General features: G+C 44.4%; 2 protein-coding genes across 17 annotated transcripts; one reads left to right on the plus strand and one right to left on the minus strand.

Annotated features, from left to right (window-relative positions):
• Positions 1–22,545: 22,545 nt before the first annotated feature.
• FOXN3 (forkhead box N3) lies at positions 22,546–219,717 on the minus strand. 9 transcript variants are annotated; one of them, XM_083437669.1, is made up of 7 exons: positions 219,663–219,717; positions 168,299–168,855; positions 131,580–131,716; positions 100,494–100,558; positions 53,019–53,084; positions 43,407–43,515; positions 22,546–31,736 (listed from the first exon to the last, which is right to left on the minus strand). In XM_083437669.1, exons 2-7 carry the CDS (start codon positions 168,839–168,841, stop codon positions 31,166–31,168), a joined length of 1,491 nt encoding a protein of 496 aa, XP_083293795.1. In that variant the 5' UTR covers positions 168,842–168,855; positions 219,663–219,717; the 3' UTR covers positions 22,546–31,165. The 9 variants fall into 9 exon arrangements, with proteins under 9 accessions (XP_083293795.1, XP_083293793.1, XP_083293794.1 ...); XM_083437667.1 differs by lacking the exon at positions 219,663–219,717 and adding an exon at positions 188,901–190,444; XM_083437668.1 differs by lacking the exon at positions 219,663–219,717 and adding an exon at positions 174,244–174,935.
• On the plus strand, positions 130,599–205,114 carry LOC310677396 (lysosomal enzyme trafficking factor-like). Of its 8 annotated transcripts, XR_014511146.1 has the most exons (4): positions 130,599–131,030; positions 135,531–135,677; positions 201,199–201,360; positions 204,603–205,114. XR_014511146.1 is itself a non-coding variant. In XM_083440296.1 (2 exons), the coding sequence occupies exon 2, from the start codon at positions 158,971–158,973 to the stop codon at positions 159,550–159,552; it is 582 nt and encodes a 193-aa protein (XP_083296422.1). In that variant the 5' UTR covers positions 130,795–131,030; positions 158,834–158,970; the 3' UTR covers positions 159,553–160,380. The 8 variants fall into 8 exon arrangements, 4 of the variants coding, with proteins under 4 accessions (XP_083296422.1, XP_083296423.1, XP_083296424.1 ...); XR_014511147.1 differs by lacking the exons at positions 130,599–131,030; positions 135,531–135,677 and adding an exon at positions 186,749–187,495; XM_083440296.1 differs by lacking the exons at positions 135,531–135,677; positions 201,199–201,360; positions 204,603–205,114 and adding an exon at positions 158,834–160,380 and having other exon boundaries at positions 130,795–131,030.
• Positions 219,718–288,358: the final 68,641 nt, after the last annotated feature.

A 288,358-nucleotide genomic window follows, 5' to 3' on the forward strand; every position in this document is an offset into this window, starting at 1 on the left:
TGCCTATGGGCTCTTCAGAACCTGAAGACGACACAGGGGTGGCTGAATGCCAGAAAGCTTAGCTTGTCCAAAGCCACCTGATGAGTTCCTCTAATTCGGAGTCCAGAATTTTATGTTGGTAACATATTCCATATACCATTTCCCCTCATTAAAGACTTCAAAAGATGCCTCTCCCCCGCATCCCTGGCCATTTCTGAACTATTCCAGTTCCAATGCTTGTTAGCTGTGTCCCTAGGGTTGCAAACTAAAATGCACTTACCAGAGAGTATGTTTCATTTAATTCAGTGGGACTGACTTTTGGGTAGATATTGCATAGGCTTGTGTTGTAACCCATCTTGCATTATCTTCCTAGAGGGGTCGAGACAAGAAGTACATCAATTCATCCCATGTCCATGGAAGGAAAAGGAAAAACCAGCAATACATTGCACTACCGCCACTGGCAATTGACTGTGTTTTAATTAACACCCAGTATCAGCAAAGACGCGGGTGGCGCTTGGGACACGGGTGGCGCTGTGGGTAAAAGCCTCAGCGCCTAGGGCTTGCCGATCGAAAGGTCGGCGGTTCGAATCCCCGCGGCGGGGTGCACTCCCGTTGTTCGGTCCCAGGGCCTGCCAACCTAGCAGTTCGAAAGCACCTCCGGGTGCAAGAAGATAAATAGGGACCGCTTACTAGCGGGAAGGTAAACGGCGTTTCCGTGTGCGGCTCTGGCTCGCCAGAGCAGCGATGTCACGCTGGCCACGTGACCCGGAAGTGTCTCTGGACAGCGCTGGCCCCTGGCCTCTTGAGTGAGATGGGCGCACAACCCTAGAGTCTGTCAAGACTGGCCTGTATGGGCAGGGGTACCTTTACCTTACTATCAGCAAAATACTAGGCTAAAGGCAGAGTCCTATGCATGTCTATTCAGAAGGAAGTCCCAGCAGAGCTCATTCTAGGTATGTAGGTATAGGACTGTATCGTAAAACAGCCATTTGCCATCTGGACTATTCAGAACATTGTTTCTTCAATATCAAATGAAACCTCCATTTTGATCCTTTGAAACAGTAACAGCTTCAAACACTAGCAAATGCCTTTCATGGGCTGGGACTCATTTCCGCTCAAGTCCAATATATCTGACCATCCAAAGGGACACGTTTTACTTCTCTTGCAGTTTATAAGACCATGCAGCCGGCACCACCTGTATCTTGATTGTGGCAGGTTTTCCCCTGACGGTTTTGCCTCCTTCCAGGGGGCATTGGTCAATCTCACTGCTTTCGTTTATAGAGCAATAAAACCACCTCATCACATTTCTAACTCTCCGCACCACCCCCCCCCCAGACTTTCTGTGTTTCCTTTCGTATTGTCTTTCATTGGAGGCCCATGTTTTCATTAGGGAGTGGGGGGGGGGCAGGAACAAGGCTCAGCAGGTATTCACTTGGTGCCTATGAAATAATATCCTCTCAAATGAAAATGCCAAAACCAGTTGTTCTTTATAGGCCTGCTGATAAGGCGTGAGTCCCTTACGGGACAAGGGGTATTTCAAATGAGATTTTCCACGCCATTTCTTAGCTATCCTGTTAAGAACAGGAACCGCGCTTTATCTTAGGGGTCAACAGGTAATTTTCTTTGACATAGACAGCCTGCTGTTCTCTCCATTAAAGTATGTCAAAGGTAATGCACTGAATATTAACTTGGTCTTGCCAAGCACTGCCTTTGCCATAATGCCTGTCTTTCCAGGAAGGGGGGGGGGGAGAAGTCTGGTGGATCAAAAGTCAACCGAGATGTTGCAATCAATAGTAGCATCTTCTCTAAAGGCTTTCTTAACAGTGGTAAAAGTTATTGTTTTCATTTATATTGATTTATTCCTTTATTTTTTAAAAAAAAATAAATTATGAAAGATTTTATTGGTTTACCAAAGTACATGCCTTATCTCTGCTTTCAAGTTGTACAGTCTTTTCTACAGTTTGGAGATTGGGGTGACATGCGACCACATAAAGAAGGGAAATTTGAATTAAGCACTATGAGGTGTTGAGCAATTTGGGGACCACACCAGTTTCAAAATGCTAACATTACTGGGGACATACTGCAAGAGACATTAAACACCTCAATGCGTTTAGCAGTGGTTTGTTCGTTTCGAAAAAGATGCAGATAGCATCAGGATGCGAGAGGCTGATGATTATTGAGATTACAGCAGGCATGGAGAGGGAATCCTGCTACCATCCTCAGGAAAATCACTCAGAAGCTGATATTTGCATTGGCCCAACTGACACCAATTCCCTCTCCACACCTCATGTGATTATGACACTGATTATAGTTAAAGCTTCAACTGTAGCACTATAGAAGAGCACATGGAACTAAATACACACACCTCAGCCAACAGGCTACATGACAATTATTTATTTTGGTGGTGGTTTTCAGAGCAGAAAAGTTGAAAAGACCCACGAAATCTATTCAGGGTAAGTCATTTTGTCACACATCGAAAACAGCAGCTGTAAGGCAGAAGAAAACAGTGACATTTTTGGAGTGGTAGAGGTACACTTGGTCGTTGGCATCCATCTGTGGTGACAGTGGAGAAGTGCACCTTTGAGGGTAAAGTCAAATAGTTGGAGACTTACAGCACCTGCTGTGGCTGTAGAGACTGATACGGGAGAGACATGTTTTGTTGCAGCTTCGACAGATGAAGTCATCCAGTTTCGCTGTTACAGATGCTCCATGACACTTCTCTCTGTGCTCCTCCCAGCGGTCAATCCTCCTCTGGTCACTACTGTAGCTACATGACCTGACCGATGGTCTCCAGGCACTGTGATTGTCTGTGAGGGAGTCCCATACTGCAGGGTTTATTTTATTTATTAAATTTGTATATTACCCTCCCCCTGTAGACCACAGGGTGGTTCACAACATAAAAATATGAAGCGAGAACACAAAATACACAATAAAAACAAGAACAGACCAATAACCCCCTCCCCCAAACTACAACACATTTAAAAGCATTTATTTATTATTTTTAAAAATTGATGTTGCTGTGGCTAGCTTTCATGTCTTGTTTGCAGACCTATTTGGGAGCCACCAGTTACCTCCTCCCAACTCCACAGGAAGTCATTAATTGTTCCTGTCTGGGGACATGGTTCACAGCAAACTGAATCTCTCCCATTATTTCCACAGCAATGCTAATATCTGTGCAGGTACATCATCTCATTCATTTTACAGACCTCCCTTTTCCCATCAGGGCAAAAAAAATTCACCAGAGGCAGAACTGCATGTACCATCAAACTTGAGGCAACTCCCCTCTTTGGGGGGAGGGCAGCAAACACTGGATACCTGAGGTTGGGGCTCAAAGTTCCAGAGAAAGATAGAATCCTGGGGCAGGTGGGAACCTCCTCCTCCTCCATCCTCCTCCTCCCTCCTCCTCCTCCTCCTCCTCCTCCTGATCCACCTCCAAGCCAAGTTCCAGGCTGGAGTGGATTTCTGATGGTGCCTGCATCCTCAGCTCCCCTGTTGTCCTATTTTTATTTGTGAAGGAGGAGCTTCAGAAAGAGCAGCTGCTCCTTTGTTCCACTCACTGTTCCCAGATGATCTACCCAGGGTCTAACCAGAAGCAATCCAGTTTAGTTTCAGCAAGCTTACTCTACCAGGTGCCTTCAGATCTCCGTCTATCCTAATATATCCTAATTATCTTCCAATGCCACTGTTGGGTAAGTATGCAAAATTCATAGATTATCATGTGCAGAAGTAGGAGGCTGCACACCTATTAAGCAGAATATAGCTGTTGATTTGGAGGGGGCGTTCCAGGTACAAAGCGTACAGAAGAAGGATCCAATCTCAATAATGTTGAGATTCACAGTTTTGCAAAGGAGACATGGGTCATGGTAGAAGAAGAAGAAGAAGAAGAAGAAGAAGAAGAAGAAGAAGAAGAAGAAGAAGAAGAATTTGGATTTGATATCCCGCCTTTCACTCCCCTTCAGGAGTCTCAAAGCGGCTCACAATCTCCTTTCCTTTCCTCCCCCACAACAAACACTCTGTGAGGTGAGTGGGGCTGAGAGACTTCAGAGAAGTGTGACTAGTGTCACCCAGCAGCTGCATGTGGAGGAGCGGAGACGCGAACCCGGTTCCCCAGATTACAAGACTATGTTCCCTCTCCTCCAGAGCATCAAGAATCACTTACAAAATCTAATACTAACAACATATTGGGAACAGGCTACCTGCAAGATCACCTGCTCCTGTATAGACTTGTAAGATTGCTTAGACATCTGGGGAAGATTACTTGTAGCACCAGAATATCAGAGGATGGTGACCCAAACATGGGCTTCCATCATTGCTCCTGTATACATAAAACAACATCCATCTGTTGCTTCGGATGTCTTGTGAATACAGACCTTTTTGCCCAGACTTTTCCATTTCCGTAAGAATGGGCCCTATTATTACTGAATTCCTTTTTATGCTACTGTTTTAATGTTGCATATCAATTATTATGCTGCTGCCTTAATTGTTTTTATGTTGCATTTATTTTATTTTTTTAAAAAAATATTTTAAATAAAGCAAATAATCACGTTATGCATTTTCCCATTGCCACTCTGACTACCCCTTGTGAGGACAGGGAAGAATTATATTATAAAAGTGGGGAAACTCAACGATTTTGATTACAGCTCCACATCTCCATCGCATACAATTCTGTCCTAATAATGAAGGACCTTAGGAGAAGAATCTAACCTTCCTTTCAAGGCGGAGAACACATTTTATCATTCAGTCTCTCTTAGGAAGGTGAGCGTGAAAAGGTAAAGATCTTTAGCAAATAATTATGACTTTCTAGACTCGTGGTCGGTGAGCTTGGCCTTGCGAATCTCGCTCCATCAATCATATCATGCTCCCCTTTGCTATCAGGTCATCATATTTCCATAACCATTAATCATGTTGCCCAATAAATGCTTGTGCAATTATTTAAACTGCTCTCTTATCAGCAGCCCACTCTGCATACTGCCACCTTGACAGCACATTTCCCTGGGCTCCTTTGATTCGGGAGGCTGTTCAATCAGATCAACAGAACGTCTGCGAATCAGGGAGGGTGGGCCGGGGGAGAGGGTGCAATGGGCTTCAAACGCGAACAAGGCATTACTTTCATGTGAAATCTCTCGTTCGGAATAGCCTTTCAACTCTGAAGCTAAAAGTTTTATTTCTTTCTCTGTAAAGAAAGGGGGGGAGGGAGCAGCTGCTGATAAAGGGCTCTACCAAACGTCAAATAGGCGACGTCGTATGTATGTGGTGTGTTTGGAAACGAGAGAAAAGCAGCGAACGGGATATGAAAAATAGCAGCTGGGGGAAAGAGATGTAGCCAGCTTAGCTTAATTCGTAGCTGCCAAGTTGCAGTTGCCTGTGAGGGGTGTTTTATTTAAATTATATAATTAGCTAATCTGCATGTTTGAAAATTATTTGCATATACATAGGACTAAAAAAAACCACCCGACTTGAGTTTTTCGTGTTGGGTAACATCAGCACAGAGGATAATATGAATGAATGAAAACCACGGGGAGGGGAGCATACTTTTCCCTTTATAACATCCCCTTGTTTCCAAGACCCCGGAACAATTTTACGTCTCTGAGCCGTTTTTGGCACCAAACTTTAATTACATATTTACTAACTGAATTTGTGAGTAGACACACCATGAAACTTCCACATCTGCTTGATTCACTATTGAGGAACATAGTCAGACAACACTGGTCCATCTGGTTCATTATTGTCTGCACTGACTGGTAGCAGCTTTTTGGGGTTTCAGACAGGTAGTCTCTGCCAGTCAATGCTACCCACAAAGGGCTGCCATGTTTTGCTGTTTGTGCACTCAGTGTTCACACTGTAGCAGCCATGAATGCCTGGACCTTCCAAGCACAGAGTTAGACCCCTGCCTTCAGCTGAAGCCAGATGGATCCTAGAAGCCAGCAAAATTCTGGCATAATGTGTTTCTGAATAGACTTACCCATCAGAGGAAGGCTTCCACATTGCACAGCTTTTGAAGTGCCTGAGTAGTTAAGAAAGACATTATAGTGGGCTTACTTTGGAGTAGCCATGGTTAGAATGGTAGCCTTAGTGCATACAGGCTGTCTCTAGCAACGAACAACTTACACAAAGTCAACAAACACCATTTCAGAAAAAAGAAACACAATGTGGCTCCTATCCGGGCAGTGGCAATTATACATTAATTAATATGTAAACAATGTACACTGCAAAGCAATTCACATATCTATTTATATAGGTGTGCCTGATTTTTTTAAAAAAATTGTTGGCAAACTAAAGTAAAAATCATTTGTAACAAGAGTCCATGCTGTGGTGGGTGGTGAACAGGTGTGCAGGAGCCAACTCCCAGGGACTGAGGTCCCTTAGCCCCCCATAAAATATTAGAAGGGGACAGCCCCCCCAGTTGATGGGCATTGCCATGAAAATGGTGTGTGTGTGTGTGTGTGTGTGTGTGTGCTGTGTCATGTGATCACTTATGTGGGGTGGAGCCTACCTGTGCCCTCCCAATATTTTATTCAAGTTGGCACCCCTGAACAGGTGGTCAGAAGGAAATGTACCAGATTTGCAACAGAATCCTTCAACTTCCCTATGTGTGTGTGAGATAGTGGTGGGCCTACATGTTGGGGGTCCCTGAAGCTTGAACTGTTATGGGGGCCCTTGCAACCAGCAACAAGGTCTGGGTAACCACTGTTATCTTCTTCAAGGGGGTTGCTCCATGGCAGATCACCACAGTTGTTGTTGTTTAAATTACTACTACATCTCAGATTTTGAATAAAATTGCTGTACAATCGTGCAGCGGCAGCAGGAGGCCCCATTAGCTAAAGTGGTGCTTCAGGTTAAGAACAGTTTCAGGTTAAGAACGGACCTCTGGAACGAATTATGAGGTACCACTGTACTGGTTTAACTCACATGTTAAAGTCACTGGTGTGAACAACAATTTCCTATGTCTTATAGTTTTATTTCCTATGCCTTACAGTTTTCAAGTTTTCAAGGGAAAATTAGGAAAATGCATCACAGAAAGATTTGAGTCTTGCAACTCAAATTGGGTCTACTAGGCCCCAAAAATTTAAGCAATGTGGACTGAAGTCGCTTCTGGGGCCCCTCTGGGATTATGGGCCCTGAAACATAAACTGCATTAATTTCACGGTAGATCCAACCCCGGTGTGTGACCTTCTGTAGATGTTTCTTCTGAAATGTATGGATCATCTGTGCAGCAAGTTAAGAAAAACAAAATGTATCAATTTTTGAATTTTCAAGGACCAACATAGAATCTAGGCCAGAATGGGGACTCACGAAAAGGAGGAAAGCTAAATTTCACCAGTGTTGCAACCTCAGTCTTCCTCCAATTCACAAAGGCCTAGATGAGCAGCTTGCAACAGAGGAACATATATGCAGTCGTGCCAGTAAGGAATGTACATCCACAGCCAGAAAATTGCAAATTTCGACTGGCATTAACTATTCCATTGTCCAGAAATCCAATTTCCAAGTTTATTACTGAATGCTAAACTGCAGATTAACTTCCAGTAGTTGGGTGCATGTTATATTCGCCATGATCTTCCTGTAAGGGAACCTGGCCATATGTGTATCAGGGTGGAAATTATTTTTAATAGACTAGACAGGTTTTAGGTTTTAGGCTAATAGGTGTTCATTTCACACCTAATGTGGTGTTGCATGGGGCCTTTTTAGCTTTTTATGCCAACTCCTCTCAAAGCACTGATAAAATAGCAAGCTATCTGACTAGTAAGCGCCAATATTTCAAACCACACGACATGCTATCTATATTCCACATTGTAAATAACTGTGGCTGTAATTTTCTTTCAAATCCCCTGCTCTATAGCCTCCAGCCTCTCTGGTAGTGTAATGCAAGTCATTAATTTTTCCATTCACTGCTCAGCCAATTCTTCTTTTATTCTGTCCCTGAAAAATATCTAAATTTAAAATACATCTCACATAATTGGATCCCAACCAGACATCACTAAGCAATCATATTTTTCATTGATACTGCAGATTTGCTGCAAACATTAGTAAGAAGCTTCTTCTGTCCGTATTCTGATAGAATTTAATGCCATCAAGTACAAGTTATTAAACATCTGATTTTTCACTCTGTGACTACTTTACATATCTTTGCAGAAGCTTACGAAGAGCTTGGCCTATCGCTCAACATCCAAAAAACCCAAAGTGCTGCACCAAAAAACACAAAACAACCCCTCTGCTGTGCCACAAATCCAACTCAATGGTGTAATATTGGAAATGTAATATTGGAAAATGTCAATCACTTTTCCTTTTTTTATAAATAATTTTTATTAATTTACAACAAAAACAAAAACACACAATAATTTCACATCAAATTTTTCACAAAGTGTTTCTTTTCTGGACTTCCTTCAGCTTTTCCATGAATCATTCATAGTCATTATTTAAGTTACGCATTCCTTAAGAAGCGGACACGGAGCAATGGATCCAAACTACAAGAAAGAAGATTCCACCTAAACATTAGGAAGAACTTCATGACAGTAAGAGCTGTTCGACAGTGGAATTTGCTGCCAAGGAGTGTGGTGGAGTCTCCTTCTTTGGAGGTCTTTAAGCAGAGGCTTGACAACCATATGTCAGGAGTGCTCTGATGGTGTTTCCTGCTTGGCAGGGGGTTGGACTCGATGGCCCTTGTGGTCTCTTCCAACTCTATGATTCTATGATTCTAAGTTTGTATTGTCATTATTTAAACCTTTTCTTTTCTATTCCCTTTTAACAATACTTCTCAAATTTCACAGTGCTTCTTTAAATCCCTCTAGCATTATCTGTCCCTCACTTATACTTTTCAGATATTCCACAAATTTTCCCCAGTGCTCAATGAACTTTTGGTCTCTTAAGTATCTAATCATCCCAGTCAATTTATCCAACTCAGCATAGTCTAACAGCTTCATTCTCCATTCTTCCATCGTTGGTATTTCCTGTTGTTGCCATTTCTGAGCCAGTAACACTCTTCAGCTGTCACTGCATATTGAAAAAATTTACAGTCCTTTCTCTTTATCTCATTTCCTAAAATTCCTAATAGAAAGGTCTCTGGTTTCTTTATAAATGTGTATTTTAGTATCTTCTTCAATTCATTATATATCATTTCCCAGAAGCCTTTCACTTTCTTACATTCCCACCACATATGGTAAAAAGAGCCTTCTTTATCTTTACATTTCCAACACTTATTACATGTCTTATACATTGAAAATATCAATCACTTTTCCAACCTGGGCAGTTATCTTTCCGCAAGGGCCAACATTGATGCCAAAATCCAGCATCACCCGAGCTCTGCAAGCACAGCTTTCTCCTGTTTGAAGTGCTGAGAGTTTGAGGACTGGGACATTTGAAGGGAAACCAAAATGCTTGCTTACAAAGCTATTGTACTACCAACCTTACTGTATGCTTGTGAAACATGGACCACTTATAAACTCCACTTTCCAACTCCTTGAAAGATTCCATCAACGGTGTCTCAATATTTTTTTTTATATATCACTTGGGAAGACAGGCGAACTAATACCAGTGTACTGGAAGAAGCAAAGATCACCAGTGTTGAAGCAATGATTCTTCAACATCAACTTCGTTGTACTGGTCATGTTGTGCGGATGCCTGATGATTGTCTTCCAAAGCAACTACTCTATTCCAAACTTAAAAATGGAAAATGCTGGTGGTCAGCAAAAGAGGTTTAAAGACTCTCTCAAGGCAAATCTAAAAAAATGTAGTATAAACACTGACAAGTGGGAAACACTGGCCTGCGAGCGCTCCAGTTGGAGAATAGCCTTTACCAAAGGTATCATGGGCTTTGAAGACACTTGAACTCAGGATGCAAGGGAGAAATGTGCTAGGAGGAAGGTACGCTTGGCAAACCCTCACCATTATCAACTCCCACCCGGAAACCTATGTCTCCACTGTGGAAGGATGTGTGGATCCAGAATTGGCCTCCACAGTCACTTACGGAATCATTGTTAAGATCATGTTCATGGAAGACAATCAGCTATGAGTGATCACCAAATAAGAAGAAGAAGACCGTATATATGAACTGCTGTTGGACTTAATTATCTTATATTTTATATTATACTGCTTTTGCATAATACTATAAGACTTTGTGTTCACAGCAAGGCTTTTCAACAGCACTACCCCACAAACACACACACATTCAAAACTACTTTTGAAGAAGAAGAGTTTGGATTTGATATTCCGCTTTATCACTACCTGAAGGAGTCTCAAAGCGGCTAACATTCTCCTTTCCCTTCCTCCCCCACAACAAACACTCTGTGAGGTGAGTGGGGCTGAGAGACTTCAGAGAAGTGTGACTGGCCCAAGGTCACCCAGCAGCTGCATGTGGAAGAGCGGGGAAGTGAATCACCAGATTATGAGTCTACCGCTCTTAACCACCACACCACGCTGGCTCTCAGTATGGAGAGTTTCAAAAGTTGCTTATGGTGTGGTACAGAGGTATGTTGCTCAAACAAAACCATATATCAAATTATCTGAGAAAATTCTCCTTAAAATTCTCTATGAGTGAGGGATATAGAAAGTTACTAAACTAACAAACAACCAAGAACAAAACACCAATGAGGGAAAAGAGAACCCTGATACCCTGATACAGTGGCGTAGCGTGGGGGGTGCAGGGGGGCCCGGCCGCACCGGGCGCAACATCTGGGGGGCGCGCGCTCGCACTCGCAGCTCTCTGCCCCTACCTGGCTCACTCACTCTCTCTCACTGCAGTGCTGGCTGTGCGAATCCGATCTGAGCCGCTAGGTCGCCGCCCACTATGGAGGGGAGGGTGCCAGGCGTGCGGTGCGGAGAGAAAGCGAGGGACTATCTGGGGGAGGGACAGTGCAGCGGGGGGACGCAAATTACTTGCCTTGCCCCGGGTGCTGACAACCCACGCTACGCCACTGCCCTGATATACCAATTTTATATGTGTGGGTGATGTATTTGATGGAAGAGCATTTAATCATGTGAGACCCCATTTGGTACCTGAACTAGTACAGCCCAGATACAAGTTTACCACCTCAATGAGAACTTTTTAACAACTTTCCCAAGGGTCAAGTCCTCTAATCACATATGCAAAGATGTATGTGTGCCCCACTATCATACCAGAAAAACCAGGACATCTTGTTTTTTTCTTGCGAGAGCACTGCGGCCATTTTGGTGATCCCTCACAATTTTGCACCATGATCCCCCCAAGTGCATTTTGGTGGCCTTGATCTCACATAGCACCCCAAAACACACATTTTTGGGTTTCATGGCCCCCAAAAGTGTTTTTTTCAGGGGGAATCACAGCATGAAATCACACAAGATCACAGCACCCAAAATGGCTGCCATGCTCTCATGAGAAAAAGCAGGAAGATGGCATCCCAAAAGATGGTGCCCAGCTTTCTTCTTTCAACATTTTGAAGGATATGCAGTATGCTTCGAGCCATGCTCCTTTAAACTGCAATCTTGCATCCAGTTACATTTACTCGTTATTTGTTTGTTTGTTTGTCTGCTTGTTTAGAGCACTTACATTTTGCATAACATTCCCAAAGTAGAAACTCCCAAAGTGGAATTTATAAAACTGGATGAGAAGAAACCTCCAGAAGCAGATGTAAATGTTTTTGAGGATGGATGGTACTTTTAAGAAACACATACCTCAGAGTAAGATCACAGCTGGAATGTCTAGTAAGAATGGTTTTTTTTAAGCTGGTTGAAACACCACAGGCAGTTGGAGCAGATTCTGAAGTAGTTTCATATTTGCTTTTCATACTGCTAGGAGATTTCAAAGGGGAGATTTTAACTCAAGAGAAAGGTGAACAAAAGTAAAAGATTGGACAGCCAAATAAATCTGAGGACTTCTGAAAAATCAGCCTGAGTCATGAACGGCAGTGTACATTTTAATAAGCACCAGCAAATCTGTTTTCCTGGCACCCAACTCCTTTCTTTGTAGAAGAATTTAAACACCACTTTCATTTCTCCAAGACTGTGATGTCAGGAAAAGCATAATTTTCACATTCCATCTGATGTGTTAAGCACCCCACCGTGTTATGACTTTTCGGATTTCATCCAGTCACATTAATTTACATTTGCCCAGGCTCTCTCAGTGGAATGTGCACTCTGGGTCAATTTCCTATCGTAGCTCGATCACTTTGGCATAGTTGTATTGCAGGGTATTTGGGCCCTGTAAACTGATCTCCACATACCCCATACTTGCAATTCATTAGCAATCATTTCTCTTCCCTGCATGAAAGAATATGAAAAGGAAAGACACAGCAAGAAAGAAGCAAACAAAATTAGCTCACAGTCTGGAATATGGCCTTTTTACCACTCGGCTCGGTTATGTTAGAAAATGTGCTCTTAAGTAAGTGAATTGATTTAAAATGGATGTACTGATCCAGCAATAACGTCACTCCCAGCCTGTGTAGACATTCCAGTTTACTCTGCATCCAGTGTACCCCCACAGCTGGTTTAACCACAACCCATATCTGCCCTGTATCTATACAGTGGTACCTCAGGTTAAGTACTTAATTCGTTCCGGAGGTCCGTTCTTAACCTGAAACTGTTCTTAACCTGAAGCACCACTTTAGCTAATGGGGCATCCCGCTGCCGCCGCACCGTCGGAGCATGATTTCTGTTCTCATCCTGAAGCAAAGTTCTTAACCCGAGGTACTATTTCTGGGTTAGTGGAGTCTGTAACCTGAAGTGTATGTAACCCGAGGTACCACTGTATTGTTGTTTCTTGGGAAATACTGTATTTTGATGTGGTTTTCCTGAAGCCAGCTTCAGCCAAAACTGATAAAAAGAGCAACCTAGCTGCATTTTAAGCTGGTAGTATGTACACCACCCCAGTCCCTCCATTTTTGATTCAGCTTACATTAGGGGACTCAACAAGTGACAAAAATCCTTACTGGAAGCATCCGAACCCCCCATTCTTGCCTGCCATGCCTTTCAAATGGCACTTGACAAGGGGAAAGCCCTCCAGAGTTCATATCTGCCTTGATTGGTGGAAACCATTAATGTGTATCTGTGTGGAGCCGGCAGGAGTGGCCCATCTTGTTTTGCCACCTGAGGCAAAATAGAAATGCCGCCATTTCCCCTGCTGGAATGCGCCGGCTGTCACTGAACTAAGTGGGAACTGCGGTGTTCCACAAAGTGTTGCCACTAGGCTTCTCTGCCAGTGAAGCGGGGGCATTCTTCTGGTGGCGGAAGTGTTGGGGAGTACGGAAAGTTGCCTCTTGTACTTCCATTGCCTCAGACAGGTGCTTCATGGGCTCTTGTGGCCTGTCTTGCCTAGTATATAATAGAATTCCCACATTCCCATTTCCCCTCCTTAGTTAACTGGGAACTAGTTGGAACCTTAGTCTTGCCCATGGGTAGGCAAACTAAGGCCTGGGGGCTGGATGCAGCCCAATCGCCTTCTAAATCCGGCCTGCGGACGGTCCAGGAATCAGCGTGTTTTTACATGAGTAGAATGTGTCCTTTTATTTTAAATGCACCTCTGGGTTATTTGCGGGGCATAGGAATTCGTTCATCGCCCCCCCCCCAAAAAAATATAGTCTGGCCCCCCACAAGGTCTGAGGGACAGTGGACCAGCCCCCTGCTGAAAAAGTTTGCTGACCCCTGGCCTTGCCTGTGCAGCAAGTCCTATCTGATATACAGAGCTGCTGTTTTGTTGTTCACGAATAAACACAACTATTGAAGCTCTCCTGCTTCTTGGTATTAGGGCAGGTCTGTTGCAAGGTTTTCCCACACCCTGCGTACCCTTTCCGAACCCATGGGATACTACAGGACTGGTTCTGAAGATATACCAGCCGCATAATGTGCAGGGCAGAGATGGGACACTTACAGCCCTGCAGAATTTATTGGACTCCAACCCATCAGTCCTAGCCATCATGTCCAATGGTCAGGGAGAACGAGAGGAGCAATCCAACAGCAGCAAGGAGGTCAAAGGTTCTGTTAAGTTGTGGGTGAACATATCAGACGACACAGTGATTCTTCAAACAGCTCTTGTTTATTTACAGGCCCAGAACAGAACTGGGCTGAAGGATTCAGCCAACCTGCTTATATAGAGCTTAACTACAAAGCAACAGTAACAACTTTCTGTAACTATCCAATCACTGAATGTCACTTTCAATTCCTTATTTGCATATGTGGACCTGAGTGAAAACTATCTACAATATCTCCCTGCTTGCCCAGGGTGAGAACTTCAGTACATAACAGGTTCCCCATTCCTACCTCAAAAAATCAAAATCAGTCAAAAGCAGCACTCTGAATTGATCACAGAAACAAAGTGGTAACCACCAGTTCAGTAACTGGTGCAAGATCCAATCATGTCCTTTCTGAACCCAGTTTGTCACAACTGCAGAAGACAGCTCATTTCATGAGTTGCATGGAGAGACAGACCGACTGGTGGTAGATACAACTTGTTTTAATTTGCCGATACGAAAAGGAAAGAGCAGTTGCAGAGGAGGGAAGAAGGAGACACTCAGAAAATGAAATGCTTGATGCCTGAATAAAACCATTATTGAACAAGGGACTAAATTAGCTCCTAATAAGATCCCGTACCAAAGGGAGTGATGCAACTGGAGTGAATGAATCAGTCTTGCTCAATAAAAATCAAAGCCCTTTGTTTTCTTCCAAGCAGTTCTCACTCTCTGCCTTTACATGATAATCAATAGAGGCTGAATTTAGGGAATAGTGTCAGAGCCATGACTGCAGCCTCTAACATTAAAATCCATAGGGTTGCTGAGAGCATTAAAGCATCCAGAATGAAGTAAGTAAGAGCTTTTGAAGCTCGGAGAATCACCAGGCTTTTGAAGCTTAAGCCCTGTTTAGATTACTTTAGATTAAAGTGGGTCCAAAAGCTTCACCAATCAATACTATTTTTTTCTTCTTCTTAAAAGCACAGTTGATACAGAAGCAGATTTAATTAGATCTGCAAGACCCTGCCTGGAAGAGAGTCCTTTAGCATATAATGAGACAACTTGAAGCCAGAGGAGAGAATTTGGGAGAAGGCCTGGGGAAGGAGGGAGGCCAGCTTGTCAGGTTAGCTTTTTAAGAGTGTGCTTGCAGGAACTGCATAAAAATAAGCCATTCATTTGGAAAGGTGGTGGGGAAAAACTAAAGAGCAAGGCAGAGAGAGCTGGTGCAGAAGGCAGTGGCTAGGTTGCTGAGCAGAGCATCCCTTCACCATCGCGTAACACCTCTGCCCAAATATCTGCACTGACTGCCAGTATGCCAGTGGTTCAAGTTTAAGGCTTTATTATTAGTATTTAAAGCCCTAAACAAAGGGATGCAGGTGGTGCTGTGGGTTAAACCACAGAGTCTAGGACTTGCCGATCAGAAGGTCGGCGGTTCGAATCCCTGCAACGGGGTGAGCTCCCGTTGCTCGGTCCCTGCTCCTGCCAACCTAGCAGTTTGAAAGCATGTCAAAGTACAAGTAGATAAATAGGTACCGCTCCGGCGGGAAGGTAAACGGCGTTTCCGTGTGCTGCTCTGGTTCGCCAGAAGCGGCTTAGTCATGCTGGCCACATGACACAGAAGCTGTACGCCGGCTCCCTCGGCCAATAAAGCGAGATGAGCGCTGCCACCCCAGAGTCGTTCACGACTGGACCTAATGGTCAGGGTCCCTTTACCTTTTAAAGCCCTAAACAACTTGGAAGTAGGTTACCTGAGACTGCCTTCTCCCTTATAGGCCTGCCCTGTCACCAAAATCATATGAAGAGGCCCCTGTGGCTAGCCGGGTAAGCAGAACCTTTAGAGTGGTGGCACCTGCCACCTGGAACACCTGCCCCTTGGAAATAAGACATGCATTAACTCTGTTTTCAATGTATGCTGAAATCTGTTTCGCTCACCTAAGGATTTTCAGGTTAGTGATATTGGTTAGGACCACAGGAAGCTGCTTTGTTCTCCTTTAGACCATTGGTCCATTTAGCTCAGTAATGCTTGTTCTGACTGGCTGCAACTGCCACCGTGCTGTTAGGCAAGAAATGTCCTGAGTGAGGAATTGACTATTGTCCAAAGTACACACACAAGTTAGGAAAAGGCATGTCTATCAGTCCATGACCTCTCAGCTGCTCCTAGGTGTGTACCTGATGAGGCAGTTGCTCCAACAGAGAGGCCATGACCCCGACCACGACTTATGTATCTCCCCTGTCTGAGCTGCATGCAATAATAATAAATAAAAATAAATTTTTATTTATATCCTGCCCTCCCCGGCCAAAGCCGGGCTCAGAGCAGCTAACAACAGTAAAAATAGCCCAATTTACATAAAATCACGGTCAGTTAATTAAAATACATTCTAAAATCAATTCAGAATCAAATTAATGTCAACCATCGGACTAGAGTTCTATGAAGATTACAGAAGGAGAGAGGGGACCAGACTGTGCCCTGGCCAAAGGCCTGGTGGAACAGCTCCGTCTTGCAGGCCCTGCGGAAAGATGTCAAGTCCCGCAGGGCCCTAGTCTCTTGTGACAGAGCGTTCCACCAGATCGGGGCCATGGCCGAAAAAGCCCTGGCTCTGGTTGAGGCCTGGGATCTCCAAGATGTTTTTGTTTGTAGACCGTAAGTTCTTCTGTGGGACATACCAGGAGAGACGGTCCCATAGGTACGAGGGTCCTAGGCCATATAGGGCTTTAAAGGTTAAAACCAGCACCTTAAACCTGATACTGTACTGCACTGGGAGCCAGTGCAGCTGGTATAGAAAGTTTTTATTGAAGTTTAGTCGGAATCTCCTTTCTTGTAACTTGAAGCCATTGGTTCGAGTTCAACTCCCCCGAGGAGAACAAAACAAGCTTGCTCCATCCTCCATGTGATGGATGCCCTTTAGATATTTGAAGATGGCTATCATATCTCCTCTCACTCTCCTATTTTCCAGGCTAGATATACCCAGCTCCTTCAACTGTTCCTCATAAGGCTTGATTTCCAGACCTTTTGTCATCTTGGTCGCATATATAACAACGGCATGCATGAAAACTGTTAAAACAATTACATATTAAAAAACCAGATTCAAATCCAGGACAGATACTGACTTTGCTTTTTTAAAACCAACCAACCAACCAACCTCCACTTACAAGGTATGTTGAAAGAGAAAATTCTACAACATATGCTGCAAAAACAAGAGAGTACCCCGTCTTATGGGTACCGGGAGGGAGTTGTATAGGGTAGATGCTGCCACACTAATACAGAATCATATCCTTTTTATTCTTTTGTGCAGTGCTTTGGAAGTTTTAATATTAAAGCACTTTATAAGTATTTAAAATAAAATAAAAGTAATTCATAATCTACTGCCATACATTTTCAAAAGTTCACTGTTTGTTCTTTATGGCACCTGAAGATATCATAACCAGATTTTGCATGATGGTTCCTGAGATCTTGCATTCCAATACCGCACAGATGGGTAATTAATTCTCAAAGCACTTTTGCACACATTAGTTCTAAAGCATTTGTTAAAAATACTCAAAGACCTGATTGCTGATGCCAGGTTATCAATTTGTCCTTTTGTCACAGCACTTATTTTTTTTCATTTAACAGGATTTATATCCCACTTAATCATCAAACCCTCTAAATGGTTGACTTAGGGACTTTCAATGCTGGCAGCCCAGCATGCTGCCTTTTTAATGTGAACCCATATTTTGTGTGGTTGGTTGTATACTTGCAAAGAGATTGTGGGTGGAATTCAGCAATTTACTCGATGCGTTGTTGTCACAGCACATGAATTTCACTGCAGCCGGATTTGAAGGGAGGAGCACGACAGTGCAAATTCTGCCTGCCCAGGAGAGTTAAATGTCTGAGCGATTAGCTGCTTCATTCACGGGAACATCAGCAAAAGCCTAACCTTTCCCCATTTGTTTACTTTTCTGGTTGAACAAAGACACAGAACAGAACCTCAAGAGGGTCTGGCATTTCAAGGGGTTAGACTCCAACTTCTTGAGGTTATGTAAGGCAATTCCCCTCTCAGATAAGCATATGGTGGGAATAGATCCACAATTCAGAGCAGGCAGTAGGAACTGAGCGCAGCTGTGAATGCATGTGAAATGCACGAGAGAGCAGTGCGCTTATAATGCCAAAGCAATGGTGGGTGTGGACATGTTGTTGTTGTTTAGTCGTTTAGTTGTGTCCGACTCTTCGTGACCCCATGGACCAGAGCACGCCAGGCACTCCTGTCTTCCACTGCCTCCCGCAGTTTGGTCAGACTCATGTTTGTAGCTTCGAGAACACTGTCCAACCATCTCATCCTCTGTCGTCCCCTTCTCCTTGTGCCCTCCATCTTTCCCAACATCAGGCTGTTTTCCAGGGAGTCTTCTCTTCTCATGAGGTGGCCAAAGTATTGGAGCCTCAGCTTCACGATCTGTCCTTCCAGTGAGCACTCAGGGCTGATTTCCTTCAGAATGGAGAGGTTTGATCTTCTTGCAGTCCATGGGACTCTCAAGAGTCTCCTCCAGCACCATAATTCCAAAGCATCAATTCTTTGGCGATCAGCCTTCTTTATGGTCCAGCTCTCACTTCCATACATCACTGCTGGGAAAACCATAGCTTTAACTATATGGACCTTTGTTGGCAAGGTGATGTCTCTGCTTTTTAAGATGCTGGGGTGTGGACATAGGAACTCCTCAAGTCAGGATCTGGAGACCTCTCTAGCCTTTTGTTCAGCTGTTTTATTTATTGCATTTTTATCCCCCTCCCTTTTCTCCAAGGTGGTGCACACGGTTCTCCGTCTCCTCATTTACAACGACCGTGTGAGGTAGGTTAGGCTGAGAGCCAGTGACCAGCCCAAGTTCACCCAGTGAGCTTCATGGCTGAGTGGGGATTTGAACTCCGATCTCCCAGGTCCTAGTCTGGCACATGTAACAACTACACCACGCTGGCTCTCATGCAATAAATACCCATATATGTTTGCTCAAACAACACAGAAGTCCACTAGTACTGATTTCAGTGGCTTTTGATGGCCGGAGGCTATTGATCACACCTTTTAAACAGTGAAGGAGCTAATACAAGTACGCTGCCTACGTTCATGCAGCTGTAGAGGAACAACCTCAAGTTGAAATGAAGCCAGTAGAGAAAGAAAAAAGAAAGCTATTGCAGCTGATTCAAGCCTCTAAGAATATGCAGTTTACTTTGGGGTGGGGGTGGGGCTAGTACTAGCATGCTCTGTCCATGCATGCCACTTGAGGCTCTTTATTTGTTTATGCAAATAAAGAGATACTACTTAATCTTCATGCACAAGCTTTAAAAAAATCAATGAATTTAGTGTGTTGGATATTCAGGTTCAAAACGTTGCTCAGCCATGAGACTCACTAGCTGACCTTGGACCAGTTCCCCTCTTTCACATGGTCACTGGGTGGATGAGCTTGGCTATAGTGGCACACTCAAGACAATTTGCTGCCTAAGGTAAGAGACAAAATGGCACCTCCTCCCAATCCACAAACAATAGATTGGTAGTTGAATCTTACTCCATCACTGGCAAATAGACAATGTCCTGCACTACACTTGAGGGCAGTAGAGTAGCTAAGGAAGTATAGAGCAGGCAAACAAAGGTCTCCTCACTCCCTGGCCCTCAGAATCTGCCACCTGAGGCAGGTGCCTCATTCTGCCCAATGGTAGGGCCAGCTTTGTTGAATGCTAGAGTCAAGTGCCCAGGCCATCTTCCTTTTTCCCCAGCTGTGCCCCAAATACCTGCTGTAAGTGGCAACAGTGCTGCCGGTTGGCCTAGATCACCAGTGACCTAGATTAAAATAAGAGCCCTTATTGACACACAGAAGGCAAGGCCAGCAGCCTAATTTTACATCATCGTATCATGCTGATCTCTGTGACTGGTGTGATTCAAACCAAGGCCTATGCTCCGTGTTTTTTAAGAGTGCATCTGCGCAAAGTAGGAGAGGGCGAACGATTCAAGGATGCCCTGTGTGTTTTTGTTAATGTACCATTCGCTGTTTGCCTGCCCTGCTATGTAAACAGAAGTAAACACGGTCAATGCAGTTCCTGCAGAAACCTAACATTTTCACAATGGAAATCATACAGAAAGCAGGGTCAAAGCAGGTGGGGAAACCACTTTGTCATCTATTTTAAAAAGCCCACTCAGCATGGGATTGCAATAAATGATTAGTTACTTGCTTTTGCTGGTTATTAATACACTGGCTCTACTAGGGAGAACATTTTGTGCTTTGATGAGCAATGAGACTGACATGCTCTCCAAATCAACCCTAGGAAGAGGGCTGGGGTCTCATCCTGTGTGTGTATTGTCTAATCAACTAAAAACACAGGGAGCTAAGGTGGTGTTATGGCTCAGCAAAAAAAAAAAAAAAAAAAAAAAGCAATTCAAGGCCCCCATCAGCCACATGCATAGGAACGCTGCCCCCCACCCCCACGTCAGATACTAAAAATAAAAATCCCAAAGAGTTTTAGAATTTTCGCTTTCTCCATATTGGCCAAGCTGAGTGCTCCTTACTGAGGGCTAACTTCAGCCAGGGCTGGCCCTACCATTAGACAGAGTGAGTCAAGCAGCCAGAACTGTCCCATGACACTGAGCTGCCCAATCTGAAGGATAAGATAGCATTTTCATGTACAAGGGACAACTGGCCTGGCAGACAGACCTAATTTCAACACCAGTGGTGGGACAAGGGAAAAAGGGGTGGCATGCAGTCCCATCTTGTAACACACAAGTGGGGGACATCAGGGCTGGTGGATAAAGGTGGCCCCCAAGCCTTTCTATCTGGCCTCTAGGGACTTCCCTGGGCCACTCCTCCCTTCTACCGTCTCTCCCCACACCTGTCACCACCTGTATTTCACAGGGGCTGGCATGCTGCTTTGGCCTGGCTGGCATGCACTCTTAAATTCTGATGACTCTTGCTTGCCTGGAGGGAGGGAAGTCTGCAGATATGGTGGCGAGGAGCCTTCCAGAGACAGCTAGACGCCATCTCCCATCAACCCCAACCAACATGTCAGGGATGATGGGAGTTGGCCAACAGCACCTGCAGTTCACAGTTTGGTCACTGCTGCCAGTACAGGAGTCCATGAGTCCCTTCTTCCGAGCTGGCATCTTGAGCATCACACCATTCACCATTTTTTGGGGGGGGGGGAGCGGGATTAGGAGAGCTGACTGGATTGGTAACTCCTAAAGCAGGCATAGGCAAACTCAGCCTTCCAGATGTTTTGGGACTACAACTCCCATCATCCCTAGCTAACAGGACCAGTGGTTAGGGATGATGGGAGTTGCAGTCCCAAAACATCTGGAGGGCCGAGTTTGCCTATGCCTGTCCTAAAGCCTGACTTAGCAAATAAGCTTAATAATAAAATAAAGTACTTTGGACTTGTCTGAGCCAATCTGATGTCAACTTCCTAGTGCTTTGTCAGTGCAGGTCTTCTTGCTTCTGACTCAGCCAGATGGGTGGGGTACAAATAGTAGTAGTAGTAGTAGTAGTAGTAGTAGTAATAATAATAATAATAGAAACAGTGGGATATGGACAATGCCCTCTTTGTGTTGGTATAGAGGCCTTTTGCACGGCCCTTGTTATTTATATATAGCTTTTTGACCCAAAGGCCCCCCAAGTGGTGAACAGCATATTAATACAAAATAATTTATTTGGACATGTTAATTATGAACGTATGACTGCAAGTGTATTAATCTTCTGAATCGGTGCCCAACTCTTAATGGTTAATCTGATACCAAACACTCTTAACTAAAGAAACTGGATGCACTATAGCAGCAGATCAATGAGAAAAGCCAACTATGTAATGTCTTCAATTAATTTGTCAGCCCTCTGGCAATATAATAATAATGAGGAAAGTGTATGGACGATGTCTAGGATGGTGAAAACAGAAGGCTCTCACACTTGTGTGAGTCAGCAACAACCCATTTGAGATGAACAACACACAAAAGTGAATTAACGTGATTAGCTAACTCATAGCCCAATACTTCAAAACCTCTTTTTCTCCAAAGGATTTATGATCAGGCAGGAGTTGCTTCCAAGCAATGCCATGTGAGTGCCAAGTGATTGCCCTACAAATATGAACTACCTTTTCCTGCAGACTTGCCTCAAAGCCAGTGGAGTTTAGTCACACACCTCCCAATCCAACCAATCTCAGGATTGCTGAGAAGGTAGAACAGGATGACCCTATGTTCATCTTCCAAAACTCATTTCTTGGGAAGAGAATAAATGTGATAAATGAAGAAAAACCATAGGAAGAGCCTGCTGTATCAAGTCAATGGCCCATCTCATCCAGTTCTCACAGTGACCAACCAGATGTCTATGGCAAGCACATGGGCAGGACATGATCCAAACAGTGCTCCCACTTGCGACTCCCAGCAACTGATATTCAGAGGCAAAACATATCAACTGCATCCAGCAGCCACCGATAGCCGTATCCTACATGAAAAGTCTAAGGCAGAACAATTTCTTCAAATCCTCTTTGTTTAGGCTGCTTGAGAAAAGAAAAAAGCAGGTCCTGGGGTAATCCAAATTAAATAAGGACGTTTTAAATTGGGTAGCTTTTTCAGCAGCATTGCCTGCCTCAAACAAGGGCCGAGCAAAAAATATATATAAATGAATGAATGAAACAATAAAAGCCAACACCCGTAAGTGCAATTATTCAATTGATGCAACTCAGTAATTTTTATTGCAACTGGAAGACAATACATCACAGAAACTTTATGGTAGGTTTTGGGAAAGTGTTATTTACAATAATAACTGATGAAAGAGTTTGTCTTTGGCAATATGATTACACATCAAGAAACGTAAAATGCAAGTATGCCTCTAGATCAACGTTTTTTTCCTTGTATTTCTGGCTGATTGCACTTGCCTTTCGACTGCTCATTTAGGTAAACACAAATACAACTTAACATCACTGTTTATGCCCCCCATCACAGTTCTCATTTTATGTCAATGAAACTGGCAGTTCCATTTACCTAGTACAGCATTAAAAACAAAAACAAAAAAGGAATTAAAAAACAGAAACAAAAAAGAGAGGAAAAAATGGCTTATTGCTGTACTAAATTAATCTATTGGCCAATGAAGGTCTCATGACCCTAAAGCATTGATATTGTACTTATTGGTCTTTTGATTGCTTCATCACTTTTTTTCCTGCAGAACAAAAGAAATATTTCAAAAATATTACAGAAGAGTATAAAAATGTACAAGTTCATAATGCTTTTCATAGACTCAGAAATCATTCCCTATCCCCATCCCTTCCAACATTTGACACCAAGGCAAACTGAAGTAGTGAGTGTGTATAATGCAGACGCGAAACCGGTAAAGCAAAAACAATTGTTTCCCCCAAAATACTGGGTGCATTAGGGAAGGGCTGGAGAGGAAAAACTTATCAATAAACTTTTTTCAAAAAGCACTAAGTTCTCACTCTGAACTGGAACCAGAGAAAGGAAATTATCAGCTTTCAAGCCACAGTCAGCAAAGTCACATCATACAAAACATACCAGTCACATCAGAAGTCTGAATTCAGTAAAAGGGCAGAGAGTTCTCACGGTCATTTCAATAACACCCTAATCCAACTTCTGCATGCAGATCCTGAGCGCTACATGAAATCATGTGTGCAAATACATCATTCTCCTTCCCAATTCAATAGCCTGGGCAGCACTTGTGTGTCACGCCCTTTTAAAAAAAAGCTGAAATCCTTTCAGTTGGCTGTTTGTGGGGAGCTTCCTTCCTTCCAGCAAAAACATTGATTGATGTGATTCCAACTTTCTTAAAATGCCTACATGTCCAAAGCCCTGGTTCTCTTGTACCCACTCTGTTGAAGCCAAGGTCTTAAGTGGAGTTCCTAGAACTACTAATTCTAATTTCTCAAGTCTCTCCCCTGTAACCACTAGAAATAAAATGCAGTGCAACTTGATAGCATGTGCATCTACAAGGAAGTCTGTATTAAACCACTTTTGTGGTTTTAAACGTAGACCAATGAAGCACAGCATCATAGACAGATGCCTGGTTCACATATGTAAAAATCTATGGTTTGGTGCGAGGTGGACAAACTTCTACAAACCCCTCCTGAATTTCTTCCAAATCTAAATTAGCTTTTCAAGAAGCTTGATTTAGCATTATGTTAAAAAATGGGGGATTGTGCTGTACAACAAGCCAGCTGTACAACAAGCTAGTTAAACAAGCCAGCTTCATAATTCACAGTTTAAAGTTGACTTGTTTGGCCATTAATCAATGTTCTAAACCATGATCCTCCATTTATCTACTAACAAGGAAGAGAGGGGAGTGTGCAAGGCTGTCGCTTCTCTCAGGCTCATGGAAGCATTAAACCATGGTTTATCGTTGCATGTGCTAATGTTTACTCACTTTTGGTTTTGGTTTCTAGTCAGCAAGGCAAGTGGCTACTTGCTGAGTTATAGGATTGCGTGGATGTAGTTAACATTGTAAAATCAACCCACTGATTCTGAACTTTCATTCCAGAAAAAAAAGAACATCAAAAAGGTTGAGTGTATCCCTACCAAATTGCTTCCCCTCTTGGTTTGCGGCTGATTACAATCAAAGGGACGGGGTATGAACAGATGCGATGAGAAAAGTTCATACGAACCACATAGACTATTGTGTAAATGTTTTTTTTTTACATCCAGTTAATACAAAGCCTACACCAAAAACGCTAAATGGATTTATGCGTTCTGCAAAGGAAATGTAAACTGGGTGTTGTTAACAGCATCTTTTTATTCCCCACAATAGAAAGCAAAGAGACATTGGATGTTGGCAGAAGATTATCACTGTAGCAAAATGTTAAAAGTATATTACATATTTAGTATAATAAGGTTATTTAAATTAGATCACAGTGCTGCATTTATGTGCATAACAGTGTTTTACATACTATAGGGAGAGCTGGCAAGAACACTCACAGACTTGACTATGAATGAGCCTGGTCTCAGGTGGAAGAATACTTTTTTAAAATGGTAAAAAACAAACACGGGAAACAAAGTTATTAGCTGGGCAGCTTACTGAAGTCAATTGCCTGATATTAATGTCAAAACCTAATGTCTTTTTGCAGGTTATCCAGAGCCAAATAATCTCCTGGTATAAACTGGTAGTGCACCCTTTGTTTTTAACAGTAGTTACCTGGGCTCTCTAATCACCCTCCTATCCTCCAGTTTGAAGGCAGATGGTCAGAATGAGTGGGGAAACCAACTGGTATATAACTGAGAATTGAATAGCCAATGGCACTGATCACCACCATTTGGCCTGTAGCATTTTACAGAAGTGACTGCCATCTTGCCAAGCCACCCAAGACCACATGCAAATGTAACGCAGCAAGGGCAATGCATGTCACAAGCTCAGAGCGAATATTTGTGACCAGCAAGCCTCAACAGCCACCCCATGGTTCACATGCTCTGCCCCACTACATTCAGATTATATACTGCATTGTGCCTGCCATGTACTGGGGTTATGTTTAGTTTGGACAAAGGATGTGCCTGCATCAGCCCCAATCCAGACCGTTTCACCATGCACATGAACTTGTCTGCAAGCTGAGGCTAAGTTCATTCGCTTCTGTGTTGGGGACAGCTCAAAGTGTGCAAAACACACACACCTTTGACCACTAAAGAAGTGAATGAGAGAGCCCTTGATTCACTGGTGTAGCAGCAGTTCTATCACCGATTTGCTCTTTGAGGAGGATCTGAAAACATGTTGAGAGGCACAAGCTTGTTGAAAGCAGCCAGCGTCAGGTTGGCTGTCAGAAAGGTTTGCAGAGAACTGCTTGTGCATCTGTTAATGTGGATGATAAACAGACTGTAAGAATTTAATAAACGTAAGTGAACCTGGAAAGACAGGTGGCTAACATTAAACATTTTCCTATTTTAAAGGCTTTACCCAAGTGCCCAAGTACTTTGGAAGCTACGTAAGAGAAACTGGATGCGCCTGCCCCAATCCTTTATTCAGCCACAGTGAATGGGCAGAGCATCCTCATCACTGCTCAAAGAATGGCCAGCTCAGCAAGGACCTCTGTACCCCATCCATGCGTCCTGAAGACCTTCTGAGATGTTATCCCATTTCAAACTAATTGAAGGTCTAGATAGAGGAAGAATGCAGCTGAGCAGGGCCTGCATCTTCTGAGGCATGTGTTAAGTGCTCCAAGACAGAGCAAATACCTCTCAGCCTCCCATGGGAGTCAAGGACTTACTGGACTGTTGTTCTGTACAGTACAAGAGGCCAAGTTGCTCACCTGCCTAGTGCTAGCTCAGGTCCTGCAATGCAAGGTCCATGAGTCCTCTGCATGTTACCTCTTCCAGCTTCCTCTCAGCCTGCTCGGCCTGCTAAGTCCATGGCCCTCAGGAGGTGCTTATATGAAGTCCTTATATCAGAAAAGGCTCTGGGCTTGTGCAGTGTCTGGATCATGCCCACAAGTCTTCAACACCGGAGCTATGGTCACATTTTACATCCAACTTTATGAAAAACCCTCGATTACAGGTACTTTCCACAGTAAAATGGTCATACACAAAACAGGAAGAATTTGTGTATAAAATACATAAGTTGTCATGAATTCTGTGACTTAAGATTTTTCTTGTTAAAAAAAAATCCCCATCTAAATTCTAACAAATAATCAAGTATTTCCAAAATATTATTTCCAAAACAAACACTCCCTCTGCGCACTGTTTTCAAAATGGCGGTGGCACACAGGTAAGAAGCTCAAGAAGTGTGGAGGAAACAATCCACCATGCGGTGAATGGAAGTAAGCACATCCCTGCTGCTGAAGTCTATATAACTGGACCCAACTGCTTTAATCCACTTTTGGCATCAAAGTGAGAAGTTGGCACTGTAGGACCTAACACTGGAGTTTGTATAAAAGATGACAGTTTATTGGAGGTGGCTGTGCAAGAGACAAGCCAAGCTTTCATCGGATCTTTTCCATTTCAAAACCATTACTAATAGGAATTAGGTACTTAATTGGGATACTTAAATGAGACATCCTTTGCCTCCAAGAAAAGGTAACATGACATCTTTTGCAAAAAGATCATCTGCAGTTGCTTTCTGTACAGTGATGATTAAAGGAAGCACCCAGCAAAGACAATTTTTTTTACTCAAGCTATGACCCATGGGTGGTCAATAGATGGGGCATGACTCACCTAAAAGTAAGGAGTGCCTAGGTCTCTGTGGCTTTTAGTAGGAAAGTGGAGCATGGACTTTAATTTCAGTGGGAAAGCTATGGGACCAATTGATGGACTTTGGCTTAATTGTGCCTCATCTGTTGAACAGCGCTCCTTCATTTCTGCAAGCAATGAGTCATATCAGAACTGCTCTTTCCTGTTTACGAAACACGCTATCTGAAGATTATTGCTGTAGTAGATTAGCTACTGATGTAAACACTGTGTTTCCCACCTTCTCTATATATTGCCCTGAACACTGTAGGCAGGCCACAGCTGAGGTCTGGTACTACTCACAGGATGATTAGAATAGCAATGAATCCCAAAACTAGATAGAAGGTAAAGTATGTTGTGGACACAAAAACAGGGATTTGAATATTCGGCTCTACATCACCTGCAAAAGCTTCCAAGCCCAACGTCTTTGGGTGCCTGATTTATGTACAGATATCCTTATGGAATCTGAATCCCCATGGTGGAATTGAAGTTTGGGTTGTTGTTGTTTTTATTTTTTAAGTACTGTCTAATTAGATTATTTAATTGTTTTGTGGACCATTCTTACCAGAAAGAAGGTAAATGGTAAAACAGTCAATCAAAATGCAAGAGAAATAGCATTTTTGTACACAAAACATTTGTGGTGGCAATGGTGGAGTATCTATTGCAAAGGAACCACTGGAGAAAAGTAAGTTGTTCTGGGTTTACACTGGTGTTGCTAAGCAAAATGTATGATTAGCACGCCTCCGTGCCAAAGAAGTGTAAGGCAGACTACAGCAGTCTTTGCCAACCTTGTGCCCCCCAGGTGCTTTGGACTAAAGACTCCCATCAGCCCCAAAGGGCACCAGAGGGTGAAGAGGGACACATGTGTGATTTAAAATGTGTTTAAGGCATGATGTTTCTTCTAAATAAGCCTCATTAAACCTCATTCAAACCTCACGGAAAGGAAGGCAGTTGTGCAAGACTTGCACAGCTACCATTTTTTAAAACTTGTGCAGAGGATGGGCCTGAGGGCTTTTCCCTATTTAGAGGACAAGCAGGTGCAATGACACTTGAATTTGTAATTCAGCTTGCAGTGCACCTTTTGGATGTCCATGGTTTACAGATGTATTTACTGGGACGGGGTGTGTGTGTGTGCAGGCAGCCCAGATGTAGCAATGTGACATAAATCTACAGCTGCAATCTTCATTCTCCCCCCCCCCCCATGGCTTAGGCAAAGACTCTCTGCATTGAGGACTGACCCAGTACAAAGCCAGAATTCCTGTCAATTCCAAGATTTAGTTTCTAGACAATGAGCAATAAAGAATTTCTTCAGCGTGCTACACTCCACTGGTTGTCTATATAGGCTACAGTGCTGATTCGAGCATGGAAATATTGGCATAATCAATACTAATCAGAATTAAGAACCATTCCCATTTTTGTCATGGAGGAATATCTTTTTCATTCCACTAAACAGGCTACCACATCTTTTTACTATTAAAATTTTGCTCATGCTTGGTAGAACTCCATGGCAACTAAAAGAAACAGGCATATGGCACTCTAGTTCAGAGAGAAAACCCTTACATTGATTGACATGGTTTCTTTTCTCTTTAGGCAAGTGTTACCTCCCCCCTTCTTTTGGCAGACATGGATGTATTGAGAGAACTGGTAACACATAGGCTGAACTTGCTGATGGACCTGCGTCATTCCAAGCCTGATTCGACACTCCCAATATTTCACAGGTCTGTTGGCATGAGCATCTAACTCATACTGTATGCATTTTCACGAATATCCAAGCCTGCAAAGTGGAATTCCCTAAGATGCTTTCTGCATTTCCTGCCAAAGCCCAACACAAGGCAAAAACCCTGAGCGCCAAAGCAGCAAACAACACGACTTCTGTTCAGTGTAAAGCTGTATTTAATCTACCTACAGGTCTGGAACCCAAAGAGTCTCTTACACATGCCAAATCCGCTCCAGAGAGGGGTTGCCAATTTCTTTTCCTGGCTGCAACTTGTTGTGCTGTTCTAGGAGAACCCCATTTTTCCTATGGTGACCCACAGCTTGGATGGTGGTCCACTGGAGACCTGGTCCATGTGCCGACCTATGGATCACAGCCTATAGGACTGGAAGTCCCAGGATTATGGCCTTTGATACCAATGCAACTGAAAAAGAAAAGATCCGTTGGAAGAGGTTGCCTTATTGCAAAGCCTTCAATCTGCTAATGGACCCATCACCGCAAACCAAGTATGGCTGTAAACAGAACACGTCTTCAGCATGCATCTCTTAAACCGCCCCAATGAACTCAAACCAAAGCCCTTTCGTTACTTGTTGATGAGCAGATTTGCGTGGTCATCGTCTTCCCCCAAATCAAATGGCCAAGTTTTCCCCACCGTTCACAATTCAGTGTCTTCCACGTCTTCCTTAAATCATACACACTCACTACTTGCCTTGCCCTCGAAATTATTGCGTAATGTTTTAATACATGTAAAGACAAAGAAAGGACAAACGTGTTCAAAAAACAGAGAAGTAGGGGGAGGGGGCTGAATGTGCAGACAAGGCAATATAATTCAACCATCCAAGCCCTACCCGAGCATGAAGTTTTATTTTTAATATTGCAGAGTAAGTTCCCCAACAGTCAGTATTTATCCCTGAAAAAGGTTAAACCTTAAAAAACACCTGCTTCCAAAAAAAAGGAAAAAGGGAAAAAAGAGAGGAAAAAACAAAAAAACAAAAACCCAAAAAACAAACTAAGCCTAAGGGCTTAAAAATTAGAGGCATAGCCTTTTTTCTATTTTTCTATATTTATATGAAAATAATTCATGCTTCATGCTAAATACATTATTTACCTTACAAGAACTTTTGTTATTTTTGAATTAATAAAAAGGGTTTGTTTTTATTATTATTTTGTACTCCGAGTCCCTCCCAGAAAGGAATCCATGCAATGTGGATCAGAAATTTCAGCTGGTTGCAGTGGTTAAAATTGGAAATATATTGTCATTTTTTGCACAGATGAATCCTGACTGACCTTAACTGGGTACCTCATTTTGAGGAGCACAATTTCTTTATATTTTTGCCTAGCCAACATGGATTTTATTTTTTGGAAAGAATAAAAAAGCAATATAATACTAATGGCAGGTTTTGTAGCATTTTCCCCCTAGTGAGATCAAATCTTTGTGACTTATAGAAAAGGTTTTCTCATTTTGATCCTCCTTAAATATCTACTCATAATTTTCTTCAGATTTGATTGCTTTTCACTCAGGCAGTTAAGAACTCATAGCTTGTTTTCCCATAATATTTTTGCAGGCAGTGCCAATCTTCAGGCTTATGGCTTTTTATAAAACATTCTTTTAATTTAAATATAGAAGACAATTAATTGATTAAAGAATATCACTAGTCCCCCTCCCCCTCCACCCCTTCCTCTTTATTTCACTGAAACTCATTGCATACACAGTTCAGTATTCCATAATTTATAAATTAAGTCTTCACATTTTGAGCCATATACAGTACATGAAGCACTAATAGATCATTACTGTATGAGCAGCTGTCATTAGTGGCTATTCCAAGATTTCTATGGCACAACCGCAAGCAAATGCCACTATATATGATCCTTGGTTCTGAGGATATTGTGTGTGCCTCTTGACTTCTCCCAAATCTCTAGACATATCACACACAAACCCAATCATAAGGCCTTTTTTTCCACTTTCAATTCTTACAGCCTGGCCTGAACGATTTCCAAATTATCCAATTTCTTCTAGGTTATAAGAGATTTCCAAATGCCGAATTTTTATTCCTCTCACATTAACTGGTGACGTCACAGCATATTCAACCATGCATTTCTGACAAAGCTGGAGAAAGCAATGGCAATTTTGGCTTTTACTTTCTTTCTTTTTTTGTCTTCATGTAATGAAAAGCTTTTGTAAAATTAGTTGAGTATCAGTATGAGTTCTATGGCTTCCATCTCCTTTAAAAATTTTAAAAACAAAAAAAATCTCAAGGGTTCGAAAAAAAGAAAACACACACACACAAAAAAAAGAAGAGGAGGAGGAGGGGGTGAAAGAAAAGAAAAACGAAACAAAGAAAATATTTGTTGATATTGCCACAAATCATTAGAATTCACCTGACGTGCTGAAACGAAATTGTTTTATAAGTTCAATCAATGGATTTGTTCTCGTTTTTCGTGGTGTCCTTTTGCTCTTTCTGCCCCTTTGCCGTCCGATTGGTGATGTTGTTCAAACAAGACCGTATTCCTGCCAAGTGCAAGAGCGATCCGGCCGCTTCTTTCATCTCCTCGTCGTCGCTCTCGGGGGGTTTCTCCGTACGCCTCTTTTTAAGAGGCAGCGTGTCACTCGGCACTTTTTTTGCCTTCAGCAAATGCTGACGTTTCTTGTGCTGAGAGGCGTAGCCGCTATCAGCGAAAGAATCCTTGGTCTCTTTCCGGGAGCTCTGCCTTTTGTCCTCCTCTTCCGCTTCGCTATGGCTCTCGTGGCTGTGGAAGCTGCCCTCGCTGCCCTCGCTACTGTCCCGGCTGCCTTTAGTGACAAACTCGTAATGGTCGTCGGCGGAGGAAGAGGAAATGGAGTCACTCGTGGGCGACGTGCTCCGGTGGTTGGAAGATTTGGCACTGCTATAGTTGTGGTCCTCCTTTGGGTCGCCGCTCACCACCGGGGAGCCACAGGACTGCTCGCTGTCTGTCCGCATTCGGCAGTTTGAGATTCCATTCCTGGAGAAGGGAGGAGAAGGAAACACACAATCATATCAAATTCCCCTATAAAACTGTATTTTTCAAGAGAAAACTGCTTTCCCTGAATACAAACGAGTACAGTCATACCTCGGGATGAAGACGCTTCAAGCTTAAATATTTTCGGGTTGCGCTCCGCGTCGACCCGGAAGTAACGCAGCACATTACTTCTGGGTTTTTTCGCTCATGCTTGCGCAGATGCTCAAAATGACGTCACGCGCATGCACGGAAGCGGCGAAACGCAACCCGCACACGCGCGTCTTAGGTTCGCTTCAGGATGCGAACGGGGCTCCGGAACGGATCCCGTTCGCATCCAGAGGTACCACTGTATAGCCAAACATAACATTTTAAAGGCCAAGGCTGATGGCTATGCACCATAAAAAGTGGCTGTAAAATGGACCCCCCCCCCAGCACTCACTTCCAATTGGGTAAAATGTCTAATCTGGGCCTCACTGTAGATCGTAGGGAAAGTACAGTCATGGCCTATGGCAGCAGCAGTGGGCAACACAATCTTGCTGGCCAGCGGGGCCATGAGATGTTAGAGCATATATAAAATTATGGAAAATGAATAATTTAACGGGCTTTACAAATCTATCAACCAGCAAATTTATTGAAACTTTGGTTGATTTATCTATGGGTGGACGTATCAATTGATGGAGGCAAGTTTTGATTGGTTGGGCTGAGACTGAAGGGCACACCTTTCTTTTCTGAAGTCATTTTTTATTATTTTGGTGCGTAGTTATAGTACGGAAAATATTAATATGGAACTTATCTTCTAACAATGAGTGGTAGATGTTTGCATACCTTTCAAGTGCCCCAGAAAAAAGGGTCATCCCATGTTTTCACACGAGATTGTGGCGGCCATTTTGGGTGCCAAAAGCACTCCCCCCCAAAAAAGCACTTTTTCAGAGCTGTGATCTTGCGCGGTGCCCCAAAATGTGCAGTTTTGGGTGCGGGGCGAGAGTGAGATGTGTGTCACGTGACTCACCCGGGAGTGTGTCCCGGAAGACGCACACCCCGGTTTTGGGTCTGAAGGATGGGATGCATTTGTTATTAAATGGCCAATTCTCACACTTACCTCAAAAGTCTTGAAAAATTAACTACTTTGGAGCTATCATAGTATGCAAATTTATTTAAATTAACCAACTGCTTGATTATAATGTAATTCAATTAACTGAAATAAAAACACATTTAATCAGCTGGCTGAATTGAAAGTTCAGTGCCTAGCCTTTTCATGTTACTGAGTCTTTTGCACCGTTTCAAGATCATTTGAACCATTTAAGAATGCCAGAATATGCAAGCAAATTAAGCCCGCATACTTAGTAGCAGAAGTACTGTGTTACCCTACCCTTGCTCCAAGGAACTCACAGCAGTACACAGTATACAAGAAACTTGCCCCATATCCTTTGTTTGCTGTAATCCTGGCTCAATATTACTCTGTGAGTTCTATGGCCAGGGGGGCATTTGAACCTCACCTGAGCATCTTTGCTGCTAGTCTGGTACTTAAACTGATTTGATTTAGAGATGATTCAGTCCCAGTGAAATTTACTGAATGTGTGTTAAAATCAGCCTAAGTTATAATAACTGCTATTTAACTGGGTTGTGGATCAAGGTTCTGGAGATATTTTGAAACGCAACTGCCACTCAGGTGTTAAAACTTTTTGCCCCCACAAAAAAAGTACCTACTTCAGCAGGGCAGATCAGAGCAGATTGCTACACAAAACATGTCAACACAATAGCACTAAAGTTACAGGGTAACTACTGCATTCTAATAAACCATCTGTTGGCCCCAATACCAGACTGCATATGTACGAGCACATAAATATTCCTTTTTTTTTTACTTTTTGCACAATTTTAGGCCACCTTTCAGGGTAGATACCCTCCCATGATGGCTCATGATAAATAAAATTCAAAACAAGAAAAACTGATAAAATCAAATCAATGCAGTATAGTGTCATGTGCTTTGCCTGTTTGGGGAGGAGGGGGCTTGAAGATTCAGCCACATTTCTATCCAAACACATCACATGCAGGACTGTGAGGGGAAAATGTTATATACTGTCACAGGGGATTTTCCACAGCATATGGAGAACAGTCTATTATTTACACAAGAACAGGGAAGTCTGAACAGGAAAAAAAGTAACAATAAGGGAATTTTAAAAAATAAAACTGACAAATGTGCTTTGTATTGTATTTTTACAATACAACACACTAAGATATAAAGAAGTATTCTGCAGTCATTTTGTCATTTAGCCATATTCTGGGGAAAATATGGATTCTAGCTTACAGTGAGGGGGTAAAGTATTTGATCCCCTGCTAAATTTGCCCCTTTGCCCTCTGACGAAGAAATGACCAGTCCATAGTTTTAATGGTAGGTTTAATGTAGCTGTGAGAGACAGAATAACAACCGGAAAACCCCCAGAAACCCAGAAGACAAAAGTCAGAGATTGATGTGCATTATAATGAGTGAAATAAGTATTTGATCTCTCACAGCTACAATAAACCTACCATTAAAATTATGGACTGGTCATTTCTTCGGCAGAGGGCAAACAGGCAAATTTAGCAGGGGATCAAATACGCCCCCCCCCCCAATCACTGTATTACGAGGGTTGTTGCAACTGCAAATTTGTTAGTATGAGGCATCCTGCAAATACTACTTTTACAGTTGAGCTATTTATTAAGGCAAGACCATTTTCTTTTTACAGGTCAAGATGACCATTCCATTTTGGGTCTGGGTACTTTTGCATGATTTCACCCATCATTCTGTCTAATTTCGCTTCTGCATCAATCTGTAATTTGTGAAACAATTCTTCTCAATATTAATCCAAGATTAATAGTGGTAGACCTTGGGGGTCTCAAATTTGCGAAGCCAAAATCTGGCACCCCCCGCCTTCCATTCTACATCACTGTTGCAGCGCCCTCTGTGGTGCCCCTCAAGGCTCTGCGCCCAGTGCAGCTGAACCAGCCGCACTCCCCCAAATCCGCCTCTGTACATATCTAAATAAATACTTGATTTTTCCAAATTTCTGAGAACTACAAAAGAGAAGTGCTAAATCCAGTGGTCAGCTAAAGTGTGATGTGCATATTATCATAAGAGGCATAAAATGAATAAAATTTCATATAGGAACATGCAAAAACAGATTCCCTCAAACTTCCAGAGCTACAGGTATTAACTGTAGGGCTCCTTGACACAACTGGGTTTCCACTGCTGCATAAAACACTAATACAAAATAATCATTAAGGACCTGTTGATAACTTCATTTTAACTCAAAGGGATTGTCCTGAAGTACACTGGAGAATATACGTTCCCTCTTATGTCAGTTTAATAAAGTGAGGTCCTGTGATTTACAAGTGCCCTTAATTCTGCCCTACTTGATTCTCAGACTGTATGACTAATCAGAGAAGAACTGAAAATGCAAAGCGTTTCGATGACACTTGAGAGAAGCCACTCCAGGTCTTAATATCATCTTCCGTGGAAGTGATGTTTAAGACCATCAGAAGTGGTCATTAGGTCAGATTTCAGGCTGGATCTACCAATCTTGTTTCTGGCTTCAGCCATTATGATAGGCCATAGGGCAGCCTCCCTCAGCCTGGTCCCTCTAGAAGTTTTGCACTTCAACTTCCATCAGCCCCAGCCAGGACCACGCTGGGGAAGGCTATCATGGAGCAACAGCATAAGAAGCCAGGAGAAAAGGTGAGAAGAATCCATTCCAAGGGTGGGTTATCCTTTGGCCCTCCAGTTGTGGCTAAACTACAACTCCCACCATCCCTGGTCACTGACCATGCCTGCTGAGGCTGATGGGAGCTGTAGTTCAGCAACGTATAGAGGGCCAAAAGTTCCCCAACACCTGATCCATTCCTTGCAAAATACTTATAGGGACTGAGACAACAACAAACATTTCCTCGAATCATCTTAATAAACAGACAGTGCTGAACCTGTTCTTAGTGGTGAAACACAAAAATATTTTCAAGGAGAAATAAGTGAAGAAAGCATTTTGCACAATCTGGAAATATGGTGCTTTGTAGTTTGTTGTGGGAGGGGGAGGAAAAGAGGGACAAGGAACTTGGCAGAGGGGGTATCACCCTTGCTTTTTTGTACCCTACTAGCAGGGGCACTTTGGGGGTAGACAACACGGGTCCCCAAGCCCTGTGTTTTACACTGAGCTCACATTAAAAAAAAAACTTTGCTTAGGGCTAGGTAAGTTGCAATACGTAACTCTAGCAAGACCACAGACACGAATCATATTAGCCAGGCTTTATATCGGGGGGGGGGGGGGCAGGCTTTATGTTATGGGGCAGAACCTCAGTTAGTTAAGTACTTTTTATTTATTTACTTCATAGGGGGGGGGCAGCTGCCCCCTGCCCCCTTGGCTATGCCTATGCCTGTGCTTTAAGTCTTGTTTTAAGTATGTAGCAAAAGTACTGCCTTATTCTACACGAGCTCGATCCAGATCTTTTTGAAACCAGTGATATTTTTAGCCATCCAATGGTAGTGAACTGCCCAAGTTGAATATATGCACGCACAACTTTAAAAATGAAACTAAACTCTAATTGGCTTCCAATGAGCTAAAACAATAAAGATTTGTAAGAGAAAACACCTGATTTCTTTGCTTTGAATCTGTATTAATTATAGCTGTGTCTCAGCACACCAAACTATGGCTTGTATTCAACAAAGTTGTCCTATTTAGCACAGGATTTCTACCTGTGCAACAGGACTTCCCCGCTCTCTCGCTCTCTCTCCTCTGCTGCACAGCTTCTGAGCATCCCATTTTGATCCAGAGGGTTGGGGTGAAACCCAGAAGAGACGGGTGTGCGTGTGCAGGGAGAGGAAGCCCTGTTTTGCAAAAAAATGAACAAACCCAAAACCAGAGTTTGCTGTGTTGTGACACAACAGCAAACTATGGTTTGCCACAAACTGCAAAATTATGTGCTTCTGATCATGGTGAGCTAGGAAAGGATGCAGTATATGAGACTGAGGCTCACAGCTGCTCATACACTTTACATTTAACCATGGTGTCATCATTTGCCACAAAGAAACTTCTATTAGTTATCATGTTAAGCTTTTGAAATGATAAAACCAAAAATAAACACGTATGAGAAGCTGGCAAGATTGCAGAGACCTTTCTTTTCCTGAGAGAGACAAATGTTAAAAAAACAAACCACAAGTTGCCACCTCCCCTTCCAAATTTCCATCCTTTCTTGCTCAATAACATTTTTTTCCCTTGGACATTAGGAGGTAGTTTATGATCCATAAATTATATGCAGAACCCAGCAGGGGGGAAAAAGACAAAGACAAAGCTCTTTCAATTATTAATGGCTAAACGCAATGTCATTCATGATTGTGCAGCACGCCAGATGCATTCACTCTGAGACGGTGTCACCACTGCAGGGGTTGTCATTAAACGATGCCAAATGCTTTAGAGAAGAAGTCATCCATATTCAAAACAATGGTACGGTGCATTTAAAACCAGCTCCTTAAAACCATTCATTAAGGAAGAAGCACGTGACGCCCTTTGAAGTGGCAGATTCTTGGTTTTTAAGCCAAAATGGTACGTTTTGAAGATGATGCTCCAGATCAGCACAATTTAGAGGAAAGACTTAAGTGACTTGGGTCATCATTATTATTATTTTTTGCCTTTACTAGTTCTGGCAATTGCTGAATTAATGCGACGCAGTCAAGAGGATGTGCCACTGAGGCCTTTGCACGACACTTGGCAAGAACACTCTTGCTCCGAGGGAGTCGAGCAATAGGTGAGAAATTGCACAGCATGGCAGACTCTGTGTAAGAAAGAACATATCCAGCTTTACAAGCCAATCGGTGCACTACCATATTTTAATTTTACCGAACTTGTTTAGATGGTAAGGGGTGTGGGTATGTGTTTATAGAAGCAAACCAGGTTGCCTCCTCATATCCAAAACTGCAGATGGATAACTGAGGTGAAACATATACTAGTCTACTGATTTGTGAAGAAACCATTAACAGTCAATGGGCAACCCACCCTGATCTGAGTTGCTAAGAGAGCCCTGGGAAGCTGCTTCCCTTCTGCCAACCCTATGGAGGTCCACTCCCCTCTCAACTCTCTCCCACTGGGCTAGGCAGATGAGGAGCACAGATAGCAAGGGCCACCTGTTTAGCCCGACAGGAGAAGAACATGGGGTGCCTCCACTAACGGCATTAGCAATCTGCCCCACGGCATGTAGCCAGTATTTCTCCAAGCTTCCTGGATGCTGGCAACTGCAGCTTGCAGGGACCTTGGAAGCTGCCTTATATAGTAGGCCCATCTAGCACAATATTGTCTGCTCTGAGAGGCAGTGGCTGGTCCAGGACCCCAGGCACAGATCCTTCCTGCCACCTGGTACCCAATCCTCTGAATTAGAGATGCTGGGGCTTGAGTCTGGGGCTGTCTGCATGGAAAGTGTACTCTTTATGACACCTGACTGAAATTAAAAATAATACACGTTGCCACATGTACCCCCCCCCCCATTTCACACCCACCCACATAAAAATCTTTGTGAAAAAGTTATATCAGACCCCAAAGTCCACATGGAGTCTCCATTCCGATATAACATTTTTCTCTCCACTGGCATCCCATGGAAGAAGACCATCTGACCACCTAAAGATTGCTGATTTTTTGAACAGTAGGGGCTTGATTGCACAGAGAAGAGCAGTGGGGTTGCCCACAGTGATGTGGCTTTTCCTGAAAATACCAAGTTGCAAATGCAAATTAGGGTATGTTTTCTGATGCTCTAGGCTTATAGAGTGTTCTATCGTAGCATGACTATTTAATTGTATTTATTAAACAAAGCTAAACATTTCAGAATCAGGCTTGCCTGATATTTATTGGCAATTGGCACCCATTCATTGTTAGTCCCTGAACCCCAAGGCAACTTTTCTGGGGTGCCTTTTAGCATTCATATAACTTCTGTTTTAAAACAGCTGCATTGGCTACAGTTCTTTTTGGGGTCTAAATGAAGGTGCTCACCTTAGTGTTCAAAGCCCTAGAGGACTTCGTGTTTCAGATATTTGGGGCCTATCTCCTTTCCCTACAGAGCCTCTTGGGTATTAAAATCAGTGGAGGGACCCCTCTTGGTAGTTTCACCATCTTCAGAAGTCTGGGGCTGGTGGTTGTCTGGGCATTCTCTGTGACAGCCCCTAGGTTGTGAAATTCCTTCTCCACAGAGGTGAGCCGGGGACCTTCATTGTATAGTTTCCACCATATGCTCAAGATGGACCTCTTTACCCTGGCTTTTGGCATATGGGATATGTGTTTTCAGGGCCCATCCAACTCCTGTGACTGCTAATTTGTTTTTAATCGGCTCGAATATTGAATTTAAAATGGTTGTGACCTGTCCTGGGATAGTGAAGGGTGGGTAATAAATTAAATAAGTAGCAACTCCTTCCTACTCTTGAAAAAGCCTTTTTGTCAAGAGCTGCAAAGGTGTAAACCAGGAACCATCATTTGTGTGTGCAGCCTACCGCTTGTGGTGAGCAACCGAAGCTTCAGCATTGCTTATCTTCATAGCAGTGAATTGTCCTGGGGCTTTGGACAAGAAGGGCTATAAACAGGCTGGGAATTTTCCTGGTTCTGAATTCTTGGTTTCAGCTCCTGGTTCTTGGTTTGAAGCTATCCTCTGACAGCTGCCTAAAACTTAGTTCTGACACCTCTCTCTGTGTGTGCACAGTGGCCCCTCTCTATTGATTCTGGTTAAGAGCAAAGTACCGTATTTTTCGCTCTATAAGACGCACCAGACCACAAGACGCACCTAGTTTTTGGAGGAGGAAAACAAGAAAAAAAATATTCTGAATCTCAGAAGCCAGAACAGCAAGTGGGATCGCTGCGCAGTGAAAGCAGCAATCCTCTTGCTGTTCTGGCTTCTGGGATAGCTGCACAGCCTGCATTCGCTCCATAAGACGCACACACATTTCCCCTTACTTTTTAGGAGGGAAAACGTGAGTCTTATAGAGCAAAAAATACAGTATAAAGTGAGTCTTATAGAGCAAAAAATACAGTATATTGTTGTATGAACAAATGTAATTGTTCTGGAGAATAATCTTTGTGAAGACTGCAGCTTTTATTCGCTGGTGAATCTGGGAAGTTAGTAGCTTTCGCTACTCCATATTTTCCCACACTTCTGTGCAGCGACGTGGAAGAGTTTCCATTTCAAAGCGGGAGAAATGTTTTCTCAGGCACTTCTGGTTCTAAGGGAGTAAATTAGCACTAAGCAGTATTCCCTGGCATAATCAGGTCCCATCCCAGTGGGTCAAAGAGTACAAATCAATGCAGCTAAGTCTGTTGTATTATTGGCAGGAAAACTTACAGGAGGGATTTCACATCATAATTATATATGCAAAGCTCCACTGCAAACACAGCCTGTGTAATGATCTGCTAATAAAACGGGGCTTCGACTATTATCAGAACAGATGTAGCATTAATGCAAAGGTGTGCACTGTCAATGTGGAGGGAAGTTCACCCCTGAGAGCACTGGTATCAACACGGCATATGTTTCCAGAATCCTGTATTCCCAAAAGCAACCTCTGCTTTGCGACGTATAAAGTGTTTTTCGGATTGAACAAGGGGAACCCTTTAAATCGTCCAGATTTATTTATTTGCAAAAACACTTGCTGGCTTCTCATTTGGGAAGATGTGGTCAGGTCTGCGTATGCCTGGTACCTACACTACGTGCTACAATGTTTAATTTTGCTTTGGTGCTACTCCAAGTGTCAAAATGGCCAGTTAAAAAGGAATGGGAGGGGGGAAGCATGTAAAAAAATAGCAAATAAATATATTTTGTTTATTTATGAAGGAAGATCAAATTTGTACAAAATAGGTATGGGTATAAAATAATGACAGAAGGCAGGCCTCAAAGCAGATGTTGGAAATGAAGTCCCAGAGCCAAATTGATCTCTTTTTACCAAACCAAGAGCAGAACTGAGGTAAAAATAATACAGTTGGGCCTTTGCTTTATTACCCACCCACCCTTCTCCAACTGGTTCTCATGAAAAACTAATTGCTGACCGCAGTTCAACAGTGCAGAATAAAACAGGTGCCATAATCTGCATGTTTTTCTCAGCATGAGGGTGCGGAAAAGTGTTATTTCACCAGACATTGCTGAAGTGTACACTCTCATTTTTCCTTGTATGCAAGGTAGTGTAAGTGAACACGTCTAAATACTGAGCAGGAATGCCAAACATTTGTAGTGGGGAGGAAGACAGGAGGAGGTAACCATTTCCCCCCCTCAGGAATTCCCTCAAAGGCCTCATGTGAGACATAGGAGGAGCCAAGGCCAAAAGTGGGTGGTGCCAGAGCTGGTACCTTGGCACCAATTTTCCTTCTGCCATCCGCTCCCCGCCCCCGCTAAAATCCCTTCCAGTGAAGCAGCTAGGCTTAGGAAAAAATCTGGGCTGGCAACTGCCTCTTCCAATCCGCCCCCCTGCCACCAAAAAGGAAAAGAAGAAGAAAAGCGGCAATTAGGGTTGTAAAGATGCCTCATTCAGGGGCCTATGAAAGGGGCGCGCCCCGGGTACCACTCTGGGGTGTGTGTGTGTGACAAGATGGCCCACTGCCTCCCCCCAGCTGTAGAGTGGCCGAGGGTGCGCATGCAGTCAGTATGGGCACCGCTCACGTGCCGTCTGTATGGGCTGCCACTCACATGGCAACCGTACAGGCTGCCGCTCGTGTGCCCATGGGCGGTTCGCCCCGCTCCTTGGCATCCTGCCCTGGGTGCCGGAGAGGGTTCCTCCGCCACTGGTCCCATTCACACCTCCATCTTGGCCTTTATACATTATAATGCACAGGGTGGAACAGAGAGAACAGCTTGTTTATGGCAGAAATGAAATCTGAACCAGGGACTTCTGGATTCCTGGTTCAGGCTCTTGGTCATTAAGCTTCTAGCTTCCATTCACAATGAAAAATCCTTGCAATCATTCGCTTTTATCACGTTCCCATTAACTTTTTTCATTATTGCTCCACCTCAAAAAAGTAGCAATGGAGGCAACGACAAAAATATGGTCCCATTTAGTAGGAGATCCCATTACATGAAAGTTCCTCAATACAATCTATGGCCTTCCTTAATGTGGTGCCCTCCATAGTCTTTGGACTACAACTCCCATCAGCCCTAGCGAGCATAGTCATGGACTAATGGGAGCTGTAATCTAAAACACCTTGAGGGCTCCAAGTTGGGGAAGGAAGATCCATGGGCACTCTTCTCTGGGAAGGCATCATGTGTAAGTTCCAAATGTAATGAATGGGAGCGTAGAATAACCCTTGCTGTTGCCAAATGTTTTCTTTGTGATTATGGCTTAATTTCACCAGACAAGAGCACATTTTAAAAGGAGTAATTACAAGAAAATTTCAGAGACCACTCTTGTCAACCTGACATTTCACCTGTAAAAAATTGACCACGGACTACCAATTCATACTAGTCAAGAATTGCTCTTCAGAACAATATAATGATGTTTTATAATTTGTAATAGGCTTGCTAAAAACAACAACACAGAATAGTAAAAACAGGAAGCAAAAATAACAGCAACAAGCAACAGAAAAGCAGTGTGGATATAGTGAAATAAGAGCTGCTGTCAAAAAAACCATGTTCTGTTGGGGCAGCTTTAGTGCTAAGTAATGATGATTCAACACACTAAAAATAGTCAATTTCCATTTACAGATTAGACTGAAACAAAAGATCTATTTATGTGGTTTAAGCCAAAAGGACAACAGCAGCATAATGACATAATCTCCCATGGCTAATCTTTACATATGTCAAGTGGCGAATTCGCCCTGGGTTTTAGTATTTTTGAACAATGCACATTATCCAAACAATTCACAACACCTTGGGTTGGACACTCAAAGGTGAAATGATTGCAAAAGATCACTAACTAATTGGCTCAAGGGCCAGCAGCCAAGTGAGCTTGCACAGAAACTGGGAAACAATGAAATTCATTCATTCAATTACTGTTTGAAAAGGGAACAGTCTACAAATGGCTTAAACAGGCTACAACTGTGAGATGTAATGAACAAAACACACACAGAGAGAAAAAAAGTGTACTTAAGCATGTTGGCTAAATACTTAGCTGAAATACTGCATACAAGTAGTCATTTGTACATAATCTTGTGATCAAGTAGACTATGGGCACTTGACCAGTTGCATTTTTTTTTGGGGGGGGGGGGACAAGGACAAAGCATTCCCTGGTGGTACTGAAATAGTGAGAATAGACCAGAAAAGAAAGAAAAGAAAGACCCAAATCTAAGACATGTCTTAATATTCAGTGAAATATGTAAAAATGTAATAAAATAAAAAAATATGCATTTAATATTTTGCCTGACATGGCAATTGCTTCTGGGAGAATTGTATGCTAGAGCCACCCCTTGACAAATAAGAACAGAGTAAAAAGCTGGATAAATTTGTTTTTCTAGTACATGTTTCTGTACGAATCTGAAAAGCTGCATTACTTGTGTGCAAAGTGTGGCCACAGCCACAGAGAAAGGACACCTCTAGATTTTGCTTCAAAAGGAAGTAAATTGTGGTGTAGAAGCTGCACTGAAAATCTGTCAATGATCTTGCAAATAAACCTGTTGCAAGTTCAGCAGCGCTCTCTCAAAGAGTTCTCCTTTCAAGGTTCTTTGCCATCTCCCGCTGCACCACCGATTCTGTACTTACCTTACTGCAGCAGCCATGCTTCCGATTGGGTTTATTGGCAGTGGCCTGACTCCTGGGAAGATTCCTCTACTCAGAATGCGAGCTCCATTTTGGATAACTCCGGGAGGAACTGGAGGCAAGAAAAAGAGGAGGACAAATTAGCTCAGTTGTGAAACTGACATGTTTATTAAAATATCAAGCTTCATTGGAGCAGGGGGAAAGAAGAATCGCTGCTTCATAAATTTATATATATATATATAAACAACTTAGGAAAGAGTTGCGTGTGATATTTCATGAGTCACGTGTAGCCACAGAAAGTTGTGATAGATCAGTCAGTGCAACATACTGACAAAGCATGAGAGCTCCTCTGATCAAATCTCACTCCAGCAACTGACCTCTTGGGAGAAGTCAACATGTGCAGGTGGAATAAGAGTGGAAAGACTTAATGCTTGCCAGATCAACTCTGTTTTCTTACTAGAACCTGAAGATTGACCAGCTAGAGCCACACACAAATGATACACAGAATTACTCTCCAAGAATATTCTGAACCCAGATTTTTTTCTTCTTTTGTACCAGAACTGAACTGAGCTCACAGTCCCTTCACACATAAAGGTCATTCCTACTTAGCTTTCTTCATTTCAGCAGTCTTATTTGGGGGGGGGGGATGTTTTGTTAAACAAGCGGGAAACAAAAACTCTTGCCGATGTATGCCAAATCACTCAAGAGATTTACCAATTGACCCTGGTGCATCTTCTGCCCTGTGCCAGAGAATAGGACGTATCTTTGTAAGGCGTCCAAGTTCAATCCATGGCCTCTCAAGATAACAGGATCTCACATATTTTCCTTGTGAGGAAACACATATACAACGCCAAAGGAAACTCCATCCAAAGGTGAGCAATCTTAAGGGTGACATCAAAATCCTCACCATGATTACTCAGAAACAGAGAGGCACTTTCTCGAATAAACTGATTGTTTTTTTCCTTTTTCTTCTTAGCTTCTAAAAATACATTAACAAACTACCCCAACATAACCCCACCCGGACACAATTTGACTAAAGATCTGAAAGAGGCAACCTTAAATGTTAGTTGAGTGAAAATGAAGTGAACTGTGCTTAGAAAGAAAGAATCAGCAAAACTGAGGCAATTCATTTATATGCCCCACTTCTCCCCCATTTCCCTTGTAAAACTATGTGCTTGTGTTTCAGACACCTGTTTAGCTCAAAGCAACTCCCTACTCACATTAAAATGAAGGCAAGGTTTCGCATAATGTTTGTTTATTTTTACCTTGTCTTTCGGCTCCTAAAAGGGTGCTCAAGGATGCTTACAAGATAAGCACCCCCCCCAAAAAAAATCATATTCTACAACTGTTACAACAAAGAAAACAGCCAAGACGGATAAAACAGCAGAAAAATTAGGCCACAAAACAGTAAGCCCACCAACATATTCATTAGAAATCCTAATTACAGTAATGCCCACCTTAAAAACGTAAGAGATTCTATGAAAGAAAAAGTAATCACGCATCTCTGTGGAACACAGTTTCTTGATTGTGGTCCAATCTCCCCCCCCCCCCATTTTTAACCACAATACAAGCAGGTAGAACAACAATATATAGTGTCTTCTAATAAATGTCGGTCATGGGATCTAGCCAGATGTTATGGGGGCACATGACTGCTGCCAACCTCCTCTTCCCTAGTGATGTAGCTCTCCAGATGTTGCTGTACTCCAGCTCCCATCATCCCTTACTGCTGGCCATGCTGGCTGGGGCTGGTGGCAGCTGAAGTCCAACACAATCTGGTGGGCCAAAAGTTCCCCATCCGTGCCCTGTAACATCTAATTGCACCATCAGAATCCACCTTCTAGTTTCTATTGCCAGCATCTAATATTGGATGAAGGGAACAGAATAAATAAGGCACCCATTAATTGCACGAACCGCTAGCATACACTGTAAGCAAAGGATTGCCAGGAATGACAGATTTAATTTACACGCCTTAACTCTTGTTGCACCCATCAGATGACAGAAAATTGTACATTTTCCTGCAAAATAATCTTTTCCCCCCTTCCTTTTTTGTCCTAAGGAAATGTCACTTCGAGCCCATTAAAACAATTAGGCTTTTGCTGATATTTCCAGCAGATGTTCCACAGTGTAAGGGTACCCATCACACAACAAGGGGGATCGTTTGGAGGAAACTGAAGTTAGCTCAAAAGAGGCCCTATACATCTATTCAAGAGTGTTCAATAGAAACGTCTTTGTTCCATGGGAAAACGTTGCCTCCCAATGCTCAGGCTTCATGGCGCTCAAATTGAAATGGACATCAAATGCCCAAGGCGGCTGCTGAACTGTGTGCCACTTTTGCACCAATGACATTTGCTTTATGCAGGCGCAGATGTAATGTTCCTAATCAGGCTGTGGGATTGCAAACTTCCTTCGCCCACCACCTCCTCCGTTCAGAAGCACAAGTCTAACCACATCAGCACCGACTATAACAACGGTTAAAGCTAAATAGATTTCCCACTTAGCCCAGAATCTGAAATCAACTTTAAGCCACTATTTCGGATCTTGCATTAAGCAAGTCAACATCAGCACAGCTGGAACCTGGGACACAGAAGCCAGACCTTTGGTGTACCCAGCCCACTACAAATCTACTCCAACTAGCAGCAACTCCTGGCCTCCTGCACAGAGGTAGTAGGCACAGGAGTCTTCCCTTAGTCCTGCTACCAAATATTATTTTAATTGCAGGTCTGGAGATTGAAACTGCAACTTTTTTGTGGTACTTCTCATATCTGTGATGGCAACCAGTAGCAGGGGATGTAGTGGGGTGGAGCAGAACCACCCTCCTGACACCAGCATTGTTGCTGCAAACCTGGACTGGGATGGGGCGAGATAAGGGCCATGTGATGGAAGTGTCAGGTGACCACAACCTGATAAGCAGCACTGATGGAGTCAGGAGGGCAGCTCTGCCCTACCTGCACATACCGCTACTAATTGAACAGGGGTGGCATTGTGGTATAAACCACTGAGTCTCTTGGGTTGGCCGATCGGAAGGTTGGCGGTTCAAATCCCCACGACGGAGTGAGCTCCCGTTGCTCTGACCCAGCTCCTGCCAACCTAGTAGTTCGAAAGCACGTCAAAGTGCAAGTAGATAAATAGGTACCGCTGCGGCGGGAAGGTAAACGGCGTTTCCGTGCGCTCTGGTTTCCGTCAACGGTGTTCCATTGTGCCAGAAGTGGCTTAGTCCTGCTGGCCACATGACCTGGAAAGCTGTCTGTGGACAAATGCCGGCTCCTTCGGCCTGAAAGTGAGATGAGCGCCGCAACCCCATAGTTGCCTTTGACTGGACTTAACTGTCCAGGGGTCCTTTACCTTTTTTACCTTTTACTAATTGGAATTTGTGCTGCAGGAGATCCTTTTGCCTGTTACTGGTTGCTCAGCACACTATACCTAACTGGGGTAAAGCCATAAGGAGCTGTACATCTGCTGCAGCCCAGGAAAGGATTTTTTTCAATCCACCTTAAGCATGGCAAGGATAATGTGGGATACCAATTTAGGAAAATGAATGAAAGAAACTATCAAATGACTCAGCTGCCTGCCCCAGCCTGTGTTGTCTCAACCTGGGAAATGCCCTTCAAGTTCCTAATGGTCCCTGTTGCCCCATTTGGGCACATCGGCCATAACAGGCTGGCCCCCATGCTCAATATTACTGCTTCCACTCCAAACTCTATTTACTTTTATCTGGTCTCTTGCTTCAGCTTCCTTTTGCACACTCGCCTCATTAAATCCCTCCTCAAACCTAATCCTTGGAGAATCATTTTTTATTTTTTATTAGCAACATTGTCAGCAGCCGCTTAAGAACCTCTGTGTCAGCAACATGCCTGCAAATCTGTATCATATGTCTACATTTTATATTCGTTTATGTCTTCCCTTTTCCGTTCCACTCTTCTTTGTGGTACACAATGGGCTGCCAGGTCAGGATTTTTTTTATTTATTTAAATGCCTGAAGTTCTTTGAAGCTCTCAGCAATTTGTGCAGGGCATGTTGCAAATCAAAATGAAAATTTGAGTTAAAAATGTTTTTGCCTTTTAGTAGTGCTTTCCATACCATTTAAGATTTGGCAGATCTCAATGCACGAGCTAGCAGCTCCACACAGTGGATAAAGAACAAGTGGCATGGACAACCTATGCCTATGCAGTTAGCAGTGTCGCTGATTATTAGAACCATCATCCAGAGAGAGACAGGAAGAGATAAGTGTACACCAGCTAAGGATGGATTCATCAATTTGTCAGTACACGTCAATTCCACATGTGTTCATTCGTACGGTTCCATCCCCATTTTCACATTACTCTGCATGAAAATGATCTTCAAATATTGCTCTCTCTCAATGTACGCAATTCTAAACGCATGTTCTAAAACACATGTTTTGTTTGGGTGCATTTTCAAGGCTTGGAATTGTGCTACTGCAAAATTCAGGGAAGTGAAAACCTGAAGGATAAATTTCTCATTTCCCGTTCCACACATTTGTCTGGCAGGTGCATATCAAACAATTTCCCATCGGAATTCACAGAAAGCAAATTCCTCAAACGTCTCTAGCAGGTGTTTTTACACCTCTGAACAGTGGGACCCTCCATTCACCCTTTTAAGTTTTCCTGCTCTCAAAAAGTGGTTAGCCATGTACTATATGTGGAAGTTGCTTGGAAGATAAGCCCCACTGCAAATGCGTAGTAAGGTTGTGTATGCGTGGTAGAGATGAGGTGGTTCCCTTTAACTTAAACATTTTTTAAAATATAAATAATGGCATTCAACTCAGCCAATAGGATTATAATAATTCTAAAGTGAGTAATTCCGAAATATAATTAACTAGATATATTTTATCTACAAAATCTAGAGATCTAAAGAATTATTATTTAGTGACAATAATCTATCTAGAGGACTCCAGTCATGTACTTTGTTCATTATCCCCCCAGCCCAGCCCAATGGAGCCACTGACTTCCCTCATCTATTATGGCAGTTTCATGTGGCTGTCACAATGAAACAAAAGAGATGGGTAAGAACACTGAACTTGCCAGGGGTAGTTCAGCCATTTCAGCCACTTCACCAACTGTTTTACCCCTGGAATGTATAAACAACTCTGAAGATAAAAAGAGGTCTGGGGGCTGTTATTCTAGTGCAAATGTTCATGTCGATATTCTGCACGAAACAAGAGTAGCTCTGCTTGCCTCAGTAGGGAAGTCCACCAAGACAAGGGCAGTGATGTAGGAGGCGTCCCTTAAAAGATGTCCGTGGTCTTCCACACCTGTTTATCTGTCCTTACTTCCCTGCATAGCCCTGTTTGTGACCCCCGTACCTCCAACCACTTAACTATTGTCAGCCTGCCTCTATAAAGGCCCGAACCAAGTCCTAGCCATTTTCTGAAAAATGACTCCTTTCTCTCAGAGAAAGCTGAAATAGTCAGCGCAGAAGACCCTAGTGTCCTGGGACCAGTAAGATAAAAAATGTCTTTTAACATGAATAAATTGCTCCAGTAACAGAAATCAAGGGTATGAAACACACAGAGGTGGTACCAAGGTAATCCCTTAAAGATACAATGAGAATTAAATGAATACCTCCAGGGGTGCTCCCTCCCTATGCTTAGTGATACCCATTAACCATGTTAGCATAGAGTTCTATAGAAGCTCTCACCTAGCAAACTTGGTGCCCTCCAGATATTGTTGGACTACAGCTCCCATCATCCCCAACAACTGACCATGCTGACTGGGAGTGATGTAGTCTATGACATCTGGATGGCACTGCATTGGGGAAGGCTGGTCTAGTACTACAAAATCTCTCTCTTGCTGATTACATAACTATGTCACACTGCTTCCATCCTTGGCAGTCAAAGTCCTCTATGACCATCCATTCTCTTCTGCTGTTCCCCTCTGCCTTGGAACCACAACTCTACGAGTGGGCAGTTAGGCCAAATCCAGATGTCAAGAAGAATGCCACCTTCCCCCCCATACCTAGTTTCCCACCAAGAAGCAGATGAGGAAGGAGTGCCAGTCGTGACAATAAGATGACCTTACGTAGTGCTTGTGGGGTGGGGGTACAGGCTATCACAACATTTCCATTTCAAAACAGCCCTGCAGAAAATAACTTGCTGACCAGGGATCAATATAATGTTACTCCTCTTTCTGCACGTTTTCCTCCAAAACCCTGACTTCACTTCACAGGCCAGGGGTTTTTTTTGAGTTCACGGCCTCTCTCTAATCTTATTCTGTCATCCAAACCACCAAATAATCAGCAGCAATCTCTGAAGTAAGCAAGTGCACAGTCGTGATGTGTTCAGCCTGACACTGCATGCTCAATCAAGCATCTCCAACACCATCCTAAAGCCAGCCAGCCAAGTAAGGAGACAGAAGGGGGAGCAGGATCCTTATACCACTCTGCAAAGCACCACATGCATTGATGGTACAGTACTAAAGATAACAATGAACAACAAGACTTGTTCATTGTAACTATCCCCTCTACAAAGCCTTAGGAACCACACAGTGATTTGCAACTATGGTTTGTTTTGCACAATTAAGAAAGCATGCCACATTTTGTGTGTTGCTTGGAGTTTCCAGAAGTGACTCTTCGGTGGCAAAACAGGGTGCAAATTCTGAACCACGTCAGATAGTTTAAATGAGAAAAGGCATAGGCTTGCTTTGGAGAGTTAACTACCATTCTGTATCTCCAACTGAGCTTAGAAATCCCATTACAATTATAGCTATGAGGATGGAAAGACAGCCATCTTTTTATCTTAGCACTTTATATCCACTGTGTGCAAAAGATGATGGTCAAATGTGCTGTGCTGTAATCTGTATAGTAATAAAATCAAATAAAATATCAGGTCAGCTCACTCATTTCTTGCACACTTTTTTATCTGGAAACTATCGTACATGGTTGGAAGCACGCGCACACACGCGCACACACACACCCTGGAAACACTGATAGAAGAAAAATATAAAAGTTTAGCGGGGAGGAGGGAACAGTGCCAGGAGGGGAAAAGAGCCACATACCCTTTCCCCTTTAACAATACACTTGTTGTGCTCCTATGTTTGCACAGTCTTGAAACAGCTTCTCTGGCTTCCTGTTTCCAAGGACCATTCAAAGTGAAATGGTTGGGACCCAAGACTGTTCATCCCCATATGAACCTGCCCAGGCATTAAGATCTGCCCCAGAAGCCCTTCTCTTGCTGCCCTGCGAGGAATTTAGCGACCAGAGAAAGGTGGCACAGTCTGTATATGGAATGTGCTCCCCAGAGAGCCCCAGCTGTCTTCTCCGTGCTGCACTAGGTATCTGATTAAGACCGTTTTCTTTTCCCGAGCTTCAAAAGGCCAAACTAAACACTGTGTAACTTTTGCGAAGACTGTTTTATTTACGTTTTTATCTGACGCTTATTACTTTTATTGTTGTTGTTGATGATGTTGTTGTCTGATGATGTTGCTGTGCTTGACTTCACTTCATGATATATCCTAAACTTAGTTTGTGCTTTGCGGATACTTACTGTTTGCCGCTTTGGAAATTTGCTTAGAATCTAAAAGCAGGATAAACTAGGTAAAATAGATTTGGGTCCCAACTACTGCAAGGGGCGTTTGGCTTGTGGAATTTGGAGGGAGGGGTCTAGTCTCTCTGTCCACACTAGAACCTCTCACTTTCCCCAGGGCCAGGAACCCTGAGAAATGGCCTGGATTTGGTTCACAGGACTGTAGCTGGAACAGTGGTGGGGAGAGAGTGAAATCAGCAGAAATCAAGGGCTCCCCTCCCCCTCTTCCGCTAGTGCACCATTGGATCCCAGCCATTTCCCCCCCAGGCTTAGTCAACTGGTAAATGAAGCTCCGTATGTAGTAGTAAGCTTCAGAAACAGAACAATTGATTCCAAGCTATTATTAACGCTTTCTAGCAAATAAAATAGAAATAAAAAGGTTCAGGGTCAGGCTTGAGGAAGCCCCCTCAGGAGGCTTCCCTAATGTGCCAACATCCCTGCCCCCTGCTAGCTGATGCTAGCATGGTAGCTGATGCCCCCCTGTCCTCCTGTTTATTCTATCTCTGCAGAACAGGTGGGTGGGTGGCTTACTAAAGAGGAGCAGAGACAGCAGTGGTGGCACTCCTCTGATGTGGGTGGCCATTATTGCAATTGTCGCAATGTCACAGAGCTCTGGGGCCACTGCGAACAACTACAAGCAATGGTGGCTGCCCAGCCATGACTGGAGCAATGACTGCTGCACCATCAGCAGCAATGGCCCCTCAGCAGATGCCATATTGTGATGCCGTCTCTGGTTAGGGGACAGATTTAGGAATTACTGACATAGTACATATTAATTTTACAGGCCACCTTTACAGTGGTACCTCGGGTTACAGACGCTTCAGGTTACAGACTCCGCTAACCCAGAAATAGTACCTTGGGTTAAGAACTTTACTTCAGGATGAGAACAGAAATCGCGCGGCAGTGGGAGGCCCCATTAGCTAAAGTGGTACTTCAGGTTAAGAACAGTTTCAGGTTCAGAATGGACCTCGAGAACGAATTAAGTTCTTTACCCGAGGTACCACTGTAGATATTGGAAAAGCAGTTCCAGTAAAAACAACAGCAACAAGAGGATTGTTACCCAAGACTCATCAAGGACTTATTCCACGTGATAACAAGGAACTGTCCTCAGTTTATTCTGTTTAGAGAAGGAATATTTATATGCTGTTTTACACAGTCCATTTTCTCCTACAAGCAACAATCCTGGCACTCCCTGAGCACATGTTCATGTGAACCAATGCAATGTGTGAACTTGGTAACCAGGCACATGGCAGGCAGAGAATCCCATAAGAGACATTTATTCTAGCCACCACCATCACAGGAATTTCCACTGGCTCTGTTTTGTAACGATCTGGTTCCCATTTCATTTGTCCGCATGTACCTGGAGCTATTAGGCTTTGGGACTGTTTGCATGTAAAACAAAATACATTGTCTGAACTAGTATCTATTCTTAAAGTTCTGATGTAGTAAGTTTTATAATCTGGATAAGAGCTCTCTAGTGCAGAAATAGGTTTTTCAAAAGAAGAGTGAATACCAGGACTAGGAAAACGCTGGTGGGGAAATCCTGTTCAAGTGCTCCTTTGACAAAGCCACTTTTCTGATCTTTTTTATAAACGGATCTGATTCAGCCATGCAAGTTTAACATTCAGATTAAAGAGTGAATATAATTTTAATTCTTCCTTTCTTCAAGTTTCTCAAAGGCACCCCAAAAAGTGGAAACAGAAAGCAGAACATAATTTTCTAGTGGTGGCCCTAGGTGTGACTGTCTTACCTGTGCTGTAGATGGAAAGTACTTATCAGGCTACTACTGCTTCATTACGACTGACAATTGTATACGTCTAATACATGCCACTAGTCATGGGAATCAGAGGTACACAATTGTTGTCGCTCATTAGACACAGAATTTTACGCACAGGAACCACCCCACAAAATTATACTAAGTAGAGAATTTGCAAGGGTCTAACTGAGAAATCTTGTTTCTCAATCAGAAACATTTTTTTTAATGATTATTTTTAAGCCTGCTAGTCTGTGTGCTTTGTGAAAGAGAAGGTTAGGCTTACATATCTATGGTGCTATAGGCTATAGAAATATCTACTCACAACCTGCTTGTATCTCAGGGGGAGTATTCAAAAGCATCATGGCAGTGGCAGCATCAATGTCAGGATCTGGAAAAATCAACCAATAAATACATTAATTTACAAGTGGACCAATTTCCACTCCCACTAATTTAAAGAATGAACGGAATCTCCACAGTGACGAGGGTTACCAAAAAGTAAGATTAAATTTGCCAATATATATATATAACTGGGAAAAGAAAGATCCTCGCATTTATAAAAAGTTTGTGTATTATTTATTATTATATGTGGTCCCAATGCTACAGAATTGGCCACCATTCTGCATTTTCCTGCTGGGATAGCCATGCCGCTATTGCGTTCTCAGATAACACTAAACCAAAAACCTTGGTTTATTGAACTAGGGTATGCACAAAGGGGATGTACCGTATTTTTCGCTCCATAAGACACACTTTTTTCCTCCTAAAAAGTAAGGGGAAATGTCTGTGCGTCTTATGGATCGAATGCGTGGTTCCTGGAGACGAATTGCCCGAGTGCAGGGGTGAAGAGCGGATTGTGCGGCACGAAGGAGGGAAGGCTGCAGAGAGGAGGCTGCTGGGGTTCAGGGGCGCAGGGAAAGAGCCCTCCCGTCGGAGCGCTGCTGCGCCACCACCTCCTCCCCGGAGTCAGGCCAGGCTGGGCTGTGCAGTAGAAGTGGCGGTGAAGGCGGCAGCAGCAGCATCACCTCTGTCAATCAGGTGGATGCACTTCCCAGCCAGCCGCCTGCAGGTGTCTCAGCTGCCTTCGCAGCGGAGAGCAGCTGCTTGGAGATGAGAAGGAGCGCCAGGGAGAGCACCGGCAGGGCTGAGGGTTCCCCGCCGTGGGCAAGAAGGGGGCGCTGGCTACCCTCCAATGTGGCCGGAGCCCCCTGCAGGGCACTTTTGGCAGCCTCTAAGATGTGTCTCTTTAACGCTCCAAAGCGGAGCGCAGCAGCACCCAAACACACATCCCCCTATTTACTCCAGAGAAATCTAGCCACTACGTAGGTGCGTCTTACGGTCAGGTGCAAAAAATACGGTACTCTCAACACAGCTCCTTTCCTGCTGCTTTGCTCCTCTCTGCATTTAAGTGGCAGGAAAAAAACAGGATTCAGCACTAAACCATTGTTTCCCATTACATGTGCACCCAGAAACTACAGTTAGCGGATTTCAAGCAAGCCAGGATATTAAGTCAACTAAACCATGGCTTGTTTTGAAGTAGCTAATCATAGTCTCAAGTGTGTCATGAAACAGGAGGCTATGGCCAAGTGCTGAATCCTGGTTTGTGAAGAGAGGAGCAAAGCGGCAGGAAAGGTCCAATCTGAGGGTTCACATAATTCATGCATATATTAGCTTATTAAGGACCCTCCAACAGCCTTGTGTCATCACTGGAGTTCAAATCATATCCTTTCCAGATAACATGGCCAACAATCGGGGTGATGGCACATGTGGTCCAAACATCTTTTTTGCATTACATGCAAACACAGGAGGAGTATTGCGGCACCTTCAAAAGATTAAATATGTACCACAAGATTCTTTCTCTGTGTGTATGAATTCCTTTCAGAGTTGTGATGGAGATTTCTGTGAAACTCAGGGTGCGCTCCAGTCCCCCAAAGTCACAGTGTTTGCATGCAGAGGTATTATTATAGGGTTCATCTGACCCCCATTTCCTTATTTCACAGCTCTGAGTCATGCAGTCCATTCAGGAACTGAGAAGTCTCTGTGTGCTTTCCACACCTCCACTCAACCCTCCCTTTTGCCTGGAATACTAGTTACAAGAGTTTCATTGAACTCTATGGCAATTACTCAGTGTGAAAGCAGCGTTAGAAACTGAGATATGAAAGCTACGCGCTAAATGGCACCTTAAACCTAGGTTATGGGCACAACAACGGAATATCTAGGTGCGTTTTTTTAATACCAAGAATACAAAGCTGAAAATGAATGAACTGCAGCTAAGTTATTGTGTTCATTTTTCACATGGTCTAGTCCTCCCCCTGCCCATCCCCCTAATATTCTTAAGAGGGTCTCTTCTCCAGTCTTCAGAGTAGCTGGAAGTGGGAAGGCAGAAAAATGTCCTCCTTTCCTTCCACTGTGGAGAGCCAGTGTGGTGTAGTGGTTAAGAGCGCTAGACTCATAATCTGGTGAACCGGGTTCGCGTCTCCGCGCCTCCACATGCAGCTGTTGGGTGACTTTGGGCTAGTCACACTTCTCTGAAGTCTCTCAGCCCCACTCACCTCACAGAGTGTTTGTTGTGGGGGAGGAAGGGAAAGGAGATTGTTAGCCGCTTTGAGACTCCTTTGGGTAGTGATAAAGCGGGATATCAAATCCAAACTCCTCCTCTTCTTCTTCTTCCACTCTGCAGTTTTAATCTGAAATTTTAGGCGCAGTACTGTGTGCCCAGAGCTCAGAAACTGCTTGCGCTAATGAAATTCCCTGTCACAAAATGCGCCTAGAACAATGGGAGTTTCGAACACTCTGTGTGAGTGCTATTCCTGAGGGGAAATCCCTACCGATATGTATCAGATCATAAAGCTGTAGCAAGTGTGTGAGCTAAAAGAGCAGACTGGACAGTCTAAGTCTTAGTACGTAGGGTATACACAAACACAACAATAGGACATCATACATGCCCCACCCCCGTGCCCCAGCAAGTAAGAATTAAAATTCTGCGCCTATATAGGGAGCTTGAGAGGGGGAGCACAAACCTCACAAAGGCACCACAAAGCCATTTGCATCAGGACCACTGTTACTTTTAATAGAAGGATCATCACTTGTCTGCCGTTATCCCTAATCGGTTTCTGAATCCATCATGCGCAGTTGGTTGACAGATGGCAAGTAAGGGACACAGAGCAAAATATGATCCTTTTATAACTATATTCACTTGCCTCCAAGAGGAGGCCGCACGGCTGCTGTGGAAATAGGGGTAGCCATGACAACGGTAAACAACCAAGAACGGCCAGTGAATAAGCTGAAAAGAACATCTGCCCCAGCAAAGCGTCCCAGCTGCCCTAGGGCGAAACTTGCTAATCGCCTAGTGATGCTGCGTGACAGGGAAAGCCGCCTATGCCATGTTCAAATAAATGAAGTGTGCAATTGAAGCAGACATAAAAATGCACACCCTTGCCGACTGCTGCCTCTGTGCTTCTAAACTGAATGACTAATGGGATCATTTTTAAGGTGGGGGGGGGGTGCAGGGGAGAAGAGGGAGGTGAAACACTTGTCACTATTTATGCTAAATTACATACGGCAAAAATTCAATTTGCTGCTAATAGCTTCTTGGCATTTTATTTTGGGTATTATGTTGGAAAATTACATTTTAGTGTTAAAAATACATATTTCATATTTGTTATAAATGCAGTTCAATTTCAAGGGTAATAACGTAATGGAGTAGAAAGCCCTGCAATCTGTTAATAAATACAGACTGCACACAACCTAAGAGGTTGTAATGGCCACTCTTCTCTCTCTCTCTCTCTCTCTCTCTCTCTCTCTCTCTCTCCCACACCCGCCCATCCTCTCACACACAATTCCTTTCACCTTTTATGGACTTACTTATCTGATGTCTATGCCATCCTCCTTTACAGATGAAGGCTTCACTCCCTCTAATAGCAAACTCAGTGAGACACACACACCCCGGGCCCGGTACTGTGCTAACATCAACAGAGCCGAAATACGGTTACTCAGAAACAAGAGGGAAGTAACAGCGTGCGTGGGGGAAGCATCAAAGTTTGAGGAACTACCAAAAATCGTTTGCGTTGTTGTTTTTTAAAAGCCACATACAAAGTGGGCGTGGGAACCCCACCCCCCAACAGAGATGGAAAAACCAAAGAGGAAGAAAACCAACACGGGGTTGGCTGCAGGACGACTTGCAACCACTCGGTTTCCCCTCTGCTCTGACTGGCACTGCTTCCTGTTCTAGAAGGAAAGGCAATCTTCTATCACTTCATGCCCAGATGAAAAGGTTTTTCAGCATGCAGACTTCTGTGCCGATTTTCTTCAGCTGTTCTCTTTAGCAACAACAGAGGAGGCCACAAAAAAATGTGTCCAGGGCTGAGTAGAGAAGAAAACTTGCCCGTATGTATAGTGGTCAGGGTAGCTGCAGGATCATTCATAAGCTGCTGTGCACGTAGATGAACAGTCTATTGCACCCAACTCATTCACAGGCATGGGGACCCATATGAGGTAAAGCATGCAATGGCATGTATTGCTGCACATCTGGTCGTGACCTGTAAACAGCCCTGCCCTATGAGCATGCTTCTGCAGAACAGGCAGCTCCATAGCCACCCATCAGTGATATGGGGTGGAGTGCTTTATTGGTCTGAAGAAAACAATCCATTTCGTAAGCTCATCAGTAGCTAGGAACGGATGCCAACCGCAAAGACAGTATTGGGCAAACTTTGGCAGCGACAAAAGTTTTCTTGCATTGTTTACTAACTACAAGGAAAACAAATGTGCTAAATTATGCCAACTGCATGTCAGTGCAGAACACGGTTTACTTTGGAGTACAGGATGATAAAGCAAAAAGCAGGTAAAAAAAAAAAGGCATTAGACTGTGGTCACATACAGGCAGCGTTCGAAAATCCCCAGGCGCATTTTGCTACTGGTGTGGGTCCAACGGCAACGACATGGAGATTTATGCGGTGGGTGGAGATTAAAACCAAACGCATCTTAGAATATAAAATGTCACCTCTCAAGTTATGCAAGCGTATTCTGATATGCGGGAATTCTACCTAAATTTTTTAAAAATACTGAAATGAATGAATCGTGTGGCTCCTGTCCCAATCAAATGTGTCATTTCGTATTGATTTTAAATTTAACCCAATGCCGTATTTGCTTGAAAAACAACCCCTCTTTCACATTTCACCTTTCAAAAGTTAATGCATACATCCTGAAACAGTGGGGACAGTGGGGTGGGATGGCAGTTTTTACTTGACCCCCCGAAAGCAGAGTCACTTCTGTTTACTGAGAAGGAGAGGGGCAAAGCAAGGGGGAGGGCAGTGCGGAGAAATCATAGTGGCAGGAGCTCCAGATTTAACTCTGCTGGTGCATCTGCACCACACTGCCCTTCCTGCTGCCTTGTCACTCTCCCTGAAGGTAAGCAGCATCAACTCTGCTGTCAGGAGGTCAGGTAAGAGCCGCTGCTCCATCATGCCATCTACTACTGTCCTGAAAAAGGAAAGAAAATAAAGAAATGCCTCCATTTCTCTCATGACTATGACATCAATGCGAATTATGAATGCTGACTGTGTCAGGCTACTGGATGAGAAGTTCATATGAGAAAGAGGATGTCTTTATACGGGTGATGTGGGCCATATTCACCACAGTCACAGATAATTACCAAAGAACTACTGTACTTTACACACACACACACACACACACACACACACACTGCAAAGGCTCGCATATTCTGCAACAGCAATCTGTGCTTTCATTTCTTAGAAACCAAACCTTAACTCCCCATCAGTTGCAATGGTTTGTTATGGCACATAGGATGAGTCTGCTATTCAAGTACCACAACTCTAGAGTCCCTAAATCAGGGGTGAGGAACCACTTTCAGCCTGTCAGCTGCATTCCCTTCTAGGGACCATGTGGCAGTGGTAGGTGGAGCCAGGGGCAAAGTGGGTGGAGCAACATACATGACTTTCACTTTCACACAGCAGGCTACATTCCTGCCATGCAAAAACCAGAGGCTTACATCTCTTTCCTCCTTCTAGGCAATCCATTTTACATGCATTCCTCCAAATGCCCCCTAGAGGGATTATCTCATTCTTTAGACCAGGGGTAGGCAACCTAAGGCCCAGGGGCCGGATGCGGCCCAATCGCCTTCTCAATCCAGCCTGTGGATGGTCCAGGAATCAGTGTGTTTTTCATGAGTAGAATGTGTCCTTTTATTTAAAAAACATATCTGGGTTATTTTGGGGCCTGCCTGGTGTTTTTACATGAGTAGAATGTGTGCTTTTATTTAAAAGCTATTTGTGGGGCATAGGAATTCATTATTTTTATTTATTTTCAAAATATAGTCCGGCCCACCACATGGTCTGAGGGACAGTGGACTGGCACATGGCTGCAAAAGGTTGCTGACCCCTGCTCTAGACAGGCAAAAGCACTCAAGGAGCACATGGAGCAGAAATGAGAATGTTTGATAAATGTAAGCCATATAAATGAATTTAGTTGTGCAACACATTTCAATGTTTGTGTGTGTATAAACTGAGATGATCTTGAGTTTTGACACACCTTGCCTTTCACAAAGTGACCTAAATCAAAGACAGAATATTACAGACTTAATTAAAAATGCAATTACATTAAATGCAGCATTGCTAATTGATATGAGTGTTATTCCAAATGCAAACCTTTAGTTTTAAAAAAGCAACAGATAAATATACAAAGGCTCTCTAGCGGCAATATATAAGCATAATCGCTTTCAATTGCCAAGAGGAGATGAAATGTTTTTCTGTGGTCTACACCATGATACCAACTGGCCAGAAATTATGGCAGCTTTTATATGCTTCTCATAATGTTCCAGTACACGACACTGTGTTGGGAGATACCAAGCTTGTAGACCATTAATCTTTTCTAGGACAGCAATTCCCAGGTTCAAGTGAGCCATTGTTGGTGTTCTCAGAACAGCTTTCATAAAGTTCGTCGCTGAACAATATGTAACACCGATAACAGAAATCTTTCTCCCAGTTTTTTCTTCTTCATTGTGTACAAGAATTGCTGCTGAATTATATTTAGTATGCAACGGTGGCATTTTATTACTGAATTAAAAATACGAAGTCACAAAAGCTACTGCTAATGGAAGAGATTAGCTTTCTTCCTTCAACCTCTCTGCTTTTGCCCCAGTCTAAATCCACATCAACTGACCCCTCAATTATCTGGAATGCCAACTGAGTGAAAATGTTTAATCAGAACATGATCACAGAAGAGCAGATCATCGGTGCTTTAGCGGGCCAATGGTAGATGCAGCAGCAATTGAGGGATAAAACCTTCATAAAGAGGCAGATTGTCTAAAAATGTGGCAGATGTACACCGAACAAAGTGTATAATAAAATGAATATAATCTCTGCTATTCCTGCCCATTTAGCATATAATATGGTTATATCAAGCCTCTTACCCCAACCATGACCAAACAGTGCACCACTTAGTATGTGGGTCAGCAGGCTAGTAAACGCTTCACTGTTCTAAGACCCACAAAACCCATCTGCATGTGGAATGAGGTCTGCTCATAGTGTAACATGCTAGAGGAGACTGGAGTAGAACACAGAATTGTAGAACTGCAGAGGTGGAAGGGACCCAAAGGGTCATCTAGGATCTTACTTTTCACATACAGAAGCCGAGACATTCTGAAGATCTTGGTCTGGTGCCACGCTTAACCATGGCTATGACAGCTAACATTGGTTTGCTGCCTTAACTCTACTTAAGATCCCAGATCCATACAGAAACTACGTCGATTGCTAAGCTAAGCCCTGCCTGTAGAAAATGCGAAACCTTCATATCATGCATCATATCAGTTGGTAGCTGGGGAAACTGCCTTGACCACGCTCAGAGATTGGATGGTTACTTGAAGTGCAGGTGCTCAGAAATCCAAAAAAAATCCCACTTGCTTTATTGTGTCCCCAATTCAAGGTAGCTACAACTTGAGATGGAGCTCATTCAGGTCCTTGCACTACAACACTGATCTTTTGTCTGCCAATAGTGATGCATGGCCCAAGGGTCCCCCTGAAAGGGAGGTGGTGCCATAATCTGTGGCTGCAACTGGGCACCTGTGCTCCAATGGGCTTTTTCCATGGCTAAGCGGTGGAGGAACCTGCAGAGCGGGGGGTGGAGGAGGCAAAGAATCTGGGCTGCTTGGGTATTGAGTTGAAAACCTGAAAAAAGTTGAGGATGGGATAGAAACCTTGAGGAACTTTCCCGTGCCACTTGGACGGAGTGCAATTTTGCTGCACACTGCCCATTCATTTTGACAGGGCTTGCAAAGGAGAACTACACAGAGGAATGATTGTTATATTTGCCCGATACACAGAGTGAGCTGGAAATAGCAGACATATAAAACCACAGGACACAGTTAAAATTGTGATAAAACATAGCATAATCCGAAAACACCATACCACTCCAAATGTCTTCCAATATGGGAGAATCTTTCAGCGAGTAACCAAGGACTGTGTCAAATGAATCTCCTGAATATGGGCATACCACAGCTGTGGTGCAACAACAGAAAAAGCACCAAATTATCCTCCTTAGTGGGTAGGGAAGGTGGAAAAAATATTCCTCAGAGTATCTAGAGCAGCCTTTGCCAATCTGAGGCCTTCTAGTGACTTTGGACAACAATTCCCATCAGCCCCTGATTGCATCTGATAGTTGTTGTCCAAAGCTGCTCTAGTAGTATAAGTCTCCCAACAGTGACCAGACAGAAAGAGGAACATGTACCGTATTTTTCGCCCTATAGGACGCACTTTTTCCCCTCCAAAAATGAAGGGGAAATGTGTGTGCGTCCTATGGGGCGAATGCAGGCTTTCGCTGAAGCCTGGAGAGCGAGAGACGTCGGTGCGCACCGACCCCTCTCGCTCTCCAGGCTTCAGGAAGACATCTGCAAGCCTCGCATGCCCGGCGGGAGGTCCCGCCAGGCGCACGAGGCTTGGGGTGGCAGCCTGCAGCCCGAAGCAGGGGGTGAGCTGCGGAGCCCGCCCCCTGCTTCAGGCAGATGTCCGCAAGCCTCGCGCGCCCGGCAGAAGGTCCCGCCAGGCGCGCGAGGCTTGGGGCGGCAGCCTGCAGCCTGAAGGAGGGGGTGAGCTGCGGAGCCCGCCCCCTGCTTCAGGCAGATGTCCGCAAGCCTCGCACGCCCGGCAGAAGGTCCCGCCAGGCGTGCGAGGCTTGGGGCGGCAGCCTGCAGCCTGAAGGAGGGGGTGAGCTGCGGAGCCCGCCCCCTGCTTCAGGCAGATGTCCGCAAGCCTCGCGTGCCCAGAGGTGCATCCTGCCGGGCGCGCAAGGCTTGGGGCGGCAGCCTGAAGCAGGGGGTGAGCTGCGGAGCCCGCCCCCTGCTTCAGGCAGATGTCCGCAAGCCTCGCACGCCGGGCAGAAGGTCCCGCCAGGCGCGCAAGGCTTGGGGCGGCAGCCTGCAGCCTGAAGGAGGGGGTGAGCTGCGGAGCCCGCCCCCTGCTTCAGGCAGATGTCCGCAAGCCTCGCACGCCGGGCAGAAGGTCCCGCCAGGCGCGCAAGGCTTGGGGCGGCAGCCTGCAGCCTGAAGGAGGGGGTGAGCTGCGGAGCCCGCCCCCTGCTTCAGGCAGATGTCCGCAAGCCTCGCACGCCCGGCAGAAGGTCCCGCCAGGCGTGCGAGGCTTGGGGCGGCAGCCTGCAGCCTGAAGGAGGGGGTGAGCTGCGGAGCCCGCCCCCTGCTTCAGGCAGATGTCCGCAAGCCTCGCACGCCGGGCAGAAGGTCCCGCCAGGCGCGCAAGGCTTGGGGCGGCAGCCTGCAGCCTGAAGGAGGGGGTGAGCTGCGGAGCCCGCCCCCTGCTTCAGGCAGATGTCCGCAAGCCTCGCACGCCCGGCAGAAGGTCCCGCCAGGCGTGCGAGGCTTGGGGCGGCAGCCTGCAGCCTGAAGGAGGGGGTGAGCTGCGGAGCCCGCCCCCTGCTTCAGGCAGATGTCCGCAAGCCTCGCACGCCCGGCAGAAGGTCCCGCCAGGTGCGCGAGGCTTGGGGCGGCAGCCTGCAGCCTGAAGGAGGGGGTGAGCTGCGGAGCCCGCCCCCTGCTTCAGGCAGATGTCCGCAAGCCTCGCACGCCCGGCAGAAGGTCCCGCCAGGCGCGCGAGGCTTGGGGCGGCAGCCTGCAGCCTGAAGGAGGGGGTGAGCTGCGGAGCCCGCCCCCTGCTTCAGGCAGATGTCCGCAAGCCTCGCGTGCCCAGAGGTGCATCCTGCCGGGCGCGCAAGGCTTGGGGCGGCAGCCTGAAGCAGGGGGTGAGCTGCGGAGCCCGCCCCCTGCTTCAGGCAGATGTCCGCAAGCCTCGCACGCCGGGCAGAAGGTCCCGCCAGGTGCGCAAGGCTTGGGGCGGCAGCCTGCAGCCTGAAGGAGGGGGTGAGCTGCGGAGCCCGCCCCCTGCTTCAGGCAGATGTCCGCAAGCCTTGCACGCCCGGCAGAAGGTCCCGCCAGGCGTGCGAGGCTTGGGGCGGCAGCCTGCAGCCTGAAGGAGGGGGTGAGCTGCGGAGCCCGCCCCCTGCTTCAGGCAGATGTCCGCAAGCCTCGCACGCCCGGCAGAAGGTCCCGCCAGGTGCGCGAGGCTTGGGGCGGAAGCCTGCAGCCTGAAGGAGGGGGTGAGCTGCGGAGCCCGCCCCCTGCTTCAGGCAGATGTCCGCAAGCCTCGCACGCCCGGCAGAAGGTCCCGCCAGGCGCGCGAGGCTTGGGGCGGCAGCCTGCAGCCTGAAGGAGGGGGTGAGCTGCGGAGCCCGCCCCCTGCTTCAGGCAGATGTCCGCAAGCCTCGCACGCCCGGCAGAAGGTCCCGCCAGGCGCGGGAGGCTTGGGGCGGCAGCCTGCAGCCTGAAGGAGGGGGTGAGCTGCGGAGCCCGCCCCCTGCTTCAGGCAGATGTCCGCAAGCCTCGCGTGCCCAGAGGTGCATCCTGCCGGGCGCGCAAGGCTTGGGGCGGCAGCCTGAAGCAGGGGGTGAGCTGCGGAGCCCGCCCCCTGCTTCAGGCAGATGTCCGCAAGCCTCGCACGCCCGGCAGAAGGTCCCGCCAGGCGCGCGAGGCTTGGGGCGGCAGCCTGCAGCCTGAAGGAGGGGGTGAGCTGCGGAGCCCGCCCCCTGCTTCAGGCAGATGTCCGCAAGCCTCGCACGCCGGGCAGAAGGTCCCGCCAGGCACGCGAGGCTTGGGGCGGCAGCCTGCAGCCTGAAGGAGGGGGTGAGCTGCGGAGCCCGCCCCCTGCTTCAGGCAGATGTCCTTAAGCCTGGTGCGCCCTGCAGGAGGTCCCACCGGCCCGCAAGGCTTGGGGCAGCAGCCTGTTCTGGGGGCTGGGGTCGTGGGAAGCTCAGGCTTCCCCCGCGCCAGCCCCAGCGCCTGGGGGGGAAATAATTTTTTTCCCTTTATTTACCCCCCAAAAAACTAGGTGCGTCCTATGGGGCGGTGCGTCCTATGGGGCGAAAAATACGGTATTTTAAAGTCAAGAATAAATATATATATAATGGCTGGGGAACTAGGCTAAAAATCCGTTCAAATCTCACCTCTGCAATAAATTCACTAGGTGGTCCTAGGTGAAGTCTCTCTCTCTTTTCAGTCTCCTCTGCTTTATGGAGGTAATACCTCCTTCTGGCAACTCCTGCAGCCAAGCTGGTGCCAAATGCTTTGCTCTGCTTTCCTTTGGACCACATCCGCAAGGCTGAGAGGGAGGCCTTGTCATCTGGGCAGCCCGGGACCTCTATACATATTGCTCAGGTCACTTCAAAGATACAAGTGACCGGTTTCTGCAGGCAGAGCGGGTGATGTGATTCTCCAGTGGTTTGGCTTCACCCCTGGAGGAGCACACCATTGTCTGTCGAGACTGATGCCAGCACTGATTGTAACATGAGAAAGCAGGTAAAGCTATTCTATGGAAGTGTTGTGGTTATTATATTATTTCAGTCAGATGTAAGAATCCCCTGCACTGTGATTTACGCAGAACCGCTTGCCCAGTATTTGAATATATGGCAACTTCAACAAATACGTATTGAAAACTCATTTTCTCTATCATTTCCCACAGTTTCAAAAAGGCTTGATGTGCTTTAGGTATATATGAGCAATGTGTAAAGTCTTTTTCCCATACGTAATTATGAGCATCAAATCAACCAAGGCAAAGGAAACTCGTCTGCTTCTTTTAAAAAAATTACTTCTTCCTAAAGGTTTAGCTTCAAAGCAACTAAGTGCCAAAGAATTCATTAACTTAAGACTCATTTTGAAATATTCTTTTTTTAAAAAAAGTAGCTCCTACTAGCATTAAGTACAATAAGAAAGGGTAATATACCTATAGAAGATAATCCCATTGGAGGCTTCACTCATTAATTCTGTGAAAGGGCAAACTGACTCCCCCCCCCCCCCAATATCAATGTGAAGAAACATCAGAAGTTCTTAGAACAAGTGCAAATGGAGATTAAGGCCCATTTCCCAATGGAACACTTCACAATCCTTGTTTTGCATTGCTGCTGAATCCTGGAGACAGAAGCTAAGTGTATTATAAGGACACGTATAATATACACATTTCTTTGGAGGATGGAATGTTGAGTGTTCTCTACAGGGAGAGCAACGTTGACTGGATAAGATGCTTTTTAATTATTTCTTTGGAGCAGATAAGGGGGGCGGCAGTAATCTTGCATCAACAGTTTGGAATTGCTGTTTCCCCAAAATTTCATCTAGTTGCGCATACTCCATCTCCCAAAATTACCTTATCCAGAAAAAGCATTTGATGTTCCTCTAAACAAATGCATTATTAATTTAATAAACAAACGGACAAATATCATTATATCAAGTTACAAGAAAGGTGATTCAGCTTAACATAAAAAAAAAAAAAAGTTCTGACAGTAAGTGCTGTTCTAAGCGCTGTTTGACAGTAGAATGGACTCCCTTGGAAGGTGGTGGACCTCCTTGGAGGTTTTTAAGCAGTGGTTGGATGGCCGTCTGTCATGGATGCTTTTGTTGAGATTCCTGCATTGCAGGGGGCTGGACTAGATGACCCTTGGGGTCCCTTCCAACTCTATGATTCTAAGAAGGAATTGTGACCAATTTACGCATGGAAATCCTTCCAGACTTCATCAATTCAACACATCCTACAGGTTCTATTGATATATATTGCTTTCCAACTTGCAGAGACTGTTGTATTGGTTTCCAGTTCACTAGGACTGGTGAATTTTTCATAAGGGTTTTTATAAAACCATATTAGAAAGGCTGCAACAAAAAGCACTTTTAATTTCAGTGTGGCTTTCCTCTTTTCTTCAGCTGTTCTCCAGAGCGGGTCTTAATTTCCCACTAGGACATCTACAGAATTTAACAGCGCTGGGAAGAAATATCAGTTAATTCCAAAGTGAACTGAAGTTGTGAAAGAAATCCCCCCTCCCCCGGATATATATAAGAGTAGGGAAAACCTAGTTGTTTTGGGGTTGCTTTTTTAAATCACATATCAGGCAAGTTCCATTCGCAGATAGCTGAGGGAAAGCCAGCTGGTTTAAATTGCAGTTTGAACCATGTATGGCTGAGACAAAATGTTACTGTTGGTTATTAAACTGTTTTTGTTTATTAAATTTGCATACTGCCCTTCAACCAAAGACCATAGGGCGGTCCACAGTATAAAAATACAAAATGAGAAGACAAAATATATAATGAAACAAAAGCAAAACAAACCAGAATCAGTTCATGGATGAGGGAGGTCTTACTCAGCACAGACCTGGCATTTAGGAACAACTGCAGACCCAAGGGCTGGCTCCAAGGGCAATTGAAATTCCCCCAGTTGGAGGTGGAGGGGCTGGCATATGGGCACAGTCACTAATTGCCTGTGTCGTGTGCCCCTTACCTGGCCTACCCCATTACTCCACTATCCCTCCTCTTGCCCAGAACCACTGTGATTGGGGTTACCCCCGCTCTACCCCCCCGGCGCATTCTACACCCCCCAGTTCAAAAAACAAAACCCCCAAATTAAAAAACACGCAAGTTAAAAAGCCGTTAAAAACCATTCAAAACATTTTAAACAATTGGGGAAATAATAACAGATGCAGAACCCACCGCACCCCAACAAAACCCCCCAAACCCAAGAGTCTGTTCAGCCGCCTCAGCTTTTGTAGCTGGAGTCAGTCCGGGCCCCACCCTCTCAGGCCAGGTGAAAAAAGCCTGCAAGGCAGGGAGCAGGTCTTCCAGGACTAACAGCCAAGATGATTTATGGTATTTTATTGAAAATAAAAGCATGTTTGTCTATTAAATCCAATCCAAATATTGCTCAACTATCATTTTGATAAAAAAAGTTTCTTAGCGTAAAATGAAGAGAACTGACAATGCATTGACCTTAACACTCTTAAGTCTACCCTTTCTGAATGCTAATCTTCAGCATTCAGGCTCATGAGAAAATGAAATGCACTCTGAAAGGACCTCAGCACAACAGAGGACCTACTAATCTAGTGACCCTTTCAAGGCGAAGCAGTATAGTAACTTTCAAATTACTTAAATTATCTAATGAAAGACGGCGGTTGCCATTCCTGGAAACACTGACTGGCCTGTTTCTTTGTATGTCCAGTAGGGGGTAGGAAAATCTCAGTGTACAATGAAGAGCTCTAAAATATTTACAATCAAGCAACTTTGCTTTGATTGTGCTAATTCAGCCTTTTCTGCTATACAAAAGCAAACCTAACCTGCTATCCGATACTTTGGAACAGCAAAAGCTCTCACCAGATCGTTGGAGACATGACTCACCGTCTCCTGTGTCCTTTTCAATCCTTCAGAAGCGTTTCCTCTAGCCTGGCAAATGTGTTAGAAGTGAGTTTTGCATTGTCTGGGTAAAATATATCACCTGTCATCAAGAGCATCACTCTAGTCTTCCTTAATTACTAAAACATCCTTGCCACAGTATGTGCAAAAATGAAATGTTTTACTAAAAAAATAATAATACTGCAAATCGAGAAAGGCTGTTGGGGGCACTGGAAAGATTTTTGGAGACACACAGGCTATCTGGTGTCTGCCCTCGTTCTGCAACCAGCAGTGTGACAGCTGCTTCAAAATGCAACTGCGTGAAGACCGTTTTGCCCTTGTGGCACCTGCTCCCCAGGCAATTCTGGGTGAATTTAACATGACTGAAAAATGCAGGAAACCATTGGTTGGCACCATGAGGAAAGGGCTTCTCATGAGCAGCTGGCCATGGTGAATAATCTCAACATAGTTGTTGGCTCAAATAACCCCCATGCTACAGCCACCCTGTGTGAAAAAGCTTACGGGTGTTACCGAATGCTATGCAGAGTACATCCATTGAAGTTAATGGGCATAACTAAGTGAGGCTGATTAAATTCAACGGGTCTACTCTAAGCAGGACTTCATTGATTACAACCCTAAGTTACAAACCTGGATTCAAATAACTGGTCATGATAGTCTCATGCAAGGACTTATTGAGGAACAAGGCTCCCCATGCCCACCCCGGTCCCTCTGCCAGTGTGAGTGTAGTGTGGAGAGAGCCAGTGTGGTGTAGTGGTTAAGAGCGGTAGTCTCGTAATCTGGGGAACCGGGTTCGCGTCTCCGCTCCTCCACATGCAGCTGCTGGGTGACCTTGGGCCAGTCACGCTTCTTTGAAGTCTCTCAGCCCCACTCACCTCACAGAGTGTTTGTTGTGGGGGAGGAAGGGAAAGGATAATGTTATCCGCTTTGAGACTCCTTAAAGGGAGTGAAAGGCGGGATATCAAATCCAAACTCTTCTTCTTCTTCTTCTTCTTCTTCTTCTTCTTCTTCTTCTTCTTCTTCTTCTGCATCCTCCAAATCAGCTTGGGGGGAGTCAGGAGAATCCCTCAAAACAGTGTGTAGTGGGGAAGAGAGGGGAAGTTGTTCCACTGGGTAAGAAGAAATGCTTGCGCTAACAGAATATTTCTAATTTTGCTGAACTCCTTCCTACATTTCTGGATTGTTTACCTGCACATTTCCCCCACATACACTTTTTCTCAGGTGGTGACCATGTTATATACCTTGAGATCTGATCGGTAGAAGCTTGCCTACCAAGTAAAGGAATCTGTAGGTGCAGAGGCACAAACCACCTCCACCCTTCCAAGTCTTTTTATTTTGTACGTTTTGGGTTACAGGATTAAATCCGAAAGCAATGGCTGCAATTTAGGAAGATCTGGCAGAAAGAGTGGGTCACCAAACAGGGCAAAAACCCTTTACAGATTTCTCTTCCTAGCGTCTACAGAATGAAGCCAGGTATAATCTGTTCCTGGGGACTGCGGCTTGGTGTCACCAGGTGAAATTTTGTGTTTTATAAGGCAAGCCCTGGGGAAATAAAGCACTGTTGCTATGTGATTCAAATAAAATCCGTAGCAACACAGTTGGGCACGGGAGATAATAGGGACTGAGGGCTCTCATTTCACCAACAGGTTTAACAGGATTCAGAATGTTAAAGCCACTAGGTACATAAAATACTGTACTTGCCTTGGATGTGGACTTGGCTTGTTTAATCTAAACGCCCCGCTGCTTGAAACCAACAGTTAAAAGCGTTCATTTTCTCAGTGCTTGCTTTACTGAAGAGGCACCCTCCCTCTCCTACATAGGGAGCTGCCTCACCCTGAGTAGGCCGGTTGGTCCTTCTATCTCAGGGAAATTCCAACTTTTCATACCAAGTGGGTCGCAAGAGTACTTAGACGCAGAACCCATGGGGTGCATGAGGAGCAAAGTGCCTGAAATCTCCTCTCCGTGAACCCACACATTCACGCTAAACTTAGTGTTATGTGAGAACTAGGTCATAATCTCCACACCCACACACCTAAAATATGATTTTTATTGTTGTGAAATCAGTATTGTTGGAGGCAAGTTTTAAGGTAAGATTCCCCCACTACCATATGTTGAGTTTGCTGCTTTCTACCTATTGCGAATGAGAACCATTGGAGGGCCTATAGATTAGTGGTACAACACATATTTTTTATAGAGATCCCAAATTCAGTTTGTGGCATCTCCACATAACAGGGATGGGCCCTCCAGATGTTGCTAGACTCCCAGCACCCATTAGTTCAAGCAAGTACCAGCCAATAGTCTGGGATGATGAGCGTTGGAGTCCAACAACATCTGTGAGGGCATAGGTTCTCCACCCCTTACTTGAGAAGGCCTTAAGTAGCAAAGCTTTTGCCAGTCAGAATAAACTGCACTCAGAAAAGATGTGCAGTTGTGTTCTCTCTCTCTCTCTCTCTCTCTCTCTCTCACACACACACACACACACACACACACCACGTCCCTCCTTCTGACAGAAAATTCCATTTAGGAAGTAGAGAAGAATGCCCTAGGAAAGTGACCATTTTCAACACATTGCAACATTATTTAAATGTAACAGGATTTGCACAGCTGTGCACTAGTTTCAGCTCATGAACTTCAAATTAACAAGCACCGGGCAATTTAGGTTTGTTGTTTTACGAGGTTGGGAGTTTATTTTGATTAGAATATTCAGAGCTTCAGTGAAAACTTTCAGCAAATATGGAAACATGGATAAATATTAAATCCCTTACGAGTCGCCGAAAATTACAGCTTAGGTTTATAAATAATGACTCAAAAACACATTTCAGTGCTAACCAAGGAAGGTTCTATTTTGGATGCTGTATCAATTTTTTTATTTTTTTATTTGTAATTGCCACAGAAGTCTGTTGCATACCTAAATATAGATGAAAAGGAGAAGATGCTTCCTTCAGACCAGTTTATTTCCATCCAAGTGTGAAAATCACCGCAATATGCCTGTGCTTTCCTATGCGTAATCCAAGACGTGATAGCGAACAGTGCTTAGCGCACAGGCAGGATGACTGACACTACGTCCATTATTTGGCCCCTAAATCCCTTAACTTTCAAATTGTAAGCAAATTCCCTGAGCAAAACAATTGGCCATCTGAAATGTTATGAATAAAACCTTGGCAAACAACGGCTGACTGTTCCAAGAGATTTGGAGGTGCTCCAATGTTACTGGTATGTTGCCAGCTTTTAGCACAGGGCAACTCCTTGCAACAGTGGAAGTATGGTATCCCAAGCTGGGATATGTGGGTGGGTGGCTCAATGAATGGTAAGGCTCGGTAAATGATTCCCCCTTCAAGTCGCCACTTTCAAAAGGGAGCACAACCTCTTCCCGTTCCTTTGTAAGTCGGGGCTGGGAGAGGGGCTTGCCTGGTCCCTCGTAGGGAAGAAGAAGAAGTGTTTGGATTTGATACCCCGCTTTATCACTACCCAAAGGAGTCTCAAAGCGGCTAACATTCTCCTTTCCCTCCCTCCCGCACAACAAACACTCTGTGAGGTGAGTGAGGCTGAGAGACTTCAGAGAAGTGTGACTAGCCCAAGGTCACCCAGCAGCTGCATGTGGAGGAGCAGGGAATCAAACCCGGCGCACCAGATTACAAGTCTACCGCTCTTAATCACTACACTATACTTCCAGGGAGACTGGAACAAATGCAGAGGACATACATTGGGGGTTGTGCAGGTGCATAGTTTATTGGAGAGAAAAGATCTGAGCATGGAAAGGAGTGTCTGGCGTAGTGGTGCGATGCCAACCTCCTGAAAGGAGCAATGCTGCCCCATACTAGGGTGGGAGAGGGCAAGGTGACAGTGAAGTTGGGCACATCAGTGGAGGCCAGCAGGCATTCCCATCATTGTGCCCACACAGCCCTGACTTTACTACTGCCCTGTCCCACCTCTACACAGTGCCAGGAAGACTTGGGGTTGCCATGTGTCCTCTGTTTCATGGGTGTGCAAAATGAGAGTTGTCATAATGATCCATAGTTAAAAGCAAAAAGGTAAAGGTACCCCTGACCATTAAGTCCAGTCGCGGACGACGCTGGGGTTGCGGTGCTCATAGGCTGAGGGTGCCGGCGTTTGTCTGCAAACAGCTTCCAGGTCATGTGGCCAGCATGACTAAGCCGCTCCTGGCGAACCAGAGCAGCGCACAGAAATGCCGTTCACCTTCCCACTGGAGTGGTACCTATTTATCTACTTGCACTTGAAGTGCTTTTGAACTGCTAGGTGGGCAGGAGCTGGGACCGAGCAACAGGATCTCACCCCGTCACAGGGTTTCGAACCGCCGATCTTCTGATCAGCAAGCCCTAGGCTCTGTGGTTTATACCACAGCGCCACCCGCGTCCCACAGTTAAAAGTAGAAGTCAGCAAATGCATCCTCTTTTTTGCTCTTCAAAATATGGCAACTCTACAGTAAGTGGCAGCAATGCCATTGGCACAAAGGAAGCAGTATGGTTTCCCTCAACTGTACCGGCTCCTCTGGCACATTTGAGATTCGTTGTGGCTAGCTGAGTGCTGGCTGTGGAGTTTGTTGTTTTCTGAGATGGAAACCCATCTGAAGCCACTACTGCTGTGGTTTTCAACCAATGTACCGTGGCACCCTGGGATGCCTTGAATGATGGTCAGGGGTGCCACAGGCAACCCTGGTCTCTGTCTCTCTTTCCTGCCTTCCCTCCCTCCCTCCTCTGATGCCCTCTCACATCTCTGCCTCCCAAAGGAGAGGAGAGGAGGCCTCAACTAGGGAGGGTGTTTTTCAAAGGGTGAGAGGCTGCCAGCTCTGCAGGCAAGGGGTGACACAACTGGGTTCCTGAGCCCCACAGAGTTGCAGCAGAAAGAATGTAGTTGGTTAAGGGAGCCGTGGACTCAAAAAGGTTGAAAACCTGTGCCTGCTGATTGGGCAGAGTTGCAGTCTGCAAGTCTATGACAGGAAGCTTTGGCAAATACCAATGCAAGTGCCTGGGTATCCCAAGTAACCATTGGCTTCTTTGCTTTCCAAGGGGAAATATTCTTCGTTCTGCTTTGCTCAGGAATTTTGGTCAGCTGCCTGGAAGGTTTGGGGTTAGAAGCTGTGGCAGACTGAGTAAAGTAATAGGTTGATGAGCTATAGGCTACCATGCAGGAAGAGTACGGGTGTTTGTTTGTTTACCTTCATTTATGAACTGCTCTTAATTCAAAACTAACAAAGCACTTGACATGTCAACACTGGCAAATGCATTAACAGAGGAAAATAAAATTAGAAAGTCATCTTTAGCCTTAGAAACAGCAGCAAGTAAATGATCCCACACTGTTCACAAGCCAAATTTTCCTGAGCCTAACTAGCAACTATCTCAATAAATCTTGAAGGTCGGAGTCAAACGAAAATGGAGTAAATATGGTTTCTGATGGACTTCAAGAGCAGGGAGAGCAGCACAGCTGAGGAGGCTTCACCTGGCAGAAGCATCCTAGAAAGGATGATCACAAGGGCCGGGCTGGCACATGCTGTCGAGTATTGGGTCCCTGAGCCATTTAATTTTTTATTAAGTCAATTGCAATACCTTAAACCGGGCACAGAAACAAATAGGCAGTCACAGCAGATCACTAAGAATAGGTGTAATGTGACTCAAACGGTGTGCCGTTCAATAACCAGGCAGCAGCATTCTGCACCAGCTGCAGCTTCTGAATTGAAGGGCACCCTCAAATAGTGTGCATTGCAGTAGCCCAGGTGTGGGGTTACCACGGCATGGATTGTTGTGACAAGGATATCCTTTCACAAGTGGTCCTCCAGAAGCTTCAGCATACTTTAGGAGAGACTTTCCCCACCAAGCGTGCTCCAGATGTTTTGGACTGTCGCTCCCATCATTCCCAACAAATGGCCATGCTGGCTGAGGGTAAGGGGAGGTGTAGAGCGCGAGACTCTTACGGCCGTGGGTTTGAGCCCCATATTGGGTGAAATATTCCTGCGTTGCAGGGGGGTGGACTAGGCGACCCTCATACTTCCAACTCTACGAGTCTGTGATTCTGTATGAGGTTGAGGAAGACTTATCCAAGACATAGATCTGTTAAGGCAACTGTGTGCACATTGGTTTCCTTTTCACATTTTCATGACAGTGAATATCCGAGACCTTTGGAGAACGAACCTTAGGTCACACCATCCGGCCATGCAAGAGCCCATTCAGATGCTTGTTCCCATCTGTATACTAAATGTGTGAAAAGCGGGATTGTGTCCTTGCTTGCTAGCCCTGCTGCGCTGTCCTCAACACCTGTATGTTTAGCATAACACCTGGAGGAACTTTCATATGTAGACTTCTTTTTCCAGACTGAACACAAGGTCATGGTCCTACATCCTTTCTACTCATTTATCATATATATAGAGAGCGAGAGAAACACATAAAATAGGCCTCTCCTGTGTTGCCCACCCATCCCTCTGTCATCTGACTACCAACGGAAATGACCTAGCAATTCTTTCCCACCTCCTTCTATTCTCTCTAATCTATAAGCACAACAGAAAAAGAAAAGAAAAGAAAACCCCAGCATATTTTGCTAGGCAGCACTAAGTGCTCTTTGGAAATGATGTCTCTCGCTGAACTGCCAGAGGCCTTTTTCTTCCTCACTTTATGCAAGAGCTTAAACGGGTAAAAGCCTACCAACGTCTTCATTCTGCTGTCATCTCTTTGCTTTGGCTGGTCTCAGTTCATCCATGACATTATTTAGCTCAAATATAGAAGTATTACAGATATTAAGACGCTATAGTGATTCACTCGTATCTAGCAGCTGGGTTGCAGTGGCCAGGTTTATAATCAGGGCTTTTTTGTGTACACACTGCTGAGGAGTACCATCACCCCTCCTTTCTTTTCTTGCTGTCCATCACAGTCATTTTGTGCTGGCATGCACAGCACTTAATGAGTACATATAAGTACTGGTACCTCATTATTATTTTTTACAACTACTACTACTACTACAACAAAGCCCAGCACAACAGCATTTGAAATTATTTCTCAAATATTAGCAAAGCTCTCTCTCTCTCTCTCTCTCTCTCTCTCTCTCTCCCATTTATCAAGGTTCAAAGCAAGAACAATTTAAAGGTTTCAGAAACATGACTGACAATTACCTGGATCCAGCAAGTATTTGACCAAGCTCTGGCAAGAAGTGTATAAGCTCTATACTGAACCACATGATTTTCATGACACAAAGATGTGGCTGGAGATGACATTCACATCTCCCTCGTGACATTAAGGACAGCTTGCAGGGATATTTCCCCATCCCTGCTCTATATAACTGGGTGCTGGTGGGGAGGAAATTGACTGTTTGCCACGGTTCCTTGATATTACAGTGGAAATTTAGGGGAGAATTTGATGGGGATGCCATTTTCAAAAATGAAGCCAACTTCAAACCATGCATGGGTTCTTGCTGAATTTACCAGAATTTGTGATAAAGCACAACCCCCAATTTCCACTCAACAAATTGAAATTTGTTGGAAAACTGAAAGTGAATGCTTTTCTTGAGTTTGTGCCAGCTCATGTCCATAGCACTAAACAATGGTTTAGTGTTACATACAAATATGGCCTATGCATGCTGCCTTGAGTTACATGTTTTAAGAAAGGTGGGACATAAATATAATAAAATAAACATCACAGGCAGATGTACCTTGGAAATATTTATACAGTCTTCTTTCTTTTAGTGCATTTTTTCAAAATAATCATGGGCCCTAAAGATATCCAACACAACACAGCCACAGCTGCCTCCTACTGTAACCATTTTGTGGTTTTCAGGGAAAAAATTGTAATTTATCCCGTTAAAGCACCTTTATTCCTTTTATTGTTATTTAGGCTGAAAGTTTGTTCACGGCTTAAACAGCAATGAAAGGCTCATTATTTCTACAAAACTATGCAGAAAGACCGGTCACCCAGAAGCTTTTATTCCAAAGGCCATTATTCTGCAACCTCAAGCACTATTTCTGAGCAGCATGAACAAGGCAGGGCTTGGGTCTTTTGTTTGGCTAAATTTTTTACATCCACTGGTCCTGCTGCCACAACAACTAAACAGAAAATAAGTGACTTGAGTTCATTTAACAGACTCCAAATTGGGACTCTGCCTGTGTGTCACTTGCAGCAAGGCAAAAGAGGGAGCAAACAGCTCCTTTGACTAAAGAGGTTCCTGGTGTGTACATTCCAAATCATGGCTGTGAAAAAAAAGATGCTCTTCAAGTAGTTTGTGTTGATCTAGCTGGTCAAAATTTTCAGCACCGGTCTAAGGGCTGGCTCACAAACATATGACCATCCGTCGACAGCAGCAACAAAAAACACCTTCAATGCACAAATGACACACCACGGATCACCAGAAACATAACTTTCATATTTTGTTGTCGTTTAGTCGTGTCTGACTCTTCGTGACCCCATGGACCAGAGCACGCCAGGCACCCTTATCTTCCACTGCCTCCCGCAGTTTGGTCAAACTCATGTTGGTAACTTCGAGAACACTGTCCAACCATCTCGTCCTCTGTCATCCCCTTCTCCTTGTGCCCTCCATCTTTCCCAGCATCAGGGTCTTTTCCAGGGAGTCTTCTCTTCTCATGAGGTGGCCAAAGTATTGGAGCCTCAGCTTCACGATCTGTCCTTCCAGTGAGCACTCAGGGCTGATTTCCTTCAGAATGGCTAGGTTTGATCTTCTTGCAGTCCATGGGACTCTCAAGAGTCTCCTCCAGCACCATAATTCAAAAGCATCAATTCTTCGGCAATCAGCCTTCTTTATGGTCCAGCTCTCACTTCCATACATCACTACTGGGAAAACCATGGCTTTAACTATACAGACCTTTGTTGGCAACTTTCATATTACACAGTGTCAACTCAAACACAATACTTTTTCAACAACAGCAGTTCATTGAACAGGCAGCCCATCAAGTGTGACTCAAACCCTGTGTGTGCTCTAAGCCCTTCAATAGCTACTATGTATTTTGGGACAGGGGGAGCAGAGAGGTAATGTTTTCAGCTTCACAAGGTAATCTCTAGGGTAGGAAGGAGCGTACCCCAGAAAAAATGGGTAATTGCTTTGAATATGTTAGCTATTATGGCACAAATTTTCAGCAAAACCCATAAAAATGTTTAAAATCATGTGAGATGAAAAGTGTCCCTTGATGTTTCAGGTTACCTCCCCCCACCCAAGAACAGATTATGGGGCATGGGGGCGGGCAAAGGGAAAGGAGAGTTCCATGGCACAGATGAAAGTCTTTGTGCTAATGGAAGTATTTAGTTGGGTACCATCCAGTATTCTATTAACAAATACCCTACCTATTTTTAGGGGAAAACATGCATCTAGACATATCCAATATACAATTTTGGCAGGAAGTTAATATAAAATCAAAGCAAGGAAGTACCCTTTAAAAAAACTCTCTAGACAAGCAACAGCTTTGGGATGTTCCAACTGCATTCTAAAGCCCACCAGGCTTACGAAACTACTGCCTGGTAAACTTTCACTTACCAGTACAGACATGTTTGGTGCTCTATTAGATGATCATATTTTCCATCTTCTACCAGTCACTTCCTGAAGGTGTTTATGTGAAGCAGTTGGGCAAAATGAACATAACATCTGTATTCTATTTGCTAATGAGCAATCATCATTTTGACATTTCTCCAACCAGGGATTTTGCTGCTTGGAATACTAATGCCATTAAAATAATAATAATAATACAACCCTTGTTGGCCTCATAGCTGACGGAACATTGTGCATAGTTGACTGAATACTAAAGCAGTACAGCCATATTTCTATATGTGCTATTTTCAAATATTTTAAGAAAATGGGTGCTGGCAAAACGAAAAACAAGCACATGCCACAAACCAAATCCAACACAGAGACAACATGTATATAATAAACCACACAGTAAGAACAGCATTGTAGCACTTTCTTAAAATTAATATTTTAGCTTCACTGTTTTCACAGTACTGTATAATCCATAGCACACAGTGGCTGCATCTGGACGCAGGCAATGCCAATCTTTTTTGGCCACTGCCCCATCTGCATGCTGGAGGAACTCTTATGGGCACCACTCACACAAATCAACCCAGAATACAGTGTAATCTATTGTATTAAGCTACAGATGAATATTTCCTTCAAGTCTATTTTTTTTAGGGATGGGGGGGGGCTATGACTGCCAGGAAAGGTCTCTGTCAGTGCTCCCATGGACACTGCATGGATGGTCCTGATTAAGCCATGGCTTGTTTTAACCATGGTTTGTTCAACGAATTAAAAGTCATCTCACCGATAAGCAAACCAACCAACCACAGCTTGTTTCTCCAAAGTTTGGATTATTTTCTATCTGCTTGTGCCTTTGTTAGCTTGGTGAGCACCTGGGCATGGCAGCCTAATAAACTATGGTTAAGCAGGGCTGTTGGGTTCTCCCTGCTTGTGCCCCCGCAGCAACTGGCATACAGAGGCAAAGCACCTCCAAAATGTGGAAGAGAATTTTCCCTGCATACCTAGAAGTATCTTGAACTCTCTGAAATAAAGCCAGGGACAACTTACCTAGCCCATTAAGGATGCTTCAATAGAATACTGATTTTAACCTTGAGAGTGACCTACTGCAAATTAATTATTGGGAATAAGAAACCAAATGTATTATATATGTACTGCAAAGACATGGCAACTCTCTCTTATATGTGAATAATAGGAAATAATACATAATAGGAAAATGCCAGGAATGTCGCCTATTGACAATTCAGCTTTGTTTTTCAAGTCAAAGCAGAGAAGTGAAGCATGGAAGCCTTGCAGTCCTTTAAAAATCTAAAAAAAGAACATTTACTGTACCACTTGCCAGATTCAGACATTAGAATGGACACCCTAGATGTGTTGGGGAGAGTCTCCAAAGTGTGTAATACAGGCCAATAATATGATACCTTTGCTACAGTTTCAGCCGTTTCCCAGTTCAAGACATCTTGACGGTAGCATTTCCTTCCTCAGTGCAGGCCAGCTATCTGTTGCTATGGCAACCAGTAACATTTCGCATACCACAAGCACTATATCATGTAAAACAGAGGCTGAACAGGAAATGCCACACGGCACGTTTAGAAAGCCACCTAATTTGAAGGAGACCCACACATAGGCTCAGAGTAAAATGCTGCTATTTGTGTACAATCGGTGGCGGCTTTATTTACGATCAACATTTTATCTGTGGACCCCAAAATGTCCTTTAATCACTTTAAGGCGAGTGCTTTGCAAAAACAAAAAAAATGTAATTTTTGCCTTCCTTTCCAAACAGCAGCTGCCCCATAAGGCTTTGCTCATAAAACATTCACTTAGCTTTCCTAGTTGTAAACAGCCGTTCAACAACTGGGGGAGAATCCATTTTTGTCTACTGAAAAATTGCCTAGGGGTAATCAGAATTCCTCGCCTAAGCTCAGAGCAAAACACTGCATTTCAACTGCTATCTGCTTTTTTCTAAATCTCTCTACTGGAGAGATGTGTTTCAACTAAGCTTGTGATAACCTGAGCACCTTCCCACAACCTACGAACAACTATTCCGTAGTTCTCTTTCATGATCTAATTACCAGAATTTAAGTGTCAGCTGTTGTGACACAAGCTTTTGCTTTTACGCCATCTGCTTTCTGAGAAGATCTGTAGTAGGTATCTCCAATGTGTTGCCCGCCAGATGTTGTTAGACTTCAACAACCATCAGCCCAAGCCAGCACAGCCAATAATAAGGGATGGTGGGAGCTGGAGTTCAGGAACATCAAGGAAGGAGGAATGGATGTTCATTGGCTACCCTGACCAACATAATCCAAGAGGATGCCCCTCACACAAAATTTAACAACTGCTTTGTCCATCCAATCAGGAGCAAAATTGGATTCACCCCACCCCCCACAGCTCTCTTCATGTTCCATTAGACAATTATATCTATAAGAAGCATATTGCTGTCAAAACACATATAACAAAAGACCCTGCACAGTATCTTGGATCTAGCAGTTGAAAGGCTGGAGAAACCCTGTCGGCCCACTGATCAGAATCTATCCATCAAATCATGCACACATCAGCCATTTATCCCGATTCTTTTGACTGTAATGGAAAATGAACTATGTACAGGTCTAGATTTGAGGCTGTGAATCAGTTTTAGGCAGACATGAGGCATTACAAGGGTCCAGTAACAATTTTTGCTCTCCCCCACCACTTTTGAATTGCACACCCACACAATGCTACACAATGTTTTTTTAAAAAATGTATTCTCAATCTGTGCAGAAGAGTATCATCTGGAAGCCCCAAGAGACTGCCGTAGATTATACAGAAAGTTCACCGATTTCAGAGTTCATGTTATAAATTACCTTGTTAGCTTCTTGGCACACAAGCTACCTAGGTCAAGGGGTACCTATAGTCTGTCAGTGACATCAGGACGGTTCTGCCAAGCGCAGCGAGAAGGGCCAGGACTCCTTAGCCAAGGTTGGTCCAGTGGGATGCCAAAGCAGGTTATCCAAGGACATCAAGACCATATCAATTAGAAAAACAACAACAAAGGGAGGAAGAAGAAGAAGAAGAGTTTGGATTTGATATCCCGCCTTTCACTCCCTTTAAGGAGTCTCAAAGTGGCTAACATTCTGCTTTCCCTTCCTCCCCCACAACAAACACTCTGTGAGGTGAGTGGGGCTGAGAGACTTCAAGGAAGTGTGACTGGCCCAAGGTCACCCAGCAGCTGCATGTGGAGGAGCGGAGACGCGAACCCGGTTCCCCAGATTACAAGACTACCGCTCTCAACCACTACACCACACTGGCTGGGATGAAGAACCCTTAGGAAGGATGTGTGACCTACACTTATGGTCCACTGTACTGACAGTTCTCCTCAAGAACCACCTCTCCCCATATAAACCAACCCGGACCCTGAGATCATCTTTTGAGGCCCTTCTTCATGCCACAAGAGGTCTGGAGTATGGCAACCCTAGAACAGGCCTTTTCTGCAGTGGCCCCCTGTCCGTGGAATGCTCTTTCCAGGGAGGATTGTTTGCTGCCTTCATGATACATCTTTAGGCACCAGTTGAAAATATTCCTCTTCAACCAGGCCAGTGGCTGATTAATATTCTGTGGCCTTTTAAATGTGGGAGGTGTTTTTGTTTCATTGTCTTTTGTTTTTAACTATTTATTTTGTGTTTTTATCTTGTGAACCATCCTGAAGGGTGGTATATAAATGTAAACAACAACAACACTCAAACCTTCAACCAAACATATAGTGATGTGCTTGTACTAATAGATGGCATTCTCAAGTTGAATTTTAAACCAAGACAGCAAAAACAAAAATTTGAGGGCATTTTGTAACGGACACAGTAGTTTTATAATAAAAATGGCGGTGCAATGTTAACAGCAGCATGACAGCTGCAGTTTTGTAATTAAGAGAGTTTTCTTTAGGTTTATAACACATCTTGCATGATAAAATATGTTCTTTCCTGAGGCATGATATCAAATGTTTGCTTTACTAAAAACCAACCCATTGGTGTGGGAGAAATATTTTAATGCATGGTAATTTGTAGCTATTGCGCCCAATAGTGCTAAGACATTTTTTGAAAAATCACATCACAAAGAAAACAACTGTAAACTAATAAAAAAACAAAGAAAAGCACAAGCCCTATAGTGATCGGCGTTTTTGCTCATTGAGTCTGGTACTATAATTTCATAAAGCTGCAGTATCAACTACAGCCCATATCAAAACAGCAGAATGCTTATGACTTGTGACAGGAGGCATTTGTAACTAAGCTTTTTTAAAAAATAAAAAGCAGAACAATATTTCTTTGTGCAAAGGAGCTGAGAAGTAATAAAAAAGCCCTTCTCTTCTTCTCTGTGTGCTGCCAAGCAAAATGATCCCAAGAACATGCTCTCTATTCTCTTACTGAAGGAAATTACATTAAGAGAAAAATCCAGCACAAAAGATGCTTGGCTGTTTTTATATTATGTTGCACAAAACACCTCGAGACATATATTGACTGGTCGGCAAATTTGCTTCTTTGTATAGCAGATGTTTCCTGCTGTAATCAAAGCCGAACTCTGAACTCGGGGCATTACTTTAAGTCAGGGGTAGGCAACCTAAGGTCCATGGGCCGGATGTGGCCCAATCGCCTTCTCAATCCAGCCCGCAGATAGTCTGGGAATCAGTGTGTTTTTACATGAGTAGAATGTGTCCTTTTATTTAAAATGCATCTCTGGGTAATTTGTGGGGCCTGCGTGCTGTTTCTACATGAGTAGACTTGTTGTTTTTATTTAAAATGCATCTCTGAGTTATTTGTGGGGCATAGGAATTTGTTCATTTTTTATTTATTTTTTAAAAATATAGTCCGGCCCACCACATGGTCTGAGGGACGGTGGACCGGCACACGGCTGAAAAAGGTTGCTGACCCCTGCTTTAAGTATTTCATTGGGCACCTCTGTGTATACTCATACAGAAAGATACAAAGCACTAGTTAGTGCAAGCTTTCCTATGCAACAGACTGCTTTGGTTGGATGCATGAAGTAGACCAAGAATGAGAAGGAGGTAGATCAGATGTGCTGGCAGCTCTCTGGGTGATCTGCAGTAGATCAGAAAGGATTTTCAACTCCAAACTGCTTAAAAATAGAAATGACTCTCCCTCCCCTAAATTAATTAGACAGATGAAATGAAAAAAGCTTCAGTAACTAGGTTTGCATGTGGAAGGACAGTAAACTAATCTTAGTTATGGTACACAGAACATATCCCTGTACAAAACTATTCTAAGTTTTGTACCTGGTTCTAGCTGGAGGAGCTTGAGGTTCTAGTAAAACACAAAGTAGAAGTCTGCCCTCCCCTGGATCACATGCAGCCTCTCATATTAAAATGTCATTAGGTCTGGGCAACAGTCCTGGCATCACAGTGGTGTGATGAAATGTGAGCTACAAATTGGGAGAAATAAGTATATTCTCAGTTTCCATTCTGCGCCACAAAGTAGGCCACAAATAAGCTCATTAGCCACGAAGAGTCCCACCAAACGTACATCATTTTATTGCTGCAGACCAGCATTCAAGCTCTGGAATTGAGTTTAAAGAAATCATAACTCACTACACCTGGTGTTAATTCTGTGCATGTACAGAGTTCACAAGGTAGCCTGAAATTTCTGGATGTGTGTGGATTTCATTGTATCCGGATATAATCTTATAAATAAGAGAAAGCCTCTCTTTTGCAGTTGCATTAATTTAAAAGAAATATATATTACGTGGCATGCTCAGAATAAAGCAGCTGCAATAATCATGTAAAGAAGTGATCCATTAAATACTGTTTGGTAGGAACATTAAGATAGTTAAGTACATCCCATCGGTGGTTTTGTTCTTTGCTGGCAAACCAAGATTTTCACAATTTCAATCAAACTGTCAAAACTTTAAACAAATGCGCAATTTCCACTGATGTCAATAATAATTTGGGAATGTCTCTCTGTTTGCAAACAGAGAAATCAGCATCAGACAAGCACCAGCAACAGAACAGAACAATGCTTTAATAAATCCATACTTTGTTCACAAAGACTACACTTCGACTTTAAATTTAGTCTTTATTGGTTCATCAATGTGCTGTTGCAGGAAGCAAAACCCCACAAGGGAAAAGTAACCTCCCTTGCACATGCACCAAAAAAGTTATTAGCTCTTGGAATAAAGAAAACATTGGGCATCATACGCACTGAACCATTTGGACAGTTAAGTTGCAGCATGTGATTCAGTACAGTAAAAACTGGCACACACCATGGGGAGTCGGACAAAGAGGAGCTCACACACTGTGGATGTTAGACTTTAGAAGGCCAAGAACATGCAAATAGTCTTGCAGAGCCTTGAATCTAGATCCTGTTCCCTTAGCCAACATTTGAAGACTAGACACATCTGGGCCAAACAGCCACAGACTGCACTGTTCCTACCATGCAGCTCTTTCTCACACACCTTTCCTGGGTTTCAGACAGTGATCTTCCTCACCTGAAGATGCCAAGGACTGAACCCGGGACCTTCTGCATGTAAAGTGCGTTGTCTACCACTGAGCCAAGGCTTTTCATTTGGGAAAAGGTTTCTCAGCAGCTGCATTCTCTAGGGGAGACCAGTCTCCACCTTCTCCGAAGGCCTTCCCAAAATAGGTAAGTTGAGGCACACTTTTGGCCGGCTGGAGTAACAATGGTTAAGTTGTTGGTTTTAGTTTAATTGGCTACTGTTTTTCTTTGTTCTGGCTATATTTATGGTATGTCTGCCTTTATTATATTCTAAATTTAGATTTTGTTGTTGGCCTCCTTCTGCACCTAGTACAGAATACTGGGATAGAAAAGTTAAATAATAAATACTGTCCCTATATTTATTTACACCACACTCCACTCCCCCAAAGGCAACCAGTCTTTTCTGTGGTTTATAAAACCCTGTGCTTTTAGATACAAGTGCTACAATTAGGGCAATGTAATTCCAGGCTGCATTTTAGGTGCAGGGAAAGAACACAAAGTAAATTCTGTATCAATCTTTTATCTGTCACTGGGCAATTTTCTTTGCTTAGCTTTAAAGTTGGCAATAGTTTCTGGTGCCATTCGCAAATATCAACCTTGGTCTGATTATGACGCAAATATAACTTTGCATTCTTTTCAAAAGGGTGACCGAAGTCCCCCAAACCTTAGTATACACCTATTTTATCTCCTGCTGCTGTTCAAAAGCCAGGTCACTCTGACATAGGCAGCTTCAACCTTCCAGCCAGGTCATCAGCAATCTATTTACAATGACAACGTGGAAGGCCAAGGTGTGTGTGTGGGGGGGGGGGGATAAAGAAAGGCAGAAAAGTTTAAAACAAAATAAAGTAGCAAAGTTCATTTATTAGTAAGTGATGCTGTGGAGCGGGGAGGGGGAGAGGGGGGAGTTGCCAATGATCCTAATGTTAATATATGCAAATGAATCACATATTATTAAGAACAGAGCTGACTGTTCTTGTGACAGATGTTGCAATTAAATTAAAAAGGTTTCAAAGCTACTCTTAGTGTCCAGCTCAAAAGTTAATTGTTGGACTGTATTTAATGATCAGTTTATTAGATAAGGATCAGGCGGTTGACGTCATACCCATCCTAAACCCCCCTCATCATTACATAACATGCAAGGCAGAATTCCCAAAGCTTGTTCCCATTTGTTAGATAAATAAAAACGCCAGCAAATCCAGTAGATGTTAACACTCCTGTTTGCCTTGCAAAGGGAAACCCTGAGCTGAATTTATGCAGCTGCATGAAAGAGGGTTTAATGTTCCAGTCTGGCAAGATCCCAGATTCTACTGTGAACTGACTTTATTGACTATATTCCTAAAATATTTTGGCCACCTGACAGAAATTATCAATCTCGGAGGAGAAGATGGGGAGGAGAAGAGTGTAAGCCCAAGGTCTGTCTAGGCTTCCATAGTTTATTATTATGTCCAAATGGAGTCATTCTTGGAAGGGAAGGTGGAATGAAGGGCCAGTTGCAGCTCTTTCTCCCATTGGCAGCACATACTTTGAGGCCCGTTTCACCCCAAGTCGCTCACTTGTCTTTCTCCCCCACTCCACTCATACAGCAACTGTTCAACACCATAAGCACAATGAGGTGGGAATGGGGAACCAGCAGTTCTCCATATGCTGTGGGAATGCAGCTGCCACCAGCCGCAGCCAGCAAGGCCACTGGCCAGGGATGTTGGAGTGATACTCAAACATCATCTAGACTACAGATTCTGCATCCCTAATATAAGGTGGGAGTCATGTTTCTAATATAGTAGATAGATCTTGGTGCAAGATGTGGTTGGAAAAAAGGTTCTATTGCACACCAAAGAGATAATTGTGGTGTCTTGATAACTTCTAATTTTGGTGTATAAAACCTCTCCCACTGTTGTGCTATTATTAAAAAGGTGTATACATCAATAGAGTATTATTTGCAAATAAGGACAATCTATTTATGAAACCATTTTCTGCAGTGAACTGAATTTCTGCATCAGTTGTCACAAACTTAACTCTAATCATATGTAACATGCCTAGAATAGTGTAGCATTCAATACATCCATATTTTCCAAATTTTAGATGCACATGATGCACATCCACTTAAAAAACCCCAAAAACCACAACCGTATCATATGCCTTTCAATATATATAAAAGTTGTAAGAAGAAAAAAGGACTGCACTCTTAACAGAAGACTGCACTCTTAAGATTGCATACATTGGTCTGGATCACATGTCCTGGTAAGACAAACTATGGCTTACTGAGACTACACAAATGTGCTGGCTCCCAAGGAGGAGCTCACACTTGTTTTGTTCATCCTTGATCCTTATAACTCAGCACTGCATGGAAGCTAAGCCAAGAACAAACTTTAGTTACAAATCTTACTTAGGGAGAAGAGAGCTTAACCACGACCCCCAGGTTCAGATGACAGATTAATTCACACAGCTGTGATCTCCTCCCTGGAAGACAGCATGTTCCTGCTAAAGCAGGCATCCCCAACCTGCGGCCCTCCAGATGTTTCCACCTACAACTCCCATGATCCCTTGCTAACAGGACCAGTGGCCAGGGATGATGGGAATTGTAGTCCAAAACATCTGGAAAGCCGAAGGTTGGGGATGCCTGTGCTAACTTCTGTTAGTTCACTTCTCTCTGCCAGCCAATATTTGTTCTAAATTTACTGATTGTGGCTTTTAAAGGAACAAAACAAATCAAGATCCCTGGTTCAGACATAACGCTAATGAGGGATGAGACAAAGAGCCCTCTCGGGCATCCTCATGGTAAAAATATGGTTTACTGGAATGCGCCAGTAGTATCAGTTTCAGCTTGGAACCCAAAAGGTGTTCTAAAATCCAGCCATCACAAAATGTCAAAGCAGCACCCTACAGGGTAGAAATAAAGTAAGCAGCAGGCTTTCATTTGAGAGCAAATTTGACACTCAACTTTATACATAGTCCAGGTTGATCAATGTAATATATTAATATCTTAACGGTAACAAACACAACAGCAATCCCTGTTTGGATGTTGTCTTTGCTGAGAAAAGAAAGAGAGATAATCACCAAGAGCAACTGGGTGTTGTCAGTGTAAAATAAATTCCTAGCTACAGCAGCAAAGTTTCTAAAATACTGTCTTAGAACTCTATAATTACATACTGTAACAGTTACAGGTAAAATGGCAAGTTCTTTGGAGGAGGAGTGCGGTGATGCCAAGTCTCATGGAAACTAGTGTAACAAACACAACAATCACCCTAAAGGATCTGAGCTGAACCTTGCTGGAATTATTTTGGTCCCATGACTTGCGTGGCATCCTCCCTCTGGCACAAGTCTGCTATTTAAGTTCAGGTGAACATTTTTTTCACTTTTCTTCTTACATTTATGTCCCATCTTCCTTCCACCATGGAACCCATCCAACGCACCAACCAGACCCAGACCTGCTTAGCTTCAGCCAAGTGGTGGCTCCATATGCTTTCAGATCATACTATTAGTATAATGATATGAACAACAACAAGGGGTTGCACTAAATTCCCTTGGGCATCCTTTCCAATTTTGATTCTGTTCATTAAATGCATATTGCAAAGACTGTTCAAAGAGGTTCACCAGCTTTATCAGGTTGCAACTGCTGCGGCAACACTGCAAGGCAAGGCACCTCCCATAACTGAGAGAGCATGACCAGCCTAAGGCTACCTACTGAATTTGTGGCAGAGGCGAGACTCAAACCAGAGGCTTCGAGATTTATGGCTCCGTTTTTCAGCCACTACGCTACCGCAGCTGCCACCGACCTTATCTTCTACTGATGTCTACTATGAACAAATTGTGGTGCAGGAAAGTAGAGTTGGCTTCAGATGCAGATATTAAAGAGGACATTTGTTAAACTAACCTCCTCACTTTTATTACTTGGTGCAAGAGATAAGAGCTCTGAAAATCTTTCAGTGGTGTTGGTTGTTGTTGTTGTGGTGGTGGTTTGATAGGAATAAATCACTTACAGCACTTCAGCTACATGAACTAAAACCAAGTAATGGTTAGTGAATCTATCGGTAATTAAGGCCTCCCTTTATGTCTTGATGTGGAGAAGGCTTTGAATGTAGAGGCCTTCCAGGAAAAAGCCTCCAGACACACGAGGCTGGGGTGCAAAGGTGACAAAATTTCCTGTTGAAGCCTGCGCTAACTTGGTGACTATGGGGAAATCCAAGGAGCATCTGAGAACAAAGGGGAGGGTGGAATGGTTACAGACCCTCCTAAGGCAAGCAGGTTCCAGGTTAACTCATCATATGGGAGACTCTGGCAACGATCCTCAGATGGTGACATATTAATTAAAGTGATTCCATTACCTCCATCCCCTGTAGTCAATCCAGTTCCCACCCACCCCAAGCTGGTTTGTGGGTGTAAACTGGTGAACTGCTCGACTACTGAAGGCTCCCCACACATTTTCCAGGTTTTAAAATGAACAGGTATTTTTTTTTTACAAGTATAGAAGGGCTCTTCCATTTCAAACAGTCACCCTCCACCTCATGGAATGATGGGGAAAGTATTAGAGTGAATTGTGACAACAAACTTAGCTATCCTGTACCTTTGACCAAAGAACAGTACACTCCTTTTATCTGGGATGGTTGTCCTCTTCCACCAAGGATGCAGCTTCGGGAGGGATGCACATGGAGCGGTGAGGGAGGAAGGGGATGCCCGCCTAGCCAGTCAATTAGCCAAATCGACCCTGGTGATCAAAGGGGTGACAAATGTCACAGGTAGATCACCCTCACATCCCAATCTTAGCCACGGAAAAAATAATAAAGTTTAGAACACACTGACTTTCGCCTATACAAAGCACAAAGACCTTGGGAGAAAAATATTCTGAGTTCATCTGAAACGAGGAAAAAGAAACTGCAAACACATGGCTTGCATGTGCTTGAACGCTGTCGCCATTTTTTTTCAGGTCACAGCTAAGGACGTAAAATCGAAAGACAAGGCAGCCCAACTACCTGTTTAACTGCATCAATTATCTGCCACCAAAAATAAAGAAGGAACATGCCTTGGATGCAGTTATAAATCACACACCGATTTAAACACATGGATAACACCAGTGAACCTGCTTGGAAAAGGAGTTAACAAACATATTACTTCTTTTAGACCAAATGTGGCCACAGCGAACAAACCATTTAATTACCCTATTTCAGATTTCTATAGATGTTGCTCTACCTTATGCTTTCCCATGATCTAAGCATATAATTTTTATTTGCTTTCCCACAGCCCTTTTTAGATTACAACATCAGAGAGGCTAGGCAAGGGCTTGCAAAGAACAATGTTGTCATCAGCAAAACTATTTTTCATCATGCATTTCAGCAAAGCTAGTGTTTTTCTTTTCCTTTTCCTGCTCAACACTTCACCCAGGAGCCCTGGCTTCAAGATAACTACACCCCTACCTAACGTTTGTGGTGTACCCTGACCTGACCTGAAGTACCAACCACTCCCCTCGGTTGTCAAGGTAATGTAAACAAAGGCAGCAAACTTTGCCCAGAGGCATTCACAAGTGGCTACGGTAGTCAGCTGATACACAAATCAAACTCAGACAGAGTTTTGAAATTAGTGAAGAATGTTTTTGCCTTGTAGCCAGCTTAGCTATATTATGATCTCCGAAGATGCAGCTAGTTCTAAACTGTCCAAAATCCCAGTAAATGCCAGAAGCATCACCGGCTGCATCAAGAAACGGTATTAGGATGGTGTGTTGACTGTAGAGCTATCACATTTGCACGCCTATAAACATTCGTGGCATTCTGATATTCTGTCCTGTCACCTTTTTTCTTTCCAATGAATTCAGCCTGCCTCTGCTAAGACAGATCATCCCCATCTCACCTCGTCATGGCCACACCTGCGTCCTCTGGATTTAACTGTGGTGGGGAATTTCCCATCATTCCACTTCAGCTCTTTGCTACAGAAGAGGAAGCCTTCAATAATTCTGCTGAAAAGATGGCGGGGAACACAATAGTTCCATGGAGCACAGCTCGGGGGGGGGGGAGAGTCTACTGCCTACCCTCCACCAGACAGTGAAGCGAACACAACCACAAATAACTTGCTGGAGGCATGAAACTCACTTGGGCAAACCATTCTATCTAAGCTTACGACATCTCACAAGAGAAATTGTGAAAACAAAATGGAATAGCACTATGTACATTACTGCACACTTCCTCAAGGAAGGGCAGAAAAACAGATAGGATATTATGCTTCCTACTGCTGAAAACTGTCTGTCCCACCCTAGCTACCCCTTCCATTTTGCCCCATCTTACTAATGACCATAGTTAAAACACAACACAACATTTCCTATATTTTAAGACTACCCTTCATCCTGGAGGATGGCAGTGCAGCGAACAGAAAAGAACAAACTTTAAAATCAAGTTAATATACCCTTAAAACCATTCCATAATTCAGCAGCGGATGCAAACCAAAGCCATGCTAGACTCATAATCCACCTTCAAATGGCTGGGGGGGGGGGGGATGCGTCTTCAGTTGTTACCTAAAAATCGTGAGTGCAGGAGGCAGCTGTATCTTCAAAAGAAAGGGAGCTTCAAAATTGAGGTTCCACCATGGAGGCCATGCTTTCTGTCATGGCAAAACAATTATTGGGATGAGTTAGCATATTTACATTATCGTCTGTATCATGCCAAGGAACCAAAGTAATTTATGTGGAGATTTAGGATGGTACATGAGAAGCTCCAGTAATGCTCTTCCTTGACCATGTTTCACAAATCAATGATTCAAAGTTAACAGACTAAATTAATATGCATCTGCTAAACATATTTTGGCACGGAGATATAACCAAAGAAACAAAACTGTACTTTAATAGAGAAGACCGGAGAAGAAAATGCTAGGTGACAACCTATGGGAGAAATCAGCAAAAAAGCTAAAGAAAAAGAAACACTGCTGTCAGCCAAGAACTTCTTGTTAAAAAAAAAAAAACATAATCACCAAAAATTATAGGAGAATAATGATTTTAGGATACATTGTAAATCTAGATGCTATTGACTTACATGGGTGATGGCCTACTTTTGAGCAACACGTAGCTCGAGTGGTATATGCTAAATATTGAAAGCAAGAAAAAAATCCCAAGCAATAAATGAATACACTCTGAGGAAGGAATACACCTATATTGGTGTTAAGGAAACAGTATCAAGACGGGATTGTTTTATTAAAAAATGGGTACCCTTTTTAAATTTCTGCAATCATAAATTGGTTACAAGCAAATGTATTTCACAATGCTACTACTATTCATATATTTTATTTCTCACAAAAATATCACTTAAACCTAATAAAAGCCCCTTTAAACCAAACACCACCTCATCCATGTACCAATTTGATATCCAATTACCATAAGCAAGAGGAAAATAATTACATTTCTATTTCAAAAGCTTTCCACAGGATCGGTGCAGCCTGCTCAAGTTATTGCTCCAATTGCAACCACTCTGCCTAAAGCCACAGTGAAATAAACACAAGTAGCCAGTCATTAGTTTTGACCAACATTCACTGTAATATAGACTTGGTGAAAGTCTGCCACTCCACAGGAATCTGGTGGTTTTCTTACCTGAATAGATGTTGTTAGGGCCACTGGATGAACAGCCAATCTAGTAGTAAGACTTTAGCATTCGAATATGGGTAAGCGAAATATTTTTAAGTAAGAGACCATTGTACCAAGGCCAGTCCCTTTGATATTTAAACCTACAACTGTGCTAACAAGAATACCTCTACCTTCACTGCTGAACTTAAAATACTGACCTATTAAAAATGCTCTGCCCTATTAACATTTTATTTTAGATGTATTACAGATCAGATCCAGTTCTACGTTCCTTGACATTTTCTTCAATGTTCACCTCTGTACCTTTTCATCCTGTTCCAAATGTGAAGAATACGGGTGTTAGAAAGTCTCAAGACGCAGATTTTTATCACAGGAACGAACTGTCCTAATCACCAGAAAATCATAGTTCGAGCAGAGTCTTGTTCCATCCATGGTTCTTGCTGTGCTGCATCACTCTTCCCTTCTCCTGATACTACGTTCTGCCTACCTTGACCATAATCATATCGGACAAGGCACACGTCTCTTCAACACCCTGCACAGCTCTCATCCATTCAACTGCAAGTTGTACAAAAGTCCATGTACTTATGCATACACGCATGGAAAACGCAATCCTATCCATGTTTACTCAGAGCTTTACTCACATCCCACTGTGCTCAGTGTAGTTCATTTCCAGGCAAGTGTGAAAAGAAGTGCAGTCTTAGTAAAGCTTTCTGAGATGTTTAGGTTCACTGCAAGGACATGGATAACAAAAACTTTGACATCTCTTCCGGTGGTAACCCAAAACAGAACTAATCCACCAAATATTTAATCATGAAGCTGACACTGGAAATTTCTCTTTTAATATCACTCCATCAGTATATTAAGTGTACATGGGCTTTGAACAGCAACTTTACAAGGAAGATGGTGTCACTGGTTGGTTATTTAATGTTATGCCAGTAATTATTTTATATCAATAACTGAAAATGCAGAACTGCAAGTCTGAAATATTGCCAAAAGACTGCAAAAGCATGGTAGCATCAGTAATGCAACAGGAGAGAATACATGCAATGTTAATGTGTTTTACCGACCATATGAACATTCCAAGGGAATCTATTTGTAGGACTTCAAAATCTTTCACAGTGTTCCTTCTTTTTTGTGTGTGTTTGTGTGTACCATGTGTTTATGATTCTGGATCATTCCTAGTAAAAACGGATGTATCATATTCAATAGGAATTACCCTGAGGCTGCTGACTATATAAGACTGATTGTATTGCTTTGATTTGCCGATCTATATTTTCAACACACACACACACATGCTGGAATGAGCAAGGACTCTCTGCTTGTTATGACCAGCCACTGCTATGAACCTCCCTCAAATTACTGTGAGGCAGCACTGAGCTCAAATAAGATTGTATATAAATAAATAAATGCAAGAACATGTAAGTCAGTAACATAAAATAATAAAGAAATAAAAAAATAAAGACAATATAAATGAATACAAATAAAAATTAAATGTATGGACACACATACTGTCAGGGAACTGCCATCGGCAGGACAGGAGGTGCAAAGGCTCTCTGAGGTAGAAAGAGACATAACAGCTGAAGAGGGAACCAGTAGGGGGCGAACAGGAACGTCAAGGGAAGGAGAGTCGGAGGAATGGCTCAGAGACGCTTCCAGCGAAAACAGTGGGGAGGTCTCAGGACCTCCTATAGGGACACCCGTTCCTCGCCGGAAACTGTCACGCCGAGAGTCCAGAAGACGTGTTTCCGTTAAGGAGCTTTTATGTTGGAAACGTTTCCGAAAGCAACCACTTTCGGATTCTGCTAGCGATTGATGCAGCCATGCTGGAGGGGCTCCGTCACAGGCAGAGGTTTGAGAACTTGTTCAAACTCTGAGGGACTTGCAGTTTACGCACAAGCAGCTCTTCATCCCATCACAGCAATCCGAAAGTCACCGAAAGCTAGCTTGTGCCAGGGAGAGGCATCATGAGCGAACCAGCCGGAACCGAAGGAGCAGGAGCAGCTGGAGGAGGTCCAAGCCTGGAGGAAAGGTACAGGACGTTGGAGATCCAGCTTGCCTTGCAAACGGCGAGGCTGGAGGAGAGGAGGGCTCAGGATGCAGAAAGGGGGAAGGAGAAAACCACCCCGCTCACCAGAAAGATGCCAGGATTGGTGCAGAAATTTGGGGGGGGACCCCAGAAACTATCATGCCTTTAGGACAGAGATGCAATACGCTCTCAATCTGCAATTTGATGACTTCCCTGATGAGGAATCGCGAGTGGCTTTTGTAATTAGCCATCTCGAATCAGGGGCGAAGGACTGGGTTAGACCCTTGATGGCAGCAAATAATGAGATCCTAAAGGACACGAGGAAGTTTTTTCGTGCCATGGACCTGATGTTTTCCAGCGACATTGAGCAGGGAGGGGTGCGAAGGCAGTTAATGGCTTGCAAACAGGGGCACCGGTCTGTCCGTGAGTACTGGACTGAGTTCACTATGTTGATTCATAGATTGGGGTGGGACCTGTCTGCGGAGCCCATCCAGATGCTTTTCGAAGAAGGGCTCTCTTCGTCCTTAAAAGATGAACTTTCCCGGGCCCCCAGAGCGGAGTCTATGGACCAGCTGACTAAATCCGCGCTGGCCATAGGAGCGCGCCAGGAAGCGAGGGCTTTGGAGAAGCGGGAGGGGAAAGGAGAACGTTGGAGGGAGCTCCGCATTCCAGACATTCCAGAGCAGCCTTTCCCGCCGGCAGAGCCGATGGAAGTTGGAACAGCGCGGGCGCGCGCAGTTTCAAACCTCGGTGAAGGGCGGAAGAAGGAGGGAAAGAGCGCCAAGAAATGTTATCTCTGCCAACAGCCAGGACACTTTGCCAGAGTCTGTCCACGAAGAAAGGAATGGCAAGGCATGGCAGGAGCTGTTGGGGGAGAGGAGGAGGAAAGCAAGGAGCAAGTAAAAGCCAACGCCTGGCTGCCACCGTCGGGGCACAGCAGCCAGGCCCAAAAGCAGTGAAAGTGCCCTCACCAGAACCTCCCAGACCTGCTCTAGTGATAGAGGTGTTGCTAGAGCTGCCAAACGGACACCCCCTACAGATCAAGGCCCTTCTGGATTCAGGCAGCTCCTGTAATTTCATGAGTAAGGAGTTCGCAGCTGAGCACCAGATACAAACCCTCCCCTTAAGTAAACCCCTGCAGGTGACCACGATTGACGGCAGAGAGCTGTTGGGAGGAGAAGTGAACCAACACACAGTCCCTATGATAATGAGGGTGGCAAGGCACACCGAGAGGATAGCGTTCAATGTGGCCACCTTGGGAGGAGCTCCCATCATTTTGGGGATGAGCTGGCTGGCACTACATGATCCTCTAGTGGGCTGGCATCAGAGGGTGGTCTCCTTTGGGTCAGCGCATTGCCTAGAACACTGCAAGCAGGGGAAGGATCCAGGGGGAGCCAGGCTCACCCTAGCTGGGATGGAGGTAATGAATAAAGGGGAGGTGCCTCCGCAATATGCAGATCTGAGCAACGTATTTAGCGAAAGGGAAGCGGACAAACTGCCGCCGCATAGACCCTTTGACTGTCAAATCAACCTACTCCCTGGGGCTCAACTCCCAGTGGGCAAGCTGTACGCCATGTCAGACAGGGAGATGCAGGAGCTGAGGGAGTTCATTGACAAAAACCTGAAGCGAGGTTTCATCAGAGAGTCCCGAGCGGTGGGGGGCAGCCCAGTGTTTTTTGTGGACAAAAAAAACACTGATAAGCCGAGACTTGTAGTGGACTTCAGGGCCCTAAATGCCGTGTCGGAACCCCTGGCTTTTCCTATGCCCCGAATTGATGACATTCTGACTAGGGTGAGGAAGGGGAAGATTTTTACAAAACTGGACCTGGGGGGGGCGTACAATCTGATACGCATAAGGAAGGGGGATGAATGGAAGACCACCATGTTCACCCCTTTGGGAGCATTTGAATACCTCGTAATGCCCTTCGGTCTCCAAGCCGGCTCCGCATGTTTTCAAAGTTTTATCAACCACGTCTTGGGACCTTTGCTTTACAAGAATTGTGTGGCCTTTTTAGATGACGTGTTGGTGTATTCGGAAGATGAAGAGCAGCATGTGAAGGACGTGAGAGAAGTGTTGGGCCGGCTGCAAGCCAATCAGCTGTGGGTGAAACTGGAGAAGTGCCAGTTTCATGCCAAGGAGGTGGAATTCCTGGGGTACCGCTTGTCAGACAAAGGATTGGCCATGGATCCAGGCAAGGTCCAGGCGGTGCTGGAATGGAAGACACCGAAGACCAAGAAGGATGTGCAAAGATTCCTGGGGTTTGGGAACTTTTATCGGAAGTTCATCAAGAACTTTGCACACTTGACGGCGCCCATCACCGACTGCCTCAGTAGCAAGAAGAAATTTGTTTGGACGGCGGAGGCGGAGCGAGCTTTTGAAGAACTGAAAAAGGCTTTCGCCTCGGAAGAACAACTTCTGCATGTGGACCTACAGAAGCCCATGAGAGTGGAAACAGACGCGTCAGACCGAGCGGTAGGGGCGGTACTTCTTCAGCCGGGAAGGAATACGTCGGAGTGGAGACCGTGTGCCTTCTTCTCGAGGAAGCTGAATAAGTCCGAGCGGAACTACACGGTGTATGACAGGGAACTACTCGCCATTCACGAAGCGTTCCGGAGGTGGAGACATTTATTGATTGGGGCACAACACAAGGTGCAAGTGTGCACCGACCACAAGAATTTGGAGTATTGGAGAACAGCTCGAGTACTCAACCAACGACAAGTGAGATGGGCACAGGAATTTTCCAAATTCCACTTTGAGATTTGTTATGTACCAGGCCCAGAGAACGTCAGGGCGGACGCTCTCTCACGCAAACCAGAGTATTTGGAGGGGGAGGGGGCAATCGAAGAAAGACATGTCATTCCTGAGGACCGCTGGGTGTGTGGGGCGGCGCTGGTGGGGAGACGAGAACTGGTAGAGGAAACGGAAAATGACGAATATGCCCAAAATAAGCTCAGAGGTCTCAGGGGAGAGGGTGAGAGCCCGGAGGGTTTTGAGGAAAGAAACGGGGCGTTGTATTACAAAGGGGCACTGTATATACCAGAAGGTGAATTGAGAGGGAGGGTACTCAAGCAGTTGCACGATAGTCCCACGGCGGGACATTTTGGACAACACAAGACCATGTGGATGGTCACCAGGGAATTTTGGTGGCCCAAGGTGAGGGAAGATGTAAAGGAGTATGTAAGAGGGTGTGACCAATGTCAGAGGGCCAAGGGGGAAAGAAGGGCGCCGGCAGGGTTATTAGAACCATTACCCACGCCAGAACAGCCTTGGGAGGCGGTATCAATAGATTTTATGACGGATCTGCCCAAATCCAAGGGGAAAACGGCCATCATGGTAGTAGTGGACCTGTTAACTAAGATGTGTCACTTTGTAGCATGTTCACATGCAGTCACAGCGGAAGAAACGGCGAAGTTGTTTGTAGAACACATCTTCAGGCTGCACGGCGCCCCCTTGAGGGTGATCTCAGACCGCGGCAAACAATTTACTTCCAGGTTCTGGAGGAAGCTCATGAGCTTGCTGCACGTGGAAGTCAATTTTTCGACTGCCCGGCACCCTGAAACCAACGGGCAGGCGGAAAGAGCAAATGGCATCCTCCAACAATATCTGAGGTGTTATGTCAATGACAGAGAGAATGATTGGGTCGAAAAGCTAGCGCTGGCAGAATTTGCCTACAACAATGCGGAGAATGTGTCCACAGGGATGAGCCCCTTTTTGGCTAATTACGGGTGTCACCCCAGGGCATTCCCAGGGGAGGGAGGCGAGAGATGGAGCGTCCCAGCGGCCGAACATTTTGTAGAAGAGATGGAAGCGATCCATCGTCAGCTTCAGCTCAACTTAGAAAGGGCCAAGGCACAATATAAGAAGCAGGCAGACAAGAACAGAAGGGAAGGTGAAACAATAAGGGTGGGGGATCAGGTGTGGCTGTCTACCCAAGGGTTGCCGTTCAAAGGGGGTTGTAAAAAATTAAGACCCAAGAGATTGGGACCCTTTGAGGTCATTCAGCAGGTCAACCCAGTGGCTTTCAAACTCCGGTTACCCAGCCACATGAAATTGCACCCAGTGTTCCACAGGTCGTTACTGTCACCGTACAAGGGGGGAGGTGAAGGGGAGTACACCAGGGGACCAGTCTTGGAAGAGAGGGAAAGCAGTAACCATGTAGCGGAAATCCTCGATTCCAGGTGGAAGGGCAATCAGGTGGAGTATTTGGTGGCGTGGGAAGGGGAACCGGAGTCAGAAAACACCTGGGTGACTGCAGAGGAGGTCAATGACGAGGTTTTAACAGAAACGTTCCACCAAAGATTCCCGAGGAAACCACAGCCGGTAGCAAGGTTTAGGAGGGAGTATTTCGGCACCACAGACGAGGAAGAGGAACTGGAAGGATTCGCAGAGTCGGAGTTGGAAGAAGGAACGGACTCAGATGACGAGGAGTACCGAGAGACTAGGAACAACAACAAGTGGAGAAAGGTGTTCGAAACTTCGGACGATGAGGAAGGTTCTTTCCGGGGTTTTACCTCCTCCCAACCCGTAGGGGAGGAGACGGGAGGGGGTGAAGGGGGCCCTGGAGGGGAGGTGGATGTCAGGGAACTGCCATCGGCAGGACAGGAGGTGCAAAGGCTCTCTGAGGTAGAAAGAGACGTAACAGCTGAAGAGGGAACCAGTAGGGGGTGAACAGGAACGTCAAGGGAAGGAGAGTCGGAGGAATGGCTCAGAGACGCTTCCAGCGAAAACAGTGGGGAGGTCTCAGGACCTCCTATAGGGACACCCGTTCCTCGCCGGAAACTGTCACGCCGAGAGTCCAGAAGACGTGTTTCCGTTAAGGAGCTTTTATGTTGGAAACGTTTCCGAAAGCAACCACTTTCGGATTCTGCTAGCGATTGACGCAGCCATGCTGGAGGGGCTCCGTCACAGGCAGAGGTTTGAGAACTTGTTCAAACTCTGAGGGACTTGCAGTTTACGCACAAGCAGCTCTTCATCCCATCACACATACATATATACAAATTTGGGTTGTTTCATCCACAATCCCTAGAAAAAATAATTATTGGTGTGGGAGAAGCTGTACACTTTTTAAAGAATGATTTGTTTTATTTATAAGTATTGCCCTCGAGGTCTTATGACTCAAGGTCTTATTGTTACTTGAATTTCACAGAGTAGCATTTTTCACAGGAGGCATTTGAACACTGCCATCATCATTAATATATAAAATAGTTTTTTGGCACATAGCTGAAAATACGATTGTCAAGATGTCTGCCAAGACAATGGTTTTATGCCTTCATTTATAAAATAAGGCTTTATGCCCTTATTGTTGTCCCAAGGTGAGAATTTTGGGTTAGGCAGCTGTTCCTGCACGTGCCACATGATGGATGGTGGAAGGCACAGTTGCTAAAATTCAGCCTTCTTTAGATACTGCACTCTAGCCTAGTCCAAATGAACTAGAATTCTAAACTAATAAAAGCCCAGATGTGCTTATTCCTCTAAATGACGAAAACTTGCCTGGTACTTAAATTAACACATTCATATTCCCAGGATTCTACAGTGGTTATTGAATTTCCACCTAGCTAGCTGCTCAAACCTACCCATTTCATTGAGCATCCAAACTCTGCTTCACCTTCCATTTCTTCCTAATCCACAATATTAAGTTCTTACAATTTGGTGTGGAGGGGTGAGCTGGGGTGGGGGTGGGGGGAACAAGAGGAGAGAGCCATTTGTAAACCAGTCTGTAGTATGGCACACCCAAGAAATCTGAATGTGTTTTCAGAGCAGTCCGTTCTATGGACTAGAAGAGGGAAATTATCAAAGCAAAACTTTCCCAGCCACAGATTGTAACATGGGATTCAAAAGGAGTCAGCTTGGCCGTATGCTGGCCAGCTATTGCTAGACAGCTGTGCTATTTTTGGTATGTGCTGCTGCTGCTTCATTGTTCGGCTGTTTGGGTTTTATTTTGCATGGTTTTGCATTATTTTAGTGGCGTTTTCGTTAGGTGCTTTTTAAAATTTGTGAAGCACTGTGGTATTTTTGGATGAACTGCAATCTATAAATAGCTTAAAGGGGAAAATACAGCTGAAACGGTGGATAATGAGTCCCCCAGACTTTGCGTTCACACATTCCAAGGCTATACAGTGGTACCTCGGGTTAAGTACTTAATTTGTTCCGGAGGTCTGTTCTTAATCTGAAACTGTTCTTAACCTGAAGCACCACTTTAGCTAATGGGGCCTCCTGCTGCTGCCGCGCCGCCAGAGCACAATTTCTGTTCTCATCCTGAAGCAAAGTTCTTAACCTGAGGTAATATTTCTGGGTTAGCAGAGTCTGTAACCTGAAGCGTCTGTAACCTGAAGCGTATGTAACCCGAGGTACCACTGTAAAGCCAAAATGGTAATCTTACTTTGGATATGGAACCGTGATCACTGTGCCTTATGTATAGATAATAATCGCTTGCTTAAAACATGGCCGTTTCCCTGTTTTGAGTGCTGCTTTTGCATCAGGTGTGGGAAGCTGGCCTTCAAATTTTCATTTGGCATCAAGTTCATTTAAGCATCATCATCTCCATAAAGTACTATGTAATCTATCACTACAACCTGATATTTACAGACATTTTCAGCAAATGCAATCCATGGAAAAACACAAAAGACAAGTACCTCCATTAATCTAGAAAATTAGCCTCCTTGTCTTTTCTAAATGCAAATGAAGCAGTAGCCATAGTTGGCTGCCAGATTTTGGTTACATGTTCTGATTACTGCCTCCCAAGAGTTATGGAAAGATAAGCAGATCTCCTATTGATATGTGCAATCAAATTTCACAGAATAGCAGCCTGGAAGTACAGCTGATAAAACTATACCCAAAAGATAACCCGATTCTAGATCGGATTACAATTATGATTCAGAATGTGGCACGCGCACACACACACAAGCATGAAAGTGATGCTCCAAGTTGCATCAGATCCAATTTCCAAGTTACAAATGCATAATGCACTAGTTAAGATTATTCTGAATGGAAAAAAGAAGCCTCACAGATATACACATCTCTCCAGTACTGAAAAGGGGAAACGGTCGGAATGTAACAAGATTTCAAAAACGGAAGACTTTGTGCCTTTATATCAATCACCTTCTGCTGCTGTAGAGCTGGCAGACAATTGCTGCAAGTTATTTTTGCACAGGCGCAATAAGGAGCAAAGTTATTATCTTTATCAACAGAATTGAAAGTTACCGGAACATGTCCTGCATAAACCCTGTTGACTTTGCTAGAAATGGGAGATAACAAAATCAATGATGTACATGAAGGGGAGGAGAGAGGGGAGGAAGAAGAGAGCCACCTTCACAACACACTGCAACCTTTTCCAATAAATGTTTTGCATGTTATAAAGGTAGGCACAGAGAAATATATATATTTATATATCTGTGGTGCACACACACACACACACACGCACGAGTCCACCACAGCTTCTTTCCAGAAAGCTTGTGAAAATCATGATAATTCTCAAGAGAATTAATGACAGGGAGGGAGAAGGGAAGATGTCAAGGGAAGAAAAATGGAATATATGACCTACCTTGCAGAAGGGCTCCATTTCGCTTGAAAAAGGTGCTTCCGGGCCAAATAGGTGGACCTGATGTGCTGAAGGCAATAAAAAAAAGAAGTGTAAAGAAAATCTTTATGTGATTTCGCAGTTGGCATAATTATACCCTCTTCTTCCTTTTTTTTTTTAAAGTGAGGCATCTGTTTCACTGTGGTAAGAACACAGCATTTTGTTTTTAAAGAGTAGGGCTTAGCTCTTCATTTAAAAAAATAATTATTTAACTATCACATTCTATTCACAAGAAGACACTCAGCCCAATGTCGGCCCACACACTTTTAAGAAGGGAGGGAAGAGAAATCTAGAAACAAAAATATTTCTCCCACACACAATTTTTTAAAAAAACATAATAAATTCATAGCCTGGCAAAACATACAATAAGCTTACTTCTGAAATGCAAAAATGCTTTACACACTCACACTCTATAAGCCAGATCTCACTTCCCATTTTAAAAAGTATAAACCAAAGGCAGCATCTGTTGCTTGCATAAACCAACCCTGAACCAGATGCTGTTTTATTGCAACCTAGAGGACAACTTCTTATAGTGGCAAAGGTGGGTCTTTCCGGGTGCAATCTTCTGGAAGTTGGGCTTCACAGGTGGCGGTATGAATTTTGAAGTTTGCACGTATATATATATATATATCAAAATGTATGTGCACAGGCATTCTGCCTATGAAATCTGTCAACAACTATGTGTGTGTGTTGATGGATCATGTCTATAAATGTGTATGTGCACAGGTCAAATCGCATGATGTTCTACAAAGGTTAGCAATTTTCTCCAATTCAAAGGCTTTGGGGTATCAGAATTGGAGAAAGACATTATCTCCTCTTCAGCTTAGAAAAAAATGTTTTTTAAAGCTATATTAGGTGCTCTTGGTTAAACCCTGAAGCCATTTCATCACACAATGCTTAAAGGCAAAACACACCCACACACCCACAATGCTGTGAGATTTGGGGCCAACTTGAGAGTGGCCTATCTAATCATCAATGGCATCACTGTAGCTAGGAAACAACTCTTGATATGCAGGGACTTGCAGCTTAATTTCAGGTTTGCGGCACACTATCAGCACTAAATCAACTAACCAAAGACATTTGATCCAATAGATAAATGGAACTATTTCTTAACTTCATTGAGGACGTCTGAAAGTTGAATCAGGCAAGGTTTACGATCTGCCACATCCCTGCTCTGCTCTGTCTTAATAGATAGAATAAATTGCAGCTAAGGAAATAGATGGAGGCACAAACAGTCATCATCTTCTTACGGAATGATCATCACATTACCGCCAATTTGCACAACCTTTAGATTGATGATTCAGCCCAACCTTCACACGTCTTCATACCCACTGCTGGGCAGGTTTTAATTATAGTCATAGCAGGTGTATTAGAGAGGATTAGCTGCTTCTACAAGCAACAGCTGAGACCCCCCCCCCCGCCACAATAGCCAACATAACTGCCTTGCACATGTCTGCATTCTGCATGCAAATATGCCCTGCATCTATATTCATATGCCAAATCCTTTCTATCACACCGTTTCAGCCAAAGTACATATTGCCTATTTTGTTAAAAGCAACAACAAATAATGTGTGCTATTTTATTTATTGTTGTATGTCGCTTTGGGTTGCATTCTGTCCTCACTGTTGTCACGCAGATTCCTGTGGGAAGCCAACAAGCAGATCCTAAGCTCAACAGCACTCTCTCCAACTGCATTTCCCACTGACTGGTTTCAGAACTGACTGGCCTCCAACAGAACAGTCGTTGCGGCTAGCAACCATTGAAACCTTATTCTTCATGAATGAGTTCTGTCCCGACTTCCCTTCAGTCTACTACAGGCTTATAAACCTGGAAATGGTAAGCTTAAGGGGGAAAGGAAAGAGAAGAAAGCATCCATTAGAATCAGGATCTTCCAAAACAGACTGAAAAATATTCCCTTAAATGGGATGCATCTTCTACCTAAATATAGAAGGGTGGGTATTTCCCTCCCAGGAAAATGAATTCAATTTAGAAAAAAGAAGAGAAGGAAAAGGCTATTAGTGCCTGACCGCAACTAGTTACACAAGAAAGGTTTTACACACATGCACACACTCGGTCACCGCAGTTGGGTGCCTTGCAACATTCAAGTGACATGCTAAGCTAATAATATGAGAACAGAAGCCTCTTGTTTGTAAGCCTCCATTTATCCAAGTCATCACTATTTCTCCTTAAAATTAGTTTTAATTTCAGTTATTATGTGCATTTACCCAAGGAGAAGCAAAAACGTTCAAGTACAGAACAAACTGTTTTCAGTGTTGAAAAAAGGGGCCTGATGATGTCATCATTTTCATGAAGTTCCTCTTAAACTTCACACAAGATACAGAGGCCCACCACAGAGTTGAAAAGTTAAAATTTCTATCCATTACAAGTGATGGCATATTATTGACAATATTAAAGCCAATGCATGTTAAAACCAATAATGGTTTTAGTGATCATATGGTCATTTTCAGCTTTCACCTCTTAAATAATTATAAAATCATAAAACTCAACAAGCACTTCATATACTTCCTGATTTTTTCACTCTTAAAGCAGCAATGCGAATATCTACCTTGGCCAAAACATCAACAAATCTATTTGTGATTTGAGGAGGTGAGGCAGTGAACTGAGGACATTCAAGGGAAATGACAAAAGTAAATACTATATTGGCAGCACTCATGCAAAACAGGTTTTTATCTGAGTCACGAGGGGGAGAAACTGAGCCACCAAGAACAATCAACCCCTTTCCAAGAAACCTAAACCCCACCCCTGCTAACCCAGAGTTCTCTGAATTCCCTGCACATTGGCAAAGCACCCAACGCTTCATAGTTGTTTGTACAGGAGTCACAAGGTCTAGCACAAGATGGCACTGGGCAAGGCTAGCAAAGCAACCATTTTGGGGCAGATCCTGGTGTCATGCCCCAAAGAATTTCCATCCATGGGAGACAGAATGACTCAACAGGGCTAACTACTGCTTGAGGAGGAGGAGTGGTTCAGAGTGGAATCAAACTTTAGGTACCGTATTTTTCGCACCATAGGGCGCACCGGACCATAGGGCGCACCCAGTTTTTAGGGGGGGAAATCAAGAAAAAAAAAATATTTTCCCCCCCAGCCCCAAAGAGCAGCGTACAGGCTGCGCACAACCTCTCCCTGCCGGAGGGGTTGCGCGCAGCTATGGAGGAAGCCAAGGCAGAGAGCGGGATGGATTCCACTCGCTGTTTTGGTTTCCCCTTTAGCCCCGTGCAGCCTCTCCCTCCCGGGAGAGGCTGCGTGGGGCTAAAGAATCCGTAGCCCCGTGCAGCCTCTCCTTGCCGGAGGGGTTGCGCGCAGCTATGGAGGAAGCCAAGGCAGAGAGCGGGATGGATCCCGCTCACTGTTTTGGCTTCCCCTTTAGCACCGTGCAGCCTCTCCTTGCTGGGAGACGCTGCGCAGGGCTAAAGAATCCATAGCCCCATGCAGCCTCTCCTTGCCGGAGGGGTTGCGCGCAGCTATGGAGGAAGCCAAGGAAGAGCGGGATGGATGCCGCTCAGTGTTTTGGCTTCCTCTTTAGCCCAGCGCAACCTCTCCTTGCCAGGAGACGCTGCACAGGGCTTTCCTGGCTTTACTGGGAGGTGGGGGGATTCCCTCACCTCTCCCAAAAGCCCGCAGAAGCCGCGCAACCCCTTTAAAGAGATCGCGGCTTCTCCTGGCTTTCCTGGGAAGTGGGGGAATTCCCCCACCTCCCGCAAAACCGGCAGAAGCCACGCGCACTTTAAAAGGGCTGCACGGCTTCTCTTGGCTTTCCTGGGAGGTGGGGGAATTCCCACACCTCTCGCAAAAGCCCGCTTTAGCCCCGCGCGTGCTCTCCCGACTGGAGAGGTGACGCGCGGCTATAGAGGCTCCTGCCATAGGCGCACGTCACCTCTCCAGCCGGGAGAGGGTCACGGGGGGCTGCTTTAGCCCTGCAAGCGCTCTCCCGGCTGAAGAGGTGGCGCGCGGCTAAAGAGGCTCCTGCCATAGGCGCGTGTCACCTCTCCAGCCGGGAGAGGGTCGCGGGGTGCTTCTTTAGCCCCGCGAGTGCTCTCCCGGCTAGAGAGGTGACACGCGACTATAGAGGCTCCTGCCATAGCCACGTGTCACCTCTCCAGCCGGGAGAGGGTCGCGGGGCTATAGCGTCTTCGCTCCATAGGACGCACACACATTTCCCCTTCATTTTTGAAGGGGAAAAAGTGCATCCTATAGAGCGAAAAATACGGTATTTCACCAAAAGGGAGAAAAAAACCCAGTACATACATAGTCCAAGGCATTCTGATTACTCGAAGTCTTGCAGATTATCCTGTATGTTTTTTTGTATATTGGCAGGGGGTTTAAGGGGCCAACGTTCAATGATAAGAGCACATTCTTTGCACGCGAAGGGTCCAAGGTTCAATCCTTGTCTCTCCCACCTCCCCACCCCTCAGATATGGCTGAGAAAGACCCTTGCCTGAAACCCGGAGAGCCACCAACAGTCAATGCAGATGATACTATGCCAGGGTCATGGACTGGCTGTATGCAGAAGAGTGGTGGGAGGCACCAGGTAGGGAACCCCCCTGGGGAAGAAAGCTCACAGCCAGAGGATTGGTGGTGGGATGGTGATGAGTGGTCAGAGAGAGAAGGAGCAGGCTAGGAGGAGGCGTCGGTGTCAGAAGCAGAAGTAGTGACAGGGTTTAGTGAACAGGAAGATGTTGGAGCAGAGAACAGTTCAGACACCAAGGCAGAAGCGGGCTAGGGAGGAGTAGGGCCAGGAGGCAGGGAGGCCGGCTGCGGAAGAAGCCAGGGAGTCTCCCCCTCCTGCTGCGACCAGCTCCCCTCCACCCTGGTCTCCTAGAACAGTGTCCCCCAACCTTGGGCCTCCAGCTGTTTTGGGACTACAATTCCCATCATCCCTCGCTAGCAAGACCAGTGGTCAAGGATGATGGGAATTGTAGTCCAAAAACAGCTGGAGGCCCAAGGTTGGGGAACACTGTCCTAGAACACACAAGAGTAATGAAACGGCCAGATCAAGGGGAGGTTGCGTGCAGATGCAGGCTGAGACTGCATGAGAAAGACTTTGGAGAGGAGGAGTTCTACTGGGCCTTCAGTCCTCGCAAATGCTTCATTGAGGCAAGGCCTCCAGTTATGGTTTGCTTCCTTGAATAAAAAGTTAACTTCACTGGCCTATGGTGATTTATTGTTTGGTTGCTGACCTACCCAACTCCAGCCCTGAAAGCTATCTGACTTGGGTAAGGAAGCCACTTGTGTTTGACACCAGGGGTCTTATAGCCCTTCCCTTTGCAGTCTCTTGAAAAGGTACTGCAGCCAGAATAGAGGGAAATTGCCGCACTCTTACATACCCAAAGTCACTTCACTAATCCAATAAGATCAGTATGGATCCCACTCACTGGTAGCATCTCTCCAGGGTTTCAGGCAGGGAGCCTTGCAGCCCCACCTGGAGATACCAGGAGTAGAATCTGGGGCCTTACGCATGCAAAGCCAAAGCTCTACCTCTGAGTTACAGCCTGTCTGCATCTTGATTGCAGAACTGCTTTCTGAGTGCTTTGCATCTTGCCCAACAGCAGCTACTGTTCCAACATAAACCAAGCCCAATACTTCATGACTGGCAGGAACTGAAAGGAGCTTAGTCCTCACAGCTAGTCATCAAAGCGGGAGAGAAGGATTTGCAATCAGGAATCCATCTACACTTGTGAACGCCAACAGGTCTTACTAATGTTCATATCTATGTTTATAAATCTGAAAACAGCCTTCAACAATGTACAATACAATGATCTGCTAACGTTTAGGGCAGGAACGAGGTAGAAGTAGGATTAGAGGCTGTTTCTTTAGCCAGAAGTTCTACAAAGAATTACTAGTATATAAAACCTAGTCACAGCCTAGTCTACATTGCAGCATTATAAAATTTTGAAATTAAAAATGAATATTTATGTCTTGCCATCGCTTTAGTAAATTTTGTTAACAAGATAAAAGAATTTACCGCTCCTTCTGACAGCTGCTGGCAGTTAATATCACAATTAGGTGTTACCTAGCAACAGCTAGCAGTATTCTTCACAAGTCAAGGAAGAGAAGAAACAGAAAAGTAACTGGACTAATTAAAATATATTTCAATATTTTTATGTGTTTATGCCAAGACATTTAGGGCACCATCCATCTAATGTTCAAACGTCTACTGTTTTGAGTATTTAAAAGTGCTTGAACTCAGGAAGGATAGGGTTCATAATATTTTTACTACGTTGTAAAATAAACTAATGTTGGGGTTAACAATTTCTCATTATCCCCAGAAACTTCTTCAAGAAATATAAACTAATTAGAAATAAACAAGTTAAAATCTTCTCACCTCCACCCCTCTTCAATGACAGACTGCCTTCCATTGTTAGCATGCAATTCTCCTATTTTCATATTTGTACAGCAATCTTGCTGGGTGATACACTAAGATCTAAGCCACTGGAATCATGCCTATATAAATTTGGGAGGAGCCCATGCCTCTTTTCCCATGAACAGCAAACAGGAGTACTAACTAGTTTTGAGTTTGTGTCCCATCAGCGGGAAGCTGCTGAAGTCAGAGAAACGACTTACTTCAAGAACAAATTTATATATACTGCTCGGCATAGTGGCAAAGAGCAGAACTCTCTGGTTCTGCCGCAGAGTTCTAGCCGTTGCCATTTTCTTAAAATAGTTTTCAGAAGACGTGAGCAAAGGATCGAAAACACCTGAGTCCCTCTTGGGTTACTTACAACATATCCAGTATAACTTTGGAGAAATATATTTTCAAATCAAGCTATCTGGTTCAAACACTTAAGCATTTCGACTAAAGCTTCCCCCTCCTTTTTTTGCTTGTTTCTGAGAGTGCTGTTAAGATTTCTTTGAAAGCATTTTCCTCCTCCTTCTCCACCACCACATTTTACTTCGGTGGCATTTGTAGGGAAGTTGCCAAGGGAAAATTAGGATGCCAGACATGTTCAATAAAGCTGTGGGCTAATGAAACAATGTTTAAAAATGTTTCCTTCTGCAGACAATTTTTTTTAAAAGAAAACAACAGGCCGTAATTTGTGCACAAATGTGCTCACAAGTAATGGGCCTGACTGGTAGAGGCTCCCCAAGACTTCAGAAATGGGTCTCTCCCAGCCTAGCCCTTTCCCCGCAAAGGGCATACATTTAACTTTAGCAATTTCATAGGAAAGAGACTGGAATAGTTCAAAAGTGCTGCCAAAAACGCAAAGAAAACACCCTTCCCCCATCCACGAAGCTCAGTGTAATTATCAGGAAGGGATGGAGATTTCCCCTGCAAATAAAGTTAGATTAATAAAGTTGTTAGGTTTTTGTTTTGTTTTGTTTTTTGTATCTTAGAAAAGCGACTAAGGACAGCAGCAGCAGCGGGACGAGGGAGCATGATAGATGTTAACAAAATTAAGATCAGTGCAGAGAAAGTGAACACAGATAAATCCCTTCTCCCAAAACACTAGAATCCAAGTTGCACGCATAAATTGACTGTCAGCCGGTTTGAGTCAAACAAAAGAAGCACTTCTTCAACACAGCAAGCAATTAACTTACCTAATTCATTGCCACATGGCCTCTAGCGCAAGTATCTTTTAAGACAACTTAGATAAATCCATTGTACAAAAAAATCTATTATTTTATTATTTCTTTTTTTAAAAAATCCCACCAGCCCTCATAGCAGGATGCAAGGGGCTCATTCCCAAACCCCATCTTATTCTCACAACACTACCGGGAGGTAATTTAGCCTAATACTGGGGTCAGCAAACTACTTCAGCAGGGGGCCGGTCCACTGTCCCTCAGACCTTGTGGGGGGCCAGACCATATTTTGAAGGGGGGGGGGGAATGAACAAATTCCTATGCCCCACAAATAACCCAGAGATGCATTTTAAATAAAAGCACACATTCTACTCATGTGAAAACATGCTGATTTCCAGACTGTCTGAGGGCCAGATTTAGAAGGTGATTGGGCCGGATCTGGCCCTCGGGCCTAAGTTTGCCTACCCATGGCCTAAATAGATAGCAATTGGACCAAGGATATCCAGTGAACTGGATGAGGATTTGAATCTGGGTCTCCCATGGCTCATGGCTACTAGCCATTACAGTGATACCTTGGGTTAAGATCTTAATTCATTCTGGAGGTCTGTTCTTAACCTGAAACTATTCTTAACCTGAAGCACCAGTTTAGCTAATGGGGCCTCCCACTGCCCAATTTCTGTTCTCATCCTGAAGCAAAGTTCTTAACCCAAGGTACTATTTCTGGGTTAGCGCAGTCTGTAACCTGAAGCTTCTGTTACCCGAGGTACCACTGTACAACTAATCATTGAACTGTTCAGAGGTTGTGTACCTTTGATTATCAGTCGCTGGGAACAGTATCATGGGATCGCTGTGTCCGATCGTGCCCTTCTTACGAGTTGCCCCTAAGGGACGTGGTTAGCTATCACTGAAGGTGGAAGCTAGGATCGTGCAACTCCTTGGGGCTGCAGCCAGAGACCTGTGGTTTGCCCTGTCAGTTCCTCCACCAGATAAGAACACAGGCTCCAGTTCTCTCTGCTACTTGCTGATCTGCACCAACTATCACATTTCTGCTACATCCTGAATGGGCAAAAGATCGTTACACTAATCAGTCTGCCTTCAAAGCAGAATTGGAAACCGCTGTTTGAACTAGAAGGCAGAACGTACAAGTCAGGCAATACTTTGAACCACAACAGTAACTGGAAGATCTAAGAGACCACTTTGTCCAACTGATGCACTATAGTCCACAAAATGTCCTACTGAATTTGATTGTCCTTAATGTGCCAGAAATCTTAATTGTTTTTGCTTCAACAGGCTACAACACCTATGCCACTGAATGATCCATGGTAATTCTCAAGCAGGGTTTGAAATTAGCAGGGTGCCAGGCACATTTTGTGCCTAAAGATTCTCCATTTGCAAGCACCTCCAGAAGTCTGGGTGCCATTTTTTGTGCCTGGCTGACACTCAAGGATTACTGAAAATGTATGTGCTTTGAAGCCTCAAAGTATAGGTCAAGGATAGACAATATGTTAAGGAGTTTAACAATAAAGAGTAGAGTGTTTTGAAAACTGAAGTATGGTACCTATCTTTTTTAATGTAAAGGGCAAATTAAACGTGTATTAACCATTTCTGCTAAAAATGTATCATTTATGTGAATTGCATATTAATTCATGCTTACCAAAATAATAAATAAAAAGTGTTGCTGCCCTAGACTAGACATCCTGTTTTGGCACCCACAACCCTGGTCCCAGAAGCCATTTGGCTCCTAGTTTTTCTATCTCGGTTTTTGACACTGTTATCAAGGTAGCATGGCTCAAACACCCTGGATTTATTTATCCATTATATATACACTGACATGACCTCCAAAATTTGACATCATGAACAAACCATATCACAAGATCTTCTGCTCACACCCACTCTTAGAAGACATCTGAAGGCAGCCCAGTATTGGGAGGTTTTTAATGCTTGTTGTTTTTATTATGTTTTTAGGCATGCTATAAACCACCCAGCGGCTGGGGAAACCCAGCCAGATGGGCAGGGTGTGTGTGTTATAATACAGTGGTACCCCAGGTTAAGTACTTAATTCGTTCCGGGGTCTGTTCTTAACCTGAAACTGTTCTTAACCTGAAGCACCACTTTAGCTAATGAGGCCTCCTGCTGCTGCCGCGCCACCGGAGCACGATTTCTGTTCTCATTTGGAAGCAAAGTTCTTAACCCGAGGTATTATTTCAGGGTTAGCGGAGTCTGTAACCTGAAGCGTATGTAACCTGAAGCGTATGTAACCCGAGGTAGCACTGTAATAATAATCTAGACCTAGCCACACCCCTATATATTGACAGTTAATCGTGGAAATCTGGAGGTATGTTAAGTGCATAGAGTTTTCTTTAATCATGACCTAAGCAACCACTACACTATCAAACCATGCATAGGTAGCTGCTGCAAAACGCGAAACTTTTTGTCGTGCAGAGTTAAGAAGTGGTTTCTCTTCTCTTCTGCTACTGCATTGCTCAGGTCCTCCAAACTTCCACAGAGCTTACTAGAGGAGCAGCTTGTGTTCTGTTTATATTTCACAGACACATGCTTTATATCATGTTACAGTGATGGTATGCATAACCATGGTGACAGCTACTTATGATAAGTGCTACCAATCCATTTTTTTCCCTATTCCAGGAGGCCCTGAGGTGGCAGGGGGCAAAGTACCAGCCTCTGCCCTGCTATCTGCAAAAACTATCAGAAGGCCATGCTTAGCAATAAAGCGTAGACATTACCTATTAAATAATAACTAATAAAAAGAAAATCCGCTTTTTTTTTAAAGGACAGCCAGAAAAGTTTATCCTATTTTAAAGAGAACACAGGAGTTCATAAGCCTGGCAGGGAAGAGTCGTCTGCAGGCCAATGGCTCAAATCCAAAGCATTCCGGGGGTGAGGGAAGATGCTCTTGGCGACATGATAGAAGCTTATAAAATTATGCATGGCACACAGAAAGTGGATAGGAAAAGGGTTTTTTTCTCCCTACCTCATAACACTTAGACTTAGATAATTTATTACGGTCGGAGACCAGCTAATAAAACACACTTGGGTGTACAATCCCAGAAGGAAAACAAACATTTACTATATTTTTCACCCTACAGGACGCACTTTTTCCCCTCCAAAAATGAAGGGGAAATGTGTGTGCGTCCTATGGGCGAATGCAGGCTTTCGCTGAAGCCTGGAGAGCGAGAGGGGTCGGTGCGCACCTACCCCTCTCGCTCTCCAGGCTTCAGGAAGCTTTCTGCAAGCCTTGGGAGCCCACGGGAGTTCCCACCGAGCTGCTACGGCTTGCAGAGAGCTGCCTGCACCCCGAAGCCTGGGGCGCGCTGAGCTCAGCGCGCCCCAGGCTTCGTGCAGCTCTGCACAAGCCGTGGGAGCCCGGCGCGACTTCGCGCTGGGTTCCCACGGCTTGCGGAGAGCTGCCTGCATCCCTGCGGATAGCAGCCTGTTCTGGGGGCTGGGGTCAGGGGAAGCTCAGGCTTCCCCCACCCTAGCCCCGCGCCTGGGGGGGGGATATTTTTTTCTTTATTCCCCCCCCCCAACTAGGTGCACCCTATGGGCCGGTGCGCCCTATGGGGTGAAAAATACGGTAAAATAATATGCAACGATAAATTTAAAATTTATAAATGCGATAAGCGTTGTTGTCGTTTAGTCGTGTCCGACTCTTCGTGACCCCATGGACCAGAGCACGCCAGGCACTCATTGGAGCCTCAACTTCACGATCTGTCCTTCCAGGGAGCACTCAGGGCTGATTTCCTTAAGAAAGGATAGGTTTGATCTTCTTGCAGTCCATGGGACTCTCAAGAGCCTCCTCCAGCACCATAATTCAAAAGCATCAATTCTTCGGCGATCACCCTTCTTGATGGTCCAGCTCTCACTTCCATACATCACTACTGGGAAAGTAGTGATAAGCGTCTATACGCGATAAGCGTATAGACACTTAAAACTTTAAGATAAGCTACCACAGAGAGATGACCCAGAGTCACCCATGAAACCGAGTTTGGGGATTTTCTTAACGAACTAGTTTGGTTCGGGGGATGGTCTGCGCCTACAAATCTGTACACAGAATCTGGTGACCATCCGGGTCGTCTCATGATCTTTGCCTAACAGGAAAAGGTCGATTTTTTGCTTTTCCGGGAGGTCAGCTAGCCTCACCAGCAGGGGATCAATGGTCTCACCACGTGCCTCTTCATAAAAGGCACATCTAAAGAACAAGTGCTCATAACACTACAACTTGGGCACATCCAATGAAGCTGAATGTTGGGAAGGTTCAGGGTTCATAAAATCAAGCCCTTCTTCATGCAGTGCATAAACTATGGAACTCACTGCCACAGGAGGAAGTGATGGCTTTAAAAGAGGTTTGGACAAGTTCATGGAGGAGAGGGTTATCGATGGCTACTAGTCATGAGGCTCTACCTCCACGGTTGGAGGCAGTAGCGCTTCTGAGCACCAGTTGCTGGAAAGAGCAGGAGGGGAGAATGGCCTTGTGTTCAGGTCCTGCTTGAAAACTTCCCACAGGCAACTGTTTGGATGCTGGACTAGATGGGCCATTGGCCTGATCCAGCAGGCTCTTCTTATGTTCAACTATTATTAGGTAGCTCAGACAGTGGCCTCTGTTTGTTCACTTCAAGAAGCAAGTGCATTAAAAGCAAGTGTTAATGGGCTGAAGTTTCTTGTGAACTATTTTAAGCTGGGTTTGGCTGCTTTTTTGAAAAGAATTTCATTTAGATTTGATCACTGCATTCGTAAGTAACACAAATGATCTACGCCAGGCTGGCTTTCCACCCCTATAATATCTGTGTCACGGGACTGCCATCGGAACAGGGGAGGGAGGCAGGCGGCCCGCAGGGATACAGGGAGCCTCCGAAACTCCTGAGGAGCAGTTCCTCCTCCAGCGGTGGGAAAAGCCACACTTCCAGTGGAGAAGAAAGGGAAGGGGCCAGCCAAGTGAGGAAAGGGCTTGAGGATCTTGCTGAGAGCCCCAGCGCCTCAACTAGCCAGGCTGGGCAGGAGGGACGCACGCCACCTCCGTTGCCCAGCTTGCGCAGAGGGGTGAAACTTGGGGAGACTTGGGGTACCAAAGTTCTTATGCTGGGGAAGAAGCCGAAAGGAGCCACTATTGGATTCTGCAGGTGACTAAGACGGACATGTACTTTGTGCTTCTGCACTGCAAATACAGTGGTACCTCGGGTTACATACGCTTCTGGTTACAGACTCCGCTAAACCAGAAATAGTGCTTCAGGTTAAGAACTTTGCTTCAGGATGAGAACAGAAATCGTGCTCCGGCCCAATTAGCTAAAGAGGTGCTTCAGGTTAAGAGCAGTTTCAGGTTAAGTATGGACCTCCGGAACGAATTAAGTACTTAACCTGAGGTACCACTGTAGTTTGCAAAATAAAACCTGTAAAAGACAGGTCAGAGTCCTGCCTGGTTACTCACGAGCAACCACCACCCGCACCTGACAATTTGAAATGAACGCAGTAAATTTACATGACTGCAGCCTTGGGACTTTGGAGCTGAAGGGCAAGCACTGTCTGGCCTCTGACATCCATTAGGGAATGAAGGACCACCAGGAGGCTGACAAAAAGAGGGAGATCGTTGTGGCCCCATCCATCAGCCAGAGGAACTCCAGCTCCTTCCTTTCCTCCTCTCTGCCTGGAAGTCTCTAATTGCCAGCTGCCCTTGGGAGCGCAGAAGGCAAGGGGAAAGGCCAAAGGGAGAACTGTCACCCACCAACTGCTCTTCAAAGGAGAACAATCTGTCTGGGAAGATCAGCCTGGCCCAAACTAGATAGAAAATGCGTGCAGCTCAACACTTTCTTCTGGCCTTTAAAAGCTTGTTTCCACCTTATCCCTCCTCTCCCCCTTTCCCTCTTCTGTGTCTTATCTTTTGGGTTTGCTAGACTAACGGCAAGACTTGTCTCACTTTTAAAACTAAGGCCACCCCCTCTGTAGCGTGCAGGTTTCATTCGTATGCACCGCAGTTCTCAAACCTGCCGTCAGCCTGCTAAAAGTCTATTTCGCTACTAACTTCATAGCACTTTAATACTTTCCCCAAGACAAATGACACTAATCACGCAGGTAAGGCCGCCATTCATTAAACAGCGGTGACCTTTCCACAATTTCTGCAGAAGGGGTCAACTTCCTCTCAGTTGCCCAAAATTCTTCAGATGACTGATTAGCAAATTACCAAAAGGGAAAAAGGGGATCACGCTGCACAGCATGCAAGCACCTCATCCAATCCACATCTCTCTCTTCCTCTCTCTCCCAAAAGATGTGCCACATGTGTGCAGTGGCCTTGAAAATACCTTCCAGCACCTACTTGCAAGCATCATAAGGTAACAGCTAACCTTGTGCGAAGGGATTCCCCAATCATCTTCTCGCAGGGTGTTTTTACATGACTTGAATGTGTGCTTTTATTTAAAATGCATCTCTGGGTTATTTGTGGGGCATAGGAATTCGTTCATTTTTTTCTTTTTCTTTTCAAAATATAGTCCGGCCCCCCACAAGGTCTGAGGGACAGTGGACTGGCCCCCTGCTGAAAAAGTTTGCTGACCCCTGCTTAAGACACTCACACAAACTTCTGGCCTGGACTGTAACATGGTCAGGAATCTCAAGAAATCACTCACATACACCATCATGCACACACCTGCAACATATCCCTAATTAATTATACGGTACCTTTTTGTGCATTTTAATCATAACTCATCTTGGGTTGAGAAACACGTTATAGTAATTAAAAGTTTTCTTTTCTTTCTTTCTTTTTTTAAAAAAGAAGTCTTGAAGAGTCCTCAAGTGACCTTAAAACAAGTAGAGAGGTTCAGACGCAGATTATCCAGATAAACACTTTTGATTTCTCATCTGCTGATCCTGTATTTTTGTCTGGCTTTAGGTTTTGTTTTTGTTTTTTTTAAGACTCAAGCTTAGCCCTCGGTGCTGAGATAAGGATTACAGACACTACTGCTGCTGAACTAGAAGCCAAAAGCTGTCCATCGTGGATCTTCGGGTGGGACAAAATATTTACACCAAACACAGTTTTAAGGAATCAGGGACATGTTTTTAAAATGTTTGGTTGGTGGGGGAAGGGTGAGACCCAAACCGGACACCTGCAAGAAAATGAAGCAACAGTGCAGGCGAGGTTCAGATATCGTTTCCCATCTCCACACTTCAGACAAAAAACCCCCTTTCCTTAAATAAAAAAGAACAAAGCCTTTAATTAAGGCACTAGCCTTTTAGGATAGCTTGCTTAGCGGCTAGAGGGGGTGGGAGAACTGTTGGGTTTTTTTCTTCTTCAAATAAACGAAAAATGGGATCAGCTGCATCTCCAAAGCCACAGGATGCTGATCTCACACTTACAGGTTTTCTAAACTGGATTGTCGCAGCAGCAGCTTGAACAAAACTGTTGAATTATTTCCTTAACAAAAGAAAGGCACTTTTAGGTCCCATAATCTCATTTCAAATCCCTTTACCCCACTCCCTACTCTTTTTTGCCTTGAAATTGCAATCCTCTTTAAGTAATCTCAAGACTAATTGGTGCCAGAATTCCAGCCTCTTGCCATTTCCACCCTCCTTCCCTTCCTCCTTTTCTAATATTATTTAGGTGCTCAGAAGATCAGGGTGCCAAAGCAGAGGGGTCCTCTGCCCTGGGGGTGTAACTTTTTTTTTTTTAAGAACACCGCCAGAACTCTTTTCGCCAATTATTAAGTCTCACAGTTTGAGCACCAAGATTTTACAGAGGCAGGCTTCACTGTCAATTAAGGGTTTGGGATTGGGGGCAAAGAGGAGATTTCAGTTATTTGCCTGCACAGAATGTTAAGGCAGTTTAGTTTTATTAACAGAGGCAGGCATTTTAAAGTTTGCTTTTCCACTTCTTTTGCTTCTCAAGAGATAAAAACAGCAGCTGAATCCAGCAAACCTTTAAGATCTCAATTCAACAAGTTGAGGAAGGAAAAATGGGAACATTTTTAAGGAAATGGAGAAAGGAGATGTTACAAATAAGTTAATCTATTTGGGGTTTTATGGTGTTCATTTTTTAAAGAACTCATAGCATCTCCTTCTTTCAGCTATTTATTCATTACATTTAATATCCTGCCTTTCCTCCAAAAACAGCAAGCCGTGTTCACATTTCTCCCCGCTTACAACAACCCTAAGAGGTAGGCTAGATTGAAGACAACAGTGACTGGTGCTGGGATGGAACATGAGGCTCCTAATCTGAGGGCTGCGGGTTCGATTCCCACGTTGGGCAAGAATATTTCTGCACTTCAGGGGGTTGGACTAGATGGCCCTTGGGGTCCCTTCCAATTCTACAATTCTAGGGTACTACGGCTTCGTGGCTGAGTGGGGAATTTCAACCTGGACCTCTCCAGTCCCTGACTGGCACTAGCTACTAGTGCTCAAAGAGAAACCCAAAATGGACAGCCAGTATTGGCAAAGGGATGATCAAAGTCTCTCCCTTCAGAGAAGGGGATATCCTACCCCCTGTGAAAAGTATCAGTGGTTAGAACAGGGGTGGGAAACCCCACCCCAAGGGTCAAATTCTTTCAGGAGAAAATGGCTCTACATGATCCAATGAAATGATGGAAACTCTCAAGAAGTGCCTGAGGGACAGTGGTGAACTGGATTAGACTGAATTAATAACGGTCAAGTTCAATTCAGACAAGAAGCAGAGGTGTGTGTGTGTGTGTGTGTGTGTGCTTGGTCTTTGGGTTGGCTGCTCCCCTGGTTCTGGGTGGTGCATAAACCTGAGGCAACTGCTCAACTCAGCATTACTCCAGGAGTCTCAAGGAGCAGCCACTAACATTTAGTACCAGCTCTGGCCACTCCAAGGTGATGACAGCCTGGTCCCCTGACACAAAAGGGGTTTGGTAACCTCCAGGCTGGACATCAGTAATTCGCTCGGTACTTTTGCAGTTTGAAACACAAACCCACGTGTTGTTAAGTATTTCATTATTGATCACTGTTGTAAATGGTTTTCTTTCATGCTGAAGGCTGCTCAATAACTTCATTAGTGCAAAAACGGGCTGCCCATTTGATTAAAGGTAAAGGTACCCCTGCCCGTACGGGCCAGTCGTGTCCGACTCTAGGGTTGTGCGTCCATCTCACTTAAGAGGCCGGGGGCCAGCGCTGTCCGCAGACACTTCCGGGTCACGTGGCCAGCGTGACAAGCTGCATCTGGCGAGCCAGCGCAGCACACGGAAACACCGTTTACCTTCCCGCTAGTAAGCAGTCCCTATTTATCTACTTGCACCCGGGGGTGCTTCCGAACTGCTAGGTTGGCAGGCACTGGGACTGAGCAACGGGAGCGCACCCTGCCGCGGGGATTCAAACCGCCGACCTGACGATCGGCAAGTCCTAGGCGCTGAGGTTTTACCCACAGCGCCACCCGCGTCCCTGCCCATTTGATTACAAGCTCCCAAAAGATTTTTGAATACATTATTCCCGAATACTAGCTGAACGATACTGGACTTGTCTGGCAACATGCCCCAAAAACTTGGAAAAAACAGCAACAGTTCCACTATAAATGCAGAAAGTCCCTTAATCTCAACTTCTGTGTACCTTTGGCATTTGAAAAATATTTAATATATTATTTAATATTGTTATGTAATATAGATATTTAATTGACACATATTTTTGTTTAAATGGGTTTTGTTCATACAGCTAGCTGTGGAAAGCTGCTCTGTAAGCCCATTTGTGTGGTATGAAGGGATACAAAGAAAAATAAATAAAATAATAATTCATAGTTGTGTTCTTCATGGGACCAGGATTTTTGGAAAAATAACAGAACTGTTTGTTTCTTCGGTACACACACCAGTTACCGTAGTGATGATCTTGGGGGTTGTTCTAAGAATTTCAGTCCCACAGCAACACTTCAAGCAAGGAAAATGTCACAGTTAAAATCTATTAACTTTATTGAAGCCAGAAAAACAACATATTTTGACCGGTGCCCTCAACTGAAAAAGCAGGATAAATGTTCTAAAAAGAGAGGGTGTAAATTACACCCACTTTCAAAATTATAACCAATAGTGGAGACTAAATTAGCACCTCGCCCTGTAGGCTTTGAAGCATTTTGCTTATATAGAAAATTATTACAACCACAAGCTGCAAAATATATGTGATCCAACTGAATTTCCAGATGGTGGTCCTTCAGACACTTAAACTATTAACTTACTAGTAAACAGCTTTTCATTCCTTGGTGCTATAAAAAGGAAGCATTAGCAAGTACAATACTGCTCTTTCCAATGCGCAAGTGATATTATTCATGTATTCAAAAGCACAGGGTACCTAAAGAAGTAAATAAGACCCGTGTTCTTTAGTCAAGAGGTTGGCTTTGTGTGAAATAGGTCCCGTCCCCCCGCTAGCATATCCTTCTTGTATAGGCAGGGCTGTCTTAAGCATATGTGGCACCCGGGTGCAAAAATTCGCCTGACAGGTTTCCCCCCCCCCCCCCGCCGCCTTCTGGACGGAGCTGCTGCAGCTGGAGCTCAGTCGGATGCCGGGTGCTGGCGACAGGGAGGGGTTTACAAATCAAATAAAATGGCCGAGCCTATTTCTTTGTCACCTGCATTCCCCTCCCTGCTCCCATGTTGCCCTCCGTCTCCAGCAAGGCGCCTAAAATTTGGGAGGCAGAGAAAGGGAAGAAGGAAAGTGGCAGGCCTCTGTGGGCGGCTCGCGAAAGCACGTCCAGGGACCCGGAGCACCCACTCACTTCGGTCCCGTGACACCTTAAGACTTTGACGACGCTGACCGCCATCAGATGCTGGGCAGGAGGACGGGGGGTTGGGGTGGGGAGCCGCCTGCAGCAGAAGAGCCCGCCTCGGCGCTCCGACCAATGGGTGGGCTCTTCCCCGGACTCAACTCTCGGGCCCCAGACTCTCGACCTGGCACCCCTAGCGCCTATAGGTAAGACGGCCCTGTGTATAGGAGAGAGGAAGGCAACTTCAGAGGTAGGACCCGAATTTGGCACTTGAAAGCTGACCTGGTCCTTGGGTGTCTCCTGAGGTCATGCCACTCAGAATTTCTGCTACATGCTCTCCTTTAATGCTTTTGCCAGGAAGAAACGCGTCCTTGAGCTATGACATTGCCTCTTACTTGCCCTGATTTGAGGATGAACAGGTAAGGGTGTGTAAACCTCTGACTTCTGCATGCTTCAAACGCAGGCTATTATACCACATGGCACCTGGAAGATTGCGCATGAAGGAATGTGTCCTGTAGGCTGAAAAATGTTTCTAGCCCGCGGTGTGCAAGAAGTATGTACACACACCACATACATATTGTGGTCTTCAGCACTAAAAGTTGTGTCTCCACACATGGCTTTTCAACACAAAACCTGTAACCGTATAGGACAGGCATAGGCAAACTCGGCCCTCCAGATGTTTTGGGACTACAACTCCCATCATTCCTAGCTAACAGGACCAGTGGTCAGGGATGATGGGAATTGTAGTCTCAAAACATCTGGAGGGCTGAGTTTGCCTATGCCTGATACAGGATATAATCTTGAGTGAGCTGGTTTTGAGACTCAGCACAAGAATGCAGCTAGCAGCTTAAGGATCAACTCAGAAGTTTTTAAAAATACTTTATCTTAGAGGCTGATCAATTCACCAAATTCAGAAGTTGGAGTGGGGGAAAGCATCAAAATGAAACAAAGGCTTTTTATTCCAAACTAAGCTGAAAGAAGAAGAGGAAAAGCAGCCCAGTTAGATCAGTCCAGCATCCTGTCTCCTAAAATATGACTTGGGAGATTCCCATTAGTAGGTCAACCTTCCATACATTTCCACCTAAGCCTATCGAAGACAAGCGGCTTCCTTGCTGTGGCAAGGAATTCCGTAAGCTCGCTATACATTTTCTGCCCTTAATCTATTGCCAACCAGTTTCAAATGGATGATTCAGAGTTGAAACATTGGGGGGGGGGGGGAGAAACATTCCTCTAACCAGAAATCAATCAGTCAATCAATCAATCAATCAATCAAACAAACAAATAACTGCAACATGCCTAATTTTCTAAGCGTCTATGTCAAGTCTGCCACCCTGGCTGCCTTTTGCCTACACACACGAAAACAGCCAAATTGAAGAGAACGTCCTCTAACCCCAAGATCATTTTGGTTGATTTGTGGGGTGGGAAGGGGCTAAAGGAAAACACTGTCAAACTCAGCACAGAAAGCCTTTTACAACTATTATTACTGTCTCCATCAAGTCAACCTTTGAGATTTAAGAGCTATGATACGGATATGAGAAAAGATGAATACAGTGCATTTCACCCAAACTATTATGTATTGGCACTTACTTTGATAGCATATATTTTGAATTATGTGGGATGATGCAAAATGCTGTTTCTTTTTCTGAAAGGAAAGCTACTTTGAAAGATTTTCCCATTTCCTTGTTAAGTGCAAGCATGTTTTCTTTCCTTTCTTTTTTTTTACAACCGAAAGAATTTGTTCTGAGGAAAGAAAATGAACGTTGGGACATCAGAAAGTTACAAAGAGAAGTCAGCTAGTGAGTCAATAGCTTTGCTTTAGCTCTGCAAACACTTTTTATAGGAAGGATATACATTCTGTGGGGATACATTACAAACACTGCAAATAGGTGTATTTCCCAGAAGTTAACTTTAAAATGTGTTGACTTCAGCAATGGCATCAGCTGCTAAGGAAAATGCAATCATATAACTTTGCTTTATTTACAGTGTAAGTTCAGAAGGACAATGTGGGTGGATTTTTGTTCTATTGCTTCAAATTCTAACTAATATGCCTGACCCCTTATGAGGCTCAGGAGAGGTAGCAACACTTAAAAACACCCCCCATCTTCCAGTTCTCACACAATGGATGGCATTCTCTTTCCCCAAGAGATCTGCAGTTATGTATTTTTCCCCCTACCAAGTTGGATTTTTTGGTTTCAAGAGCTTTTCCTTGCTGCTGCTGCTGTGTAACTTTGCTTTGGTTACCTTTAAAGGTAAAGGGAACCCTGACCATTAGGTCCAGTCGTGACCGACTCTGGGGTTGCGGCGCTCATCCCACTTTATTGGCTGAGGGAGCCGGCGTACAGCTTCCAGGTCATGTGGCCAGCATGAATAAGCCGCTTCTGGCGAACCAGAGCAGCGCACGGAAACACCGTTTACCTTCCCGCTGGAGCGGTACCGATTTATCTACTTGCACTTTGACGTGCTTTCGAACTGCTAGGTTGGCAGGAGCAGGGACCGAGCAACGGGAGCTCACCCCATCGCAGGGATTCAAACCGCTGACCTTCTGATCAGCAAGTCCTAGGCTCTGTGGTTTAACCCACAGTGCCACCTGCGTCCCACTTGGTTACCTTTAGTATGTCTCCAAATTTTGGATGCTGTGTGCCGTTTGTTATGTGTAGAAACATCTGAATTTGGGTGGCTGGAATATAGCTTACTGTACAAAAATTGCACCCATTGTTCCCGACTCACTTGTTTCCACCACCCATATGCAGGCACACAGAAGGTTGCTCACTAGGGAATGTGCTCCTTAGGCTGTATGCCTCTTGTTTAGAACATAGTTTCCCAAATTAGGTTAATTATTACACTTCCAAGCAGCTCAAGGAGCTGCAGAAGTTCTGGATGGGGCTGATGGAAGTTGTAGTCCAAAACATTTGGAGGGCACCAGGTCCGAAAAATTCAGTGGTTTGGATCCAATGCTGCATGATTGAAAATTCACTTGCGCAATGGGACTTTCATATACTCTTTCCCCACACGCCCTCAAATCTGCTCTGAAGGATCCTGCAGCCCTATGGAGCTGATTTTAAGGGTGTGTGAGACACTGGAAGGGACAAAGAGGGAGAGATACACAGATGTCTGTTGCATGAGCAGAGCTATAGTGTTCAATACCATCCAGCATGTGGCAGAGTCCTGTGTTCTGATGCTGTCGCTGCTCCAAAATGTCGCAGAGAAGTATACTAGAACACAATGCATGGCAGCTAAGTATTCAGCAGAATGAGCTCTGGAACAGTTGGCGACAAACTTCAATATTTGTTTCTCTGCGAGGTTTGAAAGACACAAACAGTGGGTCAATTTGCCTCCACGGGATCCTGCCAGCAGAGCTGTATAAACCTTGTAATTCCTTCCGTTAATCCAGCCCCCTAGAGGCATCTTAATATTGGGGGAATTAAAAGTTATTCCGCGTGTAGTTTATTAATTTCAGTCACTGAGCTATGGAGCCAAAGGTGTCGGTCTTTCGGAGCTTTGGGGGAGGCGATGGAATGCCGCCGCGCAACTTTCCTTTGAAGATAGCATCTGCACACCTAAAACCACAACTTCACTTTGCAACTTCTTGCAAAACGCTGACTGGCAAATGGGAGCCTGCTCCTCCTTTGGAGACACTAATTGTTTCTGAAAACTAGTTATACAAGTTTCCAGCACAAGACAATTTGGACAGGCTGAATGTTTCTCCTATATACACACAAAGTTATATAGATAAGCGCGTCCATTATTGAAGAACTGACAGCCAGCATTTGGTGAAATTATTTCAACATCAAATTGCGTCTTTTAACAGCTTCCCAGAAACCCCTTTGTGCAACGGCACTAGCATTAGCAATTTCAGTAAACGAGAAATGAAGTGCTTTACCAATCAGGAGGTAATCCAATATCCCAGAATCTTAACTAGAAATTGCTTAAAATGCCAAGGACTGCTCGAGTTTTCCAAATGAGGGAAGGGAAAGTATGACAATTTTATTTTTAACACCTTTCGTAATTTATTCTTTTTATGTCCAGTTAAGGAAAATTCAGGATAGGAATGTTTCAAAAGAAACGAATTGTGCCTTCTTATAGTAAGACTGCCTGTAGCATCTTAAAAGCTGTTGCATTTTCACTGGCATAAACTTGTGTGAACTAGAGTCTATTTCAGGCATAGGCAAACTCGGCCCTCCAGATGTTTTGGGACTACAACTCCCATCCCTAGCTAACAGGAACAGTGGTCAGGGATGGGAATTGTAGTCCCAAAACATCTGGAGGGCCAAGTTTGCCTATGCCTGGTCTATTTTCTAGGATACATGATGCAGCTACTTAAATGAGTACAGTAGGAGCAGGGACCCTGTTTTGAGACACACTCCTTTCTGAGCAACTTGTGAGTGGTGTGTGGGATCAGAGGCCAGAGCAGGCAGAGCTATGAATGTACATTTTGTCCAGAAGCCAAGTTTCTGCACACACACTCACACACCCATTTCCATGCTCCAGCCGGTCAGCAAAAATCATTATCCAAAGTTTAAGGGCACATTCTAGCCAGGCAAAGACATGCAAGAAAGGTGTGAAGCATGGCTAGTTTGAGGTGTGGTTGGGGAGGGGTGTGTGGCCTGAGGAGAGTACTGAAGGCCAGCGTTTGGTCTCTGGTTCCCCACCTCTGGCACATACAGAGAGAGAAAACAAGGGGGAGGTAGGAACTGAATATTCAGAGGGACCATAAAACAAACAAACAGCAAGACATAGGTCTAGGTTCACCACCCACAATTCTAAAAGAAAAGGAGTACAAGATCTAATCAGAGTGGGGCGGGGCTGACACCCACAGCCCCTGGGTATAATGCTATCTTCCTTGCTTTGTTAATTTAACCATCTAAAGTGGGAAAGTTACTTTCAGTGCTGAGAAAGCCACTCCTATAGCTTGTTGATGAGAGAGTATCAGATCCGTTAATCAATTCTAACTCAGACCCTTCCAGACCCCTCTGAGGAGGTTGGATCAGTTACAGAGGGAGGGAGGGAGGAAATACTAGTGAAACCCAAGCCCGAAGGAAACCCAGTTCCAACGGTTTCAAACTCATTGGAAATTTTTAATGTGTGACATTTTAATGTATTTTTAATCTTTGTTGGAGGCCGCCCAGAGTGGGTGGGGTACAAATAAACTACTACTACTACTACTACTACTATTATTATTATTATTATTGAATTGCATGATTCAAATAAGGAGCTAGCTTAACACAAAGTCAAGCCACTGGCCAATTTAGTAACAGCAAGCCTGATTGGCAAAGACTCTTCCAGGTTATAGCAGAACCTACAGCTTAATGGTAGAGCAGATGTTTTGCACGGAAACGGTCCTGGGTTAACTCTGTGGCATCTCCAGGTAAGGGTAGGAAAGCCAGCCCAATGGTCAGATTCAGTACAAGGCACTGACAAACTTCCCATGTTCCTAAGATCCTTTTTAACTGCGGATGTCACGGACTGAACCTAGAAACTTACATGTGCAAAGCATGAGCTCTCGTTTCTACCGTCAACTCCAATCAAGGTCACTCCAGCTGTTGGTTGAAATGATCTAAGACTCCTGGTGGATAAGAGGCCTACTGCGGGTGTGAGGAACCTCTGACCTTCCAGATGTTGCTGTACTACAACCTCTATCAGCTCCGCAAGCATGGCCAATGGGAATTGTAGTTTGGCACCATCTGGAGGGCCAAACGTTCTCCACACCTGCCTTGTTGAGTCTGACAGTCCATTTCCCACAATGGCCAACCAGCTGCTGTTGTTCTCCAGCAACTAGTTATTTAGACTCATATCCCATCTTTTTTCTTGAAAACTTTGTGCAAGGACACTATCGGCCAGATCCATGGAGGAGGTGGAACATGGAACAACTAACAAAGCATCAGCAGAAGATCACCAGGAGGTTCACATGAGTGTAAAGGTAAAGGGACCCCTGACCATTAGGTCCAGTCGTGACCGACTCTGGGGTTGCAGCGCTCATCTCGCTTTATTGGCCGAGGGAGCCGGCGTACAGCTTCCGGGTCATGTGGCCAGCATGACTAAGCTGCTTCTGGCGAACCAGAGCAGCGCACAGAAACACTGTTTACCTTCCTGCCGGAGCGGTACCTATTTATCTACTTGCACTTTGACGGGCTTTCGAACTGCTAGGTTGGCAGGAGCAGGGACCGAGCAATTGGGAGCTCACCCTGTCGCAGGGATTCGAACCGCCAACCTTCTGATCGGCAAGCCCTAGGTTCTGTGGTTTAACCCACAGCGCCACCCGCGTCACATGGGAGTAGATAAGCTCAAAAATCTGCCCAATCTAAGCTTGTTAGTGCTTTGAGAAGGTCAAATGCACTTCCTCAAGTTGTGTCTGGGCATCAGCCACTGAAATTCCTTCAGTGCTGGTCTGAAGTAAGATTTGGATTGCTCTGAGTTGAGGGGGAGGGGGTTGTTCTGCAAGAGTTATTTTTATTATAAATTAAATTGTTGATGGTTTTAGTGGCATTTTATAAATTTTCAAATTACGGTATTGTCTTAATAAATTGGAAACTGCTTTGGTCACTGCTTGACGAAAAGTGGAATATAAGCACCTGAAATAAACACATACATAAATAATTAGTGTATTCACTGCAGGCAGAATTTGGCACCTGGTGGTGTTTCTGAGCAGCCTTCAAGTACACCCCAAGGACAGTTCACAGCATTCAAATAAAAAAGCTGAGAAGTTGCCAAGACAGGTATAGCAGACGGCAGTTCCTATAAAGCCTAAAGATGAATTGTCCTTCAGAAACCTCCTCTTCAATCTGATTTCACGCGGAAAATTAAGGGGCCAGGCAGCAACGGCACCCAGAGGTGCTTCTCCCAATGACTGACTTAGTTTAGTTAAAAGCATTTGTAAACTGCTTGGTGTTTGTAAATTTTCTTATGTGGTGTGCATTTCAAAACCAAACTATTAAAACAAAAATACAACCCAAGACCAATTAAACAACAGCATAAAAGCATATCAAAAACAAATAAAATAGGCATCCAGGGGATTCAAGCACATAAAATAGAGTCTGACCTTACGGGTGAGGGAAAGTCTGGGCTAAAAAAGAAGTCTTTACAAGATGCCTGATGCAACTGATGGTTGTTGCTTCACATATGGCAGAGGGAAGGGACAATAACAGAATAACACAGGGACAATAACAGAAAACACCTGGTTTGGGGGGTCACTGCTGTATGGCATTCAGTGGGGTGCAATGCCATGAACAGAATTTCCCCCAGATAATCTAAGTGGTCTTACAGGTCTATACAGGGGCAGATGATCTTTAGGTAACCTGGTCCCAAATTGCCAGAGGCACTTTTGAAAACATTTTTCAGACTCCTTCCTCCCTTTGGCCTGGATTTGGCAGCCGAAGTGAAGGTTCTAGCAGTGGTTGATGTTTATGGCACACATTCTGCTTTAAGCTTCTACCTGGCAATAAATGTTTTAGACCCGACCCAAGCATGAGGGATTGCGGTCGCAGGGGTGGGGTGGGGGTGCTGTACATACTTTTATTGCATTTTTATTCTGCCCTTCCTCCAAGGAGCTCAGGGTGACCTCTACAAAGGCGTTCTCCCCCACCCATCATGGGGGGGAAAATCCAGAACAGCAAGGGTGTGGAAAGCAGGGTTAGAAATTAGCAGGGCGCCAGGTGCTTTTTGCACCTAAAGATTCTCCATTTGAGAGCACCTAAAAAAGTCTGGGTGCAATTTTTTTGCGCCTGGCTGACACTCAAGGATTACTGAAATGTATGTGCTTTGAAGCCTTGAAGTATATGTTAAGGATAGACAATACGTTAAGGAGTTTAACAATAAAGGGTAGAGTGTTTTGAAAACTGAAGTACAGTCCCAATATTTTTTACTGTAAACTCCAAATTAAACATGGATTAACAACTTCTCTTAAAACTGTGATACTGTGTCACTTATGTGAATTGTGTAATATCGAAGTAATAAATAGAAAGTGTTGCTGAACCCCACCCCCCAATGGCAACTAGACACTCTGTTTTGGCGCCCACAACCCAGGTCCCAGGAGGCATTTGGCTCCTAGCTTTTCTATCCCAGTTTCTAACACTGGTGGAAAAGGAGGAAATAAGTGAAAACCACCATCTCTTCCATTAATGGAGGGCTCCAAAAACACCTTCTATCCATGAAAGCAGGCCTGTAAGGGGCCAGGGACTGGCTACTTTTTTGTTTCAGTTTATAACTTTATTCTAACAAAATTCCCACCCCGATCTTAACACAAGCTCTGCAAAGGCCTCCATAGAAGGGCACTGTTGAAATCATGTGGTCCGGTTATCTATATAACATTGGCAACCAATGCTGTTTTTCTAGAAAAAGAGGGGCCAGAACTCTTCATGAACACCTCCCATGTTCTCTGAGAATGGCAATGGCGCCCACCTGAGAGGTGCCGGAACTTAGTTCTGGCTTAAAAAAAGCCTTGACAGTAACTTGAGGAGGTAGAGGGAATGTTAATTGATTACAAATTATTCCATGGCGATTTACAAATAACAAAAGCACATCAATAAAGTCACAGGGACAAGATTTTGTTATAACCAGAATCACGAGGAGTCCTTCCCATAAGGGAGCTGGGATCTTCCCATCTCACAGGGTTCTTAATCACCGTAGTCAACTAGTTCTAAACCAGGCATCCCCAACCTTCGGCCCTCCAGATGTTTTGGACTACAATTCCCATCATCCCTGACCACTGGTCCTGTTAGCTAGGGATCATGGGAGTTGTAGGCCAAAACATCTGGAGGGCCACAGTTTGGGGGTGCCTGTTCTAAACAAACAACTACTATGCCAGTAAATGACACCATAGCCAAGCCCTGCAGCAGCTTCATGTGCCGAGTTGGTGCGGATAAAATTCGGACCCATCCATGCACCCTCTTATATGCCTTTGTCCCTGGCAGTTCTCTCCTGCCCTCCCAAACTGTGAGTGCCACTTAGGGTCGAGCTATGCATGGCAGAGATAAGATATTGCTGTTGTTCTGCTGTAGCGTAAGTCTTGGCTTTTACTGTTGTGGCTCTATAAGGTCAGGCTACAAAACATTTAGTTACTTTGGGCCAGAGCAGATTGGTGACTAATTCAGGGAGGGATACAGGGGAAAAACACAAACATCAAAGAGACTATTGTGGAATTTACTGGGGGGGGGCACATTTGGGAGGATAAAGCAGGTATTAACAACACAATTTTATATATGCCAGCGTAAACAAACCCATATACAGTGGTACCTCGGGTTAAGTACTTAATTCGTTCCGGAGGTCCGTTCTTAACCTGAAACTGTTCTTAACCTGAAGCGCCACTTTAGCTAATGGGGCCTCCCGCTGCCACCACGCTGCCAGAGCACAATTTCTGTTCTCATCCTGAAGCAAAGTTCTTAACCCGAGGTAATATTTCTGGGTTAGGGGAGTCTGTAACCTGGAGCGTCTGTAACCTGAGGTACCACTGTACATCTCCATCAGGCTGCAGGACAGAGTAGAGATGGGAACCAGCACTGTTCCATTGCCTCTGCAGATACCAGTTGCCTTTGGGTCCCCCTTCCAACTACAGTGGTACCTCGGGTTACATACGCTTCAGGTTACAGAACTTTGCTTCAGGATGAGAACAGAAATCGTGCTCCGGCGGCGCAGCGACAGCAGGAGGCCCCATTAGCTAAAGTGGTGCTTCAGGTTAAGAACAGACCTCCAGAACGAATTAAGTCCTTAACCTGAGGTACCACTGTATCACCTAACTGCAGCCATTCCACCCTCAGGCTCCCTAAACCAGAGGTTTTCAACCAGTGTGCCGTGGCACCCTGGGTGCCTTGAATGATGGTTAGGATGTGCTATGGGCAACACTGGCCTCCGGCCTTCTTTCCTTCTCTCTCTCCTCTGATGCCCTCTCACATCTCTGCCTCCCAAAGGCTTGCACAGCTGTTTGTTGCAGCAGCCCTGGCTACAAGCTCCCCAAGCGAATGGTGCCTCTGGGGCCGGCCAGGGGGTGCTTCCCAGGCCCCTGTGTAAGGAGGCAGCTCTCTCTGGGGGTAGAGGGGGCAGCTCAGAGACCAGAAGCGGCAGTTCCAACAGCCCAGAGGACTCCCCAAGAGAGAGGAGAGGCTGAGGGAACACTCCAAAAGGGAAGGAAAAGGGCAAGGGGGGATATAACTGGGCTCCTGAGCCTCACAGGGTAGCCGCAGAAATAATGTAGTTGGTCCAGGGAGCCACGGATTCAAAATGGTTGAAAACCTCTGCCCTAAACTGTTTCCTTCCCAGGTGGTCGTCAAGAACTAGTGCCCTAACTTGCCTTTTTCCTCCTCCCTTCTCCATCCCTTTCCCCTTGTATGTCATGTATTTTAGAATGTGAGCCTGAGCACAGACCTGCCTATAGAACATTGGAAACCTTTTACTAAAGAGCAGGGCAAAAATGCTTCATCTCACTATTGCTGCTGCTACTAATAATGTCTAGGTAAAGGGAAAGGGACCCCTGACCATTATTAGGTCCAGTCGTGACCGACTCTGCGGTTGCGGCGCTCATCTCGCTTTACTGGCCGAGGGAGCCGGCATACAGCTTCGGGATCATGTGGCCAGCATGACTAAGCCGCTTCTGGCAAACCAGAGCAGCGCACGAAACGCCGTTTACCTTCCCGCTGGAGCGGTACCTATTTATCTACTTGCAGTTGACGTGCTTTCGAACTGCTAGGTTGGCAGGAGCAGGGACCGAGCAACAGGAGCTCACCCCGTCGCAGGGATTCGAACCGCCGACCTTCTGATTGGCAAGTCCTAGGCTCTGTGGTTTAACCCATAGCGCCACCCACGTCCCAACTAATAATGTCTACCAAGACATAAACCTCATTAAGTTCAATGGTGGCAAACATGAGATGGCTGCCTTAACCTCCAATATTCAACTTGCTACAGCTAGTATCAATTCCTTAGACGCAGTTCTTCACCTCCTTCTGTCATCAGTGCTCAATCTCACATTCAGTACACCTTTTAGCAACAGACACCCTGGCAATGAGAGCTCCCGGTGCTGCTGATCATAGATTAAAACAACAACATCAACAACAACCTGGTAGAATGTCTCTTATTATTATTATTTTCTTTAATCAGGAGGGTAAAAATGCTGCAAGTCCACTGTAGTTGCTATGTAGGGTTATCCGTTACCAAGGCAACAGCGTATATCTTAGTACTAATGGCCTGTCCTTTTGCCAGGCAACAGCCTTGTGATGCAACTGCACCTGTCTCAGCTATGCGTTGCTATGGAGACGTTCTAGTCGCTATGGTTACCATCACGCTAATCGCCTAGCAAGGGCAGACATACAGCCGTCTCCTGCAAAAGCCCAGCTGTTCCTCCCAATCTCTGCCTGAAGATTGATTGTCTGGGTCATGTGACGGAACGCGCGGATCAACACAGATGCACGAGAACCTCATTAATGTTACCAGAACGAAATTACTTTGCATGTTGCTGGCTTCTTAAAAGCAGGGAAGAAGTGATATAACTTGAGTGGGGGGCGGGCGCAGAAGAGTATTGCACCACCCCCAAAATCCCCATCTAAATACACATTTAAAATTCCTTATCGGCTTTTAACACGGGCAACAGACATATATATCTGCAGCCAGGTAGGGTGCAGCTTAGATCTAATTTGTGCAACAGGTTACACAAGTTTCTAAATTATTATTATTTATAAATTTGCCTATTGTTGTCCTACGTGCAGATGTGATTTGATCCTCCGTTTCTAGAAACAAGTAATTCATTTCCCGAATGGTTGTTATGAAAAGCAGGCGGTTTGATACCCCGTAATTATCTCATACTTTCCCCTGAGTAGGACAAACAAGAAACAAACAATCACTGTTCAAGTGCTTCCATTTCCCCCCTCCAATGGCATTTCAAAGTCACCAGCCCTGGGTTCACCTTTTTTACAAGATGAACAGGAGTGAGCTATGGCAACTAGGCATAACCACGAACAGACACACTCGCCTCACAGAGCAGGTAACCACAACAGCAAGGGAAGCTTCCTGTTACCTAGAAGCAAAAGTTTATATAGCTGCATTGACAAAGCGACCTACCAAGTAGGGAGCTAGGAGGACAAAAAGCACCAGCGACCTGCTTCCAAAGAGGTACACATCTATTCATGCAAGCAAAGAGGAAACCCCAGTCGGTTTCCTTTCCCTTTTAAAACTCCAGCTATGGCCCTGAGCACAAGCAGCTAGAATGTTTTTCAGAAATTTCCAAAGGAGCACTGGAAACTTACAATGACAAACTGCAAATGAACAGGTCGGTTCCTCCAAAACCGGTAAGACATACTGCGGCTCTAACCGACGATTTAAGTACCAATAAGTTTAGGGAACTACCATGCTTTCTGCAGCTGCTGTAGTCCTTTATGGCAGGGAGTGGGCAGAAGACAGACTGTGGTCTAATTTCTCTCCACTGGGCCACCAATGAGAGCTAACAGGTTGCTGTGTTTCTTGCAAAAAAACAGTGAATTAGGTGGGTTTTAGTTTAAACCAGCAAAGGTGCATCCTGTGCTGTTAAGCAAGATTACATACCTGGGATCGCTTATCACAATTAGTTGTGCCTTAAAAGATCCCAAATATGCACAATTAGAGCTAAATTTACATACCAAGAGTGCATACTTTGGATCTTTCAACAGTTAAAGTACAACTAATTTGTGATAAGCGCAGTAATCGCCTTTGCTAGCCCATCAAGCAGTGGAATTCTAGTAAAAGCTAGACTACATAATGTAGTTAGCAGCTCTCCCCGATTTCTAGACCTTGCCTGATCCAGTATTTGAGACAAGACAAAAGCAACTGCCCATGTTAAAATTATATTCAAGTTTTCTTACCTTTGATATGCCTGAGGAGACGCTGGAGGGGTGCTGAACACATGCGAATATGGGTGATAGGGGGTCTTTTTCAAAGCCTGGATAAGATTTTGTCTATATTCTGGGTCTATACACCATAAAGACCCTTTCCCAATACTCTGCAAAGGAGGATAAAAAAAAATATCATTTTAAGTGACGTAAGTGTATCTCTAAGTTTTTCAGAAAACCGATAATATTCCTTCCTGCTTATGAAGAACAACAGATCTCATTTTTCTGCTACAAATGCTAGTTTAGGTGCAGCTGTATTTCAGTTTTGATGTTTAAGAAGGAATTGGGGCAGTCTGATATTGTATGTAAACTGTGAAAATTGCTACTACTGTGCTCTGTTCAGCAGTTTTCTGGAAATTCTCTCTCCCTCTCTGTCAATGCAGCACACATACCACATATTGAAATATCATAGTTATTCTTCACGGCCAAGTTGGAAGATAAATAAGCTTTGCAGACAAGAAACTAAAACTGTTATTCTCTTCTGAGTGTTGTAAAAGAAACTTGGAGGAAGGTGGGCTTAAGCTCCCTAAGCAACTTATTTTAAAAACTAAGTGTTCCTAATACCAGAAAGCATGAGTGCCACCTTACCACAAAAAAACTTAATCCCTTAACTCCACCTACTGTCTGGTTCACACCAAGTGTAATAATTAAAATAAATCTGAATATATGAAGCCTAGGTTTCTGTGTGGGAGATCTAGAATTTCAGTTTTAGCCTGAGAGAATCGTAATCAGTTTAGCTTGCCTGCAACAGGTAAGGCTTAAACAAAATTTACTAGTTATTTTCAAGTTCAGAGGATTCCACTTCTATTCCCTTGCAACTGGTAATAATGGGTGGAATTCAACCAACTTGTCCTTGTCAGTGCAAACAGAACTTGAGAGCAGAACTATATGTGGAAGAAGGCAAGGAGGGGAAATTCTGTTGTGCAAGTGGAAGTTCTTGCACTAACAGAAAAAAATGCACTCTTGAGTGGCAGAAACACTACTGATTCAGGAACCAAGCACAGTGGGTTGTATCCCACGAAGTCTGCCTTCTATTAGCGTAAGGACTTCTGCTTGCACAACGGAGTCTGTGCTCGTTACCCTAATCTTCTCTGAGGGGCATGTTCAAAAAAATACCAGGATGGACAACACATCATATCCCCATTTATTACACTACTGGGAATGTGCCACCATTATTAGAAGGAATTACAACTTTTCAGGGACTCCCAGATCAGGTCAGTCAGGAAGGTTTGCATAGGGAATGTTTCCATCCCCAAATTCAATTACAATTCATACAGATGACTCTATCTTACTTTGGCAAGGCAACCATCCAAGCGCTCCACTACGGGTAATGGCTCAGGGCATTGCTATTAAATCTATGTTCGAAACAGTACTTAAAGAGCACCACTTTACTACAAGAAAACTGGAGTGAAACTAGAATAACCTGAAATGATGGGCTGCGGACTCAATGGCCATGTGAACTAGCAATGAGCAAATCTTAGCCGTTCTTCTTAAAGTTCACAAGTAAGAGCTACTATAGCCATTCTTTTTTGTGATATCATACAAGCAATATAGCTGGTGAAAATTCCAAGATGCATCCAGGGTAGATGTGACTTGGTGAGGAGGAACGCCTAGAATGCTACAGTAGCCTGGTTTCTTGTACAGCTTCAGCAGCTTGTCTATTAAATATTTGGCATGAATTAACACAGAAATATAGCAGGCAACTGTGGTAGGTTTTGCTATGTCAGGAGGATTGATAAAAGGCTCCCAAAGCAGCTTACAAATAACCACAATGCAATGCAGTGCAGTGCAATGCAATACAACACAATAAAGTCAAGTCAGTCTGCGTCTCCTGGCTTACAATGAAAAGACACGGCACAAAAGGAAAATGGATTGAGAAGGAGGAAAGAAGTGAACCTGGGTTCACACCCTTAGTTACAAGTTGTTCTAATGACCAATATGGATGGGAATATTCAGGAGAGGAGAAAGTATTAAAGCTTCTCAGAACCACTAATAAAAGCACAGATTTAAAAAGTATTTTAAAGGAATTTAAAATAATACATACATATATACATTCACATAGGTAGGAGGCTTACATGAAGAAGGGAAAGCAAAACAACTTACAGTCATACCTCGGGTTGCGAACGTGATCTGTGCAGGAGGCACGTTCGCAACCCGCAGCGCTGTGCCTGCGCACACGCGTGACGCGATTCGGCACTTCTTTGCATGTGCGTGATGTCATTTCGCGCTTCTGAGCGAGCGCCGAAACCGAGAAGTAACCCATTCCGGTACTTCCGAGTTCGGTGCGGTCTGCAACCCGAAAACGCACAACCCTCAGCATTCCTAACCCGAGGTATGACTGTATAGCCATATATATATATATACACACACACACACACACACACACACAAAAAGAGAGATTTTATTTAAGTGACCAATAAGGTTTTAATGATAAAGGGATTTAAGATTCCAAAAGAAATAAGCTCAGTGAGGAGCACCTTACAATGGTAGAAAAGGCCCTTGTTTAAAAAGGAAGCTAACAAGATGAGAAATTAATTCACAGCCTTTTTGGGTCTCTGTACTTACATGGAGAAAAATCCTAATCACTTTCAATTGAGTAAGTTAGTAGGGGTTCACTAAAAGGATGAGATGGCGTGCTCTGGTGTATAAGAAATGAGGGGGAAATGGGAAATCATGAAGGAAGAGTATGCGTGAGTATCCATTAGCTGCAGGGAGAAAGTCAGGTGGGCCAAAGCTCAGAATGAGCTCGGGTTCACAAGAGAGGTCAATAATCATAATCATAGGTTTCTTATGCTATGTTTGAAGCAAGAGGAAGGACAAGCAAGTAGTAGGTCCTCTGCAGGGGAAAGATGGAGACAGAGAGAAGAGAGAACTGGTCAACACCTACTTTGCCTCTGTCTTCACTCAAAAGGAAAGCACTGCTCTCCCTGGTGAGCTGCAGCCCAAGACAGAATAAGAGGTAGTAAACAAACACCTAGTTACTTTAAATGAATTCAAATCTCCAGGGCCTGATGAGCTGCACCCAAGGGTACTACTAAAGGAGCCTCTTTGAGAATTATTGGGGAACAGATAAGGTCCCTGTGGACTGGAGGTAAGCAAATGTTGTTCCCATCTTCAAAAAGGGGTAAAAAGAAGACCCAGGTAACTATTAACCAGTCAGCTTGACATCAGTACCAGGAAAGGTCCTAGAACAGATAATTCAACAGTTGGTCTGTGAGCACTTAGAAAAGGATGCTGTAATTATTAAGACCCAGAATGGGTTTCTCTAAAACAGAGCTTTCCAAACATTTCATGTTGGTGACACACTTTTTAGACTTGCATCATTTCATGACACAGTAATTTAGTTTTACTAGCAAACTGAAGTTTAAACCAACCCCTTTCCTGCCCTGGGAGGAGCACGGGCAACGTTCATGTGACACACTTACACACTGCAGCTGACACACGTCGTGACACACAGTTTGGAAAGCTCTGCTCTAAAATAAGCCGTGCCAGATGAAACTCATTTCTTTTCGATAGAGTTACAAGCTTGGTGGATCAAGGGAATGCACGGATGCAGTGCATCTTGATTTCAGTAAGACTTTTGACAAAGTCTCCCATGGTATTCTTGTGGATAAGTTGGCAAACTATGAGCTGCATTGCAGAGAGTTGGACTAGATGACCCTCAGGGTCCCTTCCAACTCTACAATTCTATGATTCTATGAAAATGTGAAGCAGCCAAAAAAGGCTGATCACATACCAGAACTTCCAATAAAGAGAAAGTTTGCTCGGTGTTACAGCCTTTTTCAGTTGAGAGCTGTCAGTGAGCTAAGTTCCAGGTTGAAGTATCCTTATCCCACTAGCAGAATGATTACATGTGAGTTGTGAAATGCTAAAGGTTTTTTTTTAAAAGCAGACACTGACAATATTTTATTTGATATGGAAAAGGTGTGAAGAACACCTTGTGTGGTTCTTCAGGAAGGATAAAAACAACCCTTCACTTTTCCAAATCAATGGAGTTTAGACCAATCACTCAGTGATTGAATTTCCATCTTTCCAACATTTCGCATGATACTCCACCACACTTCGAAAGCCGTAATTCAACAGAATCTTATGATAAAAAGTGAGGAAAGGGGTGGGAAGGAAGAGCCCTTTGATTACTTTTGTCTCCAAGGCAACAAGTAGTGCATATGGAGTGGATTAAGAGCTCCCGGATCACTTTTGCAACACAATGTTTCAAACTCCTCAAGCACAACACTGCAAGTCATTCATCCATTTGCTTTACTTGTCCTTCAGTGATTAATGAACGAAAACTGGTGCTGATCAAAGCACAAGTCACAGAATAGTAAGTGACTTTATTTATTTATTTATTTATTTATTTATTTATTTGCAGCAAGTTACCTGAAAGGTATATCCTCTCAGATACAAGAGGGGAAGATTAAATTGCTGAGGTTCAAATTTTGTGCACAGTACACACACACACAATCCATATGGAGCTGAACACAGACAGGTTATTGAATTAAGGACTAAGTTACTGTATTTGTTCCTGCACTGCAGGGGGTTGGACTAGATGACTCTTCATGGTCCCTACAATCCTATGATTCTATTGGGACCTTAAGAGAAGGCCTTATACCGTATTTCCGCGCTACAAGACGGACCAGACCATAAAACACACCTAGTTTTTGGAAGCGGAAAACAAGAAAAAAAAAATCTGAATCCCACAAGCCAGGACAGCCAGTGGGATCGCAGTGCAACAATCCCACTGGCTGCCCTGGCTTATGGGATAGCCATGCGCAGCCTCTCCCGGGCAGGGGAGGCTGCGCACAGCTAATCAAGAAGCCAGGGCAGCCAGGAGGATCGCAGCGCAGCGATCCCGCTGGCTGTCCTGGCTTATGGGGAAAGCCCCGAAGAGCCGCACACACGCTCCACGCGGCTCTTTAAAGGGAGGGCTTAGCAGAGCCTCCCGCCTGCATTCGCTTCATAAGATACACACACATTTCCCCTTACTTTTTAGGAGGGGAAAAGTGCGTCTTACAGAGCGAAAAATACGGTACGTAACCAAGATCAATTTGAAAGTACCAGCTCTGTGTCAGAGTTGAGCATCTGCTGGGAACAAGAGGAAGGAGAGGCTACTTGATTCAGTCCTCCTCCACAAACAGGCATTGGAACTGCATTAGCAGCCCACAAACAGCCACGGGTTCCTGTGCACAATGCGCTCTGCGCAAAGTCCCTCCCCCTTTTAGCCCTGCAGAGCATTCTTTAAGAGGAGCAGAGTGTACCCAGCAGGGTGACCCAAGCGTGCAAACTGGGCTGATTAAACTAAGACTGGCAGGAGGTAGCTGAATCATGCATGAAAAAGGAAATATGCAAGAAAATGTAAATTTATGGTCAGTTGGCATAATGTTATACAAATTATATGACCAAGAATTGGGTCAGAATTTCTATCGCTTGGGATCAGAACTGTAATTTCTTTTTAACACATGGGCATGAACACACAGCCCTGGTACAGAGTGTTTAGGACCATGATGCTAAGTTCAGATCTGCCTCAAGTTTACTCTTATACAATGAATCACCCTCAGCTGTCCCAGAAGATTATTATTACTAATTGAACTTATGACCCACCCAACTCAAGATGGTATGCCCTCACAACAATCCTGAAAGGAACTTTAGGACAAGAGATAGTGACTGGCCCAAATCCACCCAACAACTTCGTGGATGAGTGGGAGATTTGAATCTGTGTCTAGCCAGTCATAGCCTAACCTGTTAACCACTACAGTATCTCATTCTCAGATTGGACAGGAATTGGCCATGCCTTAAGTACAACAGGGCTTCAGACTCATATACTGTTTCCAGCATGAATTGGGAACCATGGTACATATCTGCTTTAGATTGTAGGAATATTATGCAAGTCCTGGGAGTTCAGGAGACAAAAGGGCAACAATAGTTTGGTTTTATTCACTGAGAATCAAACAAAAGCACCAAATTGCAGAAAGACAGGTTAAGGCTATGATGCTAAGCACACTGCTTGAAATACGTTCCACTGACATTAATGGAATTTACCCCCAAGTAAAGCATATTTAGCATCAGGCAGTATCTTTTAGGATGTGCATCCTAACAATGGGTTCTACTTCAGATGGCAATAGCAAAATAATTTTGTTGGGATCCTCCGTGCCACACATCTCTGCCCCCCAAAAGATGCCGAAACAGACAAAAGTGATCAGCCCCATGGAATATGATGTTTAAGCACAAAGTCACATATCGTTTCCTCTGGCTCTGGCAAATCCTCTTGGTATTACAGCTCCACATTATGCCTTTGCTACTTGAAATTTAGAGCTGGCAACCTCAACAAGCTTGGCACCTTAGCTACGTTTCTCTCGCCAGTTTGCATATGCTCAGAGAAATAATATTACAAATGTGAAATGCCCAGATGGTGAATTTAAGACAGGGGAAAAAAATATTTTGCTACAATGATATATCACCCCCCTCCTCATCCCCACCCCCCGCCCTAGTCTCTCAAATCTTTAAAAAGTTTAGCTGAATCCCAAGGCCCTAAAAGCTGCTTCACATACCATGTGTGTATATGGGTATAAGTTACAAACCTGTATTGTGTATGCTGCAGAACAACATCAGGAAGCTTTACAGCTCATTGTGGCTCCCAGCAGTATGTTTCAACAATGTAGGGGAAGTGCACTTGAAAATATGTGAGCTTCAAAACATCACAGTTTTATCAAGCACATAATGCCAGTTGCCCAAAGCTTTTTTTTTTTTTTTTACAGTGGTGCCTCGCAAGAAGAAATTAATTCGTTCTGCGAGTTTTTTCGTCTTGTGAATTTTTTCATCTTGCCAAGCACCACTGTGCATTGACGGTTTCCCATAGGAATGCATTGACTTTTTTTAAAAAAGGCGCAAGACGTTTTCGTCTTGCGAAGCAAGCCCATAGGGAAATTCGTCTTGCGAAGCAACTCAAAAAACGAAAAACTCTTTCGTCCTGCGAGTTTTTCGTCTTGTGAGGCATTTGTCTTGCAAGGTACCACTGTATTTTTTTTTTGAGAGTGAGGTCCACCTTTAACCCCAGCCTCCTACAATCATGGAATTTACTGCCTATTTTTTTAGCCATTTAAAATATTTTTATCTCGCTACCTCATTACAATCATTGTTCAAAGTGGCCAATGATGTAAAAAACATTTGGGGGGTTGGGTTGGGGGTTGGGCAGGGGAAGCCAGCTTTCAGAAAGAAATCAACAGCAGCAAGGCCCCATCTGCAGAAAAGCAGGCCATCCGAGAGCATCCTCCATCAGACCCTACGGCCTGGGTTGTATGACACAGAAAGACAAACTACTGGTCCCTTTTAATCCTGAGCCATGCTGAGCTAAATCAAGGTTTGGGCTTAGCATGTTATTCGAACCCAGGCTTGTGGCTAAGCTCTCCTCCCTAACTACGAGGGGGTCACAGTTAGTCATAGTTTAGCTTACCATGTCATATGCGAACCAGCCCACTGTAGAACAATGATATCCTTCTAGTTCTCTCAACACTACCATTTTTCTGCATTACCTCCCCCACCTTACCTTTGTGTGTTCCCCCAAAAAGGGGGGGGACAAAAGAAAATGATTGGATTCCAGGTGCAATTTAATTTAGGTTGGTCCATGACCCAGTCTGGCACACCCAACACAGCAGCTGAAGAACTGAAAGCAAACCTAAAGTCCAACAGTCACAAACTCATTCAGCGCTCCTCTGAAACGTATACAATTGGGTTGAAGCAATAAAGGCATGTCATATTGGTGTGGACAACAGCACACAGGAATTAATTTGTGCCAGATTTTCACCTACTCCAGAATCTGGTTTTTCCTACTACATCCAGTAGTAATAGCTGATAAGTCAATTTCCTCTGCCAAACTTTACCTGCTTCCAAAATATTTTTGATCAAATGCTTAACTCCATTCTCTGTCTCTGTCTCTCACAAACACACAGTATTTTAACCTCAAGCGATACTAAGTATGCATCTCTTTCAATCAAATTTAAAGAGTGTGTGTGCACATTAGGGTCAATGGTATAACTTCCCTATACACATTTAACTATATTTTAAAGGCCACAAACAAATGTTGTATCAGCCTTCCCCCATTCTGTATACACCAGATGTTTTGGGCTATGACTCCTATCATCTATGGCCACTGGCTTTGCTGGCTAGAACTGATGGAAGTTGTAGACCAGCTGGAGGGCTCCCGGTCTACCTGCTCCATCCTAAGCAAACTATGCTGATATAAAGCTCGACCCTACTTACAGAACTATGTTTTATATTGGCTCCTAAGGCATTAAAAAAAACCCCCAAACTAGCTGATATTCCTACTTCTTAATTCAATGCATGCTCCACCCGCCATCTCCAGCGCTCCATGTCATAATGCCCTACAAGGAGGCATGAACTTCTGATTATCTGCATGTTGTAGATATTGTCTCACATGCCATTCAGCTAAGTGAAGCCATACTGTGCCTTCTGACTGACATTTTGGAAACCGGGCATCCAAAATTTTCATGGGTGTCTGCAGAACCGAAACACACATTTAATCATCAAAACAGAGCAGCCAGATGGATTATTCAGAGACGCTAACCACTTTGGTCCCCCATTGACTTCAGGCATTCAGCTGTGAAAATTTTGGCCATGCATCTGGTGATGGGAGCACATTAGAGGGTTGCTATGAGAACATGAATCCACTGGCAGAGCTTATTCACCATTCCGAGATTTTAAGGGAAGAGCCCCCTAATCGTATTGACTGCACCACAGCTGCCATAAAAGCTAACCTTACTGGCACACCAAATCCAAAAAGGAGAGGGTGGGGAGTACAACTGAGAGCCATTAATAGGCCAAAAGTCAGCAGAGGATTACGCCACTCTGCATTATTGCAGTCTTCCTTCATCTCAATTATGGAAAGACTTTCCGACTGAAGAAGAGTTTTCCCAATTTGCAAAGGCTTCTCCAATAACAATTTCACAAGAAATGCAACAACGGGGCTGTTCAGCCGCTCCTTTTAAAATAATAATAACAATATCCATTTTGTATCGAATTAAGACTTTCTGGGCAATGCGGCATGTAGGAAATTGTGGCTCTTGAATGCTTAAAGAAATGATGCCTTGAGCTTTTCAGCGCACCTGAGGCATGCAATAATCTCTCAGAAATGCACTTTGGGGAAGAAATGCTGGCTTAAATAATGCATCTGCTTTTCACTAAAGGAAAGGATGCGAAAACAATTTAAAAAAAAATAAAAAATAAGAATTACCAGAGTGGATTTGCTGCAACTCATGGAAACACCAGCACTGGGGGGGGGGGGCATTTCCGTAGGGTGGTAATTCAACAAATCAAGCCCACTGTGACCATTTATGTCTGGTTGTATCAGCAAAACCGTGGCCCAAGGTTGCCAAGGGCAGAGAAGCTTTGCCATGTACAAAAGGGAACTTGTGCGGTGATGAACGCTCCTCTTAAAAGCCAGCGCTGTCCTACTGATTCTCAAAGAGGCGGGCGGGGGGGGGGAGGGGAGCAAAACATGCTTTCCTTCCAGCAATCTCTTCCGCACTTGAGTTCCATCAGTCGAGCAAGAAAGAGATCTTTCATTCTGCGATGCCTTAAAAGCTTGGGTGGGTGGGAGTAGTGGGGGACCAGCATATCACAAACCCAATGGTACAATCATTTGGTACTGGACACTATAGAATGTAGGGTATATTTATAAATTCACAACCTGACTTCCCACCATTTGTGAACCAATACCCAGTTTTTGCCAGTCAGCATGAAAGAGTTGCAGTTATCCTTTCTTTAGTGATATTTTGAATTTCGAATAGTCAAGTCGCCATTGTTTAGAATTTCTAAAATGTGAAGTTTCGACCAACTTCTGCTTCTATAAACAGTAAACTGGGAAATCTACATTGGCAACCTGTTAAGACAACAGAGTTTGGTACTATAATGCTGAAGGCAACTGATCTGAAGTCTACAAACTGCAGTCATACCTTGGTTTTCGAACAGTTTAGTTCTCAAACGTTTTGGCTCCTGAACACCGCAAACCTGGAAGTGACAGTTCCAGTTTGCAAACTATTTTTGGAAGCCGAACGTGTGATGGGGCTTCCGATTTGCTGCAGGAGCTTCCTGCAGCCAATCAGAAGTCGAGCTTTGGTTTCTGAACGTTTTGGAAGTCAAACGGACTTCTGGAACGGATTCCGTTCAACTTCCAAGGTACGACTGTACAGTACTTGCTTCCAAAGTACAGTGGTACCTCGGGATGCAAACGGGATCCGTTCCGGAGCCCCGTTTGCATCCCGAACGGAATCCAAGACGCGACGGTGCGTCTGCGTGTGTCACGTTCCGCCGCTTCCGCGCATGCCGTCATTTTGAGCATCTGCGCATGCGCGAATGGCGAAACCCGGAAGTAGCGCGCTCCGTTACTTCCGGGTTGCTGCAGAGCGCAACTCGAACGCACTCAACCCGAAGCACATTCAACTCGAGGTATGACTGTAGTTATTCTTCCTATGTTTGGATAACACTGCTCAAAGACTGCAGCCTGCATTCTCTCTCAAGCTACAATCTGGAGGGTGTTTAATTAGAAGTAAGGCACACAAAAATAAATTGGACCTATTTCTCAAGCAATTGTTGAGGCCCGCATATCATATCAATGCTGAGGCTGCCCAAAGCAACTAAGGTATTTATATCTTTAAAAAATAGATATTCATTTGAATTCAGCAAAATACGTCTGTGATTTTTCTAATACAGAACAAATAAAATCGCAGAAGAATTCCTAAAGAAAAACAAATGAATTGCCAACCATTACCGCCAGTTACATGCCATTTCAATCTCCTGTAATGGCACATACAAATTACAAAGTGCTCACGCAGTCAATAGATTTTCTACACTCCTTTCAAGCATTCTTAATAGGAGTGGGGCTGTCTGTAAGCTCCGTCACACAGTTATTAACACAACATTTTAGACAATGTAAAATAACTTTCCAATAAGTGTTTTTATTAAGAAGAAAAAACCAGGTGCCTTTTTATCTAAATCAGCAGTAGTAACACACTGTAACTTGCGCAGAGGAACAAAGTGTGCTTTTTAAATAAGGAGACTAAGAAAAAATGGAAAACACCACACACACGTACAACAACAAAAAAATGCTTGCCTTCTGCTCCGAATGCCACCTCCACAAACCATTTCATAAAAGCCAGTTGCAAGAGCCAATTGGTGGGAGGTGCTTCTGAATAGTTATGCAAAATTACATCACAGACACACTTTCCTTGACTCTTTGGAAGTTCAGGGAAGTTCAGTGGAGTAAGAATGCTGGAAGGAGAACCTACAAATTAAGAAAATGGTATCTTGTGCAAGAGGATCCCTGACCCCTTCGCCCTTCAAGAGAGGGGGCTCTTCCACACTTCCGCTTGCCTAATACCTAGAAAGCACGGGTCCGAGAGGTTTTCCACTTGTCCCATGCTTCCGGGCATGGGTCTGAGTGGTTTTCTGTTTGCTCCATTGCTTTCCCCGGGGAAATCTGCTTGTTACCGCTGAATCGGAGCAAACGTCAATCTGCAGAAAACCCAATTGACATTTGCTCCAATTCAGCAAATGAATTCAGTTACGAGTGGGTTTTCCCGGGGGAAAGCAGCAGGAAAAGCAGAAGTGTGGACAAGTTCTTAGAGAATATTTAGGAGACAATATTGAGCTAGATGATCCAATGGCCTGACTTTGCAATGTCCCATGTCCCTATAGGCTTTTCTCTCTTTTTTGGAGAGCTGTTCAACCGTTGTTGATGCTGCTGCTGCTTAACCAAATGTGTTTCTGACCCGGCCATTGTTAAATGAGGATCCAAGTCTTTGGAGGAAATCATGTCCTTTAAATGGATGGTGGGTACACTCTGCCTTACTGACATGCAGGTGTGTATAGGTTTGCAACCTAAAATACACTGCACTTCCACCTTACAAACCCAGCTGACTATTTCAAGGCTCTCTGAGGATAACAAATGCTGATATCAGGAGAACAAATGAGACCCTCATTTTAATTTTGCCACTTCCTATATTACTATCTCCATTATAAATGTTTAAAGGGATTAAAAAAAAACAGCCATGCCTTAAGTACATAAAGAAAGTCTACTCAGATGAGCCACCAAATCACCTTGCACATTTTCTAAGGTATACCTGGGGCAAGTTCCCATCGGCAGCACTCAGCAAGTTTTCACAACATGCAGAGGGAAAACATTAGGCAGAAGCGAGGTGTCAGGTGTCCAGCAAACAAGAGGCCAAGCCTTAGTCAACAGAGAATTTCTCACTCTACTGAATGCCAAGACAAAGCACTCATATAGTCCAGCCTACCCTCAACCTGGGGCTCTTCAGTTGTCTTGGACTGCAATGCCCATCAGCCCCAGTCAGGATGGCTAATGGTTGGGGAAGGAAGTCCAGAAAGGGGTGGGGGTGGGAATTAGAATCCAAAACATCTGGTTGGAAAAGGCTGATCGAGTCCATGTGCTAGCAATGGAGTTTTCCCCCAAGCAAATTTGATCAAGCTCCTTCATCCCTTTATGGCCCATGGTGCCTTAGTAAGTAGCCTCTTCCTCGATGTTCTTCCTGCATATAAATTCTCTTCCAACACACCCCTACATTTAATATTGTCCCGTACTACACATATATCTTGCAAAATTAGGAGAGGAAGGAAGGGAGACTGAACCAAGCCAAGCCTTTTAGGCTTACTTCCCTTGATGCAGTCTATATAGCTTTTGCAGAATTAAAAGTTTTTTAAAAGTGGACAGTAGTACCAGACAAGTACAAACACTGGAAATGAGCAATATCCAATATGAATATGACCTAGTTCACACGCTATTTCGGGCCTAGACTGGGAACACAATCCTGGACGCACTTGGATACTTCTATTCCCCCCAGACTTTGACGCATCATAAAAGCTTGTAGCTTATTTCAAAACTGAAGCCAAGTTTCATATTGTCTTACAGGCTTGGCTATCGTTTGGAAAGCCAGGGTGGGGTGGTGGTGGTGGTCAGAATGTCTGAGGCGTGGGAAGCCCCGAGTTGAAATCTCCACTCAACCAAGGACCAGCCACTATCTCTCATTCCCAGCCTACCTCGTAGGGTTGCTGCAAAGATAAACCACCATTGGCCTATCTAGTCCAGTGTCCTGATCTCACAGTGGTTAACCATATGCCTGTGGGAAAGCTTAAAAGCAGGACATAAGCAGAAAAGCACTCTTCCCTCTTGTGGTTACCAGCAGCTAGCATTCAGAAGCATTACTGATGGAGGCAGAGCATAGCCATCACAGCTAGTAGGCTTTTGACAGCCTTATCCTCCATGAATTTGTCCAATCCTCTTTTCAAGCTATCCAGATTGGTGACCATCACTGGCTCCCATGAGAGCATAGCTGTCAACTGTCCCTTATTTGGCAGGAAAGTCCCTTATCCCAGCGCCATGTCCTGCTGCTGTCCCTTATTGATGATGTCCCTTAAATTTCCTGGGTTTCAAAGGAAGCAGCTCCTCTCCCTCCCTCCCTGCCAGCCAGGGAGGAGGGAGGCTCCAACTGTGTTGCTTTACTGTGCTCACCCAATAAGGAGTCTAAGAACGACTGGGGGGAGGAGCTTGCATGCCTTGTGCCGATCAAATCGGCCGCGTTGCCTGGGGACTCGCCTTTGCTCAGCGCTTCCCAGCGGAGAGGTGACGGTGGTTTTCCTTGCTGCATCCCCTTTGCTGGGTTGCTGCGCTGTGGGAACCACCGCTTGAGGCTTCGTTTGGCTGCTGGTTGGCTAAAATCCCTTATTTTGGCTGCTGATCCCTTATTTTCGAAGCTGCTGGTTCCTTATTTTCAAATCTGTAAGTTGACAGCTATGCGTGAGAGCAAGTTCTGTAGTTTAACGATACGCTCCGTGAAGCAGTGCTTTCTTTTATTTGTCCTGAATCCATCCCCCTTGATCATTTTGAACCCTGATCCCTGCCCTAATCTCCTTGGAGGGAAAGGCATCAGGTGTAATAAATACATTCATGCCTTTAAACCACTTCAGTGTTCCTGCTACCGGTGGCTCTTCCTATGACGAAGCCTAAGAAATTAAGAACTCAGCTATAGCTTGAGGGAAGAGAGACACTGCTTCAGTTCCAATAGCTAGAGGCAAAATTTCTGTGGCAGCCAGGAGCAAGGTTTCCAAGCACGCAGGCATTAGCGGGACTACTTTTGTGGGGAAATGGTACTTTTCAGCTCATAGCTTTAGACCTTTGATTGAAAACTACCGGTAACTCCTGGGTCTTTGGTCCTGGGTGAACAAACTGAGCATTAGTGAGCAGCGATACCACGGCCTCTGCATTACTCTAGCATAAGGGGAGGGGGGCCAGCAAGTGAACTGCTGAGAGCCAAAACCAAGACCCTCAACGGATGCCAGCTTTCCCCATCCCAGAGGAGAGTTGAGAGAGGTGGCTTGGGCCCTGGGAGGTGATAGCCTATCTTTCGGAGCAATAGGCTCACCTCCTCCCAAGTGGCTCTCTAAAAAAGGAATTGCCAATCAGACCCTCTGCCCAAAACCCTGGAGAGCCACTGCCAGTCAGAGTAAAAGGTAAAGGACAACTGGATGGTTAAGTCCAGCCAAAGGAGACTATGGGATGTGGTGCTCGTGCTCATCTCGCTTCAGGCCGAGGGAGCCGGCCTTTGTCCACAGACAGCTTTCCGGGTCATGAGGTCAGCAGGACTAAACCGCTTCTGGTGCAACGGGAACACTATGATGAGTGCCAGAGCGCACAAAAATGCCATTTACCTTCCTGCCGCAGCGGTATCTACTTATCTACTTGCACTGGTGTGCTTTCAAGCTGCTAGGTTGGCAGGAGCTGGGGCCGGGCATCGGGAGCTCACTCCGTTGTGGGGATTCAAACGCCGACCTTCCGATCGGCAAGTGGTTTAGACCACAGCGGTACCCGCGTCCTGTCTGCCAGTCAGAGTAGGCAATGTAGGGCTCACAGAACAGGATAACTCATAGGATCATAGAGCTGAAAGGGACCCTGGGGATCATCTACTATCCAACTCCATGCAATACAGGAATATACAGCTGATCCTTATGGGGAATTCAACCTGAAACCTTGGTGTTGTCAGTTCCACACTCTAATCAACTGTGCTATCAAAGCTAGATGTGTGCCATGGCATAAGGAAGTTTCCTAAATTCCTACGAAAAGGGCAGCACTACTACAAGCACAGTTTACCAACACTACTATGGCCCTCTTATTTATTTATCCTTACGTACATACATACATACACACACCACCTTTATCTTCCAAGGAGCTCAAGGAAGTGTACATGGTTCACCTCCTCTCCCTTTCATCCTCACAACAACCCTGTGAGGTAGGATAGGCTAGGACATGGTGACTGGCCCAAGGTCACCCAGTGGGTTGAGTGAGGCTGAGTGGGGGATGCGAACTCTGCTCCCCCAGGTCATAGTCCAACACTCTAACCATTACACCACACTGGCTCTCCTTCCTCACCCTCCTCTGGATACCATAACGTGCCCTCCACACATTTGAACATTTTACTGTATTCAGTAAAAGGGAAGACTGCCGGCCATCAGCAATCAAAAGTGATGCTTGGCCAACATCTAAACCTACCCCTCACCACCTGAAGCCACATGCTTTTTTATACCCAACAACACCAAGCAGGTAAGGCAATAATGGTAGAAACAGCATGTTACAGAATAGTGGTTTAGCCTGTATGTGTTTTAAATCTCTACAGTTTGCAGCACAGGCAGAGGCAAATGGCACACATACTTACGGAAATAACTGAATTCCTCTGGAACTGCAATCGCAGAAAGGCTTGTCATTTTTGTGTAATATTTATCTAACAAAAACCAGCTAGGATCAAGTCTATTATGCGCAAGGTAGGAACAGGATCAGGTCTTCAGACACCCAGTCTGAGAAGGCCACCAGAGAAGGGCAACAGTTGCATGACCCTTTCCCAAACTAAACATTACAGTAAGCCCATAAATTAACTTATGAACTTTCAGCTTTACAAGCTTTTTTTTGCTGGGGTGTGTGTGTATGTGTGTGTGTGTTAAACAATTTTTTTAAAGGGCAGAAAGGGGGTGAATGTCCAGGAAAAAAGAATTTGGCAATCCCACCAGTCATTGCACCCAACGTGTTTCGACTTTATGCGATTCTGACTTTAGGCGCGATCCCCAGAACGTAACCCCCATATAAGTTGTGGGCTTAAAGGTAAAGGGACCCCTGACCATTAGGTCCAGTCATGACCAACTCTGGGGTTGTGGCGCTCATCTTGCTTTATTGGCCGAGGGAGCCGGAGTACAGCTTCCAGGTCATGTGGCCAGCATGACTAAGCCGCTTCTGGTGAACCAGAGAAGCACGGAAACGCCGTTTACCTTCCCGCCGGAGCGGTACCTATTTATCTACTTGCACTTTGACGTGCTTTCGAACTGCTAGGTTGACAAAAGCAGGGACCGAGCAATGGGAGCTCACCCCGTCGTGGGGATTCGAACCGCCGACCTTCTGATCAGCAAGTCCTAGGCTCTGTGATTTAACCCACAGCGCCACCTTGCTTGGGTAGCAATCAGACCTGGGGTGTATACATGTGTTTTAAAATTTAATACTAGGCAAAAAGAAACAGCTTTACATCAAAATCCCAGTACAAGTTTTGTTTTCCCCAGTCGCAAACCTACCTACTCCCACTGCTGCACTGCAATTAACCTGGTGGGGTGGGGAGGTTCCTGTCAACCCCAAGGGAGCATTTTCCCTAAGGCTAAGCAGCCCACCTGGGGCACAATTTTCATCGGGATTTCAGCTGGGGAGAGAGAGACAATGAGCCATGGTCCCAATGAAAATTGGGAGGACTAGTTTCTGTAAGATCAGAATTACATTTGTTCTGGTCTTGGAAAGGGTATAGAGTGGACCGTATTCCTCCTAAACGTTTCTTTTTAAAATGGGAACAGACAAGTCCTTACGCAGGAAAGAGCACTGACTGCTTCCCCCTAAGCCAATTTCGGGGGAGACATGACGGGGGGGGAGGACCCTGTTGCACAAGCAGAAGTCCTTGTGCATTACTTCTTCTGACCGGGTACGTTGGGCGAATGCCACCCATAAACTTCTAAACAGGAAACTTGACACATGCCACATTAGACCACCAGATCATTCAAGTCAGCACTGTCAACACTGACTGTCAATGGTTCTCCAAAGTCTCAGACAGGAGCTTTCCCCCCTCCCCTGAACGAGCATGACCTGGAGACGTCAGGAATTGAACCTAGCACCTTCTGCACGCGAATAACGGCTTACCCACCAAGGGGCAAAATGAGGACTATGGATACCGCTCTACTGTTTATGTGAAACGGCTCTGGAAATTTTCTCTGCACCACAATCAAACTTTTTTTCTTGCATTTTTTTGAATGGCGGCGGATCAAAACTACATGAGGAGCAGAAGAACAGCTCCACTTCTGTGGTGTTTAAGGAAACACCAGGACAGCTGTCTACGAGGACAAACTAGCCTTGGCATATGTACACATATATACACAAACTGATGCCCTAAACTATGAACCTAGGTGTATATTCCTCTACCCTGACCCGGGTCCAATTTTTCCCTCACTAAACTTAGCTGCTGACAAGAACCACAGACAAACTGAAGTGAGATAAAGGATCTGGATGAAGCAAAGTTAGGGAAAGTACCTTAGAAGAGGAAGCAGCTCATGCAATGTCATAGTCATAATGGAAAAGTTAAAAGAGCAGTGTGTTTAGTTAAGGAAAAGAATATATTGCAATTCCTTTAAAAGCTGCAGAAAATAACTGGCCATAACTTTAAAAATTGCTGGCGTCCATTTAGTGCAATCCTTCTTGGGAGAGAGAAAAAACCCTCCAGCAACAGCAACGAAATTCCAGGAATACTGAATCAATGGGCTGCCCAGAAACCATGTAGGTTGTGCAGAAATATATTCAAAATACTTGTTTTTCATTCTCCAAGGATGCCAAATCAAAACTATCAACACCCTAGTTCTGTTTTTCTAGCTGACAATTCTATTTACATAAGTAACTTTTTAAAGAAACCTAACAGGTAAAAAGTAAACAAGGAATCACATTTATTTATTTTTTTAAAGCACACAATTAGATTTACTACTTGTATTTTGCTTTGAAAGGCAAAATTATCCAGAGACACATCAAAAAGCTTTTAAGACAAAAAATGGGAAGAAGAGTAATGCTAAGGATACTGAAATAAGAATATCATCTACCATGCTATACCACAATAAAGGTGCCACTTAAAAGAGAAATATCCATTTTTTATTTTACAGCCTGTACATATACCAAGCAGATATACTGCTTGAACTGAAGGCTAAGTTAGATGTTCTTTCAGGAAATTTTTTTAAAGCCAATCCTCTTTTTAAAAAGAAAAAAGAAAAATGGGGTGCATATTTTCCACTCTTGGACAGGGGCTGTTTCAAGAAAGTCGGGTCGTAATTGCTACAGAAGGAAAAAGCATCTCACTCAGGTTTTTGTTTTTTTTAATTTGGGCAATATATTTTAAGAAGTCACACCTCAACTCTTTTCGGGTTGTTGTTCTTTTAAAGTCTATTTTTAGTCCACAAGAAGCAGAGAAAGCATGTGAAACCAGCAAAAATTAGTATCGATATGTAAAAATATCTGTCAGTGTGGAAAGCCAAGATTAGTCATATCAACAACACTGCTGAGTCCCCATCTCTCATTTTAATACAAACTGCAAGCATCATCCTAAATTTAAGGTTTGAGAAACGGAATTATTTCCAGATAATGTTTCACTTCACAAAATATCTCTTTTTAACTGACATCTCGGTTAAAATATGCGTTCTCCTCCCTCTGTTTTGGCAAGTTACAGACTGTAAGAATGGATAAGTCTATAGTCCTGTAAATATCAATTCATTTCTGTACCTTAAATGATGCTTTAGCAGATTAAGACACAATCTCCACACACTTTTTAGGAGCATCTCACCCAGAGACTGACTTTTCCTAGGCCATTGTCTCCCCCCCCCCCCAAAGAAATATATACCTCCCTCGCCCAATCCCTTCTCAAATACATTCTGACAATACTGAACCAGAAAAAAAGACCTTCATTGCCAGGTCACCTTGTACAACAATTAATGATCTTCTCTGCTATGCTTCCTACAAAAACCTACTGAGCCCCCCCCCTCCCCCAGGCAGAAGGGGCCAGGGAGAGGAGGAGGAAGATCATTGGAACTTGAGCCAAACTGGATGTGGATGCCTATGGCTTAAGACAGTGGTTCCCAATTAGCTAATTACTGAGGACCCCCTATGCGATGATAATAATAATTTTATTATTTATACCCTGCACATCTGGCTGGGTTTTCCAGCCACTCTGGGCAGCTTACAGCATACATAAAACATAGCAAAACACCAAACATTAAAAACTACCCGATACAGAGCTGCCTTCAGATGTCTTCTAAAAGTCATGTAGTTCTTTATCTCCTTGACATCTGAAGGGAGGCTGTTCCACAGGGAAGGGCAGCACTACCGAGAAGGCCCTCTGCCTGGTTCCCTGTAACTTCGCTTCTTGCAGTGAGGGAACCGCTAGAAGGCCCTCAGAGCTGGACCTCAGTGTTCGGGCTGAACGAAGGGGGTGGAGACACTCCTTCAGGTATACTGGGCCAAGGCTGTTTAGGACTTTAAAGGTCAGCACCTACACTTTGAATTGTGCTCAGAAACATATGGAGAGCCAGTGAAGATCCATTAGGACTGGCGTTATATGGTCCTGACAGCCTCTCCTAGTCACCAGTCTTGCTGCTGCATTCTAGATTAATTGTAGTTTCTGAGTCACCTTCAAAGGTAGCCCCACGTAGAGCGCATTGCACTAATCTAAGCGGGAGATAACCAGAGCATGCACCACTTTGGTGAGACACTCTGCAGGCAGAGAAGGTCTCAGCCTGCGTACCAGATGGAGCTGGAGGACAGCTGCTCTGGTCACAAAATTGACCTGCACCTCCATGGACGGTTAGGAGTCCAAAAAGACTCCCAGGCTGTGCCCCTGGTCCTTCAGGGGCACAGTTACCCTGTTCAGGACCAGGGAGCCCCCCCCCCCAAAAAACAGCACTTCTGTCTTGTTGGGATTCAACTTCAATCTGTTAGCCACCTCAGTCCGTTAGCCACCAGCCACCGTTAACCGCCTCCAGACATTCACACAGGACCTTCACTGGTTCCGATTTGAAAGAGAGGTAGAGCTGGGTATCATCCACATATTGGTGAACACTCAGCCCAAACCCCTGTTGATCTCTCCCAGCGGATTCATATGGATGTTGAAAGGCTTGGGGGAGAGGACGGAGCCCTGAGGCACTCCACAAGTGAGAGCCCAGGGGTCTGAACACTCATCCCCCAACACCACTTTCTGGACACGGCCCAGGAGGAAGGAGCGGAACCACTGTATGACAGTGCCCCCAGCTCCCAACCCTTCTAGTCAGTCCAGAAGGATACAATGGTCAATAGTATCAAAAACTGCTGAGAGATTCAGCAGAACTAGGAAACAGCTTTCACCAATGTCCCTAGCCTGCTGGAGATCACTGACCAGCAGGCCCAAGGCTGTTTCAGTCCCATGATGGGGCTCAAATCCTGATTGGAAGGGATGTGTGCACATGTCTATATCTGAGGAGTTTCAATGAGGTATGTTTTATTACAACATGTAGGCTACCGTGAGAATAATTTGACTGAAAGATACGATATAAAATGCATACTTAGGTGGGTTGCACATAGCAGCGGTATAATGCAACGCAACAGAGCAAAGTAAGACAAGGGAAGGAACTTGTTATAATTTTAATCGTTTTATTTTAAAAAAAAACCCATCCCAGCCTGCTCTTGCAAACAAGATTTCAGCGCAACACTCTCCCACTTGATTGCCCAAAACAAGGTTATGCAACTGTCTTCCCATGTTGTGGTGACGGAACAAACAGCTTGTTCTTACATGACTACCTAATCTCTTTTTTCGATGAAAATGTATTCAAATTTCCAACCCCCTCCCGTTATCAAGCAAGACATATCAGAGACACATCTGAGAAACCTGATTTAGCTCTTAGTCCATTGTACACTAGCTTGGGTGTAAACCCTCCATAACTCTTTGGTACTTATTTCAAACCAAACATACCTACAGTTGGTGCGTATATGTATATGTATATGTATATGTATATGTGTATATGCAATAACAATAACAATAATAATAGTCCTTCTTGACAGATAACCCAACTGAAGTTTGCATATACCGTATTTTTCGCTCTATAAGACGCACCAGACCACAAGACGCACCTAGTTTTTGGAGGAGGAAAACAAGAAAAAAAAAATCTGACTCTCAGAAGCCAGAACAGCAAGAGGGATCGCTGCGCGGTGAAAGCAGTAATCCCTCTTGCTGTTCTGGCTTCTGGGATAGCTGCGCAGCCTGCATTCGCTCCATAAGACGCACACACATTTCCCCTTACTTTTTAGGAGAGAAAAAGTGAGTCTTATAGAGCAAAAAATACGGTATATATATAAAATAAAATTATTATTATTATTATGCACAGCTATCAAAGCAGTAAGCAACAGAACACCGCAAAAATAATTATCATAACCGTTAGGTAGAGATGGCCAAACTGCCTTCTGTTGACTGGCAGAATATTATTAACTAAGGGATGAAGAACACAGGAATAAGCACCTTTACACCATGCAAAATGGTGCCACTTGGGTAACAATGAACAATAAAATTATGTCAGGGATTTAAACATAGCTTTTTCCACCAGGTCTGCTGCAAGGAACAGACCTCTCTAAGAACCAAACAAGGTTACAGCAATGAGTCTTGGTTTTCAATTCCTCAGAGCAGAGGATCTACGTAATTTAGAAAGAATCCTTCCCAAAGTAGTGCAGCAGAGCTCTAGTGACTGCTCACCAAGGTACTCTATGCCCCTTCCCCTCAATGCACTAATATCCCTTGATGAGTCCAAAGGCTAGGACTAAGGAGAAGCATCTCTCTTCCTTTTTTTCCAACTGAGATGGTGATGTAGAAGACCTCAAGAGGACTGCTGGAATTTACACCAGGAAAACAACAAGCCGCTCACTTCCTTTTGATGACATATGAACTAGGAAACTAAATGGAGGATCCAGGTTTTACTGCAACACTTTTCACATGTTCAGCTGAACAAATTTTAGGGGATGGGTGGAAGTAGAGAGCAGGATTGTTCCACTTTTTCACCTTATATGCATATTAATATGAAGGTGCAAAAAACTGACTGTGCACATCCACGTGAGTAGCTAGAGTCCACACTGTGGATAAAGCCTGCGAACACAGGATTTCATGCTGTCACCTAGATGCATCCATAGGGTTAGCAGGGAAAGGGGCTGTGAGCGGGCACAAAACTGCCCACCTCCTGTACATGTGAAAGGGACTTCTACAAATAGGGGTTTTTTTTTGGGGGGGGGGAGTATCTTGCTTATAGTGGTACAATTCACCTGCCCCTGTACCATATAGGAAATAATTATACTTTATAGAGGCAGAAGCAACTGGTACAGCAGATGTGAATGAATATTACCAGAAACTCTCTCTTCTTTTGCAAAAAGCAAAACACCTGCCCATATCACAAAACTTCACAGCTCAGCAATCACTAGGACCAGATTTCTTTTTCCTTCTTAGGAATGTAAGCTCAGATCGTTAGGACTCTATATGGACTGCCAAACTCTTTGATCATAGTGAATGAAGATTCCTAAACACACTTACTGAAAACTGCCTCCACTACAGATTCAAAACAGTAACAGTAAAGGAGAAGGAATCTAGAGTTTTAGCCTTAAAGCAACCACACCCACCCACCCCACAAATCTTGAGATAGTGGTGTGTGTCACCATTTGAATGGTACACACAAAGGGATGCTAATCTTTGGGTTTTCAAAACTGCATCCAAATGAAGCTTCTCTGCAAGCACAAATTTTTGTAAAGAAAAGGGTGATCCCAGCATTTGCCTGTATAATGGGATACAGCTAGACTTCCCTGGGGGGTGGGAAGTCGAATACCAAATGCTCAGCAGGCTTTGGAATGTTCTCCTCCCCTTACTAAACCAAAATTCTCCATCATTTAGCAGGAGGCACTTCCCAGAAGCTTAAATACTGGATGAAATACCATGGAAGAGGAGAGGAGAGAAATAAACCAGGGCAAGGAGAATGCCCTCTTCTGCAGGGAGGTTCACAGAAGCCAAGAGGAGAAGTCATAGGAAGGACAGTTGGTAGGAAGGAGGAGGAGGAGAGAGACAAGAAAAGGCACCAGAAAATTTATGGCTGGCAGCCTCTGCCTCATAGGCTCAGAAGGGAACTCCCATCAGTAAGGCAAAGGATGGGAACAACTGTCCTCACGGTGAACTTTGTTCCCGTTTCCTATAAACACACACAAAGCCACATGGTCTGCAGCCAACACCTTGCTACCCAAAGGCCCCCAAAGGGCAAATACTTTAGCCAGCTCCATGCCTTCCAAAAAGACAAAGGCTGCAACAAAAGATGTTCATGGTCCCCTTAATCGGCAACAGCACTAGTGGGCACTTCCATAATTACAGCAGACCTGCATAATGCATTTGAAGCGTCACAGGCCTTTACCCTGAAAGCCGAGGATCTGCCACATCAGTAACTCTGTTGCTAGGGCAACTGCTTACTTTCCATATCAACTGCAAACTCGTTGCTACGGAGACGTATATACAAGAAAAATTCCTCTCCATAGCCAAGGACCAGATGGTAAGGGAAGCCAGGAAGAGTCATGGGCTAAAGGGATTGTACTAAATGGGACACATACTAGGGCATTCAAATCTATGCACTAAGAAACAGGGTGAAATCTGAGCAATTGAATATGTAGGTCTAGCAATAAGGAGAGATATAAAAGGGGGGAAGGAGAAAAAAACCTCCCATGTTATGCTCATGGTGGTACCATTAAGATTTAGTGCTTGTATATAACTAGCTGACATGTGTTAACAAGAAGGTTTGTAATGGTACTAATGCTCCCCTCTCCCCCAGCCTTCATTCTGCACACACTCACACAACATTTACTTTATTAAAAATAGGTTCATTTTGTTGTTGTTAAATCACTTTATCACTTTCCATGTCTGATTTTTTTATAAATCTAAATAAAAGTTTAGCATGTATCTTGTTGGAGAAGAATATTGGAATAGAAGACTCTCTGCAACCATCATAGTGAAGTCTGGAAGGTTGGAAATAAGCACGCAACGTATAAATGGATTACACGGAAAACAGATCAACACACATACACAATTACTCCACAGAAGAAAGTGTACTGATCAAGCCAGGAGTGGGGGAAGAGATGAACCACAGCACTAAAGAAAGGCTCTGGTATTTAAGAAGTCATACCGAGTGCCCAATGTTTGCTAACTATCACCCTGTTTCACAACCAGTCAAAAGACTGTTTATATGCAATGCTGTTCTTAATACCACACATTTAGTTCCTTGAAAGCTCCTCTGAAAACAATGGGATTTATAAATAAATGTAAGACAATACACATCAGAAGACTTTGCTCTTTCAGATGTCTGGACAAAAACATGGCTGTTACCCAAGGTTTTTAATTAATTGTTCTCTTGGCTTTATTATTTTATCTGAAGTTACCTCCATGACTTATTTTCTTTCATTGCAATATTTGGATGCTATTTTTGAAATTTTCATATGCTTTTATGTGCTGTATGGCCTGAAGATACTGCACATATTTGGGCTGTTGCCTTTTAGGAGATACACCCAAACCACAGAGTGCACTGACACAGGGCAAAAATATCTCAGCCGCCTCAAATGGGGCCATATTGTTTTGCTCTGTTTTCCACAGTTTCAGAAAGCAGTGCCGCCACTGAGAAGGCCCTGTTCTATCAATCTAACCTCCCTTACGGATGCAACTCTGAACAGAATCTTGCATTCTGATGGGCTCATACAGAGAGGAGGCCTCTCTTTGGTACACAGGTCACAATTCCAGAACAGAGTCATCATTTTCAAATAGTAGAGAGACAAATGCCCCAACTGTGAATCGGTAATTAACTACTGCACAAAACTTGCATTTGGAACAAGTTCATCTTCTGAGGTTACAGTCCTGCCCTCTTTCCCACCAACCCAGCAGGATCTGGGAGTTCGGCGACCGACCTTAATGTTCTTGACCGAGCACAAACAAAAAGCTGCCTCCCATATTTCCAGCAATTGTCTTCTCTGCCACCCATCAGGTCGGTGTTTGTTAGCATTTCAGCGCTCTTCCCCCAGCATCAAGCTAAGAAAGATCTGAAGCTGTACAACAAGTAATTCAAAAACCATGCACATTTTTTTTTAAAAAGCACCCATGCTTCATCCCAGCTTACTTTAAACTTTAAAAAAAAAATGGAGGGGAGGAGAAAAAATGGGAGTTAAAAGAAAGAAGATGGGTGTGAATGCAGAAATAATACTGAACATGCAGATAACAAGTGGGACCGAAAACACACCAACAGTTTGCAGTGTTCAGGGTTCCAGCCAGTGAGTCATGACCTTTCATGGGATTCTCCATTCCATTGCTGCCTCATTCCCCCAGTTTCCCCATGGCAGTCAGCTAAAGGCCACAGGGCATGCTTAGTCCTTATTGGACAGATGTGGTTCCCTCTTAAAAGTTGTTTTGTACACGTACAACCTTTGGGTTTCCCTCAAGCTTGCTGATACCTCCTTCTTGTGCATAGATGGTGCTATAAATTAGTTCACGGTTAGTACATGGGATGCTGAATTGTCAGTAGGCAAAGCCTGACAGCATTTCTCATCTGTTCTTGGGTATATTAGAAGAGATTGTCTAGCTGCAAATCTCATTCAGCAGGCAAGTCATTAAATGGTAATCTGTGGCAATGAATTATACCAATGTAGCTACACTTACAAAATAGAGGCAGCATAAATTCAAACTGAATACTGCAGAAAGATGAACAAGTCGTCTCAACTGCAAAATATAGGGGTGGAGAGGGAGACACTATTTTCTTTCGGTCTACTGGTGTCTTCGAAGTGTACAAGTGGATTTCTTGAATCACCATGTTTCACTTATGTGGTTATACGCTGTTAACTAGGAATACCACATTATACTACTTTAACAGCCACGGTTTACAGTAATTGTGAAATCAGTTGAAAACAATGAGAAACATTTTAAAATAATAATATACTCTTTTGCTTCATATTTGTTGCACACAACAAAGGAGCATGCAGCCTTCGAACAACTAGATGCTTGAACAACTGACAGAATGCCGCTGGGTGCTTTGCACGCCTTATCTCTCTCATGAGTGCCTGTGAAAACCCATCCAACACATGTCTACATCCACACTGTAATTATATCATTGAGGTGTGCCACCTGATGTAATACATCACGCAAAATACAGTACTTTGCTTGGAAAATGTTAATGCCACCCTCCAGCAATGGGGCTGAGCTAAGAGGAGGGCTCCTTCCTCTGCCTGACTGCTCATTCACCTGCATACAGTTCTTGCTCAACCATGTCTTCCAGGCTAGTGTTTTAAGGTGGCTTTAAATGTATAAAAGATTTTTTTTTGGGGGGGAAGGGTTGAGCAGAGATGCCTGCAGCCCTTCCTGCCTTCCAGATCCTGTAGCGCAGCCTTTCTCAACCTGTGGGTCCCCAGATGTTGTTGAACTACAACTCCCACCAGCCCTAGCTAGCAAGGCCAGAGCTCAGGGAAGATGGGAGTTGTAGTCCAACACCATCTGGGGACCCACAGGTTGAGAACCGCTGCTGTAGTGCATGGGTAGGCAAACTAAGGCCTGGGGGCTGGATCTGGCCCAATCGCCTTCTAAATCCGGCCCCCGGATGGTCTGGGAATCAGCATGTTTTTACATGAGTAGAATGTGTCCTTTTATTTAAAATGCATCTCTGGGTTTTTCATAGGGCATAGGAATTCGTTCATTTTTCTCTCCAAAATGTAGTCCAGCCCCCCACAAGGTCTGAGGGACAGTGGACTAGCCCCCTGCTGAAAAAGTTTGCTGACCCCTGTTGTAGAGGCTGCATTATTTGTGTTAGGAAGAAGACAGCACCTGAAATCCCTTCATAGAGCATGATGTCCAGTGAAAGGCAAAAAGCAAAAAACTGAACTTCACGAATAAACCATTTATTTTAGGCCGGGAAGGGGCTGAGAGAAGCAAACACAATTAACCAGTGCCCATAACTCTCAGAGCTGACAAGAACTGTAAAAGGCTATTTTGCATCCACTGCAGCCTCTCAAAAGATTTCAGAAATATGTCATCTCCTAAGCTCTTTTCTTATACGTTCCCCTTTTATTTATTTAGCAAGTATTGAAGATTACAGACGTCAAGCTCGTCAGCTTGTGGACAATAGTGAAGGTGACACTGCCTGTTAAGGGGAAACAGTCTGAAGTGAAGCACAGAAAGTCTTCGTTTTGGATCCTCCTCACGTGACGGCAGCCATGTCACATGGCACCAGAAGCAGAGCTCGAAAGGGGCAGGCCCCAGGTGGGCAGTGGAAGGGATGGACTCAAAGAGCGGCTCGGCAGGAGAGGCGGCGGGGTGACAGGGGTTGGGCCGCCCGCGCTCCCTCCTCCTGGCTGTTCGTTCCCGTGTTTTCTGGAGGAGGAAGGTTCAAAGCATGGAGAATGATGAACTTCCGCCAGAGGATGGGATGGATTGGTGTGGGATTATACTTAACAGCAAGTGCGGCCGCATTTTACTATGTCTTTGAAATCAATGAGACTTACAACAGACTAGCACTGGAGCACATCCAGCAACCTCCTGAAAAACTGAGAGAAGAAACCACCTGGACGCACTCCTTAAAAACACGGCTGCTGTCCGTACCCTTTTGGCTGTGGACTATTATCTTCTTGATCCCTTATTTGCAAATGTTTCTGTTCCTTTATTCCTATACAAGAGCTGATCCCCAAATGGTGGGCTACTGTATTGTTCCTATTTGCCTGGCTGTCATTTGCCAACGTCACCAAACATTTGTGAAGGCCTCCAACCAAATTAGCAGACTGCAACTGACTGACACTTAAACCCATCTGCGTTTCCTGATGAACGATTTAGATAACCTGAAGGATCTTGGCTGTATCAGTTGAATATACAAACGGAATGTGAAATTCTTTTTCTCCACGTTAACTACTGAATAGAGCATCAACCTTTTTTGAATAAGTTGACTTTGAGTATGGTTGCATTCCATTTGTTGGAATGACTGAGCTTTCTTTGAGACTAGGGGATGACATTCTTCATATTTGCCTTATAATGCAGAATTTCTACACTCCTGAAGTTTTTGTGGAGAAAACCTACTTGAAACCTTATTTCACTGTGCACGCCCCCCTTTTACCTTCAAGCTTCCCTCAGGAGGAGGATCAGTGGATGATTTACAGCCCCGAGTGCAAATACATATAGAGGAACTGCCGGGTAAACAGACAACTTCTAAACAATGATCAATCCTAAACAAGCATTTGCTTTCCATTTAAAGTTAGTTGTGTACTCATTGCTTCTATTGTGGAAGAGGAGTCCACGTGCGTAATAAAGACACGAAGAATCACAACCACACAGTGGAGCGCTCACAAAAAATGCAAAGTTTAAACTGAATTAGATTATTTTTGGAACTGCTGAAACTACAGAGAAGTCGAAGCAAAGGGGATGGGGAAGCAGACACAAGATCGTCCAGAAGACTAGAAAGATCATGACCATTATGCCTAAGACAATTGTGGCTACTTTTTTGTCTTCTGGACATGTTGGGTAAGAGAGCAGGCTCTTAACTAGCGGAGTGGGGAGAATCAGACATTTTAGAGCTGATTAATAAGTGTGTCTTAAGGAACACACTTGCAGTAAGTTAGGAAATGAGATCATCACAAGCATAGTGTGTGTGTGTGTGTACACACACACCCCAAAACAAAAACGACAGCAGCTTTGATGTTAAGATACCTGGAGTAAAATGTCCACTTTCCATTTAATAGATATTTTTCCGTGCTAAAAGCAGATATATAGCAACAATGGAAAAACTCTACTATTGTGTGTGCCTGTGTTTAATAAAAAGAAAAACACTAGTAAAAAAAAAAAACACCCTCTACCAATTGAAACTGGACAAGATGCAATATGCATGCAACTTCTATTTAGACACAGTGCTGTGTAGCATCTTCTGTTTCTCTGCAATGTACACTTCAGTATTAAGTAAGGGGTATCAAGAGCATACAGTGAAAACCAATCTCACCCAACAAACAACTCTGCCTGCTATTTATAGCAACTCTGGGCCACTTAAGATATAGGAAATGCAAATAAGGTCAGCATGTCATCTTTTACTGGGCCAGTTTAGTAGGATATGCAGACTTTTAAACATAAAACTTCGTCATGCATATAATTGTATCTTTCCGTTCCTGTCCCATCAAGTCACCATCTACACACGAGCAGTAACAAATAAAAGTCCTCATCAGAGAACTAAAAAATTTCACACAATTAGTACATATATCCAAAGAGATCACTGCAACCCATTTATTGGGGATGGGGGGGACACTTTATACAGTCATAGCTCATGTTGTGAACGCTGAGGGTTATGTCTTTTCAGGTTGCGTCCCGTGGCGACCCAGAGGTACTGGAAAGGGTTACTTCCGGGTTTCGCCGCTCACGCATGTGTAGACGTGCAAAATGACATCACGCGCATGCGCGGAAGAGGCGAATCGCTCCAGAACGGATCCCATTCGCAACCACTGTTTTCACTTCTTTTCTCCAAGTGAACTCAAGGCAACTTACAAAACACAACCTCACAATAAAATAGAAGCCATATTTCAAACCACACAGCATAAAATCACAACCAGGAAAGGGGACAGCATTCAAGTAATGACTAGAGAAACATTCAGTCAAGCCTCTTCATAAACAGCCACATTAAATTTAACCAGCAATCTAAAACCATCCTGGTGTCAGGAGCAACCCAAGCACTGTATTGCTCTCAGACTAAAGAGGATTTAATTCCTTTAAAATAAAATAAAAAGGCTACAGTATTCTTTAAAAAAAAAAAAAGCCTAGTTAAAAATGTCATCTAAAATGAATCCAAACATGTTAAAGCAAAACCAATACATACTTCTTTAAACTGAATAGTCTCAAATACATTATGTTAGGACTGTAAGAATGAACTTAGAATATCTGCCTATTCAGCTTATCCATTACAAATATGGTACAAAATATAATGAGCCATACTTTAAAAATAAATTAATCAATGGGCTTGATAATAGTGATAAGGAACTGGCAAATCTTCCAGTGCCTCACTTTGATCCTGTACCCAACTAAGCCTATGGGGGTAATCTTATGCTGACTAACTAGCTGAGCTCTGCAATTTGCTCTGTTTTCAAATTATGAATATGCATTACTAGCACATATTACCTGTACCTACCAGCAGTTGCTTCCTGGAAAAATTCTAGATCATGGGTCTACAAGTAAACGCCTTTCTCATTATTAATTTGAGTGTGCCAAGACAGAAATGCAATCAGAAAAAGTTTTTAAAAACACGACTAATGGCAACTGTCCTCCTGCACTCCTCATGTGGAAGATCCCAACCTGGCACATTCCAGGTGTTGGGTCTACAATTCCCATCATCCCCAAGCATACTGTTTGGTAATCCAAAACATCTTGAGGGCATCAGGTTGGCAAAGGCTGAGCTGGAGCATAACAGAGCCTCTTTCCCCCTCCCCCTGAGGTATGTACACAAAGGTGAGTGTGCTGGCACAGAGTCAGCCTATTTTTTTAAGCATCTTCTAACCTCCGCCCTCTGCTCAGTCAAAATGTCTTCTTTGCCCCATAAGCCAGGGGTAGTCAATATAGTGTCATCCAAATGTTGCTGAACTCCCATCAGCGCCAACCAGCATGACCACAGTCATATGAAGTAAGTTAGGTAAAGGGACCCCTGACCATTAGGTCCAGTCGTGGCCGACTCTGGGGTTGCCTCGCTCATCTCGCTTTATTGGCCGAGGGAGCCGGCGTACAGTTTCCGGGTTATGTGGCCAGCATGACTAAGCCGCTTCTGGTGAACCAGAGCAGCACATGGAAACGCCGTTTACCTTCCCACCGGAGCGGTACCTATTTATTTACTTGCCCTTTGAGGTGTTTTTGAACTGCTAGGTTGGCAGGAGCAGGGACCGAGCAACGGGACTTCGAACCGTCGACCTTCTGATCAACGGTCCTAGGCTCTGTGGTTTAACCCACAGCGCCACCCGTGTCCCAATATGAAGTGAGTTACGATCCCATTAATATCTGGACGACACCAGGCTGGCTACCCCTGCCCTGGGAGGTAGGATCCTGCCCTCTGCCAGTGTTAGAAACACAGATATACAAGCTAGGGGGCGAATGGCACATTAAACCTGGGTTACGTTTGGCACAACAGATGTCTATTTAACAGGGGGTTGGACCACATGACTCTTGGGGTCCCTTCCAATTCTACGATCTCAACTACATTGCTTGACTGTAGTTTGCTCTGACAACAATTCACTTGTCCCAATACGGGAGGAGAAACACACACAGTGGAAACGGAAATGGAATTATCTATGGAATGAGAGGCTTTTAAACTGCGGTCGCCCACCAGGTGCCCAGAAATCTCCATGTAGTCATACCTGGACCCATGCCAGTAGCAAAATGCACCTAGCGCCTGGCTAATTTCTAACACTGCTAATTTCTAACACTGGCCTCTGAATGTGTGTGTATAATTTCAAACTAATATCCTTCTGCAGCTAGGCATAAAATTAAATTAACAATCATCCAATAATCTTTCAACTGTTTGAGAAAATGTTTTTGTTTTTTTAAAGAAACAGCGTGTTGTTGTTGTTGTTTAGTCGTGTTCGACTCTTCGTGACCCCATGGACCAGAGCACGCCAGGCACTCCTGTCTTCATGATCCCCTTCATGGATCACTGCCTTGCCATGGCAAAGGGGCTTGAATAACTCAGAGAAGCTATGAGCTATGTTGTGCAGGGCCACCCAAGATGGACAGGTCATAGTGGAGAGCTTTGACCAAACATGATCCACCTGGAGCAGGAACCAGGAAACCACTCCAGTATCCCTGCCAAGAAAACTCCATGGACAAAAACAACAGAGAGCGTACCCTTCTTCTAAAGGCTCTGCCCAGTTAGAAATCAATAATCAAAAATGGTTTCAGCCAACCACAGCTATCTATGCCCAGATCTATCTATGCAGATCGTGGTTTAAAGCTAATCTTTTTTCTTCATGTTGTAAACCACGACTGAATCACCTTGATTTTTTTTTAAAAAACCAACAATCAGAACCCACCCTCCTCTTATCTGCATCCTGATGCAACTCCTAAAAGACCTTTATCAGCTCTTTTCACCAAGCACCTACCAAGAGCTGGGGGGATGTTAATGTTAAATAAAAGAAGGTTGTAGCATCTGGGACTTTTAGTTTAGGGGAAAGGCAAGTAAGAGGTGACACGATAAAAGTTGGTGGCATGGAAAAAGTGGGTAGAGAGAAGTTTGTCTCCCTCTCTCCTAACCCTAGAACTAGTGGACATCCAATGAAGATGAATGCTGGAAGATTTGGAACAAATAAAAGAAAGGACTTCTTCACACAGTTAAATTATAGAACTCGCTCCCAGGGGAAGCAGTGATGGCCACCAATCTAGAATACTTTAAAAGACGATTAGACAAATTCATGGAGGAGATGGCTACTGATGGCTGCTGCTAGCCAGAAGGACTATGCTCTGCCTCTACAGCTGGAGGCAGCGATGCTTCTAAATACTAGATGCGGGGAACCCCAGGACGGGAGACTACTTCTGTGCTGGAAGCTTGTTGCAGATTTCCCACAGGAATCTGGTCGGCCGCTTTGAGAACAGGATACTGAACTAGATGGGCCATTGGCCTGAGCCAGCAGGCTCTTCTCATGTTCTGATGATGTGTGAATGCTTGGTGCCAAGGAAGGTGTAGAAGAGAAAAGACCACTGCAGAATAAAACTACTGTATGCAGAGTTCAACTTCCTTCTGTCCTTCCACAGCTAAACAACACATACCATTTATAATCAAGGTTTTCTGGGACTATCCTCTTAACTGAAGGTTAAAAGAACACATATCTGTTGCATGCTTTTATATTCAAGCGAATATCAGGACTAGCCGATGTGGTACCTGCCAGATTTTGCAGGCTACAACTCTCCTTCGTTCTCCGCCATCTTGGCTAATAGCTAGGGATGATGAGAGTTGTAATCCAAAATATCTGGAGGGCAATACATCAATGACCCCTGCCACAAAACCAGGATTTGTACTTGCACCACTCATTTTTCCTGGCACACATACATAGGCCAGTTGACTGGAATGCTGAACAGTAGCACCTTCACCAACACCAAATAATAGAAACTGAAGTAATACAGTGGTACCACTGGTTACATACTTAATTCGTTCCGGAGGTCCGTTCTTAACCTGAAACTGTTCTTAACCTGAAGCACCACTTTAGCTCATTGGGGCCTCCCACTGCTGCCCCACCACTGCTGCGCAATTTCTGTTCTCATCCTGAAGCAAAGTTCTTAATCCGAGGTACTATTTCTGGGTTAGCGGAGTCTGTAACTTGAAGCATCTGTAACCTGAAGTGTATGTAACCCGAGGTATCACTGTACAACAATCACTTCAGGCCTGCAGAGATAGCTGGTACCATTTCTCTCTTTTGGCAATTGGGAGAGGGTGAGGAAGCATACCCAATGTCCACTATGCCATTTCTACTTTCTAGCATTTTGAAGAAAGGATGGGAAAGTTTACGCCTGGCCAAATAATTAAGGAAAATGATGTTGTTTTTTATTCTTTTGAGTGTTCTTGACCATTTTAATCACCAGGAGAGTCCGAATAACCATACTCTTACCTGCCACTTACTTTGCTTACGTAACAAATAAAGTTCCTAAATTTCATCAGCTTTGATTTAAATGAAGCCTCCTTACTGCACACAGGCAAATCTTGCCTCAGCAGCTGTTTGCAAGATGCATCCTCCCACTGAAATGAGGACATGCTTCTAACACGGCTACATAAGCAACTAGCATTCTGCAATCAAGCTACCTCAACCCCTTCACCTTTCAAATTATACAAAGGAAAGAGCCACACAACAGAAATGTGCTCATAGGATTTTGCTGTTGGGACCTGTCTGTCTCGAGAGACAATGGGAAGCACTTCTGGGGGTGAAATCAAACTGCTGCGTCAGCAGCACTGAAGTGATCTCCCCAGGGTGAAAGCCTGGGCAGTGTGCATGGAGGTCCAGGGTTGCCCAGATTACAAGATCCCCTTCTTGGCCTCACTGATGTGGTCCAAAGGAAAGCAGAGCAACCCATTTGGCACCAGCTTGGCTGCAGGAGTTGCCAAAAGAAGGCATACTAAGCATCATCCAACCTGATTAGAGACAGCATTCTGGAATTCTTGGGATAGTGATTTTTATTTTATTTTATTATTTTTTTGTACTTAAATATAAGAGTCTCAGAAGAAGCCACAAGACGTTACCAGGTCATTACAATGGTCCAAAGAAAGGTCTTTAGTCATACGATATAGCTCAGCTGCTAAAACTATAGGGACGGACCAGGGCCCTATGGCAGAGTGCATGTTGCTCATGCAGAAAGTCCAACATTCAATTCCTGGCATCTCCAGTTAAAAGGCTCAGGTAGCAAGTTATGAAAGAAGACCTCTTCCTGAGATTCTGGAGAGGTGCTGCCTTCATCCTTGGCCATGCTACCTGAGGCTGATGGACAAATCGTCTGACCTAGCGCAAGGCAGATTCCTAAGTAAAGCAAAGGGATATGTGATCCCAAGCAAGCACACAGCTCAAGCTCCCTGCAATATCGCTAGCAAAGAAGTTGAGTATGTGAAATACTTTCTCCTTGAAGATACCAGAACTTCACCTCATCCCACCTCATGTCTCAACTCAAGCACAGAAAAGAACAGGCCAAGCCTTTATTCTGCAATCGAAATTTCCCCCCAGACACACTGGTCTGTGTGGATGTACGTACAAGAGTATTTGTGGCTTCATCTCTCCTGAGCCTAAGCACCACTAAAAGCCCCATGTAACAGAAGGCAACAAGCATAGTAAACCAACAGTTTATAACAAGAACAAAAGTGGATGCAAGGTCACCCAGGAACCTTTACATTTGATTCTAGGAATAAGGAAGGAACTGCAAACATTTTCAAGGTTTACTCCAATTATCAGAGATGCAACCTGTCTAGGAAAGATTCGCCCCCTCAAAAAAATGTTTATAGAAGTAACTAAGCGAAGAACAATGTTCAACCCAACCTCTGCGGTTTCCATGCATCTAGTACTCCTAGCGGTGCAGCAATAAAACTGCTGGCACATTTGCATAGCTAAGCAGTGTCTGGTCAAGTATGGTTTCAAATTGGATGGGAACCACATTCCTGCACTGAAGGAGGTTAAAATAAATGAGCCTTGGGGTCCCTTCCAATTCTACAATTCTAGGATTCTAGTATAGCAGGAAACCATCACCCAAGCACAGTATTTCATGTTATTCATGGAGAGACAAGATGGGAGGTTTTTTCTTAAAGCCATGTACAACATGCATTTATACAAGCAGCACTTTCTTACAGCTGTCTAGACAAAGATTTGAATGCTGTTAAAAATGAACTATTCAAGAGCAAATACTGGCTCTTGGAATGCAATGAACTAAAAATGGGAGGATGGGAAGAATAGACACAGGACTGTTTGTTGCATTTTAAACATGGATGGGAGGAGGCTTTTGCTTTCTGCTTGACAGCAGTTTGCTGTGTTGTCTGATGCGAGAAGATGTGGTGAACACAAAGTCTTGTGCAAACCATGGTTTCTGAAACTGTTTTGTTGCAATTCCAGGTCCAGACAACTAGGCAGACTGTGGTTTACTGGAGCTGAGGGTGAAGCTGTCTGGTATCAACCTCCTGGCCACATGAGAAAGAGAGAACAGTGTGCAGTCCCAGGACTGACTTTGGCTCGTGCACATTGCACTGAACCATGTGCAAATGATGTGCAAACACAGGCAGTGAGTGAGCTAGGAAGTTTATGAATTGTCAAGGATTCATTCCCATCTTAAAGGCTCTTTAAGTCATTCAGCTGTCAGATCCTCAAAAAAAAAAAATCACAAACTTGAATGCTACACTTAGGCAGCAATCCTATACCAATTCACCTAGAATAAAGTCCCACTGAACTCAATAAGGTTTACTTCTGAGTAGATGGAAGCTCTCAACTCAGATTGATTGAGACAACTCGTTCTAGACCTGTCTTTTCCCAAACTGACACCCTCCAGATATTTTGGACTACAACTCCCATCAGCCCCAGGCAGCACATTGTCTCCAAATCTGAAGAAGGCATGTTCTGTATGGTTTTAGTCATTTCAGGAGGGTCAGGGGTTCACTCTGTCCAAGGGCCATCAGCTCCTGTTCCAGCTGGACTCTCTGCCTCCCCACCAGCTGCCCTGGGGGTATGACCCCAATGACTTTTAAAAATGCTTTTTACTGCTGGCTTGCAAAGCATCCTGGACCGATTTGCATCCCAAAAGCCTGCCCTGTATTCTGTTAACTATAAGTTTTAAGAAGTTTGTCCTGAGCAGGACCCAGTAGTTGAAGAGTGAGATGGGAAGAGTGAGAGCAACTAGGCGGGGGCGGGAAATACACTGAGAATATGACTAGATTTATGAACAAAGATCCTCTTAAGAATCACTGGAAGCTATTTCTCACGGACAAAAGAGAAGGAACAAAAGGCAGAATATAAACAATAGGAAATCCCCATCAGCAGATCAAATGGGTTACAAGGAGTAGTATCACTCCAGCCTCACCTGACTTCTGTCTTTGTCCACCTTCTTAAAACACTTATTCAACGACAGATTATGCCTCACAGAGTTTTTCCATCCAGTGGGGGCATTTGCAAAATAAGGAAAATGTTCCAAAATCCAGTTGTATATATCCTTTACAGGCAGCCGTTTGGTTGGAGAATCCTCAATGGCCATAAATATGAGGCAGCTAAAGGAGTAGGGCGGTTTGCAGTTGGGGTTTTGCTTGGCATCGTAGGGCATGTCAGCGTGAGCAGGCGACGGAGGGGTGTCGTCATCAAGGTCTTGTACTGGGCTAACACTTCTTAAGACCGAGTCCCCGAAACTTTTCAGCAAGTTCTTGCTCTCGTGCAACCAGTTCAAGTTGGTGAGCTCTTCATCCTCCATGGGACCTTTTTCCAACCGGAGGGCAGGTAAAGGAAAGTCTAAGTCCTCATCGTCGTGAAGCGTCTTTGCTAAGTCTCTATCCCGGTAACACTGGCTCAATCCACTGGAAACACTAATTCCCGAGCTTTCTGGCTTCTTACTGGGAGGCATAACTGGACCCATTTAGACGGAGACTCCTGGTAATAAATCCAAATTTTTAAAAAGAGCGTTAGCTGGTAAAGGTATAGACAGCATCACAACATTCTGGTAGCTTTTCCCCAGTCTACAATTTGGCCTTTTATGAATTCTACTTTTTTTAAAAAACAAGAAGACAGACACACATAACATAAACACACATCCAGGCTTGTTAAGCAGGAAGATTCAGAAGCTAGAGCAGAAATGAGATTTCAATCGCTGGCATACAAATGAAGATGCTTCATTTTTGCCTTCTTGCAAAGCTCTAAAGTGGAGAGAAAGGTACTCATATATTCTAGGGGTCCTTCCTAAGGCTGCAGTCCTACATTACACTTACCTGAGGAGTAAGCGCTATTGGAATCAGTGGGACTTACTTCTGAGCAAGCATGCCTAGGCTTGGAGGACTGCAAATATCGCTGGTCATGTCACTCCTACTGCTTGTAATAAGCACAAAAAATTGAGAGCTTAAGACCAGTTGCTTCAGATTAAGTTCAGCTGTTTCACTTCCAGTACGAACACTGCCACATTATAATTATAGCCTCTCTGGCTCAGTGCGCAAGCAGGCAAAACTCCATGTTTACACACACACACACACACTTACAGCCAAGTGTTCATTCTCTGCAGCTACCAACTTTTTGCCTCCAAAACAGCAGGGCAGAAGGATTCTGCAGCATGGGTTAAGAATCAAGCTCCAGGGATCAAAGGGAGGGGGAGAAGGAGACACAAAAGGAGATTCCACCCCAGTGAAACAAATTTAAATGAAACAAGAGTGAGCGATGGATATGATAAGCATGACTTAGAAGAAAGCATGAAGAATGACATCATACACCAATCAGTAGAGTTGCTATACTGAGCCCAGAGAATAATAATAAGCAAAAATAGACAAGGCTTTAGTGCATTTTAATTATCTCAAACCAGGGTATTAAACAAAACAAGCTGCAACACATATACAAAGAAGCTTGAATTAATGTAACACAAAAACATCCACACTCAATCTTCATAGTTCTTTCTTTCCCAAAAGCCAACTTCCAAGTACACCTATAAGCATCAAGTCTGACTTCTGCGCTCAAGATTAAGCATCCACCTTACAATCCAAAGCATATCAACCCAGAAGTAAGTCCTAATGAACTCAAGGGGGCTTACTCCCAGGTAAGTGGGGTTAGGACTGTAGATCTCTAGGCCATCTTTCTACCATCAGCACCAATATGATCCACAACAGGCTAGACTTCGACCAAAGGCCTAAGGCCAACCATTTGATTATTTAAGAAAGGAGTTGGTACCTGTTCTGTTCTTTATTCATTTAAGAGCACAAAAACTTTCGCATGGTTGCAAAAGTTGTATGATGAAGCACATTGAAAGTCCGCCTACTCTAGCACCAACTGCAAATGTTCTCATGAAATACATCATGCTACGTACACTGCATAATAGTTTTTAACAGGAAGTGTGGTATACAATTTTTATACAGGTCAGCAAACATATACTCTAAGAGGAAGGCTTTCTGCTTTAAAAGAAAAAGCATCTGAGAAGTGAAACTTGGCTCTTTAAAAAAAGAGTCAAACAAGTGTTTAGCAGAACCTCTAATTTAAAAACACTGCATTACACTTTTCAGAGAAAAGTCCACCCAACACAATACTTTTCGATTGTGTTTTGATGCTGTCAAAGAGATGGTTTAAAACAAGGGAATGTTATAATTACATAAGAGGTAATTAGAGATGGGGAGGGCACAGAAAGATTACCATGCAATAAAGAATGGATAAAATTGGACAATGACATAGGTGAAAATTAAAAATCTTAGGGGGACAAGTTATTTAATATCAAACCCTGTAAAGCCAAGCTCAGCAAATGAAAACAAAAATGTAACTTATTAGGTTTTTTAAAAGTAGTTTAAAAATGCAAAAAGTTGGAAATTACATACCCCAGTTCCCCTCCCAATGTGGTGGAAAAGATTTTTATGCCCCGGAAATCACTTCCATATTCCTGTTGCTCTAGTAATATTTAAACTTTTCATTTGTACTTACCATTTAATGGTAAGTTATTTCAGAAAATGTTTCCCTTTAAATGAATCTAAGCACTCAAGTATCAAGGGGGTGGGAGAGGGATGCATAGAAAAAGAAGCCCTAAATGATACCACACTTTGTGTGGGTCCCTAAAACATCATTTATACCCTCCTCCCCATTCACTACTTCCAGTTGGGAGTAGTGTAGCCAAATGAGTTCAGTACAAACAGAACGCATGTCCCATGAGCAAGCTTTTAAATAGGAAAATTATATCATGGCTGACAACATAATTTAATTGCACTGTTGCTATGACGACATGCTGCTCTCTTTCAGTTTAATTTGCTTACTTGCCCGCGTTCTCCCAAAGGGCCATATCATACCACCAATTTTCACACAAAAACTAGTGACATATCTTTAAGAGACGGGTACAGGGGCTCCAAATCCTGCAGCTCTCAAGCATCAAGCTTAATTGCACAGTGGCGTGCAAGACCGACCAAAGTTAGTTAAAGCTGCAGTCCTCAAATCACTTATCTTTAGTATAGCAGACACAGCAGAGGGAACTTCACTATATCTGCCACTTTAAAGCATGTGATATTGGGGCAGCAACCCAAAGCAATGCATTACTAGGAGTGAATGCAACTGAACTCAATTTAGGATCACATTGTAAACGCCTTGGAGGTTCCACTAATAATAGTTTGTTAAAACAATGAATATGCTACTGGGAAACGTCACATATGAACAAAACAAACCTGAAGCTGCAGTAGGCCATACACATTTCAACAGCAACAACCTTGCTTTAGTCAGCTTGTTCTACATGTTTTAACTCCGCTGTAAACATTCGAAACATGTCGCCGTTTTGCAAACGCTGCAAAGGACGTGCAGGGTTTTGTTTTTAATATAAAGGAGGACAACCATTTCCAGGAGGGATTCAAAACTTCTTTTTTTCCCTTCACCTTGAAATCCAGGAGCCTCGCGTCACAATTCCATACGGAGGACATGGAAAAGTTCCCAGTACCGTGCGAGGACAGACAATCACGTAGCCTCTAAGTTACGTTAGAGGGCAGAAATCCTAGCCCTGGATTTAAGTGTGTGTGGAGGGGGACTCAGAAACACATTAAAAAAAAGATGTTTCCCAACCCCAGCCAATCTTTCCAGCGTCAGACTCCAGCTCTCAGCCTCTTCCCTCCTGCACTTCATACTTCACACGGATCAGAGGAGGTGCTGCAGTTAAGCAAACATTTTTTAATCTGCTGCCAGTTAAGTAGCTCCATCAGATATGTCCACAGCTGCAGTGCTTAGGGGCAAGTCTAAAAGCAAACTTCATTGTTGTAGAAGAAAGGCACAATATCTCTCGCATTCTCGGTTGTAAAACTGACATGGCAGAATCAGACAAGAAGCGGGGAGTGCGGGAATCAAGCCAGATCACTATTAATGCTTCTCGGGACTGGTATATACATTACAGGCCAGGCTCAAACAGATGTGTATCTTTTAAAAACATACAACGGGGGCGTCATTTTGAAGGGACTAAAAGGACAACCAGCCAGGGACAGTTTTTCTCGCTGCACTTTGCTACACTCCCTACTGTACTTGTCAAAAACATTTGAAGGGGAGAAGGAGCTCGCGGATTGGCCGGGATTCGAATCAATCAATGGCGTTGCTAGGAGACTGCAAAACTGCTCCTATAAAGTGCCATTTGCAGCAAACATACCTTCAATGCTGTTCAGATGTCATAAACCTTGTACTGCCCCCCATTACACCATAATAAATGCAAAAAAAAATTCCTCAAAACAAACTTACGAACTAACTTCAGGAACTAAATGGACATATATATATATATATATATATGAAAGATTAGAAGAAGAATATGAAGACTGGCTTCCTCCACTGGAGAATAACGAGAGGATTTTAAAACAAGATAAATAAAGAACAACACTCCCCACCCCCGCCTTAAAAAAGAGTTTGGTAATAAATGCACTACAGAGGGATAAACCACTCTCAAGCCAATGGGCAAAAATAGCACACAAATGCTTTTAAAGGTTGGAGCATTCCTCGACTGGGCACAATTTCCCCCCTCCCTTCCTAACTTTCCATACAATGCCAACTCTATTCGCCAACAGTCTTCGGAAATCAGGCAGCTCCAGCAGCAACATTACATATTCGGGTCGTGGCTGCAACTCTCAGCTCGATCCGCTTCCTGCTTTCCTTCACCCAACACACACGGGAGTTTCGGGGTGGAGGGGGAGTCGAAATTAAGACGACCAGCACGTTGCTTTTTCAGACATCCCGAACTAACTGGCTGCCTTCTTGTGGGGCTGACCCACCTTATCATGCGTGCGTGTCTCTCCCTTCTCCCCACCCCCCCAACCCACTCCGGCTTCTTCTTCTTGCCGATTTCATTGCAGAGAATCTTACGCAATCTTCCCAACAAGGGAACCATGAATTTTCAAAAAAAATCCACACACAGAGCAAGACACAAAAAACAAGCAGCAGCAGCAAGCACGCACAAATATATATATATATTTTATAAAATAATAAAAAATATAGATAAATCCCCAAACTTACCTGGGGCTTGGAAGAGCTCTAGATTTTTACTGCTGCCTTTTCCATGGTCATTATGCAAACTTTTCATCCGACTGAGCGAGGCATCGCTTCCTCCCCCAGCCTGGAGCCAACAATGTGGCCGAAGGGAGCGAGTGGGGGAGAGAGAGAGAGAAGGGGAGCCAGGAGCCGTGGGGAGGGGGGAGCATGGGACCCTGCTGCAATTCCCCCCCTCTTCGCTTCGCCCTCCTACCTACCTACCCACCCCCCGACCTACCTCTCCCCCCTCCCTGCCTGCCTTTCTGTCTGCCCGCCTGTCTACACTACTCCCGGTTGGAGTAGCGGTTTGGGTCAGAGCGAGCCGAAGAACGCCAAATTGTTTCCACTGCAAACAACAAAAAAAGGCAACACATGACCACGGGTGGGAGGGAGCGGGGAGAGAGAGAGAGAGAGACAGAGAGAGAAACGTGGGCAGGGCCAGCCGAGACTAGCCGCCACAGCGGGAAGGAGGAGAGGGCTGGGCTAGGACCGGGGGAAGAGGAAGAGAGAGGAAGGTCCCTCGCCTTTAGTGCGCCGCGAGCGCAATTGCGCGGCAGGAGAAACGCGAGGAAAGGAAGCGCCGCGGCGCGCCGAGCTCGGGGGCGCACGCAGCCCTCGGCGGAGGTCGCCAAAGCAAAGGGCGCTCCATGCCCTGCTCCTCCTCCTCCTCCTCCTCGCCTGCCCCGACTGAGGCCTGTGATCCCCTCACAGGAAATTCTCAGGCTGCTTCTGCCTGCCGCCGCCGCCTCTTTTGGCCTGCTTCCCCCGGCTCTCCTCTCCACCACTTGGAGAGTCCGAAACGTTGCACGAACCCACCTCCTTCGCTTCTTCCGACTGGCTTTTCCGTCTCCCCTCCACCCTGCTTCCCACCAGCCTACGTGGTATGTGGATGAGCTTGAAAGTCACTTCAGGGAAAGGAGAGAGCGAGAGAGCGCGCGCCTGGGTGTGTGGTTTGTGTGTATGCGCGCGCGCGCACACACACACGCGAGCTTCACCCCTCTCGAACAGCAAACCGGTCAATAGTTTTGTATTTCGAAACCCTTCAGCAAAAAGACAGCAGGCAGCAAGTTTCAAAGTCGGCTTCAACTTGGTGAGAAGACCACAAGGAAGAGAGTGTGTTTGTGTCTCTCTTGGGTCACATTAAGAGGAGGGGTGCTGGAGCAGCCCAAAGGCCTATCTACTTTAGTCCCACAGCAGCCAGCCAGAGGATACCCTTACGGAAACCTGCAACAGCCCTCTCCGACTCACAAGTGTAGAGGCGTCTTGACTGGTAGCCAACAAAACCTTCACAAGTTTGAGGCTGCAATCCTATGCATGCTGATCTGAGAGAAAGCCCCACTGAAAACTGGGAGATTGGCTTCTGAGTAAACTTGTGGAGATTGCACTGTCATTGTGCAGAAGCCTTCATGGGATAGTGTCTTCATCAGATGTATGAAGGGTTCTCAGATGGCAGATTTTATGTATTTATAAGCAAATGAGAGAGCTGTAAACAGAAGGGGGGAAAGGCCTGAAATCCAAGAGATACTGTCTGTAAGCTTTCTGTTGCCAACTCACTGTAAACAGTTAATCTTTAAGTGTTTCAGGCTGCGATCCTATAACCACTTTCCCAGAAGTAAGCTCCATTGGATGTACTTCCAAGTAGACGTGGATAGGCTCGCAGTGTCTTTTATTTATATATTGTCTCCTCATACTCTCACTTTAAAAGACCAGCTAAAGAATGCAGCAGAAACAGTTGTGATTCTTGAAGGCTATTTCACTCCTCAACCCAAGGATTAATTTCTATCCTCGAAAAAAATGCATTTTATGGATTATAAAAGTACCTGTTTGCCACAATGTAAATGAATCAGGAAAGCTGAAACTCCCCAAAATGACCATACACCATGGAGGAGAACGAAGGACACACCACAGTGCTGAAATTTTAGCAAAATACTCCATCCTGGGCATGTTTATGCCCAATGAAGTTCTCACCGAGTTCAGTGAGCCTTGCTCCCAATACCAGATACAGTCATACCTCATGTTACGTTTGCTTCATGATACATTTTTTCAGGTTGCGACCCGGAAGTACCGGAAAGGGTTACTTCCAGGTTTCGCCGCTTGTGCAGACATGCAAAATGATGTCACGTGCATGCACAGAAGCGGCAAATCACGACCCGCGCATGTGCAGATGCGGGTTGCGTTGTTTTCATGTTGCAAACGGGCCTCTGGAATGGATTCCGTTCGCAACCAGAGGTACCACTGTACTGTATATCTGTGTATGTATTGAAGGTTAGAACATCTGACGCGGCAAGCACAACTAATTAAGCAGAGATGGCCCAAGATATATCAGCATCGGAAGCAGAAAATTTAAGCAATGCCCACCATGGTAGGAAAAACAACAGACAAAACAAGTATGACCTTGCAACGAAATGTTCCAGTGTGGGATGCTTCTCTTAAGGATTCTAACCACTCCATTCCACCCCATGCCTGCTCTGCCGGGTCCCGTCCTCCCCGCCCAGCACTCAGCTTTCTGTACCTACAGAGCATGTTGTCCTCATGACACCAGTTGGAGGTTTCTCCCTTTAGGTTTCTCCCTTTTTTCAGTTTTGGAAGGTGGGGTGGACACCAGTGATCATTCCCAGTTACATTAACATCTTGGATTTCTCCACTGATGATACAGCTGTCTTCTGTCCCTGGGTACGTACAGTGGTACCTCGGGTTAAGTACTTAATTCGTTCCGGAGGTCTGTTCTTAACCTGAAACTGTTCTTAACCTGAAACACCATTTTAGCTAATGGGGCCTCCTGCTGCCGCCGCACCGCCGGAGCATGATTTCTGTTCTCACAGTGAAGCAAAGTTCTTAACCTGAGGTAATATTTCTGGGTTAGCAGAGTCTGTAACCTGAAGAGCATGTAACCTGAAGCATATGTAACCCGAGGTTCCACTGTACAATGAAATAGCTCTTTTCCCCTTTTTTAAGGACAGAGAAATAACTCTTACTTTGTTCCGGCCACTCCATTCTACTCTCCCTTCCCACTCAGTTATCAGGTTCCTCACTCCCCATGCCCTTCTCCCTGTCTTCTGTGCCACAGAGTTACTGTCAGGCTGTTTACTGGGGTCCCTCTCCCAGACTTTTTCCCCTTAACTTGTGCATACTTGGGGTTACTTACCCCCAAGTTCTGCCACTAGTCTCTCGTGCATTGCTGCTGTGGGTTTAGTTACATAAGCACAGGAAGCCTCAAATTGGTATTAGTGTACAGGCTGACAATTTGCTGCCCTTTAATAAGTATCCTGAAATTGGTCACGGGTCACCTGGCAAGGTGCCTTACTGTGGAGTGAGCCAAGCCCCTGCCTGAGGATGTGGTCTGTTTAACAAGTGTGTGGCATGCTCCATGGGGCTACAGCTATTTGTCAGTTTCAGCCCTGGCCTTGTTGACATGGATAGAAAGGATTACAAGTTGTGTAGGCACTTCTTATCCCTTTTCCCCTCCCACAGTATTCCGTGCCTGCTCAATTATGACTTGTGCAATATCTTAAAGTGTTGCAATTCTACAACAATTGGGTTCCGCAACAAGCTGTAGGGTCAGTCTATGAGCATCAATACGCTATGAGCATTTCACTAGCCCAGATTTCCCCCAACTTGCGCTACAAAACCAATGTTTCAATTATGAGTCCTAAATTTCAAGGCCTCTTTCAGTGCTGCAGGACTTGTCTTTTTGTTTAACTGCATTTTTAGTCTTTCATTTGAATTGCTGCGTTTTTAGGATTTAGTTGTAATTTTTAACTGGTTTTAATGTAAATTGCTTTGAGCTTCCCTTGTAAGAAAAGTGACATGATGATGATGTCGTGCCCGTGGCATTCAGTCCTGAATTTGGGTGGGATCTACCAAGTGTCTCTGGTCTAAGGCCATAAGAAACCAAGGTCCAGGCCTTTTATTCGCATATAGGCATCTTAGGGTGTTTTAGAGCACAGTTTTGTTTTTTTCAGGATGCATTTCACAATTGTTCACATCAGCACTGCTTCATTAGTATCAGATTCATTTCTGTTTGTGTACACACCAGGGCATGTTGACCAAACAGGGGCATCTTTACCTTATGCAAAGGTGTTCCACGCTTGGGATAGAGACAAATTAGGAACAGCTTAAGGACTGAGGTCCATAAGAAGCTGGTTTGAGAATAAACACATTGAAAAAGTAGCATTGCATAGCAAAGTACAGGATATATATGCATTTCGGATAACCTTGTGTAAACATGGATTAAACCCGGAGCTGTTAATGCAATGAGTGCACAGCAAATGGGAGTGTGAGCACAGCCTTCGTTGAATCTTATGGAAAGAGTTTGTTCAGTATGGGCAGGATCTAGCCATTGATAAAGCACTTTTGTCTGTAATGTAATTTAATCCCATACATAATTTACTTGGAGTAAATTCAAATAGAACATAGTGGGACTAGCTTTTGAGCAAAATGCCTAAAATCAGGCTGCAATCCTAACTAGCCTGTTTACCTGGGAGTATGCCCCATTTAATTCAGTGGGACTTCTGAGTACTCATGGTTGAGATTGTAAGTTCCTATATATTTTAATGAGAGGTATGCGACGGGGTAAGCTCCTGTTGCTCGGTCCCAGCTCCTGCCAACTTAGCAGTTTGAAAGCACGCCAAAAAGTGCAAGTAGATAAATAGGTACTGCTCCGGCGGGAAGGTAAACGGCGTTTCCGTGTGCTGCTCTGGTTCGCCAGAAGCGGCTTAGTCATGCTGGCCATTTGACCCAGAAAAACAAACACCGGCTCCCTCGGCCTGTAAAGCAAGAAAGAGCGCCGCAACCCCAGAGTTGTCTGCGACTGGACGTAACTATCAAGGGTCCCTATACCTTTACCTTTTTATGTTTATGTTTTGCAATGTGCCCATATATTTAATGCCAGAAAAATCAAACACCACTAATGAAAACTATTGCATGTCCTCACACGCTACGTGCTACTCTGTACATGCTTTTGCTCAGATGGGTATAAATCTCCATGAACATACAGCAGTACAAACCAAAGTAAAATAGAGCACATATCTTCCTTGCATTCCTACCTGTCGCATACATACATGCAGAACTGAAATTTCACGTTGAAGGATGTTTTATCAGAAAACGGTATTGTAGCCCCTCCCCTGCAGTTGCTAAAAACAATTCTAAAACCTCATTAACCACTCACATGTTCATAATAAATCTCAATAACTGAGACAAAACCCTTTTGCCTTTTGAATATCTTCTAATTAAAGATCTGGACAACAGATCCTGATTTTAGTAGGCCACAGAGAAAAATAAAATACCCTTTGCTAATGGAGTAATAGCACCATTCTGATAGGCAGGAGCCTAAGAACGACATAGCTTTATTATTGTATCCCTGTATCTTATAACTCCAGAACAGTGGCTGAAACTTTGTCCTGGATAATGTACAGCAGATTCCCACACTGCCCAAGGCAGCCCCCTGCGATTCTGCCAATCTTACTTCCTACTAGCAACAGGAATTAATAAATAAAACAATGGTCCTCAAAAAGCAAAATACCATTGTTCTTTTATCCTTGCTTGCCCTACAAGCATGCCTGTTTATCTAAAGCTGGACCTTGAATTATTAAGTCAAATACTCCTTATCTCATGGCCATTTTGTTGTTTTTAAGACTGCAACCCAAGTTACCAAATGCTAACCCCACCCACAGAAATGTATACACTCAAAAGAGCTCCGAGAGCCCTTTCAGAGAGAGATAAGTAGGTAAATCAACAGAAGAGGAGACGTTGTCCCTCTATTTGCCACTGATGTCAAAAGTCAAGTGTCTCAAAAAACATGTAGGTCAGTTTAATGACCACTGTTTTCAGTGGCAATAAACAGCGGCTCTTCTGGGGCCTGAAGGGCGGAGGAGGGGCGGGCAGGGAATACATACACACACTTTTAAATACATAGCTAGGAGAGGGGAAACTGGAATGGTCTTATTTATCCAAGAACCAGTTCTGTGCCATTTGATCTTAAAGGGAAAACAGCCATTTGATTCTAAGGAGATCCATGGAGAGTTCTATAACCTAAATTAGAACACAAGATTCCTGTGAGTTATGAAGGATGACGCTTAAAATCAGTCTGACCAACTTTGTAGTTGTTATAGTGCAATGCTATGCATGTTTATTTAGTAGGCTAGCCTGCCCAGGTCATTGTGTATAGGACTACAATCTTAATTGTTGCATGTGGTGATTAAATTACTACTTAGAATCACACCCAGGTTTGATTGGATGAGGCAATTACATTCCAGGTTTCCTGCCCCCGATGCCAGCCCTTTCCCTAGTTCTCAAATATCAGGCAGTCTACATGCACACACACACATATATACAGTACAAACGCTTTCTAAAAAACACATGCTCTTCACTCAGGGACATGTCTAATCTACCCTAAGAGTGCTTTCACACAACGACACTCGTGTCAGTTGTTGTAAATGCAGGACATAATACCAAGGATAATTTGATCGTAAAGCCTGCATTGGCTAACATACACAGTGTGGTGTAGTGGTTAAGAGCGGTGGACTCGTAATCTGGTGAACCGGGTTTGATTCCCTGCTCCTCCACATGCAGCTGCTGGGTGACCTTGGGCTAGTCAAACTTAAATAATAATAATAATAATAATAATAATTTATTATTTATACCCCACCCATCTGGCTGGGTTTCCCCAGCCACTCTTCTTTGAAGTCTCAGCCTCACTCACCTCACAGAGTGTTTGTTGTGGGGGAGGAAGGGAAAGGAGATTGTGAGCCGCTTTGAGACTCCTTAGGGTAGTGATAAAGCGGGATATCAAATCCAAAATCCAATCCAAACCAAACAATTGCATTACAGAAAGTACATCAGTACTCACACCCTCCCTTCCTTACTCCCAATTTCCCGAAATGGGTCAGTGGGTGGAAAGCAGGAATCAGAAAATACAGTGGTACCTCGCAAGATGAATGACTCGGAAGACGAAAAACTCGCAAGACAAAAGAGTTTTTCGTTTTCTGAGTTGCTTCACAAGACGGATTTCCCTATGGGCTTGCTTCGCAAGACGAAACGTCTTGCGACTTTTTTTTAAAACCGCCAATGCATTCCTGCCCTGGGCAGGAAGAAAGGGGGTGCAGTGCAGAGTGCAAGGAGTTTTGATCTGTTGGTTGGTTGGTTGGTTTTTTAAATGCTTTGTGCATCTGTGTCTAATCTTGCTCCTTTCTCAAAAAAATTATTGGCGTGTGTTTTACTTTTTGTAAATCTACCAAAAAAGTAAGATAAAATCGGGATTAGGGGGCTTTCTCAGGACGGTGGAGGGTGTGTGTGCTTTGTCCTATCAATGGAGTGGTGATGGCACTCGTCCTTCTGACAGGAAATGCTCTGTGCGGGGTGTTAAAAATTTTGGGGTTGGGGAGAGTGATAAATGTCCCTGTTTTCATCTGAGATGTTAGAGGGTAGATTCTGTGCAATAAACATGCCATTATAGCTTTTTCTTCTTCTTCTTTGGTTCTTGCTGTGAGTTACCTAGCTATGTTCACATACTGCTGCAGTGCAGGTTTTACAGATACCACATTTCCCTTGCACAAAATATAATAATACTTTTGCAAGGAAAATGCAATTACTCGCTTGCATAGCACAATCAGCATGACTGCCACAAGCACCTACTGGTTTTGAAGTGCATGTGCACTTGCAGTGCTATGAAGTAAAGAAAGTGACAAATGGCTTCTCCAGACATTATCCAGGTTACCTTGGCAGCAGGTTGACAAGCGAAATGAAATTGACAAGGCTGGTGTTTTGTCTCCACCTCAGCAAAGAATCTCGGCTAAGATGAAACCTGCAGAACCCCCATAAGACTTTACCTGGATTCATTGCACAGTTGGAGAGCAAATTCACACTATAAACTTAAATGGGTTTAATACATGTTGCTTTTCCCCCCAGGAGACTAAAAAACAACAACCAACCACTCCCCATTCCAAGGATTCTTTCAGTGAAATCATTACAATTAAGCTATAACTTCGTAATGTAGAGCTGCATGCCTAGAGACAGAGCCTAAGAGCATCTAGAGGGTCAGAGCTTCCTACTCCTCCTTTAGGGACGGAAATTAAGGCTGTGTACACATTACCGTTTACTTTGGCTCCAGGGCTGCTGTTTTTTTCCAATTCTTATACACACAACATTACCCAGGATGCAGAACTACCCTGCAGTTTCTTGTGAAATACTGTGGTTTGATGCACTTCCCCCCTAGGCCGGCTTCAATCCGAGTTGAGATCAGTAGCAGAAAATGAACTAGACAAGTGGTACCTGGAAGACATCCTTTGTCCACCCCCCACCCCCGTCCACCCATTGGTGTGGACCCACTGCGGCCAGCGTGGAAGCACACCATGCATACAGCAAGGTGTGACCTGAAATGGAGTGGGGGAGACCTCACTGTGTTTTAAACTGGTATGTGGACATAACAACAAATGGGTCGCTTTGTCACTGCTTCCCTTGCTTTATGGAAAGCAAGCGGTACATTTCTTCTTCAACGCATTAGAGACCAGCCATTCGCTTCCTTGCTGCTCTGCCAAAAGCCAAGAAGAAAATGATTCATCGTCCACTAGCTGTGGTCTAAACCACAGAGCCTCTTGGGCTTGCCAATCAGAAGGTCGGCGGTTCGAATCCTTGCGACAGGGTGAGCTCCTGTTGTTCGGTGCCTGCTCCTGCCCACCTAGCAGTTCGAAAGCACGCCAGTGCAAGTAGATAAATAGGTACCGTTCCAGCGGGAAGGTAAACAGCGTTTCCGTGCGCTGCTCTGGTTCGCCAGAAGCGGCTTAGTCATGCTGGCCACATGACCTGGAAGCTGTACGCCAGCTCCCTCGGCCAATAAAGCGAGATGAGCGCCGCAACCCCAGAGTCGTCCGCAACTGGGGTCCCTTTACCTTTACTTTTACCACTAGTGTAGCAGACCTCCTCAATTGAAATCCCCCTCCCCATCACCCACAGCCTTCTCGCACACCCTGAAAATCTGCTCCAGGAAGGCAGAGGACCCTCTGGAGCAGATTTTAAGAGTGCAGAGGGAAAGAAGAGCAGATTTTAAGAGTGCAGAGGGAAAGAAGTCCTGTTCCTCGTGTGTGTGTTGGATACAACCCAATGTGTTACGATTTTTTACCAGCCCTTCGCTGTAATATTACAGGGTGGGCTACCACCCTGTGAAACTTCAGTTATAAAACCATTTGTTATCTGAAGAATAGGACGGTTAAAGCAATTGCAAAGGTAATCCCATGCACTGTTAAAGGGAGATAATCCCACAGGCAGGAAGAATATATTTTCATACTCCATAGACATCAGCAGAGGAGAAGAATGTTACTCCCCCTCTGGAGCTAACTGTGTCCTAACGGAATAATCAGCAAGAGACAGAAAATACTGCTTACCTGTATAAAGCATTTGGATGTTCCCTAATGTCTTTTCCTGCAGCATGCCCAGTAGTGTGAAAACTGATAATAAATATCTGTAAATTGACCTGAAGAATCCATTTCCAGTCATTCAGGAAACTCATACAAACCAGACGCAGACTAATTTATTGACAGAAAGCTTGTTTCTGAATAACTTTCTGGACAGATTAGTATATAATCAAGGTTATACAGTCACCCTACTGCTTCCCGTTAAGGACCATTCAAGTTATCACTTACACTTAAGCTATGATACAGGGAAATCTACAGAGATCTGAATTTACTGAGAAAATGAGCATCACAGCAAATCTTTTAACAAGTATACATGAGGTCAACAACAATCGGAGTAAATTATACGTCTGCGGCTTGTGTGCAATTTTTTTTAAAGAAAAATGATTTTCACGTAACAAAATGCGCTGTAAAGTGTTTTTGTATAAAACAGTCTCCTTATAATAACTTGCTCTGATGGATGTTGCTATTCTAGTTACACGCACTTCCCAACTTATAATGAAAGCTGTATACTTTGCCCTAAAATTATATACTTCTAGTTCACTGTCAGTAAACATTACAGACCTAATCAAGAATATATTGATTCATGAATGGTGGAGAAAAAACACACAAGTGGCTGCAGGATGGAAAGGGAAAGGAAAGAAAAGAAAAGAAAAGAAAAGGAAGGGATAAAAAGATAAAAAGAAACCCAACCCCCCAAAACCCCCAAACCACAGCAAAATGATTCAAGTTTATTGTCAAAACACAAAAGTTTGCCTACATACAGATTTAGCCAAGAACCTGATAAAGAACAGGAGTGTTTTGTTTTTGTTTTAATTTTTGTTTTAATAACCTGGGACATCGTTCTGGAGGGACATTATTTAAGAACATAGGAAGCTGCCTTATATTGAGTCAGTCCATTGGTCCATGTAGCTTAATAGTGTCTACACTGACTGGAAGTGGCTCTCCAGGATTTCAGAGAAGGATCTCTCCCAGCCCTACCTGGAGATGAAGTGGAGACCTGCTGCTTTCAGAGCAGATGCTCTACCAGTGAGCTGCAGAGATTTCCCCAAATTTGATTCAGGTAAACTGATAAACAAGATGAAGCTTTTGACAAAATATTCAGCATCAAGTACAGTGGTACCTTGGGATGCTAACGGGATCCGTTCCGGAGCCCCGTTCGCATCCAGAAGCAAACATAACTAGCGACGGCATGTCTGCACACGCACGCATCACTTTTCGCCGCTTCTGCGCATGCGCATGGCGTCATTTTGAGTGTCTGCGCATGCGCGAGCGGCGAAACCCGGAAGTAACACATTCCGTTACTTCTGGGTTGCCGCAGAGCACAACTCAAACACGCTCAACATGAAGCATATTCAACCCGAGGTATGACTACTGTACAAGTCACTCGAAAGTCGCGTACATTTAACTTGTGAGCATTTGATAGTCTATGGATTCACAAAGAGTTGGACACCACTAAACAACAAGAAGTGTGCCTCTGGCCAATCAATTATTTCTGATGAACTGCTGGCAAATCAAAAGAGGTGCTACTGGACTATATATATATATATATATATATATATATATATATATATTCAAAGTGCCACTAAAATGGATTAAAACTACAGACAAGGTGGGGTTTTTTCCTTAGACTAGAAACATCTCTGCAATATTCAGGTTATAAAATAAATTGGTGGCGGTAGGTTGTTTTTTTTTTATGAAGTTTGAGAACTTTAGTCCAGATCACAAAGTTCATACCAGGCTCTTTCCATGGTTAACTTGTGTTTAATTTATAATCTTAATACTAATGGGAGAATTAGCCCAGTTATAGTTCCCATGTAGATAAATCCTTAAGCTATAAAGGTCACAAAATACCACTTCCTTATACTTTCTACAGTTTTAATTCTTAAGTGGTCACTCCTTAATTGGTACAGATAGCTTCAGCAGTCTGTTGAATTCAACAACCACCCCATCCATCATTACATAAAGAATCTCTGCAGCTAGCCTTTTATGCTTTATTGGTTAGTTATACCCAATACCGCTTGTTATCAGAGTGACATTCAAATGCAGAATAAAACACAATACAGTCATACCTCAGGTTGAAGTAGCTTCAGGTTGAGCATTTTCGGGTTGTGCTCCGCAGCGACCCGGAAGTAACAGAACATGTTACTTCCAGGTTTCTCCGCTCGCGCATGCGGAGACGCTCAAAATGGTGTCACGCGCATGCGCGGAAGTAGCGAATCGCGACACGTGCAGACGCGGGTTGCGTTCGCTTCAGGATGCGAACAGGGCTCCGGAACGGATCCCGTTCACATCCGGAGGTACCACTGTAAATAATTTTAAAACAACCAGTAGCTATTCAGAAACTTGATTTATACTATAAAAACCAAGTAACAAAATTAGAGACCAATATTAAAGGGCTGTTGGTAAGAACTGCAATTGTCTTGGTCTGGCTGGATGCACTATTGAGAGCCAGTGTGGTGTAGTGGTTAGAAGATTGGACTTGTACCATGAAAGGTCCGGAGGGTGGCAACATGAGAACGGGCCTTTTCTGTGATGGCTCCCTTTTTGTGAGATGCTCTCCCCAGGGAGGTCTGGCAGGCACCTGCATTATACACCTTTAGGCGCCAGGCGAAAATAATTCCTCTTCAACCAGGCCTTTGGCTGATTGACATCTGATGCCCTTTTCAATGTGTCATTAGATGGGGGGATTATTGGTTTCTTATTGTTGTTCTTATTTTTACCATGTATTGTGTGGGTTTTATGTTGTCATTTTATGTTGTGAACCACCTTGGGATCTGTAGATGAAGGCTGGTATACAAATTTAATGAATAATAATAGTAGTATTAGTACTTAGAATAAAGGTAAAGGTAAAGGGACCCCTGAACATTAGGTCCAGTCGTGGCCGACTCTGAGGTTGTGGCGCTCATCTCGCTTTATTGGCCGAGGGAGCCCGCGTACAGCTTCCGGGACATGTGGCCAGCATGACTAAGCTCCTTCTGGTGATCTAGAGCAGCACACAGAAAGGCCGTCTACCTGCCCGCCGGAGCGGTACCTATTTATCTACTTTCACTTTGACGTGCTTTCAAACTGCTAGGTTGGCAGGAGCTGGGACCGAGCAACGGGAGCTCACCCCATTGCGGGGATTCGAACCGCCAACCTTCTGATCGGCAAGCCCTAGGCTCTGTGGTTTAACCCACAGCGCCACCCGCGTCCCCTAGTACCTAGGATACTAGGCTTCAAATCCCTACTCAGCCATTAAGCCTCACAGAGTGATCTTGAGCCAGCCACTGCCTCTCAGCCTAATCAATCTCGCAGGGTTGTTGTTGAGGAGGACAACCACGTACGCCACCTTGCACTCTTTGGAGAAACTCAATCAATCCATTTATCCTACTGCTGGGTCTGGCAGTGATGCTTCTGAATATCAGTTGCTGGAAACTGCAGCTCAGGCCTCGCTCGCAGGTTTCCCACAGGAACCCGATAGACTAGATGGGCCCCTGGCCTCATCCAGCAGTCTCTGTTTATGTTGTTATATTAATCTAGTTATTTGCATGCTTCCTGGTGTACAAAATAATTCTTGGATCAAGTGATGATCAGAGATGAAACATCTAAACAGATATGCTCATTAAGCTTGCCCCTCTTCACACTCTTCCACATGCAAACAATCCAACAGCAAACTTCGAAGCAAATTATTTTCACTCCTAGACTAAAACAGCTGTCAGAGGTTTGAGGTTGAAAGCTTGTTAAAGATACAGGAACAGAAGTATTAACAATAACACACGTAGGTTAACAGGGGAAGTTTTGAATAAGATGTAAAAGTATGTTTAATTACTGTTGAAAATGATACGTTAAAAAAAAACTAATAAAAAATTATATTAAAAGGGGGGGGGGGAGTTTTTCACATCACTTCCTCTCCACGCCAGGAAGTGCATGTTAGCAAAAAGAAAAATGGCAACCTCACTCCGGTTACTTCTTCTTCGCTACCATATTTGCGTCACAGAGAGTAAAGCGATCTCTCTTGACAAGCAAGGCCTACAACAAAACGTTGCAGTTCTGGAGCGTTCTCGTTCAGGCTTCCAAGCCACCTAAGCCATGCCCTTTTTCAGGAGACTTCATCCCATTCCTTGGAATAGCTCATGAGACTCTTATTCTCAGGCTCATGGCTTCTATCCCCACATTTTTCCGAAGATTCCTGCATTTCAGGGGGTTCCAACCTTGGGGTCATTCCAGCTCTACAATTCTATGATTCCATGATACTCCTCCTTTGTTTTGGTTTCTCCCCACATCCAAAGAGCATTGCATGGCCTCTGAGCATCCTCAGTCCTAAATGGGCTGCTTTGGAGTCTCCTTATAAAAACATCAGGATTCTCCAGAACTGCTGGTTGCATGAAAATGACGGATAACTCAGAAGGAGGACAGCAGAGTCTACAATAAGAGGACCCAGGAGCCATATAATGCAAGCACCAGCTCTCCGCCGAAGAAACGCCCGAAGCCTGAGAGTTACCGGACCAGCGCTGGGCAACAGAATGGGGGGTTTGAATAGGACACAAAAGAAAGCCCCACGCTGAAAAGAGGCAGCCTAGCCTGCTACAAGCAAGCCAACTGCCAAACTGTCATTTTGCCATGCGGCTGAACAGAAGGGCCCATGTAATGACAACCACCAAACTCATTTAAACTCTGAAAAGGTGACTAATGAGCTCATTCATGCTGCCTATAAATTATTCACCACAACACTGACCCCACTCCAGACAAACAGCAAAGTAAACTTTAAACACAGAAATCTAGTGCTCTCCCGATGAGCCAGAGTTAACGCCTGCAAAGAGTCTTACAATAACAACAGATAGCCCGGCTCGCTCCTGCTCTTTTGTCCGGAGTCATTCTTATGTTTACACTTTTTTAAAAAAACTTTAATCAAGTTAAGGCAGACACAGCTGTTGCACATTTATTTCTCGGCTGCAGAAAGCAGGCCTTTCTCACACACGCACCCTGCTCGTCCCCCTTCTCCCTATTAGTTATTACAGGCAATCGCAAAGCACTATAAATAGCTTTAAATTATATTCTCCAGAAATTGAAGGCTGACCTTAAAACGAAACCCGGCTCTACGGATGCAAGAAGACCGATACACACGTGATGAATGAGAAGCACTGCGACCAAAAGGAATAGACTTACAGCGACAGTCACTTTCAATTATTTCAGCTCTTGATTACTCTTTTTTTTACATTTGCTTCTGCTCTGAGAAAACAGAGTTATACGAAAATGCCACCCAGGCTGGCACGGTTTGTGTGATAACTTGCACAATCCAGGGCATAGCAATAAAAAAATAAAATCATATTTTAATTTATTTTGAAAAACAAATCCTGCATTCTTTTTTCCCTCTGGCCCAGATAATAAATGTGGCAACAGCCTTTTCTGTCCCTTCCCCCTCCGAGGCCTTTACATTAATAAGAGCAATTTTCATCCACTTGTTTAACTCAAAGGCAGTGTTTGTGCAGTTAGCATCCTGAAACGTAGTAGTCGATGTTAGAGTACTTGCTGTAGACGTAAGCCATTTGCTTAAATGGGACTTTGCCCAACTTCGCATGTCGGTTTCCAAGCCCCTTTTGCTAGTTCAGGCAAGCTGCTCGCGCAGCTTTAGAAACTGCAGTTAAACCTTGGGCAAGTCAGCCTTGGACGAAGTGTGCAAAAGTTAAAAATGAAACTAACTGAAGGCCAAATTCCACCCTCCAATAAGTCAGCGCCTCTCCCCTCCGTGAAGCCAATGGGACTTGCATACAGACTGAATGTCAGATGATACTCAGAGAATAAGAAATAACTAGGCAAAAGCAAAAGAGGCAGTCTCTGGAGCAAGTTTTAGAAGTACTGCAGGAATATCCAGCTTGCAAGAGGTTTTACGCAACACACATAAACTAACGAGTAAGCATGCAAAGGGAAGCAGAGAGGTTTAACATTTGCACTTCATAAAGGTCCACACACACAACTAGCACCCTGATTCAGCCATTATTGGAGGGAGGGGGGAATAGTTGCTCTGCTTGTTCCTCTTAGGCACATTGCTGCATTATTATTTAAATTTTAAAAGGCACGATCACCTACCAGGAACTGCCACACTGAGCTTGTAATATGGCTCTTTCCATCCACTTCTTGGACTGGAGCATAAAATAACACTTCGGAATTCCCATTGTCCCCATTTGTAGAAAGGAGAAAAGCAGCTGAGTTTGAAAGAGTGTGAATGAGAGAGAATCAAGACAACAGTAACAAAGTATTTTGCAATCTTTGTGTACCCGCACAAGTCTTAACTCCTCTGAAGCCCTATGCCTGACAAGATTCTTGTACTGTATCTCCCATCTAGCTGAAGGGTGTTGGCAAAATCCTGCTTTGAAACTGTGTCACATGCCCTCACTCAACAACCTGTCTGACCAGCAGAGTTCAGCTCCTAGTTCATTTGGTGGCAAATGGAGAAGCTTTAAGTTCTAAGTCTTTCCACAGCAGCCGTGTGATTAAAAAACAAGCGTGCGCGCACACGCACACACACAAAGCCAGGACAACAGAGTTTTAAAAAGCAACCTCTGTGGAACTTGAGTTGTGAAAGGAAATACGCTTCATAAAGAGCTGAAAGGCTGATAAAACTGTGATATACAATAGGGTCCTAACAGCTATAAAAACGAAAGAACAAATTCCAGTTAAATAGACGCCGCAATCCTGTATAGGCCCATTTGGAAATAAGTGCCATTTTACAAAGTGGAAATTGCTTCTCATAGTCAGTAGGCATATCCAGGGTTGCACTGCATACCTTAAAAAAAAGATCATTCACTACAGAAAAACACTACTTTTCCAGTCTCTCCTTCTGATGATCGGGCTGTCAACTTTTAATTGCTCCTGCTCCTGTGCCTTCAACACCATTGAGTTAAAGGCAAATCTTTCCCCATTACTTTGGTTGGAAAGAGATGTTTCTGTCCCGCTTTTACCAAGTTGAAGGGGGTTTGATCACTCTTTGGGATGCATAAATTCTTCCCATTTCTGGTATGCAGGTTTTGAATGACTTCAAAAACCCAGAGAACCTGTTTGACCAAAGCCGAAAACGGGACAAAAGAAATGTATCCCCACAAAGGACTCTGAATTGACTTTCAGCTCTCTTAAACATCACCGCCTGCCTCCAGACTTCAGTTCTACTCTGGGGAAAGTTTCAGCTTCTTAACTTCTGCATGTCAGGCTACTAAATCTCAAATGTTCCTGCAAATATTTATACTGAGGCATAAACCTCAACTTTTCAAGATAGCAACATTAATTATCTCAGTGTCAAGTCTCTGGAATTGCCATCCACAAAACATTTTGCATTGCCACAAGTTGAATCTGGGAAGGGTGCCATTCGTCAAACCAATCTCCATCACAACAACACAGCAGGAATCCAAAACTGACATTTAATATGTTCCCTAGCTAGGGTTGCCAGCCTTTTTGTCTGGCGCGATTCCTGCAAGAGCCCTACTGAACCAGACTAAAGGCCCATTACCTCTAGCATCCTCTTCTCACAGTGGCATCGTACTTTAAAGACATGCTTAACAGCTCCAAATTAAGTAGATGAGCATGTAGTTTGGGTGGAAGTGTCTCTGGCCAAGCTTTTGCTTGCTGTGGGGTTATTAAAGGTGCAAGGGTTATGCCACAAAAGCAGCTGGGGACCCGGTAAAGACAGAAATGCAGTACCAAGTAGATAACCCAGGTTAAATGTAAATGTATAACATCAGCACTTATTACCGTGCTATAAGCAGGCTAATCCATATACCTTGTGGGCCTGATTAAAAGATGTGGGGCCCAGACCCAGCATTCAACTTTACAGGTGATGTTTTATATGCATAAGTGGAAATTTAGTTCAGAAGGAATGCTTTTCTGTAAAGGTAAAGGTAAATAAAGTTTCCAAGGGGAGGGGCAAAGGTAGGAGATCTGGAGCCCAGTCCCAAACAGCCAGGTCTTAGGCCTCTCAAACTGTTAAGGACCCAACTGACCCAATTCCATTAGTTAGCCATCAGTTCCCAGGCTCAGTTCAAAGTGCTGGTTCTGATCTTTAAAGCCTGGATCGCTCAGTAACCACCACATGTCCACAAGCTATTACAGTAGCACCTCAGCTTAAGTTACCGTCGGGTAAAGAAAAATTCGCATTGCAAAAGCGGCAACCCCAGAAGTGTTTCACCGCACGTGCAGAAGCGCTCTACCATGCCGCATGCATGCGCGGAAGCGGTCCCTCCGGTTGTGGAAACCTCAGGATCTGACCAGAGCTCTGGAACGGATCCCGTCCGCAACCGGAGGTACCACTATGTTATGAAAGGCAGCTTGCAATACTATATACCATATCAGCAGTATTCAAAAGATTCCCATTTAGAGACAAAAATGTAGTCTTCATGCCCCATGTGTGCAGTTTGGGTTTCGTGCTTGAATATTTTTGAGCTAATAGCTCTGTGCTGTTGAGGGCCTGGCAACCCATTCTCCAGTTGGCTAGAGCGTGGTGCTGGTAACACCAAGGTTGCAGGTTCAATCCCCATATGGGACAGCTGCATATTCCTGCATTGCAGGGGGTTGGACAGGGGTCAGCAAACTTTTTCAGCAGGGGGCCGGTCCACTGTCCCTCAGACCTTGTGGGGGGGCCGGACTATATTTTGAAAAAAACAAATGAACGAATTCCTATGCTGCACAAATAACCCAGAGATACATTTTACACAAGTAGAACGTGTGCTTTTATTTAAAATGTATCTCTGGGTTATTTGTGCAGCATAGGAACGAATTCCTATGCTGCACAAATAACCCAGAGATACATTTTAAATAAAAGCACACATTCTACTCGTGTAAAAACACCAGGCAGGCCCCACAAATAACCCAGAGGTGCATTTTAAATAAAAGGACACATTCTACTCATGTAAAAACACACTAATTCCCAGACCGTCCGTGGGCCAGATTGAGAAGGCAATTGGGCTGCATTCGGCCCCCGGGCCTTAGTTTGCCTACCCATGGACTAGACGATCCTCAGGGTCCCTTCCAATTCTACAATTCTATGCTTCTGTGATGTATGGAAGTGAGAGCTGGACCATAAAGAAGGCTGATCGCCGAAGAATTGATGCTTTTGAATTATGGTGCTGGAGGAAACTCTTGAGAGTCCCATGGACTGCAAGAAGATCAAACGCATCCATTCTTAAGGAAATCAGCCCTGAGTGCTCACTGGAAGGACAGATCCTGAAGCTGAGGCTCCAATACTTTGGCCACCTCATGAGAAGAGAAGACTCACTGGAAAAGACCCTGATGTTGGGAAAGATGGAGGGCACAAGGAGAAGGGGACGACAGAGGATGAGATGGTTAGACAGTGTTCTCGAAGCTACAAACATGAGTCTGACCAAACTGCGGGAGGCAGTGGAAGACAGGAGTGCCTGGTGTGCTCTGGTCCATGGGGTCACGAAGAGTCGGACACGACTGAACGACTAAACAACAACAACAACAACATGCTTCTGTGTGTTTCAGTCAGATTATCTGTTCTCTGCTTGAGGTTTGAATTGCTTGGGTTGATTTGAAATCTCTGTTCTTGGGTGGATGGTCCTGATCAGGGAGGGAGGGGCGGCTGGTGTTTGGCCCTTTCTGGTTTGTAATCTGCATAATTTCTAGGAGGTCAGGACTTTCCCAAGAACCAATGTCCTGTTTTTAAGCAAATCTGTTGAAAACCACAGAAGGTGACGTAAGGTAGCTCAGGATCAAATTTGGCATGACATGGATGATCTGACTTGAATCATCCTGTTTCTAGCCAAAGGGAAAAGTCACATCTTGCTTGGGTCCCTACTGGTTGAGAGTGATGATAGACAGGCAGCAGGCTTCCTCAGCCTTGTGCCCTCCATGTTCTGTTGAACTACAGTTCCCACCTGCCCAGCCAGCATCATGAAAAGGAAAGCTGATGAAGAGTAATTAAATGTGCATTTGTGTGGCTTCTGGTGGTTCTCTGATGGTTCTTTCTCGACATACCACAGTTACACTTTTGGTTTCTCTCTTTGCAGATATGAAGGCATGCAGAGCAACTGTTTTTAAATAATGACCTAACTATGGAACAATTTGCATATCAGAAGAGATGACAAACATTGTATTCTTTAGTATGGGCATGAAAGCACAAAAGGCAATAAAACAGATGTATAAAATCATGATTACTCTAGGGAAAATCAATAGGGATCTTGACTATGCCTTTTGTCGTTAATCATTAATGGCGGTCCTTTGATGCAATTGAGAGACAACAAGTTTAAAGCAAACAAAGGGATTTTGGTTTATTAAGGATATATTTCTTCTGCAAAAGGATGAACATCCAGTGAACAGTTGAAGCATGAAAGGATCGGGGGAATTTCAATATTTTGCAGTGGAAACAAGAAATGACCACCCCCAATTTGCTTATATCAATCCATTTAATTGTATGCACCCTAAAAGTAGCTTCTTGCCTTGCACTGAGGACAAATTGAGAAATCATAGAAGCAAACAAACAGCCAACCAGGGGGCAACACCATTGCTCTAGGGTGCCATGGAGACTAATTGTGCAAGTAGATTGCAAGGGAAGACTCCAACAAATCTGAATAACTCATTCATGAAACTGACTAGCCCTGTTCAGTTGCTATTCACTGTTCTAAACCACAGGGAGAGCCTATGCACAAAGTAGGCTTCCCCAATACAACATCTCAATCAATCATTGAAATGGCCAGGTGGGGAAAGTCCTGCAAGACAGGGAGCATGTATTCTAGGACTCACAGCCAAGATGGTTCCCAGTGCAAAGTGAGTGGGGCCAGGAGGGGACGGAAAGGTAGGGACAGAGCCGTTGGGAAAATAGCAACTGAGTGGAGTGTTTCCGTCTTTCTCCTTTCTCGGCATGTGCTTCACACTTACAAACCTATCCCTGCAGATTGCCCATTACTGCAATTACAGTAATAGAATTTACAGACTGTGATTGACCCATTGGCTGTTGTTGACGCTGTTTTTCTGCAGGAATAAAAATTAAGGGATATACATAGACACAAGCACTCCCAGCTTAGCTCTCATACACAGCCATCCCCATAGGCTCACAGGCATCGCCACTCTCACACAAATCCCCAAAGAAGCAGAGATAGCTCTTCAACCCACACAAATGCGTTCATACAGTATATAAAGAGGAACTCGTCCACCTTCCCTGGCGGGGACATGCTGCTGTGTTAATGCCTCCAAGACAAGCCAGGAAGATTGGAGTACAGTGGTACCTCGGATTACATACGCTTCAGGTTACATACGCTTCAGGTTACAGACTCCGCTAACCCAGAAATAGTGCTTCAGGTTAAGAACTTTGCTTCAGGATGAGAACAGAAATCATGCTCCGGCGGCGTGGCGGCAGCAGGAGGCCCCATTAGCTAAAGTGGTGCTTCAGGTTAAGAACGGACCTCTGGAACGAATTAAGTACTTAACCCGAGGTACCGGTGTACTTGCTATTAAAAGAGAATATAGACATGAGAACGTAAGAAAAGCCTGTTAGATCAGGCCAAAGACCCACCTAGACCAACAACCTGTTTTCAGAGTGGCCTGCCAGATGTCCATAGGAAGCCTAAAAGCAGGACCTGAGTGCCTCAAGCGATGCCAACACAATGAGCACTATCAGAAAAACCAAGGAACAATGAAAATCCTGTGAGTTATGGCCATCTTTGGATATGAAATGTATTCAAGAGGACAGGGAAAGGCAGGTGGGTATTCAATCAGAATTGAACCCTAGTGAGTAAAGCTGAATCAGTAAATGTAAAGAGAGCTCTGATGGATCAGGCCAGAGGCCCACCTAGTCCAGCAACATCCTGTTTTGATAGTGGCCAACCAGATGCCCATGGGAAGCTTGCCAGCTGGACCTGAGTGTAACAGCCGCCTTCTTAACTAGCAACTGGTATTCAGAGGCCGAAAGCCAAGGAATATTCTCACTCCAATGAAAAGGAGAAAGTGTAGTAAGCAGACCCCTCTTTATAATGATCAGAGATGGGACTAGACCCTGCTCAAAATCTTTCCGGGGGGGGGGGGGGAGTGTAGCCAAAAGCAACTCGCTTTTGTTTTCCTTTGCCGTGCAAGTCATAGACACATTTCACATAAGCATCTTTTCCAAACCAGTAAGAATGTTATGGTTTCACAGGCTGCTGTGCTGCCTGAAATGGCCTTCTCAGCCTCTTATCACATACGATGTTATTCCCATCCTTATCATCAACCCAGGTGCCAAAGACTCAGGGTCAGTGTCACTTTGCTTCAGCAGAAACTACAAGCAGCTTGCACAGAGCCAGACGTTTCCACTGCTGCTGCGCATTTTAGTGGCTGCTCTGCTGTTTGGCGAACCCAAGGGCTGTATTTCCCAAACTTGGGTCTCTAGCTGTTTTGGGGCTACAATTCTCATCATCCCTGACCACTGGGAGTTGTAATAAAAAAAACAGCTGGAGGCCCAAGTTTGGGAAACAGCCCTACAGGGTCGGTACATGAGTATTACAGTGGTACCTCGGGTTACATACGCTTCAGGTTACAGACTCCGCTAACCCAGAAATAGTGCTTCAGGTTAATAACTTTGCTTCAGGATGAGAACAGAAATAGGGCTCCAGCGGCGCAGCAGCAGCGGGAGGCCCGATTAGCTAAAGTGGTGCTTCAGGTTAAGAACAGTTTCAGGTTAAGTACAAACCTCTGGAACGAATTAAGTACTTAACCTGAGGTACCACTGTACTGACTTCAGGTCTTGGCTGTTGCTTTTCCGAGGCAGTTCGTTGAGAAACCAAGCATGCTAAGACTGCAATTCAACCCCCTTTTGAGCCAGCTGGGGTGGAGGCATTGGACTGAATAGGGCTGTCCTTCCACCCAGTCCACCCTGTGAAGAAATGCCAGTGTCACCCCCCAGGCATGGAGCCCCCCCTTCCACCTGACAAACATGTCATGCTGCCAACAGAATCCTTGCCAGCCCCCAGAACACCTGAGTATTCCACCTAGGCAGGGTTTGGACTGCAGTGTAAGCTAGATGAATTTCGGGTCAGACACAGCAGAGCTCTTCTTACATTATTCTTAAACTCCTGTTTGTTGTGAGAATAAGGGAGATACATATATAAATATTCCACAGCAGGCAATAGGATACCCTCCAAGATGCATCCATCAACCCATTCCTGCGTGTTTGGATAGACTGAGTTTCTCTTTCACGCTTTGTAAGTTCTCTTCAAGAAACACTAGTTGAAGAGCATAAGGGGAGCACCGTTGGGTCAGACCAAAGGCCTAATCTAGACCACTGCTCTCATAGTGGCCAACCAGATGGCTAAGGGAAGCCCACAAGTAGGACATGAGCACAACAGTATTTGCCCACTCAGGACCCCCAGAAACTGGTAGATATTGTCTCAGTTACTGGACATAGTACACAGTCGCCATGAACAGCTGCCATTTTAAATACCACAAGTATACCTGCCGCCATCAAAGGTTTGATTGTAGCTTTATCTGGAGTGAGGTTCAGAGTGGTCTTAAGCATATCCAGCACTGTGGTGCAAAGCTCCCTCCGGCGCCCCCCCCCCATGTTTCCCAGAGTTTTTTAGGGAGGACAGTGCTGCTGGCGGGGCTGGAGAAGGGGGGGCAGCGGCTGGAGGGCGGCTCCTCCGGTGGGGAAGAGGTGGAGACTGGACGCGGCGCCTCCCAGCTCAGCTGGCTGTTTTGTGCCGCAGTAGCCACTGCAGGCGGAGGCTCTGGGCGCAGCACTGCTTCAGCATGGCATGGCGGAGGGGAACAAGGGCAGTGAGCTGATGCTGGGAGGCACCGCTTCCAGCCTCCGCCTCTTCCCTGGCGCCCTCCAGAACTTGGCGCCCTGGCGTCCCGCGCCACTAGCCTCTATGGGTAAGACACTCCTGGTGAGGTTCCATCCTTTGACTGCTGTCCATATTTCACAACAGTTTATACAGTCCCAATTTTGTCGCGCAAAGAACGAAAACAATTCTACCCGTGGAATTTTTCAGATGGAAACTCCAAATGAGGTAGAACCTAGAATTCCTCTCAAGTACATTAGCTAAGTGGCAAGTCTAATCTTCATCCTTTGAAAAGGCAAGAGTTCAGGGAGGAAGATTACATTTTATAGGTCTCTTGTAAAAGGCACACAGTTTTGGTTCCATTATTATTACATCTCTTCCCCACCGCCACCCCCGTGCACCCCCTGCCGCCGCTTTTGCCCCCCGGCTTTCTTGCTCTGCTTCTGAAGAGAAATGCTCACTTCCTATTAAAATGCTGCTTAATATTATTCAAGCTTAAATGGGTCGTACTTAAGGAGAATAAAGCTGCAGAGGAACTTGGTTCAGACCAAGGAACCAGCAACTGCCAGGGGTGCCTAGTCACACACCTTGCCTAATGTGACTTTTATGTATTATGCAGGTACCAAATTGTGTGTGTGTGTGTGTTGAGGAATTGCCCCAATCCAGCAAGGGAGCTCCATGCATGTGTAATGACTGAAGCAGCGTAATGTAATACTTGGTTGAAATAACAGAGTATTAGAGACCTGCAATCTAAACCAGCAACGTAAGTCTCTAGAATAAATCTGGTCCTGACAACACAGTCACAAGCCAAGCCAAAGGCACTTTAGTTGACCTCAACGAACATAGAATAGCACCACCTAGTGGTTGGAGGTGTTGCTTATGTAATCATTACAGTATCTACTGTACATTGTGAACTTTATGAGTGTGCCCACTGATATGGGTGGGGGTTTGGACCCTCATCTGGGACCAACTGTCCCTTGCATTACCTTTAACCAGAGCTTTATTTGGACCATTTAGATCTTTCTGGCTTGGTATCCTCATACTGGCCACAATTTCCCCCAGAGAGTGTTCTGAGAGTATATTTTGCTGCACAATCTGACCTCTTCATGTCAGTCATGCATGATAATAAGTCCTAATGTCACCTTTGACTAGACATACTGACCGAATGCATGGACAGGGCAGAAGATCAGGCAGCTGGCTTGCCTACAATCTCCACAGAACCGGCTGAAGGCAAAAAGGGCTATACACACGCACACTAGAGTTCCTAATCAAATGTGCAACCCCAGTAACAGGGTCAGTCCAATAATGCACCACGGCACTCAGGCAGAGGATTGCACCTCCATTTTCTGTCCATGGGCATCATGGCTGACCAGCGGTTCCTCACCAGCTCTTAACTGTGACAGTGGCTCCACCTGCCACTACCATGGGCTGTGTCCCACCCATCACCCATCCAGCTGTGGACATATACAGTCGTACCTTGGATTCTGACCACCTTGCGAGTCAAACATTTTGACTCCCGAACACCGCAAACCTGGAAGTGAGTGTTCTGGTTTGCAAACTTTCTTTGGAACCCAAATGTCCAACACAGCTTCTGCAGCTTCCGATTGGAACGAAAATGAACGGACTTCTGGAATGGATTCCATTCAACTTCCGAGGTATGACTGTATCACAAATCAGTTCTGATCTCAAATCTATAAAATATCTCCCTAGCACACGACCACCTTATAAGTATTTAAACATATATTGTAGCATAGATGCAAATCCCTATGAAAAAAGACAAACATTATTTTGGTCATTTAAAAAAAAGTGATTTATTGATTTTTCACGAAAGCATGTTCACAACAGAAAAGGAACATTATGGCAATAACAACAACATTTCCTCCCACCAAAGACTTACAAGTGTGAGACAGTTTTAATATACTCCACCACGCATTATTAAAATAAACGTCTTCATTTTCTAAAGTGATTTTGTACTTCTCGGTACTTAGACCTCTCTTATTTTATCAGCTTTGTAACTTGGAAAGGGAGCAAAGTTTTTTTTATTCTTCTTCTTAGGTTTTCATGTAACATTTGCCCGCGTTCACATGGCTGCCGCGCCCCAACTTCTGCATGACTATCATATGGAAACTGTAAGGGCCATGAGCAATCTCCCTGTCCAGGGTTGTATGTAAGCACTGTCTCTATAATTTTCAGCATCCTGAAAAGGGTAGACTACCACCTTAAACGAAATAAATCAGAAAATATGAAAAGCTAAACTTTCATTCAAAATTTTCCTCCCATTTTTTTTCCTGGTGACTATTAATGCATCTTATAACGATGATTCCCTTGAGAGGAAAAACAAACAAAGCTGCAGTCTCGCTACTGGAAGACGGGAGTTAATTTGACACAGTTGCCATGGCTAAATAAAGCCGGACTACTGGATGATGTCAAAAGAATCTACAATGTGTTGCCGCAGCAGATTCAAAATGGGCTCCCATAAGAATATTGTTTGTGCCCATTAAAGGCCACTTTTCACACACAAACACACTTTAGTAAATAGCACAGGCCTCGAGTTTCTAAGAGCTGAGCATTTTCAATTTTCAATGGTAACTAAGGGCTTGGGGCACTGTGTACTTTGCAGAATGAGGCCTAAGCACACGGCTTCAATTAAGGCATGGATAATGTATCTCCTGATGCATTTTGTTAACAAGTGCAGATTAACTTCAATTATTCATGGTAATGCTTCACACAGAACTAGTTAATGTGGTTTAGGATATTCTGCAACGGTGATAAAAGTCTTACATCTAAAAAACCAACAAGTAGATAAATCATGAATGCTGCCTCCCATTTGGGTGGGGTGGCCCCAGCTGACCCTATTTACTAAAGACGGTCTCTGCTTCTGATCAGTGTTTTGGGTCGCTCACTCCTCAGGAGGGGGGCAAGGGACGATCCATCTTGTCTGCAATGTACATATGTGAGAATGCCTGCGCATGAACAGTGAAGCACCACCAGACAATGTGCAGCCTGATATTTTACAGGCTGCAGCTGCAGAGGTGTTAAGCAGGAAGCCCTCTGTCCTCCTTTACGTAGAAATGCCCTGTATTTGTTGGACTCTCCAAGGAGAGGCCTCCATTTTAAGGCAGGCTGTCTGGTCCAAGTCCAATTTCTGAAGGAAGACCAGGGACCCTGAAGCGACCCACCAACAGCACTCACAAAACAGGGTGAGCAGGTACACAGGTTGGCTATGGTTAGTTGCTTTGCCCTTCTATTTAAATTACAGCACTTCTTGGTTTGAACAATGAGTCCGTAAGTGACTGTGGAGGCCAATTCTGGATCCTCACGTCCTTCCACAGAATCCATCCTAAATATCTTCACAGAAGCTTACGAAAAGCTTGGCCTATCACGCAACATCCAAAAAAACTAAAGTACTGCACCGACAAGTACAAAATAACCCCTCTGCAGCGCCACAAATCCAACTCAGTGGTGAAACGTTGGAAAATGTTGAGCACTTCTCATGCCTGGGCAGTTACCTTTCCACAAGGGCTGACACTGATGCCGAAATCCAGCATCGCCTGTGCATCTATATCCGTAACTCAGCATATGTAAATTTTATGCAAAGCTATAGCTTTTTTTTTAGCAATGCCACCCTATGGCTAATATATTGTAGGACAATTATCTTTTTTTAGTATATCTTTAACTACATCTCTGCTAAATGTTTTTGATTCCTTCTTTTTATTACCGGAAATTGGGGAGGGGGCATTTGGAAGGTGTGGGGAGTGTATTTGGACAAGCGACGGCAGCAGAGCTTTTCCTTTTCTTTTTGAAAACATAGTCTGACTGCTGTCACAAGCAGTCTTATGGCCCTTCTTAATAGCCCAACCAATCCAATGTTCTCAGATAGTGCCTCATACAATTCTATGATTCCAACCATAGATCCATCTGGTGTAGGAAATATTTTGGCTTTCGTATTAGCTTGTGGTTTTTTGTGTGTGGTTGTGTGTAACCTGCAGCCAACAATCCACACAGTCTTCTCATAGTCAAAATGAGGTGCAGCACCCCACCCTCCCCAATTCCTTTATCCCACCATCAGTGAATGAAAAAGATTGTAATCATGATCAATGTAGGGCAGGGGGAAAGAATCATAGCAATTCGGCAATTATTTCCCTTCTTGTTCCTGCATGGTAATCTCGTTGCGTAAAGCGAGAGCTTTCGTGAAATCCCCGAGCCTTGACTAACACTTGATATTGTCAAACAAGCATATTTTGTTCCTCCTTAGTGCACTTTAGGACGGCTGTGTATTTTTTGTTGAATCATGCAACCAGTTTGCACAGATTTTTGATGAATGAGTGAGTAGCACATCCGTAGGCGCTGACATCTCACTCAAAACTGTCATGAGCTATAAACATACAGAAAAGATACTTTAACCTCACTGGACAGTTGCGCATAAACACAGCGATGTTCTGGTGCTGTGCCAAATCTATAACTGTAACTTGTTCGGGGAATGTGAAACGAAGTTTTAGCATTTATCTGGAACCAATTCTAGTGTTCTCAGATCTATATTATAAAAAAACTCAATCACCAACCCTTTCCCTTAATGAAAACAAAGAATAACATTCACTCCAGCTTTGCCTTTTCCATTTTTCAAGCTTGGATATCACCGAGCATGTTTAATCGTATCAGTCCTGTACAGCAACAATCTGAAAAGGTCAAAACAAAATGGGAAGAGCCAACACTATCCTTGGTCCAAATCGCTCATCATAAGTCCTGTTGCACCAAAGACAGATCTGGCCTGAAAGCTTTCCATTAAGGTAAGTGGAAAAAGAAGTGTACTTGTTGTCTTAACTTTACTTTTCAATTGATCGGTTCTGCTCCGCGTGCTTGACTGCAATCGATGGGAATTTATCTATTAGCACAAGTTAGAGCAGGAAAGAGCTAAACAACATAACCAGAAAGTTCAGATATTACATATCTCCTGAAGTAAGAAAAATAAAAGCTTATATTCATATCTGTTTCAAGTAGCTATCAAATATAGCCAATGTGGTGACCTACATATACGTTGCTGGATTACAACTCCCATAATCTCTGACAACTGGCTATCTGGCTAGAGCTGATGGGAGTTGTAGTCTAACAGCATCTAGAGAGCTGGCTATCCCCATTTTGAAGGACTTGGAATAAGGAGCAGCAAGACTCGGGCTCCCTCCTCCTCTTCTCATAGTTGAAAAGGTCCACTTTTAGATGGTATGGGAAGAAAGGCAGTTTTGTACAAATTACCAACCCTAGATTAAGACTCAGCAATTTGATCTTCCTGCCATCAAAGTGTTTGATTTCACAACTCATTAAGCAATGTCTGTTCACCAAAGGAAGAAAAGTATGCTCTGAAAACAGAAACAGTTCTCCCTTGCAACTTTCCCCAACAGTACATTGGGCAAAATATTGCAGATTCATTTACTGCTCACTAAAACTTCAGGCCCAGAACATCAGAGCCACACTCAGGGCTTTATGTGTCTCATTAGCAAGGCTTTTGTGGCGGCATCCTAGAACACTTTTGCAAGAGGTGTTTGAACGGCTCCTGGACACTAACACACAGAACAGGCGTACAATATAGTCCTCAGCTGGTAAAAAGAACAAGAACAAAGGTTTGCAGGTTGTTCCACGTTGTCTGAATGGGCATTCAAACGCAATTCAATGTAAGGAAGTTTAAAGGGATGTGCATTGGATCAAAAAAGTCCTGACTTCACATATGTACTTACTGGTGGTGACTAACCAAGGGAAAAACCTTGGGGTTGTGGTGGATAGTTTGTTGAAGATGTGCAGCTGTGAAAAGGGCGAATTGCATATTAGGTAACTATTAGAAAAGGAACTGAAAACAAAATGGCAACTGCTCATGATTTGGAGCTTAGGATCTCCATTCAGTCAGGACTCCCACACGGATATTTGAGGCACAGGAGCTCCACACAGGTTCTTTTCCTATGTTTATACAACAGCAAAGGCAAGGTTCGCAGGAGCCGAGTTGCCCCCAAGATTGGGGGCGGGGGCGGGCAATGGCATGTGTGGCACACATGTCACACGTGTGCTACATGCCACAAATCTTCCATCGCGGTGCAGGCCAAACCAGTGTGGTCTAGCGGAAGGCTGCGCCAGCCTGCGCAATGTTGGGAGATGCCGCTTAGGACGGTTCAACCTTGCACCACAGCCTAGCTGCGCCACACTAAGCTAAGTGGTTTGACCTCCTCCACCCCCTCGATATTTGGGGGGCTGAGTCTCCTGCTAAGGAATATTGAGGGGGCTGATGACACCTCTGTCTGCTACAGTTGGTGTGCCTGCAAGGGTACAATCTCAGGGGCATGGCCAGGAGTGCAGCCATGTTCCTGCCATGGGACATTAATGCCATACACACAAGTAATGCATGGACAGGGCTATTGTCATTCTAGCCCCAAACTGGGATAGAAGGTGTAAAGGTCTGATTCGGTGTTAGCCAGTTTCTCGATTTATATAGCCGGGTCAACGTTAGCTCTGGAATGGGCCCAGAAGCTCAGAAACGGAAGGAAACAGCACCATACCATGTTGCTGCTGTTGGCTGATGTGGAAAATAAACTAGTCAGTCTAATCTCAGACATGGATTCCGATTCCCAGTCCTGCTGGGAATTGGGTAGGTCAGGGTTTGAACATGGGAAGGACCGCAGCTCAGCAGCATGCAGAAAGCCCAAGGTTCAATCCCTGGCAGCATGCTTGGGAAAGATTCCCTGCCTGAAACCTGGAGAGCTGCTGCCAAACAGAGCAGACCATGCTGAGCTAGATGGACCAATGAACTGGCTCAATGTAAGGCAGCTTCCTGAGCATCCAGAGCAGGGCTCTGCCACTGAGCTACAACTCAGCCCCGGTAGTCTTATTGTTCTGTCCTTGGCTAATGGAATTCAAGTCACATTTGCGGGCCTCCTTCTGGGAGGGAAGATGAGTCAGGCTAATCTCCTTCCCTCTCACTTTACAAGGGCCCTCAGCCGGGTGGCCCTAACATCATCCGTTAGCGAAATTTACTTTTGGATTTTCAAAAGTCCTTCACGACCACAAGGCTATCTGGGAGGCAGAGAGCAAGCCTAATGGATCAAGCTAATCTTGAGGAAGGTCTATTAAACTCGAATTTGTCAGGTTTCATTACTTTCAATACTTATCCTCAATGACAGTAATTTCCAAGATCATTTTATTATTCGCCATATAATGAGGCCGCGCTGCCTTCAGCCCTGTTTCCCCAACAACAAAGATCGCGTTTTGCTGAAGTTGTAAGTTGGCTTGGAATCCAAACAGCTGTCCCTCCAGCCCCCAACCCCTGCCCACCTCCAAGCTGGATATCTACCATGAAGTGATGGCAATGGGCAAACATGATGCTGGGGTCTCACTTAGCCAGGTTTCTGTCATCCTCTTTGCCCCACTTGCTCCAGTGCCATGACTGAGGAGGGTGGGGCATATATCTAGGGCTGCAATGGAGGGTTCCTGGGTTTCAGAGTGGTTCTGTGCCCCTAAAGAACCAGGTGCATAGCCTTGGGGTCATTTTGGACTCACGGCTGTCCATGGAGACATAGGTTAATTCTAAATTCAAGGCAGCTGTCTACCAGCTCCAACAGTCCCTACCTGCCTGGGCTCTATCTCACCAGAGTGGTACAAGCTCTGGTTATCTCCCACTTGGACTACTGCAATGCGCTCTACGTGGGGCTACCTTTGAAGATGACTCGGAAACTACAGCTGGGGGCAGCTGCCAGGACCATATAACACCAGCCTTATATAACCATAAATGGCCTTGGCCCTGTATACCTGAAGGAGCATTTCTACCCGTATCATTCAGCCCGGACACTGAGGTCCAGCTGGTGAGACTGGTGGTCCAACAACATCTGCAGGGCCACGAACACTTTGATTTTACCATGATAACCGCCAAGTGAGAGCAATTTGTTTCTCAGGAACTGATATTTGAACAGCCATTTCTTAGCTGATCCACAGCATAGAGGTGAAACACTGATTAGGGGTTGGGCAATAAACTTTAAGTCATCCTTTCTTACAGGCCCATGACAGAATTTTTATAGCTATTCATCAGTGATGCAAAATGCAAGAGTGAGAAGGTCCAAGCAAAGGAAGAACTCCGGCAAAAGAGTAAGAACATCAGCAACCCTGTAGACGTATATGTTGTTATTACCGCACGTTTTGATAAACTTTATTAAACACCCCGAGTGATGGGTACTTTGATACTATACTTTAATTATTCTCAATGTAATGCAAAATCTACTTTATCTCACTGGACTTGAAGAACTGGAACTTGTGCAAGTTTCTGCACTACAATCACATCCTTCTTGCGCTGTGTTGACCACTTTTTCAAATATCCACAATGGCATTACTTATCCACAGCAGCTGTTCAAAATCTTGCATCAGAAAGTGATGGGCACTCCTTTGGTGGAAGTTTTCAAGCAGAGGTTGGATAGCCACCTATCAGGTGTGCTGTAGTGGTGGCTAGGAGTTGGACTAGATGAAATTTGAGATACCTTCCAACTTCCAATCTTTTCTCCTACGCTGACTAGCAAGTTGCAGAGTTTGGCCCTTTAATATAGAATCACCAAAGTCAACAGGAGCACCTTATTGCTATAAGGGTCAAGTGCTCCTGTTGACTTTGGTGATTCTATATTAAAGGGCCAAACTCTTTCAACCTACGTGGTTGAAAACGCCTATCACACTTTTGAGTACTCCTTTTTTCAGTTAATATTTTATCATGTGATTGTTTGCCTTTGGCATTCACTCATGGGTCCTTTATTTGTACAAAAGAACTGTGACCTCACATTCAGAATATGAGTGACTTTTGCCTCCTTCCCACAGAGTCTGTATGCAGATGCGACCTGCTCTTTCTTTTGTTATTTGATCCTGCTGTAGTGCTGTTTTCTGCACAAACAGTCCAATAGTGACACCTACTGACAGAAAAGAAGCATTAGCACTAGAGTTTCAATATACCAAACCATGGGATAGGGAGAGGCACTCACATTTTCCATTCTCAATAGGATGAGCTGTATAAATAGGATTTGGAAAAACAAAAGGAGTCCTATGTGTTCATCTTGTTATAATTTCCATAAGAAATTTGCTTTGTATCCCTGCAACTAAGGTTAATTATTTATCATGAATCACCTTGAACCATTTCTGTATAGAGATGGAAGCTGTACCATTTATATTGTTGAATGTAGCTCTAGACAGATTGCACAAGTATCCACAGTAAATTAGTTTAAGAAACCAAACCAAAATAAAACATGCTACAAATATTTTGAAAAGAACCAAAAAATTGAGTCTCATTTGTTATCAGACACTGAACAATCTGTTAAATTGGCTTTCACACTTACTAAACATGGCATCAAATTTCAGTTTTGAATGTAGAAATTACACGAGCTTGATTTAGCCTCTCCTATCGTCTCTACAGAAAGGGACTCAAAAGAAGAAAACTCATAAATGCAATTTGCATATTCCAAGCCATTTGCTAAAGGAAACTGCAGCAGGGCCATAACTTTGTACATATAAATGCACATAAATTATTAGAATGTTTTCTCTTGGCTAGTTTATTTTGCTTCCAGAGCACAACTTAAATGCTGATACTGAGGGAGTTATTATTGAGTGGTTTTTATTAGCTGTGACCAGAAACTTCCATTCACAATGTGATTCCTTTGATTTGTTCTCTTTGTGCATTTGGAAACACACACGTACACACTGTTTATAACTTGCATGGCCTTCTCATCAAGCAAGCCAAACAGCAAAGGACTGTTCATTCAACGGCATTGTCATGCCTTTGGCTCACTTGGCAGGACTAAGGCTTCACTCCTATAGCCACTTACCCAGAGCTCCATCAAATTAAATGAGACTTACTCCTGAGCAGACATGCATAGGGCTCAAGTGTAAAAGACCCACACTTGTTGCTTGACTTGATTTATTTGTGTGAAAAACTTAAAGAGTCTTAACTTCCAAGCAAAATCACAGACCAACAGCAACAAGATATGTAGAACAGGGCTACCCAACGTTTTATACCAAGTAGGCCACAAGAGAACTTCAACATGAAACCCGTGGGCTGCATGTGTGGGGTGGGGAGCAAGCCCAAAATTTGACACACCCACCCAGCCCTTGTGCTGCCTTCCCAAAGCCAGGTCAGTGAGGTGTTGGGGGTTTGGGAAGGACATACAAGGCTCTGGCAGGGCCCTAGAGCCCACCCACCTCTTTCCCAAAGCTGGGGAAGCACTAGCTTGGTTTTTGACGAGGTCCTCTAGGTGGGTAACATCATCTATAAAGCACAACAGATACACCAAGAGCCGCGTGGTTGCAAAACGAAACCAACAGCTCCACAAACGCAGGAGCCAGCTTCAGATGTTCCATCCAACAGAGCAGAGGGTATCATTTGGCCCTGTGACAGGGAGAGGTAAGTCAGGCCGCAGCAGGCCTTGATGTAGTCTTTGTCTCCCTCCTTTTTCCTTCCTACAGGGCAGACAGTATCCATTTGGGGGGGAAGGGATATCACTCAGCAGTAGACCATCAGCTTTGCATGCAAAAAGTCCCAGGTTCACGCCCTGGCATCTCCAAGTTGGTGTCAGGGACTGGACTGAGGAGGAATGGTGGGGACCGCCCCCCAAACCTTCCCGAGAAGAAGAGGACAGTACAGATTTAAAACTGGTTTGCAGAAGGTCATAGTTCAGAGGCTGCAGTGGGGGGGGGGGAGCTGGGAAATATTGGGAGAGCAGCAGCAGCCGTGGGAAGAAGAAGAAGAAGCACTAAGGGAGAGACAGCTGACAGACTCAGTGTCTTTTGAAAGCATGCCAGACCATCCCCTCCCAGGACCCGGCGTGCATTGAGAGTAGTAGAACAGAAAGCTCAGAGGCAGAAAGCACAGATCAGCTGGCGCAGGGATGACGTAGAATAGGAGAGACGGAGGGGGTGGGACTTTATTTGGAGTAATGCCATTACTGGAATGGAGGGGCACTTTTCAAAACCGCTCTCTGTGAATACTGAATAAAGGGCTTGGTAAGAACTCTTTTTGTTATTTGCTTCTTGGCTGCCCACTGTAGGAGGGATAGGATTTCCTGAAGCCTGACACTAGGGCTGGGAGTGCCCTTCATCTGAAACTCTGGCAAGCTGTTGTCAGTCAGTGTCGGCATACCCTCCAACATTTCTCCAATGAAAATAGGGACGTCCTATTCAATAACAATAGTAACAACAACACCCCGCCCATCTGACTGGGTTGCCCCAGCCACCCTGGGCAGCTTCCAACATATATAAAAACAGGGCTTTTTTCAGCCAGAACTCACTGGAAATGAGTCCTGGCACCTCTCAAGTGGGCGCCATTGCCATTATAAGAGAACAAGGGAGGCGTTCATGGTGAGTTCCGGCACCTCTTTTTCTAGAAAAACAGGACTGTATAAAAGCACAATTAAACATGTAAAAACGTCCCTGTACAGATGTCTTCTAAAGGTTGTATAGTTACTTATCTCCCTGGCTCAGGGGTCATATAACTCCACACCCTCCCAAATTTCTCCAATGAAAATAGGAAAGCCCTAAGGAAAAGCAGGACATTCTGGGATCCAGTCAGAAACTGGATCGGCTTCTGTAAAATCGGGACCGTCCCTGGAAAACAGGCACACTTGGAGTGTCTGAATACTAAGGCAGATGGGCCAATGGTTTGCCTGGGTATAGAGCAGCTTCCTATGTTCCTATTGGACACGTGAATACAAGGGTACAGTCCAAATTGCCTTGTGGTTGCCCCTACTTGAATGCTTGCAATATCCCTCCATCGAGCATGAGCAACCCCTGGGAGGCTTGCATGAGGCCACATAGGGGTCTTGGCTTTCTCCTTGATGCCACCTCTTCAATATAGCTTGTGGGCAATTTATCCAGGCTGATACCTTTACAGCCACTGAATGGCTTCCCGTTTCACTGCAGAGATGTATGCCAGAGAAGATGATCGCATGCCATCATTTCCCTCCCACGCTTACACGAGAATCCTTGGGTCGAAAACTCCAATCACGGTCTGAGTTTAATGGCAGCAGGCAAGTCTACCCCCCCCAATGACATCAAACACTGCAAGGTTAATGCTAAAATTCTAGGTTTAAGATTCTTCTGTAGAGGAAGAAAGTTTGAAGGGCTGTTTAGAAATATTTGCTTCTGTGCACGCACATGCGCACACATCGTAAGCCCATCGTAAGTCTAATAAAAATGGGCCTCGGAGCCTTTAAGAATTGCTTACACCACCGAAAATGCTGCCTTAATTCCAGAACCATGGTGATTTTATGTGATCAGCCTTTCAGTGAGAACTAGAGAACTCACTGATGCCTCAGTAATACAGCCATGGAAGATGGCAATAATTTATCATCTCTGCAGTAGTTCAATCCCAGATGTACCATTTGCTAATTTATTTCCATATGCACCTGGCAGACAGATTAATCAGGCATCCATCCCACTCTGAAACCTGGGTTGCACTTTACCCTTTTATCGGGGAAGAGGAAAAGAAGTGTACACAGCAAAACAAGAATTCCAGTTAAAAGGTGCTCTATCAAGTTTACTGCTGGCTAAAAAAAATAAATGATAGATTTTTTTTAAAGGCACAGCAAAACCACTTTGCACATCAGCATGTATTACTGCTATCATTTGTGGAGGTGCTTTGAGCTAAAATCTCAGAAAAGAAATGGGATTAAGCCGGCAAGAATGAGATCTACATGATGGTTCTTGGGTTAGGTACACCAACATGGTTCTGGCTTGTATCTGTTTGTTTCTCAGGCACCAGGGGGGAAATGAACCTCCTCATTAAAGGGATTGATGAAATGAGCCACTGCTACCAAATTATCATTGGAGATATCACTGTGAATACATCTTTAGCATTCCTGCTGGTGGTTTTCAGGGAATTGTTTCTATGGCCGCCATTGATATTAATTAGATACCACTGCTACTGCTATCAAATGTTGTTAGATGTATTTAGACTGGATGTTCTGAAGTGAACATTCTGTGCAAAATCTCTGATTCCTCTGCAAAAAAGAGAGAGAGATAATTTCAAACAAAACAGCAGCTAATCAGCATTGAAAAGAGGTCACTGTCTGGAAGATCCCTCTTGGAATGCCAAGTACCAGGGAAGGCTGTGGCGACGTACCTGCATGCCTGTCAGAGGGCATCCTCATCCTCTATCTGAATGCTTTCTCCTCCTTCATGTCCCCCCTGAAATATTGTCGAAATGGAGATGTGTATTTAAACATGGGAAGGAGAAAGAAAAAGGCCACATTCTCACCATATATTTAAAGTGCTATACCAGCACTTTAAATAGATGCAGCTGGACCATAAAGAAGGCTGATCGCCGAAGAATTGATGCTTTTGAATTATGGTGCTGGAGGAGACTCTTGAGAGTCCCATGGACTGCAAGAAGATCAGACCTATCCATTCTGAAGGAAATCAGCCTTGAGTGCTCACTGGAAGGACAGATCCTGAAGCTGAGGCTCCAGTACTTTGGCCACCTCATGAGAAGAGAAGACTCCCTGGAGAAGACCCTGATGTTGGGAAAGATGGAGGGCACAAGGAGAAGGGGACGACAGAGGACAAGATGGTTGGACAGTGTTCTCGAAGCTACCAGCATGAGTTTGACCAAACCGCGGGAGGCAGTGGAAGACAGACGTGCCTGGCGTGCTCTGGTCCATGGGGTCACGAAGAGTCAGACACGACTAAACGACTAAACAACAACAACAACCAGCACTTTAAAGCACAATGGTACCACTTTAAACAGTCATGGCTTCCCCCAGAGAATTCTGGGAGCTGTAGTTTGTTTACGGTGCTAAGAGTTGCTAGGAGGCCCTTATTCCCTCCACAGAGCTCCAATTGGCACAATTCCCCGGGAAGAATGATTGATTGTTAAACCACTCTCTGAACTGCAGCTCTGTGAGGAGAATAGGAGTTTCCTAATAACTCTTAGAACCCTTAACAAACAACAGCTCCCATAATTTTTTTTTTTTTTGGGGGGGGGAAGCCACGACTGTTTAAAGTGGTACCATTGTGCTTTAAATGTACAGTGTGAATGCAGTCCCCCCTTTCAGCTCAGCTCTAAATTAAGGCTGCAATCTAAGCCTGAGATCTGCTGGGCTGCAGGGGGTTTGGATAGGGCAGAGGCCTTCTTCCATCCAGCCTTCCATTGAAAGACCAGTTTGAGCTCAAAGGGCCTTTGAACACAGTGCTGACAATCCCCCAACATTCTCCAAACCAGGACAGAGCCTAGTCCTGCTTGGCGTGATCATGGCTGTGGCTGCCACATTCTTTGCTGTTGTTTTGGTAGTGGCGTTGGTACCACTCATTGCCCTACAGATATACTTCAGTAGTGGATGAGCGGCCAGATGGGCAGTAGTGAATGGAAGCCAAACTGGTCCCTTACCTTTCCCGCCCCAACCTGGCCACAGTGATCCTTGCGACGGTCACCTCCAGGCTTGACTACTGTAATTCGCTCTATGCGGGGCTGCCCTTGAAGCTGTCCCAGAAACTCCACTGGGTGCAGAATGCTGCAGCGAGGCTCCTCATGGGGTCTCTGCCATGGGAGCATATTCACCCAGTGCTTTTCAAGCTGCACTGGCTCCTGGTGGAGTACAGGGTCAGATTTAAGGTGCTCCTTTTGATCTTTAAAGCCCTTCACGGCCTATGGGATAGCCTCTCCCGTTATGCCCCACGCAGAGCCTCAAGGTCCGTAAATAGCAACACCCTAGTGGTCTCGGGCCCTAGGGAAGTTAGATTGGCTTCAACCAGAGCCAGGGCCTTTTCAACTCTGGCGCTGGTCTGGTGGAACGCTCTGCTTCATGAGACCAGGGCCCTGCAGGATCTGATTTCTTTCCGCAGACAGAGTTGTTCCGCCTGGACTTTGGCTTGGAGCCAGTTTGATTCCCTCCCTCCCTCTCTTTCTTTTTTCTTTTCCTTCTCCTCCTGCGACGAGGCTACATTTTAATTTTTTTTTTTTTGAAATAATTTTTATTAACAGGCCAATCACATCACATTGTTCAAATCACATTAGTTCCAAATTATACAGCCAAATTTTAAAATTTTGGGGGGTACCCATACATCAAGCTCCGCACGAGTCCAAAATTCCAGATGACTCCAGACATCACTTATTTGCTGCTTTTATTAAACAGTTCCATCCAGTTCGATTCGGATAGACCTTTATTACTTTCTTTCTCTTCTTGTTGTTATCATTTATTCCTTTCTTTGCGATCTCTGATGATTTTCACAAACAGATTGAAGATTTGGCGTCTCTGTGTGGGTTTTGTGCTCTTCCAAGCTCATATTATTCAGGAACGACCTCTGTTAAATACTTCCATAAACAAAGTTAATGTTCGGTCGGTCCATTATTTTTCCTCAGGCTAGCCCAATAAATCAGACAAATCAGGGGGCTCTGTCAGGTCAAACTTGCATTCCAACCTTCCTTCTCTTTCAGGTAGTCCTGAATCTCCTCCCCCTGTTCCTTCTGTTCCTTCTCCTGCCAGCCTGTCTTGGCGAGACGCCATATTTTTTTAACTGCGTCATAGAAATTTTCCCCCTTCTCACCATTCGATCTTCTCATATTGTAATTATTTCCTCCCACACAGTCTTAAAGTTCTGTTTATGATTTTTAAAACGCGACGATCTTATTTCTTTCTGGGGTGGAGGATTATTATAGTCATATCATGCAAAGGAAATAGAAAGAGTTTTTTCCTCCACCCCCCCCCTTCGTTCCAGCCTTACATTCTCATAGTGGTAATTCATCAAAAGATTTACTTATCCATCCGTCACTCCCGATCACAGAGATGCATTAATCAGCAGTCTTTATCGTCGAGCTTCACTTGATATATGTGCTTCAGCCTTCTTTCCAATCCGTTATTTCCAATTAGTTCCAATTATAATTCCAAGCTGAAGCAACCAGCACGCGCTGATTGGAATCGGCGTCGGGAAGATCTGATTCCATCGAGGGCTTGTGCCAAGTGTTCCGCACCCCCGTCTCTCGGATCAGGGGGTGCATTATGAACACCGCTGGCAGGGCAGTCCCCCCCATACCCTTGGGGGGGCCAGGAAGGCTGCCAACTTCCCATAGCAGCCCCTTAATACCTTGTATGGGTCAGAGAGATGTTATTGTCGGCCATCTTCCAACGCGCCACCTAGTGGCCCCCTACATTTTAATATTTTAATGTATTTTAATTTTGTTTTTAAGTTGTAATCATTCAACTTGTTTTTATTATTGCTTGTAAGCCGCCATGAGCCCGGCCTTGGCTGGGGAGGGTGGGGTATAAATAAAAATTCTTCTTCTTCTTCTTCTTCTTCTTCTTCTTCTTCTTCTTCTCATCTGTCATCTATGGAGACTAGGTTATCTTCCTAGAATATACGTCTGTGAAGCCAGTACATTTCATAAATCTATGTACCAGGACGTTGCATTTTGGGTAACTTAAAAGAGTAGGCATCCCCCATGAATAGCAGTTGTCTCACCCAGTATGTCTCTCTTGACCAGAAACAGCTCTCCAAGATCTTTGGCAGAGATAATTCTCCACAGCTATTTAGGGTTGCCATATTTTGAAGAGCAAAAAAGAGGACGCTTTGATGACTCTCATTTTAAATACCCCTACTATATGTAGAGTATAGAAGCTGCAATATATTGCTGAGGGTGGCAGGGGGAAAAAGGAAGCAAGTCTTCAACCACCAGTTATGTCTATGTCCCATCCAGAAAGTATAGCCAGAGACATTTTGGCAAATGTAAAAAATTCACCCGGACAGAAATTTTACCCCTCAAAAAGAGGACCTGTCCTGGAAAAGGAGGACACGTGGCAACCCTAAACCTGATCCTTTAAACTGGAAATGCTGGCTACTGAAACAGGTGAATTGTACATTAACCAATGAACTCTGGCCCATTCTTTGAAGAAAGATAAAATGGAGTGAGCTTAAAGAGCTGAGACGCAATACAATAACACAATTTTATGTCTGCTCTGCTGAGGTCAAACAACCGGGACTCCACCAGCTTTGGGCCAATAGCAGCATAATGTTCTGTATCTGCATCCTGCATATGAACAGTTATTGCCTGAATTGGTCATCCATGTAGCTTCCTCATAGATCATCCAGTGCACAGCAGCTATCTAGAAACTGAGCCTCAGCTCACGGGATCACTGATAAGTGCTGCATGAACAGCCCATTCCCATTAAACTCTTTCACATGTTTGCACATTTCAAAATGCAGGATTATTCACGACAAGAACCATTCTACAGTTTGAAATTCTGAATATTCATTTTAAAACCGTAACATGGGATCCTGATCATCTAAATCGCACCCTTGCATTGGTGCATCATTCTCTTTGCTCAAACACTCCTGACACATCACCCCACTTACCATGGTGCAACACTGCAGAAGTTACAACCGAGGCGCTACATCAAAGGACAAGGACTGAAACATCCCCAAGTGGCTGATATAAGCAAACTTTACAAGCGACTGTGGAGCAAACTGTTACTGATCCGTTCGACTTAAGGATGTGGTTTTCAAACACCGTGTTCCATAGTGGGTTGGGAAGGGGTGGTTCTCAATGGAAAGATCACTAACGGAAGACAAGCTTAAATGAAAGACAGGCATATCTTCTACCGACAGTGTATGCTCCACTGGAGAGTGATGTGCCTCTCTTAGAGCCTACAAGCTAGGGGACCTGTGGCCTTCCAAACATTTTGGACTAAAAGTCCCATTATCCCTGACTCTTGGCCATGCTGGCTGGAAGTTCTATTTTGTAAGTAGGTGTCAGAGCTGGCTCCTGGTCCCAGCTCACAAAGGACCAACGCTAGCCGGTAGTAAAGTATCAAAGTCTTTATTGAAGAATAGTTTCCATTTCCAAGCCTCAGCGCCCCAGCTCTACGTCTGGAGTCTAGACCGGCGAAGCTCCGTCTGAATCTCCGCCCCCTGTACACCAGTTTAAGACTCTAATCTTACTCCACCTCTCCCTTCTCTCCTTTCTCCTCTGGGTCCTGCTGCCCCCCGGGGTCTCCTCCCTCCTGGACTCCTCTGACGCAGACGTTGACCCTCCTGACTCCTCCCGCTCTCTTCGGCGGGCTTTAGGACTTGGCTCCCTACCCGGGCTGCCAACTGTGCCGCCTTCCTGTACATTTGAACTTGGCGCGCGTTTAACCTTCCTCTTAACCGTTTCCTCGCTCCCTGACGGAGGCGTGGTCAATCCTGCCTCATGTTCTCCCGCTGGTAGCGCGCCGCCTGATCCCGATGCCTGGGACTCCTCCCCCCTACTTCCCTCTGGTGTGGACGCTGGTCCAGATTTCCAGCTGCTGCTCTCTGAGTCCCCTCTGGCCCCTTCTCCCTGAAGTGCCCCCCTGGGTACTCCCCTTGCCCTGACCATGGGAGCCCCTTTTTGTGAATCCTCTGATTCACTGGACAGACTCAGAGACCTCGGATCGCTGTCATCGCTGACATTTCCTTCGGACTCCTCCCCTTCGCTCTCCATTTCCTCCCTCTCCTGTGCCTCTGCTCCTGAACCCCTGACAGTAGGTTATAATAAGCAGAAGATGAAGAATGGCTCTGTTCACTGCGGTTTAGATAACAAAAGGGGGCAATTTTCCACCAAAAATTGAGACGGGGTGTTCAGATGGGATTGTGCTAATCAGTTCTTGTTTCAGCACTTCTGATCCATGCACTCTAGGTTTTCACTCCATATAGGTTCCCAGCAAGTCCCTGTAGTGGACAGATGCCAGTGTGAGAGGAATGGATGTGACGTTCCCTGGCCTCAACTGGCCTCAAGCTTAGAAACAGCCATGGATGGCAGGAGGCGCCTCTTCAGGAACCACTGTCTTCCTCCACTGGCAGATCTTCCATGCTGGAATAAGGTGCTTTGCTGGACTTGTCAGACTCCTGGTGCAGCCCCTATTGTTTCCACACCACAGGAGCCAATGGGTGAAGCCACAGCCCTTTAAGGAAAAAAGGCAGCTCCTCAGAGGGTGCTAAGCCAACAGCAGGACTGTACTGGCCTGCATTCAGAAGGCCTCAGCACATTGCTGAGACAACAGTTCTACCTTGCCTAGGTATGGAGGCTCCAGCCAACCCTTCACAGTGCCTGCCTGCCTTGTGTTTTTAAGGTCTGTGGAAAGTTATGTGAAATAGACTTACCATAAAGGTAAAGGTACCCCTGACCGTTAGGTCCAGTCATGGACGACTCTGGGGTTGCACCCTCATCTCACTCTATAGGCTGAGGGAGCCAGCGTTTGTCTGCAGACAGCTTCCAGGTCATGTGGCCAGCATGACTAAGCCGCTTCTGGCGAAACCAGAGCAGCGCACAGAAACGCCGTTTACCTTCCCGCCAGAGCGGTACCTATTTATCTACTTGCACTTTGACGTGCTTTCGAACTACTAGGTGGGCAGGAGCAGGGACCAAACAACGGGAGCTCACCACGTCGCAGGGATTCGAACCGTCAACCTTCTGATCGGCAAGCCCTAGGCACATCATTTAAGCAGAATATACTTTTTCTTAAAAAATAATAAATGTTACAACCCCAGTAGTATTTTTCTGATTCTAGACAGAGCATATACAGTAAATATTTGGATCTGTGGTGATTTGCACTAGAATAGTCAACTTGGTAAATAATTTGATTCAGGTGTTGGCATGTTTTTCTCTTGCACGTTTCCTTATAAATAGGCTGCATCTTCCCCAGAATTCCTATTTAACTAATGGACTATAGTCTAATGTAAGGCAAACTATTAGGCTAGTCACTAAAAGGCAAGCTACGGCTGCGTCAATTACTCAGATAAACCAAGGGGCTGAACTGTTTTTCCTTTGCGCCTTTCCTGGCTGAGATTGAACAGATGCAAAAGTGAAAAGCTGGATCTGAATTTCCAAGGGCAAAAAGACAACCATGGAGCTTGCAGTCAATGCAATGTAACCCCGCGTAATAGTTCTATGTTTAGCACAAGCCTGAAGTCCGGAAGTGCATGCAAAGTTCCAGGGCCTTAGGCCATGTACAAGGCTTAGAGGAGCAGGAAGGTTGCCCAGTGCAAACTATATGTGCTATACCTACATGTTCCCTTTCGAGGAACTAAGAAATCAAACTTTGCCCCCATAGTCTGTGTCCCAACAGTAAAATTATTAGGGGCTACTTCAACTACAAAACTGGCATCAGATGCGGAATGGAGCTATGTGACTCCACTGCCTGTCATGGTTCTGGAACCAGAAATGGGAAAGTCATCACTGGACTCTTCCTGAACCACTGTTCCTTCTTTAACTTTGAACTTGTGAACTATGCTTCCAACAGTGTCTCTAGGAACATTCAGTGCCGTCACGATTTTTGTATCCTGCTCCTTGTTTGTGAAGGGTGATGATCTCTTCTTTTACCTTCTTGGACCATTCTCTCGGACCATTGTCTCTATTTCTAACATGCAGCCAAATTTGACACTCAGCAAATCCCTGGCCAGTTCTGGTATTTCATGTGTTCCAGCTCAGGCACACCTGGTGCAAGCAATGATGCCCCTGATTATTTGCATCAGGTGTGCATGAGACAACAACTGTTGTATTTGTGCTGTTGTGAGGGATTCTGTTCAGGGGTTTAAATAACAGTGAGACTGGAGAAGCCAGTAGAAGTTGCAATTTCAGCTGAATTTGGGGAAACCACTTGAAGCATCCGTTGCGTTGAACTATTTTGATTGCTTTTGTTTCATTTGCTCATTGCAAACAGCTGAAAGTCTGTACATTTTGATAATAAACCCAAATTGCATTGGGGGTTGAATAATTTCGATTGGAACTGTATATCCTCATCTATCGATAAGTAGCCACAACGGCTGACAAAACAGAAGGGGGGTTAGAAAAAACATTTTAAAGAAGTTTAGAAGAGCTCCGAAACGAGTGAATGAGAGGGAAAATGGCAAATGCAATTTCATGTATACGGGCATAAAGGGCTGCACATTGGGGCAATAATAATAATAATAATAATAATAATACTGCCAGTATCATAATGCTGTTATAGGAATCTATGGTGCAGCTGCATTTGGAAAACTGTGTACAGTTCTGGTTGCCTCACCTCAAAAAGGATATTATAGAGTTGGATGCTTCACCCTCTGTTATGTACTGAGTTCATTGGTCCTAGAACAATAGGATTCAGAATGCAGCAGTCTGATTGGTCCTAAAACAATGCAGCAGTATAATTGGTTGGCAGGAACCACCCAATCATGCTCCAGATAGAAGTGAATCCACAACCTGATTGGCTTACAGTAGAATTCCGGAATTAGCCAATCATGTGCAGCCCATTGTGTAAATAATGTATATAAAGCAGATACTTTGAGGGGACTTTCATTCATTCCTCCTCACCACTATGAGCTGAATAAAGAGCATGAAATCACTTTGCGACTCTGAGTATATTTCACCCTCTCTGTTTATATACCAGTAGAACAGCATGGATGCAAAATCTGGAACTCTACTGGAGCTAGGAGCTAGCTTGGAAGGCTCTTCAAACACCCCTTGGACTTAATTTTTTGCAGGTGCTGGTGCCAACCATAAATGGTGGAAGCCATACACTGACGTTGGCTCACAAATAAAATGGCACTAACTGTACAACAGACAACCTATACCATAATGGGATAGAGATTAGAGGGACACTGAAACCTGCAACTTGCTAGACGCAAAGCAGGAGTTCAATAGGAATTGATGCGCCCTATTAAAAGTTTGAAGCATCCTCCCAATGCAGCAGGAGGACCTGGGAGAGATTGTGCCTCTGACTGGAATGATCCGGTTTAACACAGCACAGATAATCATTAACAGGGGTGCTGAGGACTCCTATTTACGTTGCAGTGAATCTCAGCGTTCCTATATGCCAGGTCCTGCAATTCCAGATTCATTCGGGGAACCCCCATAAATAACCACACGTCAGTCACTATTGCATTCGGCATATATCTGAGGTTTTGGACATTCACTATATTTGCTTGGGATTGCCAGCTTTCATAGGCTAACAAGGGGCACCATGTAGATTATGCTCTGTGTGTGTAGGGGAAGGGAGAACAGAAGTGGATTAGCAGTGGTGCTTAGAGCAAAGGAAGGGCTGTGGCTGAATAGCAGAGTATACAGAAAGTCCCAGGTTCCATCGGAAAGACTCTTGCCTCAGACGCTAGTGATCAACTAACAATCAGTGCAGACCGTGTTGAGCTAGTTGGACCAAATCGTGACTAATGACTCTGTGCAAGACAGTTCCCTTACATTCCATGCGAAGGGGAGGGAAGGAACCGTCAAGAGAGAGACCAGCCTGTCCCTTCTCCAACCACTTATTTATGGCTACTTCTTGGAAAATCAAAACAGTAAGTTAGCTGCATGGGTTTTGTATGACACATCCTGACATTCAAAAAATCCATGTACATGGAACAGCAACACAACTCAATTTCACAGACTCTGCATTACAGTTAAAATCCACAGAGCTAAAACTTACTCTATCATTCATATAAATTTGAGAATTTCCTTGCCTGAAATCACACACAGTTAGCAGTTAACAGTTTTCCCCTGGGGGGGGGGAGGAAGGAGGGAGTAGCAGCAAAATAATTTTAAAAATCAGGATTGCCTAATGCCTAGACTCACAAATTACAAAAGCATTCGAGGATGACGAGGCTCCAAATCTCCCCAAATTAAGCCAGCGATCAGGCAGACAGCTATCGTTCTAACCTGCAGACAGCTTTGCGACGGAAACATCCACAATATCAACCGCGAAGTCTGAAGTCTCTCAACATTCTGCAGCCAACCCCTATTGTGCTACAACAAATTTGCAATCTCTGTCTACACAGTTAAAAGGGGAGCGAGAGGCGGAAAGGAACACCCTCTGCAACCTTGCCGTGACCACATGCTTCTTAAACATCTCATTCCACAGCTATCGCCCTCGTCTGCATTCAGCCACATTCACTCCAATTTGATCGTTTTTGCCCGAATCAATGCAGACTTCTCAACAGCCTCCTGCAACTTTCAACTCTGACCGTGCCGTTCGCAGGGCCCAAGCGGAATTGCAAGGGTCCGGGGGCTGTTTCCCTGAGACGAGCTTGCACAAAATTAACCTTAAGACATTTGAATCTAGAGCTTAAGATTGGTATATAGGAGAGAGAGAAAAAATTCTTTCACACTTACTTAAGATAGTGTATGTGCTTCTTTGCCCACTGATGCGATATCAGAAACCTGCAAGCTACTATTTCTGCAACTGTGTCACTGTAGATAGTCTGAAACATGTACGTAGCTGTTGCCATGGAAACAAACACAGCTAGGGTAGAGAGCGAAGCTGTGTTAATTCCTTCAGCCATGAACCCCAGGGGAACACTAACATTCATCTTCATTCTCCTTTTGTCTCTGACTGCTTTCATTCTTCCCACCCCACCCCCCTTCATCTTATCAAATGCACTATATAGATATATGGATATGGCAACACCTGCAGGTACACATTGACTGAACAATGCAAGCCTCGGGCGTTAAACCAAGAGGCAGAAGGGCTGTCCTCTTACACCTTGCCAAAACTTCACTTTGGAGGATGCTGGAAACAACTTCACTTTCTGCAGGGGACCAAAGACTTAATGCGCACCAATTTTATTTTATGGGTTGCAAAGAATTACGCCCAACCTAACTGGGGCACCTGAGATGCACGAATGGGGCAGGGAAAGTGGGAAAGCGGCAGGTTCTGTCCTTGAGCACATATTTAAAATTTGCATTTATATGCTGCCCTTCCCTTCAAGGAAATCAAATCAGGGTCCACAGATCTCCCCCATCTTCAATTTTATGCTCAGGAAAACTCTGCAAGGTATGTTAGGCTGAGAGGCAGTGACTGCTCCCGGGTCACCTAGGGAGCTTCAAGGCTGAGTTGAGCTTGGGTCTCTCTAGCTCTGATCCAGCACCAACACTGGGGTTGCAAATTCTAGGTCCTCCTGATGTGGCTGGGCACCAACTCCCATCAGTCCCAGACAGCAGTAGACTGAAGGAATGAACGAATCAATCAATCAATCAATCAATCAGATTGCTTAACAGTTTCCTGGTAGCTCTGTTGATGAGCCATAGGTAAAGGTAAAGGGACCCCTGACCATTAGGTCCAGTCGTGGCCGACTCTGGGGTTGCGGCGCTTATCTCGCTTTATTGGCCGAGGGAGCCGGTGTACAGCTTCCGGGTCATGTGGCCAGCATGACTAAGCCGCTTCTTGCGAACCAGAGCAGCGCACGGAAACGCCGTTTACCTTCCCGCTGGAGCGGTACCTATTGATCTACTTGCATTTTGACATGCTTTTGAACTGCTAGGTTGGCAGGAGCAGGGACCAGGCAACGGAAGCTCACCCTGTCGTGGGGATTTGAAGTGCCAACCTTCTGATCGGCAAGTCCTAGGCTCTGTGGTTTAACCCACAGTGCCACCCGCGTCCCTGATGAGCCATAGCATGCACAAAAATATATTAGTGTCACTCAAATTTCTCATATTTTGGTTTGGTGGTGTAGAATCAAACTAGAATCACTTGGTCTAGCCACCCTGTTTGCCTCTGAGAAGTCTGCAAAAGAAACCTGAAGCCAATAACCTCCTCTTGTAGCTCTCAGCAGCTGATATGATTCAGTGATATAACTGTCTGTGAACCTGGAAGCTGAATATGGCAATCATGGCAGCAACCATCCATTGCAAGACATTCTGCATGGGCAACTGTTTAAGCTTGAAAAGGAAGCATTCTACAGCTGCTGTTGCCCATTCTATGCGTGCAGAGAAGGCAAAAGCGTATCTCCCTCTGTAACTTTTGGGTTCTTATTTCTGTGCACTTAGATAGCTAGTATAACAAAGGATAACACCCAGAATGATGGGTATATTGCGCTTTGATACCATACCTCAGGGGACGCGGGTGGCGCTGTGGGTTAAACCACAGAGCCTAGGACTTGCCGATCAGAAGGTCGCGGTTCGAATCCCCGCGACGGGTTCAAAAGCACATCAAAGTGCAAGTAGATAAATAGGTACCGCTCCGGTGGGAAGGTAAATGGTGTTTCCGTGCGCTGCTCTGGTTCGCCAGAAGCGGCTTAGTCATGCTGGCCACATGACCTAGAAGCTGCACACCGGCTCCCTTGGCCAATAAAGTGAGATGTCGGCCGACAGAGTCAGCCACAACTGGACCTAATGGTCAGGGGTCCCTTTACTTTTACCATACCTCAGGGGTGGCTGACGTGGTGCCCTCCAGATGTGTCCTCTCAAAGGAGTCAATTCTCCCATCCCAATGAAATCGAGAGGCATCTTAGCAATACGAATTAACAAAATAGGTCCTGACTGTCAAAAGCTTAAGCCATGATCTCTTTACTCTTTGGGGCATCTGGATGAAAATAGCTCGACTGAGGAGTGATGGTGGATCCCCGCTGCTCTTCATTCTGGCTTTCCCAACCCAGTGGCTTCCCAATATTTTGGACTCCTAACCCCCACCAGTCTTGACCAGCATGGCCAATGACCAGGGATGATGGGAGATGTAGTCCCAAATACCGGAAGAGCACCAGGCTGGAGAAGACAGGCCTAACACTATACTGTGTTAACCTCCACATTCTCAACCCTCCCCTCAAAAAATGCTGCAGTTTATCAGACGAGGTGAAACCAGACCCATTCATCATAGGATAAATACAATCTTTTATCACTTCGATGGTCATAAAATAAGCGGGACTGCTCTAAACCACAGACAAAAATAAAGATTTAAGATTCAGTAACCGAAGCGAAAGACTACTCAAAAATACTCACGTTGGAAGACACACTGTTGGGCTACAAGCATTAACAATGTGACTGTGAACAGGCTTCATCTCCAGAATCCTTGTCATGTTTTGCCAACAGAGATCTCTTACCTGCTTCCAAATGAATAGGCATCAAGGACTCTGTGCCACAGACACACAGGCAATTTTAATGAGAGCACTCAAGAACTAAGAGGAGCAGCACATTGAAGGTGCCTGACTTTGCTCCCCAAAATTATGTGCTTTATTGAACCTGCCTCAATCCCCGCTAATTTCTGCAAGGTGTTCTTCATGGTCCTAAAGGACCAACATGGAAACAGCGTAGAACTCTGGGCAAATTTCAGGACAAAGCTATAGAAGAGGAGTTCCCAATCTATGGCTTATGGGCCACTGTTTCATTCAGGTGGTCTGCGGTGAGAGAGTGAAAATTAAGCAGCCTGCAATTTTCAGGTGGTCCATGGGAAGAAAGAGTCCAGAAACTACTGGAAGCCAGGAGTAAAATTTGAAAGCAGGGGCTAGAAACTGCTGCCCGGAGATTACAAAAACAAAACAAAACAAATCAAGGTGTTGCTAACGTTTGACATGTATGTGACAGAGCCACACAGGAGATGCCTTTTCATTAACTGATCCTAAGTGACTTCAGCAACAACTGGATGGTGGGATGAAATGAGCAGGGACAAAGATGTGGTTTTTTCCCACATTAACATTGCCTGGCCCCAGGAAAGCCAATGCCAGCATGGGCAGGTATCAGATCATTTACCAGTCACATAGTTCCTCTAGCCCAGAAGAGTGGGGAGGGACCTTTGGCTCTCCACATGGACTCCATCTCCCATCTAACCCAGCCAGCATAGCCAACCATCTGGGATGATGAGAGTTGTATTCCCCCCAAAAAACATCTGGAGAGGCAGAGGTTCCCCACCCTTACCCTAGTGAGATGTAGAGCGCATTGCAGTAGTCCAAGCGGGAGATAACCAGAGCATGCACCACTCTGGCGAGACAGTCCGCGGGCAGGTAGGGTCTCAGCCTGCGTACCAGGTGGAGTTGGTAGACAGCTGCCCTGGATACAGAATTGAGCTGCGTCTCCATGGACAGCTGTGAGTCCAAAATGACTCCCAGGCTGCGCACCTGGTCCTTCAGGGGCACAGTTACCCTATTCAGGCCCAGGGAGTCCTCCACACCAGCCCGCCCCCTGTCCCCCAAAAACAGTACTTCTGTCTTGTCAGGATTCAACTTCAATCCATTAGCCGCCATCCATCCTCCAACTGCCTCCAGGCACTCACACAGGACCTTCACCGCCTTCACTGGTTCTGATTTGAAAGAGAGGTAGAGCTGGGTATCATCTGCATATTGATGGACACCCAGTCCAAACCCCCTGATGATCTCTCCCAGCGGCTTCATATAGATGTTAAAAAGCATGGGGGAGAGGACGGAACCCTGAGGCACCCCACAAGTGAGGGCCCAGGGGTCTGAACACTCATCCCCCCCCACCACTTTCTGAACACGGCCCAGGAGGAAGGAGCGAAACCACTGTATAACAGTGCCCCCAGCTCCCAGCCCCTCTAGACGGTCCAGAAGGATGTTATGGTCGATTGTATCAAAGGCCGCTGAGAGATTCAGCAGAACCAGGAAACAACTCTCACCTTTGTCCCTAGCTCGCCGGAGATCATCAACCAGTGCGACCAAGGCAGTTTCAGTCCCGTGATGAGGCCTGAATCCTGACTGGAAGGGATCCAAATGGTCCGCATCCTCCAGGCGTGCCTGGAGTTGTTCAGCAACCACGCGCTCAATCACCTTGCCCAAGAATGGAAGATTTGAGACTGGGCAATAGTTGGCCATACTGGCCAGGTCTAAAGATGTTTTTTTAAGAAGCGGTTTAATGACCGCCTTTTTCAGCGGATCAGGGAATGTTCCCTCACAGAGGGAAGCATTCACCACCCCGCAGAGCCCATCGCCCAGCGATCTGTTTGTTTGTTTATTTAATTATTTAATAAATTCTTTATAGCCTGCCTTTTGGCCCCTCAAGGAGCCTTCAAGTCAACTTACAATATCATTTAAAAAAGGGGGGGGAGAGACATAGTTCAGGGGTGCAGCATGACGAAGGTCCCAGGTTCATTCCCCAGAATCTTCCAGGTAGGGGCTGGGGAAAGGCTCTTGGCTGAAACCTTAGGAAGCTGCTGCCAGTCAGTGTAGACAATACTGAGACAGATGGACCAATGGTCTGACTCAGTGTAAGGCAACTTTCGGTGTACCAAGGATGCCTCTCAAGTCACAAATTAGCCACAAGCCCTGACACCACTGCTTCCAAATGTACCGTATGTGCCCACCTCAATCCACAAACTATGGACCACGGACTGCAGCATTCTGGGCTATGCCACTGTCCCATCTGATCACTGTCACATTTGCATTTCCTTCTAAAACACTCATTTCTAAAAGCACTCCCTCTCTCTCTCTTTTTAAAAATTTTTATTGATACACAAGAAAAAAGAAAAACACAAATACCAAGTTACACACAGTAATAACCATAGACACATATTTTTCTTAACAAACAATAAAACAGAAATTGGTCTTAACACTAAAGACCCAACCTCCCGTCTATTCCATATTTCGATTTCCTATTACTTATTGCCAATACACACTTTTATCATAATTAAACTTTTTCTTAATATCTCTAATTTCTTATATCTACCTTGCAACTATTACTCCCTCTCTCAAAATGCGCAGCCGTAGTTCTTTCTTGAGCCAAGAACTGCTTTGGAACATTCGGTAAGAGCAAAAGTTGCTGTACAGGCAAGCATCCTCGTTGACCTGTTTTCAACACCTCTCTAAAACTTTTTCTGTTTAGGCAAGCCTTCCCAGACACGTAGTTTCTCTATGCATATAATTTTTCCCAAAAGTTGATCTTAATCTTTAATTGGATAATTGCATGGCATCTGCTTGTTTTTAAAGACTGTTGCTTTTACTGGAATTCTTTTCTGAGTGGTTTATATTATTTTATGTAAACCATCAATAGGCTGTTTCCTTTAATCAAGCAGTATATAAATATTGTTAAAGAAATAGGTAAATCCCAATCTGCCTACTACAGTCTGGAAAATAATGGATTAGGTCACTTCATACTGGAATCTGCAAAGATAAAAATGCTCAAATATCAGTAACTCCCACCAGGTTTTTGTGTTTGTGTGTTTTAGAAGAATTCACCCCTGTGAAAGCCCATCCTTCAGCAACCCCGCTCTCTTGCCAATCAAATAATCTGGGCAGCAAGGACTTATTTGCCACTTCCCATCCACCCCAGCTTTGTTACAATAACAATGGCAGATCATTTGATTCCAATTAAACTTCCAGATAATGATTCATATCAGACTGAACTGTGTTTAATTTTGGTTCATTATCATCACACATTTGACATGTGCTTTCGAGGGATTTTTATAATCCGCTTTCCATCTGCAGACTTCACAGCCCGCCTCCGACGACACTTGCTGCTCTAAGCAATACGCAGAGAGAAATCTCTCTCAGCATTTTTTATTTTATTTTTTAGTCCCTGAGAAAAATATACCAGGAACTTTCAAAATATTTACATCAGCAACAAGAAGGTAGAGGAAATTCTGCTTCTATTCGGCAGGCCAGCTGGCAAGATGAAGAATTGATACAGACAATGAAAAAGCATACAATCTTAGAAAAGGCTTTGGTTACGCCAAATGCAAAGCACTTCTTAACTATTTCCACCTTTGACTATTCATGGAGCTGAGTATATATATGCCTACCACCATTTCCCACATGACATAATTACGAACACCCCCGATATTCTCCAAGGATAAGAACATAAGAAGAGTCATGCTGGATCAGGCCAAAGGCCCACCCAGCATCCTCCTCTTGGAGTGACTAACCAGATACCTGTGGGAAGACCTCACAAGCAGGACTTGTTCTCCCCAGCAGATGGTATTCAGCACCATTTCATTTCTGATACAGTCATACCTCAGGTTGAAGTAGCTTCAGGATAAGTATTTTCGGGTTGCGCGCTGTGACGACCCGGAAGTAATGGAGCGTGTTACTTCCGGGTTTCGCTGCGCAGCTGGTCAAAATGATGTCATGAGCATGCGCAGAAGCGGTGAATTGCAACCCGCGCAGACGCACAGATGCGGTTGCGTTCGCTTCTGGATGCGAACGGGGCTCCGGAACAGATCCCGTTCACATCCAGAGGTACCACTGTACTGTAGGCGCATACCCTCCAACATTTCTCCAATGAAAATAGGGATACCCTATTCAATAATAACAATCATCATCATCACCATCATTTTATTATTTATACCCTGCCCACCTGACTTGGTTGCCCCAATCAATCTGGGTGGCTTCCGACATATGTAAAAACATTAAAAAATTAAACTTTTTAAATAAAAAACTTCCCCATACAGGGCTGCTTCCAGATGTCTTCTACAGGTTGTATAGTGACTTATCTCCTCGGTTTGGGGGGGGGTGTGTCTCATAACTCCATACCCTCCAACATTTCTCCGATGAAAATAAGGACGTCCTAAGGAAAAATGGGACATTCCGGGACCAAATCAGAAACCGGGATGGCTTCTATAAATCCAGGACTGCCTCTGGAAAGCAGGGACACTTGGAGGATCTGTGTGTGCCGCCCTGATGACTAATACCTATTGATGGTCTTATCTCCATGAATTTGTCTAGTCCCCTTTAAAGCTGTTCAAGTTGATGGCCATCACTGTATCTTACAGCATCCAATAATTCATTCTGTGAGAAACTGCTTCCTTTTGTCTGTCCCAAATCTCCTGCTATCCAGCTTCATGGGACTATCCACAGGTTCTAGGATTAAGAGAGAAAACCTTTCTTCATATCATGCATCATTTTATATGTCTCCATCACGTCCTCCTCATATGCACTCCCCCCCAAATTGAAAAGCCAGACCCATCACCGAATGAGTGAAGGTTGCTCTCTTCCTGCTATGTGCTGTATTTATTCACTTCGCAATGGCTTGTCCCAAACTGGCTTCTGGATATGTGTTACATGGATTTGGTCAGGACATTGACACATCAGGTCAAATATTCTCTACTCTGGTTGGCAGGGCTCCCCAGGGCCTCCAGAAGATGCCTGAACCTACTCCACCATTTAACCTGGAATTCCAGCTTGGCATGCCAAAGGTTCTCAGGTTCAGTTCCCAGCATCTCCAGGTAAGCCTGGGAGAGACAAAATCCCCGAGAGCCGCTGCCAGTCAAAGCAGATGATCTTGAATTGGATGGACCAATTGCTTGACTGTATAAGGCAGCTGAGGCTCCAATACTTTGGCCACCTCATGAGAAGAGAAGACTCACTGGAAAAGACCCTGATGCTGGGAAAGATGGAGGGCACAAGGAGAAGGGGACGACAGAGGACAAGATGGTTGGACAGTGTTCTCGAAGCTACCAGCATGAGTTTGACCAAACTGCGGGAGACAGTGGAAGACAGAAGTGCCTGGCGTGCTCTGGTCCATGAGGTCACGAAGAGTCGGACACGACTAAATGACTTAATAACAACATAAGGCAGCTTTCTGTGTTCCTATGTCCAAAGCACATGCTGTACCCCTTGGTTATGACCCTTGCCCTAGCATTTTAACACATTGTTGGATCTCACAGCAGACCCGGTTGCAAATATTACAAAATAGGTGCAAGTCAAACCCATTGAGCTATCTGGATGGGAAATTATGGGAGAGAAAGGAAGTCCATGGACCTCCATGCATGCTGCAAACATTATTATTTTTTAAAGACATATCTGAAATCTCTCCCAGAAGCAAAACAGATGCAGTGACTTTCGAGGGATAATTTGCCAAGAGCTCTTCTGTTGTTGTTTAGTCGTTTAGTCGTGTCCAACTCTTCGTGACCCCATGGACCAGAGCACGCCAGGCACTCCTGTCTTCCACTGCCTCCGGCAGTTTAGTCAAACTCATGCTGGTAGCTTCGAGAACACTGTCCAACCATCTCGTCCTCTGTTGTCACCTTCTCCTTGTGCCCTCCATCTTTCCCAACATCAGGGTCTTTTCCAGTGAGTCTGCTCTTCTCATGAGGTGGCCAAAGTATTGGAGCCTCAGCTTCAGGATCTGTCCTTCCAGTGAGCACTCAGGGCTGATTACCTTAAGAATGGATAGGTTTGATCTTCTTGCAGTCCATGGGACTCTCAAGAGTCTCCTCCAGCACCATAATTCCAAAGCATCCATTCTTCGGTGATCAGCCTTCTTTATGGTCCAGCTTTCACTTCCACACATCACTATTGGGAAAACCATAGCTTTAACTATACGAACCTTTGTTGGCAAGGTGATGTCTCTACTTTTTAAGATGCTGTCTAGGTTTGTACTCTGGGCTTAATTTCAGTGACAGAGAGGGAGACGGATACAGAGATGCTGGGACTTGAGACTGATTTAAACACATTCCCTTTGAACATTCACCTAAAACACTGAAGCAGGTGTCAGAAATCAGAAGTGTGACAAGCTGCTAGGGGTGATGTTGATATGATGTTGAGAAAACGCCTGAGCTCCTTGGCAGAGCTTGTGCCCTGCAAGCAGGAAGTTCTGGGTTCATCCCCCTGCATCTTCAGATAGGCTGGGAATGTCCCTTGTCTGAATTCATTGGAGCTGCTGCCAGTCATCTACTGAGATAGATGGACCAATGGCCTGACTCCATATAAGATAATGTTGTATGGTCCACAGATTTAGCTTAAGAAGGATAACAGGAGGCAAGCACATAAGTATACGTTCAGAAACAAATTTGAGAAGGCATGCATTTAGGCAAAATGGCTGGGAATATATAAATGCATATTTGGATCACATCTGCTCTCTAGATCTGACTCCGCCAATCCTATTGTCTGGCTCTGCTTCTGAAAAGGTATCAAGCCAATTCTCAAGTCCCCATGACTCAGGTTTGCTATTGCGGTTTCCAGCAACAGTGCTTTTTTGTGCACCTTTGTGGTCTTATAGTTGGACGCCGATGAATCACCCTGATCTTTTATACTCTTGGGTGAAATAGGTATTGAAAACTAAAAATACATTTACTATGCAATATGAAACAAATATCTGCTGACAGCTTACTATGGTGATCTAAAAACACGAAGAAAAATGAACAACTGGAGGGAGAGTGATGGAGGCAAAGATCAGATTTTGATGGAATGCAGTTTTATATTACTTGAAATTCCTGTGATTGCTGGGGGAAAAACCCCACAGTGGTTCATAAACATGAAACAAGAGGATCCATAATAGGCTCAATGCCAAGCAGGTCTTGAAGGACAAGTGGGCAACTGGAGTAAATATACTGGATGACTCAGTTCCAACAAAGCCACATGCTTCAGGCACCCCCAGGTAATCCAGTCTGGAGGAAATTTATTTGCCTGCCTTTCAGAGGCATCTAGCAAATCTCCCCCTCCCCTGGAGTATGTAAGATGTTTGGCATGTTAAAAATGAGTAAAAAATTGCAGGGTGAGACCCTCACAATTCATATGCATGGTCTCGAGTTGTGAGAAAGCAAAATATGAATCCTTATCCGACACGCTCAAAGGCTCAAAATCTTAATGAGTGGCAAAACGATATAATTAAACCTGAGATTCCTGGCTCGGAGACAACACAGAACTATTACAGAGATGCCAGATTGTGTGGTAATGGATTCCTAGGGCTCCTGGTATCTTAAGTGCATTTAAAAGATTGCAACTGTTAAAGCCCAATTGCCAGTGGGACGCAAAAGCAGGTGCGCTCCTCCGCTAAAGAGGAGCCTGGGAAGAGGCAGCTCAAGCTGAATAGGCAAAGGGGCTCTCTCAATTTGACTGGGGCTTACGGTTCCCAATTAAAGATCTCCCACAATGACAAATAAAAAGCAGTCTGTTCTAGGCTGAGGAAAGGCCAATTCATTGGGAGGCAGCCTAGACATGGCCGGTGGCAACTGTGTGTTAAACCCAGCTGTCAGGGGTTCAGGAGCAGAGGCACAAGAAAGGGAGGAAATAGAGAGCGAGGGGGAGGAGTCCGAAGGAAATGTTAGCGATGACAGCGGTCCGAGGTCTCTGAGTCTTTCCAGCGAATCGGAAGATTCACAGAAAGGGGCGCCCATGGTCAGAGCAAGGGGGGTGCCTAGGGGGGCACCCCAGGAAGAAGGGGCCAGAGGGGACTCAGAGAGCAGCAGTCGGAAATCAGGACCAGCGTCCACACCAGAGTGCAGTAGGGGGGAGGAGTCCCAGGCATCGGGATCAGGCGGCGCACTGCCAGCGGGAGGACATGAGTCAGGATTGGCCACGCCTACATCGGGGAGCGAGGAAACGGTCGAGAGGAAGGTTGAAGGCTGGGCGCGCGCGCCAAGTTCAAATGTACAGGAGGGCGGCGCAGTTGGCAGCCCGGATAGGGAGCCAGGTCCCAAAGCCCGCCGAAAAGAGCGGGAGGAGTCAGGGGGGTCAACGTCAGCATCAGAAGAATCCAGGAAGGAAGGGACCCCGGGGGGTAGCAGAACCCAGAGGAGAAAGGAGAGATGGAAGAGGTGGAGTAAGGCTAGAATCTTAAACTGGTGTACAGGGGGCGGAGATTCAGATGGAGCTTCGCCGATCTAAACCCTAGACGTAGAGCTGGGGCGCTCCGGCTTGAAAATGGAAACTGTACTTCAATAAAGACCTTTGTACATTACTACCGGCTAGCGTTGGTCCTCTGTGAGCTGGGACCTGGAGCCAGCTCTGACACCAGCTTTTATCCGAACAGCAAAAGGAGTGCATGGCCACTGCTTACATGCCCACAGTTCTTCCTATTTCCCACTTTGCTGTGGGATTTAGGAGGTAGGAATGAGGGGGGGGGGGATTTGGTTTGGTTCACATGTGCTAATCTGCACTTCCCAGAACACTACCCAAGCCAAAACAAAAAACTAAAAACTGCTAACCTTTGAAATTTGCACTTCTCCAAAATTTGTAATGCCGGTCTCCAACAACAACAACAAAATATATTCTACACACACACACACACACACACACAGCCTTTCTGCCTGCCAAGGACTCAAGGTGGCTGAATGTTGGCATCTGTCTTGGGAGACAATGAAAGAATGTGCTGTTGGAGAGTTACAGCGCCTGCTGTGGCCGCAGAGACCAATATGGCAGACATAGGTTTTATTGCAGGTGGGGCAGATGAAGGCACCTGGTTTTGTTGCTGCAGATGCACCACGGTGTTTCTTCTCTCTGCGCTCCTCCCAGCAGTCGTTCCTCCTCTGCTGCGAATACTCGACCTTACTGTCTGTTTGTCCCTGGGCACTGCAGTCGTCTGCAAGGGATTCCCACACAGCGGGGTTAAAGTTGCCAGCCTTGGTGTCATGTTTGCAGACATCCTTGTAAGGCAGATATGGTCTGCCAACAGGCCTGATGTCTGAAGCCTTGGAAAGGACATCCTTGGGGATCCTGCCATTTTTCATTCTGTGTACATGACCAAGCCAGATAAAATAAGAACGGCTAAAAACATAGGGGTTGTGTGGAAACCAATCATTAAAAAACAATTAAACAGTAATGGAATTATAACTACACACACACAACCAATTAAAAACATACAATCACAACAAAAACAGCAGAACACCAGTCTCCCCATTAAAATGAGTCAGTTCCCAAAAGCCTGTTGGAACAAAAAGGTTTTCACTTGCCAGCAGAAGGACAGCAAGGAGGGAGCCAGTCTAACTTCTCTAGGGTGGGGCTTTCAAAGTCCGGGAGCAACCACCGAAAAGGCCATGGGGGCAGCATATATTAAAGAAGACACATTCCATTGCAGAAAACAGTCTGCAAAAATACATGCTTTAGACAAAACTGCATTAAAAATGTGTATATATTAGGAGAAATGAACAGCAAAATGCTAATGAATTTTCACTTGCTAGGAAAAGAAAAACCAAGCAAAAACTGATATGGAACTGCACTGAAGATTGGCCAAATGAGAAACTGAGAGAAACTGAACCTGACAGATTCTTCCACCCTTGGGGCAAGAGTCCAAGGCATCATTCAACAGTATGAGCAGAAAGGTCCCCCAATAAGAAGCACTGTTTTAGCACACTTTGAAGTATTGAATATTATAAAAAAGGGAGGTCTCTATGATCATTAAGTTCAGAGTTTAAAACTACCTAACTGGTTTTGTTTTGGAATCAGTTGTCTCCAGCTGTTCCCTTATAAATGAAATAGCTAGTTAAACAAACACCACTTCGTTTTAAAGAAGGCTTTGGGTTTGCAGATGGCTGTTTTATTGTATTGATTTTAATCTGCTGATTTGGAATATTTTTTACTGCTCTGGTTGAAATGTTGTGGGGCTTATTTTTTACATTTGTTTTTAATGTTTCATTCATTTAGAACACACACACACACTTAATAAAATATTTACACACATCAATTAATCTAAGATAATCAATAATACACAGATAAAAACCGGCATTTAAAAAACAAATGCACATAATCATAATCTTTGTCTGGATAAGTTTGCTGAAATAAAAGTTTTGGCTGGGATCTAAAAAAGTATAGCAAGGGGGCCTGTCTAACATTAATTTTCAAAAATATTTTTGTAACCTATATTTTAAATTGTTAAATCACTATTTGATTTTGCTAGCTTCTAATCAAGCAAGGGGTGATGTCCCTCCAAGACATTCCAGGGATAGTCCCGGATTTACAGAAGCCGTCCTGCTTTCTGATTTGATCCTGGAATGTCCCGCTTTTCCTTAGGTCATCCCTATTTTCATTGGGGAAATGTTGAAGGGTATGGAGTTATGCAGCCCCCGAGCCAAGTAGTTAAGTAACTATACAACCTTTAGAATACATCTGAAGCATACAAACTATTTGAAGAGCAACTGTAATCAACAAATTACGCTAGCAGGACTACAAGAAGTTTTGTAAGGAGAAATATATGAAACATTGCAAAGTAGAGAAAGAATAGAGATATTAGTTATGAGATTTAAATGTAATAGTGAAAGTAAGAAATGTATATTAAGTGAATAGATTGGAAAATTTTCAGATATGATTGATGGAAGTCAAAAAAATGGTATAAGATATGAAAGTATGTTTAACTATTGTTGAAAATGATATGTTGAAAAACTAATAAAAATTTATATTAGAAAAAGAATACATCTGAAGTCAGCCCTGTATGGGGAAGTTTTAAATGTTTAAAGTTTTATTATGTTTTTGTATAGGTTGGAGTGGCTGGGGCAACCCAGTCAGATGGGCGGAGTAGAAATATTTAAAAATTATCATTATTATAATTAGTAGTAGTAGTACTATAGTAGTATTGTTGTTGTAGTTGTTGAATAGGGCATTCCTATTTTCATCAGATAAATGTATACAATGGCATCTTCCTAACTCATGCTTTGTTCAGATCAGATCACATGCAAGACAACCCAAGATGAATTTGGAACTTAATATCCACTGATAAGGAATCTAGTCTCCAAGACTCCCAACTCTCTCTTGTCAAGATGTAGGATGTAAAGAAACTGCAAATGGTCCAGGCTTCTAGTTCTTCTAGACCAGTCTCAGCTCACAGTTTCTAAACACAGCAAGTGTCCAATGTAGGGTTACCAGGGACAGTCCCTGGATTTGCAAATCTGTCCCCGGACAAATTCCGTCCCTGGAATGTCCCCAGATTTGCAAATCTGTCCTTGGGAAATGTGGCAGCAGCAGTCTCAGCTCTCGCTGGCTTCAGGAGCTGCTTGCTTCCCGCTGCCGTGGCACCCGCCATTTTTCCTTGCCAGAACTTCTGGCAAGGAAAAATGGCGGGCGCCACGGCAGCGGGCAGTGAGTAGCTCCTGAAGCCAGCTAGAGCCAACTGTGCTACCAGGCTGGCTCTGGCTGCTGACAGCCACTGCCGAAGGAGAACCGGGGATGTCTGGCTGTACAGATCTCCTGCCCCCTTCCCCCTTTGTTTTGACTGATCGGGGGATGCTCAGGAGTTGCAGGTGGGCGGCCGTTGCCCAGGTTATTTTTTTAACTCTGCGCATTTATGTTTCACAGGGTGCGAAAGAAGGGTTTTGCACCTTTATACAATATGCATGTGTGCTTGGGCCCAGGGTCCTTTGCCTCACCATCCCCACTACTGACTCCCTGTTGCTACTCAGCTTCCAATATATAAATATAAAATGTCCCCGGATTCATTGAAAAAAATCTGGTAGTCATAATCCAACGGCCACAACCCCTTGCCTTGTGAGACTGTGTAAAAATATCAAAGTCTGTACAGTATGTTAGGTATACTTCTCTAAGCAGCAGTGGTGTCAGCTCCCAGTGTTGTTTGCTTCCAAAACAAACAATTTAAACCCTCCCAAGCCTGGCTGCATGTGGGTCTTGCTGACACAGATCTTGGGATTATGGGCCTCATAAACAGCAAGCAATTAATTTCTCTGTTTTATGTAGGCAGGATTACCAGCCAATCTAATCTGAGCTGGAGGACAAATTCCTTCTCAATCCACGGTATACAGCGCTCGTGTCCCAAACTCAGATGGAACATTAGAAGCTGCCTTATAATAACAGGACAGATTGTTTGTCTATCGCACCCTGTATTTTCTATGACTCTGGTGACTAGCAGAAGCTCTCCAGCATCGCAGGCAAGAGAGGTATTTCACACTGTCAGCTACAGAATCCTTTGAAACACACCCACATCCTGGCGATGCCAAGGATTGAAAGTGGAACCTTCTGTGTCTAAAACATGGGCTCCAAATATGAACGATGGTCCCTCTGGTTCCTATCCCGGAGCAAACACTGCCTCAAAGTATCTCACAGAAGCATTTTCTTTATCCTTTTAGCACAGTTTCACTACCTTCAATATTCTGTCTCCATTCACAATCTTCTTTCCAGTGATGAAAACAGATTACGTCATTAGGTTGAAGCTTCCATAACATTGTACAATTCTCTGAATTTATTTTCCCTCCATAGTCCTAAATGTTTTTCTTGTAGCCATCCACTTGCAACCACCACTTCTACAGTGCTTCAAATGAATAAACAGGAACATAGGGCAGGGATGGCTAACTTATGGTGCTGCTAGACTACAACTCCCATCATCCCTGACAACTGGTCATGCTCTGTGGGCCTGATGTGGTTTGAGCACAACAATCATAACCGAAGGGCCACAGGTTAGCCATCCCTAATGTAGGGTGTAGTGAAATGTACTTAACCACTCATTTCCGTGAAAAAAGAGCAGTTTAAACTACCCCCTTCAGCATGTTTAATGTTTTATTGTGTTTTTATATATGTTGGAAGCCGCCCAGAGTGGCTGGGGCAACCCAGTCAGATGGGATGGGTATAATAACAATAATAATAATAATAATAATAATAATAATAATAATAATAATAATAATAATAATAAATTACTCTACTTTAAGTTGTATCCTAGTTTTAATGTATATGTTATTCTTTCTTTCTTTTTTGGTTAAAAGTAGCTTTGAATGACTTTTTGTAATAAAAGCAACGAATTAGTTTAATTAATTGATTAACAACAGAGCACAGATTTTGCAAGCAGAAAGTCCTGAGTTCAATTTATGGTATCTCCCCTAGGAGGGCTGGAGAAGAATCCTGTCTGACACATCTCAGCTCCACTCCACAGGAAGGGACCACAGTAGGGTTGCCATACGTCCGGAATTTCCCAGATATAGCTGGCATTCAGTCCTAGTAAAAAGCGGTCTGAGAGGAAATCGCTGAAATGTCTGGGAAAATCCAGGTGCATGGCAGCCTATGTTTTGAGTGTAGCTCAAAAACTCATTTTCGGAGGAAAGCGATTTTTTGTGTCTGGATTTTCCCTTTTTGAAGTATGGCAACCCTCAACAACAGGTATCTTATCAGTGAAGACAATACTGAGCTAGATGAGCTAGCAGTCTGATTCAGTATAAGGCAGCTGTGTAATTAAAGGCATAAAAACATATAAATGCACTGGTTCATTTTCTTCAGCTGAACATAGTGCAATCAAGGCCATTGGTGATTGTGTGCAATTAATTCAAATATTTCTTTCTGCTCCATTCATACATTCCTTCCCCCCTCTGGCATTTTCATTAACCTCTCCCACCCACACACACCGTTTTTTATTGAGAAAACAACAAGTGAACAATGACAACAGGAGAACAGATGCAAAAAGGTAAACCTGCTGGCCTTTGCATTATTGTGGCAATTTTCTTTCATGCATCTGTCGGAATTCTTACAGAAGGGCAGGAAATCACTGATGCCTAATAATTTATTTAGTAAAAATGTGGGTGTTTCTTTTAGCTTAAGGGATATCCCAGCAGGAAAGCTACTGTAAGGATCTATCCTTTGATATATCAAAAACAGAATAGACCTCAGGACAGCTATTACAGAGGATACGCTGCAAATGCCAAAGCCCTGAAGGATGGCTGTGTCAGGGCCAAACGGTATTTATTTCCAGCATTTATAGGCTCTCCTGTAAATAAAAAGCCCTCAGGGTGGCTTATGAAAGAAACTGAAAATTCAGTAACTATTGTAGGGGATGGGCCATAGACAGCAGTCAAGAGGTGAGCCGTGAACCAAAAGCCACACAACCAAAGTATGATCCTGGAGGCAGACTTGCGGAGCTAGCCAAGGATACATCAACACTCTGAATATCAGGATAAGCGTGTTGCCCAAGCAAGAATCAGACAGAACAGGAAGTCTTTTATACTCCTTCCTGTTCAGAAGAACCAACGACCAGCCTGAGTGGGCGGAGTCAGGACTTTAGTGAGAAGGCTGCTATGTGCAGCTCAGTGGTTCACCACATAGACCCAGTAGGTCCTGACAAGGCTAACCAGAACTGACTCCTACTGTAGAGGAGCAGCTGCCCCTTTGCCTCCCATGTTTAAATAAGGAAACTGTCCATAGTGGCAACCTGTAGAACAGCAGGTTCTACAGGGACAGCTTAATAAAAAATAACTGCTGCCAGTGCGATGGAAGGAGTGTGTCGGTTTAGTGCGGTTGCACCTAATTCCTCGTGTTAACACGGAAATGCATGCATCTAGACCAGTTCTGCGTAATGTGCAAGCAAGATAGAACAGGAGCTTGACAGAGAAGTATTATTCACTCATAATCCACTCCATTCACTACTTTAAATTTTTAAACAAGTTATCACAGCCATTATAATACCATAAATATTACATTAAATCGTTGAAATTATAATTAAGGGTCCCTCCTATGCTACCACGTTGTAGACACCCTATGCTTCTCTCGGCTCTAGCCGAATGTAGACTGCTAATTTTTATGTGTTTCTTATGTTTAAGTGCAGCAACATGGGTGTTAAGCTCTGTTTGTTAGAAGGCACAGCATCTCTGGTCGTTCCACTTGGAATTCACACGCGAAGCTCAGGAATTAAAGGGGAAGGAAGGAGGATGTGCAATTTGGTTAGGAGAGGCAGTGCAGCTGCTGCTGCATCATAGTTTGTTGCTCTTGCACCAATTTTCTCATTTATAGATCACCCTCCATCAATTAGTAAAGTTATACCTGGAGCAGCTTTGACAGCAAGAAGAGGGCAGGGCAATTTTCAATTTATTGATAATAAATCAATAATAAATCAATGCTGGCATAATCACTGGAACATAAATGTAAATTGAAACCCAGATATATATAAGTAATATCAATACAGCAGAAGCGCAAGGATGACAATGATATCCCCAAAGCCTGTATGAATAAAAATATCTTAAGCTGATGAGAGCAATTCAACAATGAGGCTAGACTGGTGACTGGGAGTGGCCACCGGGACCCGATAACACCGGTCCTAAATGATCTTCACTGGCTCCCAGTATGTTTCCAAGCACAACTCAAAGTGTTGGTGCTGACCTTTAAACCCTTAAATGGCCTCTGCCCAGTATACCTGAAGGAGCGTCTCCACCCACTGAGGTCCTCCTCTGAGGGTCTTCTGCTGGTTCCCTCACTGCAAGAAGTGAAGTTACAGGGAACCTGGCAGAGGGCCTTCTCGGTAGTGACATCCTCCCTTTAGATGTCAAGGAGATAAAGAATTACCCAACTTTTAGAAGACATCTGAAGGCAGCCCTGTATCAGGAGGTTTTTAACGCTTGATGTTTTTATATATGCTGTAAGCCGCCCAGATGGGCAGGGTATAAATAAAAAAGTTGTTGTTGTTGTTGACACACCCACAATTAAAGGGAGTTGCACAAGTAGGTCACCACCACAGAGAAGGCCCTATCTCTTAGATCATCACACAACAGGCAGTGCCAACTGATGGGACCACAAGAAGGGTGTCCCTTGAACAGGCATGGGCAAACTCGGCCCTCCAGATGTTTTGGGACTACAACTCCCACCATCCCTAGCTAACAGAACCAGTGGTCAGGGATGATGGGAGTTGTAGTCCCAAAACATCTGGAGGGCTGAGTTTGCCTATGCCTGCCCTTGAACATCTCAAGGTGTGCACTGGTAGATATATGGAGAGGCTCTCCTTCAAGTCATGTTGGGGTTGATAAGTCAGCAGCAGTAACCTGAATTGGGTCTGGCTGAGTGGTGAGATTTTTTTAATGGCTGTTTTGAAGTGTTTATAGAGATGTATTTGTATTTGAAATATTTTATGTGAACCAGCTTGAGAACTTCACGAGAAGGAAAGGCAGGGTATAAAAGCGGGGGTGGGGGAGTGAGAAGTATTCTGCATGTTGCCTACAAAAACTTGTGCTGCAATAAAACTTAGACTCTTTTTTTACCCGAGATGGCCCACTCTGAATCCCCTTTTTCCCTTCTGCTGTTTGCGCCATGTTTGATTGCTTCTGCTGCAGAATAGAATACAGAAGAGGAACTGAATTTACATTCTCTGCAGGTTTTACATTGGAATTACAGACGTATTTACCAGGAAATCTGATTTAAGTCTTGTGTAAAAACTCCTAAGTGTATTTCTTGCATCCACTTAAGCAGTGGATAGCAAAGCCTGGTTCACATGCTACCAATGCAGCCTGATGGTCACATTATTTTTTCCTGGAATTAGATGCCACTCAGCCATGAAGGTCACTCACTGTGATGGCCTGGGATTCGGACTCAGAAGCTGAACCTGAAGAATCCTAGCCTGCACTGGATTCCCCACCTCCAGAACCAGCTGTGCCGGGGCTGGGGCATGAGCCTGAAGGGTCCTCACCTGTGCTGGATCCTCCAGGCATCAGCTGAGTCTGCTCTGGCTCCTGAGGTGATGGAGGACCCATTGCCTGCAGGTGCTCTACTCCCAGCCCCATCAGAGGAAGCTGAGGTTGCCTCTGGGTCCAGTAACCCTCTAGCCTCTCCTGAGCTGCAGAGCTCAGGGCAGAGAAGTGGAGGGAACTAAGTTCCTGCAGGAGGAGTGCTCGCCTCCAGGCCAGGAGAGGTGAGTCACCTGTGGACCCTGTGCCTCGAGGCAGATAAAAGCCAGCCAGCCCCAGTCCCAAGTTGCGGGAGCAACATTGCTGGTAGCCAGTTCCTGCCTGCACCCTGTCCTGCCGGAGCTCCTGACCTCACCCGACTCCCTACCTTGGACCCAACTTCAGCTTTGACGGACTGCCTACATACTGCACCCTCGACCTCGGACTGGACTCGGACCTCGCCTCACGGCTAACCCACGGGACCAGCACACTCACCCTCAGCCTAACCTACCTTCCAGGGTTGTGAAAATGAAATTGGAAGGAGGCAGTGGCGTAGCGTGGGTTGTCAGCACCCGGGGCAAGGCAAGTAATTTGCGCCCCCTAACCCGGGCCAAGGCAAGTAATTTGCGCCCCCCCCCCGCTGCACTGTCCCTCCCCCAGATAGTCCCTCGCTCTCTCTCCGCACCGCACCGCACGCCTGGCACCCTCCCCTCCACAGTGGGTGGCGGCTCGGATCGGATTCGCACAGCCAGCACTGCAGTGAGAGAGAGTGAGTGAGCCAGGTAGGGGCAGAGAGCTGCGAGTGCGAGCGCCCCTCCAGATGTTGCGCCCGGTGCAGCCGGCCCCCCCTGCACCCCCACGCTACGCCACTGGGAGGAGGAGAACAATGTACACGACCTTGAACTTCTTGGGGGAAAGGTAGGGTATAAGTATAAAAATAAGTAAATAAGTGAGCCCCATCTTGCGCCAGGCTCCATTTATTTCCAAGCCTATCCACATGGAGACAGGTATTGCCATTTTGCAACGCCTCTCCTTATCTTTTCAGCTTCACCAAGGCAGTCACGGTTCTCCTCCGCATGCAAGTACTCCTGTCTTGTCTGCAAGACAATGTTCAGACACTCCATAAATAGCACCAACAACGGTATTGTCATTGAACGGAACTCTGCTATCTGTTTGATGGAAGTTATCAATCCTGCAGTTGAAAGATTTAACAAAACAAGCTGAAAAGAATGTATGTAACAGTGAAGGATAAGAAGCCAGCGCAGCAGCTTTTCAATCAGGGATGACATGCTGTATGCTTTAGGAAATAACATGTTCAATAGCAAGTTGATAAACAGCTTGCCACTGAAAAGCACATACATATTTTTTTAAGAGAGAGAGAGAGAGAGACAGTCTCCATGCATGTTGTACATGGATGAAGAATAATCCAGCACTTATTTAACTGTTCTGTACTGCAGCACAAAGTATCCCTTCCCCACCAATATAGGTATAATCTAGAAACATTAAATTCCCCTAATTAGACTGACTGTGACAAGATGGGGAACACCTGGCTTACTAGTAGTACATGTGAAAAGGATCTAGGGGTCTTAGTGGGTCCACATTAAGTGTGATGCAGCAGCAATAAAAATGAAAATGAAACCCCACCCCTAATGGTCTTTTAGGCTGCATCAACAGATGTATGGTGTCCAGATCAAGGGAAGTAATAGTCCCACTCTATTCCGCCTTGGTCAGACCACACCTGGAATACTGTGCCCAATTCTGGGCACCACAATTTAAGAAGGATATTGACAAGCTTGAACGTGTGCAGAAAAGGGCAACCAAGATAATAAAGGGTCTGGAAGCCAAGCCTTATGAGGAATGGTTGAGGGCGTTGGGTATGTTTGACCTGGAAAAGTGGAGATTGAGAAGAGATAGGATAGCCATCTTCAAATATCTAAAAGGGTTGTTATATGGAAGATGGAGCATAGGACCTGAACCAATGACTCTAAGTTACCAGAAAGGAGATTCTGGCTAACCAGCTGCCCACCAGATGTTGCTGAACCACTACTACAACTCCCATCACCCTTGACTGTTGGCCGCACTGACTGGGACTGATGAGACTGATGGCAGCTCTGAGCCAGAAAACATCTGGAGAGCCACAGTCCTTTGAAAGTTGATGCCCATATTTTCATAGAATAGAATCATAGAATAGAATCATAGAATCATAGAGTTGGAAGAGACCACAAGGGTCATCGAGTCCAACCCCCTGCCAAGCAGGAAACACCATCAGAGCACTCCTGACATATGGTTGTCAAGCCTCTGCTTAAAGACCTCCAAAGAAGGAGACTCCACCACACTCCTTGGCAGCAAATTCCACTGTCGAACAGCTCTTACTGTCAGGAAGTTCTTCCTAATGTTTAGGTGGAATCTTCTTTCTTGTAGTTTGGATCCATTGCTCCGTGTCCGCTTCTCTGGAGCAGCAGAAAACAACCTTTCTCCCTCCTCTATGTGACATCCTTTTATATATTTGAACATGGCTATCATATCACCCCTTAACCTCCTCTTCTCCAGGCTAAACATGCCCAGCTCCCTTAGCCGATCCTCATAAGGCATTGTTTCCAGGCCTTTGACCATTTTGGTTGCCCTCCTCTGTACACGTTCTAGTTTGTCAGTGTCCTTCTTGAACTGTGGTGCCCAGAACTGGACACAGTACTCCAGGTGAGGTCTGACCAGAGCAGAATACAGTGGCACTATAACTTCCCTTGATCTAGATGCTATACTCCTATTGATGCAGCCCAGAATTGCATTGGCTTTTTTAGCTGCCGCGTCACACTGTTGGCTCATGTTAAGTTTGTGGTCAACCAAGACTCCTAGATCCTTTTCACATGTACTGCTCTCAAGCCAGGTGTCACCCATCTTGTATTTGTGCCTCTCATTTTTTTTGCCCAAGTGCAATACTTTACATTTCTCCCTGTTAAAATTCATCTTGTTTGTTTTGGCCCAGTTCTCTAATCTGTCAAGGTCGTTTTGAAGTGTGATCCTGTCCTCTGGGGTGTTAGCCACCCCTCCCAGTTTGGTGTCATCTGCAAATTTGATCAGGATGCCCTTGAGTCCATCATCCAAGTCGTTGATAAAGATGTTGAATAAGACTGGGCCCAAGACAGAACCCTGTGGCACCCCACTAGTCACTCTTCTCCAGGATGAAGAGGAACCATTGATGAGCACCCTTTGGGTCCGGTCAGTCAGCCAGTTACAAATCCACTGAGTGGTAGCATAGTCAAGACCGCATTTTACCAGCTTCTTTACAAGAATATCATGGAGCACCTTGTCAAATGCCTTGCTGAAATCAAGGTAGACTACATCCACTGCGTTCCCTTCATCTACCAGGCTTGTAATTCTGTCAAAAAATGAGATCAGGTTAGTCTGACATGATTTATTTTTCAGAAATCCATGCTGACTATTGGTGATCACAGCATTCCTTTCTAGGTGCTCACAGATTGTTTGCTTAATGATCTGCTCCAGAATCTTCCCTGGTATTGATGTTAGACTGACTGGGCGGTAATTATTTGGGTCCTCTCTTTTCCCCTTTTTGAAAATAGGGACAACATTTGCCCTCCTCCAGTCTGCCGGGACTTCGCCTGTTCTCCAGGAATTCTCAAAGATGACTGCCAGTGGTTCTGAGATCACATCTGCCAGTTCTTTTAATACTCTTGGATGCAGTTCATCTGGCCCTGGAGACTTGAATACATCTAAACTAGCCAAGTATTCTTGTACTATCTCCTTAGTTATTCTGGGCTGTGTTTCCTCTGCTGAATCATTTCCTCCAAATTCTTCAGGTCGGGCATTGTTTTCTTTATCGGAGAAGACTGAGGCAAAGAAGGCATTGAGGAGTTCAGCCCTTTCTGTGTCCCCTGTTTGCATTTCACCATCTTCTCCTCTGAGTGACCCCACTGTTTCTTTGTTCTTCCTTTTGCTACGAACATACCCATAGAAGCCTTTTTTGTTGCTTTTAACCTCTCTAGCAAGCCTGAGTTCATTCTGTGCTTTAGCTTTTCTGACTTTGTGTCTACACATGCTGGCTATTTGTTTGAATTCCTCTTTGGTGGTTTCCCCCCTTTTCCATTTTTTGTACACATCCTTTTTTAATCTTAACTCAGTTAAAAGTTCTTTAGATAGCCACCCTGGCTTCTTTAGGCACCTTCCATGTTTCCGTCTCATTGGTATTGCCTGAAGTTGTGCTTTTACTATCTCCCTCTTAACAAACTCCCAGCCATCATGAACTCCCTTTCCTTTTAGTATTACTGTCCATGGGATCTCACCCAGCACTTCCCTAAGTTTTATGAAGTCGGCTTTCTTAAAGTCAAGAAACTGAGTCCTAGTATGCTTGGCTGCTCCTTTCCGTTGTATAGTAAACTTCAGAAGAGCATGATCACTTGCGCCTAATGATCCTTCCACTTCTACCCCATTAACCAGGTCATCGACATTGGTTAGGACCAGATCTAAAATGGCTGTTCCTCTTGTTGCTTCTCCCACTTTCTGGACAATGAAGTTGTCTGCAAGGCCAGTGAGGAATCTGTTTGACCTTATGCTCTTGGCTGAGTTTGACATCCAACAAATATCTGGGTAATTGAAGTCCCCCATTACTACTATCTCCCTTCCTTTTGCATGCTTGGCCATCTGTTCCAGGAAGGCATCATCTATGTCCTCCGTTTGGCTTGGGGATCTGTAGTAAACTCCCACAATGAGGTCACTATTATTCTTCTCTCCCTTAATTTTGACCCAAATGCTCTCACTTTGGCTTTGAGGTTCTAAATCTTGGATCTCTTCACAGGTATACACATCCCTGACATATAACGCCACTCCTCCTCCTTTCTTGTCTGGTCTGTTTCTCTGAAATAGATTGTATCCCTCCATTTTTACATTCCAATCGTGGGACTTATCCCACCAGGTTTCAGTGATGCCTATTATGTCATATTTAGTTTGCTGTACCAAGAGCTCAAGCTCATCTTGTTTATTTCCCATGCTTTGTGCATTAGTGTACAGACATTGAAGTCCATTAGTCATCCCCCCGTGTCTCTTATTTAAGGATTTTTTCCTCCCACCACTAGGTCTGCTTGCTGTTTGCTCCATTTGGTCTATGACATTTGGATGATCATCTTCATCAATTAATAGACTCCTACCTTCAGGAGCACTGTCTCCCTCCCCCACATTAGTCAGTTTAAAGCCCTCCTGATGAGGTTTCTTAGTTTTTTGGCAAAAACATTCCTCCCAACCGTTGTGAGGTGCAGCCCATCGCTTGCCAGAAGTCCATCCTCAAGAAACTGCAGTCCGTGGAGACTTCCGGAGGCGGCGCGAAACCGTGATGGCGGACCTCTTCGAGCTCTGAAGAGGGGCACCGCAGAAAAGGGTTGTTTCGCTACGGCGCAGCGGCAACCCATCAAGAAAAACCACGGACAGAGAGAGTCCGTGGCCGTGGGACTCGGCGGGCACCTGGAGCGACCCCAAATTCGCGGAAGGGACCCCGTAAGGGGCTCCGGAGTGAAGGAGGGGGAGCGGTGCTGTGAGTTCATCGCTCTTTCTGCGGAGGCGAAGCCGCGCGGCTGTCACGGATGAGCGCTGACCTTTCTTCCAAAAAATACTACTCTGAAACAGCAAACCCGTGAGTAAGGACTTAAGATTTGTTACAATAACTTGAAGAAATTTGGCTGAAACCGGGAGACGAGAAAGAGGAAGCCCGTCTTCCGGCACTGCTTATAAGATCAAAGCAGACTGTTTAAAGAGCGGAAAGCGCTGTGAACAGGGAAGCTTTAAGGCTTTAAAGTGGGACTTTCGTGCACACTTGAAATTCTATTCTTAAAGGAAGAAAAAATACAGTTTAAATTGGACTTGGAGCGGTCCCCCATGGGGCGAGGGAAGACTCTAACCCCAAATCTTCGGGTGGCCGGGTGAAGTTGCTTGACTGCGGAACTGTTACAAACTTCCAGATACTTTTGTAACTGAAGTGCAACTTTTGGGCTTACTTAGTTTGAGTGGATACAATTGCAGGCACCTTGTTGGAACATTGTTAAACGTTTTAAAGTGCTCTGCAGGACTTTTTTCTTAGTGTTTTGGAACTAACTTGCTTTTAAAATTGTTTTTGAAAACGGAAACTTTAATGGCGGAAAAGTTACCTTCTTCTTACTAACTTTTGGTGGCACTCCCCCTAGAGGACATTGGATAACAAAGGCCTGGGAAAAGTTTTTTTGCTTACTTTCTTTCTCCAGACTGTTTATAAATTTGGACTTGTCTTTCCCATGGGATTACAACATCTGACCTTGAACATTGACTGATGAGTGGTACAGGAAAGACAAGAGCAGCCAAAGCTAAGGAAGCTAAGGAAAAAGAAAAAGCAAAAAAGCAGGCACAGCTTTTGCAAACAACTTTAACTCAGGGACGTAGACTATCAGTGCCTGCTGTGCTTGCAACACAAAAAGTAGAAAGTGAAAAGCCTGAAAAATCTGAAGAGGAAGATATGGCATCAGGAGGAGCAGAGGCAGCACTGAAACAAGTTTTGGAACAATTGTCAACATTAAATCAAAAAATTGATAACCAATCAACAAAAATTGACCAAGCTACATCCTCGATCCAGAAATTGACAGATCAGGTTTCCCAACACACCCAAGCAATTGAAAAATTGCAAGGAGCAACGGAAGAGAACCGTAAATTGGCAGGGGAAGCCGTTGAAATTGCAACATCAGCTAAAAAAGAGGTTGAGGAAGTTAAAGCAGAAGTCAAGCCTCTGCATAAACAGATAGGGGACCAACAAACCTATCTCTCTTTGGTGGAACTGAAAAATCGGGAGACTAATCTTAGGCTTAGGGCGGTCCCAGAAATCGAACAAGAAGATTTGATTGGATTTTTGACAACAGAATTTTCAAAGTTCTGGGGCTTAAAAGAAGAAAGTGATTTTAAAATAGTATCGGCTTTTCGACTGGGAAGATTGGTAAGAAAAGATAGATCTAGAGACTGTCTAATAGCTTTGAGATCAAGAGAGGAGAGAGACAAAATATTAGGCCTACACTTCAAAAACTCAATTGAGATACAAGAGAAAAGGGTGGAAATCTACCGAGATATTCCTAAACAGCTATTGGATCTGAGAGCCACCTATTCAGAATTGGCTAAGTTGTTGAGACTTAACTCAATCCCTTATAGGTGGGAGTTCCCACAAGGACTATCATTTACTTACAAACAGAAGAAGGTTAAAATAAGATTACCAGAGGATCTACAAAAGTTCCAGCACGACCACGGAGAAGATCTCCAAAAAGAAGCAGCAGCCCTTTGGCCTATACTTAAACCAGGACCCACTCTGCCAGCAGGCGGAGGGACGCCTAAACCCTCGGAATTAGAGGAAAAAGAAGATACACCGCTCTAGGTGTAACAGAATAGTTCAGGATGTCTCTGCAGCTACTCAGTTGGAATATAAATGGCGGAAATTCCCCGGAGAAAAGAAGGAAACTGTTTCATATATTGAAGAAAGAACAATTGGATATTATTTGTTTACAAGAAACCCATGTGACCAGGCTCCACAGGAAAGTTTTGGTCAACAAAAGACTAGGCCAAGAGTTTATTTCCTCAGACAAGGTAAAGAAAAGAGGAGTGGTGATTTATGCTAAGGAGAGCCTGATACCTAAATTTTTATTCAAAGATGAATATGGAAGAATTCTGGCAATTGAAATCCAGACCCAAGGAGAAAAAATATTGATACTAGGAATTTATGCTCCAAACGACGGGAAATCAGAGTTTTTCAAGAAGCTGCATGAGACGCTGCTGGACTATCTGGACTATGCTAACATCATAATGATGGGAGACATGAATGGAGTGGTGTCTACACATATGGATAAGTCTTATAACCAAAATCTAACATCAGACGGCAGACTGCCTAAAACTTTTTTTGAAATGACTGACAATCTGGATTTGATTGATATATGGAGGACAAAGAACCCCCTAGGTAAAGAAGGAACTTTCTTCTCTGAGGCCCACCTGTCCTGGTCAAGGATCGACCAAATCTGGACCTCCAGGGGGCTGGCACCCAAGACTAAAAAGGTGGAAATCTGCCCAAAAACATGCTCCGACCACAACGCTCTGAAATTAGATCTCAGACTTACTCAAACCGGTTCCTTCAGATGGAGAATGAATGACACTCTTTTAAGAGATCAAGAGATTGTGAAAAAGGCCCAAAAAACATTAAAGGACTATTTTGAGATAAATTTGAATACTACAGTAGAAAAAAGAACGATCTGGGACGCAAGCAAAGCTGTCATGAGGGGGTTTCTGATACAACAGAATACAATTAAGAAGAAGCTCTGGAATGGAAAGAAAGATAAAATACTGGAGAAAATACATCAAGGAGAGAAAAAATTGAGAACTAAACCAAAGTCAAAGGATCTGTTGAGAGAAATTAAATTCCATCAAGCAGAATATTCAAAATTGATTAATCAGGAGATTGAATGGAAAATAAAACAGATGAAGCAAAGATCCTTTGAATCAGCAAATAAATGTGGAAAGCTGCTAGCTTGGCAGCTGAAAAAAAGACAAAAGTTGAATACAGTTACAAATCTAGAGATTGAAGGAAGAACGGTGCAGAAACCAGAGGAAATTAGGAAGTGCTTCCACAGATATTTTAAAGAACTTTATGTACAGGGGCCTCAGAAAGAATCAGAGATAGATCATTTTTTAAAGACAAATGGACTATCAAAAATAACTCAAGATAAAAGATCAATCTTGAACTCTACAATAACCACCCAGGAAATTGAAAGTGCCATTCAGAACATGCAACTAGGCAAATCTCCAGGCCCGGATGGGCTTACCTCCAAATACTACAAGACTTTGAAAGACTATTTAACACAACCCTTGTTGGAGGTATGCAACCAGATCATGGATGGGAAGAGGGCACCAGAAACGTGGAAAGAAGCGTTCATCACATTGATACCTAAGATAGAATCTGAAAAGACTCAACTCAAGAACTACCGCCCCATCTCACTCCTGAATGTGGATTACAAAATATTTGCAGACATTTTGGCAAGTAGACTTAAAAAAGTTTTAATTGAAGTAATTCACAAAGACCAAGCAGGCTTTCTCCCTGGTAGACATTTATATGAGAATACCAGAAACATCATCGATATTTTGGAACTTTTACAAACTAACAGGAACACAAGGGCGGTGTTAATTTTTGTTGATGCGGAGAAAGCATTTGACAATATATCTTGGATGTTCATGAAGAAAAACTTGGAAGGGATGGGAGTGGGGCGGGGGTTTGAAAATGGGTTACGAGCAATTTATTCAGAGCAAAAGGCCAAATTAATAGTGAACAATGTGGTGACGGAGGAGTTCAAAATTGAAAAAGGGACACGACAAGGGTGCCCTCTATCCCCTCTTTTATTCATTTCAGTCCTGGAGGTGCTATTGAACATGATAAGGGAGGACCGGCTGGTACAAGGGATAGAGGTCGGAGTGAAACAATATAAACTTAAAGCTTTTGCAGATGACCTAGTTTTGACATTGCAGGAGCCAGAATCCAGTACAAAAAGAGTTCTTGAACTTATATCTGAGTTTGGTCAGGTGGCGGGGTTTAAGTTGAACAAACAAAAAACCAAGGTTTTGACCAAGAATTTGACACTTACAGAAACAGAGGGGTTTCAGAGAGAAACAGAATTAAATGTGGTAAAGAAAGTGAAATACCTAGGGATCTATTTGTCTTCCAAAAATTTGAATTTATTTAAGGACAATTATGAAAAATGCTGGTTGGAAGTAAAGAAGGATTTAGAAATTTGGTCAAGATTGAAACTTTCCTTGTTGGGAAGGATTGCAGCAATTAAAATGAATGTATTGCCGAAAATGTTATTCTTGTTTCAAACCCTACAGATCGTGGACAGAGAGGAATGTTTTGGAAAATGGCAGAAGGATATATCTAAGTTTGTCTGGCAGGGCAAAAAGCCCCGAATAAAGTATAAAATATTAACTGATTCAAAAGAAAGAGGGGGGTTTGCCCTGCCGGATTTGAGGTTGTACTATGAAGCTGCAGCCTTCTGCTGGCTGAAAGATTGGTTTTTGCTAGAAAACACCGACGTCCTAGATCTGGAAGGTTTTGATAATGCATTTGGTTGGCATGCATATCTATGGTATGACAAGGTTAAAGTTCACAAATTGTTTAAAAGCCATATTGTCAGAAAAGCGATTTTTGCAGTCTGGATGAAATATAAAGACTTATTAGAGAGTAAAACACCGAGGTGGCTATCACCGGTGGAGGCCAAAGCTCGAAAAAGACCCAATATGGAGGCCTATTGGCCGAAATATTGGGAATTAATTGAAAAAATTGGAGACGGTTGGAAGTTGCAGAGCCAGGACAAATTAAAAAACAAGGTGCGAGATTGGTTACATTATGCTCAAATTCAAGAGGTTTTTAAAATGGATAAAAAGGTTGGTTTCCAGGAGGGGAAATCGAAACTAGAGACAGAATTGTTAGAACCAAAGACCAAGATTTTATCTAGAATGTATAACTTGCTGCTTATGTGGAACACACAGGATGAGACAGTTAAATCTGCTATGATAAAATGGGCACAGGATGTTGGACATAATATTATGTTTGAAGACTGGGAAAGGTTATGGAACACCGGAATGAAATTCACGGCATCTAGTGCCTTGAAGGAAAACATTATGAAAATGATATACCGGTGGTACATGACCCCAGTCAGGCTAGCCAAGATGCATCACCTGTCTGACAACAAATGTTGGAAGTGTAAGGAAGCAGAGGGGACTTTCTTCCATCTCTGGTGGACCTGCCCAAAAGTGAAGGCCTTCTGGGAAATGATTTATAATGAATTGAAAAAGGTATTTAGGTATACCTTTCCTAAGAAACCAGAGGCCTTCCTGTTGGGCATGGTGGACCAGAAAATGTCAAAGAAAGATAGAACTTTGTTTATGTACGCTAGCACAGCAGCAAGAATACTCATTGCAAAGAGTTGGAAGACACAAGATTTGCCCACGCTGGAGGACTGGCAGACGCAGTTGATGGACTACATGGAGATAGCTGAACTGACCGGCAGAATCCGAGATTTGGATAAAGAAACAATTGAGGAGGACTGGGGAAAATTTAAAGATTATCTGAAAAAATATTATAAGCTGTATGAATCCTAAGAAAGTGCATGATTAGGAAACGTTAAGCTTCTGCGAGTATGATTAAGTAAATGGTAAAATTAGTGACAAAAGAGAAAAGGAGACAATTTAAATTGAATATGTTATGTTTATTTTAAAGGTATTGAAATTGAGATATAATATATTGTATTTGGATACATAACATTCGAAAGTTACAACAAGGTATGAAATAAGGTAACAAAATGCTGACATTGTTAATGCAAAGAACGCAGAATCGGAAGGGGTGGGGAAGTCCAAGTTTTATTTTGTTTTTGTTGTTAAAAAAGAGAAAATTTGTTTCTTGTAACTACTTTATTTGTTTATAAACCTATAAAATTATGGAAAGAAACGCAATAAAAAAATTTATAAAAAAAAAAAAAGAAACTGCAGTCCGTGATCTAAGAATCCAAACCGTTCCTGTTTACACCATTTGCGAAGCCAGCTGTTTACTTCCACTATTTTCCTCTCTCTCCCTGGGCCACGTCGTTCAACTGGGAGGACAGATGAGATGACGATTTGTGCATTTAATTGCTTCAATTTCCTGCCCAGAGCCTCGTAGTCTCTTTTGATCTTTTGGAGGCTATTGCTTGCAGTGTCATTGGTTCCCACATGAACCAAGAGGAAGGGGTATTTGTCAGTGGGTTTTATGATTCCTTGCAGTCGTTCAGTTACATCTTGGATCTTAGCCCCGGGGAGACAGCACACTTCCCGAGACATCTTGTCAGGCCCACAGATCACTGCTTCTGTTCCCCTCAGTAAGGAATCCCCTATCACCACTACACGCCTTCTCTTAGGTTTGGTCAGGGTTCTTCCGTGAGTGGTCCGTTCCAAGGTCGCCTGCACATTCCCTGAAGACTGACTTTGCTGCTCATCTTCATATACGTGATCGACTGTAATGAGGGAGAGATCCTCAAATGGAGTCTGCTCTTCGTCTTCCATGCTAGGGGAGAGGACCTCAAAGCGATTGTGTATTTCTAGACAATCAGAGCGAACCCTGGGCCTCCTACTTCTTTGAGTCACGTTTCTCCACATATCGGGCTCCTGTGTTGGTGAACTAGCCTCCTTCTCAGGGGAGTCCCCTGTCTCCTCCTTGGTGGAGACGGTGTGCTCTGTTGCTTCCAAGAAGAGCTCCAGCTCTCTAATTCTTTGGAGCGTAGCTACACGTTCCTCCAGTTGCTGGACTTTGTCTTTTAGGAGGGCAATCAACATGCAATTGCTGCACGTAAAGCTGCCTGCAACCTTTGGCAAGATGGCAAACATTGCGCAGGAACCGCAGGCGACTGCAGCTGTTCCCTGCCCCTCCATCTTGAGAATGTGTCGTTGGGCTTGAGACTAGCTCCCCTAAATCTGAAAGATGGTTCAAACTGCGCGCGCCGATAGGAAACCCTGCCCCCTCTGACCTTTGACCAGGGAAAGCAGCTAATCAGCCACAAGAATCACACACACAAGAAACCCCTTTTGGCTCCTTCTTCAGCCGCTGCCCTGCAAACAAATTTTCTTAGGCTGCTAACCCACATGGGGAGACTTTGACTGTGTACACACTATACCTTTAAAGCACATTTGAGGCACATCCTAAAAGAATTCTGGGTACAGTGGTACCTCGGGTTAAGTACTTAATTTGTTCCAGGGGTTCGTTCTTAACCTGAAACTGTTCTTAACCTGAAGCACCACTTTAGCTAATGGGGCCTCCCGCTGCCGCTGCGCCGCCAGAGCACGATTTCTGTTCTCAACCTGAAGCAAAGTTCTTAACCTGAAGCACTATTTCTGGGTTAGTGGAGTCTGTAACCTGAAGCATATGTAACCTGAAGCGTATGTAACCCGAGGTACCACTGTACTGGGTACTCAAAGAGTTACCATTTCTACAGTCCCCTCAATTTTCTTGTGGGGGACAAATGTGCTTCAATTGTGCTTTATTGCTATAGTGTATATGTAGCCTTCTATTGCCCTTGGATTTACCTGCTGTTTTAGGAGCAACTAACGAAGCAGGCCCTAAAGAAAAGATTCTGCAAACTTTGATCCATTTCCCAGAAACATACACAGAGTAGAGGGGAAAAACATGCGTTGTTGTACCGATTTCTATCATCTGAGAACATTGCTGCAAAGATAAGTGTTGGTGGGTTAAAAATGAAACCTCTGGTCTTATTTATGGAGACAAGGCATTTGTATTAAAATATATATTCTAAATCAGAGCGCATTTAAGAATCTCCATTTCCCCGAGGGAGCGCAGACTTGCACATAAAGTGATATGAATAAGGTTTAAGCCATTGTTAGCAAACTGGCATTATGAAGTCAAGTAAATTAACAGCTTTAACAAGGACAGAATAAAAACCCATTTCATCTAATCCCGAAACTGGAGGCAACTATTGAGGAGCGTTTAACAGCCCCTGCAAGCTAAGCTCAGTCTGCTGTTCCCTTTGTCTGTGGCGGAACAGTAACACTAATATATTCTGCCTCAGCTAAAAAAGGAACCAATGGCAGGACATCTATCTTCCTCTAAGAAGGTTGCCAGGCAACTGGCAAACTTTCAGCTCGGAGATGACATATCCGGGCACAACCATTAGATTCCTCGTGCCCCTCCCATCAGTCGCAACTAACTTGATTTTGATGGATTAAAATAAGATGAAAATCTACTGTGCTCCTCTCTACGAAGTGCAGGGATCATTAAGATAACAAACGAATACGCCATAAAACACAGACGCGATTCATTCCGAAGACAACTTGTAGGGATAGGCGGTCATTAATGAGATTAATGGCCCCAAACAATCCCTTGTTCTACCATGCAGAAGAGTAGTTAGTAAAATCTCGAGGTGAGGGAAAGAGACACAATGCCTCTTCTTTATGCGCCAATAAGACAATTTAACCTTCCGGTGCTACTTACCCAGTATTTAGGGCTCTGCATATATATTGCACCTCAGTGACAAGGAAGTCCTACCTGTCTAATCTAACTAGGCGGTTATGCTGCCGCCAATATTATGGCATGGTGAGCGTTATGGTGAGCTGCATGTGCTGGTCAAAGCCCGCATTTTTTCCTCACAAAAGTGCTTTTGTACTGCTTACGGTAAAAAAACCCATAAAATTATAGCAATTGCTCTGAGAACCTGACAGAAAATAGTCACCACATTTTGCTGTTATGGGCAGCATTTGTGGGATCTGGACTCTATCGACAGCGCAATGAGTGGTGTGTGGGACCAGGCATCCAGTGGCTTCATGTTCTCCCCCTTCCATATGTCTCCGGCTGACCTTGGGAAAGTCACTGTACTTAAAAAGGAAGGATGCCAGCCTAATAAGGTTGTTTGGAGGGTGAACCAGAGGAAGCTTGTAAATCCCTTTGCATACTAGACTTGCTACGTAAATGCTAACACAATACATTAAGCCAATGCAGACATCGCTGGGGAACTTACTGCCTAGTTGGGGGGTAGACAGCAGCTGCTTATGGGGGGGGGGAAGTATTTAATTTTCTTGTTTCTATTACAAATATGATTTTGACTCTGGGGAGAAGGGAATGCTGGGGGTGGATTGAGAACAAATATGTGATGGGAAAGGAAATGATTATTCATGCCTCACACCCCAATCTTATTTGCTCCAAATTCTCCCCAGCCAAAATTGCCTTTCTAAAGCAACAAGAAGTTGGAGTTCAAGGCCGGCCCACCCGTAAGACAAACTGAGGACTGCCTCAGGCAGCAGGATCCACAGGAGTAGATCCTGTTGTCAATCTTTCTTTCCTCCTTGTTCCGGATGTAGATCGTCCCTCACTCCTTCTTCCCCAGCAGGGAGGGAGATTCCCTTCTGGGCTCTGCCTCAGGTGCCAAAATGTCTTGGGCTGGCCCTGTTGGAGCTCAAGTATATATCTCTGCATGTATGCAGAGTCAGGCCAAAATTAACTAGACCCACTGTCCAGGTACTGCCTTGCAGAAAGAGAAGAATTCCCACGAGGAATTCAGATAGGCAGACTTCTGCTAGTATAGAAGGTTCCCAACAACAATAATCAAGAGAGTACCACAGGACTCAGATACTCCACTTGCCTGTACATTAAGATCTTCTTCAGAGTCCCGCCTCAGAGCAATCCCCTCATCTGAAACTAGGCAGAAGGTAACGGGGGCTGAGCCTTTTCAGTTGTGGCACCCTGCTTTTTGAACTCTTCTCCCCAGGGAGGATTGTCTGGCGCTAAGAGCCATGATGTTTTGCTGTCTAAGGCGGAAGAGCAAATGGTGCCTCTTCCTTCCCAAGCAAAGTGGCCTAGTATCCAAAGCTGGCCAAATGATTTTGGCATTTGAGCCAGAAAAGAGCCTCGGTCCAGTATATCTGAAGGAGCGTCTCCACCCCCATCATTCTGCCCGGACACTGAGGTCCAGTGCTGTGGGCCTTGTGGCGGTTCCCTCACTGTGAGAAGCCAAGTTACAGGGAACCAGGCAGAGGGCCTTTTCAGTAGTGGCACCTGCCATGTGTAACACCCTCCCACCAGATGTCAAAGAGAACAACAACTACCAGACTTTTAGAAGACATCTGAAGACAGCCCTATTTAGGGAAGCTTTTAATGTTTGATGCATTACTGCATTTTAATATTTTGTTGGAAGCCACCCAGAGTGGCTGGGGAAGCCCAGCCAGATGGGTGGGGTATAAATAATAAATTATTATTATTATTCTCCCCATGAATAATTTCATAGTAAATTAAAAGCAACAATCTGCTGCCTTTTCATCACCCCCAAATCTCTGCTTAATGGCAGGTCTGATGCTGTTTAATAGTAGGCATCTATATCAATACCTTTGCTATGCAAATACCTTGTTTTTTGTTTTTTTGTTTGCCAGGTTTCTAACGTCTGAATTTTTTGTTTGTTTTCACCCTGCTGTGAGTTTCTAGCACTAGCTATTACTGCCTTATTGTGCCTTTATTTGTTATTGCAAACCACCCAGAATTTTTATTATTATTATTAATTGCAAGGATGTATAAACATTTTTCAAATAAATAAGCAAAGGGTTAAAAGTCAATGTCGAGATCAGCTGCTCGTAGACCAATGGCATTCCCTTTCCTGTCTGAAAAGTTTCACACTCACAAAAGCCTAGCAGAACCATGCTGCAAATTTCAAGCATTTCCCTGGTTCCTCATTATCATACTGTACGCAGCTTTCGTGCTTGTGGACCTAGCCGCTGATTCTGAAAACAGATTGCTGCTAATGTGGGAATAGTCAGCTCCAGCCAGGCACCAATTGTCTGCTACATTACAAATATGTTTTTTCCAGCCTATCAGTGGATCAATGATCCATTCTATATGCACCGGAGGCCCTCGTTGACTTTGATGAGCTCACACTGAGCCCCGGGGCTGCAACTGCTAATGCACAAATGGGTCTTTAGGAAGGCCTGGAATTTATTATTAATTAATTTAAAATTACAGTAATTGCAGAGGTGTTCATCATATTGTCAGTTACATGCCAGAACCTTCTTCCCCGCCTTCTGCTGATGTTTCCCATACTTGCATCTGTCCGTATATCCCTTTCCAAGAGAAATAAATGAAATGGTTGTAGCATATGTAAGATATGTTTTTGGAAAACATATTAATGTAGATATTGTTTGCTTTGGGGAAGGGGGTAGGCATGATGAGAAAGCAGGAAACCTTCAACAACAAATAGAAGACAAAAGAGGATACAGATGCGAATCATAAAATTGCAGTGAGCATCAGGGTCGTCCAGTCCAATTCTCTGGCTTGCAGGAATCTTTTGCCCAACAGGGGGCTCAAACCCACAACCCTGAGATTAAGTCTCATGCTCTACCAGCTGACCTAGAAATACAATCCATCATATTATACTAGGGAAGACTCTGACCAGGTGACCTGTGTACCTGTTCAGGACTGATATACACCATGCATTTAAAGCACATGGCTTCTCCCAGAGATTCCTGGGATCTGTGGCTTATTAAGAGTGCACAGAATGGGAACGGTGTGAGGGGGAAACTACAGTTCCCATGATTCTTTGGGGGAAGCCATGTGTTTTGACTGTATGGTGTGGATGTGACCACTAATCCTGCCTGGACTTATTTTCTGAAGTCCCTCCCAGGATTCAAATCAGAAAGGACAAACTGCTAATGACTCATTGAGCAAAAGAAAACACCTGCCAACAGTCCGCTGGAAAAGCCCCCCATTCACAGACAATTAACTGGAATTCTTCCATTCATTCTGCTAAGTAGGGAGGATGGATGCTGAGCCAATCTGTTGAAAGGTTAATATCGCTTGCTAAAGCCTAAAAAATAGGAGTGGAACCCACCAATTACTGATTAAGCCTTATTTGTGGGGTGGGGTGGGGGGGAGTCAGTGTCCTTGAGAAAGGTGAAATTCTTTCTTATGGAATGGAATATTTTTTGGTAAACAGTATTTTGTGGAAAACATTAAAATAAAATAAAAATAAATCCGGAATCCGGAACTATTCTCACAACCTCCAAGCTAAATATAAGTTAATGGAGAGACTAGACAGTTCTTAATGTGCTTTGACAACCAGCTTGTTGGCATACTAAGAATAATCAAAGCAACAGCATATCTCACTAGATCTGATGGAGCATGTGTTTAAACGCAGATCTGCTGAAATTATAAAGAAAGGAGAAAGAACCCTATTTTGACAGGAAACAGAGCGTGTGGGTGCGGGGCACTGAATCCTATCCAGCTCACTCACTCTCTTCTCAGATGATGATCTCAGGGTCCTGAGCCATTGAACGCTTTGTAGGTCAAAACCAGCACTTTGAATTGGACCTGGAAACTAATTCACAGCTAGTGCAGTTGAGCCAGGATTGGCATTATGTGCTCAAAATGTCTTACCCCGGTGAGAAACCTGCCTGCTGAATTCTGCAACAGCTGGAGTTTCCCAACAGCCTCCAGAGCCAGCACCACGTATAATGTATTGCAGTAATCTAACCTAGAGGTTACCAGAACATAGGCAACAGAGGTCAGGCTATCTCTGTCCAGATAGGGGCACAGCTGTGCCACTAGCTGAAGGTGGAAGAAGGCACTCCATGCCTCTGAGGCCACCTGAGCCTCAAGTGACAGAAATAGATCCAGAAGTACCCCCAAGAAGTGTCAGGAGCTCAGCCTACACTCGAGTAGGACCCTGGCAGAGACACATGCCCGACTGGCATGTTCTCTCCCTCCTGGTCGATCACTCGGGAGCTTCAAAAGCTTTTTTCAGCCCAAACATCACAGCGACCGATGCCAACAGACATCGGCACACTTAGGGATCCGCAGAGTCTTCGCAGTTTGCGTAACAGACCTCAGCAACTCAGCATTTTGGCTAATCTACTTTATTTACATATAAGCACACACGGAGCACTGCAACATGGCTCCTTCTCTCTCTAGCATCAGACAGCAAAAAGAAAAAAGGACAATAGTCCCACTTCATGGAACACAGTAACACAAATATCCTGTTTCTGTCACTTCCCACTCTGTGGAGTCAAAACATATACTGTTATGTGATAGACAACAATCCCATGACTGCAATCATGGAACGGGAATTCTAACAAGAAGTATCCCGAGTCTAGGGAACCGCTCGCTAACATTGAACTTCAGTTTATTGGTTCTCATCCAGTCCATTACCGAGGCAAGACAACAGTCCAACACATCCACAGCCACACCTGCAGATGTAAAGGAGAAGCAGAGCTGTGTGCCATCCGCAGATCGCTGACAACGTACAGTCATACCTTGGAAGTCAAACGCAATCCATTCTGGAAGTCCATTCGACTTCCAAAACATTCGGAAACCAAAGCGTGGCTTCCGATTGGCTGCAGGGAGCTCCTGCGGCCAATCAGAAGCTGCGGAAGCCCCATCGGATGTTTGGCTTCCAAAAATAGTTCACAAACTGGAACAGTCACTTTCGAGTTTGCGGTGTTCGAAAGCCGAAACGTTCAAGAACTAAGCTGTTCGAAAACCAAGGTACGACTCCGAAACTCTGGACGACATCACTCAGCTGTTTCATGTATATTTTAAACAGCATAGAGGATAAAACCAAACTCTGAGAAACCCCACAGTGAAGGCTCCACTGGGTCGAAGAGCACTCCCCAAGCATCACTCTCTGGAAAAGACCATCCAAGTAGGACCAGGACCACCGCAAAGCAGTGCCACCCAGCTGCTCCAGAAGGATACCATGTCCAATGGTATCAAAAGCCTCTGAGAGGTCAAGGAGAATTGACAAGGACACATTTCCCCTGTCTCTGTCCAACAGAGGTCATCATACAGAGAGCGATGAAAGCAGTTTCAGTGCCAAAACATAGCCATCAGAATTAGTAGCCATTATCCTCCATGAATTTGTGGAGTCCTCTTTTAAAGCCATTTACCGTATTTTTCGCACCATAGGACGCACTTTTTCTCTCCTAAAAAGCAAGGGAAAATGTGTGTGCGTCCTATGGAGCGAATGCAGGGGTGAGGCAGTCGAGAAAAGCCCCCAAGAGCCGCACACAAGCTCCGTGCGCTCTTGCGGGCTTTTCCCCAGGAGGGAGAAGGGACTGACTGGCCGCATCAGTTGCTTCTCCCACCTCCCAGAAAAGCCAGGAGAAGCCGTGATCTCTTTAAAGGGCTTCGGCGGCTTCTGTGGGCATTTGCGAGAGGTGAGGGAATCCCCCCACCTCCCAGAAAAGCCAGGAAAGCCCTGCGCAGCATCTCCCGGCAAGGAGAGGCTGCACGGGGCTAAAGGGGAAGCAAAAACAGCGAGCGGGATCCATCCCGCCCCCTGCCTTGGCTTGCTCCATAGCTGTGCACAACCCCTCTGGCAAGGAGAGGCTGCACGGGGCTATGGATTCTTTAGCCCCACGCAGCCTCTCCCAGGAGGGAGAGGCTGCACGGGGCTAAAGGGGAAGCCAAAACAGCGAGCGGGATCCATCCCGCTCGCTGCCTTGGCTTCTTCCATAGCTGTGCGCAACCCCTCCGGCAAGGAGAGGCTGCACGGGGCTAAAGGGGAAGCCAAAACAGCTAGCGGGATCCATCCTGCTCGCTGCCTTGGCTTGTGCCATAGCTGCGCGCAACCCCTCCAGCTGGGAGAGGTTGTGCGCTGCCTGTACGCTGCTCTTTGGGGCTGGGGGGGAAAATATTTTTTTTCTTGATTTCCCCCCCCCTAAAAACTGGGTGCGCCCTATGGTCCGGTGCGCCCTATGGCGCGAAAAATACGGTAAGCTGGCGTGCATCAGTGCCTCCTGTAATAGTGAATTATATGAGCCTCCAAAATGGTGTCTGGGCCACTGTCAAGGCCTGTGAGCTCCCGATGAAGTGGCAGGTTTGCTGCTATCGGATCCCGCCGCCTGAGGCAGCTGCCTCAGGCCGCCTCATGGTGAGACCAGCCCTACTTAGACCCTTCCCTTCTGTGTCTGTACTCTCTTGATGTAAACATGTCTCCTAGTTTCTCCCTAGACAGCACCCCATGCCAAGCTAAGTTTCAAATCCTTCCAAGGCAGGCACATTCTGCTTATTATCTGCTCACATGGGTAAGGCTCGCCACTGATATCCAGGGACAGGGCATTGTTGGCTTCCATGAAGCAGAATATGTGGCCTCCTCTTAAAATGCTTTCATGGGGCCAAATGGGTTACCCTGCAGAAGTCAGACTTCACATCTACTCTTGAGACCGCAGCATTCAAAGATATATCTCAGAGGCTCTTGTGAACTTAGGCCTGAGCACACACTCAAGGTAAAGGAGGCAGTAGGAAATCTGAAATCTCATGCTGTACTGCTCGAAAAAATAATATCTCATATAAACTTACTCAGTAGCCATGTCCAATCAAAGAACAGACGATAGACAATTTAGCAGATTTATCCTTGGAGGTGGGGCAAGGGGTGGGGAAAACCTGGGTAATCTGGACATTAAGCAAGCAGGACTGTCCCTGAGAAATCGCTTTTCCGTATTGCATAATAATCTAACATATATATTTGTATTCTACAACTCCCCAAGGGAAGGCAGACTTTACAGTTGCCCTTGGAAGATGCTAATAAAAGTGCCGAAAAGACATCAAACCACATCCGAGCCCTTTCTGTTCCCTCTTTCCTTTTCCCTTCTAAGTGAGCTGAAATAAACACTGATAATACATAAAATTCTAACTTGAGCAGAGGTGCTTTTGATGCAAAGATGCCACCATGTTAACATTCCAAAATCTGCAGAAATGTGTGATAATGTTATAATCCAGCCACACAAAAATCATGTTATGCAAAACTCTGCGTTCTCTGAGTCCGTCTTCTCCATTGCAGGTATGGCAAAGCATAGTGTGGTCTCTGTCTGGAATACATTTCATAAATATTCTTAATGCATAAAATGGGAGCAGTATTTTTAAAGTAGCAACACTGTTGCTGGCTGGGAGGTAGGATGTCAACCTTAGCCTCCCCAGCCCTTTTCTGCTGCACCTGAGAAACACTGGCAACTTGGAGGAGCCAGAAATTTGGGCAAGAGCATCCTGCACGTGAAGAATAAGAACTCTGATGCAGCTGTAGCTCATTTCCAAGGGAAAGCCTATTTGGAGGCCACAGTTGATGGTGGGTTTCAAGCTGGAAGGCCGGACTTGGTGAGTTGGCCCTGAAGGGGGTGGTCCCAAAGGTTTCCCTGCCTTTGAATCACTCCAGGGTGTGGCAAGGGCACTCCCCATGAATGATTGGTTGTGGGAAGTCGAGTGTCTAAGTGAGAGGCTGGAGAGTTAGTCTGGCTTCCAAGGGAGAGATGAAATTATTGTTATTGTTGTTGTTGTTGTTGTTACTGAGGAGTTGCATATAAAGTGAGAGCATGAATGCAACACACAAATGCATATCCAGTGTGATTGATCTTCCTGCTTTGTGATATTTCCATTTTATATTCTTTTGAGTGATTAATTCTATTTATCACACTTTCACTGTATATTTCTTCTGTACCAATTATACTAATACGCTTATTGTATATTTCTTTTGTACTAATACTTATTGTATGTTTCTTTTCTACTAATAAAACAAAGCATAACATGGGGGGCTGTTGGAGAGGGAGAAAAGTTCTTAGAATAATGAGTAATGCAGCAATGCACACGTTTCTAGCTCCACGGGAATCAAGCTCACTGAGAGAGCAATGGAAGAAGATGATAAAGTCTGAATATGAAGAAGGTGAATGGAGCACAGGAAGGAACAGCAGAACTTTTCACTTCCACTGTAACATCCTTTGGACATGCCTTCCAGGTAGCCCCTTCATATGTGGTTGGACTACAACTTCTTCTCCCACCACTTAGCTCAGTCTGTAGAGCATGAGACTCTTAATCTCAGGGTTCAAGCCCCACATTGGGTGAAAGATTCCTGCATTGCAGGGGGTTGGACTAGATGATCCTTGCGGTCCCTTCCAACTCTTCAATTCAGTGATTCTGCTTGTCACTGGCTACACTGGCTGGAGCTGATGAGAGAATTGGAGTCCAAGAACATCTGGAGGGCACACACCAGCTCCTCCTGTGCACCTGCAAGTTGATGCAAAGGGGAAAGAATTAAACACAGTCAGATTGGGGCATCATTATATAGGATTTGAAACTTGGTTTGGCATGGGGCGCTGCCTAGGGAGAAACTAGGAGACCTGCATGCCGCATTGCCAGCAGAATAGTTGGAAACTGAACTGGTGGCAACTGTTTGATACCAACCTCATATTTGCTATGTTTCTGGGTTGTGTTTTGTCACATATTTCCAGCAGTTTCACATCAACTTGATAAAAATATGTATGGTGCTGAAGATGAGTGCTGTAAGATATAGAAAAGGCTGACTTAGCTTGACTGAAGCTACTCCCTGCCTCCTGTGTTCCTGTAGCTTCCTGTAAGCCAGGGGTCAGCAAACCTTTTCAGCAGGGGGCCGGTCCACTGTCCCTCAGACCTTGTGGGGGGCCGGACTATATTTTGGAAAAGAAAAAAAAAAAAGAATGAATTCCTATGCCCCACAAATAACCCAGAGATGCATTTTAAATAAAAGGGCACATTCTACTCATGTAAAAACACGCTGATTCCCAGACCATCCGTGGGCCGGATTTCGAAGGCAATTGGGCAGGATCCGGCCCCCAGGCCTTAATTTGCCTACCCCTGCTGTAAGCAGTGTTCCAAAAGCCATGCAAATGCAGGTTTTCGGTGGCTGTATAAATTGAATAACATAATTCCTGGGAGCAATTAGTAGTTTCCTTTTATTTTTAAGTACTCTTAACTACTGCACCACTGAGCTGACAAACTCCTTCCATTTCAAATTGGTGTTTTTGAGTCCCTCAGGTCGGAAGGCGTCCAACATGCTACTGAGGAAGAGCGGAGGACAAGTACAAGTAGATTCAGAGCTGATGAAGCGGCTGGGCCAAAGCCAAAAGGACGCTCAGTTGCAGATATGCCTGGAAGCGAAAGGAAAGTCCAATGCCGTAAAGAGAAGCTACCAGCATGAGTTTGACCAAACTGCAGGAGGCAGTGGAAGACAGGAGTGCCTGGCGTGCTCTGGTCCATGGAGTCACGAAGAGTCGGACAAGACTAAACGACTAAACAACAACAACAAACCACATTTCTGATCTCTAACTGAGAGTACATCTACCAGGTTATCTGGAAACAACAGGATAAAATGAGAAGCCATAGATGGTTAAGCCATCACGGGAGTGGGGCTGCCATAAAAAATAACCAGTCCTATAGGGAAGTCCCCTGACACCGTGCAGGCTGGTGTAGGCTTCTGTGACATTGTGCTGGACTGCTCCCTTCAAACACATATAGAGGGGGATGAAAACACCTCTGCCCCCTAGAGTTGGCGAACCTGGTCCTAACCAATTTTCAGCTCAGCTGACCTTTCTTGCTATAGATATAGGAGTGAAAGGAAATGCCCTCTGAAAGGACGATCCTTAATCCAGTGTTGGAGCAAACACTTTGCATGAAGACGGCCCAAATTCAATCTGTGTCAGCTCCAGATTTTAAAAAGGGGTCCGGCAGTGGGGCTGGAAGATAGCAAGTGATAGAAAAGATCTGCCTGAGAACCTGGAGTGTCACTTTCAGTTGCCAGTCAGAAGAAGAAGAGTTTGGATTTGATATCCCGCTTTATCACTACCCGAAGGAGTCTCAAAGCGGCTAACATTCTCCTTTCCCTTCCTCCCACACAACAAACACTCTGTGAGGTGAGTGGGGCTGAGAGACTTCAAAGAAGTGTGACTGGCCCAAGGTCACCCAGCAGCTGCATGTGGAGGAGCGGCGACGCGAACCCGGTTCCCCAGATTACGAGACTACCGCTCTTAACCACTACACCACACTGGCTCTCAAACATTACTGGGTTGGGAGAATCCTGGTAACTGACATTTGTTAGGGGTGCTGAGAGGTATTAAGACACAGCATACCCTTTGCAGAGCTACACTTCCTAGAGTTGTTTAATAATCAATTCCTCTTCCCAGGGGACTCTGGGAATTATAGCTCTGTGCTGATGGCCAACAGGTTAGCGAAAGTTGCACCAGGGTATTAATATTTTACCCTTCTCCTTAAAAAGCCAATTGCTGCTGTCAAGTCTGCCCTTTTATTACTGCTACATATTCTGGAAAGAACAGCTAATCAAAAAAGTCTACCTAGGTACTTAATCAGCCTTTTTTTTCCCCCTTCAAAAAAGTGACCTAATGTTTTGGTTTTGTAACTGCTGGCAGCTCATGCTGGGTGGAAATTTAGTACTGTCGGCATTTAATTATTATTTTATCAGAGATTTCTTTACCTTCCAACAGTGAAGAAATAGCTAGGATTGAAAAAAAGGCAGCCGTGTGCAGCTTTTAAAGCCATAAGATAGTGTCTTCATTAGTCACCTGAATTGGTTTGAAAGATACATATTTCCCCTTTTCTTTTTTTTTTAAAGGGAATTTATTATTGTGGTGAATGTTGTGGTTGCACCTGTGAAACTCCATTGCAGCCAGATGCTTTGCTGAAGCCTCACAATATAAATGTTTTGAGGAAAGAACTAGATGCGCTCTTGGGAGATAGATGGCAAGAGTCTTTAGACAAAACTAATTATAGGGAGGCCACCTTACTTCAAAAGGTGTTCTTTATCTTTGGAGGCTAGAAGCCAGGAACAGATCCCAAAACAATCAGTGGTTCTCATGGCCTTCTAAAGCCTCCTGTTGTTTTGAGCATGGGCTTGCTGGTGGAGACAACATTACAGTCAACTTGAGGACATGAGAAGAACTCTAGTAGAGCAGATTAAAGGCCTACCTAGTCCAGAATCCTGTTTCCATCTAGGAAGCTCTCAGTCAGGACACGAAGACCATGGTTCCTCTCTCATTTGTGATCGCCACCAAATGGTATCGCAGGCCTTTATTTCCATCCATATTTCCTCATCTTGATCTTGAATTCCATCTCTTCTTCAATGGATCTCTTCTGCTCAGATGGCAATATAGGTTCATTGCTATGCCACTGCTTATTTCTCATGCATACCTTCAAGCGCCATAGAAACACCTATGCCGACGTAGCTTCAAGTATTTCTATTAAAGGCTGCCTCGTGAAGAATACAAAATACAAATAATGCAGCACTTTTAATTTCTTTTTTTAAAAAAAAACAAAACACCACCACATCTTTTTTATTAGCTTTTCAAATTTTGCAAATTATTTTAAACAACCATCAGAACATATATATCGTATCGGTTGACTTCCCATCCTCCCTTCCATGGCGTTCTTTTCTTATCTTCTAAAGCTCCTGTATTATTTCTATTTTGGCCATTACAGTGGTGCCCCGCAAGACGAATGCCTCGCAAGACGGAAAACCCGCAAGACGAAAGGGTTTTCCATCTGCAGAGGCGCTTCGCAAGACGAATTTCCCTATGGGCTTGCTTCGCAAGACGAAAAATGACGAAAAAAATTGAATTTTTTTTTTTGCTCCAAAACCCCTTATTCTGAATCGCTAAGCTGCTAAAAGCATTTTAGCAGCAAAACCGCTAATCCCCCACCCCTAAAAAAGCTGTTTTTAGCCCTTAAAGTGCCAATAGCGCTAATAGCGCTACTCCGTCAATGGGCTTGCTTCACAAGACGAAAAAACCGCAAGACGAAAAGTCTCCCAGAACGGATTCTTTTCGTCTTGCGAGGCACCACTGTATATACTTATAATTATAAATTATTAAATTACCACTTCTCATCAGCTGCTATACTTCAAATCCTGCATATGTTTTAACTATGTTTTCCCCCAAAATATTCTACAAAATATTTCAATTCTTCAAGAAATTTCAACACGTCCAAATTTCAAATAGTTTCCTCTTATTCAAATGTAAGCTGTTTATTGAATGAATTCTGATTCTGATTATTTGGTTTTAGGGCAAGGCTCGGAGCACAAGGAAGGCCTATCAAATACACTTTCTAATTCTAAAACTGATTCAGATTCCATTTCTTTTTTCTGTGCATATTGCTCATAATCTAACATTGGGTCCTCCTAAAATTGGGCGCTATTAAGAGCCAACAAAGTTTATGCTTTGTATCCCTTAATTTAATTCAAAATGGTTTGCATTCATCTATAAATAAACATGCACTGAAGAGCTAGGAATCTCTGCATTAAAAGATTATCCTTTGGACATTTCCATCCATTACTTGTTATGTCTGCTGAACAGTTTCAATGTGGGTTAAATTAGGGGTGAGCAGTGAAGTAGCCACATTTGCTGTGGATGCCAAATTATTATTCAGGGTGGCAAAAACAGAAAGGGATCACAAAGAGCTCTGGAAAGATCTACTGAAAATGGGTGGTAAAATGGCAAACACAGTTCAATGAAAGAAAGTAAGTGTAAGGAGATGCATGTACCTGCTGGGGCAAAACATTCTAACTTCCCACGCACCACCATCATCATCATCATCTTACCCTGCCCATCTGGCCGGGCCTCCCCAGCCACCCCAGGTGGCCCACACATATAAAAACACATATAAAAACACATATAAAAACACAACAAAACATCAAGCATTAAAAACTTCCTGATGCAGAGCTGCCTTCAGATGTCTTCCCACACACATAGGCTCAGAGTTGGCAATGACTAACCAGGGGAGGGATCTTGGGTTTCTGGTGAATACTCAGTGTGTAAAGGTAAAGGTAAAGGGACCCCTGGCCATTAGGTCCAGTCGTGGCCGACTCTGGGGTTGCGGCGCTCATCTCACTTTATTGACCGAGGGAGCCGGCTTACAGCTTCCGGGTCATGTGGCCAGCATGACTAAGCCGCTTCTGGCGAACCAGAGCAGCGCATGGAAACGCCGTTTACCTTCCCGCCAGGGCAGTACCTATTTATCTGTTTGCACTTTGACATGCTTTCGAACTGCTAGGTCAGCAGGGACTGAGCAACGGGAGCTCACCCCATCGTGGGGATTCAAACCGCCGACCTTCTGATTGGCAAGTCCTAGTCTCTGTGGTTTAACCCACAGCACCACCCATGTCCCTTTACTCAGTGTGTAGCAGTGGGGAAATTTCATGTTAGGAATCATTAGGAAAAGAACTGAAAATAAAACTCTGAATATCACAATTCCTTTGCAGAAATCTATGGTGTGACCCCTCTTGGAATACTGTGTACGATTCTGGTTGCTGCATCTCCTAAAGGATGAGTCTCAGAAAGGGTGTAGAAAAGGAGAACCCAAATGATCATGATGCTGCAACAAATCCCCTACAAGGAAAGACTATTTTGGCCTTTTCGCTTTTGAAAAAGGGCCAATAAGCACAACAAGATTGATACATGCAGTTATTCATGCCATGGAGAAAGTGGAGAAAGACAAGTTTCTCTCTGATGAAGCTGAGTGGTGGGATATTCAGGGCAAACAAAAGGAAACAAAAATAATTTATTATAATAATTTATTATTTATATACCGCCCATCTGGCAGGGTTTCCCTAGCCACTCTGGGCAGCTCCTAACAGAATATTAAACATGTGATAAAACATCAAACATTAAAAACTTCCCTAAACAGGGTTGCCTTCAGATGTCTTCTAAAAGTCAGATGGTTGTTTATTTCCTTGACATCTGATGGAAGGGCATTCCACAGGTCCGGCGCCACTACTGAGAAGGCCCTCTGCAATTCTCCACATATTATATAGTTAAATGATGGCATTCACTGCCGCAGGGTGTGGTAGTGATGATCACCACCAACTTAGACATTCTTTTAAAAGGAATTTAACAAGCCAATAGAAGATAAAGCTATCAATGGCTACTAATGCTGGTTACACACTACCATCCATGCACCACCTATTTGGGTACGTGAGTGGAAGAGGAATGTTACACTCAAACCTCTGAGCTTTCCATAGGCACCACCACAGTTGGACTAGATGGGCCTTTGGTCTGATCCAAGTGCGCCAACCCCTAGGGGCCAAGGAAGCTTCACCCCCCAAAGTATTTTCTTAGAGGGCTGAGCCCCTCAATATTCAGGGGTGTTGAATATTGACTAATTTATATGAACCCTGCTTGATCAGACCAGAGGCGCCATCTTCTTAACAGGATTGAGGAGGTCTGTGTGGGACTCAATGTCCTGAAGTCTTGTGAGCGATGCTCTGTGATGTCATGTGAGCGGTGCCACGAGGAGCCAGGGGCGGAGCCAAACACCCCTGAATATTGAGGGGTGAGTTGTCGTTTCCTGGTAGATACCGTATTTCATAAACAGGCACATGCTTAAACCGAATCCAACATTTAACTTCAGAATGCAACTCTTAACAGAGAGGTAGTTTGGGGAGAAATAAAGGGGGATGAGAATGGACACCCTGCAAATTCTACTTACAAACAGCTGCTGAACAGCCTCAATGTTCTTTGGCTGTCTGCAAAAGCAGGCTGCTTATCAAAGCTCTAGCAGAGGGATGGGAGGGAAAGTCACAGAAGTCGCTGATCACGTCAAAGAAAACACAGTTCATATCTCCATGTTTCCCCTCTCTCTGCTTGCTTATCAGGGTTCCAGGAGGGAAGAGAACAGCCACTGTAGCACTCAAAGCAAGCAATTTCAGCAAAAACAGAGTCAAAATCCTCACACTTTCTCATCAATGGACCTTGTCAAAGGGTTTCACACACGGCAGGAGATACCAGCTGCAGAATACAGCCCCAACCATTTGTGGTGACTATGCATTTCTGTTTGTGGTGAAGTATTGTTAAAGACCTGTTTCTGCTAGATACAGAAAAGGCGAGCTTGTCTCAATGGAAGTTATTCCCCCTCCTGCCTTCATGTAGCCTTCTGTAAGCAGTCTTCCAAAACCATGGAAATGCAGATTTTGGGTGGCTGTAGAAACTGAGTACCGGTAATATCATTCCTGAGAGCAATCAGTAGTTTCCTTTCACTTTTAAGTAATTACTGGGCAGTGGCGGACTTGGGCTTTCGAATTTCAGCAGTGCCCTGTGTGATGCCAAAATTTGCACCACCACCTCTCACCTTCCATTGTACATCAATTTTTCAGTACCCTCTTAGCTCAGCACCCAGTACGGGAGAACTGGCTGTTGTTGTTCTTGTTTAGTCATTTAGTCGCGTCCGACTCTTCGTGACCCCATGGACCAGAGCACACCAGGCACTTCTGTCTTCCACTGCCTCCGGCAGTTGATGTAATGCAGTCAGTCATTAGAATCCTACAAATCCATCTCATAATGAATACAGTGGTACCTTGGTTCCCGCACAGCTTAGTTGTTGAACAAATTGGCTCCTGAACGCTGCAAACCTGGAAGTAAGTGTTCTGGTTTGTGAATGTTTTCCAAAACTGAATTTCCGAAGTGGCTTCTGCCTGAGTGCAGGAAGCTCCTGCAGCCAATCGGAAGCCGCACCTTGGTTTTTGAACAGTTTTGGGAGTCAAACGGACTCACGGAGCAGATTAAGTTTGAGAACTAAGGTTCCACTGTACTCACTCCTTGTGCTTCATTTGTTTATGGAATGCAGGCTTACAAACTTATGATAATAAATATGTAATATCTTTGGAACTTTTCCCAAGTTCGGTTCTCTATTTTCTTTCAGTACATTTAGATCCTACATTTCTTCCATCATTGAATTCAAAGTGCATACATGGGATTCCTTGATGGTCTCCCATGCAGGCACTGACCAGACCCAGACCTGCTTAACTTTGGCATGGTGGCGGCTTCTTGTGCCTTTGGGACCATTCAGAACAAGTTTTTTTTCTCTTCCTTCCTTTTCTCTGTATATGTAAGCATACATAAAATCTATAGTTTCATGTCTGCACATTCAGGAGTTGAGATATTCATCTTTCATTGGCACAGAACTGTGGTTGTTTCAGTGCAAGATTTATATATTTTAAGCACAGAATATATGCCAAATTCAATTTCTGACCTTTTGCATCCAGAGTTTTATTTAGAATAATTAGGCAACTGAAATTGGGGACACTCAGGTGACAAATTATATTTCTATGTCTTCTTGCCAGCTGGCAGAGAGTATTGTTGTTCTCCTGTCTAGGAAAATGAAACCGATGGGAAAGGGAATGTGTCTGATAGGAGCCCAGTCAGCTCATATAAGTGAATTTTGACTGCTAAAGACAACTCCTTTAGATGGCTGTTCAAAGTGGATGTTATGCTTGCATTGCACTGAACCAAGCTGTCTCTGCACAGGTATAAGTGTTTGTGTGAAAGAGTGTACACTTGCTGACTTTTACAGATCAGCTGTTGTGTATATAAGTGCACAGACCCTACACTTGTTGAAAGCTACAGGTGAATAACAGGTGAACAGCTCAACTGTTGCGTGTGAAAATTTATATTGTATTTGAATGTAATATGTGGACACCCCTTTTAATTCCCTTTTAACTCATTCCATCAGCAAGAGGATTTTCACTGGGGCAACAGAACTCCCCCGCTTCCTCTGCATGCCCCCTAAATTTGTTCTAACCCTCCAGAGCAGATTTGGAGAGGGCCCTGGACAAGTCTGAGGAGAGGTGGCAGAAATCCTTGCCCTAATGGAAGCAGTTAGTTGAATGCCACCATTGGTTTGCAAAATTATTCTTAGCTACCTGTTGCAAAAAAAAAAAAAAAAAAAAAGGTGAGCTTATGAGAAATCCATCTTTGGTTATTGGGGCCTCTTGAATATTGTTTTTTAAGTCTTCACACAGTTTCGACACAGCTACTGGAGGAAATTAAAAGTGATAACTGATTATGCTTTGATTTTACATAAACTACCTGGGGAAAGGTGCTGAGCCTGAGGTATTTCAGAAAAAGGAGAAATAGATTATGAAAAGCAGATACGAGAAACTGATTCTGCAGGAAGATTATAAGGGTTTAAAACACAGAGTGTGTAACACAAGCCAATATAGCACAATGCCTAATAGAGGGACTAACACCACAATCCTATGAATTTGAATTCAATGGGTTTTGTCCCAAAAGTACTACTATTGGTACCTCCCTAACTTGACTGGGGACCATATTCCATAAACACAACCCCATCACTGAGAAGGTCACTCACAACCTTTCTCACCTCTGAAGGGAGGGCTGTGTTCTTCATCTAGCAGTACAAATCATACTTCCTTCAGGTGTGCTGAGCCTGTAGTCTGCTCACACCAGCATGGACATCTCTATGTCTCAGGCAATGAAGGAGGTGTCAGCACCAGCTCTGAGCCAGACTGATTGGTGGACACATCGCTGAAGGCTGAGCCAGTGCTGGGAGTGAACTGGCACAGGAGTTGGAGGTGAGGTGATACCCAGAGTGCCTGGGTGACATGGGCGCAGATGGGACATACTGCTGAGACTCTCCCCAGGATCCAAATCCCCACCTGTTGCCTCCTCCCTGGGATTCTCCTCTGTTTCTCATGACCCTTGACGCAGCCTTGGTGAGAAGATCGTCAAAAGCAAATAAGGGGATTATTTATTATCCCTTAAAGTACATTCAGGCCTTAATGTATTTAGTCTTAGAAAGGACATGGCACATGTTCAAACATTTAGGCCAGGACTGAGGAAGCTGACATGGTTAGATTCCAGTTCTCATCAGCCCTAGCCAGTTTGGCCAAAGACCAGGAATGATAGGAGTTGTAGTCTAGCAACTTCTGGAGGGACACAAGTCCTCGCCAACACCTTAGACCAGAGCACCCTGCTGCACCTTTGTGATTAAGCAATGAACAATTTCAATTGACAAATTGATAAATATAATGACATTTGGAATGCGTTGATGCAGAATATATTAGGCTATTGCTAAATATATTTGTATTAGGGTAATAAGATTCTACTAATGTATGGAAATGTGACTATTTTCACTTTTTCACTCTCATTCACTTTTTTTAACTTTCTTTTTTGGGTCAGTTATCTTTTTATAATTGAAATTCTTCTCATAAAATATAAATGTCAAAGACAAGCTGAGTACTGCAAGCTCAATATCTGAAGTAACTACAGCATAAAACTGTGCAGCCAAGTGTATTTCTGCATATAGAAGGATTTATTCCTACATGACTTCTAATGGGATATGTGCATTAGTCATGCAAGTAGCATAATGGCATTTGTTGTGTGGCCCATGGGAGAAGCCAACTGGTTTCAGTACCGCTAACATCTTCTCCTGTGGTTTTAGAGACATAATTTTTTGAAAAACAAATTGCTCTTGGCATTGCTGACTTTTCATTGGTGATCCCTGTCATGCTATGTGGCAAGGCAGAATTCAGGGTGGATGAAGAATGAGATTCAGTCTGGAACCAAGGCCAACTGAGTCAAGACAAGGTAGGGACAGGTTCAGGCTGAATGTCCTGGACTGGCTGGAAGCAGAGCAGTGGTAGGAGGCAGCAACCGGTGAACCTGCAGGGGAAGAAGGCTCAGAGCCAGGGGACTGACGGTGGGATGACCATGAGTGGTCAGAGGAAGAAAAGGGGACAGACTTGGAGGAGGAGGTGTTAGAAACAGAAGAGGCAACATGGTTTAGTGGACAGGAAGGAACTGAACCAGACAGCAGTCCAGAATCAGAGACTGTAGAGGGGAGCAGGAACAGAAGACAGAGAAGAGGCAGGCTGCTGAAGAATCTAGGGACTCTCCCCCTCCTGCAGTGACCAGCTCCTCTCCCACCTCATTTTCATCTTTGAACCAAAGCTTGTCTTCACATGCATGGGGAGCCCCTAACTCACTGACAGGGATTGTGCTGAGCAGGGCTGCACTGAGGAGGAATGGCGGGAGTCTCCCCCTGAATCTTCCCAAGAGCAGCGGGACAGTATAGATTTGGAACAGTGGTTTGCAGAGGGACATAGTTCAGAAGACAGAAGTTGGGAAGAACTGGGTGGTGAAGAGCTAGGAGAAGAAGAACCACCGGGAGAGAGAGAGTTTACAGACTCTCTTTCACTGGAAAGCATCCATCCGCTCAGCCCAAGGTCAAGGGGAGCAGATAAGGTGGCAGCATAGAAAGCAAAGTGGTTGCGAGATCAGGTTGCGAGATGCGGGAGTGACGTGGATGACAATGTGGGAAAGTGGATGGAATCCTTAACTGGGAGCACCTTTATTCCTCGAAATGGATTCTTTGTTCTCTTGCTGTGCTCATTAAATTTCTAACTGGTAAGAGACTCCTTTCGCTTTGTTCTGCTTATCTACTGCCAAGGTGGGGGGGGGGGGAGCTGAGTCCCTGAAGTCTGACATTCACCAAGGGTTTGAGACCCATTGGCTACCCTCACCTGGTTCAGCCAGCCAGTTCCCAGACTGTTATGTCACATGCTAACAGTTTCTAGGAGCCCCAGGTGAGAGCTGAGTGTGGGGTGGGGACCAAAGGTGGATAAACTATCCCAGAAGGAGCATGATGTGTTCCCCACACACACCATAAGGACCAACCTTCCTCTAACACCCCATATACACCAAATAACAAAAAAAACTATCTGAATAAATAATAGCTATTAGTACAATCCACCTTGGAATATTTATGCCAGGTGAGGCCAAGTGTGTGGCTTGGGCTTGGCCCATACCCCACATCATACTCCAGGTTAGACTGTAGCATCTGATTTGGAAGATTCTGCCTACATTTATCTGAATGTGGAATCTCCCTGGCACTGGGATCCAAACTCTGGTGCCCACATTAAAATAAAACACAGAATCTTTCAGTTCATGAAATATATATACTTTGCATGGTGAGAGGACAGGACCAGAGATTCAGGAGCCCAAGAGGCCTTCCTAATCTCACCCTGCACATAGAGCTTGTGGGAGGTGATTGTGGATGAGAATGGCACCCCTCATATCAAGTACACTTTCTCCTTTGCCGCCATTTCCACACTTGCATTTTATACGCCGCCGGCACCAATGGTCGGTGGAGGAAGCAGCACCGTGCTCCACAAAGGTAGCTCTTAAAGTAATCTCCCTCTCTCCTACTCAGAAGATAGCAACGCTAAGCAAAATCAAGCACACTTATGCCTCCTTGCACAGAAGTGTTTCTTCTGTTTGCAAATCACCATTTTCTTACAACAGCCAAGACGACACTTAATCAGCCGAGCCACATTTCAAAGGTAGTGGAAGTCCTTATTCATTATGGATGGGCTAAACACAGTAATCAAGGCGCTCAGGTAGTGACTTGCACCACTCACCCTTTCCTAATGATCATCAACAACCTCTTCTCGCCTGTGCTTTGCAACAAAGACGCACAAGGCTCTTGCTTGCGTGAAGTGGAGCTCTTGTGCTGAGTGCATGTTCCCATATAAAGCATGTTCTAATCCTAATCCAAAAATGAATAACTTTTCATTACTGCATGCAAGGGCTGAGATAGATGGTCATCGTGTTGACTCATGGTCTGTACTGCTACGGAAATAAAAGAGAAGCAAGAATAGGGATCATTTCATCAAATCCACATGTCCCTTCCCTCCATCCTTATCCAAAGTACCCACAAGTAAAGCTATTGATGTAATGTTCTGTACTCCATCCAGTTGCTCACAGTCTGCTTGCACTATGCACTCATAAGTCTCCATATAGCAGTTGTGTCAAATATTTGCATGACACTGAACAACAATCTAAGGGATCATCCAAACTTCTGCTTGTCCCACTGCTTTCCCTTGGGGAGGGGGGAGGGACCTGATCTTCACCACTGAATGGGAGCAAACGGCAATCAGGTTTTCTGTGGATTAACGTTTGCTCCAATTCAGCACTAAAGAACAGGTTTTTCCAAGGAAAGAAGCAGGACAAATGGAAAACCACTGGGATTTGTACCTAGAAAGCACAGGACAAGTAGAAAACCACCCAGCCCTGTGCTTTCTAGGCACGGGACAAGCATAAGTATGAACAAGTCTTCTGAATGCTATTAAGTGTTGGCTCCAGGTTTTTGAGGGCCCTTGCACTAAACCCTTCCATGCTCCCCTCCCTCAGTGAGTCTACCTCCTCACTGCAGCTGGTCCAGGGAGTTCTTCGTTCTTCTCAGTGGGCACCATCTTGGAGTATTGACCCCCAGCAGATGCTCAGCTACAACCAAAACCCAACACCTCAACCTTAAGGGATTTGTTAATCCTCCCTTCTAGAATGGTCCTATGGCACATTTTTGAGGTCTGCAAGGGAAAGTTGAAATTTTAAGAATTTAATTAAATCAATTTTTATATGGAAAATATCCATCCCTCCTGCTTGCAGAGAGAATCTTGAGAAATGGAGAGCACTGAGCTGTCTCCTAGGGACACAGGTGGTGCTTTGGTGTAAACCACTGAGCCTCTTGGGTTTGCCGATCAGAAGGTCAGCAGTTCAAATTTCTGTGACGGGGTGAGCTCCTGTTGCTCTATCCCAGCTTCTGCCAACCTAGCAGTTTGTAGGCACACCAGTGCAAGTAGATAAACAGGTACCGCTGCGGTGGAAAGGCAAATGGTGTTTCCGTGCACTCTGGCTTCCATCAAGGTGTTCCGTTGCACCAGAAGCGGTTTAGTCATGCTGGCCACATGGCCGGAAAACCTGTCTGTGGACAAACGCCGGCTCCCTCAGCCTGAAAGCAAGATGAGTGCCGCAACCGCATCGTTGCCTTTGACTGGACTTGACTGTACAGAGGTCCTTTACCTTTTACCTTTACCTCCTCAAAGTAAACTCATTGAAAGTAATGGACCTATGTCAGTCACACCCATTAATTTATATGGGTCTACTCCGTGTAGGGGACACAGGTGGTGCTGTGGATTAAACCACAGAGCCCAGGACTTGCCGATCAGAAGGTCAGCGGTTCGAATCCCCGCGACGGGGTGAGCTCCCATTGCTCGGTCCCTGCTCCTGCCAACCTAGCAGTTCGAAAGCACGTCAAGTGCAAGTAGATAAATAGGTACCGCTCCGGCGGGAAGGTAAACGGCGTTTCCGTGAGCTCCTCTGGTTTGCTAGAAGCGGCTTAGTCTTGCTGGCCACATGACCCGGAAGCTGTACGCCAGCTCCCTCGGCCAATAAAGTGAGATGAGCGCAGCAACCCCAGAGTCGGCCATGACTGGACCTAATGGTCAGGGGTCCCTTTACCTTTACTCTGTGTAGGACTAGTGTGGGCTACAACCCACTGTATTTGAAAGGCTGTGAATTAAAATATCCAAGATACACACCTTTGTTATATCATTCACCCCAAATGTCAGACCTTTAAACTCTTTTGATAGCTGGGGCCATGATGTTATATATTTATTTTAAAACAGTCACATTTTGGGCTGGCAACGCCAAAGCTCAAAGACCCAGCTGGTGACAAGGAACTTGTCTGCCACCAACGGAGAGGCATCTGCTACATGAATGCAAATTACTTGCAGGGATAATATGCCATTTGGAGGGTGACTCTCTGACTCATGGCTGGATTGCTCCTGAACTTGCGCCTCCAGCCAAACATCACCATGTCAGCCACCAGAGCACAAGCAACACATTATCTCCTGCTGACCTCCCCATTCGATATAGCAGTTTTAGTTTCATAGCCAAGAAGATATAGTCAATAATACTAATATTGACACTGTTCCCTCAATACTCCTTTCAGAAGCACTCAGGGTTCTTAAAGCTACTTCAAATATTATGCTTTACAATATATATACTGGTATATGTAAAATATCTTAATTACACACCTGTAACATGTGAATACAGTGGTACCTCGGGTTAAGAACTTAATTCGTTCTGGAGGTCCTTTCTTAACCTGAAACTATTCTTAACCTGAGGTGCCACTTTAGCTAATGGGGCCTCCCACTGCTGCTGCACGATTTCTGTTCTCATCCTGAGGTAAAGTTCTTTACCCGAGATACTATTTCTGGGTTAGCGGAGTCTGTAACCTGAAGCATCTGTAACCCGAGGTACCACTGTATAGCAAACGTTCATGAATACAACCAACATACAGATATGTATGCAAGTGTATACACTTCAGGGAGGTGGGTCTAGTTTTCTGTTGAGTGTACAACCCCTGGCAAAATTCAGTTTTCTATTGCACAGTAGGGGGGTGATGGGTGGAAGAAACTGAGTTTGCATGTTCCCTCTCTCCCTCTCTAACAGTTCCTTCAGTTATTTCTAGCAGATCCCCCAATTACTTCTATCCATCTTGTTACAGCGCAACAGTTGGATTATTTGTCCACTGTTAGCTACGTTTTCAGCATTTGTTCTCCAACCTTGCTCTGATCTCTTTCTAAGGTATATATAGTATTTGTCCAGACTAACTAGTACATTTTAACCACAATCACAAAACCAGCTTTTGAAACTCTATTATGCCCCTTTAAAAAATGGAAGAAGTTAAAATTAATTTTCTGTGAGATGGAGTCTCTCTTTGCGCAGGACATTGCTGCCCGGATGAAATAATAAATCTTTATTGGGTCAGCTTGCTGTTGAGAAAGGGTGTAATCTTTCAATCCTGTCAAAGGGTTTCTTTTGCTGAAGAAAAAACTGCATGAAATTCAAATGATAGCAATATTTCCCCCTCAGAATCTGCTGGCCACTAGTACATCTTACATGTCTCTAGTCAGATTTTTCACCTTTTTTATGCTCTAGTACAGCCTTTCCCAGCCTGGTATTCTTCAGGTGTTTGGGACAAGAAACTCCTATCATCCCTGGGACTAATGAGAGTTGGAGTCTAAAACATCCAGACTGTGAAAGACTGCATTGGGGTTTGGGGCGGGGGACCCCAAGGCAAGGGTGTTACATTTCCCAGGGGCATAGGAAAGTCTGAACCAGGAAAACTCCTGCATTTTATTTCTGTGATATCAGTTTCTGGTAGCTTTATTTATTGTTTTACACAGAAAAATAATAATCAGCATTTCTTTACTTTTTTCATTTTCAAGGAGGTGAAGTGATGAAGCAATTAGGTCACTGATTAGTATATTTAGTAGATTGTACATGCATTGTTATTGTAGTAAAAAAATAATTACAAATAGGAATGAAATCTTTATTATCCTAAGCATATTCAGTGGAATGCAATTTCTTTTGAAATCAGAATTAACAATGACCTAAGAACTAAATAACTTTCCAGAAAGCACATCTTGATGCACCTTGGTCATCTTCCAAGCTCTTGAGCTCCCCTTGCTTTCCTTTCCCCTTTGTTCCAGAACCCTTAGCCTACTTGCTTGGGCCAACATCTTCCCTTGGTGGTGGATGTGGGGTAACCAGCCTCATTTAACCACTATGTTGAAGTCTAATTAATGCATGAAGGGGTTAATACCATAGAGTAAGCTGTCCTGCCAGGCTTAACTATGCCCACTTCCCTTACCTTGGGAGGAAATGGGCAATCAAGCCTATAGTGTTGGTTGCTCCAGGTTAGCTGCATGGCTCTCACAAGCCATGATGATACCAATCATTTAGGAACTATCACCACTTTGTATCGAAGCTAATCATAGAATCATAGAATCATAGAATCATAGAGTTGGAAGAGACCACAAGGGTCATCGAGTCCAACCCCCTGCCAAGCAGGAAACACCATCAGAGCACTCCTGACATATGGTTGTCAAGCCTCTGCTTAAAGACCTCCAAAGAAGGAGACTCCACCACACTCCTTGGCAGCAAATTCCACTGTCGAACAGCTCTTACTGTCAGGAAGTTCTTCCTAATGTTTAGGTGGAATCTTCTTTCTTGGAGTTTGTATCCATTGCTCCGTGTCCGCTTCTCTGGAGCAGCAGAAAACAACCTTTCTCCCTCCTCTATGTGACATCCTTTTATATATTTGAACATGGCTATCATATCACCCCTTAACCTCCTCTTCTCCAGGCTAAACATGCCCAGCTCCCTTAGCCGTTCCTCATAAGGCATTGTTTCCAGGCCTTTGACCATTTTGGTTGCCCTCCTCTGTACACGTTCTAGTTTGTCAGTGTCCTTCTTGAACTGTGGTGCCCAGAACTGGACACAGTACTCCAGGTGAGGTCTGACCAGAGCAGAATACAGTGGCACTATTACTTCCCTTGATCTAGATGCTATACTCCTATTGATGCAGCCCAGAATTGCATTGGCTTTTTTAGCTGCCGCGTCACACTGTTGGCTCATGTTAAGTTTGTGGTCAACCAAGACTCCTAGATCCTTTTCACATGTACTGCTCTCAAGCCAGGTGTCACCCATCTTGTATTTGTGCCTCTCATTTTTTTTGCCCAAGTGCAATACTTTACATTTCTCCCTGTTAAAATTCATCTTGTTTGTTTTGGCCCAGTTCTCTAATCTGTCAAGGTCGTTTTGAAGTGTGATCCTGTCTTCTGGGGTGTTAGCCACCCCTCCCAGTTTGGTGTCATCTGCAAATTTGATCAGGATGCCCTTGAGTCCATCATCCAAGTCGTTGATAAAGATGTTGAATAAGACCGGGCCCAAGACAGAACCCTGTGGCACCCCACTAGTCACTCTTCTCCAGGATGAAGAGGAACCATTGATGAGCACCCTTTGGGTCCGGTCAGTCAGCCAGTTACAAATCCACTGAGTGGTAGCATAGTCAAGACCGCATTTTACTAGCTTCTTTACAAGAATATCATGGGGCACCTTGTCAAATGCCTTGCTGAAATCAAGGTAGACTACATCCACTGCGTTCCCTTCATCTACCAGGCTTGTAATTCTGTCAAAAAATGAGATCAGGTTAGTCTGACATGACTTATTTTTCAGAAATCCATGCTGACTATTGGTGATCACAGCATTCCTTTCTAGGTGCTCACAGATTGTTTGCTTAATGATCTGCTCCAGAATCTTCCCTGGTATTGATGTTAGACTTACTGGGCGGTAATTATTTGGGTCCTCTCTTTTCCCCTTTTTGAAAATAGGGACAACATTTGCCCTCCTCCAGTCTGCCGGGACTTCGCCTGTTCTCCAGGAATTCTCAAAGATGACTGCCAGTGGTTCTGAGATCACATCTGCCAGTTCTTTTAATACTCTTGGATGCAGTTCATCTGGCCCTGGAGACTTGAATACATCTAAACTAGCCAAGTATTCTTGTACTATCTCCTTAGTTATTCTGGGCTGTGTTTCCTCTGCTGAATCATTTCCTCCAAATTCTTCAGGTCGGGCATTGTTTTCTAAGTTTTCTAAGCTAAGTTTTACTGACTCTGCAACTTTCCTGAAGCAGGTGGATCTGACCTTCAGAGAGTCTGTAAGTAAAAAATTTTTAACTTCCCAAATATGCTGGGGGAAGAGAGAAATTTTGGAACTCACTTTAAAGGGCATATTTTAAAGGTCTAAGCCTATATTTCCAAACTTTACTTTACATATTTTGTGATTTTAAATCTCTTACCAAAGAGTACTTGTTCCAAACTTGGATCTCGGCATCCAGGAATTCTCCTTTCCATATTATGAATTGAGAAACGCCTATTCCAGTTAATTTCCTTCCATTTGTAAAAACAAGCCAGTGATTGACTTCCTCCTTGTGAACTTCCTTCTAGATAAGAAACCCCCTTTTGCTTTCGGGCGTGGCATCCTTCATTTTATGTTAAATGTAAGTAAAAAAAACGTTTGGCTCAGTGAATATGTGGACTGAAATCTACAGTTTTGTGTATCTCAGTAACTTTGCCCAAGCAGCGAGTGAATCACCATTAGCCCTGTGGAATGAGCTTATGCAAATGAGTCCTGCAAAAAGTTGTAGTGTGGAATGCCATGGTTCATGATTCCACCCAGTCAGAGGGTACTCCAATCCATTCGCTCCGGCCCCCGCAAACATGGTTTCCCCCTTTTTCTTTCTCAGCAAGGACTCCTTTGCAATTTAATACACACATGCATAAATAAGTATGTAAGTAAATAGCATTCAACGGCCACTGGGCATCCTCAGTCTTCAGAGCTTCCACTCTCCCTCCCCCCGAAAGTTTTTTTAAAATACTTCTGCAAAACTTTTTCTGCCCTCAAGTTGCTGATACCTCCCTCACATGTGCTGGGAGTGCTGTGTTAGCTACACAGGGAGAACAAGTTTATTATGAATGTATTGGATTGATCCGGAAGACTCTTTGTCAAGGTCACATGTAAAAGTGCTTTCAGTTGGAGGAGAATTAGGCCCTTGGTTGTCAGATGCTGAGGGGCCAATTCTTTGTTGTTGTTTAGTCGTTTAGTCATGTCCGACTCTTCGTAACCCCATCGACCAGAGCACGCCAGGCACTCCTGTCTTCCACTGCCTCCGGCAGTTTGGTCAAACTCATGCTGGTAGCTTCAAGAACACTGTCCAACCATCTTGTCCTCTGTCATCCCCTTCTCCTTGTGCCTTCCATCTTTCCCAACATCAGGGTCTTTTCCAGGGAGTCTTCTCTTCTCATGAAGTGGCCAAAGTACTGGAGCCTCAGCTTCACGATCTGTCCTTCCAGTGAGCACTCAGGGCTGACTTCCTTTAGAATGGATAGGTTTGATCTTCTTGCAGTCCATGGGACTCTCAAGAGTCTCCTCCAGCACCATAATTCAAAAGCATCAATTCTTTGGCCATCAGCCTTCTTTATGGTCCAGCTCTCACTTCCATACATCACTACTGGGGAAACCATAGCTTTATCTATACGGACCTTTGTTGGCAAGGTCCAATTCTAGAAGGAGCTAATTTCTCCTGTGTGGCACGAGCATCAAAACGTTTTTAGTGCGGTCAGCTAGTTCCTTAGAAAACCACACACAGTAGAGAAGAATGGAGAATTCAAAGGTCAAGGAGTTTAGTTCCCAAGCAGACTCAATAGATTATGATAGGACTTTAATATTTTGTTTTAGCTGTGTAACTTGACCGTGTGACAAAGGGTTGAATTTAAGCTGAAGGAATAAATTAAATACAGTTTAATATGTTGTTAAATATGTCAATAAATCACACTGATGACGTACATGCTGACCCCATAACTCACTCCACAATGTGTACTCATTACCACATTCCCCTCTTCAGTAGATCTTGAACTGGTGATCTGAGGGTTGTTGGGCAGAGATATGGCCATCTATCACCCTGCAGCTGCAGCAAAAAAGAGAGAAGAAAAACAAGAGCCCAACACAGAGACCAGCCACATTCATGAAACAGGCTTGCTGTCCCATCTGTTGAGAATGAGGTTTTAGAAAGGAAACATCACTCTGATATAACAACTTTGCAACTCAAAAACCAGGCAGAAGGCCTTCTCGGTGGGGCACCATCCTGTGGAACACCCTCCCATCAGATGTCAAGGAAATAATCAACTATCTGACTTTTAGAAGACATCTGAAGGCAGCCCTGTTTAGGGAAGTTTTTAATGTTTGATGTTTTATCGTGTTTTAATATTCTGTTGGGAGCCGCCCAGAGTGGATGGGGAAACCCAGCCAGATAGGGGGGTATAAATACCGTATTGGCCTGAATATAAACTTCACTTTTTTTCCAAATTCCGACTGTGAAAAGGTTACAGTATGGCTTAAATTCACGACCTTACAAAAACTGGCTTTTATGATATTGCTGCTGAAATAGACATGCGGTAAAACGGAATGGGTGTGACTGCGGAATTTTAAGGGAGCGGCTTATATTCGGGTATTGTCTTTTTTTCTTTTTTCCCCTTGAATTTTAAAGTTGTGGCATATATTCGGGTGCGGCTTATATTCGGGCCAATACGGTAATAAATTATTATTATATTATTATAAAATCTTGCATTTGTGATCCTTAGCAATTCTCTCGCATTTCCCTTGACTCAGAATGCTCACATTACTCAGTAATCTTTACAATACAGTGGTACCTTGGGTTAAGTACTTAATTCGTTCCAGAGGTCTGTTCTTAACCTGAAACTGTTCTTAAGCTGAAGCACCACTTTAGCTAATGGCGCCTCCTCCTGCTGCCGTGCCTCCGGAGCCCGATTTCTGTTCTTATCCTGAAGCAAAGTTCTTAACCTGAAGCATTATTTCTGAGTTAGTGGAGTCTGTAACCTGAAACGTATGTAACCTGAAGTGTATGTAACCCGAGGTACCACTGTATACCCCTATGAGGTAGGCCAGATTATCTCCACAGAAGGAGCTGAGCTTGACTGAACAGTGGCTGGCCTAAAACCGATTATGGAACTGATGGCAGGATTTGAACTGTGAACCTCAGCCTCTATGCTAGACCAGCTCTCAGTTAAATCTATGTGACATCTCACTAGATACCCTCCCTGCCTTTCAGCCGAAGGGGATCCATCAGCAAAAAGAGGCCCAGACCTTCAGCCATCGAGCATGCCAGAGAATTCAGGGCTGCAGCTTTGACTGACAGGAGCCTCTTGTGGGAATCTATGGGAGTTTTGCCTGACTAAAGACAAAGCTATTTCTCTGCCCTCTTTGTTCTTTGCAGACCTATGCGGTAATACCTACTGCTGAACTGTACTAGACAGACTCTGGCTGGGTTCCCCCGCCCCCCCTTCAGCCGTGAAATGGCCTTGATTTGACAGGCAACCTTCTCAGGTTTCAACAGATGCCGTGTGGAAAAGGCAACAGAAGCCAAAGCTTTCTGCAGGCATTTGTGATGACATGCAACCCTCCCCACTTCCCTGCTCCAAATGGAAAGGGAGAGTACTCTTCTCAGTTTCCATGACAACAGGGTCTCCTCTGTCTCTTATTAGATGCCATCAGCTTCCTGTGTCTAAATTTCTAAGCCAATCAGAGGAGTCTTCCGAAGGTTTGCCAGTTTCTGAGGACTTTCCCACTCCAGAGCTACTCCAGTGACGTGGAACAACGAGAGATTGAAGACCTTAAAAGGGCTTTTGTTTTCTCCCGTTGGAAACGGCTTGACAATTTTTGTTGCTATTAATAAATCTCACCTTCTGAAATAAAAACGGAGGCCTTTTTGAATGGTAGAGATTGCAAGCAGATACTGTCTGGTTTAGAAAAAACCCAATCAATCACAAACTCCTTTCCACGGTTTGTACTTTTTAAATGTACTTTCCATTCACTCCATTGTGTGGAAGAAATATTTAGTGATATAACCATTCTCAGACAGAGTCGTCGTTCACACCTAAAGGGAGTGGCATGATCTCACGGGTTGCTGCGATTAATGTTTCCATAATGCAGTGTACATGAGCAACAACATCAGCAATTATGACAGTATCCTGCTAATGCAAAACTTAAATTCCTTCTTGGACCCATGACTAGACTGGAGGAGGGGCTAAAAGCAGTCTGTTTTATCCAAAGAGAAAGAAAATATGCATCATCACTACCAACCAAAATATCCAGGGCAAAGTTCAGGTAAATTAGAAATCAGTATTTCAGGAAGTGGAAGAAAACAGCAGAACAATTGAGAGATATTTCCCTATCAATATCTGAATGCAACAGAAAAATTCTTCTGCATGCGTTTGTGTGCTTGTACGTATTTCAACAATGGAACACAGCGATTTTAAGTCAGGGGACAGACACACACAAAAATGTTGTCATTTATATGTTAACCCAAAAGAAACTGCTCATTGACTAGAATCCCATGCTTGTGACAACCATCATAGGATTGCTGCAATGACATACTCCTCTTAAACCTTTGCTTATAATTATAGCCATATAGCTGAAATGTTATGAAAATCAGTTTAAATGAAGAACTGTAAATCTGACTACTTCCAAAACTATGCATAATTCTAAAAACAATACTCAGCAAGACTTAATCCTTGTGAGGTGCTGAGTGACTGTAACTTGATTGATAATGATTATGGAAGACCTAGCAAACCAGGTACACATCTCCACTTTGCCATGAAGCTCGCTTGGTCACCTTAAGCCAGCCACTGTCTCTCAACCTAACTAAAATATACTTGGAGTCGAGAGTGGATTTCCTGCTCTTTATTCAGCTCATAGTGGTGAGGAGGATGGAAGTTCCCCAACAATATCTGCTTTATATACATTATTTACACAATAGGCTGCACGTGATTGGCTAATTCCGGGATTCTCCTGTAGGCCAATCAGGTTATGGATTCACTTCCACCTGGAGCTGGGTTGGGTGGCTCCTGTGGACCAATCATACTGCTGCATTATTCTAGGACCAATCAGACTGCTGCATTCTGAATCCTATTGTTCTAGGACCAATCAGACTGCTGCATTTTGGATCCTATTCAACTCAGTACATAACACTAACCTACCTCCCAGGGTTGTTTTTAGGATAAAATGAGGAGGGGGAAACCTTGCATACAACCTGGAGCTCCTTGGAATTATAGTGGGATACACCTGTAAGGGACGCGGGTAGCGCTGTGGGTAAAACCTCAGTGCCTAGGGCTTGCCGATCGCATGGTCGGCGGTTCGAATCCTCGCGGCGGGGTGAGTTCCCGTCTTTTGGTCCCAGCTCCTGCCCACCTAGCAGTTCGAAAGCACCCCTAAGTGCAAGTAGATAAATAGGTACCGCTTTATAGCGGGAAGGTAAACGGCGTTTTCGTGTGCTGCGCTGGTGCTGGCTCGCCAGAGCAGCTTCGTCACGCTGGCCACGTGACCCGGAAGTGTCTCCGGACAGTGCTGGCCCTCGGCCTCTTAAGTGAGATGGGCGCACAACCCTAGAGTCGGACACGACTGGCCCGAAAGGGCAGGGGTACCTTTACCTTACACCTGTAACAATACTTTATAATAGGAGTGATATTTCACAGCAAATATCAGAGTACTGTAGGGTAGGATTTGACTTTAAAAAAAAAAGGATTCTCTCTTTTTAATATACAGTATCTTAATTTAAAAAGAGACACAGCAAAGCAGCACATCTACTTCAGATGCACTTGCTATGACCACTGCACACTTTTGGTGCATCTTTATCACAAAATATCCAGATCCAAACAATCCAACAAAAAACTGAGCAGCCTGTGAGAGTCTTTCTTGTATATCAAGATTGAACAATCTCTAGACACATCAAAGAAGTGATTCAGTTAAATGGATTGTAAACTTTATGCAGGGAAATCCCGTTGGCGAAAAACGAGACTCCACAGCGCCATCTGGTGTCACAGTGTTATAACGCATATAAAGCACTTTCTCTTTACAAATGTAGCTGAGTCCCATGTTATTTGCTAGAATTAATTTGAAAAGGTGTTACTGGGTCTGTGTCAACTAAATGGCAAAAGTTAGCATGTTGGGCATTTCTAGAATAAATTTAGCACCAGTTTTGTTTGTTTGCTTTAAAAAACAAAGGACAACAGCATTTGCCCACAGAGTTGTGGCTCCACAAAAAAGTTTTGCTCCTGTTTCCAAATGAACTTCTGCAACTGAACAGGATGAGATCAATACTCCTCCCGCAATCACCATGAGCTGCACGCAGTTGTCAGCTTAAAAACCAATGGAATGTCAGGAAAACAGAGTCTGCGACACAGAAACTTCAAACTCCAAGTGTTCACAAATGCAGCTGCTGGATGTTTTATAAGCTTCTAATGACAATGCTAAATCCTGAGCCAAAGATTAAAAGACAGGAAATGAGAACCATTTTAGTTACCTTTTAATCTTTGTATGCGCAGGTTTCCCAACCCTGCCCCCCCAACCCCCACTCGCTGCCTCCTGCATTAGTTGCTTTTGCAGTTTTTATTATATTCACACAGTTAATCCCTTCATTCTGGTCTTGTTCAGCATTTGGAATGATCCCCCCAGACAGAACGCAGCCCTAGCCCAGACTCCATACACACTGAGACTTATCCTTGTGTCGGAGGTACTGGAAAATCACAGAAGAGGAGGGATCTTCCTGCTGGGTCCTAGCGCACATGTGCGCCTGGGAGTCCCACAAACCACTTTACATTACTACAGCAGCAATTATTTCAATGAACTCATCCCCTCTCTTTAAAACCTTCGGAAATATTGTCTCCATATCATTATGGACATATAGTGGTACCTCGGGTTAACTACTTAATTCGTTCTGGAGGTCCGTACTTAACCTGAAACTGTTTCTTAACCTGAAGCACCACTTTAGCTAGTGGGGCCTCCTGCTGCTGCCGCGCCGCCGGAGCACGATTTCTGTTCTTATCCTGAAGCAAAGTTCTCAACCCAAGGTATTATTTCTGGGTTAGCGGAGTCTGTAACCTGAAGCGTATGTAACCTGAAGCATATGTAACCTGAGGTACCACTCTATGGTTCAGCTGACGTTAAGGGTGTTTTAAGATCCTTTGATTTGAAAGTGATAATTCAGTGGCTGTTAAAGTTTCTCCCACTGAAATCAACTTAAACCAGTCCCCATGGGCACAAGCTTTTGGGAGCAAAGGACAAGCTACATGGGGTACTAAATGCATCTTTCTTTACATTCAGTGTGCTGGGTTTTCATGCATCAAAATCAGAGCAGGCATTCCACAAATATGTTTAAACTCCAGAACAGGACATACACACAACTATGGAAATGAGAAGCATTTGGGAACTTGGAACATCAGTCTGCGGACCATTTTCTTAAAATAAAATAAAAATCCATTTTGCCCTCGCATAGGGATTCTTTTGGCTCCCCCCACCCCCACCCACACCTGTTGCAACCCTAAAGGAAATCCTTTCTCTTAAACTAGGATTTGTGTAGAGATTAAACCAGTGGGGTAATGGCAAATTTTGAAGGTGATCTTTATGACAGCCTGCATAGCTACAACAGCTGTGTTGATCCATATATATTGTTGTATGGGTAGCCCAGGACTGCCTCCATACACACTGCCTAGGCTTGCTCCCCAGGGAAGTCACTTTGGCGCTGCTAATGCAGTGGTTTGACTTCACCCCTGTAGTTTTTTTTAACATACAGTTTTAATTCTATTAATGTTTTATCTGTAAAGATGCCTTGAGTTTCTATAAGGGAAAAAGGCATGGTATAAACATAAATAAAAAAGGTAAAGGGACCCCTTACTGTTAGGTCCAGTCACGGACGACTCTGGGGTTGCGCACTCATCTCGCTCTATAGGCTGAGGGAGCTGGCGTACAGCTTCCAGGCCATGTGGCCAGCATGACTAAGCCGCTTCTGGCGAACCAGAGCAGCGCACAGAAACGCCGTTTACCTTCCCGCCAGAGTGGTACCTATTTATCTACTTGCACTTGATGTGCTTTCGAACTGCTAGGTGGGCAGGAGCAGGGACTGAACAATGGGAGCTCACCCCGTCGCGGGGATTCGAACCACCTAACTTCTGATTGGCAAGCCCTAGGCTCAGTGGTTTAGACCACAGCGCCACCTGCGTCCCTTATATAAACATAAATAAATAAACAGATGGGTACCAACAAAACAAAACACACACATCACCAAAGAGCAGCAGTGCATAGCATAATATCCATTTATTAAGATCACTTGACAGTTATGGAATAGAGGGTTAGTAGAAGTGTGGTGTAGTGGAGACTTGAGTCCACATCCCTGGTCAGCTAAAAAGTTTACTGGGTGAATCTGAATCTACCTATCTAAAGGAACATCTGCCAGGCCAGGGACTTCCTCCAAGGCCTAAGCTTATTCTACTGACAAGTGCTTCTCCCAAAGATGCGGTCATTGTTCCTGCTGAGAGAAAAAGTGTTAAAGTTGCACTGTTCCCACCACACTTCTGTTCCACTGTAACACTGAAGGAAGCCCCACCACACACATAAAACTATCTCCCCCTTAAGCAAGTACCAGCTTCCCAAAAGAGATTTTCCTCAGTTCCGCAGGCAAGGAAGTTTAAATTGCTTCTCCATGCCCCCTCACCTCCCTCTCCACCAGCTGATAAAACACATACATGTGTAAGGTGTGGTTGTGACACTTTTAAACCACTTTCAGCTCCTAAAAACGATTGTCTGCCTCTACCTTTAAGGATTCATCTTGACAACGGTGGAAATCTCCTCCTCTCAGCAACAGTTCACTTGCAATAAGGGTAATTTTATATCAGAGTTAAAGGTATTGAGGTGTCTCTCTCACAAA

This window comes from Podarcis tiliguerta (assembly GCF_965153285.1).
Source record: "Podarcis tiliguerta genome assembly, chromosome: 1".
In the NCBI taxonomy this organism is placed as follows: Eukaryota; Metazoa; Chordata; class Lepidosauria; order Squamata; family Lacertidae; genus Podarcis; species Podarcis tiliguerta.

Coding starts and splice junctions, on each gene's coding strand:
- FOXN3 (XM_083437669.1), bottom strand. CDS start 168,841: ATGGGTCCAGTTATGCCTCCCAGTAAGAAGCCAGAAAGCTCGGGAATT. Junction 100,559..131,579: donor TCTCCTCAGGCATATCAAAG/GTAAGAAAACTT, acceptor TATTGCCTTCAG/CACATCAGGTCCACCTATTT. Junction 31,737..43,406: donor AGCATGGCTGCTGCAGTAAG/GTAAGTACAGAA, acceptor TCCCTTCTCCAG/GAATGGAATCTCAAACTGCC.
- LOC310677396 (XM_083440296.1), top strand. CDS start 158,971: ATGTCACATGGCACCAGAAGCAGAGCTCGAAAGGGGCAGGCCCCAGGT.